Source organism: Squalius cephalus (assembly GCF_949319135.1).
Source record: "Squalius cephalus genome assembly, chromosome: 1".
NCBI lineage: Eukaryota > Metazoa > Chordata > Actinopteri > Cypriniformes > Leuciscidae > Squalius > Squalius cephalus.
Window position 1 is genome coordinate 54,099,950 of NC_137122.1, and position 241,827 is coordinate 54,341,776.

The following is a 241,827-nucleotide window of genomic DNA, read 5'->3' on the forward strand; positions in this document are numbered from 1 at the left end:
TAACACTACCTTAACTTAAACTAATAATGCACTTCTACTGCCTTTATTAATCTTAGTTAATATTAATTTCAACACTTACTAATACATTATTAAAATCAAAGGTTGTATTTGTTAACATTAGTTAATGCAATGTAAACTAACATGGACAAACAATGAACGGCTGTATTTTTACGAACTAACATTAACAAAGATTAATAATTACTGTTACAAATGTATTGCTCATTGTAAGTTCATGTCAGTTAAAACATTAACTAGTGTTAATTATAAACCTTATTGTAAAGTGTTACCTATAACTCAATATGTATTGTTCATTGTACAGAGCTATAAAACAGAGCTATAAAATTAGTGTGGAGAGAATTCAGCTCAGATCATTTGGTTTTGGGGAAATTTGATGCAAAATAGTAGGGGCTTCATTAATGTTTCATACAGTGTATCTTGATTTACCTAGTAAGAATGTAAGTGAAATGTGACAACGGGGCACATTATAACATGACCATATGATATCTGATCTAATAAAAATGAAAAATTTAGAGACACACTAAAATATTTTATCAATAAAATACAATTATTAACTTTTTCATATAAAATAATGGCATTTTTTAATAAATAAAAATATATATATTTTTTAGTTTGACAACAAACGCACTGCAAAACACAGCTATACAGCATAGTTCAAAACATAATAATAATGAATAATTTCTGAACATTGACTCTCAGTCTTTATTCAACCTTTTTCTCATGGTTTCGCAGTTTTTTCTGCGCAACTAGGATTTAAACCCTGCTAGTATCTTCTGCTGGTTAGATCAGCATTAAAGAACTTTCTCAACTGTTAAATAACAGATATACGATTAAAATAATACCAGATTTGTCTCATTTTAAATAAGCACAAAAAACAGAGATGAAAAATTAACTTATTAACTTAACTTAAGAAATTATAAATGTTCAGTGATAAATAAATGTTCAGTGATATCTTCCAAAGATTTTTTTCATTTTGCCGCAATTTTTTCTTTATATAGTGTTGATATGGCAATTAGTAAATACAGTAAGTTTCGTCAAGCTAGCATGTGTGGAAAGTTTTAAACCATGTGTGTTACCACTAGCCCCGCGTTAGGTTGTGCCCGCTCACCCCTACATTGACAGTATTGGGGGTAACGCATTACAAACGTGAGAAATGTAATCAGATTACTTTTTTCAAGTAACTAGTAAAGTAACACATTACTTTTATATTTACAGCAAGTTACTTTGTTTTCCCAAGTTTTGACTGACACCTCTCCTGAGCAGAGGCGTAATTTGTGGGGGGGTTGGGGGGGAGATAACCCCCCACCCCAATATTTAAATCTATGCATTACATACCCCCCAATATTTATAACATGATCACATGAAAAATATGCAGACCCAAACTTCAACCCCCCCCCCCCCAATGTTCAAACCAAATCTACACCCTTGCTCCTGAGGCATGATGCATCATGCAAACATGACGGTTATTGTAGCTCTAGACTAAATGTGAGCAGGCATCTATTCATCTCACTTGGACAAAAACATTCCCTATTTCTCAAAACAAATAAAAACAATAAAATGCAAACTCTGAATATTATGCAAACCATATGTTAAATTGCACATGCTTTTTGTATTTAATCTCACTATATTTAACAATATCTTTGCTGCTGACCTTCGATGATCTAATTCAACCATACTAATAAGCAAAAATGACTTTAGATAAACATCACATTTGTGTTTTTTTCTTCTTTTCTTTCTTTATTGAGTTTGTTTGAGCGGCGCCCTCTACTGTACAGGTGTGAATTTGCATTTTCTTCAGCCTGAGGCTTATTCATTTCACTTTTGGTGTGAAAGGGCCTTTACATTTGCGGAAAAAAAATGACTTTTGTTCTTTTTGTTATTAAAAAACCAAACAAGCAAGCGCAGCTTAGATGAGGAAAAGTAACGCAAAAGTAATGTAACATTAATTTCCATAAAAGTTAGTTACCTATTTTTAGGGAGGAACGCAATATTGTAATGCATTACTTTTAAAAGTAACTTTCCTCAACACATACATATTGAGATCTTCAAGTTGATTTCAGACTTTGATATCCTGGTAAATGTGAGCATGGTTGGAGACATTATTAAGGTAATGGCGATCTGAGCCATTTTCCGCTCTTCGCCATTTTTTTCCACAAGGGATTTGATGTGTGAATCCATAACTTTTCTTGTAAAGCTTTACTTTTTCTTTGTCTCGTTACATTTTAAGAGAAATCAAACTCAAAGCTACTTTACAAGAAGCTGAATACATAATCAAAAGTCTCCATGTGCTCCTCTTTAAAGGGATAGTTCACCCAAAAAATTAAATTCTGGCTATCATTTACTCACTCTCAAGTTGTTTCTTTCTTCTGCTGAATACAAAAGAAGATATTTTGAAGGATAAAATGATGGACCCCACTAGCTTCCATAGTACTATGAAAGTCAAGATTTTAAATTTTTGGGTGAACTATCCCTTTAAAAATCTGTCTCTAGTAGAAAGAAGTGAGATATTAAAGATACCTTTATTCATCCCCCCAAATCTGCATTCATTTGTTGCATGTTGTTGTGCAGCAACTTAAAATTAATAGAACTCAATGTTTGTTTTGTTCAGTGTATCTGAAGACATGCTATCATGAAAGTGTCTGAACAATTTAACCATCCTTGGACTCATTTTAAACTTGCATGTGCACACATTGAGATCTAGAAGTCTCGTTTTTCAGTCACAGATCAAAGTGCTTCCTGTCCCCTCCTAAATTAAGTCATCTGGAACAGGATAGTGAATATGGCTCTGACAAGTGTCTGAATGAGACTGTGTGCTGTGGAGAACCAGGTGAAAACTGAAGGACAAGGCTCGTGGTTCTGCATCCCTTCACCTGCTCCCACAAAGATAAGGGCGAGCGGCGATCAAAGGATCAGGGGCTGCTATCACCTTCCGGATATCCCATGAACAGATGTTGCACACCTGGGGCATGTTTAAATAAAGCAGTTAATGTCACTATCACAGTGATCACAAGCTAAAAACCAGCACCTTGAAGCAAAAAAGAGTTTATTTTGCTTTGAAGATTTTTTTATAGAGTAAGATAAATGAACAGATTCACTTCACAAAGCAAAGTTTATTTTGAAAACAATAATGTGCCATCAAGTACAGAGATTTGAGAGAGCCCTTATTTGTGACATATTTGGCCGGCTGAAAGTTTGGAATAATTAAGATTGTTTTATTGTCTCTGAAAGAAATCTGCAAGATGGCTGCATTTATTTGATTTAAAAAAGTAATAATATTGTGAAACGTTCTTACGATTTAAAGTTACTATTTTTTATTTGAACTTATTTTAAAATGTAATTTATTCCTGTCATGGCAAAGCTGAATTTTCAGCAGCGATTACTTCAGTCTTCAGTGTCACATGACCCTTCATAAATCATTTATTGTATATTGCCAAGCTCCAGTCATTTGGCTGCAACAAGTGTTGTCTTGTCAAATGTCAGGATGGTTTTGTCAGGAGCAATTTTGTTTCTTTATCTTTATCTTCATCTATCTACATGAATGCTATACAATACCAATGAAGAATGATTTGTCTAATACATTTTTGGCATGACTTTAAATATAAATTTACACATTATACAGACTGAAGTGGAGAGGTCCAAGGATTGAACCCTGGGGGACACCACGTCATAGAGGTCCATTTAAAGTTGCCTGTGTGTTCTCACAGGAACCCCTTTCTTCTATATATGACCTAAACCAGGTATCAACGAGTCAAACACAGTTTTCCAGTCTGTCTAGGACTGTATTGTGGCAATCAGCACTGCAGATATATATACTGTAAACAGTCTCAGTGCTTATTTTGTGATGGGGAACCAGACTGGATTTCCTTCTCAGTGATGTTACCTTGCCTCTAAAGGTTGCATGGAAAGCAGGGCGCTACAAAACGTCTGTGAATCTTTGAATTAATCTGACATTTTTAATGGATTAATCCAAAATACTTCTTTGGCAATTTCATTTTTTGCAGTCCTTTTTTCATTCTGAATATCTTCACCTGCCTTGCCTCTAAAGGTTGCAGGAAAAGCAGGGCGCAACAAAACGTCTGTGAATCTTTGAATTAAAGGGTTAGTTCATCCAAAAATGAAAATGCTGTCAGTAATCACTCACCCTCATGTTGTTCCAACCCCGTCAGACTTTCGTTCATCTTCGGAAGACAAATTAAGATATTTTTGATGAAATCTGAAAGCTGGCTCACTCCTTCATAGGCTTCTATGTAATTGAAACTCGCCGGCCCAGAAACGTTAGTAAAGACAATGTTTAAAATAGTCCAAGTGACTCCAGTGGCTCAACCATAAGTTTATCAAGCAACGAGAAAACTTTTAGTGCGCAAAAAAACAAACAAAAATAACGACTTTATTCAACTATTCATTTTCTTCTGTGTGGGCCTCTGAGTGAATTCACGTAGTGTAACAGCGCAGATTTACAGTGCATTCTTACGGGGTTAGAACAACATGAGGGTGAGCAATTACTGACAGAATTTTCATTTTTGGGTGAATTAACCCTTTAATCTGACATTTTTATCAGATTAATCCAAAATACTTCTTTGGCAATTTCATTTTTGCAGTCCTGTAACCAGTTTTTGTTTTTTCTCCCAAGTCCAAATATTCACTGAATATTCACTGAAGGGACATCATTTTCTGGGTCCTTGTCTCTGATATAGCCACAAGACTTTATGAGAGTGCAGATGCTTCCACAGACGTCCCTCCATCATCATGTCATGGTTGGCATAGAAGATCAGAGGCTTCATGACCTTGTCATAGTAATGGTCTGAGAAGTTCATGTAATTGTCTGTCATGAAGCCATACGCAGAGACCTGAGAGACAAGCCAGCATCCACAACATTTATTTAGCAACACCTTCAGCAATAGATTTTAAATAAGAATGTCAAATGCTGTTTTCAAGTTTCCAGTTTCAAGTCTGACCTGGTCACAGGTGTGTAAAGCAGTCAGCAGCATTAGAGCACCCGTGCTGGGCATGTAAATATCCCTGTATTCATCCAGCTGTGGGGATTTCAGAAACCTGTTAATCGAAAATACAATGGCATTACATTGAGGGAGGGGGAAAAAAAGTGACAAATTAGTGTATTGACGAATGTGTTGGAAAATACGTTCACCTCTGAGTCACATACTGAATGAAGGTTGGATGGATCATCTTGAACTGATGTATTTCAGGATTATATCCAAAAAGATCCGAGGGCCTGTTTTATTAACCAAATAAACTGAAGTTAAAGAAATGGCCAAATAGCAATTCGAACTCTAGAAGCGGTAGAATGCCTTTCAGAATTCCAATTCAGAGCAATTTAATTAAAGTAGCAAAAACAAAGCAAAATAGTAGTTTAAATTTAAGGAAGCAAAATTAAAACTGAATCATTTGTTTTGAAATGTATGACATTTTTATTGTTCTGTATGAATTAACTATAAAGGTATTGTCATACAAAAATAGGCTACTTTAAATATGAACAATATGTTCATCATATAGGGTGAATTAATGTACATTTGACCATTTATTACATTTCATTTCAACAACAAAAGTAATTTAAAATTTTATATATTAAATGTTTTTCTCATTTTGGGGCATGATATTTTATTATAAGTAACTGCCATCTTACATTCAGTACAAAAATAACAATTAATGGAGTATGTCTGTGGTTAATACGTAAAGTCCCCCTGTGGTGAAAACCAAGCTTTTAATGTTGTTTATATGTCTATGTGGTGTTCTTTAAGACAAACCATGAGCAATAAGTCGATCCTTAATTCATAAGTCGACACCATTGCTGAGTATTTTCTCCTTAAAACTGCAGTGAACCAAAGACAGTCTCAAAAACACAGTTTGAAATCGCTGGTGTTTCTGACGTCACAAACTACCTTGTAACCAATCAGATCAACGTGTGATCGTCAACCAGTGGATCTCTGAGCTGTTGTGAGTGAGTGGAGGCGGGGCTTATTTGCATATAGTAAATGAGGCGAGGGTGTAGAGTTACATTCAAGCTATTTAAAGGCACGAAGAATTTTTTTTCACAGGAAAAAAAAATTAAAATATGTTATTTTGGTGATCAAAGATGAGTTTTAAGGGATCCAATTATTGACTACAGGGGGACTTTAAATAATTATCAGTAATCAGTTTTGGTCAGTGTTATTTAAAAGAGAAATGTGTCTGACCAGAGAATTTTTTTTATTATAAACATCAGGGAACCAATAGCCATAATTAATCAATGTAATTATTGATGTTTTTGTATTGTATGTTGAACTAATGCAGTTCTTATTGAACTGTGTTGAATTTCTCTTTGAATTGTAGGTCAGTACATTCATCTTCCTGTCATTCCAGCTTCAATTCCATCCTACATTGGGCATGTGGCCAATTCAACTCAAATTCATGAACTAAAAGAGAGGCAACTGTTGTTATAATAATAATAATAATAATAATAATAATATGAAAACATTTGCCACACCCTTGCATCTTTTTCATATTACTAATTAGGCTACTTTGACTGTTCTGTCATCTTGAATAAAATAATTATTTGGACGCCACACTTAATTATACACTTCATCGTTACATTGGAATTTGATACAATACCAAATCTAGTGTCACCTGCAGGCGCAATTTTCAAAACTACCTTCAATTTCTGATCTGAGCACATTTTGCAACGACTTTTAATCAACTTGTGTGATCTGAGCCAATTCCTAAATTGTGAATTCCTCTCAGCCCAAATCGTAGGAGTAATGCCCCATCTGCTGCTCACTTTGTGCGCTGCAAGGTTCCTGCTAAGATTTTAAAAAGACGTCCGTAAATAGCAACGTGTATGAATCTTATTGTTACACCCACCTTATACCTATATCAGGCCCGGAGGGTACAGACACACCCTGGATGGCAGCTGACAACATCTTGTAGTCTCGAGTTTCCGCAGGTATAAAAATATATCCAATGCCCTGTGGTGATAACGTCTAAGACTTTAGTCATTTCGCACTGAAATTCATCAGCAAACCAGCAGAGGGCAACGTTTCGAATTATAATTCATAAGTAGCAAATGAGAAGGCCTGTTACCGGGTCACGTGGCACTTTGTCGAACCCGTCTTCGTAATAAGCAACAATGGAGTTCTTGAGGGAGTTGGTGGTGAAGCCGTAGAAAGACGTCTTTGTCCCAACATCGTCTTCAAAACCTTTGATGACTGCCCCATTAACTCTAAAAAATTATTAAAGTTATTATTAGCATCATTGCGCTATCATAGCAGTACTAATCCAACTAATAGCCTAATCTAAAGAAAAGGGGGAAATGCCTCTGAAAGTGACATATAGCCTATATTTAGAATTTGCCCAAGCCGTGAACTTTTTTTTTTTTATCAGTTTTCTAAAAAAATATATAATATTTCATGATTTTTGATCTAATAATTGGTTTAGTGTAAGTTAGATCAGGGGTTTTCAATCTGGATGCCACGGACCCCAAAATATGATTATTTTCCTGTGAGGGACCCCCATCCTAAAATGTAAAAAAAGGCATCCATAAAGTTTTTTGTATCAAGACCCAATTTATGCTGTGGAAAATAAGAAAAATCATAATTATGTCAAAATATGATTCGGAAAATACTTAATTTCTATTAGGTTACATTTGTTTCTACCCATTATAGTACTGTACTGTTAGATGTATTTATTAATTTGTTAACTCATTTACTTATTTTACTCTAATTTCTGTTTATTCATGTTTAATTTAATGAAAACTTTTTTGTTTTTTACACTGTTATAGCTACAGAGGTCTGAATAATCCAACATAAGGACAGTTATTCACAATGCATTCTAGCAAGGAAATGTTAGATTATATGTTTATATAATATATATAAATATATAATAAATAAGAATAAATAGTACTTTTATAAAATAAAATATAAAATGACATATTTTAAGAAAATAATTATCTTTAAATTGATTTAACTATCTATTAGGGTTTATGCATCAGTTACTGATTATAGAAAGGCTCTATTCACGGTTTGTCATGATTGGTTTATTCCAGAGATGATGTGGTTGGTCATGTGATCTCAACGTGTCCACCCCATGAGGTTACCCACTCCAAGTAAAATAAAAAATAAAATAAAACTGGTTTTATTGGGCTACTAATATAACATCAGTGTTGGGTAAGTTACTGTAAAAAAAAAATTAAATAAAATAAAAAAAAAATTAATTACTAGCTACTAATTAAATCTTCAACAGTGTAATTAGATTACTGTAATTATTCTCTCAGTATTAAGTATTGTATAACTAATTACTTTCTAAATCCCATTTCAATCTCGACCAAGATAGACATGAAACGGCTCTTTTAATTCTTTCAAATAAATAATATAAAATTGCATAAATTATTCTTTAACTGACCAAAGTTTCAAAACTCAAAAATGTAAACTCAGGAAACTATCTCAAAAACAGGAACGGAACATCCAACTAAGACGAAAACCGATCAACGAATGTCTGAAAACAAGCACAAACACACAAGGCTGAAGCTATAAAAAAACGAGTAACAGGTGTACAAACTAATCCAATCATTGAAAAACCATGGAAACCAAACATAGGAAACAAAGGAAGAGCAAACCCACCAAAAACAAACACAAGACCAGAATCCCTCATAACAGTTACATTAAAAACATACATTTTATCATAATTTTGATGTTAAATCCACTATTGTTTTATATAAAATTGTTCTATGGTCTATACAATATTTAATGCAATTACATTAGAAGTAACTTACAGAAAAATTAAGAGTAATCCCTTACTTTACTTTTTCAAGGGAAAAGTAATTAAATCACAGTAATGAATTACTTAGTAACGCATTACACCCAACACTGCATGGTTTTAAACATTTCCCCCAAAAGTATCATTTATTCTTATAAGCTGACTTAAAAATAAAGGTTCTTTATTGGCATCAATGGTTCCATGAAGAACCTTTAACACCCATGGAACCTTTCAATTCCACAAAAGATTCTTTATTTAAAAAAAAAAAGGTTCTTCAGATTATTCAGATGTTCTTTACTCTAAGAAAAAAAATGGTTCTTTTAAGAACTGTTCACTGAAAGGTTCTTTAGGGAACCAAATAAGGTTTTTCTATGGCATCGCTGCAAAAACCCTTTTGGAACCATTATTTTTAAGAGTCTGGAAATGTTAATGCGTGCACATATAAACCTCTGTGATAGAAATGATTTTACCCACTTCATCTTAAAAATGTTCATTTTCATGAAACCGAATATCAAGAAGGCAGCTCATTTTCTGTTCTAATAGAAGGCACAACAAACCTGAAAACATAATCGTGACTGTCTATGACTTTCCCCTGCCCGGATCCTTTGAGGATTCCTCCGTTACCCACCACGGCACAACGCACACATGCATCTGGCGTTTTCCGCTCGAACAGACGACTGTTGCCAGGGTGTGAAAGCAAAGAAAGAGTCTTGCCAATTTCTGGAAAACAAAGATGCTTTGAGAACTTTTTTTTGTTTTGTTTCCTTGTTTGTGGTGCTATTGCTTTACAGTGACTAAGGGTTTACCATGGAAAGGCTGGTCCTTCCAGCCGTAAGGCAACGGTTCTTTAAGGAGCGTTTGCCAATGTGAGTAAATAAAAGAATCACGCCACTGCAGAACAGGCACCGAGAAGCTAAAATGCTTTTTCAGACTGTCTTCGTGCTTTATGGCACGTCTCAAAGAGCAGGCTGGCACTTCCTCTTCAGCGATATCGTTTTCAATCCAGCTTACTTCCGTAGCCCTGCAGAGCAAAGCAGATCGAAACGTGAGAAAGTCTTTCTTTAACAAGAGGGGAATTATACCCTGGACCACAAAACCAGTTACATTGGTCATTTTTTAATTGAGATGTACACATCATCTGAAAGCTGAATAAATAAGCTTTCCATTGATGTATGGTTTGTTAGGACAATATTTGGCAGAGATAATTATTTGAAAATCTAAAATCTGAGGGTGCAAAAAACTCGAAACATTGAGAAAATCGCCTTTAAAGTTGTTCATTTATGTTGGCGACTTTGCTGCATTCACTCACAAAAATACATGTTTTATATATTTACGGTAGGAAATTTACAAAATATCTTCATGGAACATGATCTTTACTTAATATCCTAATGATTTTTGGCATAAAAGAAAAATCGATAATTTTGACCCATACAATGTATTGTTGGTTATTGCCACAAATTTACCCGTGCGACATGTGACTGGTTTTGTGATCCAGGTCACATAGGAACCCCATTAACCCTTACATACCGGAACACATTCCTGTATGTAACCATTACCTCCAGTTTGTTAATGTTAATGGGATATGAATGCCATTGCATTTCAGCACATTTAGAAGAAGAGTATAGAAATTAAATTCATGGTTCAAATCCACATTGTTGACTATTGAAATTAGAGAAAGATTCCATCTCGAGTTTGCCAAATCAATTGCCTTCTTGTGAGCCGGTTAAGGAAACACTAGACTATTATGTTATGTATTATTATGCCACCTTTGCATCTGATATCAATAATTTTCCCAGTATATCTGCCTGTTGTTCACCTGATGAAGTAGTTTCTTACTACAACAAAAATCTTCACACTCTCTTGGACACCCATGCTCCTATGAGATCCAGATCAGTTTCCTTCACCCGTTCAGCACCCTGGTTCACTTCCGCCCTACGCCTTCTGAAATCTCAGGGCCGTCAGCTGGAACGCCTTGCCAATAGAACTGGACTCACCATTCACAACAATATGTACAAGGACCATGTTAATCTGTATAAGGACTCCCTCTCCTCAGCTAAATCTGCCTACTACTCTCATTTAATCCACTCTAATCATCACAATTCTAAAACCCTCTTTTCCCTTCTCACCTCCATTTCAAAACCTCCTGACTCTCTTCCCTACCATATGCAATCCCAGGACTTCTGCAATAAACTTATGTCCTTCTTTGTTTCTAAAATCACGGATATCCATAAACACCTGACTTCATCTGGAGCTGCAGTTTCTGGAGGCAACCTCAACACCCCTTATCCATCCCCAATAACTACTTTTTCCAGTTTCGACCTTCCCTCCGTTCAAGCCATTTCAGATATTATTCATAAATCTAAACCCTCCACATGTCAGCTCGACCCACTCCCCTCCACCCTGGTTAAATCCTGCTGCTCTTCACTTGCCCCTCTCATCACTGAGATTATCCACTCCTCCCTAAGATCCGGTTCAGTTCCCCCTTCACTCAAAACTGCCTCGGTCACACCCATTCTGAAAAAACCTGGCCTGGACCCCACCAATTTCAACAATCTTCGTCCCATATCCAACTTACCCTTCATATCCAAAATTTTGGAAAAATCTGTCGCTTTTCAACTCCATAATCACCTCATGTCCAACAGCATCTACGAGCAGTTCCAATCCGGTTTCCGTCCACTTCATAGCACCGAAACCGCACTCCTCAAAATTACTGATGACCTTCTCATGGCTTCTGATTCTGGACTACTTTCAATTCTCATTCTTCTGGACCTCACAGCAGCTTTTGATACCATTTCTCATCCTACCCTCCTCAGTCGACTATCATCCATTGGTATCACCCACATTCCCTTAGCCTGGTTTACTTCATACATTTCTGATCGCACACAGTTCATACAATTCAAATCCCAGAAATCCGTTACCTTCCCCGTCTCTGCTGGAGTGCCCCAAGGCTCTGTATTGGGGCCTCTCCTTTTTATCATCTACATCCTCCCTCTTGGTCACATCCTCCGTAAACACAACATTAAATTCCATTGCTACGCGGACGACACCCAGCTCTACCTCTCTACTAAACCTTCCTCCTTACTCCCACCAACCTCCCTCACCCTCTGTCTCCAAGAAATCCACTCTTGGTTCTCATCCAACTTTCTCAAACTGAACAGTTCCAAAACCGAAGTCCTCCTGGTAGGCACACCTCATACTCTCTCCAAAGCCAATAAAGTTTCCATTGCCATTGATAACTCAATTGTCCTTCCCTCCCCTCAGGTTAAGAGTCTGGGTGTCGTCCTCGATAGCACACTATCTTTCCAGTCTCACATTAATAGCATCACCCGGTCTGCCTACTTCCACCTGCGCAACATCTCCCGTCTCCGTCCCTCTCTCACTCCCCAAACCACCGCCATCCTGGTTCACAGTCTCGTCACATCTCGGATAGATTATTGCAACTCACTCCTGTTTGGTCTCCCCAATAAGTCGCTCCAGAAGCTGCAGCTCCTCCAGAACTCTGCTGCACGCTTGATTACTCGGACCCCCATCTCTCATCATATCACTCCCATCCTGCAACAACTTCACTGGCTTCCCATCAAACAGAGGATCATCTTTAAAATAATTCTCATCACTTTCAAAGCAGTTCATAACATGGCTCCTCCATACATCTCAGATCTCCTCCATTTAAACATCCCGACCCGTTCACTCCGATCCTCCCATACCTGCCAGCTTTCCGTTCCCCCTGCCCGTCTTGTCACAATGGGGAGCAGGGCGTTTAGTCGCTCTGCTCCCCATCTCTGGAATTCCCTACCTCCTGACCTCCGTACCATGGACTCATTTCACCTCTTCAAATCCAAACTCAAAACTTTTTTGTTCAGACAGTCATATTCCGCCTGACCCATATCAGCTCATTGTTGTCTTGCCGCGGTTTAAACTTATTTGACTTTTTAAATGTTTTTATCTGCTTTGTACAGTGTCCTTGGGTGTCCTGATAAGGCGCTTGAAATAAAATGTATTATTATTATTTATTATTATGTGGGGCTCGGCAATGAACATTCACGCAGAACCTGATTTTGCCAAGTAAAACATGTTCCTGCATCAACAACTTTGTTGATCCTGCAACAACATTTCAGTCAACCAACCAGATTTGAGGAGAAATATAAAGTTAATGTCAAGTTCAGGCTTACAGTCAGGGTTAGGTGCTTCTACATCAGAATGATTCATTTCCCTCTGATTTTAGGGATGATTTATGGTAAGGTTAGGTTGAGCTGTAGGGATAAGGCTACATTTTCAGACAGGAATGTTGTTCCATGATCAACAAAGTATGTTGACCCAGGAACATGTCTAACTCGGCAAAATCACAATGTCACATTTATTCTTAAATATCACATTTATACTTGTTACAAAATAACAGAGACATTAAAAATGTTAAAATATACTTCCCACTCCACTTTGCATCTGTGCAAATCATTGATGTTTGGGTTGGAGGCTATGAGAAAACAGTATGTGTAAGAACTATGGTATGCAGTTAGAAGCTAAATTTAGCTTGAGGCGTATCTGTGTGTCGACACCTTTGCCTCGAGGTAAAAATCAAATCATGTCATAGCAATCATTACAACTGATTTCGTATATAATAGTATAAGTTAAATTCGCAACTTTGGATGGAAACCTAGCTAGCTACTATCGCTCGCGTCGCCGGATCCACATTGAAAAAGAATTCACATTTCACAATTCACAATTCACAATTCACAAAGAATTGCATTATGCGTTATCTATGTCAAAGTTTTAGTAGTTTTAGTTTTTCAAATGCACTTTTTATTTTAATAGTTGTTTTAATTTTGGTGACCAATTTTCAGTAGTAAACTTCCAGTACACATTTCTAATAGTTTTAGTTTCAGTAATGGTTTTGATCATTTCAGTTTAGTTTAGCTTTTTTTTTTTTTAAATAAGCCACTCTATTTCTAATTCATTTTAGCCTGTATAGCCTATATGTATCTTTTTCATATTGTAACTCATGTTTTAGTTGTTACAGTTAGTGAAAGAAGCAGCAGAACTTTGACAGTTTATTACTCTGATTGTAAGAGAGCCATTATGCTCTATTTAAATGTCTGTTGTAGTTACACTGGAGAACACTGGGTGGAGTATGGGTTTAGGGTAGCCTAATCAGAGAGCAGGAGACGTTAGGTGTAATGGGGAAGCAAACAATTTTTGACCGTGTGTCACAATCATGTAAGGACATGCTAACTGGTGATTGCAATGTGTTTGAGCATCAGAACTGAGACAAATGAAGAAGATAAATAAAAAACAACTATCACACTGTGATAAGGGCTGAAGGTGAACGCAGCGAAACGTATTGGTATTGGATGATATTTAGAAGATTATCAGTAACCAGACAGTTTTTGGGTCCCAATGACTTCCATAGTATTTTTTTTCCTACTATGGAAGTCATTGGGACCCAAAAACTGTCTGGTTACTGATAATCTTCTAAATATCTTCCTTTCTGTTCAGCAGAAGAAAGAAATTCATACAGCTTTGAAACAACATGAGGGTGAGTATATGATGACAGAATTTTCATTTTAAAAGTGAACTTCTCCTTTAAACCTATTGTTAGGGATAACCATTAATGGCTCAAATAAATTCAATGAAAGGATTAAGAGGGATTTTAAGGTATTAAAAGGGATAGAACTGTAAAAGTTCCTGTGGCTGGTTGCATAAACTTACTCTAGTCTTTAAAGTTAGTCATCTATTTTTTTCTTCAAGACTGGTTCTAACTTTTTTAATTCAGTTACATAAAAAGGTAGATAGATCTAATTTTAATCTGAAAATTCAGATTGATTGATTACCCTTGTTTTGCTGCTAGTTGGTCAAACTATTTAAGTCTTAAAGTATTCCTGTGGTGAAAATCAAGCATTTAAATGTTGTTTATATGTCTATGTGGTGTTTTTAATGTACTTTAAGACAAACCATGTGCAGATTCATAAGTCGACACCATTGCTGAGTATTTTCTCCTTAAAACTGAAGTGAACCAAAGACAGTCTCAAAAACACAGTTTGAAATTGCTGGTGTTTCTGACGTCACAAACTACCTTGTAACCAATCAGATCAACGTGTGATCATCAACCAGTGGATCTCTGAGCTGGTGTGAGTGAGTGGAGGCGGGGCTAATTTGCATATTCATAGAACCGCGTATACTAAATGAGGCAAGGGTGTAGAGTTACATTCAAGCTATTCTAAGGCATGACCAATTTTTTTTTAAGGAAAAAACTTTTAAATATGTAATTTTGGTGATCAACAATGAGTTTTTTAATTGATAAAATTATTGACGTTATGCAAAGTTTATGCAACTGGCCCCAGGTCTATTTATGAAGTAATTAATTTAAACTATGTGCAAATAATGATTTATTTTAAAATATGCACATTCACTCTTATTCATATGTCTGTAGATGTAAAAAACACAAAAAGTTTCTTGCCATGTCACATTCTGTCAGGATCCCACCCTGACAGTCTTGTCTGTTTTGTCACTGTTTAATGTTTCCTTGTTTGTCTTGTGTCTGAGCACATGGCTCTGTCTTTGTTTGTGTTTGCCATGTGCTCCTCTTGTCCTGCCTCCTTGTTTCCTGTTACCACGCCCCCTGGTTTAGTCCACGTCTTGCCCTCATTTCACTAATTGTGCTCACCTGATCCTCATGTGCTCTGGTCCCTTTATATTGTGCCTCTTTCCCTCATGTCTTTGCTGGTTCGTTTTGTGTGCTTTGTGGTATAGTCTTGTTTGCCTTTGTATGGTTAAACATAGTTCCTGTTCCAGTTAAGTATTTGATCGTTTCTTGCAGTAGTGTATCCTTTTGCTTTTTCCTTCAAGTCTTGTTATAGTTAGGTTTTGTTTTTTCTCTTTTAGTTTGATTTCTTCTCTAGGTCATCTCCAGTTTCTAACTACCTATTAGTTTGTTCTTTTTTTTTATTTATCTTTTTGATTGCCAGTTCTTTTTTGTTTTATTCCAAGCTCTTTTCTTTTTCCTCTAGTTTTTGTTCTGTTTTACTTTTAATCCTTTATTTGCCTATTTAATTATACTCTCGTGCCTTGTCTGTTTATCTTGTCTTTTATTGTTCATTGTGAGTCTTGTGTTTGTTCCTGTTCTACCTTGTATCCTGAGGTTTACTGGCCATTGACCCCAACTGTCTGACAGCTAGACTGTAACACCTTTCAACCTGAAGAGATCATCAAGCCTCTGGTTCCTTGTGTTCCTGTTTGTGTTCCACACCATCATTCCACCTGGTGCTGCCTCTTCCTCTGGAGTCTTCAAGCTCTTCGTCACCCCAGTTCTGGTTTTAGTGATCATACTTCTTGCCTGTCGTCGTGTCATCTGCCCTGCCCTACTGTTTGAACTGTTCCACGCCTCACTCCCCTTGTTGTGCCCTGTCTACAGTATTGTTAATAAAACTTCCCTTCACGTTCATTCTGCGTCTGGGTCCTCTCTATTGCAGATCCTGACACATTCAGTTATGAATTACATGAATTATGTAAATAATAGCGTATGATCAATTTAAAATGGTGAAATTTCTTTTTAAAAGAAAGTTGAGAAGTTTGCATCACTGGATATTACTGTCTGTCGCTGAACATTTCTGTCGTAAAACCGTTGTCTAATATAGCCTAAATGTTTAGCTACTTAGGGGTCATTGACAGTTTTCAACTAAAAGCTTTTTATGTGTTTTGGCCACACATTTGAGACCATGTGAAATAGTCTGTCTACACAGTTCATAAACATGCCCTTAGTTACCACGCACTATTTTTGGGAGGTTGACCTTTTTCATCCCCTCGCATATTCCTTATAAAATAGGCTATCAATTCCTGATATAAGAAATACATTTTTCACTAGTTGAAATGCAAGTTCTTGATATCTGTAAATGCATGTCATCCTTTAATTTTATATTTCTGATGTCCAGAAAAGGTTTTCAGATATCAATAGGAGAGTAGCCTAATCGCTTTCTTACAGAGGTGAGCCTACATTTACATCGTTACATTTACTTGAGTATTTTTTGGGAAAATTTTTACTTTTAAGAGTAGATTTAAATGTGGGTAGCCTACTTTTACTTTAACTCGAGTACATTTCTAATGCAAAAAAAAACAAAAAACTGTAGGCTACTTTTACTTCGTTACGTTGGGCGACGTTCCTCTCGTTACTTTATTTTAATGCAATAGGTTGTTAAATGCGTAATTATGAAAAATAAAAATGGGGTTAAGAATATGAATACATATTTGCATTTTACAAAACATATTTGTTAAATACATCATCCTACTTTGTCATGTCCAGTCAACTATGTTACTTTTGTCAACTATGATACTGGGCTGTCAATTAAGTTACAATTATGTTTTTTTTTGTTTTTTTTTTAAATGTATTTCAATGGTTCCCTAATCTCCAAGTAAATATTTAGAAACTGAGTAGCTGTCAAATATATACCTCAGCATAATTTCATCAAGAAAATTATCATGAATCAAGCAGTTTGGAAACAAAATATACAGACCGGTTACTTCAGTGTACTTGAAATTTGGGGTTTCAATTGAACAAAATGTGTATTTTCTTAATTAATTGGGTATTTTAATTGAAAAGGTAGGTAAATACACACGTATTCTTCCAAGAGTAATGGTCTTTTTAAATGTCTGCCATTTACTTAAAGTTAAAACTTATAGGTTTTGTCCGTAACATAGTTGACCAAATAATGAGTAAACTTCTTGTTTTTAAAACTAAATATCTGAAATCAATTATGCCTGAGCTTGGCAATGACTAAAAACAAAATATTTCAGGGATGATTTATCAGGGAAGATAATAATATTTTGTAAATAAATATATATTTTTCCCAGAATTATTCAAACTCAAAATCTCCCACAATTATATATTGACCCAGCCTACGCCGCGATACCACTACGATACAACGTTTGACATTACCAGTTTCTTGGACATAAATACATTTATTCATTAAATAAGCCATTGTTCACAGTTTATGAAATGAACACCCACCATCCCGCTGTAATTTATTGCGCAGTGGCGTGAGAACTTGTCTTGATAAGGAATGCCTTTGTCTGCCTTAGACACAGTTAACCAGTTTAAACACGTTTGCAGAAATATACATTTGATTACATGTTTTGGAGAACAGACAGAAGAAGATCTATCAATGTGCATTTGATCGTTGTTTGTGTTCAGATGTTCAGTATAGCGGTCATCATGAGCGCGAGCGCATGTGAAGAGTTTTAACTCTTTCGTCTCTGTGTCAATGGTTCCCTTTACACGCCATTGAATGCAAAAATCTGCAGATTCACTTTATTTCGACATTGATTAATAATACAGATGTAGTTGTATAAGTTACTATTATAAAAACTAGAGGACAGTCAGGCAATGATTTTCGGGCTTCAGAAGCCAGAAATAATGCTCGTCTCTTCTGTTTTTGTGGTAAAGATAGCCTAATTATGATAATAATAGTAATTTAAATGAAAAATATCTAAATAATAACACACACACACACACACACACACACACATATATATATATGAAGAGTTCAGATGCAATAGCCTCTTAAGTGCCATCTGAAATTTTCTTCTATAATGATCATTTTTATCAAGCTTGTATATTTAAATTCAATAATTTCACTTAAATGGCAATGAAGATTACCATATTAATCATTCTATAAGAAAATTATCATTCTATAAGAAAATTTCAGATGGCACTTAGAGGCTTTTGCATCTGAACTCTTCATATATATGTGTATAGGCCTATATATGATACGAAGTAACTAGCTACTTGAGTAGTTTTTACACTGGATACTTATTTACTCTTACTCAAGTAACTATTAAGATTATTACTTTTACTTTGAGTAAATATTTCTACTTGTACCTTTGTTTGAGTAGTTTTTGGATACTCTATTGCTTTCATACTAGTAACAATCACATTACAGATATCAAAAATTAACATTGTCACTACTAGTGACAATAGATGTTTTGATATCAAAAATGATTTTTTTTTTTTTACTATAGCAAATTAATTGTTGATCTCAATAATAGACATTTGCACTTAAAACCATGTAATTACTGATATCAAAAATGATGATCTGTACTACAGTAGTCAACATTTGAAGTGGATCAAAACCTTTCATTAAAGTTTTACATGAATTTTGAACAATACCCGTTCTTGTCTTAGTGTGTGTCTGTACTGACCTCTGAAATGTGCTCCAGTCCTCTGATGACAACAATACCAGCAAATTCCAGCAGATAAAGCAAACACATAAAGCCATAAAAGATCTAACAAACCCCCGTTTCATATTGCGACCGCACAGTGCGCGATAAATATGTGAAAAGACCGCAGGTAAGTTCTTCATAATGACAAGCACACAGTGGCCTTTCATCAAATGCGTTGAACCCCCTCTAACATTTGAAGCATCTAAACAGTTGCACAACCAGTTTTACAACACGTAGCAAATTTGTGGGAAATTTCACGTCACCTTTGAGATGGAAATAATCACATGAAGAAATAGATTTCACATGATGCAAATTAATCTCTTGTTGTGATTAAATGACAAAGAGAGACCTTTTGGATTAACCTGAAATTCAGGTTCTCTTGGTTCCTGATGTGTTCTCTCTTCATGCGTTACCTTTTATCAAACAGCTTTTTCATACCGATATATGATATCTGTAGGGCATTTAGCACCAAAATAACTAGATTCCGTATATGTTTTGTAGAAACCAGTTGCATTTATGATAAAGTATAACAATGCTCAAAAGCAGAAAGAAATAAAAGCCTGTGTGCTTTGGTGTTAAACTTAAGGCCTACTGAATTAACATGTGACATACTAAATTTGCACCCAGAAAGGTAAAACAGTGTACATCTTGAGTATAGTGCAGCCTGTGCTGAGTCAAAAAGAAATAGTCATTAGTTAGAAAAGTTCAAAGCCGGGCACATTATGGCTGTTAAATGCAGTGAAAACAAATCTTAATGCCAGTCCACACAATGACTGCCACGGTGGCTGTGTAAATCCAAAAGACGGAATGAACAATGCGAGGTTAGCTTTTAATAAACATTGAGGAAATATGCACACGTCAATCATTAAAGACGCCGAACAATGAACAGAAAGAATTGAGGGCTTAAATAGACAGTTGGAATGATTAATGGAACAAGAGCTGCGTAACTAAATCTGAAACCACGGGAACAGATGAATAACGCAAACTCGGTGACGGGGAAAACCATGCAAACAGAAAACAGAACATGACAATGTTGTGAAATGGACAACTAGACGAGACTAGACATTAATTGGCATGCTATAAAGAATTCTGTGTGATAGTTATGAGACCATGTAAAATAGTCTGTCTACACAGTTCATCCACTTGTGCCATTCCATAGATAGTGTAATTCTATAATTACTAGCCTACATAATTCTAATGTGTGGTAAACAGTAATAATAAAAATAGCAGGGCAGGTTTGAAACATTAGACGGGTGCTGTGCGATGCTGGGTTATCATGGTTACTGAAACTAAAGCTATAACCATGATCATTTTTGTAGCTTGAAATAAAATAAAGTTTTACTGAAATTATAGCCTATTATAAGTAGTGATTATCATGCAGTATGTGTCAAAATGTCGTGTCAAATATGATTTATGACCCCCACACGGACCACCCACATCATGTCCACCCGGGACCTTGCACCTTTGACCCTGGGTCATCCTCTGGGGACCAAAATGACCAATGACCGGTGGATATTTGTAATACCTATGTTGATTTATGCCCCATGGTATGCTCTAGGGATCCTTTTGTCCCTTGGATCAATTTTGAAGATAAGACTATATTGTCTGGATGATTGCTGGGGACTGTGGAAGTGAAAAAAAGAGGTTTTCTAATAATGAAATTAAGGAAAAATTTAACAGAACATATCATGAGGATGAATCACACACACACACACACACACACACACACACACACACACACACACACACTATAATTATTGTAATTATGCATCATTTGTAGTTATTACTATAGTAACTACATGTAACGTTTAACAAGGGTACTGTAAAATTAAGGGCTACTGAAAAATTAAGAGAAAAGACTATGAGAAGGAAGAGAAGAAGCAAGACAAATAAGAGAAAAGAAAAGAAAAGATAAGCTAACAAACGAGACAAAATGAGAAGAAATGAAACAAGAAAGGATGAAATGAGAAGAAAATATATGAGACAAGAAGAGTTGAAAATGAGAAGAGAAGAGAGTGAATGTGAGGAGAGGGAGGTGTAGGGAAGAGGAGAGGAAGGCTTCATGTAGAAGAGGTAGACTTAAGTCACACACACATGTATATTTCACACTAACTAAAGTTGAAAAACATTCTGTTCTTTTAAAAGTATAAATGAAATGAATATATCACTGATATAAAAATAAATATCTTGATAATTTTAGTGAAACAATTTAAACAGTTTTTGATAACACTTTATTTTAGAGTGTCCTGGTTACATATACATGCACTTACCATAGTAATAACAATACATTTTGCATAATTACATGCAATTAACCCTCAACCAAATCCTAATCCTAGCCCTATAGTAAGTATATGTTGTTAACTAATATTACTCAGTAATTAAATGTATAATTACACTGTAACAATGACACAAAATAAAGTGTAACCCAGCTATTGTCACGGTTCATGAATTCAATCTCTTCCTTGTCTCGTGTGTGTACGTGTATGTGTGTGTGTGTGTGTGGGGGGGTGTCCTGCCGTTACCGCTGTTCATCAGCGCCTACTGATTGTCAGCGCCAGCTGATCCCATATCTACACGCCTCTTTATATGCTCAGTGAACGCTGACTTGTGTTGTCAGATCGTTGTGGAGTTTCCTGGTGTTGTTTCCCCGTTCCTGTTTCCGTCTGGATTGTTTACTGTGTTCATCGTTCACCATCTGGATTACGTCACTCACCCAGCACTTCAAGGACACCTCTCCAGCCTCACATCCATCACCACCGTGCTGTCCATCGAGGTCCCTGCGCCTCTGCTGCCACTGTGTTGTGTGTTTGTTTAAACCTGACTTTTCTGTGAACTTCCAATAAATCCATTTTACTTGCATTATTGCATCCTCATTTCTGAGCGTCACAGTTATTTATGCATGGCTATATGAATAAATAAAATAGCTTACAGTTTCAGTAAGATAAAGAGCTACACTGTAAAAAAATTGCTGTAAAAAAACGGCCACATTTTGACAGTAAAATGCTGTTTTCCATTAAAACAGCAATATTCCGTTGAAAAAATGCATTCTGGGTGATATATGTCGTTTTTGAGAAACTAGCCTACAGGAATATACTGTGAATTAACCGTGCTCAAAGTCGACACTCAGAGGCTGTGTTCCAAATCACACCCTATACCCTCATTCACTATTCCCTACATTAGTTCACTAATATAGTCCACTTGACTGAGTGAATAATTTCATAGTTAATTGAGTTCAATTTCGAAATTAATTCAGACACTGATGAACACCTGCTGTTAACAAGCAGAATCACTGAAGGAAAGAGGAACAACAAGAACAGACAAAAGATCAAATCAACTGAAGAGAAAAGAAGACATTAAATCTGTGAAGATCTCAGCAGAGGAGGATTAAACAACTCCACAAACAGCATTACCAGCTTCACTTATTACTAACCAGATTGACTTTATTACTTTAGTCTTTAGACTTTAGTAAGACACACTAAGACTTTAGTCAGACGTTTACAGAAGTTAGAGGTTTAGATGTCATTTTATTTTAATTTGATGTTACCATGAGGGTGAGCAGTGTTTGCTTTAGTTGGGCTCTTGACCCTTCACTTTTGATCATTAGTTTTTATTTGGCTGTGGTAGCTGTGTCTTACATTTGCTATTTCTAAAAAGATGGGGGAAAAAAACGTATTAGATGACAGTGAATATTTGTTAATGGTCACAATCATCATCTAGTGGTCAGATGCACTGATCTTTTTATTGTCTAATGTATTTATTTTGGTGATGTGTTGTATATTATCATATCATTGTGATTTTACCGAGAGCTATCGGAATTTTGACAATCAGAAAATATTTAGGATTTTAAAAAGTTAATTTTTTTAGAATATTTTGAACTTCAATATCAGACAGACACACACAGACAACAAGAATCGGCATATGAATCTCAACAATGATGACAATCAAAAAAAGTGTCATGCTGTAATGCATGCTGGGTACCAGCATAGTACAAAAAAATTGTGCGTGACTCCAAGCATTCATTGCGGCTTGAATAAATTATGCAGCTGAATTTTCTGGTTATTTTATTTAATGTTTACTTTTATTTTTCCTGTTTGTTTTGTGTTGACTTTAAATAGTGTGTTTTGTAATGTTCAGATTTGATGTTATCTTTTTTGTTGATTGTCACCATTGTTGAGATTCATTGGCTTATTCTTGATGTCTGTGTGTATCTAACTGAAACCGCAGTTCAAATTTTTTAGTGAATGATGAGTTTAAAAATCTTTCATAACTGATTGTGCAGGATGCTTGATCTTTTGCTGTAGCTTCACATTGTAGAAATATAAAATTAATCTGTAATAAAAACCACATTTTTGATAAATGATTAGACTCTGGATGAGATTGGTGATCCAAACATTATGTGATGATGAAACATTCAAAACATAACCAGCAATACCTGATCTATGTTTTGTTGGGTTTGTTTCTGCTACAACAAATGTGTCTTAATAACACAGTTACAGCCAAAGAGAAACTAATGTTAAAGTCAAGGGTCAAGAGCCCAACTAAAGCAAACACTGATCTCCTCAATGGTAACATCAAATGAAACAAAACAACATCTAAACCTCTGTTAATTCTCAATAGGAATTTCTGTAGACGTATATGAAAAAATAAATAAAGTCAATCCGGTTAGTAATAAATGAAGAATGTTATTGTTTTAGAGTTGTTTAATCCTCCTCTGCTGAAATCTTGAGAGATTTAATGTCTTCTGTGGCTGAAGTCAGTTGTAGTTCTTGTGTTTCGCTTTTTTATCTTCTTGTTGTTTCTCTGTCCTTCAGTGATTCTGCTTGTTAACATCAGGTGTTCATCACTAATTCTCAATCATCAGTTAATTAATCACTGAATTATATCATTAACTTCAACACTGCTTCAGTGTTACTCCAACACTCTGTAGTGTGGACACACAAGTGTTCATTTAAAACTGAAGTGGGGTTGAAAGGGTTAAATGTGTCAAATAAAAAGAACACAGAGTGAAGTGTAATTTAACGGTAATCAACTGTAAATTAATTTACGGCATAAAACTGTAGAAAAACAGCAATTTACTGGCAACCCAGCTGCCAGTAGATTACCGTAAAATCAAGTAAAAACAGTAATATACTGTAAAATGCAACAGTCAGATTTACTAAACAAAAGAGGATAATTTCACTGAAATATTAGTAAATGTTTATAGAAAAAAGTTATGCAAAGTCAATAACTGATAAGGAGAGTAAATATTAAATTGAAGTGTTTTATGTTGTTTTGCACAAGATGATACAGGAGAGATCTGTTAGTTTAATACATTAGTTTTGTGTGTCACCATTGTGCTGGAGAGTAGAGCCTGTGCTTCAGTCAAAGATGAGCACGAAAACACTGATGTTATGCTGCTGGTTGTTTATTTAAAAGCAGTAACTGTATTCTTGATGCAGTGACAATCTCCTTGCTAAGTACTTTAGCACATACATGTATGCTAATGTTCGCTAAATGCGAACTGCAAAGATTTTAGTTAAAGTCATTTTTTTTTATAAATTCACTATTACACATTAGGTGTTTACAGTTCAATATTAAGAGATATTAATTTTCAGTGGACTCAAATGAATTAACTTCACAGTACTATCAGTATAAATAGTAGTTTTTAAACTCGAACTGTTTGAAGCAATCGGTTACCCAAATGAGTTACCTTCTTTGGTATTTTTACGGTAACATACTGTACAAAAGGAGAGCTGTATATTAACGGTAGAGGGCTGTAAATTAACAGTACATTGCTGGCAACCACAGCTGCCAGTATATTACCGTTATTTTACGGCGCAATTTTTTACAGTGTAGATCCTTTTGGCTATTGGAAATGTGTTGAATGTTGTGGTTTACAAATGCAGTGTTTAATGCTGAAAATCTCCTGAGTGTACACTCCAGAGCTCTGGCCAGAAGGAGCTCTAATAAGGCGTTATTATGAGCCACGCAAGGCCAGTGTTGTTGGTTTATGTCGTGTGCCGTCCGAAAGGGAGGCAAATGGACACTCTGGTGTTAACCTGTCGGCATGAAAATGTCAATTCGGGTACTGTCTTACAACTGCCGTGGCCTCCGCCTGGGTCAGAGTGCAGGGGATAAAGCTCGACGCTCTGTGGTGGACAGTTTGCTCGCAGAATGTGACATTTTATGTTTGCAAGAGACTTTTATTGCTAAACAAAAATCTAGAGAAACTGAACACTCTTAATGAAAACTTTCTTGGAGTGGGAGAGTCAACGACTGATTTTAGCAAGGCTATAGTCAGAGGCAGAATTCCAGGTGGGGTGGCTGTGCTCTGGGATAAAAAGCTTGATGCTGTGATAAAGCCGATCAGGCTTGATGTTGACTGGTGTATTGGGATACAATATACTTATAAAAGTAATAACTTTGTCATTTTAAATGTTTATACTCCATATGAGTCTAGTGAGAATGAGGTTGAATATCTAAATAGATTGGCTTTTATAAATGCTTTTATTCAAGACAATAGCATTTGCAGTGTATATGTTGTTGGGGATATGAATGCTGATTTCAGTGACAGTAACTCATTATTTGCTAAGCATCTGACCTGCTTCAGTGAAGATAATAACTTCATTCTATCAAGTAGAGTACTGTTGCCTGCAGACAGTTATACATACATAAGTGAAGCCTGGCACTCAACATCATGGCTTGACCATTGTTTTAGTACAGCTGATGGGCATGCAGCCATAGAGAATATGGGTATTAAGTACGGGGTCACAATAACAGACCATATACCTTTGGCCCTCACAATTAACATTGAAGAATTACCATCTACATTCAGCAAGAATATTGCTATATGTGGTAATGTGAGTACTAAATTAGACTGGTCAACTCTTTCTGAAGAGGATCTTCTGGCTTATTATACTAACACAGACCATTATTTAAGTAATGTTTATCTGCCCAGAGAAGCTATTATGTGTAAGGATGTCAACTGTCAGATTGAGGAGCACAAGAGTAATCTATGTGCCATGTATGATGATGTTGTGGCTGCTTTGTTGGAGGGTGGTAAACTGCTTCAAAAACATAGGAGAAACAGGGCCTATAATATTAGACCAGGATGGAATGAGTATGTAGCACCATATCACGCTGAAGCTCGGGAAGCTTACAAGCTTTGGGCCCTGGCTGGGAGACCTAGGCAGGGCCCTGAGCTTGAAAATAAAAAGCTTGCCAATGCCAGATATAAGTATGCTGTACGTTTTATATCTAGAAATGAACAAGCCATGAGGGCTGACTCTATGGCCAGTAAAATGATGAGAAACAATATTACTGACTTTTGGAAGGATGTGAGGTCCCTCAATAACTGTAAATCTTCCATTCCTTGTACTGTTGAAGGAGTCTCCGGAGAAGATAATGTAGCTGAAATATGGAGACAGCACTATAGCTCCCTTTTTAACTGTTTAAAACATGACCCACATGTGGAGGACTCTCCTATCAGTAATGAAGCAATAAGTATTTTGACACATGAGGTATTTGATGCCATATGTAAATTACCTAATGATAAAGCATGTGGTATGGATTCAATAACTGCAGAGCATCTGAAAAATGCAAGCCTTAGGCTTGCTTCCCTCCTAGCAATTAACTTTACTGGTTTGTTGATCCATGGCATACTACCAGATTCTATGTTGTCTATTCTGCTTGTCCCAGTTATTAAGGACAAAGCTGGAAAAGTTGGCTGCCTGGATAATTATAGACCTATAGCATTGGCCAGTATTTTATCCAAGGTAATGGAAAGAATCCTCCTTGATAGAGTGAGTGGGTATATCTCATCCCTGGATAATCAGTTTGGATTTAAGCCAAACCATGGCACAGACATGTGTATTTATGCTCTTAAGGAAATAGTGAATCTGTATAAGTCTAAAAATTCTACTATTCTCATGTGTTTTATTGATGCCTCCAAAGCATTTGATCGAGTGAATCACAAACAGCTTTTTATTAAGCTAAAGCAAAGGGGAGTCCCTGGGTATATTGTGAGGGTTCTTGCCTACTGGTATGCCCACCAGCAGATGCATATCAAATGGGGGGGTAGCATATCTGCCCCCTTTAGAGTGTCCAATGGTGTTAGGCAGGGAGGAATTTTGTCCCCTGTCTTATTTAATTTATATATGGATGAACTGTCAAGTAGACTTAATGGTTGCAACACTGGCTGTATGATTGGTGGCATGCTGGTGAATCATCTTATGTATGCAGATGACCTTGTTATTTTTAGTCCGAGTAGTGCTGGGCAGCAGGAGCTTCTTGATATATGCTCTGATTATGGGGTGGAATTTGATATAAAATTCAATTCCTGCAAAAGCGCTGTTTTAATATGCAGAACGAAACAGGATAAATGGCTTAATTTTCCTGTGTTCACGCTAGCCAATAAGTGTCTTGAGGTCTGCAAAAAAATTAAATACCTTGGTCATTGTATTGCAGATGATATGAACGATGATGATGACATATACAGACAGTGTTATAAGTTATATGCACAGGCAAACACCATAGCACGTAAGTTTAGCTACTGTTCTACTCAAGTTAAAGTGGCTCTGTTTAAAGCTTACTGTACACCACTCTATACTGCCCATCTGTGGTCTTCTTATAGAAAATCCAGCATGCAGAAGCTACAAGTTGCCTACAATGATGGAATGAGAATTTTGCTTAAGGTTCCCAGAGGAGGGAGTGCTAGTCAGATGTTTGTATCTGTAGGAGTAACCACACTGAAAGCACTTTTAAGAAACTTGATGTTTAAGTTTATGCAACGTCTGGATAAGTCTAACAACAGTATCATGGTGGCACTCTCAAATCCCTTAGTGAGTTGCTCCAGGTACAAATCCAGACTGAGAGTGCATTGGCTGAAATGTCTGTATGTATTTTAATTATTGTATTTGCTTTTTATTATTGTTGTTTGCTCGTTTGTTTTGTTTGTTTTTATCTGTTCTGTCTTGCATGGCTTTTGGACATGAGTCTGGCAAATAAACTGAATTGAATTGTTACTTAGAGAGACAGGAATGAGATCACCGCACACAGCGCAATCCAATGGGAAACAGACTGCGTCTTTGGAAGCTCAGACTGCGGTTGTAAACTGATTCAGTATATTTGCTTTTTCATCAATAGAGAGCCTAAGTCCCTCCCCGCTTCCGGCTCATGGGACCTTATTTCGGAAAAAATATGTGTGGTCAATGGCGAGAGACAACTTATCTTTTTATTCCGTCTGTGCCCTGAATTACACATATGATGTTTGTCAATTTAAAAGATAATTATGAAAGTAAAGAAAGCCGCAGTTTGTCATAAAACAGAAGAGCAACATTTAGTTTTATGTGAAAATCGCTCAATGAACTACATCTCTTGTCTCGCACGTAGCAAGATCCGTTGCTCGTATGTGTGCAGTCTGGTACAAAACACTCAAGCATGACGGCGTAACGTTACGATTATAACGTAGACTATAGAAAAAATGACAGACGTTAGCTTCAGTAAAGTTAGCTTCATTCACTGAGAGAAAAGGTATGACGTCACATGTGCGCCTTTTGGGTTTGTAGTCTTTGTAATTATGTATTTTCACAGTCTTATACCGCAACAGTTTTACATCAAACTGCGACTTTCTTGACTTTAAAATGTATCTTTTAAATTGACAAACATCATATGTGTAATTCAGGGCACAATTCAAACGAGATCAAAATATTTGTTGTCTCTCGCCATTGACTACCATACAATATTTTTCCGAAATAAGGTCCTATGGTGGTCCACCGGAAGGGGAGAGACTTAGGCTCTCTGTGGAGACAACAGCACCGTCCCTAACACCCAAAACTCGCTCTGTTTAACAGTGGACCCTCACAGGGACCGAGCATCCAAGGCTTCTAGCGAAACTTTTTGCTGCTTCTTTCCCCCTTTTCCAGACTCCGAAAGTTTAAATTAGATCTTTTAAAATTAAAAGACTGTTTAAATCAAATCTTTAAAGTTTTATTAAAATAGTATCCTCTATTTATCTTCCTAGAAGACTTCTGTGTGGTAGAACTGATTTTGGTATTAAGGTATTATTTTTACTGTACTAAACAGCATGTGTTCAAAAACTTTACAATTTTAAAGCGAAAATGAAGGAGGGTTGCCGGCTGAAATATGTGAATGAGAACATAAATGCACAGCCCAAGTTCCGTGTAAATCAATCAAGAGGGAAGAAGCTAAACGGCATTTTTGGAACTTGTCCTGAGGGGAATATACAAGTTGTGAAGACTAAGCTGGTCTGCTGTAATTAAGTTATGAACATGATTTATGAATCTTAGAGTTGTGTCATAACTCCCGAGGGTTGATAGAATATTGAGAATATTGTTAACTTGTGGAGAAAATATTATATGGAGATATTTTTAATTGTGTTGAGAGGAAGGAACTTAAAGTTGGTCATGTGTCGAACGATGAAGGTATGATTATTACACCTGATGAGGTCAAGTACACAACTGAGAAACTGGCTGAGAATAAAGCATGTGGTCCAGATCATAGATATCCATATAAGGCTAGAAGTCTTAAAGCGGTGTCTCGAATGGCATCACACCGGCGGCCATCTTGTCACAGGGAAGCTTTCTGGTGAGCTCTGTGGTATCTGAAGTAAGGTGAGTGGTCAGCACGAACACAAATCTTGACGGATTTACAAACGGTTTGGTTTCTTACAAATGTTATTAACGTGGCTATAATTCTGGATGCTTGAACATGTTTAAATATATAATATTATATTTATTGATAAGTATACAGTCTCATAACTACATCTCTGACGTTTATAACAAACCAAACCGTTTGAAAATCGGTAGAAAATTGAGCAAGTTATGGTTATTTAAAAAGTACATGCACCATTAAAACACAATGTTATGAGTGAGCAAGCTCCCTGTGGCAAGATGGCCGCCGTGTGCGGACGTCGACCTCCATTGGCCAGCAGCGCGGACGAGACATCTAGCCTTTATTATGTGATATCTATGGTCCAGATCGAATAACAGATGAGCATTTGAAACACGCTAGTTCAAGGATCACAGTGTTACTTGCTTTGTGTTTTACAGGATTTTTAATCCATGGTGTGCTACCTGATTCCATGATAACAGTTTTACTAGTGCCAGTAATTAAAGATAAAACGGAGAAAATTTAAAACCTGAGAATATTTAGGCTAATTTCCCTTAAAAACCAAAGATTAAGCTAAAAGACTCTATAGTTTCCAGTGTTCCCTCCCAAAATCAAATACTGTATTACACTTTTTCAAAGGATAATCTAGCTTTAAAATTTAAAAGCAAATCTTCGTATTTGCTGTGTTCTGACACAATTCCTTTAATTGGTACTTTTTCTTTTATGAAATCTAATTTTCTTATTTCTACAAAAGTTCAGTTTCAATTAATTTCCTAGCAAGTATAAAGTAAAAAATATGTCTGATGCAATGTTTTTAAGAAATAGGTGCTGCAAACAGTTCCTCACACAATGACGTCATTAAGGATGGTCAACGGCTCATGTCAAGGTGAAAACACTTGCATGTGTAAGGTAGTTCTCTTACGAGAGTCCTCTCGTACTGCGTTTTTATCAAAACGCTACGGGAAAAGTCTCTTTTCATGAAATACTGAAGCAAAAAATTATCCTTAATTTTCATACATGTAAAGCGCGTTGCAGCAGTAGTCAGCTATGGCGAGACGGCTTGCTCGCTCATTGGCTGCTCTGTGGCAACTGCATAAGCCTATCGAGCGAGGCCTGAGGTGACGTCAGGCCAATGAGGGCGCTTCGCGCCCTCCTTGCCATTTCCCGCCGAGACGGGTGTGGCTAACCTCTATAAAAGGAGCTTGAAAAGGCTGATTCACTTGATTTTCATCTCTTCAGCGAAGCGCACGCATCGCTGGATCACGAGGAAGCAAGCGTCGTCTGAGGCAAGCACTTCAGCGGGACGAGCCACTTGAAGCCGCTGGCCTACGCCGCCTTCTACAGCCGTACCTGCTGCGCTTTCCGACGCATATCCTTTTATTATCCTTTTACTGTTCTTGTGTGTGTGTTCGCCTTGCGACACTCACCCCCTAAAAGAGCTGCGTCTTTTTAAAGATGCCTTCATGCGGCTCGTGCCGAGCCCCACTCACCGAGGGAGACCGCCATGTCGTCTGCGTCTCCTGTCTGGGTGAGGACCATGCAGCGCTCCCGCTCGCTGACGGCGGCTGCCCTCACTGCGAGCTTTTGCCGATGGTGACTCTGCGGACTCGCCTGGCATTCTTCTCAGAGCCTGCATTCCCCGCCGCGCTGCCGCGCCGTAAGAAGCGCCGCTCGCAGCGGGTCCCGGAACCCGCTCCAGCCCGACTAAGCTCGCCGGTTCGCCCGCCTGCTTCACCGGCTTCTCCCGAATCACTTCCTGATGCTCAGCGCCCGCAGTCTGCCGCCGCTTCATCAGAGGAAGTCGGTTCCGAGGCCGCGTCGGGGGAAAAGGATTCCTGCTCTCTGCTAGCTTCAGGCAGCGAGGACTGGGCGAGCTCTGAGGATCTCGCGCCTGCTGCCCGCAAGCCCACTACGAGAGCCAACATTGAGAGAGAGCCTCGGCCTCGAGTGGTCTGCACCGGAGCTCCCCTCTCGCACCCGGCTGGATGGTAGCTTCCTCCCTGGTGAGCGCACTTCTCCGGATTCAAAGCCCGCTCCTTTTCTTCCTGAGCTGCATGAAGAAGTTGCGAAGGCCTGGAATGCGCCCTTCTCTGCGCGAACGCGCTCGTCTGTGTCACCAGCATTTTCCTCCCTGGATAATGCGAAAGACCGAGGCTACCTTTCACTTCCGCCGGTGGAACAGGCGATAGCAACCCACCTTTGCCCGCCCTCTGCTGGACGGCGGACTAAACCGGTGTTGCCTTCAAAAGCCTGCCGCATGACGTCGACGCTGCTCGCGCGAATTTTCTCCGCCGCTGGGCAGGCCGCGTCAGCGCTACACACCATGGCTACACTGCAGATATTTCAGGGTGATCTCCTCCGTAAGTTGGACGAGATGGGACCTGAGGCTATCTGCATCGCGGATTTGAGGAGCGCTTCAGATCTAACACTCCGCGCTACCAAGTCTGCTGCACAAGCCATGGGAAAGTGTATGGCTTCCGCCACTGTTGCTGAGAGGCATCTATGGCTGACGCTCACGGAGATGGCTGATTCCGAGCGCAACGCGTTTCTTGACGCCCCGCTGTCTTCCGCTGGCCTTTTCGGTTCTTCTCTCTCCGAGTTCGTGGAGAGATTTACTGAAGCCCAGAAAGCGTCTCAAGCCTTCAAGCACTTCCTCCCGAAGCGCTCCGGTTCTGCAGCGAGTCATGGAAAACAGACTCCGCGGAGCTCTCAGCCTCAGCCCCCGCCTTCGGCCGCATCCTCACAGCAGCGACAGCAGCGCAGCTCCAGGCCCCGCTCTCGCTCTACCAGCCAACGGCCCCCTCCGCGCGGGCCGCGATCGAGGATTGTGGTGAAGCCGGAAGCCCCGAAGAAGTCCTAGCACGCCTAGGAAAGCGCAGGTGTGTGAGTCCCGCTGCGGCCGGTCTCTCACCCAAGCGCGCCGCTGTTTCAGTCCCAAGACTTGTTCCAGCGTTTTCTGCAAGACGCAAGCCCGCTCAGCCGCTCGCTTGCCTGCACACAAAAGCCGTTTTTACGGCTACCCAGATATATCCCGAAAAGAGTGTATTTTCTGGTGTCCCGGCCACGGCCGATGGTGCTATAAGTGTAGTGTCGATGCCCACTCCTCAGTGCCCATCTCTACACACAAGCACAGCCCTACACTTAGGGCTCGCGCACATAAAATCGACTCAGGTCGATTGCGCTTCCAACATAGTGAAAGTGCCCGCACAAACACTATGTCCCACAGACCACAGGCTCTCTGTAAAAACGAGACCTGTGCGCGCTCGCTCTGCTCAGTCAGACAGCGCGCCCAAAGCAGTGAATGTGCCCGCTTCCCGCCCACATTTACTCGCAGACATGAGTCCCACGGGACCCGCTCAGCCCTCCCTCACTCAGTCAAGCGCTGTAGTAAGGTCGAGGACGAGCGCTCTGCCCGCTGTAATAAGCGCGCCCCCCGCCTCGAATGCCACAGGCATAATGCCTACGTTATTGAGCCCCGAAGCGCCTCTGTCGCACGGCGAACAGAGCGCGCTTCGCATCCAGCCCTTAGCCAGCCATGCAGAAGCATGGGCAGCGCTTCCAGGGGTTTCGGACTGGGTGCTAGGCATTATAAAGAGAGGCTTCTCGCTACAGTTTTGTCGACGCCCTCCCCGCTTCACAGCGCGCGTCCAAACTACGGTGGTTTCAGAAGTAGCACACCTACTTCGCGCCAAAATATCAAAACTGATAAGCAAAGGGGCGATAGAGCGTGTTCCCCGAGCTCAAAGCGAAGGGGGGCTATACAGCAGATACTTTCTAGTCCCCAAAAAGGACGGCGGTATCAGACCCATTCTGGATCTAAGACGGCTAAACAGAGTATTAGTGAAACGCAGTTTCAAAATGCTCACGACCAGCAAAATTCTCGCGCATGTTCGCCGAGAAGACTGGTTCATGTCGATAGATCTGAAGGACGCGTATTTTCAAATACAGATAGCGTCACATCACAGGCGATACTTGAGATTCGCCTTCGAGGGTCAGACATACCAGTATACAGTCCTGCCCTTCGGCTTGTCCCTGGCACCTCGTACATTTACGAAATGCATGGACGCAGCTTGGACGACTGGTTGATCCTAGCTCAATCACGATCTCAGCTCGTGGAGCACAGAACCATTTTACTCGATCACCTCGAGAATCTTGGTATCATGGTCAATTGGGCGAAGAGTTCGCTGAACCCCAGTCAAACGATTTCGTTTCTGGGTATTGTTCTGGACTCGCAGTCTATGACGGCGCGGCTGTCGCCACAGCGCGTGCTGCACATTCAGCGCGCGGCGAAGTCTTTCCGCCGCGGCGTTTTCACCCCTCTCAGGAAGTTTCAAAGGATGCTGGGTCTCATGGCCTCAGCATCATCAGTTCTCCAGCTGGGCTTGCTCCGCATGCGCCCGCTGCAGTTCTGGTTGAAAGCGCGAGTACCGCGCGGAGTGTGGGTGTCCGGCCGGTTACGCCTCAAGGTCAATCAAAGCTGTGTGACCTCCCTGATACCTTGGTTGGCGGACGGCTGGTACCAATCAGGTGTAAGCCTGGGGACTTCCTCGAGAGTGAGGATGGTGTCGACAGACGCATCCACCTCGGGATGGGGAGCTCTGCTCGAGGGCAGACCGTTCTTCGGCCTGTGGTCGGAACGAGAAAAGCTCCAACACATCAACTGCCTGTAAATGCTGGCAGTGCACAACGCGCTGACGCGTTTTTGTCCCCATATCAAGGACCAACACGTCGTAGTCCGTTCGGACAACACGGCCGTGGTGTCCTATATAAATCGCCAGGGCGGTCTGAAATCCACATCCCTGTACAGGCTGGCGAAACGCCTCCTAATATGGGCTCAGCACAATTTGCGCTCGCTGAGGGCAGTGCATGTGCCTGGGCTCCAGAATGTGGGCCCAGACAGACTGTCCAGGAACAACATTCTCCTGGGCGAATGGTCTCTACACCCACAAACAGTCCGGCTGTTGTGGGAGAGATTCGGCAGAGCGGAGGTGGACCTATTCGCGTCCCGCGAAAACGCTCATTGCCCCGTGTTCTTTTCCAAGAACGACAGCGCGCTGTCCCAGATGTGGCCGCGCTGCCCGCTATACGCTTTCCCCCCCATCTCCCTCCTGCCACAGGTGTTAGAGCGGGTCAGGGAAACAGAATGCCCAGTGCTGCTTGTAGCACCGTTCTGGAGGAACCAAGCATGGTTTCCAGTCCTGATGCAGCTAGCAGACTTCGCTCCATGGCCAGTGCCATTGAGGAGAGATCTCCTCTCGCAGGCCGGGGGCTCGATTTGGCACCCACACCCGGAGCTGTGGTCCCTTCATGCATGGGCGCTCAACGGATATCCGTTGACCTCGCAGAGGGAGTGATAAATACCATCACTCAGGCCAGAGCGCCGTCGACTCGGCGGCTTTATGCCTCAAAGTGGTCGGTTTTCTCCGGCTGGTGTACAGCTCGGAGCCTATCACCTCTCGATTGTGAGGTGACGGAGGTTCTCTCCTTCCTACAGGAGCTGTTGGATAAGGGCAGATCCCCTTCCACGCTCAAAGTTTACGTGGCGGCTATTACAGCGTTCTCCGGAACAACGCTGGGTCAGTCACTAGGAAGGAACGATTTAGTCATCCGCTTCCTCAGGGGAGCTAGGAGGCTGAATCCACCCAGACCTCCTTCAGTTCCTATGTGGGACCTTTCTACAGTCTTGGCGGCCATGAAAGATGCCCCTTTCGAGCCTATCCAATCTATTAGCCTCAAACATTTGTCTTTCAAAACAGTGTTTTTGATGGCTCTCGCTTCGGTGAAGCGCATAGGCGACCTGCACGCGCTCTCCGTGAGCCCAGCGTGCTTAGAGTTTGGACCTAATGACTCTAAAGTCATACTCAAACCTAAGCATGGCTATGTGCCAAAGTCCCTCAACACGCCGTTTCGGGCTCAGGTTATCTCCCTGTCTGCCCTGCCGGGGTCAAGTGAGGAAGGGGACTCAAGTTTTCTTTGCCCTGTTAGGGCTTTAAGAGCTTACGTGTCCCGCTCCGCTGTCTTCAGACAGACTGAGCAGCTCTTTGTCTCGTTCAGTGGACGTTCCAAGGGAATGGCTGTTTCGAAACAGAGCTTATCCAGATGGATAGTTGACGCCATAGCGCTGGCTTATACTGTCAAGGGCATTCAGTGCCCGTTGGGAGTCAGAGCGCACTCCACGAGGGGCGTTGCCTCCTCGTGGGCTTGGTCCAGCGGGATTTCCTTACAGGATATATGTACGGCGGCAGGCTGGGCCTCGCCGTCTACATTTATCAGGTTTTACAACCTAGAAGTTCCCGCCTTGCAGGCTAAGCTACTATCGGTGTAGTCGATTCAGCTGTCTAACTAGAACACTGAAATCGCATGCGCAACGCGCTACCGACTGTCTTATGGGCAGAATTGTGTAAGACCCACATTTCCCACATTCAGTTCAGGTTCCCCACCCTGTCTATGTGATGTCATATTCGCGTCTGCTGGCGCGACCATATAAGAACGGAGGGAATCCCCTCTTGTCTCTAGACTCTCTCTGTGAGGTCATGTTTACGTCTGCGGACGTTACAGTTTAGGGAATTAAGGTCCCCCATCCCTTATTCCCGGATTCTTTGTGAGTCTATCTGGTGATTATGCACTGTACATCTGGCTTAGCTTCCAGTGATCGGTGTTTTTATCCCAGCACGCACGGCGTTTTACAAGGGGTTCCCGTAGCGTTTTGATAAAAACGCAGTACGAGAGGACTCTCGTAAGAGAACGTACTCGGTTACTAACGTAACCTCGGTTCTCTCTAGAAGAGGGAACGAGTACTGCGTTCTCTGCCGTGCGTACGGTTCACTCTGGTTCGCTTCGGCGATGAAAATCAAGTGAATCAGCCTTTTCGAGCTCCTTTTATAGAGGTTAGCCACACCCGTCTCGGTGGGAAATGGCAAGGAGGGCGCGAAGCGCCCTCATTGGCCTGACGTCACCTCAGGCCTCGCTCGATAGGCTTATGCAGTTGCCACAGAGCAGCCAATGAGCGAGCAAGCCGTCTCGCCATAGCTGACTACTGCTGCAACGCGCTTTACATGTATGAAAATTAAGGATCATTTTTTGCTTCAGTATTTCGTGAAAAGAGACTTTTCCCGTAGCGTTTTGATAAAAACGCAGTACTCGTTCCCTCTTCTAGAGAGAACCGAGGTTACGTTAGTAACCGAGTACGTTTTCCAAATATCCCCCAAAAGCAAATACTGTATGTTTTGTATTACACTTTTCAAAGGATAATCTAGCTTAGAATAAAAAAGTAAAACCAAACATATCTTCATACCTGTTGTGTTCTGACACAATGCCATTAACGGGCAAGAAAATGTACTTTTCTTATTTCTACAAAGGTCGGTGCATGCTACTTTTATCAGCCTGATAAATATGGAGTTATTACACGATGAAACAAGAGAATTATGCTACCAAATACGTCTGACACAATGTTTCTAAGAAAAAGCAGTGTTTTAAAATACAGCTAAACCAGATGTGACGGTCACCAGCTTGAGGGCCACCAGAGGGCACTCCACATCGGACTATTGTCGTTCCCTCACAAACTGCATTTCCCATAACTCACTGCCCGGACTCATCATCCATTATCACATTCACCTGTGTCTCATTATCTTGTTTAGCTCACCCCATATAATCCTGGTTTTCTCATTAATTATCTGCAAAGTCTTGTTCAGTGTTACACTATGATTCTGAGCATTCTCCCTGGTTTCATGTCTCTTGGTTTTTGATTTCTTGCCTGTTCCGTGGATTACTCTTTTGCCTGTGTTCCCTGCCTTGTTGTGTTTGTTTGTATGGACTGCCTGTGCTTGACCTTGCCTGTACTTTGGATTACATCTTTGGATCACCCTGTTCAATAAATACAGCATTTGGATCCTCAACCTTCATGTCTCAGAGCAGTTCGTGACACCAGATGATTTTTCTTTTGACAAACCATTTAAAATGCTAAAGTTCAGTCCCTGAAGCATTTATTAAATTGTCTCGAGTAAAATTAAAACACAATGTACCTATTTTATATAACCCTACACCTATTGTATATAACCCTACACATCAACTTTTAAACAGTAATCTACATTCTGAAGAAAATCAAGCCTAGCGTTAGTTCTGGCAGGACACGTTAGTCAAGCTTGCATCAACTGACTCTCAACTGATCCACGTGTACCCATAGGAATACGACGCCTATCACCGTATATAAGCTCCTTCAGTGTTATCAGCAGCGATCGCGTTTCTCAGGAGCTCATTACCCTCCTCCCTCCCCAGCTCCTCCTCTCGTCAGTCAGGATTTGGCATTCTGGTTCCCCTTGAATCAGAATAAATTCTTGAATTATGTTGTACTTTAAAAGCTTGAATTAAATATATTTACTACTAAACAGGTACTGTTTACTATTTTTACTATACTAAACAGCATGTGTTCAAAAACTTTACAATTTTAAAGGGACTGTAAGTAGGAATTTCTCCCATCTAGTGGTGAAATTATATTTTGCATTCAAACGAATAATGCTCTCCAGCGCCTCACTTTTTCAAATGCGCGTTGCATCTACGGTAGCCGTTATGTACCAAAAAGCTATGACAGGATGTCTTATAATAGCACTTCGAGTTTTTCTTCGGGTGAACAGGTTTGTTATTTAAAACAAACTGAAACTTGAAACAACGAAAAAAGAATGTTACAGTGAATTACTGACTGTGAAAAACATTAAATAAGGTAGTAATAAAGCCTTCTTTACTCGTTATATTTTTTGAAGTACTTGCATTGTTAGATATCATCATCATCAGAGCCTTTCTCTAATGTTACTTTAGGCTACTCAATAGCTGCTATTCATCAAAGAGCCTGTTTAACTTTTACTATAAATGTTCTTCTGTCTATATAATAAAGTATAAAACCAAGCAATGAAAAAAAAGCTTGTAATTAAGAACGTAACATTGACTTACCTGTCGAGAAGAAAGCAGGCAACTTCAGCATCTCTTTTGAAAGCTTTCTCCTGCATTAGCTATCCCGACATTAACCCTTGTTTTTGTAATCTCCGGTCACGTTTCCTTTTACGGTCTATTTTGGACTTTTTCGACGACGAGGACTCCTTATCCTGTGACTCATATGTATGTATGAATGAACGGTGTATAAATAACCGTACAGTGCAGCCTTTTAAACTTGCCGCGGCAGTGACAAGCGCCTCTCACTGCTCTGCTCCTCCGTTTCTGCTGGATTCAGTCACGTGACACTGGTTCTGAACGAAACGCGTTGTGGAAACGCGTTGGCCTAGTACTTTTTGTCCCTCTCTGCTATTATAGTTTTTCAAGATGGCGGAACTACATGGAAGCCTCCGTGGACCTACACGTCCCATGTACAGTGAGGAAAATAAGTATTTGAACACCCTGCTATTTTGCAAGTTCTCCCACTTGGAAATCATGGAGGGGTCTGAAATTGTCATCGTAGGTACATGTCCACTGTGAGAGACATAATCAAAAAAAAATAATCCAGAAATCACAATATATGATTTTTTTAACTATTTATTTGTATGATACAGCTGCAAATAAGTATTTGAACACCTGTCTATCAGCTAGAATTCTGACCCTCAAAGACCTGTTAGTCTGCCTTTAAAATGTCCACCTCCACTCCATTTATTATCCTAAATTAGATGCACCTGTTTGAGGTCGTTAGCTGCATAAAGACACCTGTCCACCCCATACAATCAGTAAGAATCCAACTACTAACATGGCCAAGACCAAAGAGCTGTCCAAAGACACTAGAGACAAAATTGTACACCTCCACAAGGCTGGAAAGGGCTACGGGGAAATTGCCAAGCAGCTTGGTGAAAAAAGGTCCACTGTTGGAGCAATCATTAGAAAATGGAAGAAGCTAAACATGACTGTCAATCTCCCTCGGACTGGGGCTCCATGGAAGATTTCACCTCGTGGGGTCTGAATGATCCTAAGAAAGGTGAGAAATCAGCCCAGAACTACACGGGAGGAGCTGGTCAATGACCTGAAAAGAGCTGGGACCACCGTTTCCAAGGTTACTGTTGGTAATACACTAAGACGTCATGGTTTGAAATCATGCATGGCACGGAAGGTTCCCCTGCTTAAACCAGCACATGTCAAGGCCCGTCTTAAGTTTGCCAATGACCATTTGGATGATCCAGAGGAGTCATGGGAGAAAGTCATGTGGTCAGATGAGACCAAAATAGAACTTTTTGGTCATAATTCCACTAAACGTGTTTGGAGGAAGAAGAATGATGAGTACCATCCCAAGAACACCATCCCTACTGTGAAGCATGGGGGTGGTAGCATCATGCTTTGGGGGTGTTTTTCTGCACATGGGACAGGGCGACTGCACTGTATTAAGGAGAGGATGACCGGGGCCATGTATTGCGAGATTTTGGGGAACAACCTCCTTCCCTCAGTTAGAGCATTGAAGATGGGTCGAGGCTGGGTCTTCCAACATGACAATGACCCGAAGCACACAGCCAGGATAACCAAGGAGTGGCTCTGTAAGAAGCATATCAAGGTTCTGGCGTGGCCTAGCCAGTCTCCAGACCTAAACCCAATAGAGAATCTTTGGAGGGAGCTCAAACTCCGTGTTTCTCAGCGACAGCCCAGAAAGCTGACTGATCTAGAGAAGATCTGTGTGGAGGAGTGGGCCAAAATCCCTCCTGCAGTGTGTGCAAACCTGGTGAAAAACTACAGGAAATGTTTGACCTCTGTAATTGCAAACAAAGGCTACTGTACCAAATATTAACATTGATTTTCTCAGGTGTTCAAATACTTATTTGCAGCTGTATCATACAAATAAATAGTTAAAAAAATCATACATTGTGATTTCTGGATTTTTTTTTTTTAGATTATGTCTCTCACAGTGAACATGCACCTACGATGACAATTTCAGACCCCTCCATGATTTCTAAGTGGGAGAACTTGCAAAATAGCAGGGTGTTCAAATACTTATTTTCCTCACTGTATATAAAGATAATAAATTCTTCGTTTACGAGGATTAGTCTGATCATTGGCATAGGTATTTGTACATCATTGAGGGCATATTTATTAATAAAAATATTGATTTTAGATAATAAAATACCTAAAAAGTTACACACAGTCCCTTTAAAGCGAAAATGAAGGAGGGTTGCCGGCTGAAATATGTGAGTGAGAACATAAATGCACAGCCCAAGTTCCGTGTAAATCAATCAAGAGGGAAGAAGCTAAACGGCATTTTTGGAACTTGTCCTGAGGGGAATATACAAGTTGTGAAGACTAAGCTGGTCTGCTGTAATTAAGTTATGAACATGATTTATGAATCTTAGAGTTGTGTCATAACTCCCGAGGGTTGATAGAATATTGAGAATATTGTTAACTTGTGGAGAAAATATTATATGGAGATATTTTTAATTGTGTTGAGAGGAAGGAACTTAAAGTTGGTCATGTGTCGAACGATGAAGGTATGATTATTACACCTGATGAGGTCAAGTACGCAACTGAGAAACTGGCTGAGAATAAAGCATGTGGTCCAGATCATAGATATCCATATAAGGCTAGATGTCTTAAAGCGGTGTCTCGAATGGCATCACACCGGCGGCCATCTTGTCACAGGAAAGCTTTCTGGTGAGCTCTGTGGTATCTGAAGTAAGGTGAGTGGTCAGCACGAACACAAATCTTGACGGATTTACAAACGGTTTGGTTTCTTACAAATGTTATTAACGTGGCTATAATTCTGGATGCTTGAACATGTTTAAATATATAATATTATATTTATTGATAAGTATACAGTCTCATAACTACATCTCTGACGTTTATAACAAACCAAACCGTTTGAAAATCGGTAGAAAATTGAGCAAGTTATGGTTATTTAAAAAGTACATGCACCATTAAAACACAATGTTATGAGTGAGCGAGCTCCCTGTGGCAAGATGGCCGCCGTGTGCGGACGTCGACCTCCATTGGCCAGCAGCGCGGACGAGACATCTAGCCTTTATTATGTGATATCTATGGTCCAGATCGAATAACAGATGAGCATTTGAAACACGCTAGTTCAAGGATCACAGTGTTACTTGCTTTGTGTTTTACAGGATTTTTAATCCATGGTGTGCTACCTGATTCCATGATAACAGTTTTACTAGTGCCAGTAATTAAAGATAAAACGGAGAAAATTTAAAACCTGAGAATATTTAGGCTAATTTCCCTTAAAAACCAAAGATTAAGCTAAAAGACTCTATAGTTTCCAGTGTTCCCTCCCAAAATCAAATAGGCCTACTGTACACAATTTGTATTACACTTTTCAAAGGATAATCTAGCTTAGAATAAAAAGTAAAACCAAACATATCTTCATACCTGTTGTGTTCTGACACAATGCCATTAACGGGCAAGAAAATGTACTTTTCTTATTTCTACAAAGGTCGGTGCATGCTACTTTTATCAGCCTGATAAATATGGAGTTATTACACGTTGAAACAAGAGAATTATGCTACCAAATACGTCTGACACAATGTTTCTAAGAAAAAGCAGTGTTTTAAAATACAGCTAAACCAGATGTGACGGTCACCAGCTTGAGGGCCACCAGAGGGCACTCCACATCGGACTATTGTCGTTCCCTCACAAACTGCATTTCCCATAACTCACTGCCCGGACTCATCATCCATTATCACATTCACCTGTGTCTCATTATCTTGTTTAGCTCACCCCATATAAGCCTGGTTTTCTCATTAATTATCTGCAAAGTCTTGTTTAGTGTTACACTGCAATTCTGAGCATTCTCCCTGGTTTCATGTCTCTTGGTTTTTGATTTCTTGCCTGTTCAGTGGATTACTCTTTTGCCTGTGTTCTCTGCCTTGTTGTGTTTGTTTGTATGGACTGCCTGTGCTTGACCTTGCCTGTACTTTGGATTACATCTTTGGATCACCCTGTTCAATAAATACTGCATTTGGATCCTCAACCTTCGTGTCTCAGAGCAGTTCGTGACACCAGATGATTTTTCTTTTGACAAACCATTTAAAATGCTAAAGTTCAGTCACTGAAGCATTTATTAAATTGTCTCGAGTAAAATTAAAACACAATGTACCTATTGTATATAACCCTACACATCAACTTTTAAACAGTAATCTACATTCTGAAGAAAATCAAGCCTAGCGTTAGTTCTGGCAGGACATGTTAGTCAAGCTTGCATCAACTGACTCTCAACTGATCCACGTGTACCCATAGGAATACGACGCCTATCACCGTATACATATATAAGCTCCTTCAGTGTTATCAGCAGCGATCGCGTTTCTCAGGAGCTCATTACCCTCCTCCCTCCCCAGCTCCTCCTCTCGTCAGTCAGGATTTGGCATTCTGGTTCCCCTTGAATCAGAATAAATTCTTGAATTATGTTGTACTTTAAAAGCTTGAATTAAATATATTTGCAAACATTCATGTTGGTTCTGTTCTGTCTCCCCTAAGGAGGGTTATTGAAAAATTAAAAAAAAATTTCCCCTAAAAAATTATCGTGATTTTAACAGTAAAAGACTGTAAAAATTCTACAGTGAAAAACTGTTATTTGGTTAACAGAAATTTTCCGTACTATATACGGTAAATAACTGTGATCGATCTAATGGTACATTTAATGTCATTTTACTGTAAAATACCGTTAAATTGACAGTTTTTGGAAGTAAAAACGAACAAGTCATTGTATAATTTACAGTGAAAAAACGTAAATTGACATTCCCACAATTCCCTGCGTGACACTTCACATTTGATGTATTTTTGTTGAAATAACTGTTTCGTCATAGTTTTCTTAGTTTTTTTTATAATCAGTTATGTACATTAGGGTTTTATGTTACATTTAATATTGTTAAATTAATGTTTATTGTATTTTTTAAATTTCATGTGTTACCATGATGGTGTTTAATGTTTGTGTGAATGACACTGTGCACCTTCTATATATATATTAATTTTAACTTCCTTATGGAAGAACTACTTGTGATGAGCTTTGATTAATCATGTAACTCTCATTACTGCTGAAATTGTTGGTTTATCAGTGTAATACTATGGTACAAAACAGATATTAATACTTCAATAGGTTGGTAAATTAACATTATATCATATTACTGAAATCCAATGTTAAATATACATGTTTAAAATGTTAAATTTACATAACTCCGTAAGTATGTTTACAGTTTGATGTGTTTTTTACAGTATTGTTCTGGAAACCACAGCTGCAGTTTTTTTTCCGTAAAAACAAAGGGATTTTTTTTTACAGTGTATGTAATAAACCATTCTTATTTTGTATTTGGTTCAATTTGTTTATTATAGTAGAAGTCAAAGGTAACCATAGTAACAACATGAAATTAAATATATATATATATATATATATATATAAAAAAAAAAAAAAAAGAAATTTGGTTCCTGGAGGCACCCAAAGTGGTTCCACACAGTGCCTAATATAAGAGTTCCTCAGGAAACCTGTGTGGTTCCTCAGAGAACCAGCCCTTTTTAAAGGGTGCCTAGAGGGTCTACAGAACTTTTCACTGTAAATTTACAGTAAAATACTGGCAGCTGGGTTGCCAGCCACATACTGTATTTTTACAGAACTAGTACTGTAAACAGCATTTACAGTATTGTACTGTAAAACGTTGTACTGTAAATTTACAGTAAAATACTGGCAGCTGGGTTTCCAGCCACATACTGTATTTTTACAGAACTAGTACTGTAGACAGCATTTACAGTATTGTACTGTAAAACATTGTACTGTAAATTTACAGTAAAATACTGGCAGCTGGGTTGCCAGCCACATGCTGTATTTTTACAGCACTAGTACAGTAAACAGCATTTACAGTACTCCACTGTAATTACCAAATACAGAATATACCACATACTTTTACAATATTAAACTTGTCTACAGCAATAAATTGTATAGTAATCACACTAGGAAAAAGAAAACAACATTTTCTGGGTTTTAAAACATTTATTTTGGTTAAAAGCAAAGATCAGAAAATTGCCTTCTGTGAACATGTTGGCTGAATTTTTTTTAAACATAAAATGCAATTTTAACACTTAACAACAAACAGGTAACACTTAGCACTTAATTAAAGGGATAGTTCACCCAAAAAATTAAATTAGCTCAAATTTACTCACCCTCAAGTCATCCTAGGTCTATATGACATTCTTCTTTCAGACGAATACAATCGGAGATATATTAAAAAATGTCCTGGCTCTTCCAAGCTTTATAATGGCAGTGAATTGCTGTTTCTGTTTTGAAGTCCATGTGCAAACGAAATCCCATTCAAAGTCTTCAAGTTTTCGCAGAAGTGAGGACACCTGTAGGCTTACAGTGTTCTTTTTTTGCACAACTTGGCCAGTTTTGTTTGAAGTTACTTGTCCTTTCTTTGTTTTTGATCCACGTTCAGGATTGATGTCACGAAATCGTCTAAAAGGCAGAAAAGAAAGGAAAAAAAACAATGAAATATTATGGACTGAGTTTATATATTTTGACAGAGAGAGACAGCACAAAAGATGTGTAAATAAAAAACAGATATCGGTTTTAACGACTAATCTGTTTGGATAAAACTGAACAACATAAAAAAAAATGCAATGTTGGATGTTGTGATCAATAACTGATATTTTTTCTGCCCTGGTTAAAATACATCAACTCAATGTGTCTGTTTACATGCGCACTGTCAACTAACTAAACTTTTGGAAGTGGGGTTGCCAGATTTAAAGTTTTATTCTACAACTTTTAATATCATCCCCTCATCAGGTCCCATCAGAGTATCAGTGGAAAGGCAGCCATAGACTCTGTTTATATAGAGCACACATTGCCAGAATCCAGCCCAAACCTTTGTGACAGAAATAATTTAACTTTAATTGCAAGCCTTGCAATGTTTATTGCATACATGACTACATGATAATGTTAAACATGACATTTACCAGACTAAAATGCATGTTTGCACCCAAAAATGAAAATTCTGTCATTATTGCTCACCCTTAAGACTTTCGTTCGTCTTCGGAACACAAATTAAGATATTTTTGATGAAATCTGGGAGGTTTCTGTCCCTCCATTGACATCAATGTCATTGCAACTCTCAAAGCCCAGAAAGGTGGTAAAAACATTGGTAAATAGAACATATAACTACAGTGGTTCAACCTTAATATTATTAAGTGACGAGAATACTTTTTGTGCGCAAAATAACCCCAAAATAACCTCTTCTCTTACATGTCATTCTCCTACACTGTTTTGTGAGGATGAGTAGGCCGGAGTGTATTAAAGGGTAACTCTCGCCAAAATGCAACCTAGGGTCTTTTTGTTAATCTACCAGAGGCAAACTTTCATTTAAAAGCATAATTAGGATGGAAACGCCACTTAAGTTTGACCGTATTTTCGTTTTCGGTCTAATTGCCTTTTGAATGGGAGTGCTTGGACTATGATAGCATTAAAAATCGCTATTTTTTAAAACACTAAGGAGGCTCGACACAACATGAAACTGTGCTCGAAGTATCACCAGGGGCTCTACACATGAACTCCAGCATTGAGAACATTGTTTGTGTACGCAGAGTTTACTAAAAATAAAGATTTTGAACAACTCACGGAAGCTGTGTCCGCCTGCATTTTGACAGTCAAAAATAGTCAATCTAATAACTATATTCTAGAGCTGCTGTAAAGCCAAAACAATCTATGTTACTGTAATTTCCTATTATCACTGTAAAGCTGCTTTGAAACAATCTATATTGTTAAAAGCGCTATATAAATGAAGGTGACTTGACACTGTTTACACTACGTCAACAGCGTAGGAGAATGACGTGAAAGAGTAGAGATTGTTGAATAATGTGTTTTTTTTTTTTTTTTTTTTTTGTGCACAAAACAGGTTGCACCACTGTAGTTGCATGGATTATGTAAACAATGTTTTTACTACCTTTCTGGGCCTTGAAAGTTGCAAAGACATTTCTGTCTATGGCTGGTTCAGAAACCTCTCAGATTTCATCAAAAATATCTTCATTTGTGTTCTGAAGATTAACAAAGGTCTTACAGGTTTGGAACAACATGAGGGTGTGTAATTAATGATAGAATTTTCACTAATCCTTCAACTGAAAACAACTTGCACTGACATATCTTAAATATGTGACTGCCACTGTTTTGTCTCAAGATGCACACCAGTAATGTTTTTTTTTTTATTAGACATTTTTATAAAAGCTGCTTAAATACCCTAATTTTATTAAGGCCTAGACCTGTCTTAAAGGGTTAGTTCACCCAAAAATGAAAATGATGTCATTAATGACTCACCCTCATGTCACTCCAAACCCGTAAGACCTCTGAACTCTTCTGAAGACATCTTAAGATATTTTAGATTTATTACGAGAGCTTTCTGTCCCTCCATTGTAAGTCAATGGACGTGTCACTGTTCACGTCCATAAAGGTAATAAAGACATCATCAAAGTAGTCCATGTGACATCAGTGGGTTATTTAGAATGTTTTGAAGCATCGAATATACATTTTGGTCCAAAATGAACAAAAACTACGACTTTATTCAACATTGTATTCTCTTCCGGTCTGTTTTCCATCCGCGTTCACGAGTCCATATTGACGCACCAGATAACACGTCAGCAGCGTCAATGTGGACTCGTGAACGCGGATGGAAAACAGACCGGAAGAGAATACAATGTTGAATAAAGTCGTAGTTTTTGTTCATTTTGGACCAAAATGTATATATTCACTTACAATGGAGGGACAGAAATCCTCTCGGAATAAATTTAAAATATCTTAAGATGTCTTCAGAAGAGAAACGGAGGTCTTACGGGTTTGGAGTGACATGAGGGTGAGTCATTAATGACATAATTTTCATTTTTGGGTGAACTAACCCTTTAAGCTAAGCCCAGTATGGAAACCAGGGCCATATTGTTCATACCAGTAGTCAGTCAGCTTAATAAATACTGTCAAGACAAGTCACAATTCAGTCTAATATTTATATGAATGGCAAATATGCTAATGACTAACCTCTGAACAAACTCAAGGTGCTGCCTCTTCCTGGTACTGCAAGCTGAAGTTATAGGAGGAGGCAAACAGCGCTGCCAGGCCAGCGATGAAGTTAGGCTGTGATCCTTTCCACACACACCTTGACCTTCCAAACGTAATGTCCAGCACTGGTTGCTTAGAGATTGACCTGTAATTGAAAAAAAATAAAATAAAATGAATTAATAAATAATATTAATAATTAAAATAACTATTGTGGGTTCCACTGTGGTTCGATGTAGTTGTCTATCTATTCATAGTTCTATAAATTAAAATTTTCACCTAAAAATTAAAATTGATTAGGGTTAGAAGAACACTAAAACGCACTGCCATATTATTTTGCTTGTTTTAAGCATAAACTCACTAAATTTTTACTTATTCTTTCAGAAAACAAGACACTTTTTACTTGTCAATTAAATGCTTCTTCATGTAAGAATTTTAGATATCTGGACTGGAAACAAGAAAAAAACACTAATTAAGAAAAACATATTTTGCAGTGGAGTGAGTAAATGATGGCTTTTCATTTTAGGTTTAAACTTAAACCTTTAATGTTTACATACCAGGAAATAAGGCGTGGACTCTCTGGCAAATGTAGATTGCTGGACATCAGCGTTGCAAATTCCTGAAACAATTTTTTAAAAGGACAGCACAACCATGATCAACAGAACCAAAACATAAAACATATATTACAGATTAATGAGATTTGTTGAATATCATCTACTTATCTGCTTGAAGGATAACACCGCCTAACTTCTCTTTGAATTGTTAGGCAATTTGTAGGAACATATCCCAGACAGCAACATAGTTTGGCCCAGATCCGGCCCACATCTGGGCCACATGGATTGCACACGGCCCAGATCCGGCCCACATCTGGGCCACATTATGTTGCTGTCTGGGATGGCACGGCAATCAGGAATACTACATTTGAAAACAGCATTAACATGGATTTTTTTATGCTAGCAAAATTGAAAATTCTGACAACGATTCAAAAGCACGATCACAGAACTGACAGCATTTAATAGCATTTTTTTTTTTTTTTTTACCACATAGACTATAACTGTAACACTACTTAAAAGCACTTACATTAGCACTGGACCGTCATCAGATTACAAAGCCTGAAACGAAAAATATATATCAAAAGCAGGTCATGCAAATAACATGGTATATGTTGCCTATTATGTGAAATATCGAAGTTAACGTTAACTTACTTGGTAAACAGGTGGAACAGAGTGAATTGTTTGCGCGGCCGCGGTAGAAAACCGCGATCGCAAGATCAAACCAAATAAGCATTTGTGAAAACAATGTAGAAATGCGAACGCAAAAAAACAAAATAAATTGGCTTACCGTATCACTCAGTTGAACAATTTTCCATCTTCTCAAACTCTAAATCCCACTAATCGTCACAGGCGCAGGTTATTCAGATGACAAATTCTTCCATCCGTCTTCATGTAGCACGTTAATGTCGCCCATTTTCTGCTGCGTCACAGACAACTAAGTTAATGTTTGAAACACGAACCGAAGCTCACAAAAGCTTAAAAATTGCTCACAGATTTGCAAACACTGTTTATCTTGTTAACAGGAATGATTATTCTGTTCAGTTGAATCCCGCTGACAAATCAAGTTTGCCTGTAGTAGCTACTGTCGGCTCGCGTCACATTTGAACTGAATTGAGCGCGAAAGAAATCAATCCCACAATGCAGTGCTTTTACAGTATGATACTGTATTACGAATTTATCGGGTTGAAAACAGAAATGTGCTGTATATTTACAGCTGTTCTGTAAAATATACAGCCTAATACTGTATTATGGAAATACAGTACAATTCTGTAGGAAATTCGCTGTAAATTTACAGTAAAGTTTTACAGTGCGGTTCCGCCGGTGTGGCAAAGTGAAGAACCCCAAAAGGTTCCTCCAGGCACCTTTTATTTTTACAGTGTACTTTAAAGGAACTGTATCGATTCCGAGTGGTATCCATCTTTTGGCAAGTAACATCACGATGGAGTTTATCCTTCAAATAATTAGCTAATGTCTCAGAGTCTAAGTCAAATTTTTGTGGCAAAAACACTCACCAGCTTAGTCTTCACAACTTGTATATTCCCCTCAGGACAAGTTCCAAAAATGCCGTTTAGCTTCTTCCCTCTTGATTGATTTACACGGAACTTGGAACCGGCGACCCTCCTTCATTTTCGCTTTAAAATTGTAAAGATTTTGAACACATAGCTAATAATTTGAAGGAAAACTCCATCGTGATGTTACTTGCCAAAAGATGGATACCACTTAATGATACCTCTTACTGATTACCTTTGACTTCTACTATAATAAACAAATTGAACCAAATACAAAATAAGAATGGTTTATTACATACACTGTAAAAAAAATCCCTTTGTTTTTACGGAAAAAAACTGGCAGCTGTGGTTTCCAGAACAATACTGTAAAAAACACATCAAACCGTAAACATACTTACGGAGTTACATGTAAATTTAACATTTTAAACATGTATATTTAACATTGGATTTCAGTAATATGATATAATGTTAATTTACCGACCTATTGAAGTATTAATATCTGTTTTGTACCATAGTATTACACTGACAAACCAACAATCTCAGCAGTAATGAGAGTTACATGATTAATCAAAGCTCATCACAAGTAGTTCTTCCATAAGAAAGTTAATATTAACATATATATAGAAGGTGCACAGTGTCATTCACACAAACATTAAACACCATCATGGTAACACATGAAATTTAAAAAATACAATAAACATTAATTTAACAATATTAAATGTAACATAAAACCCTAATGTACATAACTGATTATAAAAAAAACTAAGAAAACTATGACGAAACAGTTATTTCAACAAAAATACATCAAATGTGAAGTGTCACGCAGGGAATTGTGGGAATGTCAATTTACGTTTTTTCACTGTAAATTATACAATGACTTGTTCGTTTTTACTTCCAAAAACTGTCAATTTAACGGTATTTTACAGTAAAATGACATTAAATGTACCATTAGATCGATCACAGTTATTTACCGTATATAGTACGGAAAATTTCTGTTAACCAATTAACAGTTTTTCACTGTAGAATTTTTACAGTCTTTTACTGTTAAAATCACGATCATTTTTTACAGCAATAACCCTCCTTAGGGGAGACAGAACAGAACCAACATGAATGTTTGCAAATATATTTAATTCAAGCTTTTAAAGTACAACATAATTCAAGAATTTATTCTGATTCAAGGGGAACCAGAATGCCAAATCCTGACTGACGAGAGGAGGAGCTGGGGAGGGAGGAGGGTAATGAGCTCCTGAGAAACGCGATCGCTGCTGATAACACTGAAGGAGCTTATATATGTATATGGTGATAGGCGTCGTATTCCTATAGGTGCACGTGGATCAGTTGAGAGTCAGTTGATGCAAGCTTGACTAACGTGTCCTGCCAGAACTAACGCTAGGCTTGATTTTCTTCAGAATGTATTACTGTTTAAAAGTTGATGTGTAGGGTTATATACAATAGGTGTAGGGTTATATAAAATAGGTACATTGTGTTTTAATTTTACTCGAGACAATTTAATAAATGCTTCAGGGACTGAACTTTAGCATTTTAAATTTCATCCTATCTACTTTCTAAAGGCTTGTTATGGATCTATTGTGAACAATTCACACATGCATATGTTTTGACCTATGCTAAGCTGCATGGATGCGCAGGGAGTTCTCGCCCAGAACGGAACCATACCGCCAATCCAAACTGTATGCTAATTGTCAATCGTATTTGACGGTAGTGGTCCTGACAGAACCATTATTACGTCTGTAACATATTCTTTGAGGTGGGGAAAACTGGTTCCAATCACGGTTAAACAAAAACAAATAAACATATAGCAAGTAACACAGAGATAATGTCAAGAAACACACAAAAAATGCCATAGCGTAGAGTTTGACTGTGCGTGATGCCTTGCCGAAACAAATCCACCTACATCATTGGACATCAGAAACGAAGAAGACATGACATCTTCATGAAGAAGCTTGGTTAAAAGAATCCTCTGTTTTTCTGCTGTGCATAAGGAAGGTTTTCTTCTTCAACAGAACTTCTTGTTAAACACGTCACAGATGTTTCAGGAGTTTGGAGCAGCCAGTGTAACGCTACCCAGCCAACACACCCATGTGGGGCCCAAACGGGCTGCAAATGGGCTGATATCCGGGGCCCACCTGGGCTACCCAACTGGGAACCCAGCTAATTTTGGCCGCGGTTTCCGTGGTGGTCCCACATGTGTTAGCCCAGATAGGTTGATGATGGGCTCTTGATGGGCTCCATATCGGGCCCATATGGGTAACCTAGGTAGCACCCATTTAGGGCCTACAGGAGTCTGCACACATGGGTTGATGATGGGCTCTTGATGGGCTCCATATCGGGCCCATATGGGTAACCTAGGTAGCACCCATTTAGGGCCTACAGGAGTCTGCACACATGGGTTGATGATGGGCTCCATATCGGGCCCATATGGGTAACCTAGGTAGCACCCATTTAGGGCCTACAGGAGTCTGCACACATGGGTTGATGATGGGCTCTTGATGGGCTCCATATCGGGCCCACGTGGGTAACCTAGGTAGCACCCATTTAGGGCCTACAGGAGTCTGCACACATGGGTTGATGATGGGCTCTTGGTGGGCTCCATATCGGGCCCATGTGGGTAACCTAGGTAGCACCCATTTAGGGCCTACAGGAATCTGCCCAGATGGGTTGATGATGGGACCCAGATAGGTCTTATCTAGGGCTCTTATGGGCCACAACGGGTATATATATGGGCTACCATATTTGTCTGTTTGGGTTACCTTATTTTACAGTAAACCCCTAAATACAATCATTACATGTAATCCACTAAACTATACTAAAATGTTAAAGGTATTCAATGAACAGAAACCAGTAGTTCACTTTTAAAGTTACTTTATTAAGCAAGTACAAGTATCACAAAACAAGAGAAGAAAAAAGTAATATATATATATATATATATATATATGCACACGTTATATATGCATATCTGAAAAATTAACCATTTCACAAACAAAACAATAACCGTGCAGCTTCTCACTCCTCTGTTGTCACTCTCCCAACGGCCCTTTGAAAAGAGAAAATAAATCAGTCAACCATTATGCCACTTTTTTAATTCCTTTTCACAGTTCAATCAGATGTGTCAGGTTAGCCTTTTGGTGCCCCACATCAAGTGTATCTAGATAAGGGGTTTGCAAACCTGTCCTGGAACACCCCCTGCACTGCACATATTGGAAGCACAAAATGTACATTTTGACCAACTTTTACCACTTTGAAGTAATTTCTAAAAAATAATTAGTGTTGAAGATCATTAAACCGTTATGCTGCCTCATAAGTCTGTCTGAAATCAGAATGGTTACTGCTCAAATAAATAAAAACTAAACTAAATCGGTTTTGTGAGGCACCTTAGTGTGTAAACGCTGCCTGCTAAGTCGTTGCCTGATAGGGCAGCGAGGCAATGAGTCAGCTGCCTAAGTTTTCAGATGCAGACTTTGTACGTTTCCCTCATCTAATATACCGGATTCATCACATTAGCTCATTTATAGAAACTGCAAGATCTGAAGTGGGTGTGCAGTACTGAGGGTTCCCAGGACAAGTTAGAAAACCAAATATTTGCCCATCATTCATCCAACTCCAATATTGCTTATCACTTGACATGTAAGTAGTAGCAACTTTACAAAGTCTACTCGCTCTAATGTTATGTTACAGAACATATTTCTCCTGTTTTACAACATTTGCACTGGCTCTTAGTTCAATTTTAAAAACTAAACAAGTTGGCTCCTTTATATCTTCTTCATACACTTCCTCCACTACATCCTAAGATCGGCTTCTGCACTTACACTTGTTCTTCCACGCACTCGGACAACTTCCATGGGGTCACAAGCTTTTGGTTGTGCTGCTCCTGATGCCATCACTTCCTCTTCACTTCTTGCCTGCTGTCTGTACTATCCTGTATAAATAAAAGCAAGAAAAACTCAATACAAAATAAGTCATGTACAAGATTTTCACTTTACAGTTCAATTAGTCGGGTAGAAAACAAAGTATACAACACTATCCATTCTAAAACACATTTTATGTATTCACACAAGCAATTCTTCAGAGCCCCAACATGGAATTGTAAAAAAATTAATATTACTCCCATGTGTCAGTTACGATTACTATAATGATAAGGTCATGATTTCATCTTTAAAACAGATGAAGAAATCAACAAATTGTGGTGTTGAGCTGAGAGGGTTGTGGTCTGTTGCTCTTTGAATTAGGCCTATATCTTTCAATGCAGGTTTATATTGTTTCAACAATTTGCCTGACCCCTGGGGGCTCCGTATATTTCTGATAATATTTGTGGAGAAACATTACACTGTTTTAATTCAGAATCCTAACCATACATTGTAGGCTACTAATTAAAAGTAATTTATTAAATCAAGTAAAATAAAAAATAACACAAAAGGCCAATGAATCTGTACCAGAAGTGATAGTGCAATGTAGCAGCTAAAGAATAATCCTCCACCAAATTGCCAGTAATCAGCTGGTCCTTGGCGAATCTGAAGAGGGGGAAAGAAGAAATTATTCAATGAAAAGTCCTTAAAAAGCAGTATTTTCTTATATCATTCCTTCAAACAATCTTAAATTTAAAAAAAAAAAAACGTTTGCCATTATAACATTCACACTACATGAACTGAGTAATGTCAAGGGCTGGGTAAAAAATATTGATTTCTCGATTTTATTTGATTCTCATTTTTACGAAACAATATCAATTCTTAAATCCCAAGAATCGATTAGTCAACCTGTTTTCAGTTGATGAATGAATGGAACATTGTAGCGTGCATCCCATCCAATAAATCCAGCCCTAGTAATGTCATCTTTGAGACTGTTAGTTGTTACATGATGATTAAAAATGTAAACATAAACTTTAAGCATGGCAATCCCATCAGAAATGTGTATCATTGCAAGGGAAGCACCATAGACTGTAAAAAAATATGGACGTAGTGTCCGTGACGTCACCCGTAGGTTTCTGAAGAGCATTTTTGAAGCCTAAAGTGGGCGGAGCCGGCCGTCGCCATCTTGGCTTTGCGTCACTCCCGGATAACAGAAAATAGGCAAACAGGCGGAGCGTGAGTGGAGCTGAGGAGCTTGGCTATGGCTATCTGAAATCACCTAAGTTAGCTCGACGTGATCGAGTTAGCTGATGATGTAAAGCCAATTAAACGTTCCTATTTTTGCCCTTCGAAATATTATAATAGTTAAAAGACATGGCTACAAGTGAGACTGTGTATTACTTCGAGAGTGTTTGTGTATGAAGGTGATTTATGTGCATACATGTCAGTCACTCTTTCATGGTCCGTCAGCGCGGCATCGCTCAAGTTCGTAGAGAGCTTATTCAGTCCATTTTAAATTCTGATGTTGGCCGTCTCTCAAATGGGTTATGGTTTAACCGTTAAACCATAGATATATTGCCTTTGAAGTGCAAGTAAATGCGCTAGAAAATCCGCGCTCATTCATGTGCATTTATTGCACGGACGGAGAAAGCGCCGACGCCTGCATGATTTCATCTGACGGTAACTTACATAAGCATATTAATATATTATAATCCATCTGTTCCGTGAGAGCAGAACGAACGAGCATTTATTGACGTTTTAAATTTGAAAACCCCAAAAAGCAACGAAATTGCCAGACATCCATTAGTGCAGGTTCACAAAGGAAAACAACTGAAATACAGCTCTGGTTTTTCTCTCGAACGATAACGACGGAATCCAAAGACGTGGGCTTTGTAACGTTACCCAAGTATTAAATTGTATGAAATAATAATCCCGAAAAAAAGCACAAACACTGCAGAGATGGCCAGTTCAGCAGCTAACATTGCTGAGGTGAAGTGACGGCTAGTAACAGCAGACAAACGGCTAGCACTGACAGCGGCAATCCATCTGTCACTCAAGTAGCTTGGCCACACCCTTAAATTTAAATATTAATCAACTAAACGGACGAGTTATAAAATAATTCACCCCCCTCACAGTTGTTATGAAGGGCAAAATGAGCTGTATAGACCAAATCCACATACAGACACCAGGCTTTAAACACGTTTTTTTCTGCTGTAAAATTTGGCATTTTAACATGGAGGAGATACAGATTTGACTCACTTCTGACAACAGCCTCAAGCGGCCAGTCAACGAATTGCAGTTTAACTCACTTCCGTGTTGGTTTCAAGAGAGAGACGGGGAGGTTGCCGCTTGGGAAGCACACACAAAAAAAAAAAAAAAAAAAAAAAAAAAAAATGTAAACAAATATATTTCCAATACTGTTATCAGTGTTTGAAGAGGTTATGTAAACATACTTCTAACGAATAAATGACTGTTTTATCACTTTACTCATTCCAACGCTTTTTTACCTCTCATGCGTTTTTAAACTAACGTTAGCTGACATTAAACACACAACGTTACCAACAACAAAACACAGCAATGTCAGATGGTACTAAATTACATTGAAATACGTGCTTATATTGCTACAGCAGTACAAAAACACACACAGAGATAACTTATTGAACGTATAAGGTTGCATTAAGCCTATGACTGTTAACGTTTCTCATGTCCATAAACGTTAACGTTAATTTAACTGACTGCTATAAGGACTGAAAAATGTTTTCTTACCTGATATCGCCAGTATTTTTACAGACCACGTACGAACCCTTCCTCTGTTCACATTCCAGCTTTTGTTCTTCATTGATATCAACTTAAATTCGCTCAAAATTTAAGAATTCAACAGGCAGATATAAAATAATCCAGGTCTGACCGAGTAGGCTAATCAATGCAAGCAGCAGCTCAGCTGCTGCTCAGTGCGCGCCTATTTTAAATTTGAAAATACGTCCGTTACTCTCGGTCGGTGACTGAGCCGCGCAGAGCCGCGCACATTCTCATTGGACAGTTTCCTGGAAGACAGACAGATTAACCAATCATGCTCAAAGTAAAACGGCGAAACAACCAATAACAATAGTTTAATAACAGTTAACATAGCGGTGTATTGAGTTTTATTTGCAGTCTGTATTATTATTTAATTAATTAGTCAAATGACATGACAGTGTATGAATACAAATGTAATAATGCAATGTAAACGGTTAGGCAAGCAGACAAAATTGTAAATTCAAACAAAATCACATAAGGCAAAAGGTTTGAAACTATTATTGTTAATAATGATAATTATATTTTAACATATACTGAAGAGCTGTTATATCAAAAAAATTATGAAATGCTAATTAATTGTCACAATAATGTTGAAAGGCAGATATTTCTGCTGTATGTTGTTTCAACATACAGATCTTGTAAAAATGTCAACGCTGATTTAGAAGTGTTTTAAATCTTTTACTTTTTTCTTTTCTTGTTTTGTGATACTTGTATTTGCTTAATAAAGTAACTTTAAAAGTGAACTACTGGTTTCTGTTCATTGAATACCTTTAACATTTTAGTATAGTTTAGTGGATTACATGTAATGATTGTATTTAGGGGTTTACTGTAAAATAAGGTAACCCAAACAGACAAATATGGTAGCCCATATATATACCCGTTGTGGCCCATAAGAGCCCTAGATAAGACCTATATGGGTCCCATCATCAACCCATGTGGGCAGATTCCTGTAGGCCCTAAATGGGTGCTACCTAGGTTACCCACATGGGCCCGATATGGAGCCCATCAAGAGCCCATCATCAACCCATCTGGGCAGACTCCTGTAGGCCCTAAATGGGTGCTACCTAGGTTACCCACATGGGCCCGATATGGAGCCCATCAAGAGCCCATCATCAACCCATCTGGGCTAACACATGTGGGGCCACCACGGAAACCGCGGCCAAAATTAGCTGGGTTCCCAGTTGGGTAGCCCATGTGGGCCCCGGATATCAGCCCATTTGCAGCCCGTTTGGGCCCCACATGGGTGTGTTAGCTGGGGCAAGCTCTGTCCAGATTGTCCTCTGGTGTCTGCGGATGAATCCACGTTGAGCTGGGAAACGTGATGTAAATGTTTGCGCGTGAATCCGTGGCCAACAAAACCAAAATTAGCTGGGTTCCCAGTTGGGTAGCCCAGGTGAGCCCCGGATATCAGCCCATTTGCAGCCCGTTTGGGCCCCACATGTGTTGGCTGGGGATCTTGTAAAAATGTCAACGTTGATTTAGAATGGTTTTTGTTAATCTTTTTCAACAACAAACTGACATTATTTCAACCATATTTCAACGTTGAAGGTCGGTCATGTGCTGGCTGGGTATGTAGCCTACTCATTTCCCATTAGTGAACTGACTAGGTCTCACATAGGGAGCCCATCTGGGTTTGCCCATGTTGGACCTACTTAGTTGACCCAAGTGGGCCCCAGATAAGAAGCCCCTTTTGAGCCCATGTCCATCTGTACCCCTGTAGCCCATTTGTAACCCATATGGGCCCCAGATAAGAAGCCCCTTTTGAGCCCATGTCCATCTGTACCCCTGTAGCCCATTTGTAACCCATATGGGCCCCAGATAAGAAGCCCATTTTGAGCCCATGTCCACTCTGTACCCCTGTAGCCCATTTGTAACCCATATGGGCCCCAGATAAGAAGCCCCTTTTGAGCCCATGTCCATCTGTACCCCTGTAGCCCATTTGTAACCCATATGGGCCCCAGATAAGAAGCCCCTTTTGATCCCATGTCCATCTGTACCCCTGTAGCCCATTTGTAACCCATATGGGCCCCAGATAAGAAGCCCCTTTTGATCCCATGTCCATCTGTACCCCTGTAGCCCATTTGTAACCCATATGGGCCCCAGATAAGAAGCCCCTTTTGAGCCCATGTCCATCTGTACCCCTGTAGCCCATTTGTAACCCATATGGGCCCCAGATAAGAAGCCCCTTTTGATCCCATGTCCATCTGTACCCCTGTAGCCCATTTGTAACCCATATGGGCCCCAGATAAGAAGCCCCTTTTGATCCCATGTCCATCTGTACCCCTGTAGCCCATTTGTAACCCATATGGGCCCCAGATAAGAAGCCCCTTTTGATCCCATGTCCATCTGTACCCCTGTAGCCCATTTGTAACCCATATGGGCCCCAGATAAGAAGCCCCTTTTGGTCCCATGTCCATCTGTACCCCTGTAGCCCATTTGTAACCCATATGGGCCCCAGATAAGAAGCCCCTTTTGATCCCATGTCCATCTGTACCCCTGTAGCCCATTTGTAACCCATATGGGCCCCAGATAAGAAGCCCCTTTTGAGCCCATGTCCATCTGTACCCCTGTAGCCCATTTGTAACCCATATGGGCCCCAGATAAGAAGCCCCTTTTGAGCCCATGTCCACTCTGTACCCCTGTAGCCCATTTGTAACCCATATGTGCCCCAGATAAGAAGCCCATTTTGAGCCCATGCCCACTCTGTACCCCTGTCGCCCATTTGTAACCCATATGGGCCCCACATAAACGTGTTGGCTGGGTAGAGTTGAGGAATGTTTTCTGCATTTGAATTACCCTTATTTACGCACCATATTCAAGGGGCTGTAGGTGCGAAACATCCAAGGACGTGACGCCTTCAGTAGTCATAAAACACCCAACACTTGGTGAGATTATTCAGAAAAAGGAATCATCAGACTACAACTTCAGTTTTTCTTGCAATGTAATGTATTTTGCTGGTAAATCAGTGCAGGCTGACACAGTGGCGGAGCTAGGGGGTGGCCAGGGGTGGCCATGGCCACCCTTGGTCTAAGCTTGGCCACCCCTTTGGCCACCCCTCTCACAACTGCTGTTTCTGTCTTTTTTTATTGACAAAAATTGCGTTTTTTAAAACGCTGAACCGTCTCTTTAAGACCACAAAAAACGTGAGACTTTCAGACGCACTCCAACTTCACCTCAGAATGAGCTTCAGCAGAACATCAGACAGTGATATGCACATAGTAAATACAGTGTTCGAATTGTGTCAAAGCTCTTGGGGGGTCCCTCTAGGGGGGTCCGGGGGCATGCCCCCCCGGAAGAAAATTTTGTACATTTTAAAGATAAATTCATTAATCTGGTGCACTTTGAGTCCCCCGAATCTGCTGTTAAAAATAAATAATCCACCCGCCAACCTCCCGAACCTATATGATATTCTCTGATTTAGATATTTGCATCTGATCATCACATTTCAATTATTCAAATTCTCAGTGTTAAGCATGATAATATGATAAAATATCACACTGAAGTAGGCTGATTTAAAATTAAGATTTATTTAAAATAAAAGTTCTTCTTTTGTCAACATTACATTTCCAGCCTAAACAGAGGCTTTACTCCCATCAAACTTAAATTGTCAATGTTTCATTACATCACTGTTGGAAAACACTCCTATCAGAATATTTTTTTTAGCTTTATAAAGGGCATTTCTTTCCCTAATTTGTACTCTCTATACTCTTTCCCTACTCTCAGGGAACTGAGGTTACGTTAGTAACCGAGTAGGCTACGTTATTTCTTATTTTATTTTTTTGATATTGAAAATTGTTTTAATCAGGGCATTTGTCCGGTTGGGCAAGTACAATTCTCTTTCACTTGTCCCTTAAAAAACACACGCACGTGTCCCGGACAAGCGTTAATGTCGATTCTATTCAGATCAGTAAATTACCAAACAATCATAAAAGAAAGAAATATTATCTTACCGTCATTGTGAGGTGAAAATGAGGATCCACTCTGCCAGACTCTCGTGAAAGTGCTTATCTATAGCACGAAATGTATTTCTCGTACACATTTATTCGCCAAAAATAGTTTTTGCGTGCATATGATGTACGCACTTTATGGCGTGTAATACGCACATACTCCACACCCCTAATCCTACCCAAGGGGTTTGCAGTGCGTATCACGGAAAAAACAAAACAAAAAAAAAAACTATTTTTGGCGTATAAATGGCACGATACATAAAATGTGTCTGTTTATAAATTCAACAGTCTGTAAATTCCTTCAGAAAACAGCGTGTGGCGCACTTGAGCGACGCAAATCTAATTTGAATTACTTTCTATGGGAGCGGCAGCGCAATACTTTGATTATATATATATATATATATATATATATATATATATATATATATATATATATATATATATATATATATATTACCTAATAAATTATGTTTCTATAGTTTTAATGAAAAACCAGGGGACCCCCCAAGGTAATTGTTTTGGGCCTTATGGGGGGTCCCTTGATGCTTATGGGGGGTCCCGGACCCCCCCAGCCCCCCCTCAATTCGAACACTGAGTAAATATAGAGTCAATCTTTCTCAACTGGTGGGTTGCAAGACCGTTTTGAGTAAGTCGAATAGTGTGCAGTCAACAAACGTAATTCCCTTTTTTTCTGATGCTACTTTTATTTTAGAAAATGTGTGTGAAAGCTTGTGACACTTCTGTGAGATGCTGAGAAAAGCGCGTTGTCCTTATTCAGTTGGCTATCTTCGGTAAGATGAGATGTTGTCAGGCCAAATGTCAGTAAAACTAACTTTTCTGTCATACGTCTGACAGCCATTGAACTGTGCTTGCGGTACGCGCAAATGCGGTGTGCTGTAGCCGTAGTTGTCGTCAATTAACTCATGTAAGAATCAAAAAGGCGATTAAAGCTGTCAAAACTGCATGCATGTATTTGTTATATATGCGTCACATGTGTCTGGATTAAAATATTCTGCTATGTGACTGTGAGATCACAATATAAGGCACAAACTGATATGTAATGTTTTAATGTCCAAATAAATGTGAGCACTGTGCATTTGTACTAGAAGATAGGCATTCATTTTGCGTTAATTTGTAAAGATATCCAAAAATGGATAATTTTTAAATCCATAAAATAACTAATTTTACATTCTGGCAACATTACATTATGAAAAATATAACATTTTACATTAGCCTATGTGCTGTTGACTTCTGCCTTGTTCACATTCTTGCACATGGGGATTCAAAAGAGAACTTTTGTTTTCCTTTTTAATTTAGGTATGATAGAACTGTTGCAATTATTTATTTTGACAACTAGCCTAATATAGAAAGTTTTAAAAAAAATTTGACAAACTCAGAATTGATTGAAGAGTTGATTAATTAATATTGATTATATAAAACGCATTGAAGGTTGAATAATCTTTGGACTTCATTAGTTATCTGTTATCTGCAATAGAACAAGCTATTGGAGATTTTGAGAACCAGAACCAAGCTAACTGAGCAAGTTGAACTTTAGCTATATTGTGTGCCCTTTTATTACTATTTAATTCATTTTAATATGAGGTGGTGGGTAATAAAAAAAAAAAAAAAAAAAAAATTCATTCAGTATTCCATGAATCCTAATTCACTACTATCTCAATTACAATTAAGTACAAATTAACTTTATTCAGTTGTGTATGCACTAAAACAGTCCAATTATGATAAAATAATTAAGATTTCTGTGCCACCCCAGACTGGTTGCTGGCCCTTGCCTGGCCACCCCTATGAAAAAATCCTGGCTCCGCCACTACACTGTATTTTGTTTTATACCGTAGATTCTGAGGGTCCCTGATAGAAAGATGTCTTCATTCTTTGTTTCTGCGGCATTTAAAAAAAAAATACTACATGTTTTACAGACCAGAAAGATGACCTGAATATCACAGTTTAAACACTGTAAAAATACTGCTGAATATTTTTGCATAAATAAGATCTAAGACGACTAAGCACTGCTTTTGCTTTAAAATTGTACAGTTTTTGAACAGATGCTGTTTAGTAAAAATAATCATTTAAAAAATCATTTCTACCACACAGAAGTCTTCTAGGAAGATAAATAGAGGATACGATTTTATTAAAATTTTAAAGATTTGATTTAAACAGTCTTTTAATTTTAAAAGATCTAATTTAAACTTTCTGGAAAAGGGGGAAAGAAGCAGCAAAAAGTTTTGCTAGAAGCCTTGGATTGGTCCCTGTGAGGGTCCACTGTTAAACAGGGCGAGCTGTTGGGTGTTGGGACGGTGCTGTTGTCTCCATTGATGAAAAAGCAAATATATTGAATCAGTTTACAACCGCAGGAGCTTCCAAAGACGCAGTCTGTTTCCCGTGGGATTGTGCTCTGTGCGGTGATCTCATTCCTGTCTCTCTGTCAATCTAAGAAACACTCAGGAGATTTTCAGCTTTAAACTTCCTGCATTTGTAAACCACAACATTCAACACATTTCCAATAGTGGTTTCCAGTAGTATGTGTAATTTTATTATTTGTTCTTATTTTATTACTGACTGCTTACTAGTCTTTAATAATGTTTTAAACTCACATAATTTCGGCTGGTAGGATCAAGATTGGAATAAAGAATTGATATTTCACTGGTGTCTAAACATTTGTACCACTGACACGTCCTCAGCACTGAGCCCTTCTGGAGCCGCTCTAAATATGTGCTGTGCTATTAAATGAAATATAAAATATGATAAAGCAATAGAATGAACAGTGAAAGTAACAGAAGCTCAAACAATGCATTTTAGCAGGCTTAATTAAGCATGAAAATAACTGAAAGAAATATATATTTGATGAACAAATTATGCCAACTAATATGATTTATATTCTTTTGGTTTATATACTAATACATTAAAAAAATTAGAAATGCAGTGAAAATACAGGTATCGGTTTTCAGTATCGGTATCGACGAGTACCAAAAATGGGAGTATCGGTATCGGACTCGTGCTGGAAAAAATGGTATCGGTGCATCCCTAATCATCACCCTTCACAAACAAGGAACAGGATACAAAAAGATAGCGAAGGCACTAAATGTTCCTGGAGACACCATTGGAAGCAATGTTCGCAAGTTCAAAGTTTAAGGAACAGTGGTTACACTACCTGGACGGGGCAGAAAAAGGAAGATATCAATGGCTGTAACCAGATTTCTGAGACGGCAGGTTCAGAAAAACCCTCGAGTGACTGCAGAAGACCTGCAGCAAGACTTGGTGGCAACAGGCTCTGAGATTTCAGCTTGCACAGTAAGATACGTACTAAATTCATGCCAACTCCAGGACATACACCACTACTGACCCAAAAGCACAAGAAAAGTGCTCAAACTCATATAAATAGAGGGATGCAGGAATGACGTCACTTTGTAGACCTAGACCAACTGGCAGTTCGCATCACACTGGTTCCCTCGATAAAAACCCAATAGGATTTTCCCATAGGTTTTGGGATTATCACAAAAAACAAGCTCTGTGATCAACAAAAGTTTATGATAATTCCATGTTTTGTCCAGCAAGGTAATTTTTCACAACTTTTATGAATTTTGAAGCCTAAATGCAGTTGCAGTTGCAAGTAAAAAGCTAAAGGTAGTCTATAAACGAACTACACCACTGTCCCGTGACTTCAACATCACCATCACTGAGCTTCCGACAACTCTTTCAGTTTTTATCTAAAAACATTTTCCCAGAGCGTTTGAGTTAGACTGGTTTATAAGAGCACAATTATGAGCATAACGAGGCATCACAGTCACCTGACATGAACCCCATAGAAAATCTCCGGTGAGATTTGAAGAAGGCGGTTGAATAGGTAAGGTAAGAAGGTAAGAATATTACTGATCTGGAGGCCATTGCTCATGAGGAATGGGCTCAGATTCCTCAGAAACGCTGCCAGAAGCTGCTGTCTGGTTATACATCTCGTTTCCAGCAGGTCAGAACAGCAAAAGGCTGTTCTACTAAGTACTAAAGATGCTTGCCATGAAGGGGTTAAATAATTTTGAGACTGCATACGCCATTAAAAGTTGCATTTTCAGTTAACATTTGTTGTGTTGATTTATTCCAATTTGATTTGTTCATTGCAAATAGCTGAAAGTCAGTAAATGTTGTCAATAAACCTGCAATGGGGGTTGAGTAATTTCAATTACAACTCTCTCTCACTCTATATATATATACACACACACGTACATATACTGTATGGTGTGATGTACCCTCTGTCCTCATATATGTCTGACTAGAAGTTTATTACATTATTCTGAATAAGTAATTAAATACATAGAAAAGTACAGTATGAATGTGTGCAGTATGAGTGTAATTTCAGATAAACTACTCTTCTCACATACTGTTTTTCGCCTACTATAAAGGGAAGTATCAGATTCCGGATGAAGCCTGAAATAGTATCAAAATACATCACAATCATGGTGCATTGTGGTCTATGGATCTGACTGAAGTGTACATGTTGAGCAGACTCACTCCCTCAGTCAAAATCGCGGGGTCGAGAGTCTGTCCAAATGTACTTCCCTCGTCCACTTGATGAAGTTGAACACACTTCGAAATGGTGGCGGGGATTCAGCCGAGGGGGAAGTGCTTAGGGAAGTCCACAAGTTTATGGCTGCATCTGAAATCGCATACTTCCCTACTAGATAGTAGGTGAAAAAGAGTTTGTGACAAAAAAAAGTGTGTCTGAATTCACAGTACTCATAAAAGAGGCAAAAAGTTCCCGGATGACCTACTTCTGGTGTGATTCTGAAGTGCGCATACGATGGACACTTTACTTTCCCATGAGGCCACAGGAGAGGATTTATGAATGCAGTGAAGTGTCACATGATACGGACAACATGGAGAATGTAGTACATCTGTATTACATTCATACACTGCAAAAAATGCTTTTCTTACTTAGTATTTTTGTCTTGTTTTCTGGGGAAATTAATCAAAATTAAGTGAGCTGTTGCTTAAAAAAAGCTAAATGATCTGTCAGTGGGGTAAGAAAAATAACCTTAATTCAAACAGAAACAAGATAATTATTCTTACCCCATTGGCAGATAATTTAGCTTTTTTTTTAAGCAACAACTCACTTAATTTTTTAATTTATTTCCCCAGAAAACAAGACATAATATCTTATGGCCTTTTACTACTTTAGTAAATGCATCTTGATTTAAGAATTTTTTGCTATTTGGACTGGAAACAAGACAAAAATACTAAGTAAGAAAAGCATTTTTTGCAGTGTACTACATAGAACACACTTTTTTAATGGTCGTGAAGTAATTACTTCTTCAAAATAAGTACCTACTCAAAAGATTAACCGATTTCGGACGCAGCAAAAGTCTAAAAGTGGAGTTAAATGCAGACAAAGGATCCTTCAAAATGCGACAGCCTTCGGCAGTGCTTGATGACGTGGCGATAAGATATGCATCCTTACGTGGATGCAGCCAACCGTAGTTGAAGCTCAACTCTGCAGGACAACAAGCAAGACTTCTGTACTATACACACAGCACAAATAATCATTTTCCTAAACTGGAATTGACACTTTTCTGTAGTCAATGCATTTTTTGGAGCTTTTCAGTAAGTGAGCATCTCAGTATTTGGCCACTTTAGGATACGTTTCACACCTATAATGCCTTCACATTACGTCACGTCACTTTTTCAATTTTCTTATTGGTTTTATCATGTTTTTTTTTTTATTTATGAGTAAAAATAAGGTCTGTGGTAAATATAACATGACGATATTTTGACAATAGCCTATTTTGTTCTACAATGTACACTGCACACACACAACCCAAACTGCGTTATCTAGTTACTTATTAGAAACATACGTTTTCAAAATAAACATAACCGCTTCAAAATTCGCATTTTCGCCATGGGTGTGTGTAGAACATGTCAAGTTATGTTAACCGCAGACTTAATTTACTCATAAATTGAAACACCCCATTACAAAACCACCTATAGTGTAGGGATGGGCTTTAGACTTGGGGACCAATCAGGTTGCAGCCTTCCCACTGCATGAACCAATCGGAGGCAGTCAGGGAAGTAACCAGGTCCGAAATAAAGTATATGTTCAGTGCCCTGCTCAGTATCTGTCTGGCTGTCATGTAAATCAGCGCAACATCTTTTAGCAGCCATTTTGAAGTGATTTATTTAAAAACTACATTCATAACACACACATGCATGATCTTATGAACAAGCGTGGGCGCCATAAAAATCACTCGTGATTACAATATAACACTGAGAACCAGCAATAACAACAGGCTCAAGGCCCTTTCACACCGGATGCGTAACGAAAAAGCGAAACGAAAAAGCGAATAGTTTGTGTGCGAATAGTTCACGTCAAAACCATTCACATCAGCCGTGACGTTCAGAGCTTCAACATACCAAAACTTTCGCGCCGACAGTTGAGAAAACATGGACACTTCATCATCATCATCCAGTGAAAACAAGCTTTTCATTTTCTTTAAAAGACAGAAAAGAAGGTTTTGGGTGCACCCAATCTTAAAGAACAGAGAGTCTGAAGGGGAGTATGCTAATGTCCACTTTTAGTTTCCTTGTCCTCTCTCCTTTTTCTCACATAGGTGTCCCTGAGGTTTTTCCACAGTTTTTTTTTGCGTCTTCAACTACAGATAGGCCTGTAGAACTGTAGATAGGCCTATCACACAAAGAATGTATAGATACTAAAATCAGCCCTAAATAGTCTCACTACATTTTGTTACAATTTCAAAGTAAACACGGTCTCTGTCTATCTTTGACGATAATAGTGTTAGCTTTCTATCCCAAATGTAGTTTAGCCTACACAGGACTATGCAACGACTAAAACTATCACACAACATACTCACAGTCGTGATAACCGAGTTGGTTGGCAATGCTACGCCACACATTGTCTTTCAAATCGTTGTCCTTGTAGTATGTGATTAGCTGAAGCTTTTTCTGTCGCTGCAAAAGTAAAATAAAATAAAATTGACATCGAAGCGGAAAAAATAAAAGTTGTTTTTTCGCCGCAGCACATTCGCGTTCGGTGTGGAAGCACTCATTACACAAACAGCTGATCAAAAAATAAAACCATTGTGCGAATTATTCGTGCGTCAAAATCGCGTCCAGTGTAAAAGGACCTTTAAGCACAAATCAGTATAAACGGACACATCATTTTTTGCCAGTCATTGTTTTGTGCGTGTCTGTCACATACATTTGAATGACATTCAATCTTTCCGACATAAGAGAGAGTGCCTCTAACATCTGTCTTTGATCCTTACGAATGTTATGGATTTCATTTGACAACAATCTGAAATCCCTTTGCATTCCACGAACTAAATTGATCAACTCTGCGAAATCCGCTCTCCGCAACACCTCAGTCTGACGGAAAACCTTGATGAACTCTTGAAAACAGGCGGTTATTGCGGTTTGTGGCCCGTCCGTCTTCTGGGTGACCGGCTGAGCCGAAGAACTGTTATTGCGTCGAACAGCATTGACTGCTTGTCTGAGCAAGTATTGGCGTCTGCCGTTGCTGATGGCTTGAGATAATTCATAACCTTCGCAAGCGGCAATTTCTCCATTGATCCATAGCTCGGCGCATCTCGCATCGTAATCTTGTACGCCTGTGAAACAATAAAATATACAATTGAATCAAAGTACACGATGGTTAGAGATGCTGCATTCGGATTATTAATACATACTTTCTTTCTCTGTGTCCTCCGATAGTTTCAAACGACGTTTGACTGGAATCCCAGAGGGGTTTTCTGATTCCCTCTTCCGCTTTTCTCCAGATGTCGAGGTCCCGTTGGACTTGGGCCCAAGATTTGGGGCTGTTGTAGCCTGTGGTGAATCCCGTTGCGTCACAGCTACACCTCCGTCACAGGGTGTGGACCCGCTGTTATCGCCACTCAAAGGTACCGATACCTCGGTTTTGAGGTTATTCGGGGCGGCTGCTTTTTCAGTTACACACAACCCGGGGACATCTGGTGGCGTGACAAGCTTACCTTGAGTTGTGTCCTCTTCGCCGCCTGTTAGAAGACGAGGCTCTGAAAACAGAAACAGCCCTCGTTTAGCATGTTGTGTAGCCTATTAAAAAGGGCTTAAAAGAAAACAAAGAACACAATTCTTCCAATGGCCCCTTTCACACATGCAGTCTTTACTGGTTAAGAGAATGCGTGAACAGGACATAAATACCAGTAATAAATTTACGTTTCATATAGGAATGCACGATATATCGGTCGATATATGTTCATTTTTAATGTTATCATTATTAGCCCGATAAAAAAATTTGGTCGATATATTAAAGCCGATAAATAATGGATGATTTCCTTCAGCTGAGACACTTCAGATGTGCACTGTTTGCCGTGATGTTTTTGAACTGCTTGAAATATGATTGGAATCACTTCAAAAAAGGAAAATCCAGTTCAGTTCAACATGTGCAGTGCAAGTCTGTCATATAGGCTACATAACATTATAATGAGAACATTATAATTGTGTGCTTGGGACATGGATTTTAATGGTGAGACTTTTGTTTTTGTAATCAGGCTCTCAAAAAATTATATAAAAATTTGGATTTAGATTGATCAGCCAATATATCGGTTATCGGCTTTCAAACGTAAAGAATTATCGGTTACCGGTATCGGACAAAATTTTTATATCGGTGCATCCCTAAATGGAGACAACTGAAAAACACACGGAGAACATGAGCTTTCGTTTCTGCTCTGACAGCCGCAAGACCAGCCGAACATGGTGAGTGTGTGTTAGAAATCAGGAATGATGAGAGAACATTGTGCTTGGTACATTTTTCATCTTCAAACCGAACTCGGGTCGTCAGATAACAAAGTTTAAATCCCGTCTGGCTAGCGCTCTTCCCATATTGTTTACTCATTATGTCAGTAGGCGGAGAGAAGACGGTGTTTTGTGGCTGTTTGAAAGCATTCGACCACATGACAAAAGCAATCCGGTCAAATACATTTTTGACTACCTCTGAAAGTGGTCAAAAGTGGACAAGCTCAAAATGTTTTAACCCCCATTTACACCTGTATTTAGCGTCATCCACTTGTGATCCGATCGATCAAAACACATCTTAATACCAGGAGTAAACAGGGCCTGAAGCACTTCTCGCCCAGATGGATGAAGAAAATGGAGCATTTAAAGGCCATTTCCAATGATTGACATCACAGAGTTTGCCGGTATTTTGGTACCGATGTGCGATTGGTAACTTACCGGTAAAAAGACGAAACGCAGTTGCTTGGGTGAAAAGCACATTTGTGTATTTACCACAAAAGTCATTCAGGTAATTTTACAGTAATTTACTGGGATTTCGGTGTGAAAGGAGCTAATATTTGTTCCAGAAAGCCGTCAAACTCCAATTTTAACTGATGTTTAAACAAATGATTTATACACTGTAAACGATGGCAGTTATTTTAGTGTTGGTTATTTACAGGTCATGGTAGTAAGACAAGTCTTTGTTCAGGCGATGGTAACATTAGTTGATCTCCAGTGTTTAAAAAAGCGAATTCACTGCTGGTAAAGATGGGCTTTTAATAAAACATGGCTGTCTCTATGCAGTAGAAACGTGATTTTGAAGTTGGTGCTACGTGACTAGAGGAAACAGAGAAAGAGGGCTGTGGCGTCCCACCCCTCTGTTGAACCTTTCCGTGAGCGGGAAATCAAAAATGAAAGTTCATAAAAGCCCTGGAGCCGTCAAAATGCAAATTATGCAAAATGGCATCACAGACTTTTTTAAACGATGGCATTGTGAAAACAAACAGGGATATCTGGATGCAGTTAACACGAAGAAATTTGAATACACATTGTTAATTTACAGATACCACCAACAGTCACATTACAAAGCTGGTTAAAAATCAGCAACCTTATATCAATTACATCTTGAGCAGTTTAAAGAAGCAGGGCTCACGTTCTGACAAACCGCATGGAGGGGCCGTCCTACAAAATGTCCTAAACACTAAAATACTATAGTGTTAAAATAGTATCATATATGTAATTTGATGATCTTGTGTAGCTGATCACTGTCAGGAGAAAAAACAAACAAACACCATTTAAGGCCACTATAGCACTGTTGTGTTGCCCATCTTAAAGAGAAGATTAATCTTTTATGCACTTACATCTTTCTTATCACCAAATTGCTGTCATGAAAGCTAAAATGAGCCTCATGCAGCAATATCTAAATGAACTGTTTTTAGTTAAATCACGATTAGTATGTGAAATGCTAGTATCAACATGAATAGATTTGGAAGTAAGCTAATAAGAAATGTCTTTGAAACAAATCACACTTTTTTTGTTTGCAAAAATATCTAAAATATTATATATATATAAATATAAAATATTTAAGCAATGAATATTTCAATTGAAAAAAAAAATCACATTTCATTATTAAAAAATTCAGTGATTTATATTGAAGGGTTGGGGTCAGAATCCCTTGCCTCTTCAAGTTAAACATGTATATATATATATATATATATATATATATATTCTCTTGAATGATTACTTTATTCTTATTAAAAATTCAATAATCACATATATGCATGTATCATAATCATTTCCATATGGTTTCTGTAAGTGTTTAAACATTTTCTTTTTCTAGGTTGTGTTCGCACGCAAGGGCCCTTTTGATGATGATTCTCTTGGGATTCAGAGAGTGGCGAGAAGATTATATATCCATATATCTGCATCTATATATCTGTCTTACTTGACTTGTATAAGTTAGAAGGTCAACGTGTACATAATTTTTTACCTTACTTTCATTAAGTGAACTTCCTCATGTGCTTTTCTCTAGGGAGTAAAGAGGATTTTTGTCGTTCCTGCTTTCCTACGGAGTGAAATATGTTATCAGTCTGTTATGGTGTGCTGCTCTTCTGATAATGAGCTCAGGCCTTCTTCAGCCTTGAAGAGAACTGTTGTTCGTCAGGGTTATGTGTGTGCGTTTGATATTCTTTGCAGGTTCTGAACTCTGTGACATACAACATAATGTGACCCTGGACCACAAAACCAGTCACATGGGACATTTTTTTTTAAATTGAGATTTATACATCATATGAAAGCTGAATAAATAAGCTTTCCATTGATGTATGGTTTGTTAGGATATGACAATATTTGGCCGAGATTCAACTATTTGAAGATCTGGAATCTGAGGGTGCAGAAAAAATCGAAACATTGAGAAAATCTCCTTTAAAGTTGTCCATTTATGTTGGCGATTGTGCTGCATTCACTCACAAAAATACATGTTTTATATAGGAAATTTACAAAATATCTTCATGGAACGTGATCTTTACTTAATATCCTAATGATTTTTGGCATGAAAGAAAAATTGATAATTTTGACCCATACAATGTATTGTTGGCTATTGCCACAAATATACCCGTCCGACATGTGACTGGTTTTGTGATCAAGACGCCATTCTTGGACCCTGGAAGGTCACCACGGACTTAAATCTCGGAATTGGGCGACAACTGTTCTGATTAACTGCGATATGCCCACTTATCTATCTGCTATGGATTATTGTTTAGACTTAATGTTATTAATGTTATTACACAACATATAATCTGGCCCCCTTTAAACTATTTTTGAGCACTTCTGTTCTGTAGGCACTTGTTCGTGGGATCATCGCCCCCTAGTGGAAAACCATTCAAATTTCAAAGCCTTTATGACTTAACGAAACAGAATTCACATAACTTTGTAAGTTTGCAAATGTTGTGAAGCTTCACGAAGCGGTGTTTCAAAAGCGTCCATTGCTAAGTATAGGCTATGTTATGATGATCAGGGCCGGTACATAGACATGCAGAAAGATTAAGACACGAAAGCTCAGAGAGATATTTTCTTTCATGTGCAGCCTGGATACAGCAGGTAAGAGATATAGTGGACCTCAATTATAAATGCAAAACAATAGTTTTATATGCCACTCCATTTTTTCCCCCAATTATGTAATTTAGAAACACCATCCCTGTTTGTTAAAACAACATCTTGTGTATTTTTAGACATTCTTATAGAGAAGAATATCTTTGATGTATTGCATTTTTTTTTGTGCGTGTCACAGGGCTTCACATACAAAACTGCATGTATTTGAGCACAGACACATTCTTCTATACACCCAAGTGAAACAAGATAATATAAAGCTGGTTGTTTTTGAGTATAATTAAAGGTTTATACGGCAAGCCGTTTTAGCTTAAATTGTACCCAGCGTTACTCGTCGTAATTGCATTTTTACTAGTAAGAATTAAATTTGAGAGCTCTACAATTCAATTATTACTAGTAGCAATTACAATTAGAGAGCTCTCTTATTCAATTATTACTAATAACAATTACAATTAGAGAGCTCTCATTTAATTTTTACTAGTAAAAAACGAATTAAAGATATGTATAATTGCAGAGCTCTGTAATTGAATTAAAGAGCTCTGCAATTGCATTCTTAGCAGTAACAATTGAAATAGAGAGCTCTCTAATTGGAATTCTTACTAGTAACAATTCAGTTGTAGATTTCCATAATTAAAAATGAATGGAAGTCAATGGAGACATATGACTAGTAAAAATTCATTTGTATAGCTCTCTAATTGGAATTGCTACTAGTAATAATTGAATTAAAGAGCTCTCTAATTGTAATTTTTACTAGTAATAATGGGCTACTTGCACAACTACTTCCGCGCTCTACTTATTACATATCGGGAGTTTCCGGTTAGAGCGTTCAGCGCACATACATAGGGGAGAGCGGGGCACAACCTAACGCTTTTTGACTTTCTCAGTTTGTGCAAATCTACTTATGGTTCAGAGTATTTATTTTTCCCCACATTAATTTCCCACATGTCTAGTACAATTATGTGTTTTTGTTTTATTAATACAGTATATACTTTTTTCTTGATATACCCCGAAAGAATGGAAGTGAAATGTGACAACATGCCCCATAGGTGGGGTACATTGTAACATGTGTGGGGCACATTGTAACATGACATATGGCAGCTTAAAATGTTATCTGATCTAATAAAAAAATATACAAAACAAACTAAAATATTTTCTAAATAAAATACAATTAAAAAACTTTTTCATATAAAATAATGGCAATTTTTAATAATTAAATAGAAACTCATTTTTGAGTTTTGACTACGAACACAGGAAAACACAGCTATACAACATAGTTCAAAACAAATAAATAATTAGTAATTTCTGGACATTGACTCTCAGTCTTTATTCACCTTTTTCTCACGTTTTCTCAATAAAATTAATAAAAGTATAGAATATAATAGCATATTTCTAATAGGGGCACATTGTAACACAGTGTTACAACATGCCCCGCCTGCACAACTGGGATTTAAACCCTGCTAGTGTCTTCTGCTAGTTAGCGAAACATTCAATAATTATCTCAACTGTTAAATAACATCTTAGAGATTAAAATAATATCCGATTTGTCTTATTTTAAATAAACACAAAAAATAGAGATGAAAAATTAACTTAAGTAAGAAATTTACTTTTGCTATGGTTTAATAAATGTCTATGGATATCTTCCAAAAAGAAAATAATTTTGGCGGATTTTTTTTTTCTATTTAGTGTTGATATGGCAACTAGTAAATAAACAAAGTTCCGTCATCCAAGCATGTGCGGAAGTATTTAAAACAAGCGTGTTACAACTAACCCCGCGTTAGGTTGTGCCCCGCGCTCCCCTACATGAGAATGCAGATTATCACTACGTTTTATAGATGCCAATTGATTAAAACAATGAATAATGATCTCTGTATTAATTATCTTGAGGCTGCTGAAATGTTCCTATAAATATACTTTCTTTCCAACTGTTCATTCTGAATAATAAATAGGCTATGTATCCACTAACCTGCAGCAGTCCTATATGTCTTCTCATTAACAGTGTTTTTCTCTTAGCCTACTTATACCTGTTTAGTTTACATTTTTAATGAATTTGACTAATAAAAAGGATTGCTTGTGTGCATTGGTGCTTTATTACAGTCTTTTAAAAATAGTTGAATGAATGAATGCTCGCGAGGTGCCTGTAACGATGTTAAATAGGCTAGGCTATTTAATTAATCTTCAACAGTAACGCACACAGCGTAGAGGAAAATGACAGTCAACTTCTTTGAATATTAATTAAGCATTTTAGGCATGAACATGTAAATAGTAAAAAAAGATTGACATTGAAAAATGACACAGAATGATTAAAATATTTAATCCAAATAAATAAATGTTCGTGGTTCGTACTGATGTTATTCATCTGTTTTCACAGTGTTTTTTTTTTTTTTTTTACAGTCTATGGTTTTCACACACTTCAGCGTCGAGGTCACTAGTGTAGACGAACACTGACACCCTGTGGTGAAATAATGCTATTTTTAACAGCCGCAGCTTTCTCAGATTGGCTTGGTTTGGATTAAAACTTCATGTTCCGATGAGTTTGGAAAATTCTGCACACAGTAAACATCAGAAAAACCCCTTTTCTGTCAATAAAAATGTCCACATTTTTAAATCTTATCGCAGACACCCATTTTAGGTGGTGTTTGTTCAACTCATTGACCACATTGAAAGTAAACATAACCGGAAATAAGTGATATGTATTGTTTCCAAACGTAAGTGCGTCATGGAGTTCAGTGCAAGTGGTCCATTGAAAAAGAGAGCTCTCTAATTGTAATTTTTACTAGTAATAATTGAAAAAGAGAGCTCTCTAATTGTGATTTTTACTAGTAATAATTGAAAAAGAGAGCTCTCTAATTGTAATTTTTACTAGTAATAATTGAATAAGAGAGCTCTCTAATTGTAATTTTTACTAGTAATAATTGAATAAGAGAGCGCTCTAATTGTAATTTTTACTAGTAATAATTGAAAAAGAGAGCTCTCTAATTGTAATTTTTACTAGTAATAATTGAATAAGAGAGCGCTCTAATTGTAATTTTTACTAGTAATAATTGAATAAGAGAGCTCTCTAATTGTAATTGCTACTAGTAAGAACTGAATTGTAGAGCTCTCAAATTGAATTCTTACTAATAAAAATGCATACGACGAGTAGGCTAACGCTGGGTACAATTTAAGCTAAAACGGCTTGCCATAGGTTTACGTCATTTTACTCTTTCCCCCCTCACAATCTCTGTTTTAGATCCCTTCCCCCACAACATAAAGCACATTTGATCAGGCGTTAGGTGTAAAACAGTTGGAGTGAAGGATCATTGACTTCAAAGAGCCAGAGACTCTTCACCAGACGTCTTCTAGCACAGCATGAATTGTCCTGAATGATGTCGTAAACAATGGTCTATCTACTTCTCGTGTGTGTGTTAGATGCCCCCCATTTGGATATTTCTCATCCATGTTTAGATAAAGACATCGCTTTGGCACTTTAGGTGTAAATTTTCAAAACGCGATTATTTGTAGCATGTATGGCAAGCCGTTTTGACTTTCATTCATTCCCAGGAATTGAATTCTTGATATCAGGATTTACATTTCTACTAGCTAGTAACAATGGCAATTTTTGATATCAAGAATTAAATATCAACTCAAAACTATAATTCTCACTCGTTAAATATCACCATAAGCCCCCAGTCAAACTCAGTTGTTGATATCAAAGAATTGATTTCCTACTTTGTTGAAATTCCAATTTCACATAATCAGAAATACAATTCTTACTAGTAAAAACCTTTATTTTTGATTTCAGTAATCACTTTGTTACTAGTGACAATGTTAATTTATGATATCGGCAATGTGATTGAAAGCCATTTTAGATATCTGAAATTACTCTCATTATTGATATCAGAAATAACAAATGTAACATGTTGAAATACATTTAGATATAAAGAGTGAAAATTTAATTCTTGATATCAGGAATTTATATTTTTACTAGTAAGTAGTTAGTGATATAAAAAAATATGATTTTTCTAAGCATTGTGTGTTTCTGAAATGTGAATTTCAACTAATAAGAAATAAAATCTTGATATCAACAACTGAATTTAAATGGCAGTTTATGATGATATTTCACTAGTGAAAATTACAGATATCAAGTATTATAGTTTTTACTAGTTGAAATTTAATTGACATCAAGAACTCGTATTTCAGCGAGTTATTACGTCATCATTGATATAAAGAATTACATTTTTAACTAGTAAAAATTTAATTGCTGATATCAAGAATGTATTCATGCTTGTAAGTTAATTTCTTTAAATTCTTTCCACATATCGTTGTAATTGATCATTGTAACGTATGGCATTAAGTTAGATCAGTCGAAATTAGGTTTGTCATTTATTTTTATCCGTCGGTTTCACTATTTAACTTTAAAGCTTTTTATTAGAGTCTTTGGTTTTCACTGCCTCGTTTGGATAGCTAGCCTACTTTTCTTGACCAAACGCTGTTTTTGCTTCTTTTTTAACCAACAACAAAACATCTCAATACTATTTACCACGTGTTGCCTCACATTGTTTAGTGAGACAGCGTCAACACACGGAGAATGAGACAGAGAGAGATGAGAGGATGTTTCTAACACAAGCTACGAGAAAAGCAAATGTGTAGGTCTAAATTAGGCTACTTACCAATAGTTGTACTGTCTTCGCCGATTAGAGGACGAGCTCCGTCAACTGGGTAATGAGAATAAAACATCTTGTTTAGAATATTGTGTATTAAAACAGCGGATCGAATTCCAATTCGATTTCGAATGTTGACGTTAAATTGCATGTGAAAGCCACGTCAATCTTATATTTTTTCATAGATTAATTGGCCTATGTCTGACTAACTTATGTTCAAAATAAACGATGCATACCGTTTAAGTTGGCCCCCATTTCAGCGATGGTAGTTAGGTCGCAGTAGTGCGCGATGGGTCGGTGTTCAGGCGATGGTAAACGCGTTGAGGTGTGCTGCTCTTCTCCCGCAACAAATGTTTTTAAACCATCCACCCAAAATGTGGGCGTTTCAAGGCACACGGGGCAAGAGGTGGGGGGTTTTCCAACGAACCGCACAGTGGGGGTCCTACCAAAAGCGCTAAACACTGAATTACTCTCGGGTAATTCAACCGTTTCATAATAATTTAATGCTGGCTGTTATCCAGTCTGTTTCAGAAAACCCATCAACAATGAAAACAAATGTTTATTTATGCTTGAAAAATGGGTCCCATAGCCATAGCTCTTGGAAGCCCCCCCCCCCCCTCCCCTCCCCCCCAACTTAACTTAATTTTAATTTAATTTAATTTAATTCAATTAATTCTAATTCAATTAAAAATGTATTTGCCCACTGTGTCCCACAGGATTTTGTGTGACTATGTTTTATATTCAAAAAAAAATTTTTTTAATTATTATTATTATTTTTTATGTGGACCACAGTCTCTATACTAGGGATGTCTGGATGTCCGGGGGCAAGACAATTTTGTAGGCTATATTTTAAAGTTGAAAAAATTAGATGGGAGGGAAAATTATTTGGCAATGCTTTTTGTGTCCAAATGCAAAGTTTCTCGGGGAACGCATTTTTTTTTTTTTTTTTTTTTTTTTTTTTTTTTGCGAGAGAATGCAAAGGCATTGACTCATTATTTTCCCTCAAGCTTTTACTTTAGAAAGTTTAAAAATATCTTAATTTCATTATGAAACTGTGACAGGATTTGACACCTCAAGAGTGATAAGGGTTTAAATATTCACGTCGTCATAACTTCCACTTTTTATCACGAATGCGCCACTAAGGGAAAGAACAGGAATTAAAATGGGGGTGTGTGGGGGAGGGGGGCCCTTGGAGATAACTGGCCCCAGGGCTTTTGCAAACGCTGATATCTGCCCATGCTAAATGATGTCTTATCAACAAATTCATAATTGTTATCCCAGCCAGGGATTCGGGGGTACTCGCAGACCTCTCCTGGGACAATATGCTTAGGCTACTCTTTAACTAATTATTTGTAAGTGTGAACTCTAGAATGGTTCTTTGTCTCCACTCTGTTCACTCTCACATGATGAATCCCGTAGTCTACAGTAAATAACATATGTTCAATAAAAACTAATACTCTTGGTTGTACATTTATTTACTATCTTTAGTTTGTTACATCTTACCGAGAAGAGTGGTTATGAGCAGTGTTGGGGTAACACATTATGTAACGCGAGTTATGTAATCGGATTACTTTTTTCAAGCAATGAGAAAAGTAACACATTACTTTTAAGCGAGTTGCAATGGCATGCGCTGCCGCTGTGTAAACGTGATGGGTATTGTAGTTCTAGACTAATGTGAGAATGAATTTACTCATCTCACTTGCACTAAAACTGATCCAGTATTCCTCAAAAGGAATAAAAAAGATTACTTGAACCTGCAATTAAAATGTTAAAAAATAAGAATATACTTTATGTATTTAATCTCACTTTATTAAGCAATGTCTTTGCTGCTGACCTTTGATGATCCAATTAAACCATACCAATAAGCTAATTAGCAAAAATAAATCCCATTTTTTTTTTGTTTATTGCTGAAGTAAGAGTGCTGACCTTTCTTCTCCTGCGATCCAGAACAGCAGCACCGCTGAACGATTTGTTGGAGTGGCGCCCTCTACTGTACAGGTGTGAAATAGCATTTCCTTCACCCTTCACTTTTGGTGTGAAATAGCCTTTACATTGGCCAAAAATAGCACTGTTTTTATATTAACCCTTGTGTTATGTTGCGGGTCAATTTGACCCGTTTAGATTTTCTAGTTGTTGGAAATACTGGTTAACCTATGTTTTTTTTCTTGATATTTTGTGACTTTTTCTCATTTATCATCATGAACATGCATGCAAAGTTTCATTTTTTTACATATACAAACAAAATTACTGGTACTTTCGTGATGTTCGTGGGTCAATTTGATTATTTTAATAGTCTAAGGCAACTGTACGGACCCAAAATAATAACATTTCTTGGTTATATTTTGTTATTTTATTTTTTTACTACCTTATGAAGCTAAAAAATTAGGTTTTCCACACTTATTTCAATACAGAAAAATATTTTGTCAGCCACAGATGGTAAAAATTACCTATCATTTATTTTTTCAAGCTACCTGAAATAATATTAAACCTTTTTTTTTTTCTTGATATTTTGTGACTTTTTCACATTTATCATCATGAACATGCATGCAAAGTTTCAACATACTGGTGTTTTTTTTTTTTTTTGACATATACAAACAAAATTACTATTACGTTTGTGATGTTCGCAGGTCAATTTGACCACCATAGGCAGCTATTCAAAAGCAACTGTACAGACACAAAATAAAAACATTTATTTTATGTATGTCAGGGCATCAACTCCAGTTCTAAAGTGTAAGTGTATCTAAAAGTGCTCTAACCCAAACCAAACACACTTGAAAAAGCTAAATCATGGTGTTCAGAATTAATTGCAAATTACAAATGAAAATCTTTGACAGACACAGATAGTAAAATAAGCTCTCATTTATATATTCAAGATATCTGAAATATCTTGAGACTTCGACATAGACAGCAGGAAAAATGAGCTCAGATTAATTGATTAATTGTTCAGTTATGATGTTCTAAGCAAAAAAAAAAAAGTTAAAAAAGTTAAAAAAAATGTATATGCAAATATATATAAATATAATGTATATTCAAATTTTGTCAAAACAAAACCGTTTTAAAAAATGGTTAAAAAACATTTTCATTAAATCATATCTTCAGATATATATTTTTTGGAATATTTGACAAATGTTGATATTAAAAGTTTACAGTTTGTACCTGAATCTTTGTTGTTTTTCATAGTGTGATTTTTGAGGAATTGTATTGATCCAATTAGGGTCAATTTGACCCGGACCATAAGGGGAGTACACAGAATTCCAACATAACACAAGGGTTAAAAAGCAAACAAGCAAGCCCAGCCCAGGAGAATAAAAGTACTACACATATGTAACACATTACTTTCGATAAAAGTAACACAATTAGTGACTTTTTAAGGGAGTCCCCCATGGGGGTATCTTTATGTATAACTTTATTAAAGCTTGAACAAGCCTAGACAAGTCAAGACATGCCTGAACAAGTATCAGGGGGACAGTCTTTAGGTGGAGACACTCACTTGTTTTCTTGCACAACACGGACTGTGATTGATTAAAAACACACACCTATGGGCAAATCTCTTTAAAACATCAAACATGCAGAAATAATCTAAAACAAAACCTCCCTCTCTCTCCAGTTTCTCTATACCAGATACTCCCACTTCCATTTTCTAAATAGTGCAGAACCGAACCCTCTTGAGCGTTTCTTGCGCTTGTATTGGACGCAATATTGTAATGCACTTTAAAATAACTTTCCCCAACACGGTTACAAGAGAACAATCTCAATAACTGAGGGAAATTACAAGAACAACAAATACTATTTTAATATGTATATATATATTCAAGTAAATATGAACAAACAAGTTATAATAATCTACTTAGAAATTGCAACATAATAGTAAGAATATTCCATTTGCATTCTATATAATAGATTTGAATGATTATGAAGCATTAATTATTATCAACACCAAAATAAAAACCAGAATGCCAATGCAGACTATTCACATTTCCCATTCATGCACTAAAATACGAGAAATATGAATAAAAAAAGCAGTGGTCTCACGGCCATGTCAGCTGAGCAGAACCTGCGTCTCATACAGAAAGTGTTTTAAACCGTGATCATGTTTGGATAAAGTCAGGAGATCAAGCTGAACTTTTCACACTATCATCTTCCGGTTGAAAGTTTTGCAAACCACCGCTTAGCCCTCAACTCACATTATTACTTCGACACAGCTGGAGCGTCTGTGACCCTAAGTTTAAAAGTGTCAATTTAAACAGAACATGAGTGTTACAGATGTTTACTCAGGGGCAAGTGCAGTGTGACAAGCCCATATTCTGTCCTATATGAAACTGTGTGTGTGTGTGTTCAGACTAAAGAGAGTAAAGTTTGAGCTGTTCCTCCATGTCTCCCTCCGTCATCTCTCCGAATGTGTCCTGGTTTTCTCGGAGCAGTTTGAAGATGGCAGCCAGCTGCTCCTGCTGAACCCTGCGACACAAACACAACAGCATAAACAATCACACACACATACACACACAGCGCTATCTGCAGTCTTCATCACTCACCAAGGCTTTGTCTCAGCTCAAAAAGGGCTTAAAGTCCCCCTGTAGTGCATTGTATCTCTTAAAACTCACCTTTGATCACTATAATTATATATTTAAAAGTTTTTCATAGAATAGCTTGAATGTAACTCTACACCCTTGCCTCATTTAGTATACGCAGTTCTATGAATATGCAAATGAGCCCCGCCTCCACTCACTCACACCAGCTCAGAGATACACTGGTTGACGATCACGCGTTGATCTGATTGGTTACAAGGTAGTGTGTGACGTCAGAAACACCAGCGATTTCAAAGCGTGTTTTTAAGACTGTCTTTGATTCACTGCAGTTTTAAGGAGAAAATACTCAGCAATGGTGTCGACTTAATTTGCACATGGTTTGTCTTTAAACACCACATAGACATATAAACAACATTAAAAGCTTGATTTTCACCACTTTAACTAAAGGAAATTCACTTGAAACATATTTATTTTTGTTTGGAGTTACGGTGTATCAGAAGAAATGATGCTACAACAGACACTAATCAAATTTGGCTCTTTATTGATATTACAAAAGCCATAGAGTGAATCGCACGAAACCCTATCAAAGTCCCACTTCACCGCAAAATCTAAATTATATTCTCATTACAGTTATGCAGAAAAAAACATTGCAAAAGCATGCAAAAAAACGTAATGGTTCTTAAAAGAAAAAAAAAAAGGCTTTTTTTTTAATGCAAAATATAATTTATTTAATCTCTTCTGCTTCTGGGGTGAAATGTCTCCTGGACAGTAAAATGATTTTATGAGATTCACCCTTTTATTTTTTTAAACATTACCAACAACAGAAAAGTCTTTATGGTTTCTACATTTCATCATACAGACGTCTGACTCTGCAGTGTGAGCACATTTCCCATCAGCCTGTGATGGTCATAGCTGTGTGTGTGTGTGCGTGTGTGTATATGTGTATATGTGTGTGTCCGTCCACAAGGGGGCGTGATGGTATTTCAGAAGAGCTGGAACATACTATATTCACATGTTAATGTTCTTTGGTGTTTTGCTTTATGAAGCTTGCTATTCACAGGCAGAAAGGCAAAGTAGCCTGTACAGAAAAAAAAAGAAGAAAAAAAAAGTTTCCATCACAACACATTTCAGAGACAGTCAAACGAAGAGGTCACTCCACAAAGGTCCTCGAGATTCATTTTTAGGGGACACACTTTTCCACACGATTTGACTTCTGCTCACTCAGCAACTCTGAAAAATAAAAAAAACACAAGAATATTCATTCTCATAAACCAGAAAAACTTTTTGAGGTACACACATTCCTTCCACACACACACACACACACACACACACACACACACACACACACACACACACACACACACACACACACACACACACACACACACACACACACACACACGAATTCAAACTAGCCTCAGAGAAACAAGACTATAGGCCAAAACAGAGCCATCATACACTAACCAGTAACCTATATATATATATATATATATATATATATATATATATATATATATATATATATATATATATATATATATATATATATATATATATATATATATATTATAGAACGATAAAGGGTTCTGTCAGGCGCTTCATATCGAGACCTTTTTAAAGGTTCCATCATGGGATCATTTTATGGATTTAGTTTGAATCAATTTAATTTGAATTCATTGGAAATTTTAGGATTTAAACAGCTCCTTAACATGCTTCATCACTAGAAAAAGTTTAAATAAGTCATTAAACATGAAAGTATTATGCTATCATTTAAGACATTTCTCTGTATATAGAACCTTTTTGGCATGAAGGGTTTTTTAACCATTGAGTCAAGAACCACATTGAAACTTTTTTCCAAAGCATATGTACTAGCAACTCTGAATTAAAGTGCAAGACACTTCAGGTCAATAGAGTAACTAATGGATTTCACCATACTTTCCCCGGTTGACTGATCACAGTACATTAAAACAATTGTTCTGTATTCTGAAATGTTTAAATATGCAAATGAAGCATTATCTAAATAAACATGCACTCATTTGCATAAATGTCCAGCACAATAATGTAAACATTGCATAAAAGCAGGTTCAATTTTCATTTTGTTGATACATTAGAGTTAAATTTTTTTACAGAGGGGTTTTGGGGATTTCTCTTTTTATCACGCCATAAATCAGAAAATGGTCATCATCAGTCAGAATTATTTTTTTTTACTATGTTTTTAAGAATATAAAAAGTTACAATACATGAAAATTATATGAACTCTGTAAAAAAAAAAAAAAAAAAATCAGAATGTATAGTATATACAGGAATAAAAGTGAGATTTCTGCCACAGTGAAGGAGAAAATAAAAATAATTTTAAGAAAGCGGCATTTAAACATATGCATTGTAATCAATATCTACATATGCAGATAGTTCTGAAAGAAGACAATTTATGGAAGCAAAAAAAGCCCAGTCTCAAAATTGACCAGTGCCTGAAAAAACAATAGTTTTGCCTAAAGTGTTTATCCTTGAAATGTCTGTAATTTCTTTCTAATCATATTAAAGGTACACTATGTAACCTTTTTGTTCAAAATTAACTATTTAAATAATGAGTCAATACATCATCAGTATTTCTTCCAAAACATGTTTTTGTCTTACTGTGCGTTCACACCGGACGCGAACAGCGCGTCAAATTCGCGCCTGCCGCGTCTAGTTATACGCTTGACCACTTTGTGTGCATTCGCGTGTCAAGAGCGAAATTGACGCGCGTAAAATCAAAAGTTTGAATCGAAATTTACGCGCGTCAGAGGCGAAAGTTTCGAAACCTGTTGGCGGCCATCTTTTTTTAGATGTTTATCTAGCATTAGCATTAATCGAGAGAGTCACCGCTCGTATATGCTCTGGAGAGCAGAAACAGCAGCGTAGTGGACATCGTCGCTGTTCTCGGGTCCACCAAACCCTCCGGAGGGTTTCAGGAGTTTCACAATTTGCTCCAGGAGGTAGGTTTGGTGGACCTAACGGTGAGGACGCTGACGAGGAAAGCGTAGGCCGTATAAGCCTCGGCCTCGAGTGGTGGTCGCTGCCTGACGAGCCCGCGCTGTACAGCCCGGCGCGAGGTTCACCCTCGCCCGCTCCTAATCTGTGATTTATTTTTGTTTTGATAATAAATGGAGCTGCAGCCTTCAAAAATGAAACCTGTCCTGTGATTTTTTTTTTATACACTAAATTGTGTTTGTTGTCTTTACATTAGATTAATAATGTTTAATTAATAATTATATGTTTCATATAATCTAGAATAGATATGGAATAAATAGCATTCAATACAAAATGAGTATCTCTCATATATTGAAATCGAGTTTTATGTTTTTATTTGCTTTGTGCATTTTAGTCATATTACAAAATAATTTATTGAGGCCAAACATAAAATAACATTATAAACTGTCACTTCACCACGTGACAGCAGCATGCAAGCAGGCTCCTGATTGGTTAACGCGGCGCGAATTGACGCAGAAGTTCAGATTTTTCAACTCGGGCGGCAGACGCGAATTCGCGTCAAACGCGTGAATACACAAATAGCACTAATAAAATCATTCGCGCGTAACGCGCTTAACGCGCCAGACGCTCAATTCGCGTCATTCGCGAACTTGACGCGCGAATGAGGCGAATTCGCGTCTACCGCGCCGCGCTAAACGCCTCATTCGCGCCGCAGGAATTTTTTACGCGCGTAACGCGTCTTTGCATTGACTTAACATTGAAATGACTCGCGCCTGACGCGCTAAACGCGTCCGGTGTGAACGCACCATTACCCTGATTCACTGTGGTAAGTCTATTATAAGCGCTTACATTTTAGACCAGTCGGGATTGTTTTTGTGGGAAATTGCGTATAGATGTCACTCGCCAATTTTTTATTTTTTTCAATGAAATGAATGTACTATATTTTAGTTTGAAAATGTTTTTTTCTTTCATTTTATGATACTAAATTATATTTACACTGTATTTATAATCCATTTATTCACTTTTTGAGCATAGACCTAAAAATGTCATTTCCAACTTAAACTGCGATAAATCTTGAATGCTTTGGAGCACAGACTAAAGACGACACTTGGCAGATTATTGCAAAAGTGAAAAATGTTTTAAAAAGTGAACAAAAAAAAAAAAAGTTAATTGTTATGAAAAATGAAATAACAGAAATACTATTTTCAATTTTTATATGAAACATATATTTTCAAAAACACGTTTTACTCTAAAACTGCAAGAAAAAAACAAATCTATAAATCTAAAATTGTGTTCCAAATTTGAGCTTGATATCTCAAAAAATTAGCTTTCAGTCAGATTTTGTTTGGATGCAGTACCAAACGTTTCCACTAGATGAAATTAGTCTCCCATTAATTTCCAATGCCGTCGTTTTGACCATGAGGAGCACAAGTGTGACTATTTTTTTCAGGACAATTGACCCTTTTCGTATCATATCCATAATTATTTGTGTGTACTCATAGCAAGTGCTTTACTAAGATTCGTACCATTCCGGTGAAGTAAAAAAAAAAAAAATCTAAAAAATAAAAAGTCAAATTTTTCAGTAAAAAAAAAAAAAAAAAAAAAAAAAAGAGCACCAGAGAGTTAAACAAATGCCAAACAGAGGAGCATCTGCTGGCAAAAAGAGATCGAGACAGAGCTCGTAATAAAACAAGAATCAACATTGGAGAACGTTTGGAGATGGCAAGAACTGAAGGGTTTGAAATGTTGTAAAAGCGATGCAGAGATGATGGTGTTTTTATCACTCAACAGGAGTAAAGTATTTTATTGAACAGATAAACTGCCACACTCTCTTCATTGTAAAGCATTATTGTGAAGGGTCATGTCATCATGGTTGTTGTAGCGCTGTGCTGGAACTTATTTTCCAGGAAGTACAGTGTCCATTAATGGGTAAAGTTACAGTAACGTCTTCAGCTAGTCAGCTTGAGATCCTTTCCATCTCAACCGGTTATATCTTTTAAGCCTAGTGGTGAATGTTTTACGAGCAGTGGATTAATCATTCATCCACACAGACACACACAGCCAAAGCACATCCAGAACAATGTTCTTCCACAAAATGCATGCAGTTTTTTTTTTTACCACTAGAGGGCCAAAAGTTACATAGTGCACCTTTGAGCTCTACCGCGTCTGTGACGAGCCGTTGATTTCAGTGAAAATCATAAAGCCTGAGTTATGAGAGATGAATCGATGAAGGAGCATGTCACTCACCGTTGGCAGCTCTGGTGTCGTGATGTTACTGGTTAAGGCTTGGCCGAGCATGTTAGTGGAGCAGCGGTTGGAGGCGGTGGAAACTTTCAGGAGACACGCTTGTAGTCATGTTAGTAAAGTGTCCTAGCAAACACATTGGTTTTCATGCAATCAGATTTAGTTGATTACGGCAAATCCAAATGATTTGAAGCATGTGCTGCCGTGACCCACAAAGGCGTCATGCGACGAGGAATCAATTTTCCTTGATCTTCTGAGATAAAGGAGCCTGGCGTACAATGAAAAACTGTACACAGTATGTGCATCAACACATGCACACACTGCCCGCATTTACACATCAATGACGCCTAGGGTGTTCAGAAACACACTGTTCATTTCAAAGGATCAGAGAGAGGCTGGACAAATGCTCATGAAAAACCTCAGGGTATACAAAAAAAAAATTCTTATCAATAATAAAAAAGTATGATATGATCCCTTTAATATTTTCTGAATGTGCCATTGTTTCCCATGCTGAGCACAAGAATGGTAAAAAAAAAACGCATGCAAAGACACGCAGACAGGAAGTCTAGAGTCAGAAAACCTGTTTAATTTAACTTTCAGTTTAAAGTATAAAGAGCACTTCTCGCCTCTCTTTTGGTCTACTTTGAATAATATATTCTGTTATTTGTTCAAGTTACAGTCAATCTCTTCTAAATTTACCTGGGACAGTCTATTATTACTACAACGAATCATGCGATTATTGCGAAAATTGCATTAATGCATTATAGAATTGCGTTGAGTTGATATCTCTATGTACCGCCAGGGTCGTGCATTATTCAGAAATGATGAGCGTCAGATTATATGAATATAGGTTGTAAACAATTGTATACGAAACTAAATTTTAATTTAAGGACGTAGAATTAAAATGGAATAGTTTTTATTAATACGGTAATTTTTCAGAATGAAATGCCCAGAAACATGTTCTCATATAACATTTTAAAGGTGGTGTAATGTTATCAGCAATCCTAACAAAAGTAATTTAACTAAATACATAAATCACTAGCTATGTTTCTATTTAAAGTTCAGAATTTAACTTGGAATATTGCGTAAAACATTTGCGAATAAAGCAGCTTTTCCATCCCATGTGTTCAAGAGAACCAAACCGCCACTCCCTGGGAAATTGCCACAAAATATCTGTAATAAAAATGGATCATGGATTTTTCCTCCATCATAATTGACTTGCGTTTTAGAGCGCAGGAAGATAAAGGAGCGCACAGATGAAACGCAACAAACATGGTGTTTGGGAATGCAATGCTGTGAGGAAATAAACAGAATAATTCCGATTAAAGACTTTGGCTCAAGCATTTCAGAATGATCAAACACACATGCGAGATGCTGTGACGTGATTGATCCGTTGGTTACTCCAGTTATCCAATCACATCCTCTGTTGAGGCAAAGTCACGTGAGTTTTTTTGTTGTACATCGAGGAATTTATTCAGTAAATGTGTTTTCATCAAAGTTTATGTGCATGTCTAATCGGATGAATGTATCCGCCTCAACTGAGCGCAGTTTTTAATGTGCATAGTTTGGAATATTGGCGTTTCCAGCCAGCATTGTTTATGTGATATCCCAAAATGCTCATAAAATAGGTGGATGGAAACATAGCTAATGATTAAATCACTGGAAAATGGATGTTATATGGTACTTTTTGACGAAATTTTGATGGCTGTTTATTATTTTGACAGTACTGAACTTAGTTTATATAAGTGCTTCTAATCAGAAGGGGAAAATATTCTACATATCAGGGAATAAAAAGGTGAATTTTGTGAATTTCAGCACAAAATTCTGTGAGGCGTGTCGAATTCGACTCAAACTCGCTCTCATTAATTAAAATGGGGACAATTCTTAAAATGTGAATTTTGCCTCACCCTGATATGACCTTTTATTAACGGTATCATTTTACAACTCTTTTTTTGGATTGGATGGAAGTAAATGTAAGGTAATGCAAAAAATATTTGGACACCCGACCTACATATACAAATGCCTGCAAGTCACTGCATCATCTTGAATCATCTTGATAACAAAATACCAAAACATGCGCTCAAATGCCACTAACTTCCTCGTCTTCATCATTTTTGTTCAGTGACTTTGAACCAGAGGTGTTCTGGTGATTTTTAGTGGATGTATGAACTATGAAGTCAGTTCTCCTCAGGTTCACACAGGTGTCCAGAATCACATTAACTATAAACATGATCAACTAATGCTTCAAAATCATTCTTTTGAACAGACACTTGCCCTGATAATGACAATTCAGACATTTTAAGTGTGCAGGCGTAAGTGTCCAAATACACTCTGAGGCCACTGCATGATTATTAATACACTCTTTTAATGTACACTACCAGTCAAAAAGTTTTGGATCGGTAAGATTTTTAATGTTTTTAAAAAAAGTCTCTTCTGCTGACCAAGGCTACACTTATTTGATAAAAAAAAAAGTAGTAGTAATATTTTTAAATATTATGACAATTTAAAATAACTGTTCTCTACGTGAATGTATAGTAAAGTGTCATTTATTCCTGTGATCAAAGCTGAATTTTCAGCATCATTACTCCAGTCTTCAGTGTCACATGATCTTTCAAAAATCACTCTAATATGATGATTTGATGCTCAAAAAACATTAATTATTATTATCAGTGTTGAAAACAGTTGTGTACAATTTTATTTTTCAGGATTCTTTGATGAATTGAGAGTTCAAAAGAACAGAATTTATTTTAAATAGAATCTTTTGTAACATTTTAAATGTCTTTACTGTAACTTTTGACCAATGTATTTAATCTATGATGAATAAAACTATTAATTTATTTTATTTCTTTCCCCCACACAATAAAATTAAAATTATTGCTGAGCCCAAACTTTTGAACGGTAGTGTTTAATGTTACAAAAGCTTTCCATTTCAGATAAATGCTGTTCTTTTGAACTTTCTATTCATCAAAAGAATCCTGAAAATAAAAATGTAAATAATTGTTTTAAACACTAACAATAATAATAATAAAAATGTTTCTTGAGCATCAAATCATCATATTAGAGTGATTTCCGAAGGATCATGTGACACTGAAGACTGGAGTAATGATGCTGAAAATTCAGCTTTGATCACAGGAATAAATTACAGTTTACTATATATTCAATTTTATTTTTATTTTTTTAATAAAATAAATGCAGCCTTTGTGAGCCGAAGACTTCTTTTTAAAACATTAAAAATCTTACCGATCCCACACTTTTGTCTTTTTCAACTTTCAAAATTTTTAGTGTTATGTTATAATTAAAAATTAAAAGTTATGTATTAAAAGTTATAAATTATTTTGATTCACATACTAATTTTGCAAAAGTAGCATCATGTGTTCTCCATCAAAAGCAGGTTCTCCGACTTTGGCAAATTACTGTACATCAGGATGGCTATTAATACCCATAATGCTCTGCTCATAATACACAGGCCTTGATGTGTGTTCAGTGACCTGCATCTGTGAGCATGTGTGCGTCACAATAATGAATCCCTTGAGCTCTGTTTCTCTGCGAACGCTTTCAGACAGATGCAGAACACATACAGCCACTCTGCTTTGTGAAACACAGCCCATCATTTGACCAGGAGGACACCCTAAGTGGAGACCACTGGACAGTCCACAGGTCAATGCAGTCCACAATGTGCAGAAGACACAGTGATCTAGGACACTATGAAACAGCTGGATCACAGTGTTAAAGGGATAGTTCACCCAAAAAGGATCATTCTGACATTTACCCACTCTCGTGTCATGCCGAACACATATTATTGGCTTTCATTCATGGAGCTCAGATGATGTTTGGGAGAATGTCCAAGCTTCTCTCTTCCAGGCTAGCTATGTAGCTCCAAAATGACAAATAAATAAATAAATAAATAAATAAATAAATAAATAAATAAATAAATAAATAAAAGCCATGAATATGCTTTAAAAAAAACAAAAAACTAAAATGTACCTTTACAAAGAAACAAAGAAATTAATAAACAGTGACTTTACAAAAAAAGTGAATCAACAAACAAATGAATAAACTACTTTACAAGAACAGACTTTACAAATAAATAGATTAACAAAGTGACTCTACAAATAAAAATAAATAAAACAAATAAACCGTAACTTTACAAACAAATAAAATAATAAATGGTGACCAAAATCAAACAAATAATCATAGTAACTTTACAAACAAATAAAAGAAGAGTGACTTTACAAAAAATAAACAAATCAAGTGAATCTACAAACAAATGAATAAACATCTTTACTAAAACAAACAGACTTTACAAATAAATATAAAATAAAATAGTGACTCTACGGGAAAAAAAAAGACTTTACAAACAAACAAGTAAACAAACAGTAACTTTACAAATAAACAAACAAACAAACAAACAAAAAACAATCAATCAATCAATCAATCAATCAATCAAACAAACAAACAAACAAACAAACAAACAAACAAACAAACAAACAAACAAACAAACAGACCTACAAATAAAAAAGGAAAATAAATAGTAATAAATATAAATAGCACCTTAAATAAACAGTGACTTTACAAACAAACAAATAAACAAACAGTGACTTTACAAATAAACAAATAAACAGTGACTTTACAAACAAATAAACAATTAAATAAACAGTGACTACAAACAAATAAACAAGGACTTTACAAACAAATAAATAAACAAACAGTGACTTTACAAACAAATAAACAGTGACTACAAACAAACAGGGACTTTACAAACAAACAAATAAACAGTGACTTTACAAACAAACCATTAAACAAAGTGACTTTACAAACAAAAACAAAACAAATAAACGGACTTTACAAACAAACAAACAGACTTTACAAACAAACAAACAAACAAACAAACAAACAAACAAACAAACAAACAAACAAACAGGGACTTTACAAACAAACAGGGACTTTGCAAACAAACCATTAAACAAACAGTGACTTTACAAACAAAAAAACCCAAATAAATAAACAGTGACTACAAACAAACAGGGACTTTACAAACAAACAAACAAACAAACAAACAAACAAACAAACAAACAAACAAACAAACAAACAGGGACTTTACAAACAAACAGGGACTTTGCAAACAAAAAAACCCAAATAAATAAACAGTGACTACAAACAAACAGGGACTTTACAAACAAACAAACAAACAAACACAAACAAACAGTGACTTTACAAACAAATAAATAAACAGTGACTACAAACAAATAAACAGACTTTACAAACAAACAAATAAACAAACAGTGACTTTACAAACAAACAAATAAACAAAGTGACTTCACAAACAAATAAACATTGATTACAAACAAACAAATAAACAGGGACTTTACAAACAAACAAATAAACAAACAAACAGTGACTTTACAAACAAACAAACAAATAAACATTGACTACAAACAAACAAATAAACAGGGACTTTACAAATAAATAAATAAATAAATAAAATAGCGAATTTACAAAGAAATAAAGACTGTCTAAAAATTAATGAACAAATAAATGCGACTATAAATAAATAAATAACTAAATAAATGTGTGTCTCTACAAATAAAAATAAAATAAAATAAATAGTGATTTAAAAATAAATAAATTGTGATTTTACAAATGAATAAATAAACAGACTTTATAAGTAAATAAATGTGTTGACAAACAAATGCATAAGTTAATAGTGACTACAAATTTTTGTATAACTAAAAAAAAAACTAAAAAAAAAAACTGAACATTACAAATAAATAGTGACTTCACAAACAAACAAACAGTGAGTACATGACAGAATGTCATTTCTGTGTGAATAAATACATACAATAGTGACTTAAATAAAAAAAAAAAAAAAAAAAAAAATAAGGACTTGTGTGTCTTTACAAATAGAATGACCGAATGTCATTTCTGGGTGAACTCTTTCTGTAAGTCAGCATGTCAGGAGCTGTCAGTGGCACGGAGGGCACTGAATAAGGAGAGTGAGTGGAGGGGAAGATATTGGTGTTACACCCTGAGAGTCGGCAGCACAAGGTGATGGGGGGGGGGGGGGGGGGGGGTGATACTGTGGGGGTGTCAGGGGTCAAACTGAAGTAAACGATACCTTACCAGAGGTCTGACACAGGCATACTGCCTGGTGCTGTTTAAAGAGCGGTAAAGTCATTTGTCAACTCTATCCTGCAAAGATAAAGGGCAGGAGCAGAGGATATTATGTACATACCGTCTCTACAGCCACACAGATGCACACTAGTGACTTCTGCAAAAGGGAACTGTTGAAATCATCTCAAATTTACTGAATTTACATGCACATTTATGAGAAAGCGAGCTCGGTTTTGACGCCGACATTAGCATCTGCTACCTGAGAATAACTGAAAAGAAAACCTTCAAGCTGGGCAGTTCAGTTAGCAATACTTACTACAAAGATTTAAAAGTCAGTTTTAAATTAGACAGAACTTGCTCAAAATGTTTTGGTGTTGCCTGACAATCTACATTCACATATCTGCTTTTTTAGTTCAGATCCTCCACTGCTCAATCTGCATGTGTTATCAGGTAAACAAACCGCACCCAGAGTGAGCCTGAACCTCCAGCAAACCCTGAGAGTCTGCTGCAGATAATATGCAGAGTGCTTAACGTGTGTGTAGCCTCCTTACACACACACACACACACACACACACACACACACACACACACACACACACACACACACACACACACACACACACACACACACACACACACACACACACACACACACACACACACACACACACACACACACACACACACACACACACACACACACAGCCGTGGGGTGGCTGGAGGAGGTACACATGGCCCAAATGAGGGGGAGGAACAAGAAGTTTCCGCTCACAACAGATCTATACTGGATATGGACTGAACTACCACATTCAACGTAGAGTTTCATCGTTTTAACAAAACGACTCCAAGCATATAAGAGTCTAATAAAAATAATTCTGTTTGATAACATTAGTTATGAACTAACTACAAATGAAAAACAGTTCTAAAGCATTTCATCTTCTTAGACAATCATAATCTCAATATTTACTAAATTATTATTATTAAAATGCACACAGACAATTCACGTTTGTGTGTGTGCGAGTGTGTGTGTGTGTGTGAGTGAAAGCGCGTGTGTGTGTGTGAAAGCAGCGCATTAATATAGAATGTGATTAAACTGACTGCAACTACCTGTGTGTTAAACAGTTTTAATGCACACCTTCCAGCCAATCAGAATAGAGTATTCAGACAGACCATGGTATATTATTACTTAATGGACCTGAGCTAACATGATCCAACAATGAACAGTAATTTTATTAATTAACATTAGCGAAGAATATTAATAAACACTGATTAACAGATTAACAAATATATTGCTCATTGTTAGTTAATGTATTAGCTAACATTAACTAATGGGACCTTATTGTAAACAATAACTAATAATAATTGCAAAAACAACAATACAAATAATAATAATAACAATAATAACTACTATTATTATTGCTATTATTATTATTATTATTATTACTACTACTACTGTTATTATCATTACCATTAATAATAATAATAATAATAATAATAATAATAATAATAATAATAACTATTATTATTACTACCACCATTAATAATAATAATAATAATAAATACTATACTAACAACAATAACTATATAAAATAAATAAATAAATAAATAAATAAATAAATAAATAATAAATACCATTATTATTATTATTATTATTATTATTGTTGTTGTTACCATTAATAATTAATAATAATAATAATAATTATTATTATTATTATTATTTTAACTACCATTATTATATTACCAATAATAATAATAATAATAATAATAATAATAATACCTACTATTATTACCATTAATAATAATTATAGAGTATTATTAGTAGAAGTAGTAATAGTAGTAGTATGACTTAACAGAAGCAGAGCTATGGCCAAGATCTGATATATATGCCTATTATCATTATTAATATTCTATGTTTTGTGAATAGAACTTAATTTATAGTTTTAACCTTTTGTTTTTACTTCATCATTATACTATAGGCCTGTGCTGATGTGGTTTGAAAACCTTTGGTCTAGGTCGTAAGAAAAAAAGAAAAAGAAAAGAATAAAAACACCTCTTCAGGGTAGACTGAGTTTGTTAAATGGGAAAATATCGTCCCTGGAACTCAAGTGATGAAACCTGGCACAAGTCCTTTACTGTAGGCCTCTAAAATATGCACACGTCGGTTGCATACAGTATTCATAAACACCCGAGAAATTCAACACTGCTGAGACTAAAAAGTGTCATTCTGCATACTTCATCCACACTACACACTTCAAATGCTGTTTGATTCAAGCATTTCTAGATATATATGAAGTACAAAACAGTGAACTGTTGGTTTTGCTGCTGTGTGTTACTATGAGATGCGCTTGTTTCTGTGGATGGATTGAGGGAGAAGGGAAACACTGACCTTTGCTCCTCTTCCATCTCTTCATTGGTCATTCTCTTCTCAAACTTGGCGGTCCTCTTGTTACCGGTCTCGCCCTCCTCTGCCACTAAAGCAGCTGCAACATCTAAAGGAGAGGACAGCACATTTAACACTGACAAATGACAATAAGAGGAGAACACTAACAGTGAGGGATGCTCCTTTTCCTCTAGAGGATTTCTTATTTTTTTTTTTTTTTTAAGAAAGCTGCTTTTAACTGAACAAAAATACAGCTAAAACAGTAATATTGTGAAATATTATTACAATTGAAATTAACTGTTTTCTATTTTAATAAATGTTAAAATGTAAATGTATTCCTGTGATCAAAGCTGAATTTTCAGCATCATTACCCCAGTCTTCAGTGTCACATGATCCTTCAGAAATCATTCTTCTAATATAATGATTTGATGCTCAAGAAACATTTCTGATGATTATGCAATGTTGAAATCAGCTGTGCTGCTCAATATTTCTGTGGAAACCCATGACACTTTTTTTTTAAAGATTCTTCGATGAATAGAAAGTTTAAAAGAACAGCATTTATTAGAAATAGACATCTTTTGGTGACCATGTAAACGTATCTACTGTCACTTTACTGCATCCTTGCTGGATAAAAGTATTAAAGAGGACCTATTACGCTCTTTTTCAAAGTCTGTGTCTGTTCTCTACTAGAACAGGTTTTCATGCTTGAACGTTTAAAAAAAACAAACACATTATGTTTTCTCATATTCTCCATTGTTGCAGCACCTCTCCCCCCAGTCTGTCAGTAACGCTCTGTTTAGTTCCTGTCTCTATGAAGCCCCTCCTTCTGAAAACACTGTGCTCTGATTGGTCGGCTGGATCAGTGTGTTGTGATTGGCCAACCGCTTCAAGCCTGTTTGGGAAATGTCCCGCCCCTTACCATAACCACGAGTTTTAACCAAGCGTGCTGCACAAGCCCTGAAAAGTGAAGCCAAAGCGTCTCGATCGCCCCCCGGTGACTGGTCCTAGTATAGGTCATAAGCCCCGCCTCCTCGTGTTATTCAACGGGACGTGAGACCAACTAAACAATTAAATTACACTTCAAATATCTTTTTTCCAAAGGTGGTTTCTTTCATTTGCTGTCGTTTTTATCACGCTGATGTAAGTTCAAGTGTCTTTCAAAAATAGGTTGGTTTTTAGTTAGTTACGTGATGCGGTGGTGTAACGTCATGATTGACAGCTGTGATTGACAGGTTCTCTGTCACTGAAGCACCAACGGACATTTTTTCGGGATCTTCGGAGGACTGAGGAGATTGTATTTACTTTATTTTAACAAGCCTCTTGTCGTACTGCAATCAATTTTTAAAAAAGTGTGCAGAATCCACTCTCCCTGCAGTGTTGACTTCGCGGCTTTACTTCCTGCTCACGACTGCGCAGGTCTGGTCCCGAGATCGCTACTGCGCAGACTCAAGTTCCAATATGTCAGCGCCATATCGGGACACTGGCGGCTTCAGTTCTCACCAGTGGAAGAGAGCGAAGGGGCGTCGTCAGGGCTGGACTGGTAATCTGGCATACCGGGCAAATGCCCGGTGGGCCGACGTGCTTTTTGGGCCGATAGGCCTACATCTCATACTTTTTTTTTTCTTTTTTTTTTTTTTAAACGGCCCATAAAACTCGTACATCGGCGGCCCATTCGTTTTGTTTTGTTTAATTGACGGCACTGGGTTAGTGCCGGTGTAATGCATTGGTCAAAAAAAAGTAAGCGTTAGTTTTTTTTTCCACTGACAGACCGGCCCATGAAACGCGTAGATCAGCGGCCCATTGGTTGTTTTCTTGATTGACACTGTGCTGGCCCAATCACAGCTTTAAAAACCTCCCCCTTTGGGCTTTGAGTGAGCGTGCAGTGTCAAGTGTGTATCTGTCAAAATAGTCTGAGAGATGGAGAAGTGATGCAAGGAATGTGCAGAGAAATAGCGTGTAATAGAAATAGCAGACGCTGTAAAATGTGTCACAATATATATGTTTTCTGCAGCAGCATGACCTTCATCAGCTCCAGTGGCTGATAATGAGGAGGATAGTATTAGTGAGTGAGGAGGATCAGGAGAGAGATGAGAAAGTGTAACGTTAGAGTCCGCGCGCGGTAAGCAGAACTACTTTCAAAAACACTTTGGCTATGAGTGTAGGAACCCATTACCCAGTTACGCATTATTTCCACATCTGCATAGTTGACGAGTTGACTGCATAGTTTTACAGAAATTTACTAGAAGTTTAATGAGACGCGTTTTTATCCATGTTTTCCGCCTAAATAAAAGCTTGATGCAGTTTCCGTCAAAATAAAAGATCATGTGCTGATCTCTTTCAAGTTTAGAAATTAGTACAAAACTAATTATGAAAGTTTTCTTTATTTTTCAGTGCATTTGTTTTACAATATATGGCTATTAGGCTACTGTCATGAGATTAATATTATAACTATTATTATGTAGTAGTGTAATATAGACAGATTTTTTCTGTGTTATATTTGCACACTGAATATGGGTTGGAGCTTTTAATTTTGAACCCTCAAACTGCACCAGATTGATGAATTTAACATTAAAATGCACAAAATTTTCTTAGGGGGGAGCATGCCCCCAAACCCCCGTAGAAAGCCACCACACCCACCACAGTTTTAACAAAATTCCTGTGAAAAACACTGGTATTGCTATGCCAATGCAGCTTATAGCTTGTTTTTTGGATGCATCGCTGTGTATTAATAAATGACAATTTTGTACTTTTTTCATCTGTTAACTCTCACTCGTTTATACTCACTCATTACATGGCATTAGTGGGTTTAATGAATAGGAGTTGAACAAAAACATATTTAAGGGCGTGGAAAGATGGGTGGTGTTTATGATCATATATAGTGGGCCAGTCTGGGCCAAAATGCCAGGGCCGATTTTCTGTCCCAGTCCAGCCCTGGGCGTCGTCCATCTTTTTTTACAGTCTATGGTTTTAGCACACTACTAACTAACTCAACCAGGCCCCGCCCCTTTATTTTGAGTATGCCTTGGGGGGGAATTATTTAAATGAGGGATATTGTGACATGTTCGTTCCCGGAAGAAAACTCCAGACTGCTACCTTTTTTCCTGCCAATGCAAGTACATTTTTTTATAGGTCGCACTGGTGCCATTACCACATTACCCAACTGATAAGAGCTGCCATTTCTGTTGTAATATGAAAAACATCAAACGAAACTAAAGTGGAACAAAACCGCCCTACTCCTTTGAGCTGCGCAGCGCGGACCGTTTACCAGCTCTGAGCAATGATTGACAGCACAGCGCGAGCTCAGAACAGGTTTACTCGCAGGATGATCTCGATCACATGACACCGTTACTACACAGCATTTGAATTCGCCGCAGTGTTAATAACATCGCTGCGAGATCAAGGGGGAAGCGTTCAAATTCAGCGCAGAATTCTCTGTTATAAACCATTTCAGATCAAACAGAGCTGATGTGGAAGCCATTGTGCCATGAACGAACAAGTTATAGAAGGCTTTTCAATTCACAAATCACCAAGTATTTAATGTAGTAACACTAACTGTATGGTATTGTGTCAGAAATAGTTTTTTACATTATATGTCAGGGTTCATGCAACCTTTTGAGAGTGAAATTCAAGCACCGTTCAATGGCTTTCAAGTGCTTCACATTTTAATATTAATGTGATTTTTAATGTGATTTGTAAAACAAAGTTTAATGAGAAATAGTCCTCAGATGACATGTCAGTAATTTATAGCAAAACATCTAGCGTTAATTCGATCTCAAACAGTTTCATTTAAAGGGGGGGTGAATTGCTGTTTCATGCATACTGAGTTTTTTACACTGTTAAAGAGTTGGATTCCCATGCTAAACATGGACAAAGTTTCAAAAGTTAAGTTTCCGGTTTGTCACAAGTTTTGGAAAGTTTTTTTTCGAGTATGGCTCTGTCTTACGTAAGATAGAGCGGAATTTCCTTATATGGGTCCTAAGGGCACTTCTCCGCGGCCGCGCGCGCACTCGCAGACCAGAGAGAGAAGAGAGCGAAAGCAGTACGTTACCTCAAAGCGCTCTGCTCGGCTTTAGGGAAGTCAATGTCACCAAAGAAGTGGGTTTTTGGTTGGCAGGGCAAGACAACCCTGCACAGATTCCCAAAGAACCCAGCGTTAAGGGAATAGTGGATGGAGTTTGTTTTTTCGAAGCATCAACGGAGGTTGTGCACGACTCTTTGTTCCCTGCATTTCGACGATGATTGTTTTATAAACAAAGCCCAGATCGACTTATTTGCAGATCGTCTAATGCTTAAGGATCGAGCAGTCACGGTGAGTAAACTACTTCAAATGTCTCTCTGTGTTGTTGTTAGATCAGTTAGCACAGCTATAGCACACCGCCCACACGGCCCGCCCCCAGCCGCTCGGTTTTTTCCGGAAAGACTCGGTACAGCCAATCTTTAACTTATAAATATAATAAAACTAAAGACGTTTTGGAGATATGAAGGATGCAATACTACTCTATAGGTACTCAAGATTAACAGGAGATTGAGTGAAAATGAGCATTTCACCCCAACTTTAAAAGAAGTTATTCCTTCACCGTAACATCATAAACCAACGTGGTTGAAAGACCAATTTGCAACAATACGGTTTCGGGAAACAGTCGTGACTAGCTAGTTGATTTCTTCAACGATGTCTATGGTAGTTAAACAGCGAGTTACGTCGTTGTACGCGAAACGCACCCCAGTTCAGTATGATACTATAGAAGATCAATGGTTCTCAGATCAAAGATCACGTTATTGTAGTTAATAAAAGTTAATTTAATTTAATCTCAATTCAAGCTCAGTGCTTTACTGTTAAATGTCCAATTAACAAACACGCAATATTATTGGTAACTGCACTCATTAATGCAAAACAATAGTCATTTTATGATTAAATTAACAATGATTAAAAATCCCCCAGCACCCCATCTGTAGAAGTTAGTGGCACCGGTGCTACTGCTCTCAAGTGTTAGTCTGGAGCCCTGACAATGGAGGCGTTTCAGGGAGTTCAGAAACAGTGCGCACTGATATAGAGAAGACCAGAACTCATGCTGTTTTCATGCTCAAACAGCAACATTACACACTAAAAGTTGAACACGGGGGAAAAAAGCAGAAAAGGGCCCCTTAACATCGTAACTTTACTGACTCAAAGCATAAATTCTCCTGTCTAAGTGAGCTTCAGAGAGGAACGCACTTCATCTGTGTGCAAATGGAAGGTGTTAAAAGTGTCAGACAACAAGACAGAAACTCTTACGTGACACTGTGTCCGGTTCCTAACCCAGATTATCAACCTACCAGCCTAATCCACTTGCAGGCCTGTCAACTTATTGGCGCTGGCAGCTAGGAAGTCTTTATATTAATTCCAGGATAAAGGTTGTTATGTACATGCTGTTGACGGCTGAAGCCTGTTTCACACGCACCTCCTATCTGCCGTATCTACTGCTGAATCTGGGTCTGTTACTGTTATAATTCATAAACTGACATGTTTTGGCAGTGGAAACACGGGTCCTTTGCGAACTAGGGTTATATCTGAGCACACCCACTGACGTCTGGATGTAAACACAGCAGAATCTGCATCCTAGAGGCCAATGTACCGCTGGGAGAACAAAGAAAGTGTGTGACCGGGACCCAGTTACACATTGGCGTCAATTTACAGCCACAGAGCACAAAGAGACAGTGTGTTTGAGTGGGTCGCCCCATGAGTGTTTATCTCTGCCAGCACTCACAGCCCCGCTCTGAAAACACTCGCTCTCATGGAGTGTAATAAAAACATGCTGCTCACGGGCAGACATGACGAGAGCAAAATGAAAGACTGCAGAAAGAAAAAGGATAAATATAAATGCTTTCCCCTCCAGAATATGCATTTCTTAGAGGAAATGGCTCCTTGTCAAAATAGAACGACATCTTATTTTATTAAATTTTCCTCTGACGCATCTCATTTGTGATCAGATTTTCGGTAACACTTCACAATAAGGTCTCATTAATTAATGTTAGTTAATGCTAACATGAACTAACAATGAGCAATGTATGTTTTAAAGCATTTGTTAAACTTTGTTATTGTCAGTTGTTAGTTCACAGTGCATTAACTAATGTTTCCAAATGCAACTTTTGATTTTAATAATGCTAGTTCTGTGTTAGCAGAAATACGATTTTAAAAATCATGACAACAAACCAACCAAACAAAACTAAACAAAATACACAACTGAACCAAAATCCAAAAAGGAGGAAATCAAAATGAATGAAAACAAAACCTTTAAAAAAATCCTAAAACTAACTTCAAACAAAACTAAATTAAACCCCCAAACAAAACAAAATCAAAAACAAAAACCCAAACACTAACCTCAAACAAAACTAAACCCCCAAACAAAAAAACAACAAAAAAACAAACAAAAAAAAAACTCAAAACTAACCTCAAACAAAACTATACCCCCCAAACAAAACAAATCAAAACCCCAAAACTAACCTCAAACAAAACTATACCCCCCAAACAAAACAAATCAAAACCCCAAAACTAACCTCAAACAAAACCCCCAAACAAAAATCAAAAATGACACAAAACCCCAAAACTAACTTCAAACAAAACCTCCAAACAAAACCAAAAACACAACCCCAAAAATAACCTCAAACAAAACAAAACTAAACCCCCAAACAAAATCAATCAAAACCCCAAAACTAACCTCAAACAAAACAAAACCCCCAAACAAAACAAATCAGAAACACAAAACCTCAAAACTAACCTCAAACAAAACTAAACCCCAAACAAAACCAATCAAAACATACATTATAAAAATAAAATAAAAATACATTTGTTCCAGTTATCAAATGAAAAACAATTCTAAATATCGTCCTACACAGAATCAGTGAGAACTGTCAGCAACATTCGACTACACTTTATTGAAGGTGTTCTTGTTACTGTGTAATATTATGCAAGTAATATTAATAAGGATTCTGGTTTGGTATAAGGTTAGTTGCAGGTAATTGTGCATAACTTACTGTTCTTCCGCTAGCAAGTTCATGTAACATGTTACAAGGACACTGTAGAGTCAAATGTTACCCGGCATACTTTACAGGGTTTCCTGTTCTTGCAAAATGGTGGGATTGTTAGAAAACATTATTTGTATCGAAAAAAGAAGCAAAAACGAACACAGTTTTTGATATAGATTAAGGGTGAGCGCTGCCATCCGAACCCCAGTGCGCATCAAACAAGCAGACCGAGACTGCGGAAAAGGTTCGACTGAAATATGAATGCAACACGGACCAAAGCCATCTAAACTAAACAACAACAGGAGGTGATGTAATCAGATGTGACCGCATTCAGCCCAGAGCACAGCATTGTTTTGTCCCGTCGCAAAATATAAAAGCAGTTTAATTTGTCTTTAGGTTTGGTGTTAAAAATGACACATTGTGCGAACCAGGACTAAATGCATAATTTTCTTTTCTGAACAAAAGATCCAAGAGAAACAAAGTGTGAACACACCCTAAGAGTGCTGATGAATCATACCATTATTCTCCAGGACCTCTGGAAGGGATTCGGCCGGTGGCGAGCTCTCGGGGACGGGCACAGATGCTGCTTCAGGGGCGGGGGCGGATGGTGGCTCTGGGACGGGCGCTGGTTCAGGGGTTGGCACAGAAACAGGTTTTGAGCTGAGTGGTTTTTCTGGGGCAGGCACTGATATTGGTTCAGGGGTGGGTTCAGATGCTGGTTCAGGGACGGGCACCTCTGGGACAGGTTCAGGCACTGGTTCTGGGACAGACTCCTTTACTGGTGCAGCCACTGGTTCTGGGACAGACTCCTTTACTGGTGCAGCCACTGGTTCGGGGACAGACTCCTTTACTGGCTCTTCTACTGGTGCAGCCACTGGTTCTGGTGATTTGATGGGAACCTGCTCAGGCACTGGCTCTTGCACTGGGACGGGCTCTTCCACAGGTGCGGATTCTACGACTGCTTTGGATACAGGCTCAGGCTCTGGAGCTGCCTGTAGAAATCAGAGGTAGAGCAGTAGAATAATAGTCATTTTATCTCATTTATATGCATCAGTGTCAAACACAGCTGATAATAAAATTGAAGGTATCAGGGCTGCACGATTAATCAAAATTAAACTGGATTTTGCAAAGGCTGCGGTTTTTTTATGAGCAGTTTGTCAGTGAAGCACGGCTCTGTGATCAGTATAAATGCTGCTCCTGAAAGTCAGAGCGCGCTTTCACGCAGACACGTTAAATATGCCCCACCGCAGAAATATGATAACGCACATCATTCCAGGAAATCCCTATGGGCATCATGCTATCTGTAGCTGAACAAACAGAAGATTGAAATGCTTTGATTAAACATGACTAATAAACACATGACTACACTGTAAAAAAGCCAACTTACTGAAAGTTCTCCAAATAAACATAAAACAGTAAAATGAACTGAGATATTTTTATTGGAAGTGTTCATGCATCATACTAAGTTGATTCAACAAATTCGTTACTTAAATGATGAAAACTTACAATGTTTTGTTGTTCAAACTAAATCGTTTTAGTTTTCATTGAAGTCCGCGTTTTTTGTTAGCGCGTGCGCAGTTTGAACCCTGAACGCATGCGCAGTGTGAGACTCGGCGGTTAGGTCTCTGTCTGCAGCTGGTGAGAAGCATAGACGGATGAGAAGTCGGTAGCAAAGCGCTGCCTTCAATTCAGCGTTTCTGCAGAATCACTGGTATGTATTAATCATTTTTATAATCGACTGTATGTTATTTGTCATATATGATGTTTTGTGCTCTTCCCAAACTGATGGCCTGATGTAATTCACCATCACTGTTACAGGCCGCTGTTACATCACTACCAACTCTGACCAACTAATACTGGAAGAGGCCAATGCTGATGTTATCCTGCCTATTCAATCCAGCGTTTCCAAAGAGTCACAGGTATGTATTAACGACACACTGACGGGAATATTGCTCTTTGTGTTGTTTACTGTTACCACCGCACCGGCGCTCTCTGGAAGACTACATTACCCATCACTGCCTAGAACTACAGCAAACTACGGCAGCTCAAATAGCTCAAAATACACAACACGTTGAGTTTTTTTTTTTTTTTTTTCTCTCTCGTGGTGACTCTCCCTGCATTCCAAATGGCATAATGTTATGTATTTTAAAAATAATATTTTTTTATTGTGAATAATTTTTTTTATTTTAAAGTAATTCATTAATGATTTAAGTAATAATTGATGTGCTATGTTAGACATTTTTGAAGTAGAAATCCGTTTTGAAAGTTTAAAACACTGTTAATTACAATTACTAGGTTAGCTGCAGTGATGCGCGGGTTGATCCGAAATGAGCGGGTGCCTGCGGTCACCCGCGGTTACCCGCGGTTACGAGTCATCCAAAAATATTTTTAATGATATTCGGGTCGCGGTCGGTCGGGTCGTTTGTAATAAAGATGCCAATTAAACCTTTGTAATTTATACAAGAGAGCATATGAGCGGAGTGGAGCGGTGAGAATCTCCGCTCATCATCGCTCACGGAAATGTTCGCTCCCCCGCTCAAAGCTACATCAGGCCGCTCCGCTCATCATCGCTCAGCGCTCAACGCAGTTTGCTCCGCGCTCCACTCAAATCGCCCCCCGCTCGCTCCAAAAAACGAAAAAAAATAAAAAAATAAATCTACATGTATATAACTTTTAGCTTAGACCACAGCCTTAATTACCTCCTAAAGAACTAATGAGCAACAACAACATTTTTCAAATAGAAATGTTTTATTTCAAATATACAAATTAGACCTATGTAAGAAGGAATATAGCCTACGTACACAAAGTCCTGTCAAATTAAACGAATAAATGGGCCTAATAATATAAATAACAATTATATAAACAAAAATATAGCCTACATACAAATTTTAAAAGTAAATTTAGCCTACTATTAGGCCAGAATTTTGATAAGTGAACTTTTGCGCAATGCGCACGATTAAAATTTAAATGGGCGTATCCATTGTACACACAAACTGCTGTAAAATAAAACGAATAAATGGGCCTAATAATATAAATAAAATTTATATGAATATATATAATTTATTTATATGAAAAAATATACATTAACGTTTTAAAAGTAGGCTAAATTAGCCTAACTATTAGGCCAACATTCTTATAACTGAACTTTTGCGCAGCGCGCAGGATTAAAATTTAAATGGGCTTGTATCAATTGTTTGAATATTACGCTATATTTAATTTACTTTGTTACAGGTTACCATATTCAATTTGCTAACCTTTTGCTTTCTTCCCAGCGTGTTCACATCACACTGCATGTTTACGAGAGATGTGTCTTTTTAGATTCCAAAATGAATCTTTACTGACTGGAATGATGTCTCCACATTCGTTTTCTTCTACCACATTATAGTTAGTTTTATATTATAGTAGCCTACACCTGTGACTTCTTATTTTCCTTTTTGAAGTAGCCTACTTTTTGAACTCCATTATTGAGCCGAGTTTTGACTTAAAATAGAATCCATCTTGCAGTCATCAACAGTGGACTGAGTCAGGCTAGACTGAGCATGCTTCAGAATCGTGGTGTGCGCGGAGCGAAATTGGAGCGGGAAATAGGGCGACGCTCCGTCCTTTTAAAAATGCCGCTCTGCGCTCTGTCCAAAAATGCGGGTCAGGAAGCGGGTCGGGTACAATATTTTCTACTTTTCTTTTTGCGGTCCGAGTTGCGGGCGGGTTAGTTGAAAACGTCGGTCGGGTGCGGGTTGTTTATACATTGACCCGCGCATCACTGGTTAGCTGAAAGAAATATTGTTAAAAAAAAGGTACAAACTAAGACTTGACTTGGCCTTTAGGGACTTGAACATGTCTGGTATTTATCATTTTTATAATCAACTGTATGTTTTGTCATATCAAATGAGATGTTTGCTCATTATGTATTTACACTAGTTGAGGAGTTCAGAGAGAGATGGCCTGCCACCTGCACTTTTTCTAAAGGATGAGGTAAACCATTTAATAGCAACTGTTAATATTATTATTTTTATTTTTATTATTATTTCTAAAGATTATTATTAATTATTATTTCTTTAGAACATTTTAGGAATACTTATAGTAGTAAAACTTTGATTCTAACTGACTCGTTTTTTACAGATCTCCATGGAGTTTTCGTGTATCTGTAACGTCGACCATGAGAATCTACTTTGAATGAACACATATAGAGAGGAAAATAGTAAGTAAATAACTTTATAATATCAGTTATCAATATCATAAACTTAATTATGACATCAGTCTGTTTTTCATGCAGTTGTCAATTGGGAAACTGTATATGATTTATTGACAAATTTTATGATTTTACTTTTTTGATTCCACTGTATGTAAAAGAGCAATCTGTACATTCTTTAAAAAAAATCTTTGTTATGGACCGAGTCATATGGATTTGGAATTACATGAGGAAGAGTAAAAGATGACAGAATTATCATTTTTGGGTGTGCTGTATACATTTAACTCCCAAAGCAGATCCCTATGTTAAATTATTAAGAGTTAAGGTCATAGTGCATCTGCAGATTAAAATAATTTTTTTTTTTTTTTTTCCTTTCTTTTTAGGTGGGTGACATTACCACACGTCAGAAAACAGATCTTGAGGGATTGCCACTTTTCCAGCATGAAAACTCTACAAGTTTACCCAGGATGCCTCTGGTAAATTACCATTTCATTTTCATTTCTTGGTCATTTTTTTAATCTATTTATGTTTTACATGTATTCAGGTTATTTACACAACAACATAAATAATAAGAATGCTGTTGTTGTTATTATTTTTAAATTTACACTTCAATTAATACCCCTATCTCATGAATTATTCTCCCAGGATACTGATCCTTTAGACCACGGCACCAAAGATGTAGAGATCTGAATCCTTACTGTGGCCGAAGATGCCGCTGTTACATCCCTACCAACTCTGACCAACTAATACTGGAAGAGGCTATTGTTCTTGAGGACATTACAGATCTACCAGCAGTATACGCTTGTTCGGACTCATGAATGCACTGAATATGGATTGATGATGACTGACTTTTCATTTTTGGGTGAACTGAACCTTCAGGCTAATGTTCTTTAACATGCATTGGTAAGTACCATGCATTGAGTTAACAAATTCAAGACTTGCTACGATAATGTCATTGTTGTGCATCAGACACAAACTGTTTAAATAAAAAAAGTTATCTGACTCGTGTTATGGTCTGTCTCTTATTTAATTAAACTATTTAAATAATATATAATAAATCAATATAGGCCTATAAGATAATAGGCCCATTTGTGTTCAGCCAACTAAAAATACTTTGTTCTGTTATTCATTAGCTAAACATGACTATTTATGTTGAAGCAACTTATGATTTTAACGTAATCTTTTTAGTTGCGTGGACTTCAGTCCCTGTTTGTGGAGTTTACTCAAAAAAGAGCTTGCGATAAGTTGCCTTATTTTTTTAAGTTGACCCAACTTTTTTTTTTTACAGTGTATGACAATGTATGATTTATCTGAGTTCTTCAGGCCTTCTTGGGTATTTTCATGATAATAAAGTAAATTTATACTTCAATGCTAATCGACATAGCCTTTACCACTGTATCAAATACTATGAAATAATATGTTGTATGCCTTATTCTGTGTAAGAATTGAAGTGAGTTTGGAGTAAAAACATGTTATTAAAAGTTGTCTTTTGTTGGACAAGAGGTTTGGAAAGTTTCTTTTTTTTTTTTTTTTTTTTTTTTTTTTTTTTTTTAAAGGGGGGGTGAAATGCTATTTCATGCATACTGAGTTTTTTACACTGGTAAAGAGTTGGATTCCCATGCTAAACATGGACAAAGTTTCAAAAACTAAGTTGTACGTTTGAAGGAGTATTTTTGTTCCAAAAATACTCCTTCCGGTTTGTCACAAGTTTCGGAAAGTTTTTTTCGAGTATGGCTCTGTCTTACGTAAGATAGGGCGGAATTTCCTTATATGGGTCCTAAGGGCACTTCTCCGGTAAGATCGCGGGCGCGCGCGCACTCGTAGACTAGAGCAAGAGAGTGAAAGCAGTTCGCCATCAAAGCGCCCTGCCCGGCTTTTGGGAAGTCAATGTCACCAAAGAAGTGTGTTTTTGGTTGCCAGGGCAAGACAACCCTGCACAGATTCCCAAAGAACCCAGCGTTAAGGCACCAGTGGATGGAGTTTGTTTTCCTGAGCATAAACGGAGTTGTGTAGGCTAACTGTTAGACTGTTTGTTCCCTGCATTTCGACGATGATTGTTTTATAAACAAAGCCCATATCGACGGATTTGCAGATCGTCTAATGCTTAAGGATCGAGCAGTCACAATGATAAAGGTTCGCGGTCGTGCGTTGGAACCGGACGGTGAGTAAAACTGTTTGTTGAACAAATGTCTCTGTGTGTTGTCACTAGCTTGGCGCGTTAGCACACAGCTTTAGCTTCGCCCACAGGGCCCGCCTCCAGCCGCTCGTTTTTTTCCGGAAAGACTCGGTACAGCCTATCTTTCTAAAGCAAGCAAAACAAACCCCAAAACAAAACTGAACTTCAAATTAAAAGTATTCAAAACAAAACCCTGAAAAGCCAAACAAACCACAAAACATAACTAAACCCCAAACAAAATGGATTAACAAAACGGATTATCAAAAAGGCAACCCCCCCCCAAAAAAGACTGAACCCTAAACAAAATCAAAATAACCCAAAAGAAAGCCAAACAAAATAAAATATAACTAAACCCCCAAACAAAAGGAATAAAAAAAAGCAACACACAAAACAAAACCACACACAAAAAAGCCCCCCCCCCCCCCACAGAAAAAACAAAACAAAAAACAAAATAACCCAAAAGATAGCCAAACCACAAAACATAACTAAACCATAAACAAAATGAACAAAAACCCTAAAGTAAAACAAACCCCGCTCCAAAAAACTAAACCCAAACAAAAATAAACCCAAACAAAACTAAACCCTAAACAAAACGAACATAAAAAAGAAAAAAGAAAAGAAAAGAAAAAAAGAAAAGAAAGCCAAACAAACCCCAAAACCCAAGAAACCAAAACTTTCTGTTTCTATGTAGAAAAAAAAAGTTTGTTTATAATGTGGAACATTTAAAAAGCTCTTGTCTTCTACTTCATGTTAGCAGAAAGAATAATATATTTTTTATTAATAATATATTTTTATAAACATCCCATCCATACATTGGGTACAGAATACTTCACAACTTTGAAGCCACTGAATTCAAACCTTGATCTCTCTGTAGCCAACAGAGCTGAGGGGAATAGAGTATCTGTGTGACAGCTGTCATCTGCAGTCGCTCCAGCCTTAACATGCACCTGCTGTCCATGACAAGGGGACAAAGCTTGTCCAAACACACAGCACTGCTTCTGCTGGCCATGAATGCTCTTAACCCAACCACTTACATGCACATTAACCCAGCAAGAAACAGCTGTGCAAGCCTATAAGTGACTTCTCAACCATTCACAGGGATTGGAGATTTGAGTGCAGAAAGAATGAAGTGATAGATTTCATATGCAATACAATTGAGCTCTGGAAATATGAGTTTATTAATCCTGTAGCCAGACCGATTTTTTGTATTTTCTGCACTTTTCAGGTTTAATCATAATACATGTTGCTGAAATGTGGCTGAAAGCATAATCAAAGCATACATTTTTAATAAGTGAACATTCAAGGCTGCTAAAATTCTTAAGTGTGGACATACAGCATGTCACAGAACACAATGGCGTCGCTAGTTTTTCTAGGGCAACTAGTATTTCATTTGGCCCCCTTGGTAGAAAACGCAGAATCGCAGACTTTACTCAGTCCCACTTTTCTCCCAACTGGCAACGCCGAGGCACACACATACTATTGTTAATCAAACTTACTAAGGATTTGAAACCCATACTAATACTACCATACTCGGTAACATGGCCTTAATCGTACCGCAGCACCATTTTACACCATACAAGAGCAAAGTGGATACTGGATTGAATTGGAGTCTGTAGGGATTAAGGTTATCCAGAGAGGTTAAATTTAGGATTAACTGTAGATTTGTGCCATTATATGATTAGGTGATTCAGAATGTCAACAACAAGCTTGGTGAAAGGGAATGACAAGAAGAATGAAAGTAATACTAACAGAGCTGCATTTCCTATAGAAAAAAATAAAAATTAGTAGTGTTTCCCCATTCAAAACTTGCATTCCTGATGTTTTGGGTTTTTGGGTGGTTGCCTAGACCTTGGTGTGAATTTGCTGAGGCATTCTGAATGATGCAATGCTCTTGGGTTGCAATGCTGTTGCTAGGGTGCTCTGAGTGGTTGCAAGGGCATTGCTATGCAATTGCAAAAATATTTTGAGGTATCATTAGTGTTGCTTTTCAGTTGCTAGGTTATTCTGAGTGGTTGCCAGAGTGGTGCTATGCATTGTTACATTATTTTGAGTGGTCGATAGAGCTGCTGCGCATTTGCTAGGCTGTTCTGAGTGGTTGCCAGGGTGTTGCTATGCATTGTTAAGATATTCCGAATTGAGTTATTCTAGCAACACCATGCTGTTGCTAGGGTGTTCTGAGTGGTTGCCAGGGTGTTGCTATGCATGAAGGTATTTTGAGTGGCTGATAGTGCTGCTGCACAGTTGCTAGTGTGTTTTGAGTCGTTTCCAGGGTGTTGCTATGCATTTATTGCAAGTATGCAAGTATTCTGAGGTGTTAGTGTTTCCATGCAGTTGCTATGATTTTCTGAATGGTTGCCATGCTAAGGTATTCTGCAGTTGCTAGGGTGAAATGAGTGCTCAGTCTCTGGTATTGTGGCCAACAGATATGGCTCTGGTCCCTCCTTCAATTCAAGTCTGAGGAATTGTTTTTGTGCATTTTATTGTCCACCAAATGAAAATAATGAATGGCTAAACATGACAAGACAGCTGCTACCAGAATAGCAACTCCATTCCCTCCCTGAAACCAAACTGTATTGCAAACAGAATTTTGGCAACCGCTGAACACCAGCAGATGGTGCATTCCATCTTGCACAAACTAATTTCTGGTGTGTGAGGGTAAACCCTCAAGTTGAAATGGTGATGATCTTGTTTTCTACCAGATTCAAGAGCAGAGAAATTAGTCAAATGCACCGAGCACAGCAGAGTCAAATCCAAAAGGCCAGTAATTAAACTATCAAATTCACAGATTTTTAACCCGTTTTGTATTGCTACAATGTCCGTAATATATGTAAATGAACAGTGTTTACTCTTTCTCTGTGTTACCTGGACAGAGACATTTATATTCAACAAAAGGGAAGACAACAACCCTTTTTCTCCGTTTTCTCTAGTCAGGTATCTCCAATTTCAAAAGATTTTTTGCATTTTTACCACAAAGACAGGCAAGTTTTATTGAAAACCCATTTGTGCTGGCTTGTATCAAGCCATGTTTGGGTCAAATATGGACAAACCCAACCACTGGTTTAAAGTAACCTAAATTCAAATGATACATTTTTTTTTTTCATTATTTACTTTCCCAAATGTCAATGTTTTTTTTAATGGTGGGATCCTAAAACAATTATCCACGAGAAGCTAATAAATTCGACAAATTAAGTTCGTTAGACTAACAGTAGGCTGTTTATGGTTGACAAGCAACGTAGGAACTTGGCACACTGAAAGGAACATTCCAGGTTCAAGCTAAGCTGTAGCGTCAGCATTAAAGACATGCTGTTGATTACCACAGAAATCAAGTTTCAACAAACAATGCTTAAAGTCTATGGATAAACACTGCAATACACAGTTTTCGCAAAATTATGCTCGTTTTGTTTTTTTATAGAAATGGTTGTTAAGAGCATAACAAATTCTGACACTAGAGATAACTGAGACTTCAGTTGATGTGAGGTTACACATTCTATTCCAACATATTTAGAGCCAGAAGAGTTCAGTTTACAATATGGTATCAACATCTCACACTGTTTTTCTTTTCCTCCAGCAACTAAATAAAGTCATCTAATGTCCCGCAGCACTCTGTCCCGAGACGTAAACACATGAAAGGCGGCAAGGGAATTAGGGCAGCTTCAGACGGATTCTTCCTCGCGGTGATGACTGCCAACAGTCCATTAGTCCTGATGCTCTTAGAAAAGCGTGAACCACCTGAGAGGCTGTCAGATGGCCAAGGATGTCATCTTAGGCTTAACTGTCATCTCCGATCCTCTGGAAAGTTTAGATGTTGCCACAGACCTCCTGTATGGAGGTCAGGGTGAGAATACATGTTTGAGAGATCACCAATACAAACATATCCTGAGGTTTTATGCCTTTATGTTATTTTTTTTACTTGTCCCTGGAGTCACTTATCTATTAAATACAGAGGTAAACTCTCAAAATCCAAAAAGGCTGTGACTGACACAGCAACATAAATTGTGCCTAATTTGATTTGAGAGCTACAGTGATGGGCAAGATTGTCAGGATATTCTTAAAAAGAAATACACTTTAAATGTCAGTTATTCATGTAAAGATGATCTTCACTTCCTTATTTCCATATTGCCAGCAAGCAAATAATCCTTAGGCAGTGTGCCATTGCATCTCGAATAAGCTCTCATTGTATTACTCATTTATGGAAAGCATTTGCACTAAATGAATTCTCCACAAAACCTTCAGCCCTGCTTTGAATTCTTACAAAAAGGTCTTTGTATCACAAGGCCCATAGTCATCATGTACAGTCAGTGACTGTCTGCCTACTAGCATACTGTACTGCATTGCACCATTGTTTAGTTAAGGGACATCACCACTTGTGGCTGAAAGGGCAAGACAGGGGCTGCATCCGAAATCGCATACTTCCCCACTGTGTAGTAGGCGAAAAACAGTACGTGACAAAAGTAGTATGTCTGAATTCAAAGTACTCATAAAAGAGACAAAAAGTACCCGGATGATCTACTTCTTCCGGCGAGATTCTGAAGTGTGTAAACGATTGACTCTTTACGATCCCATGAGGCCACGGGAGAGGATTTGTGAATGGCAGTGAAGCGACGTAACTGACACTGGTAGGTCACATGATGACAACATGGCGAATGTAGTACGTCCATATTTTATTCATACTAAACAGGACATAATTTATAGTGGTCATGGAGTAATTACTTATTCAAAATGAGTACCTACTCAAGAGAGTGTGTGATTTGGGACACAGCCTGGAACTGTAGATGTGTTCAGAAAAACCTAGTGAGCTTCCTTATAAGCTTCTGGGTCAAAACACGTTGTACTTGAACACACGTTCTAGTTGCCCGTTGGCTAGTTTGTTCTGTACCTGCATGACAACTCGCCATACCAGCAGGTGGCAGTAGTTTGTGTTCGCCATTCAAAAAGAGAATCCGAAACTAGGATTGCGGATAAATAAACTATAAACAAAGCAGCGCTTGATTGGTTCGCTAAGCTGAACAGCCAATCAAGAGTGATCTCTCTCACCAATGGCTCCAGCACCAATTCAACATGCTCTATCAGAAAAGCCGTTGACGTGCGGCTCATATGATATTGAGTCCACAAGTAATGGTGCGTTCCATTTACCAAGGAAGTCGGATGTCAGAGCTGGGAATGACAATCCACCCGAGTTGACCTGCCATTCCAGTAAACGGGTCGAAAAACCAAGATGTACGCATCCAGACAAACTTTTTTTGTGCTTGCTCTTTGAAAATACAAACACACAAAAAAGGGGTTATCAGTGCACAGATAATGCCGAAGTATCATGTCCACAAATAGAGGTTGGATACTGTGTGCACCACTGAGTTTGAGACACAGACAAACAGAAGTGCTGGTAAACAATACATTACTACTGTTTGACTGCAGTCGATGCGCTGAGCAGCCATATTGGATTCTGAAGACAGGGTTGTTGCGGGTCCTCAGAGTTTCCCAGTCGCATCTCTGACTTAAGGGGGCATTTCAGTTAAAAGTTCCTACTGGGAAATCAGAATTCCCAACTTCAGAGTACAAATGGAACAAACCATAACGTATGTGGGATGCTCTACGCAGGAAACAACTCCACATGCCAGACAAACTGCAATTTTCATATCTCTTAGCATCTTGCTAAGCTAACGCTGTGATGCTCTAATAAGCAGAAAAATGCAACGCACATAGAAATGTTTGGTGAAATAGTCCATTTTAAATATTTACTATTACAATTTATCTATTAGTAATGGGTTTGTTTTGATTCAGTGTTCAGCTCATATCAAACTGGCCAAGTCACATGATTTCAGCAAGCTTCGTAACCATACAGTTTTGAACTATGGTTTAGTTTGAATTTACATTTACGCATATAGCAGAATCTTTTAACCAAAGTGAATTAAAAAAAAAAGAGGAACAAAAGCAATACGTCAAAGTGCCAACAATATTTGTAAAATTCAAATGCAAGGTTTATTAGACAACTAGATTAGTAATTCCAATGGTTCGCTGCTAGAGTTGATCTGGTGAACCAGTGTATGGTTTTAACTGGGTCTGTTTTATAATGCAATTCAGTTTTAATTAATTTTAATAAACATGCATGTATAATACAATGGCAGTGACAATAAATTATTTCTATTTGGCCTAATCAGCCAAGTCCTGCTTTAAGAACACATACAAGTAGGCAAAACAGAAACGATATACTTCATATTTATTGCCATTTAATGATTTGCAAATAACATTTAATAGATAACACTTTCATAAAAAGCATTAATGATTGGTTTGTCTGTCTTTATTTACATTGCATTTACACCGCTTTGGCCAGTGAGTGGTGTTTTCATTTTGAGAAGCAGTTGGTTCAATTGAGGAGTTTGTAAAAGCCTTGTTTCTTACAGCTAATTTTGCATAATGCTTCCTCTCAGTTGGAAGGCAAGATGGAAACGTAGTATCATATTTCATAAGAATATTAAATGTGAATAGAGCCAAATATAACAATCAACTACGGAGTGTACACATCAAATGACACAGCAAAATTATGGCAAAATAAAGGGTTTAAGTGGGTGTGCTGATTATTTTCTTGTTCTGAATTCAAGACAAGATCCACATTTCAAAGATACTTAAAGTAATTATGAAATTACATATAAAATGTAAATTGCATTTAATGTTCCTCTATGCTTTTTTCCCCCTGATACTACCTTTCATGAAATGTGTACAGCTGTAAGTGAATGTAATTGGTCTGCAAAGTTTCAAAGATCAAAGTGCAGATAAAGTGACTCAATGTCTCCCAAAAGAAAGAAGCACTTCTGAACTGCCTGAAATGAGTTGTCAGTAATTCCAGTCTTTCGGTTTAAACCTATGTAGGTTTGTAACAAATTTGCATTCTGCCAGCCTATGGTCTTCATTGGGTGCTCACGAAGAACATCTACTTCGACTCTCAAACACTATAGTTGTTGCTGAGACTGGAAGAGTTTGGTTTTGTTTTGTCGACATGTCGAGAAGACGCTGTTTTTGCGCTGCAATCTCAAATCCAATTTGCATGCACTTCCAAAGGATGAGGAGTCAGGCTCAAATTGATATGATAAAAACGACGCCATCTGTGCTATTTGTATCACTGTGTATTAAGTGCTGAGGAAGAGCTGAAATATAGATATGTTAATGGAATTTTCGTTTACGACACTCGCTGTAACAGAGCAAATCACAACAGACTGGACCATCTGACCAATCAGAGCAATCACAACAGACTGGACCATCTGACCAATCAGCGAGGAGTAGACCAATCACAACAGACTGGACCATCTGACCAATCAGAGCAATCACAACAGACTGGACCATCTGACCAATCAGCAAAGAGTAGACCAAATCACAACAGACTGGGTCATCTGACCAATCATAGCAGAGTAGACAAATCACAACAGACTGGGCCATCTGACCAATCAGAGCAGAGTAGACAAATCACAACAGACTGGGCCATCTGACCAATCAGAGCAGAGTAGATTAATTACAACAGATTGGGCCATCTGACCAATCACAACAGACTGGGTCTTCTGACCAATCAGAGCAGAGTCAGCTCTCAGAAAGGAGGGTTTTAGAGAGACAATCATGTGCCAAACCATTTCAGACACTGTGAGAAAAGAGCTGATGCTGCAATGTAGCAATTAGGAGAAAACTGAAAAAAATAGCTTTTTTTATCTTTGATACATGCAAACCTAATGTAGGAGACTCCAAAACAAAATTATGAACCTGTAAAATAGCTAAATAAATATCATGGCCAAAAAAAAAAAGAAAAAAAAAAAAGAGATAATTGAGGACATAAAAACATTAACATCCAATACAACCATGGACAGTCTTATGACACCACATCAATATCAGCAAACCTCATACCTATAGGAAATAAATCATGACAATGTTTGCATAGATCACTGAAAGAAGAAGTTAATGGTAACAAGCTGAAATTCCAAACCAGCAAAGTCAGAGGAAAGTCTGACCAATCAGCAGGCAGAATCACAGATTCCTCAGCAGACTGCTGTTAGAGACTGACTGGCCTGGAGACAGAAACAAAGTGTTGAGGAATGTTCCTGAGCGCTCGCCCTGTTTCAGATGCTTGTGGTCTGCACATTCAACACTGACGTCTTCAGTTTTAAATAAACCCTTCAGTTCAGCCAGTCATTCACACTTTAGACATTGTTATGCGTCCAGAAATCCCTCAAAAATAACAGCAATAAGCTTTGAGTTGAAGGACAATTGTTCGTTGACTACATCCGCTGTTGAGTCCTTGTTGGCGGCACCTCAGAGCAGATTGGTACAGCTTTCCACTTTGAGGTTTTCCCGCTGAATACACATTGCCATGTAAGGAAGGTAAAACACTCTGAAAAAAGGAAACTTGAGGAGCTGGGAGCTGGAATTGTGGGAGAAAGGGCCAGAACAAGAACTGGGCAGAAAGCAATTAATCAGCCCCTGAGGCACGTGGCATTTAGGTCACTTTGGATACAAAGTAATTGTCAATTTTGGATAAACTATTACTTTGTATTTCCTTTAACTGGTCCAGATGCTTAAAAAAGCTTAAAAAAAAAATCGGATTATGAGATGCGTTTATGCAAATATAGCAGATATACAGTGTATACAGTCATAAAGATTCACACGCTTATGATTAATATACACAACTCTGTTCAATTCACATTAGGAACCAATTCCTTGCTCACTAAACCCGAAGTAGATCTACAAGGCTCGGTGCAAAGAATGGTGAAATCTGAGCCCTTCTTTCCAGATGCTAACTCATGTCTTCAGGGAGAGAGGGAGGTCGTAAAGTGCCAAAGAAGGAACTATGCCACATCAGCATGTCTAAAGGTCATGGAGCCAAAGGTCATGAGGGGCCTCAGGGGTTACTGAGTTTAAAGTCAACGTCAAACAACATTCTCAACCTTCCAAGGCAAATGTCTTGAAAAATGTCCAATTCAATGAGAAACAAAGTAGCACAGACTTTTGACTATCAACAAAGTCTGGTACAATTTGCATTTTATTCTGATTTAGACAGGAAGACACCGTCTGGCCGACATTAAACACAGTTTAGCATGAGTTGATCTTAAATGGATGATATATATATATATATGATATAAAATATGGCGCCCTTTGTGAAAAAGTAGTACATTATTTATAGAAATGTAGAGGCAGGTCAAGTCCTGTTGGAGTCGATCCATCTTCCAGCGCTCCTCTAAAGTCACACATCTATCAGAGAACTGCCTCATGGGTAACAAACAGCACAAGAGTTGATTTATTCTCTAGAAACCAATCAACACGTCGGTCTCAATTTCGTCCCAGGAGATCCGCGATCCTGCAGACTTCGGTTTCACCTCTAACCAAGCACACCTGAGCCAGCTAATCAAGGCCTCAATCCAAATGTGCATAATATGAAGGATGTTAAAGATTAGTTCATCCCATGACAAAGGTGCTCATCCCTATCAAAGAACATACTTCACATCAAGTATGCAAACCGGGTCCCAGTCAAGCTCTTAGGGTTCATTCAGAAAATTATGGCCTGGTGTGTTTGAACAGAGATGAAAATAAAACTCGGCAGGGGGAACCAGGTTATGTAAATATGCTTTATAGCCTCAATAAAGGAGTAATACATTATCCAAGCTTCTGCATGGAAGACATCCACTGATAAACGCACCAAATGCAACGAGGGCTGTTGAAGTATCCACACTATTTGTTGTGTTTTCTGTTCAATCATTCACTGTGACTGCATCACCATTACCTGCATTTATTTCCCCAATACTGGTTTACTATAGCCACATTCACACAGAAACAGAATATGATTGTCAGTTCTGTATTTATATGGTTACGTTCACACGCAGTTCAGTCATTGCTAACACTTTATTTCAATGGCCCACTTTAGACATACAACTAACTCAAGTAACTTTGCAACTACATGCCAACAAGCTGTCATTAGAGTATTAGTAGACTGTCTGCTTAATATCTGTTAACACTTTATTTTGATACAGACATTACTTTGATGAACAGACATTCTCGTAAGCTTGGCGAACAGTTTTAGAGAAGTTCCCCCATTCAAAAAGAAAGGAGCTGCACTTGCATGACCGAGAGGCATTTCAAAGATGGCCGCCGAGTGAAATGACTTGTCTTAAAGGGACTTTGTTAATATCTGCGAACACTTTATTTTGATGCTCCGCAACAGACATTCTACTGACTTTAAGTAACTTTACAACTACATGTCAACTTAATTCTACTAACCCGAACTCTAAAATTCTACTACAGTCTACTGATACTCTAATGAGAGTTAGTTGACATGTAGTTGCAAGGTTTCTTACAGTTAGCAGAAAGTCTAATGTGGACCATCAAAATAAAGTGTAAGCCAGTTTATTTACAAGAGTTACAACTGCATTCTATAACTGGAACCTGTAAATAACTGGAATAATCAAGACTTTTCAGTTTCATGGTCGTCGCCATCTTTGATATTACTTTGGTCACTTTTGCTATTGCTTCTGGTAAGAGAATATATGCTTGACTCCAGTAAGTATCCGAAAGGCTACTGTCAGCTGCTGTGTGAACGGGACATTGAGACTCACACCAAATGTGGTTGTCAATCCCAAAAACTAATCCTATTTGGCATCTCCATTTCACATAAACCCAAATGAACAGTAATTGTTTGCTTGTAAACAAACATGTCGTTTTTGGCGGCTGGTTCTTGCTTCTCTCCAGAATGATCTGCAATGCAGACCAGATTGAAAGTAGTTACTAGTTCGTCTAAAGTCTGGCTACGGCACACTAGACAAAATCTGGCTTGGCTCTCCCTGTAATGGTATCACTCTCATGGTTTTTTAGCCAGACTGTAGAGGAGGCAGAAAAAGCAGTGTTGCATAACGCTGTGTAATGGATCCCAGAGGGTCTCCTGCCGTACTGAATGGACAGGATTGGATCAGTGGGTGTGACAACACTTCTAATGTTTCTCATGTGTGGAACTTCACAGCACTACTGGCATGCTAAGACTGCCTTTATTAAGCAACATTGTATGAATATTTACATATGTGAAGCACTTCTGTTTTATTTGTTATGAATCTTGTCTTTTGCACCCACAATGTTCCAAATAAAAAGAGCAAAAAAGTACCTTGAGCAGAACAAGAGAGAAAAAAAAAGTATGTTCTTGGTTTAAACAAATGCTGTTTTTGTAGTGAAGAGTCATTTGAGTCTGAGCAACGGTATTTGGTTATAGCACAATGACGTATGTCAAAAGATCAATGGGGATCATGACCCCTTTAATACATGTGTTACGGTCTTAGAAGTACATTATTTCAAAAGAAGTTTGTAATCATTCACCAAAATGAAATCATATCTGATAGAAAAAAGTGGGCTTAAAGGGAAAGTTCACCCTAAAATGAGGTCATCATTTACTCACCCTGGTGTTGTAATGCCGTATGCCCTTCTTTTTAAATGGAACACAAAAGGAGAGTAAAAAAATAAATGTCCCGCTCACGCTCGTCCATTTACTGGCAGTGAATAGCAACCAGCATCAAGCTTTTTTTTTTAAAAAGACGCAAAAGTATCACAGAATGATCCCATGTACACTACCACTCAAAAGTTTTGGATCAGTAAGATTTTTAATGTTTTAAAAAGTAGTCTCTTCTGCTCACAAAAGACTGCATTTATTTGATATATATATATATATATATATACATATATAAAGTACTATTGTTAAATTCTAATATGATGATTTGATGCTCTAAAAACATTCATTATTATTATCAATGTTGAAAACAGTTATTTGATGAATTCTTCAAATTCAATTCTTTATGAATAGAAAGTTCAAAAGAACAGCATTTATTTGAAATAAAATATTTAGTAAAATTATACATGTCTTTACTGTAACTTTTGATAAATTTAATTCATCCCTGATGAATAAAAGTATTGATTTCGTTTATTTATTTCCCCCCAAAAATAAAAATTAAATTCTTCCTGACCCCAAACTTTTGAACGGTAGTGTTTAATGTTACAAAAGCTTTCTTTTTCAATCAACTGTTCTTTTGAACTTTCTATTCATCAAAATAATCCTGATATTAAAAATGTAAATAACTGTTTTCAACATTGATAATATTTTTTCTTGAGCATCAAATCATCATATTAGAATGATTTCTGAAGACTGGAGTAATGATGCTGAAAATTCAGCTTTGATCACAGGAATAAATCACACTTTAAATTGTAATAATATTTCACAAATTTTTTTTTTATTTTTTTTTAATCAAATAAATGCAGCCTTGGTGAGCAGAAGAGACTTCTTTTAAAAACATAAAAAATTGTACCGATCCAAAACTTTTGACCGGTAGTGTATATTCCAAGTTTTCTGGGAGTATGGAAAAGAAATGTTATGTATTATTTAACGAAAATCCTGACCGTGGTTCACTAAATGATGACTTTTATTTTTCAGGGTGAACTGTCCGTTCGACTGATAAATAATGGATAGTAGAGCATCTACACTCATCTTGAAACAAGTCCATCATATCACACATCTTACCTGGACAGGTGTTTCTTGCACAGGGATAACCTTAGGTTCAACCGCAGGCTGTTCCTCCACAACACCAACTTCCTCAATTACAGGGGCGACTGTAGCGGGCTCTTCGTTTTTCGGCTCAACAGCAGCCTTCTCCTCAGCCTTAATCTCTGCCTGTTTGAGCAAAGAGACTGAAGCTCAGAAAACAGCAAACACACTAGGATGACTTGATGGTGAGTAAATCAGGGGGTAATTTTCAATTAATATTAAAAATGTCAAACGGGTTGGAAATAGAAGAAGAAGAAGAAGAAGAAGAAGAAGAAGAAGAAGAAGAAGAAGAAGAAGAAGAAGAAGAAGAAGAAGAAGAAGAAGAAGAAGAAGAAGAAGAAGAAGAAGAAGAAGAAGAAGAAGAAGAAGTTTAAGCAAACCAGATTAAGCAAACAAAAATATTATGGTTTGCCTTTATGTCGTATAAACACCTTATTCATAATATCCATAAACATTCATTTATACATGTATGCATGTAAAAGTTTTTTTTATTTTTTTTTTTAAATAAAGCCAATTGCCAGAATTTGGGCTTTAATCGGAAAATGATCTCCATGTAAACATGGTTCCACCAAAGTGAGAAACGTCAACATTGCAAAACTGGTACAAAATGTTGTGAGTTTTGTCCGACTGGAGCTCTGAAGGTGATTTTAGCAGCTCTGTTCTCGTGAACGTCAGTTCCTCAAGAGTATTCTCTGAAGATCATGTGTGTCTCACACACACCTGTGCTCAAGACTCCTTGAGCTCTCAACAGCAGTATGTGACACAATATATACACTTTTAAATATAGTGGATATACTTTTGAAGCCATATATAGAAGCCAGGTCCAAAGCTCTGGTTACAGCTGTGGTGGCACATTCTAAGTCGAGACCAAGCGCGTGCTCACATGAAACCCTCCTGAACTCTACAATGTCCACTAGTGTGATGTTTAAAAGAAGCGGATCTCAAGAAACATACTGTACTGTCGACTAGAGCCGTAACCACCAGAGACACTGAGGGGGACCTCAGTCCCAATAAATAAAAATGCCCAAACAAAGAGATGTGCATCAGGTGTGCGTTTTACGTTTTTAATTAATTTATGAAGCCACTGCAAAATGTTATCGTTACATGTTATATTGTTATATTATAATGGCATCATAGTCGCACCATAACAGCAATATCAAAATGACTGAGATGGCCAATCAAATCAAAGAAGGCGGGGCTTAACGTTCACAGAAGACGTGTGCAAATTATGGATGGATGGATGGATGGATGGACGGACGGACGGACGGACGGATGGATGGATGGGTGGGTGAATAGATGGATGGATGGGTGGATGGATGGGTGAATGGATGGATGGATGGGTGGGTGAATGGATGGGTGGGTGGGTGAATAGATGGATGGATGGGTGAATAGATGGATGGATGGGTGAATAGATGGGTGGATGGATAGATGGGTGGGTAGATGGGTGGGTAGATGGGTGGGTGGGTGGATGGATGGATGGATGTATGTATGGATGGGTGGGTGAATGGATGGATGGGTGGGTGGGTGAATAGATGGATGGATGGGTGAATAGATGGATGGATGGATGGATGGATGGATGGGTGGATGAGTGAATAGATGGATGGGTGGATGAGTGAATAGATGGATGGATGGATGGATGGATGGATGGATGGATGGGTGAATAGATGGATGGATGGATGGAAGGGTGGATGAGTGAATAGATGGAAGGGTGGATGAGTGAATAGATGGATGGGTGAATAGATGGATGGATGGATGGAAGGGTGGATGAGTGAATAGATGGAAGGGTGGATGAGTGAATAGATGGATGGGTGGATGAGTGAATAGATGGATGGGTGGATGAGTGAATAGATGGATGGAAGGGTGGATGAGTGAATAGATGGATGGAATGGTGGATGAGTGAATAGATGGATGGATGGGTGGGTGAATGGATGGGTGGGTGGGTGAATGGATGGATGGGTGAATAGATGGATGGATGGGTGAATAGATGGGTGGATGGATAGATGGGTGGGTAGATGGGTGGGTAGATGGGTGGGTAGATGGGTGGGTGGGTGGATGGATGGATGTATGTATGGATGGGTGGGTGAATGGATGGATGGGTGGGTGGGTGAATAGATGGATGGATGGGTGAATAGATGGATGGATGGATGGATGGATGGATGAGTGAATAGATGGATGGGTGGATGAGTGAATAGATGGATGGATGGATGGATGGATGGGTGAATAGATGGATGGATGGATGGAAGGGTGGATGAGTGAATAGATGGAAGGGTGGATGAGTGAATAGATGGATGGGTGGATGAGTGAATAGATGGATGGGTGGATGAGTGAATAGATGGATGGAAGGGTGGATGAGTGAATAGATGGATGGAATGGTGGATGAGTGAATAGATGGATGTATGGATGGGTGAATAGATGGATGGGTGAATGGGCGGATGGGTGAATGGGTGGATGGATGGCAGTTGCTGCAGATTTGTTGGCTCCACTTCCATGATTACCCATTCCACCACATCCCAAAAGTGCTGTATATTAAATAATATTCCAAAATACACCATTAAAGACGTTCCAATGTTGTTCTAAGAACGTTTCTCTAAACATCACGAGCAACATGTTCCGAGAGAGTTTTGCTAGCGTTCCCATTAAGTTACAAAAACGTTATTTCTGAATGTTCACTGAAAAGTTTTTAAAACTTTTTTTCGTGGTTATGCAAACGTTAAGGGAACATTCCAATCGGTCATTTTGCAAACATTATAGGATTGTTACTCTTCAATGTTCTCTGTACGTAAAACAAACGTAACATTAAAAAAAAAAAAAAACCGTTAGGCGCACATCCAACTAAACGTTTCAGGTAGGCTAAAGACATGAACAATGTTTTTGTGCCAACTTTTTTGAGAACATTATTAAAGACCAGATCAGAACGAATGTTTCTTATCAACGGAGAAAACTTTGAGAGAACCTTGCCACAACGTTAGCTAAAGTTCCTTTCAAATATTTCTAAAGTTGTAAGAACGTTTAACGTTCTGTTAGCTGATCAGACGGCGTGTCATTTACTCGAGGCCAAATTTACTCCAGACTACATAAATTTACATAAACTAAATAAGTAAAATACAGCGCAAAAGAATCCCAGCGCGCATCTCACCTGTACAGGTGTTTGTTGCACCGCGATGACTTCAGCTTCTACAACAGGAGCGACTGGAACGAGCTCTTCCCTTTTCTTTTCAATAACCACCTCCTCTTGCACGGGGGAAGGAGCAGGAGCAGGAGCCGGAGCCGGGGAAGGTCGCTCCTCTCTGGGCTGCTGATGCGCAGTAACCCGCTCTGATCGCTCCTCGTGTTGCTTCTGTTTCTGATCTTTTTTTTGCGCTGGTTTCTTCGCCAGGAACGTCGATGCAATTACAATGGCAATAATCGTAAAGAAAAGTGCGGACAAAATAACAGGTACGTCTATATTCATGATTGCCTGCGGTTGATGATGTTGTTGTTGTTATTACGGTGAAACTGTATGTTTGAGCGGTTTATTGTGGCATGTAAAGCGGACGGATTAGTGAGCGCCTCAGCTCGTCCCGTTCCAGCTCGTCTGAGCGAGAGATCTCATGAAGCCCATGTGCGAGAGACGCTTTCCAGAAGGGCCGTGTCTTAAAACCTAGTCAGCTGCCTACATAGACAGCAGTCTGGAGCGTGATAGCCTAATGAAGACGCTCAAAACAAATGAAATTAAATGCATTATGTAGCAGCTTTTTAGAAAATCCGTAACATTTCAACAATTTTTATTTTATTTTTTATAATATAGCCCAATAGTGCTAATAAAAATAATTGAACATAAACCTGATATTATATACAAGCGCAACTAAAGGTCAGGCTGATGCCCATAAATGCTAGTTAGGAAGCTTGTTGGGATTTAAGACGCAACCAATGACTCCCAACACAGCGTCACTCCCTACAGGACAGCCCACCTTTTTAAAGGAGCAATTTAAATGTTTTTGACGAAACACTGGGCTCTTCTTCCTATGTTTTTCCCCTATATTTTAAAAGGGAACATGTATGATTATTATAGCGATGGAACAACACAGTACTACTGAACGTATAAATCTTTTAGGAAAATAGTTTCATTTGTTATTTACTATTGTTAACTATTGTTTGGTTTGTGTGTGCATATATTGTTGTTTGTATGTATGTATGTATGTTGTGTACTAATGCAGCTTTGAGTCCAAGACAAATTTCCTGAAAAAGGACAATAAAGTACACTAACTTACTAACTAATATATAGAGTTATATTCTTCTGAGGACTGCCATGTAAATAGCCCTTATAATGGGGTTTGATGCAGATTTTAGTGGATATTTCCAATGATGTTTATTTTAGAGTGCAATAGTTTTTTTCCTGCAGTTTAATCATCACTCTATTCAACAGCATGAATAAATTACATAAAAAACAATTAAAAAAAAATTAAAAGGAACAATTTTATATTTTCTTAACAAAAGGATGTTATTCCAGATAAATGCTCCAATACAGCATTTTTTTTTTCCAACAAAAGTTTAGATTCACAAGTTTTAAAATCATGTTTAATAATTAAATTTCGCATGAAATGGAAGTTGCGATAGTCCTTTCTTCTCTATAGTGACTGTATCCAAGTGAAACACTTCTGGAACAAGAACAGATGTAGGGCGGGGCTTGATTTTGTCCTTGGGGATTTGATTGGATGGTTGTGGTTTGCTATTGGCTGATCTCATGTGAGTGACAGGTTGCCCCGCCCTCATGCCAGTAAACACATCATCAGAGAAGAGAGGACGTTATTGTGATTAAAGATTACGAGGACACGATTTTAAACGAATAATGATGTGCAAGGATAAATCATTTATAATACACAGCAATACTGCATTAAAACAAATAATAATTGACCATTTTGATTTCATGATGACTTTAAATATATCCTTGTGGAAGTTGCATCATGTCATTTTATAAGTGGAGTTAAATGGAATTAAATACACTCTTTCATGTGTGGTGTCCAGAAAGTAACCTAAAACAAGTATATTAATAATTTCAAGACATTTATTGAAAAATTAGCTCTTTAAAAGTTCTGGGATAAAAGGGAGTATTTATTCCACTGGTTTACGTGGTTGGTGCGTCAACCCTTTTTAATTTACCTTGTCATAAATAACCACAATGACGCATTAAGAGGAATTATAGTTACGTAAGGGTCAAAAGTAATCAATCAGCCATGGTGAACTGGATGTAACATCACACCATAGACAATCTGCGATATGCAAAGACAATGACTGCACCAAGACAAATACATAGAAACTTTTATTAAACAATCATCATCATTCATTTTGTTTTGATCACATGACCGAGCCACTGAAGAAGACAGAGCATCAAATGAGAGAAAACACAGATCTGAAGCAACAAGAACGGCAGGCTTCAGTCCATCGTTTTAAATCTTAATATTTGCCATTCAAATCCGCAGCTGAGAAACGAGATATGAGAAGTACGAGAGCTCAAAGCAACAAACATCAGGTAAAAATAGGCACTTTTCAACCACATCTTTCTTCTTTGATGCGTTACACGTGGTTACCGTCACAAACATTTCAACAACACTCACTCTGACCAACGCCTCACGTCCAATCACAACATAAAAGTCCATTATTGTAGCCCTGAAACAAATGTAGGTCATCACAGGTTACCAAGTTTTGGATTAACGCCATTACCTTCTGTTAAAAAAAAAACGAATTCAAAACTTTAAGACATTACAGGTTAGTCACTTCTCCCCCTTCCTCTCCTGTGTGGCTCATAGTGCACTGTATAATAAATAAGCATTAGCGCCCTCTAGTGTAGTCACAGAAGGTTTATAACAGAACAACACCTCCCCGTTTCAGTCAAATCCCACAAATGTGCTCATTTAACCACCGAACTCAAGTGTGAAGTGTTAAACCAGAACCGGATCAAACCGGATCGAACCGGATCAAACCGGACCGAACCGGACGCTGCATTCATAGTAGTTACGACTAGAGGGCTTCTAATTAAACCTTAAGCATTTTAGAATCAATTCTTCTCTAAAATTGTGTGACTTAATGATTTAGTGGGAAAAAAGCAGCACAAATCACAGCCGTTTAACAGTTTTAAGTACTATGGGCAAGTTTTCTGCTAACTGAGAGAGAGAGAAACAGCTCAAGAATCAGTAATAAGATAATCGATGTTCTAGGTTCACAGAGCTGAAGGCAGCATCACACGCATCAGGTCCAGCCGTACTACCTCAGACGGGGCGTGATATAGGAAATATAAAAACGGCAGATGAGTGACCTTGGCACTGGGACGTCCAGAGTGTGACATCAAAGGCAAAGGCAACGCTAGAAGGGTTCTCCTCCTTTCCCCGCACATATTTGGGTGACTTGTTCTCGTTGATCTGAAAAGGCGCACTAAGGCTGAGTTTGTTATCGCGAGGGTGACGGGGAGACGTCACCGGGACGAACTGCGCTCTTTGCTCACGCAGTCGTCCTGGCTTGTGATGTCACCGTTTCCCATCAGGCCACAGGTTTTCCTCTTCTTTCTGCGATGGGTCATGGCGTCGGCCTCGGAGCCCGAGTCAGCCTTCAGGAGGAATGACAAAATCTCATCAAAACATGAAAATATCCTCATTGCAATTTTTTTTAATTCATAAAATGCATACAATCAAAAATGTTTAACTATTTCACTGCTGAAAACATTGATATTATCAGATGAGATTGTCCTGGCTCTGAGCGCGAGCTCGTGAGGCTCCGCCCCCTGGGCCGGCAGCAGCAGCTTATTTGCATTTAAAGGGATACACACTAAAACAGCGCGTTTCTGAGCACCAAAAAAATACAATTTAAACATGCTGTAAAAAATGATCTGTTGTGTATTTTGAGCTAAAACTTCACATACACACTCTGGGGACATCAGAGACTTATTTTACATCTTGTGAAAAGAGTCATAATAGGTGCCCTTTAACTATTTCAATGCTGAAAACATACCCTGATTATGTTTATCTAGATTCATATTGCATCTTATTTCTTGCATTAACCTATTCTGCTTTTTTACGTGTTCAACTGTCTTTAGTGTGTAAAGTTGCAAAGTCCCTCCAGCGGGAGTTATTCTCTATATCAGTAACACTGTTTCTCAATTCCCTGAAACGCCTCCATTGTAGTCTGGAGTTTTCTTTCGGAACGAACAAGTCATAATAATCCTAATTTAAATAATGAATATGCAAAATAAAGGGGGCGGGGCCTGGTTGAGTGAGTTATTAGAGCATTGAAACTCGTGGTTATGATATGGTAATCCATTGTCATTTAAATCAGAGATCAATTAATCAATTAACCGTTAGCGTTAACCACACAAATCACAAGTGGAGAACTCGTAGCCTACCTGTAAATGATCATTTTTTGGTAAATATAGTCCAGAAATAACAAGCACTGGTAAATTACTATTAATACACACACTGTTGTTCAAAGGTTTGGGCTCTGAAAGATTTATGTTTTTGAAAGAAGTCTCTTCTGCTCACCAAGACTCCATTTATTTGATCAAAAATACAGTAAAAACAGTAATACTGAGAAACATTATTACCATATAACTGTTTTCTGAGTAAATATATTGTAAAATATAAGTTATTCCTGTGATCAAAGCTGAATTTTCAGCATCATTACCCCAGTCTTCAGTGTCACATGATCCTTCAGAAATCACTCTAATATGATGATTTGATGCTCAAAAGAACATTTCTGATCATTATCAATGTTGAAATCTGCTTTTAATGAGTCCTTGCTGAATAAAATTATTAATTTATTTAAAAACCTCCAAACGTTTAATAAGTATTAAAATATTACTATTAATAACAATGTGTATAGAAAACACAGATACAGCATCATTAAAACTTAACTTTGAGGACTGTGAATAATATCTTACATTTCTGACCATGAATTTGCCAAATAATAACAGTACACAATGTGATTCGAGTCAGTGTTTTCTCCAAATCTGCAGGCATGGTTACTAGAGATGCACCGATTACAATTTTCTGGGCCGATTCCGATTTCCGATTTTTCATTAAGTTTGACCTGCCGATACCGATTTTAGCCGATTCCGATTTAATTTTTTCTAACCACTTATAGCCTAATATAGCCTTGCAGTATAAAGATATTTCTCAAAGCACACACACACAGGCCTATTGCAATCACTTGTACAAACTGAATAATAAAAAGTTTAAATGGGTACATTTTCTATAAATATTAGTCTTCGTTTTCTTTTCTGACATAGCCTACTCCAGTTCTTGTTAAAACACTCAAATTCTGTGCATTTTGGGCACTTTTTTTGTGAAACCCTATTTAGGCTATTTTGTCCATCAAAAGTGTGCTTTCCCTTTAATTGAGCGTGAGCAGTGCAGCAAATAGACTCGGCGCCGAAACGCTCGCGACGCTCCTGCTTGACGATCACGCGCTGCTCCTGCTCCCGTTGTGAACATGCACGGCGAAAAAAATACGCGCTTGCGGTCTGAACGGACGTAATTCACGAGGTTTTTTACATGTGTGTTCCGTGTGCACGTGTGATGCTGATGTTGCGCGATGTTAATCATGCGGCGCACGAGTGCATTTGACCGGCATAAAATCGGCATTTGTCAGACTGACCGGCCGGTCGCCGGTCACGGCCGATCACGTGAAAATCGGCCAATTCCGGTCACCAGCCGATCAATCGGTGCATCTCTAATGGTTACTGAACGCAGGAGATGGACCGCAGTAGGAACGCAAAAGTGCTTTAAACGATTCAATTATTAATGTTGATGATAACAATGTCCGAATTTTTTTATCTATATTGCCCAGGCTTAGTTAGATGTGGAGCTTGGTCACATGGGTCTGTCTGTGAGCAGGTGTATCTGATGGAGGTGTGTGTGCGTGTGTGGATCTAGAGGACGATGCTGTACCTCTGAACCCGAGTCGGAGGAGCTGGAGGAGGAAGAGGACGAGGAGTCACTGGAGCTGTCCGAGGCGATGCCCGTCGACTCCTGCAGGTCCACTTTATCCGCCAGAGCAGCAATATCTGGCCTTTCCTGCTTCAGGATCCTGAGATTCAAACCATCAAAAGAAACAGTCATGCTTTCACACTTACAGCTTGACTGGATGACTGGAAATAAAACAAGATTTTTTACTTTGTTTTCTTCACACGTCTAATTTCTTCTTACTGTGTCACTGACACTTTCATTGGCAACTAAATACACTAACTTTTGACTAGAGCTGCATGATTAATCCTTAAAAGATCTCGATTCAAACACCCACGCGATCTTATTCCTAAATGACAACCATTCACCATTTGTCTGTTAAACCTTTGAGAAGTACGATCACAGCGAACATTCAGATTTGCGTTGGCGCTGCCGCTGGGCCAGAGAGAGGCATTTACGTGTTATTTTAAAATCGCAGGAGAATCACAATCTCTGTTTTAAACAACAACAAAAAATTGTGATTATCAATTTATCCAGAATCATGTAGTTCTTCTTTGGAGAAAAACAACAACCTTTTTTTATTAGGTATAAAATTGTTTGTTGTGGAGAGAATTATACTATTATAGTTATTATTTTATATTTTCATTTTATACTATAATAGTTCTGAATATTTTGAATTCATTTCTATTTTTATATTATCATTATCATTTTCATTTTAAAGTTCTAGTAATTTTTTTTTGTTTTTACATTTTTATAGTTTTTTTTTTAATATGTCCATGTAGTTAATTTTTATTTCAGTGTTAGTTTAAGTTATTTTAGTACATCAAGTTAGTTAAACTAAAAAATTTAAACTAAATGAAAATGAGAAATGTTTCCTTGGCAACTAGATGAAATCAAATAATTTCAAGATATTACATATTTTTTCAGTTAATGTTTATTTGATTTAAAACAACAGAAATGTTTGAGTTGTAGTTTAATTTAACTATCGTCGTTGGGCCGAACGGTTCTAGATGCATTTCCACTTCACCGGACTGTTGTCTAACCGTGCTGGTAAAATACGTGACGTCGCCACTCAGGATTGGTCACATGTCTGCCGGTTTCTCTGTAGCTGGTCAAGCGTGCGATTTGAGCAAAGTAAGCACAAGTTAATAATAAAATGAGCAGAAATATCTGATCATCCTCCATAACGCGGCCTCTATTTACATCTCATATCGTCTGTAAACTCTTTAATGAGTTGCATTTGTAATACACTCAAAAGAGCTCCATTATCATGGAAAGAAACGGTAACGCAGAAGAGAACGGTTTGGCCCGACAGTGGAAAAGCAGCTAATAATGTCTAGAGCAAGGCCAACACAATAACATCTACAGTTAAAAGTAATCTGAAAGTGGTCAGTGAACAGATCTCTCACCGGTACCACTTGCGGGAGAGCTTGGGCCGCCCTCGCACCGTCTTGTGCCACACGATGGGGAAGTTCGTGGTGCTCGCGAAATTCTGGGTCACAGCAATAGTCGTGTCCAAGTTCAGGACGACATGCCACCATCCGCCTGTGAAAAACACAACACACACACACAACCACAGTTCCAGTGAGGGTTCAATAATAAGTGCATTTTGTGTGATGATTCAGTTTCCTTAGCTTTTATATTGCATTTATTTATTGTATTGTTATGCTAATTACTCGTATTTATAAACTATTTGATCTCATATTTATTTAACTATTGTATTTTAGTATATGTATTGTTAACTACTTGTGTTGCTTTATTTTAAATCAGGGTTCGTACAAATACTGTAAAATAAAATTCCAGGACTTAATGACTTTTCAAGCACTACTTTTTTGGTTTTCAAGGACTACATTCAGAGATCTAACTTGTTAAACAATATCTTTATTATCTTTCAAATTCAAAAAAGGTAAATGGATCAATAAAAATGGCTAAAAAAACAAAATGGTACAAATAAAGTGCAGCACTTGCAATGACTGTGTTAGCTTTAACCATTGAAAGGATACAATGACAAAGATATCGCTTTCTTATTAAAAGATTTTTCTTCTCATGAATATACGATTGCCCTGAAGAATTAAAGCTGTATCATATACTTGGAAATTTATATGAGCAATATCATGTGAAATGGAACTATATATATATATATATATATATATATATATATATATATATATATATATATATATATATATATATATATATATATATATATATATATTAGATGGGCTGCTGCATTAATTTTGCATGAAAAGATCATTATCAATAAAATTAAACACTAATTTTACATATTTTCTTTCAATAATTCAAGCACTTTTCAAAACCTTTTAATAAATATGGCTGTTTTCAAGGATTTTCCAGGACTTAAATTTCAAGTACTTCAAGCACTTTAAACACCTTGTACGACCCCTGTTAAATGGTCATTTTTCTCTTTCATTTTTAAATGCGCCTTTGGGGTCGTCTTCACAAGAGTATATTCGTCGTGCTACACATACTTGAAGAAATGATTGGGTACACAACACAATACTGTGATCATTTTGACCAAATTGTGGTTGAAACTTGGTGGAAACTGTGGATTTGAACTGCATTATTATCCTTTTACATCTCTGCCGCTTGCGTATAATTAACATTTCTTTTTATAAAATGCTATAATTTTATAATATAATAAGCACTGTAATTACAATTTGCATAGATTGTACTGATAACCTGTTTTACAAAGTAACTAGGACTCTAAAATTGCTACCTTTAGATGAAAGCATCTGCTAAATGTAAATAAATGCACGTGAACATTTGAAAGCGAGTTTGAAAGTCAACTCTGTATTAGTCAGATGGTTTTTGGGTTCGGATCCGTTTTGTTCAGATGTGACGTCACAGTCAATCGTGCGAGTCCTTTTTGCTTTGCTTCCTCTTGAATTTTCATCCATCTCTTTTTATGAATATAGACGCTTAAAGGGATAGTTCACCAAAAAATGAAAATTCTGTCATCATTTACTCACCCTCAAGTTGTTTCAAACCTGTATGAATTTCTTTCTTCTGTTGAACACAAAAGAAGATATTTTAAAGAAGAATGTCTGTAACCAAACAGTTGATTAAGTTAACAGTTAAGTCACCCATTGACTTCCATAGTAGGAAAAAAAAAAATACTGTTCAACAGAAGAAAGAAATTCATACAGGTTTGAAACAACTTGAGGGTGAGTAAATGATGACAGAATTTTCATTTTTTGGTGAACTATCCCTTTAAGAGTAGAAGGCTTCTGCACTTCACCCGCTTTCATAATACCTAGTTTTACACTAAAATGAGCAGATAAATTGTACTCAGATGAAGTCTGTGAAACGCCTACATCTATTTAACGTCAATAAACAAGTCTTGCAAAGCCTGAACAGCCGCTCCAGTCTCATAAATACCATGTGGTTTGAAGATATGTAGAGAGGCATTGTTTAGAAGACAATAGGGCTGTGAAACCATTAATCGGATTCAAAATAGAGGTTTGTGTTTACATAATATAAATGTGTGTGCTGTGTATAATTAATTTGTATATATAAATACACTCACACACACATGTATATATTTTTTTTAAATGTGTTACTTTAATATAAAATATATATATATTTATTTATATACAATAAAATATGAATTATATATAAATATATATATACATGCAAATATTTCTTAAATATACACATGCATGTGAGTATTTATATATACAAAATAATTATACACAATACACACACATTTATATTATGTAAACAAACTTTTATTTTGGATGCGATTAATCGCGATTAATGGTTTCACAGCCCTAGAAGACACATCTTTCTACTTCAGCACTAAATATAACTAAATATCATAATAAATAGTATAACTGATAATCTACAGGAGCATAAAATGGTGAAAGATTTTTAACATGTCAGTAAAGCATTTTAAGACCAGTGGCAGCCCAACAAAACAAACGCACAATGAAACGGCACGTGCTATGAAAGAAGCGCTGCACGTTTGGAGAGGAAAAACACCGTTCCTATTTATGACTTCAGAAGTTGTGAAACGAAAAGTGGATTGCATTGTGGGATGCAGTGTTACGCTCAGTGTGAGTATAAAACTCGAGGATCAATGCCAGCGGTAGACATTCTTCCCCAAATCTGTCTTATATCCCCATTTTGGAAAATGGCATTTAAAACTTAAGGTTTACTTTTCTCTAAATTGATTTATCAACTTTTAATACTTTTTAAGACCCTGCGGACACCCTGGATGAATCGTTTTTTAAAATGTGGTCGATTCAAAATCGATTCTCAAAGGCCACGAATCGATTTTTTTCCATATTTATTTATCTATCACCCAAAAGCCAGTATTAGTTTCCCTCCACCGTTACAGCTAATGCTGTGAGATTTTATGTTTGTTTTATCTTAAACAAAAAATAACCTGATCAAGGCATGCGACTGTTCCGATTTTGTCAACAATTTTTCATCTTGCATCAAAATCCTGTCAATTAATTGTGTGCATCTGAAATATAGAGTTGGGTTCTGTTTTAACCCAAGTGTAACTTAAAAAATGGACTGCGTTTAATATACAGGTTTGTGGCTCTTAATTTCTTTTTATTAATTAACCACTTGTAAACTTATGCTTACTATTCTTTTTTTATAAATATAGAATTTGTATTAAATCCATATGCATTGAGAACTGACCGGGCACAAACACGGTCTCGCCCGGGTGCTGCAGCACCTCCAGGGGTCTGAACTCGGCTGGCCAGGTGGGCTGCTGTGTGCGGGGGTAGATGACGTTGAACCAGGTGATGGCCTCGTCCTGCTGGTTTCCCCCGTCCTCTCGCGTCACCTTGATGAGCTCACGGGGCGTGTGTGTGGGGAACAGGCACCAGCGCTTGTGGCCCTGAACCAGGGCGTTCCACGCACTCGTGCCGAGCGGGTCGATGTGGATGCCTGTTCCAGAGCGGGCAGGACCCATCACAAACCACCTGGGTGAACAGTGAAAAACAGCCTAAATGGACTGAAAACACATTGACCGTTAGCTACTGTCCACCGGTAGGGTACAATTAGGCTCTGAAACGCTTATAAAACACAAACAAATAACTTTCCCTCCCTTTTCAACAAATGTAATAGCAAAAATAATTATATTATATCACATCGTTGAGAATTTCATATTTGGGGGATCAATCCAATTTTCCATTCTATTATCTTTGTCCCTTTCAATAAATGTATGACCAATTAAATAACAAAAATATTTATATTATATTACATTACATTATAATATAATTAATACATTTACTCTTTTTTTTGGGAGGGGGGGGGGGGAATCAATAAAGCTTATTATATTATGTTATATTTTATTTCCTCTTTAAGGGATCAAATTGATCTAATTCTATTCTATTTTATTCAACAAATCTAATAAATAGCACAAAAAAAAGAATATTGTATTACATTATATTAGAGGTCGACGATATATTTTATTCAAATTTTTGAAATGCTGTTATCCAATTAATTGTAAAAGTAATGGCTTGTAAATAATATTGTAAATCTCTCACTGTACATTGCTATTCTTGTTATGCGTTTCTGGTGTTGACGACAAAATTATTTGTCAAAAATGTTTTATTGTTTAAATGTTTTTATCGTTGTCGATAATGTCGACTAGTTGTTTCAGCTCTAATGCTGTTTATTTGTGTAATAAAGTTCAGCACTACTTTGAATGTTTGGTTTTGATTCAGGATCAGTTTTAAAAACCATCAGTTAATGAGTCGGTTATCGGCAGGTTCAGTCCAAATTAGTTATCGTTATCGGTAAAATCCAATATTGCTCGACCTCTATATGATATATTGTTTTTCACTTTTCAACGAGTGAAATAAATATTAAAAATTAATTATATGAAATTGTATTATTTACCCCTTTTCTACTAATTTAATACTAACAAATTAAATTATATTATATTATATTGAATTTCCACTTTGGGGATCAATAAAGTTGATCTAATTATACTATATTATAAGAATAGGTCTAAAATCAGTATTAAATATTACGCTTTACTTTCTAGAAATAAACTTTACATTTTTAATATGTTAAAACTACAAAGTTTTCATGCCATGTTATACTGTTCTGGTGGTTTGTGGTCTTTTTTGTAGTGAGAGAAGCATTAGAAATTAAGTAATAAATTAAACCCCCAAACCACCAAGCAACATGGAATTTATGCCTCTAATGCTTAAAAGTAATGGGACACCAAAGAGTAGCTAATTTGTGGCCAGTAAGTGGCATTAGCAGCTTGTTTAACTTCCATTTTTACTAAATCAGTGAAGACGAAACTGAAAAGTGATGGGCAAAAAGGATGCGTTACCTGTACGGCGGGCGTCGCTTCTCCCCCGCAAACTGAAAGAGGTCGTCCCTGAAGAAAACGGGCACCTGGTAGTCCTCCAGAAGCTTGCGGCGCTTGGCGTGCTCGCCGAAACTGCTATCAAAGATGTAGAGGGGGCTGTCGTCACGGGTCGACTCCAAATACTCCACGTAGTACTTCATTTTCATCTTGACAGAGTAGCCGTCGTTGTCCTCGCCACATTTGAACTTCTGGTTGCGGTACTTGCGCTTGAGTCGCTCCAAGGTCCATTTGTCCCGCCCGGGCCACGACTCCTGGCAGTTGAGCAGAACCACGGGCTTGTACGGCTTCTCAAAGCGCTGGATGAACTCCTCTGGACTGAGGCGCAGGGTGTCCACTCGCTCCACGTTGTCCTGGACAATGACAGTAGAGTTGGTTTCATTTTCTATAGAGCCTTTCAAATGTCGTTTCAAAGCAGCTTTACAGAACACCGTACATTAAAGGGATAGTTCACCCAAAAATGAAAATGACCCCATGATTTACTCATCCTGAAGTTATCCTAGGTGTGTATGACATTCTTCTTTCAGTCGAACTCAATCGGAGTTATATTAAAAAACACCCTGACGCTTCTGAGCTTTATAATGGCAGTGAATTGCAACCATCAGTATGAAACTCAAAAAAGTGCATTCATCCATCATAAAAGTGCATCTATCCATTATAAAAGTGCATCTCTCCATCATAAAAGTGCATCTATCTGATAAAAGTGCATCCATCCATGATAAAAGTGCATCTATCCATTATAAAAGTGCATCTCTCCATCATAAAAGTGCATCTATCTGATAAAAGTGCATCCATCCATGATAAAAGTGCATCTATCTGATAAAAGTGCATCCATCTATCATAAAAGTGCATCTCTCCATCATAAAAGTGCATCTATCTGATAAAAGTGCATCTCTCATCATAAAAGTGCATCTATCCATGATAAAAGTGCATCCATCTATCATAAAAGTGCATCTCTCCATCATAAAAGTGCATCTATCTGATAAAAGTGCATCTCTCATCATAAAAGTGCATCTATCCATGATAAAAGTGCATCTATCCATCATAAAAGTGCATCTATCCATGATGAAAGTGCAGCTATCCATCATAAAAGTGCATCTATCCATGATAAAAGTGCATCTCTACATCATAAAAGTGCATCTCTCCATCATAAAAGTGCATCTCTCCATCATAAAAGTGCATCTATCCATCATAAAAGTGCATCTATCCATGATAAAAGTGTATCTCTCCATCATAAAAGTGCATCTCTCCATCATAAAAGTGCATCTGTTCTGTCCATCATAAAAGTGCATCTCTCCATGATAAAAGTGCATCTATCCATCATAAAAGTGCATCTCTCCATCATAAAAGTGCATCTCTCCATCATAAAAGTGCATCTATCCATCATAAAAGTGCATCTCTCCATCATAAAAGTGCATCTCTCCATCATAAAAGTGCATCTCTCCATGATAAAAGTGCATCTCTCCATCATAAAAGTGCATCTCTCCATCATAAAAGTTCATCTGTTCTGTCCATCATAAAAGTGCATCTCTCCATCATAAAAGTGCATATCTCCATCATAAAAGTGCATCTATCTATCAAAGTGCATCTCTCCATCATAAAAGTGCATCTCTCCATCATAAAAGTGCATCTCTCCATCATAAAAGTGCATCTCTCCATCATAAAAGTGCATCTCTCCATCATAAAAGTGCATCTATCCATCATAAAAGTGCATCTATCTATCATAAAAGTGCATCTCTCCATCATAAAAGTGCATCTCTTCATCATAAAAGTGCATCTATCCATCATAAAAGTGCATCTATCTATCATAAAAGTGCATCTATCCATCATAAAAGTGCATCTATCTATCATAAAAGTGCATCTCTCCATCATAAAAGTGCATCTCTCCATCATAAAAGTGCATCTCTCCATCATAAAAGTGCATCTGTCCATCATAAAACTGCATCTCTCCATCATAAAAGTGCACTTATGATGGATAGATGCACCTTTATGCACTTCAAAACAGAAACTGCCATTATAAAGCTATATAAGACTTTTTAGCGCAATTTTCCTACGGACAAAATTGCGATTGTTAACTCATGATTTCTGTTCTGTGCGTCTGTGCGCACCAATCTTGCACTTCTATCTACTCCTCAACCAGACCACCTAGAGACTTCGGGTTTTCGGCATTATGTTAAGGAAGGTCTAATCTCGGGAAAGCACACAAAAAAAAAAAAAAACATAAAAAGATTTACTATCTCTTAGTGTTGTGATCCCATGACGTCAGAAAATTGCACTAAAACACTCACTGAGTTTTTATTACTTGTTTTTAATATAACTCTGATTGTATTCGTCTGAAAGAAGAATGTCATATACACCTAGGATGACTTGAGGCTGAGTAAATCATGGGCTAATTTTCATTTTTGGGTGAACTATCCCTTTAATGTCAGAGCATTGAAAAGTGAAGTTGAAGGCCCGTGGACCACCATGAAGAAGGAACTATTATGCTCCTGAATGTGTTTAAGTTCAACGTTCAGATTAAAACGAAGGTCAAACCAATTACATAGAAATGTTTTTTTTTCTACTCCAGATCAAGCCAAAACCTTTCAAAGGTCCACTGAGAAACCTCATTACAGAAAACATGCACAAGACCGGGTCTGCAAAAGAGCAACAGTGCGCAGTTTGCCTCAATGATGGCTCAGGTCTCGCTGTGCAGATCATTTTTAGCAATACAATTATTTTCAGAAGCAAACACTCATATGAAATGATTCAATTACTGTACATACGAGCTTCACACCTATCAGAGAGCTGATGTGACCTTAATCGGTTTTCATTCTTGATGTTTAGCATTATCATTAATTTTTTTTGTTAATTTACTAAAGTAACTAAAACAACTGTAACTAAAATGAAAATAACAACATTTCAGAAGTTTTTAAGACCTAAAAGCTCTTTAGGGTTTCCACTCTCGCTGATGAATTTTGATCACTTCAGAGGTAGACAGTGGTTGGCGTCCCAAATCACATACTCTCATGAGTAGGCACTATTTGCATAGGTACGTACTGTGTGAGCGCTAAAAAAGTGAATGTAATCCAGACATACTACATTCGCCATGTTGTCATTATCATGTGACCTACCAGCGTCACTGTCATTAATAAATCCTCTCCCGTGGCCTCATGGGAGATTTACTGTGAATTCGGACATACTATTCTATTCTCATATACTGTTTTCGCCAACTATATAAGTATGCGATTTCAGATACAGACATAGTCACTTGAACTACTGTTCACATGATACATTATTGTCTTCATGATCCTTCAGAAATCATTATAATATGCTGATTCATAGTATCAATGTTGGAAAAACAGTTGTGCTGCTTAATATATATGTTTTTTTTAATAACCCGTGACCCTTTTTTCAGGATTCTTTGATGAATAAAAAGTTTAAAAATAACAGTGTTTATTTAAAACGGGAATCTTTTGTAACAATATACACTACCGCTCAAAAGTTGTTGTTTTTTCCCCAAAGAAATTAATACTTTAATTCAGCAAGGATGTGTTATATGGATAAAAAGTGATAGTAAAGATTTGTATTGCTAGAAAATATTTCTATTTTGAATAAATGCTGTTCTTTTTAACTTTTTATTCATCAAAGAATCCTGAATAAAAGGTACCAAAGAAATATCAAGCAGCACTCCATCATTGATAATAAATCATAATTTTAGAATGATTTCGGAAGGATCATGTGACACTGAAGACTGAAAATTCAGCTTTGATCACAGGAATACATTACATTTTAAAATATATTCACACAGAAAACAGCAATTTTAAATGTACAGTATTTTTACTGTTTTTTCCCCCTGCATTTATTTTACTCAAATAAATGCAGGCCAGATGAGCATAAGATACTTTTTTAAAAAACATAAAAAATAGTAATGTTTCCCAACTTTTGACCATTATTTATTTGCTTACGTAATTATTTAGCCTAACGTTACTTAAAATCAAAAAGTGCTCGTTACTGTCACACTGTTCTAGAAACCACAAACTTTTCAAGTGTCTTGTAAACGAGGAAGTGTGTACGTGCGGCGAGCAACGTAGACACTGGCTGTCACAGACACATGCGTGCGTGTGTGTGTGTAACATTAACAACAAACTACAACACCGCGTCGTGTAACGCCTGTGTGTGTAACGCTACTCCGTTACATGAACAGTAACGTTACCTTCACGGTCCTGTGCGACACGTCGAAGCTCTCGCAGTAATCGTGTTTGATCCAGTCGCTCGAGTCCTTCAGCTCGGGTCTGGCGCTCCGCTTCGCTTCTTTGATCCGTTTCTTACTCTTATGGTTCATTCTTCAGCGTTTCGACACGTCTTGTCTTTGAGTGACGCTTTTAGCCCGCGTGCTATTGCTAAGTCCAATGCACTGAAAGTATACGGAGAGTGGCTAGTCAGTCATTGGAGGCCTTTTGTAGATGTGTGTGCAGTTCTTTTTCTGCCGACAGTACTGTGCGCGATACAGGAATCAAGTTATGTTTATTTCAGAGAGACGGGAGGTTGATACACTGAAGGGTTCGGTATTAAACTAAAGTTAGATAACCTGGCGGCAGCAAGCTTCTTTCACGCCGTATGGCGCAATCTAACCTGTAGCTTAGTTCCCGCCCCGTATACGTTTCTAAGAATCTGATTGGCTGGCTGTTTCACAGTGTACTTTCGGATTTGAACGCCGATTGGCTGTCGAGTGTGCGAGTCACTGTCCGCGCAGACTAAAGATCCAATAGAACATCACCAGAGAAAGAGACCGCCTAAACGTAAGAGTATGATATGCGAAATTGATTTAATGTTGTTTTGGAAAGCTGAAAATGTTGTGTCAACTACAAGTACTGGAAGATAAAACATCGGCAAGGCCATGAACGAATCTTCTCACACGTTAATAGAGAAATCGTTTACATTTCAGGACTGTGAAGCCTCTCAGTCCTTAACTGTGTCTATCCCTGAGGTACAACAACGTTTGTTATACTTTATGTAATTAATTTGTCAATAATTTGACAATAAACATTCTGATTGATTTCAGGTTCTTGATTCACAATATGGCATGTATGTGTGGCCCTGTGCGGTGGTACTGTCACAGTATGTGTGGATGGCAAGAGAGGAACTACAGAACAAGACAGTTCTTGAGGTACCCACTCATACTCATATCTGATGCCTTGACAATTCATGTTCAATTCATGTTCACATTTAGGAATTAAATCGGAGTCAAACCCCCTCCATTAGTTATGCAAAACAGCTTTATGCACCAAGTCCTGCTGTGTTGAAGTTGGCATGAAATGAAATTTCACCCCTGTCTATTTTCTAAATGCTTATTATAGATCTTATTGTGAGCAATGCATACGTTTATTTGTTTTATTTATTTATTTATTTGACCTCATAATGTTTAATCATAACTGGACCTTCTGTAGAAAACATCAAACTTCTTTCCAACTTCGATACGATACCTTGAAAAATATCGATATTCAATACCATTTTCGATACCATGGGGAAAACTGTTGCCATATATACCGCCATACAGATAATTTGTTATTATCTCATCGTTTTTTTAAATAATTTGGGTAATTTTGTTTTAATAGCTTATATGCACAACAGGGAGGCTTTATTTGAATCGTTGAACTAAAGTTACAAAAAAAAAAAAAGTCAGTAAAGACAGTCATAAAGACAGTCTTTCCCACCATCTAATGGCGAAATAATGTAACTACTGTTGCTGTTCACGGTCAGGGACTATTTTTTTCCAGCGGAAGGATTTGAGTGATTTTACTAAATTAAAGTTGCATTGATACATATTTTTTGACTTTAATATTTGTATTGTGTGGTAACCGTTTTATAAAAGCAATAAGGTAAGAGAGGCTAGTGCTGTATCGTGAATAAGTCATGGCTGAAGGGGTTGCAGGCACTTCGCTTCATTTACCCGATGTTTCAAACAAATTGAATTTGGGTCAAATGAACCCGCAACACAATAGGAGTGTAATAAACAGTGTCCTTTTGTGTTGCAGCTTGGCGCCGGGGTGAGTTTGCCTGGTGTGGTGGCTGCCAAGTGTGGAGCTCATGTGGTGTTGTCAGACAGTGCTGAACTCCCCCTCTGTCTGAGGAACTGCAGGCGCTCCTGTGACGTCAATAACCTCCCCAGCGTGCCAGTGATCGGACTCACCTGGGGACGGGTGTCGCCGGAGCTCCTCTCTCTGACACCGCTAGACATCATCCTGGGGTCAGATGTGTTCTATGAACCTGAAGGTGAGGTTTTTCTCTTCTGCTTAAATGTTACACAGGTTTCTAAATATTAAACAAAACATTTGCTTTGGACAGATTTTGAAGACGTGCTTGTGACCATCTCCTTTCTTGTAAGGAGAAACCCTCATGCTCAATTCTGGACTACATACCAGGAAAGAAGGTGATTTGATTTTGTTGTGTTGTGGCTTGATTTCGTTGTTGTAGATATGTACTTGCAATTGTGAGAAATAAAGTTGAAAGATTTCAACTTGTAATTAAGAAAAGGTAATTGCGACTTATCTTGCGATTCTGACTTTTTTTCTCGCAATTGCAAGTATATATTTGACGATTCTAAGAAAAAAAAGTCAGAATTGCGAGTTATAAACTCATTATTGTGAGAAATAATGTCAGAGTTGCGAATCAAACTCGCAATTGCGAGAATAAAGATTTGAAAGATATAAACTTGTAATTAAGAAAAGATAATTGTGACTTATGTTGCGATTCTGACTTTTTTCTCGCAATTGCAAGTATATATTTGACGATTCTAAGAAAAAAGTCAGAATTGCGAGTTATAAACTCGTTATTGTGAGAAATAATGTTAGAGTTGCGAATCATAAACTCGCAATTGTGATAAATAAAGTTGAAAGATATAAACTTGTAATTAAGAAAAAAAAAATTCTCTCAATTGCAAGCATCTCGCAATTGTAATAAAAACGTCAGAATTGCCAGTTATAAATTTAGAGTAAATTTAAAAAGGTAATTGAATTTGCAACTTTTTATCCCGCAATTCTGACTTTTTTTTTTCCAGGATCGTGAGATATAATCTCGTAATTGTGTGTTATAAAGTCAGAATTGTGAGATAAAATGTCTTAATTACCTTTTTAAATGTTTTATTCTGTGGCAGAAACAAGCTTCCATACGTTTGAGTTTAAACATTAGTTTTTTAAAGATTACACTGACAAAGAGCAATTTGCAGCTCAAAAATTAACATAAGAAAAATATATATTATAGAAAATTTTATTTGATTCATTTCCATTCTTGGAAATCAGTTTGAAATTCTCTGTTATTTCCATAACTGTAGGAACCCTGCAGAAAGCAATCTTGTAAAATATAAATGTAATATTAATAGGGTTCTGCATTCATAATTATTCACGATCCAAGATGCTTGGTTAAAAATGAATACACTTTTTATTTCTTTTTATTGCAGTGCGGACTGGTCCATAGATGCTTTGTTACACAAGTGGGATCTGAAGTGCATTAATGTCCCACTAGAAACATTTGAAGCAAACAAAAACCATCTTGCTGGATCAACACTTCCTGGGAATCATACTGTACAAATGATGATTATAACAAGAAAGGTGTTTTAATGAGAAACTTGTATATAATATACAAATCTTTTCCTAAACCTTCCCTTCCAACATATCATGTCCTGATAAATTTCTGTTCTACATTTTAGTCCTTCACTTGAAAATGTCAGATTTAAAACAGGTTTATGATGACAGATTATGCCAATATACACTATAGGTCAAGAACCAGTTTTATTTAAGTATCATTGAGATACTATTATATTTATCAATATTTTCAATTTTCAATATTTGTAATTTTGTTGTGCGTTTGTCATTTGTATTAGTTTTTTATTCATTATTTCAGTGTTTTTATTACAACTTAAAATAAAGAAATAAGAAATGTTGGCTTGGCAACTAGCTGAAATAAAATAAGTTGATCACCAAAATTGCATATTTAAAGTTTACCCTCATCCTTCCCCAGGGTCATTTTGACACAAAACTTATTTTTTAATTTTGTTGTTTAAAATGAGTGTTCATCAGACGGGTTCAAGACCCTAGGACTTTTGTTGCACTTGAACCACGAATACACACACAAAAAAATGAATTTGAGTAGTTTTGTGGTTGAAATTGAAAAAAGTAACAAATCCTTCCCTCTCGGGTCAATTTGACCCACTTAGGAATGAATGGAATGTGAGGAATGCTTCAGCTATCATAGAAAAACCTGAAAATGCTAAAACTTTACCAAAAAATGATTTTATAATGTCTACATGTGCATCTGAATGCATACTGAAAGATAAATGACTTTAGGACCCAGTGGAACAGCTCATTTGCTCCAAGTATAGCTATAAGGCCATTTAGTGGCTAGTCATGAAATATCTTGTTATATATATTTTCTTTCCACAAGAGGTCGGCAAAGACACCCAGTGTAAGATATCTTGAGCTGAATTAAAAGGGTTGTGCATGAAATTGTTATTTTGAATTTAAGTTGAAAGAATGTGAGGAATGTACTTAAATTACTATTTATTTATTGATTTTAATCCAGTAATTTAAAAGGTAATTAAAACATTTTTTATATATATATATATATATATATATATATATAAAAAGAAGTATAATTTTAGGTCACCCGTGAGTGAAAGATGTGTTACAAAGTGTGAAGGAAGGATGAGGGTTAATATATTTAACCTCCACTCGCTCACTCACAGCTCAGAGATCCACTGGTTGACGATCACACGTTGATCTGATTGGTTACAAGGTAGTTTGTGACGTCAGAAACACCAGCGATTTCAAATCGTGGTTTTGATTCACTGCAGTTTTAAGGAGAAAATACTCAGCAATTGTGTCGACTTGTGAATTTGCACATGGTTTGTCTTAAAGCATATTAAAAACACCACATAGACATATAAACAACATTAAAAACTAGATTTTTTTTTTTTTTACCACAGGGGGACTTTAAGGGTTTTTTACTTTTTTATTTCAAGTGAAGTGAGTTTAATAATAATAAATAACCGTCAAGAACACATTTTGCCATGACACCAAGACAAAAGCATTTAATAATTGATTTATTGAAGATCCAAAAAAAAATCAAAAAAAAAAAAAATCAAAAGACAGAACAGAGTTGATAGGTTCAGTTTAAGATACTCCCAACTTTCCAAACTGTGTAACACAATTTGACAGACGACAGCGCTTTGGCCACCGATTTTTTTATTGCGCAGATGCTGCTTGACCTCGACCACACCTGCAACAGCAGCAAACTGGAGAAAACCGGAAACAGCCAAGCACTCAGCACTGCAACACCGGATCTTAACAGCTAACCAGCAAAACTCAACAGCTAGACAACTGCGCCTAGTGCACAAAAAATACACAAGACATTGGGTTAGAATCCAAATAATCACTCACGAAAAGCCAAATTAACTATAGATTATGTAATAAAAGCAAAATACAAAAATTGGTTTAACATCAGGACTGTAATATACAGTGATCAGAACACAAGCTATGCATACTTTCCAAATGAGTTCAAAACAAAGCAGAGAAATAATTTCACGCATTTGCAGATTAAAGCAGATTTTTAACAACAACAACAACAGCCAAATCTAGATTCATTTCTAAACAGCGTCTTACAAAAGTGACACATGTGAGGTGCAGCTAGCACTCAGAACCATCACCGAAACAGGGTTACCTTAAAGCCCAATAGAATTGTGATGCTCGTCCTACTCAACGAATTAAAAAGGACATAAACGTTTAAAACAACCTCACTGAAAACAGGAACAATGTATACAAAGAACAAAGGGCTGTATAACTCTTTTAACAGTGAATATGCCAATCAGTCATAATGACCTTTAGGCCCATGTAGCCTTGGTGTAGATTTCAGGTTTTCAATCCGGGGTTCCTCAGGCTCCAACCGAGGTCACGCGTTTACAATCTCCCCGTGATGACACGGACCTGAGAGAACACAAAACAGCGGTCAGGCCTGTGACGAAGCATGAGAAAAGGCCATGTCGTAATTACCAGATCGCAACACGTGACGCTTTCAAAGATTCAGCTGTAATTACGAGTTCTACCAGGACGCCAACGCTTTTTACAAGTCGGAATCTCGTAATTACGACATGGCGTGAACGCACCCAAACATGGAAATGAAAGGTGGGGAAATAATGGGAAGAAAACAAAAACAGTCTCTGGGGATCAAGATGACATGGACAGTTAACCATAGCACAAAAACAAACTACATATATTATACAAATATATATATCTCTATACACATTTTAACAAAAAAAAAATTATAAAATGTGTGATGTATTAATGACATCCCATTAAAAAGACTAGATTTCTGGCAGTATGACGTCCGGTCGCATGTGTTCATAATGGAAATTTGACTTTAAATGTGTCTCATCCAATCAGAATGACAGTATTAATCTTATAATGTTAGTTTGTTTACTTTTGTTTTAAATTTATGTTACACAATGTGTTTTTTTTGCACTGATTGCCAGACTAATTCATCTGTAGGGCTGGGTATCGTTCAAAATTGTCCGATACTGGTTCCTGAACAATACTTTTTTCAATACAAATTTTATGAAATCCGTTTTAACAAGATTACATTACATATTGCCTAAAAAAACTAGTTTTATTTTTTCAGTTTGTTGACTTTTTTCGAGCACCAAAAGCTTGCCGCAAAGCACTGGCAAAAGTAGCCTAATGACTATGAATGTGTCGGGGGGAAATAGCAAGGAGATATTTTAATTGTTTATTAATAAACTAGTGTTTTCTGAGTCAGTGTTGGCTGCAAAGATGAAGTTGACGTTGCTGACTCGTCATCTCCGCAGTATCGAACCCGATACCCAGCCCTAATCATCTGCTATAAATAATCTCAGTTTTGCACACGGGTTAGATAAGACTTTGGTCATGCCAGCCTGCTAGTTATAAACTCAAGTACTACGTTTACTCCCATTTCCAGGTTAAAGCAAGCAACTGGCAGCGAGTTTGTGTTTGACTTTTTTCTAAGGCAGGACGCTGTCTGTCCGTTGTCTCGTAGACGTACCTCAGCACCACCAAAACACCCATCTGCTTCAAAGCAACCCCAACAGGAGCAGGTACACCTCTAACAGCTCAACACAGCTCTGCTTTTACATTGCCATACTGGATTCAGCAGCTTGGAGGAAACAATCCCACATTGAGTTCAACAGCATTGTCAAAGCAGAACCAAAACCTGCTCTGCAAGTCACATTTTTACCAATGCGATGCATCTGCAAAGAATAAGCAAATGCATTCCAGCACATCATTGTCCGGGGTCACGTTTTCTTACCACTGAAGCGTTTTAGGATGATGCCGGTCCTTCTTCCCCTGCAGACTTTGGCTGGCTTTTAGACCTGGACCTGGACTTGGACCCTCTGTTCGATGCAGGCGTGCGGCTTCTGGAACGGGACCTGGATTTGGATCGAGAACGTGACCTTGACCTGGAAGGAGACTTGGACTTCCTCTTGCGGGGAGTGTGTGACTTGGAGCGAGAGCGGGAATAGGAGCGGGACCTCGACCTGCTGTAACGGGAACGGCTGCGGGAACGAGAGCGGCTCCTGCTTCTGGAGCGGCTGCGTCTCCGACGCCTCGGACTGTGGGTGGAGATGAAGAAAAATGATGGATTATTATTTCGATAGAGTCTGTACACAGACCTGCACTTTCACTCAACTTGGTAAGATATAAGGAATATTCACAGCAAGACATATAACATTAAAGTTTTAATAATCCTTTTTTAGTTCTGTGAGAATAGAGAAATCCACACCAGAACTATAAAGGCACAGAGGAACGATGTAGTTGGAATCACTTTCAGATTTTTCTTTTCCAGCTGATGAACAATAAAAAACATTAATATCAGCCAATCAGAATCCATCTTCCTGTAAAGAGCTCAAGCATTTAAAGCGGCAGAAACTGCAGCGTGTGCTTATAATAAACAGAATGATATTGTTATCATTATATGTTTTAAAACGAAAAATCTAAAGTTAGAATAATAATGGTTCTAATTCCACAGTGAACAACACAGAGAAACGATATTATTCGATTTTAAAGCATTACAAGCCATGAACCAAACCAACTAGATATGAGGTGAATCACAACTTTGATTTGGAAAAAAAACAAACAAACAAAAAAAAAAAACACTTTGTCCTTTTACAAAAAGGTACAAGACTGTGTGCTTAATGGATTTATTGAGGGAAAGAACTACAATCCCATGAAACACTGCGAATGACAATCGAATTTAAAACTATGGAGAAATAACTATACATTTATATTACATAAATTATTGTATATAATATAAAGTTGTGTTATATACAATACATTTAAGTTTATTGCAAAACATGCATATATATATCTCATGTACAAAATATTTTGACAGCATTGAAACCGCCTCGATTACGTCTTTCGCAGTGCTTCATCATGACAGGGGGCGGGGCTAAAGAGCTCTTTTGGCGCGATTCCCTCGACGCGACTGCCTGATTGGTGGTATATTCAGTAGAGCATCATGGGTAATGTAGTTCACCAAGAATAACGCAACCGAACTGCTTCAACAAAAACAAACCATCGTTTAACAACCTCGGAACTCATAGTATGTCTGTTTTTAAAGGTGTATAAATTATCTAAAAAAATAAATTTCCCTATGGAGAAAATAGAGGTTTTACTTCTGGATTCCGACTGTTGTTGCACTCTTTAAAGCGACAGACTACATAATTGCAGCACGCGCTTATGGTAAACAGAACAGTAACGATTAACATTATAATGTAGTAATCTTGATGTGAACGAGCCTATACGGTTTATATAACGTTAAGTCATAAAAGTATACAGCTTAAAGCAAAATACTGCAATATAGGCATCATCGAGCAGATTATTTAATAAGGTTTGTAAACGGTTTATTAGTCACTTTGAAACGGAAGGCTGTATATATATATATATATATATATATATATATATATATATATATATATATATATATATGTGTGTGTGTGTGTGTGTGTGTGTGTGTGTGTACCGTAAGCTAACGTTACATACTATATTATGCGAATATAAGCAGTTAGGAGCTATTCCGAACACAGACACTCGCTGTTAGGTAAATAAAAGCACAAATGAAATGCGCCAGTCCATATAACGTTAACGTAATAAAAACAAAAACATATGTTTTTTTCCCTCATAACGTTACATGGTTCTCAGACTGAACTAACTTAACGTTCCTCGCAAGAAAAACAAAACAGATTGTAAAAACGCATAGAAAAGCCCTATACGCAGATAAAGACCTCAGATGAACTCTGTCTGATCTGATCTGAGGTGTTGTTTACCTCCGGCTGCGGCGGCCGTGTCCTCCGTGTCTTCTAGCGGCTCCCCCGCCGCGACGCCCGCCGTAGTAGGAGTCCGGCGGCCTGCCGTAACGGGCCATCTGAACCCGGAGCTCTCGCCCGTCCAGAATCGCCCCATCCATCGCGTCCATCGCGTCCTCGGCATCCCGCTTGTCGTGAAAGCGCACGAAGGCGAACCCCCGGCTCTCTTTCGTGTATCGATCCCGGGGAATATAAACGTCCCCAACTCTGCCGTACTTTTCAAAGACGCGCCGCAGCGTCTCCGGCGACGTGCGGTACGTTAAATTATCCACTTTTAACGATGTCATGCCTTCTACGTCGGGTGGAGGCCTGCCGTAACTCATTTTAATCAACGTACCCAACAAACTATCAGAATTCACTTCGCTTTGTGTCCTCAAACGGAGTCGACTCGCCTATTCCAGTAATGCAACGAACACTAGTTGCCGACCGTTGAGCTCCGCGAGCTCCACAACAATGAGCGCGCGCGCACTCACTCTCAAAATGGCGAGTACTAAAAACCGGAAGTGAATTAGCATTTTTCAGCGATGTCATTTACATTATACAATGTACTTTCATTCAAATGCAGATATTGAACAGTATACAGTTATTACAAAAATAAAACCAAAAGAAAAAGAGAGAGAGAGAGAGAGAAACTTACTAAATAGGCCTAAATAAACCGTTAAAAATGGCTACAATTATATAGAAATCGAAATACGGCTACAGTCAGGTATACAATATCATACAAATATAAAATAAAAATGTGTAAACCTCATGAGCTTAAAGAGAATCTGTCCAACTTTACTTCACTCAACACAACCTTAAACAGTAAACTTGCATTATGAATGTGAAATGTGGTTAAAAAAGGTAAATTAATTAGATAAAAGCACTCATCCTCCTCACAATCTTTAATGAAGACAAAAAAAAAAAATCTCATAAAAATGACAGGAGGTCTTCAGTTTCTGCATCCCACAATATGACTGAATAAGTACTATTAAAAATAAATGCAATGACAAAATGACAAAATAAATGCAAAGTCGTTTAATGATAGTTTTTACAGAAAGTAATATTTAAATAAAATAATGATTTGTAAATTAAAATTAGTAGCCTATATAAGTTTATAGGAGATTTCTTTAACTTTATTTCTAATATGAAACCTCTGTGGTAATAAAGAGATCAAGTTTTTGTTCTAAGCATAAAATGTCTTTTGAATCCTTTTCTATAGCTTATAAGTTGTTAAATAACGAATATAGTTCCCGTTAGTATGTGAGATCAAAAAGTCCTCAATGTAGTCTTTAAAATAGCTATTTATGTTGCTCTACTGACTATAAAATTCAGCAAAATAAGACAAATTCAGCAATAAACACTGAATATAAATGATATCTAACTGAAATCATTTATAAACTATCAATTTGATAACACATATATTTAATGAACAATAAATATCCATCAACAGCACATCTCTCACTGATTTCACGGATTCAATGAAAAGACGACACTACCCACAAATCCGTTCGCGGAGGATGGTTATGACGTCACCGTCAGCTGATAGAAGTCACATGACAGACATTTTCGATTTCAGACATACAGGGAGATCCTGATCGAGAAGCAGGAAAAGAACATTTATTCCCGTTTTCCAGCTCGCAGAATGTTCCCACCTATATCGAAATCGTCGTGATCAACAGGTCTTTTACATTATGAATTAGCGGTTTACATCAGCGCACACGACAAGTGTTCGGTAAGTGTACTTCGCACGATTATTACTGCAACCTGTCTCCATTTACAAGCTTCGATTATATCAGTAATCATTTTGAATAGCTCATAATTAAGATGTGTTCGCATGACACATGTCCAGGCACTTCTTTGTTCTAACTGAAGACTCCTCAGTTAGTCAATCTCGTCACGAGGAAGCAGTGATCATGCATAGTCAGTGTTTTTAACCAGTCGTGTCAGGTGTCACTTGACTCGGATGCTTTTGTGTGTTCACTAGTCTCAGGTTGTCATCGAGCTAAAGCCTTGAAGCCAACATGAGTCCCGAAGGAAAGACCCTGCTCAACATCATCGTCCTGGGCTTGGGCTTCATGGTGATGTTTACAGCCTTTGGCACCTGCGGCAATATTGAAGTAGGTTTTTGACACTTTGAGTACGCGACTAACTAAAAAGACATCGTGTCGATACAAAGTGTCGGTACACACATTTAAAAAATCCATTAAAACAAAAGTTTTCTGCAAACTCCACCAGATTCTTGTTCTACATGTCCCCAAGTACCAGTGTGGTGATTTTGTTAACATAAAAATCAACATAGAAATCACCACAGTGGACCTCAGGGAGACGTAGAACAAGACCCATACACAAAAGAAATATATTTGAAATATATTTTCAGAGTATATTTTGGAATATATTCAAATATTTGAAATTGGCCCAATAAATATATTTCACACTTAACATCATATATTTTTGTTATATTTCAGAATATATTTCAATGTATTTGACTTTTGGGCACCCATACAGAAAAAAATACATAACATTTCAAATATTTTTCTTTTGTGTATGGGGAATCTGGTGGAGTTGGCCAAAAACTATTTGATTTTATCTTTTTATTATTATTATTTTTAAATATGTCTGTATAGCAAGGTAAATAGTATATGACTTTGGCATATAATTATTAAAGAATGAAACCGTTAAACAACAATAAAATCACTACAGTGGTACTCGGGGAGACGTAGAACAAGAATCTGGTGGAGTTTGCAGAAAACTATTTTATTTTTTATTTTTTTATAATTTTTTTAATATGTGTACCGACACCAAGCGCACACCTTTAGCCTACCACGCAAGCTCATTAAGACGCGCAATGTATTTTTAAGCGTGAAATGCACGTCGATCTGATGAATATTATAATGTCAGATGCAGCAATGCTTAAAAAAAAAACATCCAGTATAACAATCAAACCTATCTTTACTTTTCTTCCCCAGCAAACTGTGATAAAGAGTTTCAACAGTACAGAGTTTCATGGAAGTGGCTACACAAGGTATTCATTTTCTTCATTTCTTTCTTCTGTTATCAGAGCGACTTTCTTCATAGAGCACAATAGTGATGACCTCGGTGCCGGAAGTATTTTTCACATTTGCTTTTTCATTAGACATAAAAAAAAACGTGAAACCGAAGTTGCGATATTCATTTCTTCCCTATATTGTGATGTATATCCAAGTGAAACGGCTTCTCGAACAAGAGCAAATAGGGCGGGCCTTGATTTTGTCCATGGGGATTTGATTGGATGGTTGTGGTTTGCTATTGGCTGATCTCGTGTGAGTGACAGGTTGCTCCGCCCTCACACCAGTAGACACATCATCAGAGAAGAGAAGAGCTGCAAGAGGAGAGGAAGTTATTTTGATTAAAGATTATAAGGCACATGAAAATAAGGATGTGCACGGATAAATCACTGCAATATTCCATAAAAAAATTGAATCGTCCATTTTGATTTCAAGGTGACTTTAAATTGCTTTCTATGTAAAGCACTTTGAATTGCCATAGTGTATGAAATGTGCTATGTAAATAAACTTGCCTTGGCTAAATAAAGAGCCAGCCAGATCTGGATCATAGATGAAGCACAACATTAAAATGTTGATCTGAAGCAAATAAAGATTTATGAAATCAAGAATTAACAAGACTGTGATCTTTTTAATGAGGCGTGGAACTGCTCATCACATTAAACATTGCACATGACATATACAAAGTGGCTTTAGAAAAATATAAAATTTAGTTTATTGTAAAAACCCATACATACAGAGATAATGAATGGGACTTTTACCTCCTGAATCCCATGGTTGTGCTGTATTTCTGCTTAAAGCCATGTGACATGTTTTGGCCTCTGCACCCGTTCTGAATGTGATTTATTACAGCTGATTCAAAGATGAAAACCGGGTCATCTGATGTTGTGCTGTAGTCGAACCACTCTCTCTCTCGACCTCAGTAATCACATTGACCTTGATTATGTAACAAAGAAGCACTGTATGTTCTCAAAGAAAACAGAACTTTGAAACAGAGAAATGAATGCAGTGTTGTCATGTGACCCAATGTCACGACACTCAGTCAGCACAGGCTCTTTTCCTTGGGCAAAAATGGTCTATGTTTCTTGTGGTGGAAGAAAACATTAGACAACAAAACTTTTTATATGCAGTTATATATATATATATATGTATGTGTGTGTATATATATATATATATACAGTGCAATGCATAAGTTAATACACCCATGCTAAAGTTGACTAAAAAGAGGAATAAAAAATCATATTTTGGAAATTGAACTTAATGCCTTAATTTAAAAAATTAGGAAAAATCCAACCTTTAAGGACACCAATTTTCTTTGTGAATGAATAATGTATCGTAAATAAATAAATGTTCTTCCTTAAAATACATGGTGCATAAGTGTGTACACCCCTATGTTAAATTCCCATAGAGGCAGGCAGATTTTTATTTTTAAGTATTTTTTTATTTATTAATTTTTAGGATACTATGCATCCTGATAAAGTTCCCTTGGCCTTTGGAATTAAAATAGCCCCACATCATCACATAGCCTTCACCATACCTAGAGATTGGCATGGTTTTATTTCAGTTAGCCTAAAAGCTAGTTTGATTTGCATTGAGAGATGATCTTATGGAAAGTACCCCATGCCAATCTATTGGTTGGATTTTTCCTAATTTTTTAAATTAAGGCATTAAGTTCAATTTCCAAAATATGATTTTTTATTCCTCTTTTTAGTCAACTTTAGCATGGGTGTATTAACTTATGCATTGCACTGTATATATATATATATATATATATATATATATATATATATATATATATATATATATATATATATATATATATATATATATATATATATATTTATTTATTTATTTATATATATTTATTTATATATATATATATTTATGTGTGTGTTTGTTTGTTTGTTTGTTATTTTTATTGTTTAATGAACTTTATTATTCTATTATAAAACAGACTCGTCAGCATTGTAGTGTGAATATTTTGATTACTGTAAATAATGAGATTTCCAAAATGTTTTAATTCATATTTTCATACTGTATAAATATGTAGCATATATTGAATTTATATGTTCATATGTTTACACTACCATTCAAAAGTTTGGGGTTGGTAAAAAAATGTTTTGTTTTTTTACAGTAAAAACAGTAATACTCAGAAATATTATTACAATTTAATATAACTACTTTCTATTGTAATATTTGTTCAAATGTAATTTATTCCTGTGATCAAAGCTGAATTTTCAGCATCATTACTCCAGTCTTGTGTCACATGATCCTTCAGAAATCATTCTGATATTATGATTTGATGCTCAAGAAACATTTCACTCTGCCCTTTCTATAAAACGCATTGAAATAGTTATGATTAATAATGATCATCAAAGCAAATGCATCATAACAATTTTGGCATCGAGTTGTTTTAATTAAATATGAAATCCATGCTTATTATATTGGTGTTTTCCATGTTATCATTCTGTAATCATCCTCCAAACCAGTAAATCCCACCCATAACACATTCTTTCATACCTCTGTTCTAGCATGGCGATTATCTACGCCGTGTTTTCTGCGTCTAACCTCATAGCGCCCTCAGTGATAGCTGTCGTTGGACCTCAGCTGTCTTTGTTTTTTAGCGGACTTCTTTACAGGTAAGTGCTTTCTGTCATAACTTAGTCGTTTTCTCAGGATTGATGATTACATGGTTTTGCTCTCTGGTCTCTTTTAGTGCTTATATTGCTGTTTTCATTCATCCGTACACCTGGTCATTCTACACTTTATCTGTGTTGCTTGGAATTGGCGCTGCAGGTGAGATATCACAATCGGGCCGGTTATGAAAGCATAAAATGTAGCGCCACACATTCTCTAATATTTCTTCTTTATTTTTTGCAGTGCTCTGGACGGCTCAGGGGAATCTGCTCACCATCAACTCCAAAGATTCCACTATTGGGAGAAACAGTGGTATATTCTGGGCGTTGATGCAGTTTAGGTACATCCTTCTTGTCGACATTGAGCGTTAATAGAAGGAAAAATGGTACATAACAGGGGTGTAACGGTACCCTCATGTCACATATCACGATACTGCACTCACAATGTGATATTATTGTGATACTCCAAGACACATGGTAACAGGTTAATAAAAAATATACTGATGATTAAAATGCTAAATTTGGTTTTACAATGGAGTATAAATTAATACCCTTGGACTTGGTGCTGGAAACCCAATGCACAGGACAGTAGAGACACCAGAATAAAAATATTCATGATTCTGAAACTGAAAACATAATTATTTTAGACGAATATGCTTTTACTCTGTAACTCACTAGATATATTTAAAATAATGTTGGCCACTTTTTACTGGTAACATCAGACATTTGGCATTAGGACCCACAAATATTCCCCCATTGCATTATTATACATTATATTCAACATTATATATAGTAGTGTAATGTCGTACTGACACTAAAACTCTGAAAACTTGAATTTTTTCACACAGTAATTTTTATTTTGGGTGAACTATCCACGATACATATTGTTGCATTTTTTGTATTGCGATATATTGTGACACGATATATTGTTACACCCCTAATACATAAGGTACTATGATTTATTTATTCTCTTTTGCAGTTTATTCTTTGGTAATCTCTACATATATCTTGCCTGGCATAACAAGACTCACATAACAGGTGAGTACAGATATTGTTCAGCTATGGCCACTTTGATGGAAATGTAATGTGTGTACAAGTTAAATTAACAACAATTTATTAATGGTTTGCTTATTTCATGTAACATAAACATACTGTGATAGAAACATCTGTACAAAATAATTTCTGAAGGGTTGCACAGAATTGTAATTGAGGTCTCTAGTCGAATAAAGCTGAAAGACGTCTTTTGCTGGTGTCAGATAAGGACCGCCAGACAGTTTTCATCACACTCACGGTCATCAGTCTGGTGGGAAACTTCCTCTTTTTCCTGATCCAGCGACCAGACCCAGAACCTGCACCTTCTGATGCCTCTGAGTCACTTCTACCAACAGAAATCTCTGATAGCTGTGAAGTGGTGTAAGTACAAACATATTTATATGCACTTCTGCAAATCAAGACATTCATCTGGACCCGTTTAATCATGTTGTGTCTTTTTTTCCTTTGCCTTGCTTCCTATTCTTGTTACTCTTTTAAGGCCATCCCAGACCCGGGGCTCTCAGGCATTGGAGGCATTCAGTAAGTGGCACTAAAATATTTAAGAATGAATGCAAAGATTTAAAGTTGTGTTCTGTGTAACATGCTAAGATGTCTCATCTCATTATCTCTCTCATCTCATCAACAGAGAGATCTATACAGCTGGCTATGACCAAAGAGATGCTTTTATTGAGCATACCCTTTGCATACTCTGGTAAGTTCAGTCCTCTAAAAGGAAATCTGTGTGCTAGTTCACACCATGATGACAGATAAAGCAAGCAGATTATGAAAAGAAGAGGGCCTAAAACAGAGCCCTGGGGGACCCCTTTAGTAGCAGGGAGGATTTGTTCTTTTGGATACTAATAATGGTTTTATAATAATAATACTATATACTATATAATAACATATGTAATATTTATATGTAATATTGTACTGTTTTGAACATATTTGAACAAGAATGGTTATTAACAAAAAGTGTTATTATTATTATTAACTATTAATAATCTTATCTTTTGGGCTGTGTCCATCAAGTTCCAAATAAAAAAACATAATAAATACCTTTTTCTTTTGTAAAGTATTTAATTCACTGGATTATTCAAAAGTAGGCATTGCCACATGGATGGAAATAACTATATTGTTATATATATAACAATATAGTTATTTCCATCCAACACAAACTTTTATTTTGGATGCGATTAATCGCGATTAATCTTTTGACAGCCCTAATATATATATATATATATATATATATATATATATATATATATATATATTAGGGCTGTCAAAAGATTAATCGCGATTAATCGCATCCAAAATAAAAGTTTGTTTTTAATATTATATGTGTGTGTACTTTGTATAATTAAATTTGTATATATAAATACACACACATGCATGTATATATTTAAGAAATATTTGCATACATATACTGTATATATATTTATATAGTTTATATTATATATACATTTTTTTTATATATATATAAATAACACATTTTTCTTAAATATATAGTATGAAATATATAGTTTCTTAAATATATACACATTTTTCAGTAATATAAAAGTATTCATAATGTGATGTAGGATTTCGGACATACTGTCCACCTCACTGACTATCCTTCGGAGAGCTGTCTCTGATAGATAGATAGATATATATTGACATTTTCTTTTTTCCCCCACTTAAAAAAATATTTTAATATATGCACCGATATGAAAACTTTGTCCGATAACCGATAATTCTTTATATTTGAAAGCCGATAACCGATATATTGGCAGATAAATCTAAATCCATTTCCAGCCCGATTACAAAAACAAGTCTCATCATTAAAAACCATGTCCTAAGCACACAATTATAATATTCTCATTATAATGTTATGTAGCCTATATGACAGATGTTGCACTGAACAGTATTTTCCTTTTTGAAGGGATTTCAATTATATTTCAAGCATATTCAAAACCATCATGGCGAACAGTGCACATCTGAAGGAAATAATCCACTATTTATCTGCTTTAATATATCAGGCACATTTTCTTATCGGGCCAGTGACAATAACATTAAAAAGCAACTGGCCGATACTGATTACAGTGATATAAAAATATTCATCATGTAATGTAGGAAATCGGACATATTGTCCACCCTACGGACTATTCTTTGAAGATCTGTCTGTGATAGATATAGAAGAGTAGCTGAACTGTGATGTTGAGACAATGTGGCTGCCTATCTGTACAGGTCTCGAGCTCACCTTTTACAGTGGGGTGTATGGGACGTGTTTAGGGGCCATGACCCAATTTGGAGAAGGCGCCAAGGGTCTAATCGGCCTCTCTGGAATTTTGATCGGTGTTGGTGAAATACTTGGTGAGTCAGTGCATCACAAGTATTGTGCTTCTGTTCTCAGTGAACATGCCAAAGCAAACGTAATAAGACGATTTCTCTGTTTAACCAGGAGGGGGAGTATTTGGGATCATGGATAAGTGTAACCGTTATGGCAGAAACCCGGTAGTGTTTTTGGGTCTGGTTACCCATGTTGTGGCGTTCTACCTCATCTTCCTCAACATAGCCAGTGATGCTCCCGTCGCCCCAGAGGAAGGCACACAAATGCAAGCGTTTATCCAACCCAGGTAAGAGTCAACAGGCATGGGCATTGAGAATGGATGTTTATTAACACTTTTCTTGCTTCTTTGCATTGATTTATTCTATTGTTCATGTGTTGTGTCAGTGTGACGGTGGCGCTGATATGCAGTTTCTTGCTGGGTCTGGGTGATAGTTGCTTCAACACTCAGCTCATCAGCATTGTGGGGGTCTTGTTCCGGGACGACAGCGCACCAGCGTTTGCAGTCTTTAAATTTGTACAGGTTTGAACCTTCCTTTTTTTAAAAAAGTGTTATAATTGGTAGCATTTAAAGTCATTAAATTGTTTGATATTAAAAGACAGTGCCAATAATTTGGAATAAGGCTGCAACAATGTTTGGGTGAAAACATAATGGCCGGGTTATATTTGACCCCAAAATATATAAAAATGAAAGATTAAAAAAAACAACGTAAATAATACAATTATATTAGTTTAAAAACATGAAGCCGATTTTTTTTTTATTTCATTCCCATTAGTTTTATTTAGGTTCTGAACAGTTATTTCAGTGTGTGTTTTGTTGTCCAATAATTTTTTTTTCTTCACCACAAGAAATGTTGTGGCATGAAAATAATGGTCCTAAAAAGAACATTATAGAGATTATTGGCTCCTTAAATTATAATAAAATATATATTTTGGGGGTGATGTATGTTCATATTCTTGAGATTTTATGAGACTCACCCATTTACTTAAAAACATGCAAGAAATATGTATTGTTTTGAAAAAAAAAATTAATAATAATAATTATAGAAAATGTATATTCATTGAAGGAATATATTTGCAATTTCCAGTTTCATCTCGTCCTAAGGAGTCCCAAAATCAAAAGAGAGTATATAAAGAATTGTATATTTTGCTCAAAGAAAATAACCTATATTTATGACCATAAAGATTTTCTACATTATGAAATTTTTTTCAAATATTTTTTTCTTAATGACTTAATTCAATTAATCAGTAATACGATGATTTTTTTTTTTTTTTTGGTTACAGTATTTAATTCAGTATAAATTAAAGGCAGTATAAAATATAATTTATTTACAGGATATATATATATATATATATATATATATATATATATATATATATATATATATATATATATATATATATATATATATATATATATATATATATATGTATGTATGTTCATATTTTATCAGATTTGAACATACCCATTTACTTGAAACAAATATGTATTGGTTATTTGTAATCATTATAGATAAGTAAATGAATATATCCAATCCATTTTATATAATATAAAGTATATTTTATATAATATTTTAATTTGCCTGTTACGCCTCGTTCTAAGTTCTTGTGCCGTATTGAGCGGTGAGAATGTTTTTATGTCCTCACTGAAAATGAAATGTTGTGTGATGTGACCAGGGCTTGAGATTAACTTTATTATTTATTTTTTTGCTTACCAGCCGCTGTGGCTCGTGGTTTACGAGCCACTCAATTTTTACATCTGATACCATTTGGAAATATATATATTATCTCATAATTTGGCAGCAGGTTTATTAGGCTGCTGTCACTTTAAGACCTGACACAAGGATCCATTATACTGGCACACATTTTCTTTCTCAACTGTTTATGTTCACATAAAACACAACTGACTGTGTTTACATGAATACTCGCCAAGACTGGCATTTTGACATTATTTAGTGTGTGTTTGACTGTTTAATGTCAATAAGCAGCGAAAAAGAACTCAGTTTAGTGCTGAGAGGTCGGCTTTATGTGCCGCACTTTGGGTGTGAGCACAAAACTTGCGGGAATGAGTCAAATTATGTGCAATGCGCAAAATTCAAGCCTAGTAACACCAACAATATTCATTAACGAGTGAGTGTGGAGAGGCGGGTTTGTGTGTAGTCGGAGAGATGAGAGAGAGAGAGAAAGCACAGCTGGTATCGTATATATCTATTCTGCGGGAAATTATTATTGGAGGCGTTTAAGATATTTCAGTATCGAAAAATCAGTATTTTTCACTTACTTTATTATTTCCGATACCTTTTTAAAAGACTACTATTGAATACTATTGTATGTGGACTGGATTGGGTTTAACCAACCATCCATCGAACAGCCTAGTTCAGACAGAAACTCTGATTAAAATAAAACATGTGGTGTATTGTAAGAACCGGTAATTAAAAGCCCACCTTTATTGAGTTTGTGATTGTGTATGGTGTGGTATGTGAAGTTGTGTTTTTCTCTTCGTGGCGTCTCTGCAGTCCATCACCGCTGCGGTGGCCTTCTTCTACAGCAACTACCTTCTCCTGCACTGGCAGCTGCTCATCATGGTGCTGATGGGCTTCATGGGCACCGGGACCTTCTTTCTAGTGGAGTGGGCCGCCATCAGAACCCAACGGGACTCGGACTATGACAGTATCTGACAGGATATCTCCAGCCGTCAGCCTCATTGAGCACTTCTGCAAACCATTTTCCTAGACTTCACTCTGCGGGAACACCATGTATCCATTCTCCTTTTCAAGCCGATCGGCTGCATAGACTCCTTTCTTTACTTGCACTTAAAACACGTTTACTCCCCTGATGGGATCAAGGTTCAAGTGCTGTAATGCAATAATAAACGGTTTGCTCGATTTTTTTACGCTTTCAAATAGCATTATGCCGTGCAATGCCAACGACCATCTGCGAACTGCGGTCTCTCGTCGACATTTCCGACATTTTCTCGAACATTGAACAAGACAAGCAAATGACTATAGACATAATTCACCCTGAAATGAAACTTCCGTCGTGATTTCCAAACTCGTATGATAGTAATGTTTCGTGGGACTCGAGAAGAATCTTCATGCAGCTCATTTCACCACAAAGATAGTGACCAAAGATGACAAGCTCCAAAACAAGCATGAAAGGATCATATAGTTTCCTCATACAACTCATGCACTATATTTCAAGCTTTCTGAGGCCACGCGTTTGCTTCGTCTCAGGAAAAGATCGAAATTCAAGCTGTTATTCCTCTAAAAATATAATTTTGCATTCAAATATGCCGCTGTCTTTGCACGAAGTTCGCCCAAACGCTATTGGTTTTAGTTTGGTAAGCGAACGCAAGTCACCAGTTTGAATACAGTGATTGAGATTTGTGAGCCGCAACCTAAATTGACCTAAATTTCAGTCTGATCCTCACAGAAAACAATCATATGACATCAAAAGTCATAGCGCATTATATACTGTGCTTATTTTTATTTATTTTTTGCTCACTATGAATTGTGTTGGGAAAGATTTTTCTGAAATTCAGCTTTACCCTGAAAATCAGAAATGAGGATATGTGAAGTTTTATTTTAGGCGAACTGCTCCTTCAAGTTGATATTGTACTACTTAAATTCAGTTATTGTTGAGAAGTCCATATGGAAGCTTGTTTCCGCAGGGAATAAAAATAAGAAAGGCAATTGCGACTTTTTATCTCACAATTCTAACTTGTTTATTTTTATCTCGCAGTTCTGACTTTAAAACTCCCAATTGAGAGTTTATATCACATTTCTGAGAATAAAGTCAGAATTGCGAGATATTTCAAGAAATGCGGTTAGAATTGAGAGACAAGGACTCGCAATTGTGAGAAAAAAAAATTTGTGAGATCAAAGTTGCAACTGCGAGAAAAATGTCAAAATCGCGGGATATTAAATTCTGAGACATACTGTCAGAATTGAGAGATATAAACTCTATTTGAGTCGACGTGGGCAAATATGCCACAAATTAAGTTTATCTCACATTTCTGAGAAAAAAAAAAATCACAATTGCGAGATGTAACGTCGCAAATCTGAGGAAAAAAGTCAGAATTGTGTGATTTTTCACAACTGTAATAGAATAATAATTTGTTCTCCCGTTTAAGTAAGTCATGGCCACATTGTACTAATTCGTTCCCTCGTTTTGATTGAACTAAAACAAGGGAATTCATGATTATTCATGGCCACGAGGAACGTATTAGTTAAATGTGCTGACGTATTAAGTTGTGGAAACAAATTGGTAATTTGTGGCCACGATATACATATTTTTTTACCGCGTGATATGTGCGGAGTTCTGTAAAATTGCAAGATATAAACGGAGGGGGAAAAAAGTCAGCGCAATTCTGACTTTATAACTCGCAATTGCAAGTTTATATTACAATTCAGAGAAAAAAAGTCACAATTGCTAGATATAAACTTGGATTTGCGAGGGGAAAAATAGTCAGAACTTAAACAGAAGATAAAAAGTCGTAATTTTACCTTTTTTTTCATTTATTTTTTATTCAGTGCGGAAACAAGCTTCTATAAGTCTTAATGCAAATGCAATAAATCACTGAGCAATGAAACATCATTTATATACACTACGCTGTGAGACTGTCGAGGAGAAATATGACTATAGACTCAATTTTTATCTTTCACAACTGCAAAACGTGAAACACTCAATGCACAGCCACAGTCAGTTTTAACTCTTTTTGCCAGTTGCCTTTCTTTTCTTTTCCTTTTCTCTTTTTTTTTTTTAAGGAAACCATTTTGCCAAAGTTTGAAGCACTCTTTCTAGAAATTTGCTGTATTTTTTTTAAGTTTGTCTCTGTTTATTTGTGAGTATACAAATATTTAAATGAATCTGATTACTGATATAATCAATAGAAAACAATTTGAGAATCATTATAAAGCGCAACTGAGCTTATAAAGTCAACAAGTCATACCAGTAAATATTAATGTGCTGAGAAAGGGTTCAGAAAGAGCTTTTTTAATACACTCACTCACAGCACTTACGCTACAAGCTCATTTGCATGGGAGCAGAAGCTACATGTGTTATTTTTGGTTCAAGCCAATGCAATCAATAGGATGTTGAGGGAAAATGAGATGAATATCTGGTCATTTACTTGAATGTATCTTACTGTAAAAATGGTAACGGCACCTGGTTTTCTTTTATAAATATGTGTGTATATATGGGATTAAAGAGTTTTTCATTCTTGCTTGTGTCTGTTTTCCAATGCTCATGACACATGACACATGATATATTTACAGGACAAATAAGGGGATGAATCCGGATGAAAAAGAAATATCTTTTAAAAAGCTTGTTTAAAATACATGTAGAAGTAGATGTAGACGAGTTCTTTAAGATCTCATGATAATTACAACACCTTGTTGCTTGACACTTTTATTATCCACAAAAAGATACATATATATGTGTGTATATATATATATATATATATTGTAAGGGGGGGTACAGTTGTCAGATGATGAAAGAAGACCAGGAGTCATGAAGTTCAATCAAATAAGTAAAAGTTTACTGAAGAATAGTTTGCAGTTAAATTGGTAGAGCCAGCGTCAAAGTCTCACAAGGAGGTCGCAAGCCAACTCTACCTTACACAAAAATCTCACACCAATTATACCTTTTCCAAGGACATGCATTACATAAACATTCACTTCTGACTGGCTAAGAGAACATTAAGTCTAAACAATAATCTGTAGCAGATAGGTAAGTGGGCATATCGTCGTTAATCAGAACAGTTGTTGCCCAACTCCAAGATATACACTCACCTAAAGGATTATTAGGAACACCTGTTCAATTTCTCATTAATGCAATTATCTAATCAACCAATCACATGGCAGTTGCTTCAATGCATTTAGGGGTGTGGTCCTGGTCAAGACAATCTCCTGAACTCCAAACTGAATGTCAGAATGGGAAAGAAAGGTGATTTAAGCAATTTTGAGCGTGGCATGGTTGTTGGTGCCAGACGGGCCGGTCTGAGTATTTCACAATCTGCTCAGTTACTGGGATTTTCACGCACAACCATTTCTAAGGTTTACAAAGAATGGTGTGAAAAGGGAAAAACATCCAGTATGCGGCAGTCCTGTGAGCGAAAATGCCTTGTTGATGCTAGAGGTCAGAGGAGAATGGGCCGACTGATTCAAGCTGATAGAAGAGCAACTTTGACTGAAATAACCACTCGTTACAACCGAGGTATGCAGCAAAGCATTTGTGAAGCCACAACACGCACAACCTTGAGGCGGATGGGCTACAACAGCAGAAGACCCCACCGGGTACCACTCATCTCCACTACAAATAGGAAAAAGAGGCTACAATTTGCACGAGCTCACCAAAATTGGACAGTTGAAGACTGGAAAAATGTTGCCTGGTCTGATGAGTCTCGATTTCTGTTGAGACAATCAGATGGTAGAGTCAGAATTTGGCGTAAACAGAATGAGAACATGGATCCATCATGCCTTGTTACCACTGTGCAGGCTGGTGGTGGTGGTGTAATGGTGTGGGGGATGTTTTCTTGGCACACTTTAGGCCCCTTAGTGCCAATTGGGCATCGTTTAAATGCCACGGCCTACCTGAGCATTGTTTCTGACCATGTCCATCCCTTTATGACCACCATGTACCCATCCTCTGATGGCTACTTCCAGCAGGATAATGCACCATGTCACAAAGCTCAAATCATTTCAAATTGGTTTCTTGAACATGACAATGAGTTCACTGTACTAAAATGGCCCCCACAGTCACCAGATCTCAACCCAATAGAGCATCTTTGGGATGTGGTGGAACGGGAGCTTCGTGCCCTGGATGTGCATCCCACAAATCTCCATCAACTGCAAGATGCTACACTGTAAAAAGTGAACAGTTGGATCAACTTAAAAAAATTCAATTCAATTACTTCAATTGGTAACACCTAAAGAATTTAAGTTTTCTCAACTTAAATTATCACGTTTTAAATTATCACATTTTTTTAAGTTGATCCAACTGTTCACTTTTTACAGTGTATATTGAAGGGTTGGGGTCAGAATCCCTTGCCTCTTCAATTTAAATATATATATATATATATATATATATCCTTTTGAAATGATTACTTTATTCTTATTAAAAAGTTCAATAATCAAGTATATCCATGTATTCATATAGTCTCTGTAAGTGTTTGACAGCCAGGGGCCTTTTGATGATAACTCTCTTGGGATTCAGAGAGTGATTAAAAGGACTCTGCACCCAGGTGTTGCGTATCTATCTTTCTTAGTTGGCCTGCATAAGTTAAAGGTCAATGTATACATAGTTTTACCTGATGTTTGTTAAGTGCATTTCCTCATGTGCATTTCTCAAGGGAGTAAAAAGGATTAATGCCGTTCCTGTTTCCCTAAGGAGTGAAATGTGTTATCAGTCTGTTATGGTGTGCTGCTCTTCTGATAATGAACACAGGCCTTCTTCAGCCTTGAAGAGAACTGTTGTTCATTAGTGTTGTGTGTGCGTTTGACATTCTTTGCAGGTTCTGAACTCTGTGGTGTACAATTTATGAACCCGAAGACACCACTCTCCGACCCGGAGAGGTCACTGTGGACTTACACTCACCTAAAGGATTATTAGGAACACCATACTAATACTGTGTTTGACCCCCTTTCGCCTTCAGAACTGCCTTAATTCTACGTGCCATTGATTCAACAAGGTGCTGAAAGCATTCTTTAGAAATGTTGGCCCATATTGATAGGATACAATATACATGTGTGTGAATATATATATATATATATATATATATATATATATATATATATATATATATATATATATATATATATATATATATATATGTTTATCATTTTGTTCCATTATATTCTTGATAAGAAATTTTATCAAGTGACAGAAACAGCTATTATGGAGATTTGTGTTTGTAAATATAAACTGCAACAAAGTATGAAGAATTTGACATTCTTTTAGAAAAAATAAATAAATAAATAAATAAATAAAATACAGCGCCGCTTTAGAAATCATCATGAACACAAAACTGAAGAAAACGTTTAATGCCTTATACACTTCGGCTATTTGTTTAGGCCAATATGATTGCAGCCTATAGTAGGCCTATGAAAAGAAATCTTTTTAGGCTATTTTTATTTTTTTATTTTTAATTTTTGATATTTTTATCATGTAACATAATTTAAACTACATGTATATCGCTCTCCGCTCTCACGTGCACTGCCGATGCTGTCACTGAATCAGTTGCTAAGCACCCAAAGACGCCGCCGCTCACAATACTAAGGTAATTTCTGTTGACAAACAGAGACTTCATCCAATGAGGATAGAGAGCGCGAGTGACGCGAGGCATTTAAACCAATCAGCATCTTCGGAAGGCGGGGAGAGCGTAAACTGAGAGCAAACATGACCAAAGCAAAGCAGCCGGTAACGTGTGACTTAAATGATGAACTAGACGCGACTCATTTTAATCGACACAATAAACTGATTTAGTATAACTCTACCTTCTTCACAAACATGAGAAAACAGTTTAAACCGATGTAATCAAGTGATTATGTTCGAAAACAGACTAACGTTAAATCGGCTCATGCGTACTTGTTCAGAGAGAAGTCATTCAAACGAGCATATCTGTGATTGTCGGTTTTGACAGCATCGTAACGTTATTTGTTTAGACCATGTCGACAGACATAAGCCTGCATGAGCTGCTGGATCTCTCCATCGGGACGCCTGATGTCGGAGCGGTCAATTTCAGCGCCTTGCACACTTTGCTACACGCCATCCTGGGACACCTGAAGATCGAGAGGGTCAAAACTGCATGGAAAGAGGCGGACAACGACCATGACAGCCCAGCTCAGAGCAAAGCCTCCCTGCTGGAGCCGTCGAGCCCTCATCGGGTGATGGAGGAAAGGGTGCGGGTGATGGAGGAGCAGCTGCGGGCGCTGGAGGCTCTTCCCACCGCCTCCGAGCTCATGGGCTCCTCCGACACGGCACTCAGCGACATGTGGACCCTCATGCAGCTCCGCAGGAAGACCCAGGGGAACGAGGACGGGGTGTCCAAGGTAAGAGACAGGAGGAAACTTACAAAAACTACTACTGTGAACTAGTGTATGCTTTACAGAACCATGGTACCTCCACTACACTGTAGGTCTATCACCATAGTACTACCTACCTACATAGTACCTAGTATCTACCTCCATACTGTAGGCTACTCACTTGCCTCGCTGGTAACACTTTACAATAAGGTGCATTAGTTAACATTCGTTAACGGGGTGGTATAATGCCCTTTCCACAAGATGTAAAATAAGTATTTGATGTCCCCAGAGTGTGTATGTGAAGTTTTAGCACCAAATACCCCACAGATATTTTTTTATAGCATGTTCAAATTGTCCCTTTTTGAGGGTGAGAAAAAACACAGTTTTTTGTGTCTGTCTCTTTAAATGCATATGAGCTGCTGCTCCCAGCACAGAGTGTGCAGCTCCACTAGCTCATGTGTGTTAGCAGCTTCTTCGATTACCTCACCAAGACATGCACTTAAAATCTCAAAAACTTTTAGCCTTTTATGTTCAAACCGGAGTCAGACAAAGATGGGGAGACTCAAGAAGAAGTGACATGTAGAATGGAGGAATGTTAATGACAAGCTGGGAGGAATGTCGTGTAGTCCCTACCAGCCGTTTGTTGTAGTTCTACAACATAGGACATTTCTGAATGGTTAGGCCTAGTTGATGAATTTATGTTGCTGATGTGGAGTTAACTATCTTCTATTCATTGATTAGCATATTCTGTCTTGATAATCTGTAAATCGTGTTTCCGGGGGCGGGGTTTATGTACATTTTAGGGTTCGAGATGTCACTAACCCTGGAGGAATGTCATGTTCCTGTAATTATTAAAAGGCGATTTCTGTCAAATAAAATATCTCCCTTTGCTTTGAACTTTGAGCGTTGTAACTTTGCAGATGTTGTTTATGCTCAAAACAGCAAGATTACACACTAACTAAAGTTAGAAAAGTGAAATCATAATCAACCACCTATTAACTAACAGGAATAATACATTTGTTACTGTATTTGTTAATCTTTGTTAGCCTAATGTTAGTTGATAAAAATAAAGCTGTTCATTGTTCGTGTTAGTTCACAGTGCATTAACTAATGTTAATGTTTATTTTAATAAAGTATTAGTTATGTTGAAATTAACATTAACAAAGATTAGGCTAATAAATGCTGTAAAAGTGCAGTTCATTAAACGACTGAAAATGCCGTATTCTGCTGCCAGGCCATTAGATGGCGATGAAACACTATAGATTGAACACGTAATACGCATGTGCATGACGTCATCGTTTTCAGAAATGTGCATTTTTGTTGTTTACACGGAGATTACACTTTTTTTTTAAGTTATACTTTGAAAACCCGTTTTCAAAAGTTTGCGTTTTCAGCCACCCAAAACGCTGTTGTCGTGTAAACGAACAGCCAAAACGCATAAAATGTTTTACGTTTTTAGTTGAAAATGTTGTCGTGTAAACGGCCCCTTAGTGTACAGACAACATTGTCAAAACGATCCCGTTCACACGGATCCATGAAAACAAGTAAAATCGCTGTATTATTAATGCCAGGCCAGTAGATGGCGATGTCACTTTGTAAAGAAACACTATATAGACTGAACACATAATGCGCATGTGCATGACGTCACCGTTTTCACAGCTTACACGGAGACGATAACGGTGTAGTTTTCAAAAACTTGCACTTTGAAACTCGGTTTCAAAAGTTTGCGTTTTTCAGGCCGCCAAAAAAATGAACGGCCAAAACATATACGAGGTTTTGTGTTGTGTAAACGGCCCCTCAACTAAAAACGGATTTTTTAATGCGATTTGGCCATTCATTTACACAACAATGAAAAAAATAACGTTATCATCTAAACTACAAAAACGTGAATTTGTGAAAACGGTTACGTCGTTTTCAGACTATATGTAGTGTTTCTTTACAAAGTGACATCGCCATCTACTGGCCTGGCATGAATAATACAGTTTATGTACAATAATACACTAATTTTACTCGTTTTCACGGATCCGTTCCATAAGTGTGAAGAACATTTTGATAATCTAAAGAACCTTTTTTCCAGTATAAAGAACCTTTTGTGGAATGGAAAGGTTCTTTCATGGAACTATATGTGCCCGTAAAGATCCTTTATTATTATGAGTGTATACGTGATAATCATAATCAAAAAAAGTTTTATAATTCAGTGATTATGTTTGAAAACATAGTATGCTAGTATTACATTAACATACTATGTAATCAGATATGCCTCATTTGTTTGACACTCGAAAACACAAATAATGGTAAGAAGGTTGTGAATGAATGTACATCTATCATCATTATATTCCTCATTCTCGTCACTGATTGGTCACATCCTTACACTCTTTCTCTTTTAAACCCAAACACTCATTAATCAGGGCTGGTTACAGTTAATAAGTATTGTAAATTAAATTAGTTAATTAGTTCATCTTAATAAACAGGTTAATTAATCCCACCGCAAATTCCTCTATTCAACATGATTATTTTAAAACTAAGTTGAAATAAAGCGGGGTGACGGCTTTAACAGAAGCAAATACCGCTGGTAAACAACCTTGTAGCTCACAGTCTGTAACTCATAAAGGTTTATAAGTTTTCATTAAAAATCAATTTCCCTATGGAGAAAACAAAATGTTTTTACTTCCAGAATCCGACTGTTGCACTTCATTGGTTCACCAGTGGGAATTAAAAAACCACAGGATCTTATTTCGGAATTTGAATGGGAAAAGGCACTGACTGAATTGAATTTTTTTTAGACAACATGAATAATTAAACAATAATTGTGAATACTATATTTGTTCCCTGAGAAGTAAATGACATGTTTCTCTACGAATATTGAACGAATGAAATGAATATTGAACTTAAAATTTGAATATTGATTGTGTGGGCTAATTCTATTGTGTAATTATTATACTGAAATCTGGGAAATTAAGAGTTCTTCCAACATGATCTGACTTTTTTTTATTTATTTTTTATTAATTGTATAGAAGAGTATTCCTAAATAATTTTTGTTGTTGTTGTTGTTAAAAGCGAACAAAAGTTAGAGTTTATGAATGTGAAAGGCATTGTGAGTTGAGCTGTGATGTGTAGAGGCCCGGGCCGGCGAGCGAGCGGCTCCTCTGTTGGGGGTCTGCAGGAGGCTGAATGTTTCATCAGCTCTAGATGACTGATGAAAGCCCACAGAACAATGACCCAATGACACTGAGCTCCATTCTCAAATAACACCATCTGTGTCTCGTGTTCCTCAAACTACATGTTCGTCACACTCCCCAAACCCCTGTTTCTCAGATACTTAAATATCAGTGATGGACGTCAAATAACACTTCCTATTCACCACATGGACACATTTCACAAGTGTTTTAGTCCAAACACAGTTCTGCTCAGCACAGCCTGTTAACTAAAATGAGGCATCATGAAATAGATCAAGTCTGTGTGGAGGGTAAACACTTTTTGCTGTATGTTGATTGGCAAACAACAGAGTTTGTACTTTTGAAATTAAGGGTACGTTTACACAACAACGATTCGATAAAAACTGAAAAGTTTTTCCTTCACGTTTTTCTCGTACAGACAGATCCGTGAAAACGAGTAAAATCGTTGTATTATTCATGCCAGGCCAGTAGGTGGCGATGTTACTTTGTAAAGAAACACTATAGACTGAATACGTAATATGCAGGATGTCACCGTTTTCACAAATTCATGTTTTTGAAGATAACAGTATAGTTTTCAGAAACTTGCCCTTTGAAACACAATTTCAAATGTTTGCGTTTTCAGGCCCCCAAAACACTGTTGTTGTGTAAATAAACGGCCAAAACGCATACAAAGTTTTACGTTTTTAGTTCAAATCGGTGAAGTGTAAACAGACCCTCATAGGCGCCAGTCAAAAGTTTGGAAACATCTAGCCTACTTGTTCTTCATTATTACTATGATCCACATATAGTGAAATGAAATAACACATGATAATGTAATGTAGTGACCCAAAATCCAAAAAAAAAAAAAAAAAAATTCAATGCGGAAGAAATCTATTTTCTGTGAAGTGTGAGACTCCCGATGCACTAGCTACTATAGGTAAATAGCTTGAAGAATAAACTGTAAATGGTTGTAAACGGTAAAGCTGTAAAACTTTATACAGTAAATGGTCAAATTGTTTCCACTACAAACTAGGGATGTCCTGATCTGATCCACGTCATCGGTATTGTGCCGATACTGGCCCAGAACGCTAGATCGGAGATCGGAGGGGAGAAAAAAATATGATCCGATACCTATCCAACACAAACCATGGGAAAATCTAGCTTAAACATTCGCCTAAATGCTTGAATATTGGTTATAAATAACAAAACATTCATGACATTTTTGTGAAAATGATTAAAAACGCTGGTGTTGACTGGCAACTTAATAAAAAAAAGAAACAGTCCTAACATCTTTTTTTGTACCCAGTGGCATTATGATCACTCAGGGTTATGATCATCAGAAACATGCATTCAGTCAGGTGTATCCAAGCGTTTGGTTGGTTGTGAGTGATTCACACAAAGTCTTCAGGTTTACACACAACTCCCCCCATCTATCTTAACTGTAATAAGAAGGTGGAAGACATTAGTGTTGCAGCACTGATACGTCTCACATGACGCTGAGTCTGGCTTTAGCTGCGATCACGTCTTCATCCATCCACAGTAATGAGCCTCCCGCAGAGCCGCCGGTGCACGGGGAGGTCCTGCTCATCTTCTTAATCATTAATGTTTGGTTTGGACATGTTTGGAGTCACCCATGGTTATCCGCCAGTGCCCTCAGATGACCCCCGCCAGCCGAATCCGGGGAGGCCGGACAGGAATGAGAAGCACTTGTGACCCACAGCAATGCTGGCGTCAAACATGTGACCCGCAGAATAAACACCGGCTCATTGGAGTGATGCCTTCAATGAGGAACGTCAAGGGGGGTCTGGATGGTAATGATTCCCGGAGGGGTGTGTGGTTGCATAAACCGACGGAGTCAGGCCGCTCATCACATGCTCTTTCCCAGGTCTGATGAGGTTAGGGTGTTCCCTATCATATTCACTTCTGATGTTTTGACTGAACCGGGGTGTGGAGTAGAGCCCTGTGCCCTGATACGGTGTCATGGTGACAAAATGACGAGCCGGGACAGTTTGAACTCTCCTGTGGCGATGACTCACGTCGTTAAAGAACAAACGATGACTGACTTGTTAAACAGCTTGTGTGTGTCGTTTATATTTGCTGTGAACAGCTGGACTAAATTCTTATCATACCTAATTACCATAAACAAATGGGCTGTCAGGTTCATAATGACAAATCGTCCCTTGCGAAACGGACCGCGGCAGGACTATAGTACCTGATGTGTTCTCTGATACATCAAAATTTGGGGTTTAACAAAGGCTCTAATGCTAATTCTGCATTCAAAAATACAGTAACACTGTCATATTGTGAAGTATTATTATGATTATGACCTGGTTGAATATATTTTAAAATGTCATTTATTCTTTCTGATTACTCCAGATCCTTCAGAAATCATTCTAATATGCTGATTTGATGCTAAAGAAACATTTCTGACAGCATAATATTTTTTTTATGGAAACCGTGATACCTTTTCTCCCCACGATTCTTTCATTAATAAATTTTTTAAAAAAAACAACATAAAAATTTCTTTGAAATAGACATTTTTTATAACATTCTAAATGTCTTTATTGACACTTTTGATTCATTTAATGCACCCTTACTGAATAAAAGTCGTACTGACTTAAGACTTTTGAACCGTAGTGTATGCATATCTGTTATCTAATGGTAATATCACAGTACTTCTTCAATGTCTTATATCACTTCAATATACAGTCATGTGAAAAAGAAAGCACACCCTTTAGAATGTTATGCTTTTACATATCAGAACATTATAAAAATCATCTGGTCTTAAAATTTGGTAAATACAACCTCAGATGAGCAACAACACATGACATATTACACTGTGTCATTATTTATTTAACAAAATTAAAGACACAATGGAGAAGCCATGTGTGAAATACTAAGTACACCCTATGATTCAATAGCTTGTAAGGAATCATTCTCTGTGTGACCGTATCAGTCTCTCACATTAATGTTGAGGAATTTTGTCCCACTTTTCTTTACAACGTTGCTTCAGTTCATTGAGGTTTGTTCATCTGTTAATGCACAGCTTTCTTAAGGTCTCTCCTGAGGTCTGGACTTTGACTGGGTCACTGCAACACTTTGATTCTTGTCTTTTTCAGCCCTTCTGTTGTAGATTTGCTGGTGTTCCTGGGATCATTGTCCTGTTGAACGACCCAGTTTCGGCCAAGTTTTAGCTGTCGGACAGTTAGTCTCACATTAGACTCTAGAATACTTTGGTTTACAGAGGAGTTCATGATCGACTCGATGACTTGTGTCTAAGCTGTGCTGCTGTGCTTCTTTTTAGAGAGAAGATTATTTCTCCTGGCAACCCTAACAAACATGCCATTGTCCCGTCTTTTTCTAATTGTACTGTCATGAACTTGAAGATTTCACATGAACTGAGGCCTGTAGAGTCTGAGATGAAGCTCTCGGGTGTTTCGTGATCTCTCTGACCTGGGGTGAATCTGCTGGGACGTCCACTCCTGGGAAGATTGGCTGCTGTCTTGAATGTTTTCTTGTGAATAATCTTCCTCACTGTAGAATAATGGACTTCGGAAATGGCCGTATAACCCTTCTCAGATTGATGGCAGCAACAACTGCTTCTCTAAGATCATTTCTGATGTCTTTCCTCCTTGTTATTGTGTGAACACACACATCTGAATGATCCAGACCAGCAAACTGACAAAACTCCTGCTTTTATAGAGGAGATCACACTTGCTCATGATCAATTAATCAAAGACATTTGATTAGCAGAGACTGATTGATTCTTACTCTCTTAATTCCTATGGAAACAGTACGGCTGTACTTAGTTTGTCACACACAGCTTTTCCATTTTGGTCTAGTTTTTGTTAAATAAATAATGACATGGTGTAATATGTCATGTGTTGTTATTCATCTGAGGTTGTATTTACCTCATTTTAAGACCTGCCAAGGTCCAGATGATTTTTTTATTATGCCCTAATACGTAAAACTATAGAATTCAGTAGGGTATCCTTTCTTTTTCACATGACTCTATATCATAGTAATAGAATTATAAATAGTATTTTACATGGTACTCCCAAAAGCTATAATATTACCATGGTAGTTTTTAATACTGTTTTGTAGGTGTACTATTTGGTGTACCATCACATAATATGGAAATGGAACTGACTAATTACTATATTCATATACCATAGTATACCATAATAAAAAATTTAAAAAACAGGGTATAACCATATTTTCCAAAAAGGTCTAGAAGCATAGTATTTCCATTGTAATGCCCCAACACTACCAAAATAGATAAATTAATAAATAAAAAGGGTATTACCATAATACACGTCTAAAAAAAATCCCATATGACAAAAAACATATATATATATAAGCCAATCACATAATGTTTGGTTATGACGTGTGTTATGCGCAGGCTCAGCCGCATCGAACTTCCATTGTAAACACATGTATGATGTGAAGAAACCATCGAGCGAAATACCGGAGTGAACATGACTGTGAACGACTTTTGCAGATTATGTGAAGTAAATCTACGCATCCACAGTACAATCAGCGTCTACGTCACGGCTCTCAGCCCGCCCTCTGTTCGTTGATTGGCCGGCTGTTTTGAGGCCGGAGGAAAACGGGGAGATAGGTCGCTATCTCAGACTGAGTACAGAAGCGAACTGAAATTGATTGGAAGTACGAAGTCTGACATACCAGGGTTTTTCCTGGCTCAAAATGAGGCGGAGGTGGTAAAATCCTAATAATGTATTTTAATAATAAGATCATTCAAATTGTATTTTTTGTATCATCATATAGCCTTATGTGTTTCCCACATAATTTTTGTGGGTGGAGCTTGGTACCTCTAGGGGGGTCCGGGGGCATGCCCCCCCTGAAGAAAATTTTGTACATTTTAAAGATAAATTCATTAATCTGGTGCACTTTGAGTCACCCGAATCCGCGTTTAAAAATAGATAATCCACCCGCAAACCGCCCATATTCTTTGATTTAGATATCTGCATCTGATCATCACATTACAATTATTCAAATTATTATTCTTAGTGTTAAGCATGATAATATGATAACATATCACACTGAAGTAGGCTGATTTAAAATGAACATTTATTTAAAATAAAAGTTCTTCTTTTGGCAAAATTACATTTCCTTAAAGAAGAACTCCGGTCAATTTTAACATTGAGCTAATTTTTTTGTAAATTTGGAGTGCTGTCAGTACAGAGAACAACGACAAAAATCGGTGTTGCCTACACCGTGTTATCCTCTTTTTAAAATTTGCACCCTGTTGACTTCAATGGGGCAATATTTAAACCTGCTTTTAGCCTCTTAACATCCTTGATGTGTCATTACAAGTGCACAGCACCGATTTTTGTCGTTGTTCTCTGTATTGACAGCACTCCAAATTTACAAAAAAATGAGCTCAATGTTAAAATTGACCAGAGTTCTCCTTTAATAGCCTTAACAGAGGCTTTATTCCCTTCAAACTTAAATTGTCAATATTTCATTACATCACTGTTTGAAAACACAAATTTTTTGTACCTTTTATAAAGGGCATTTTTCCCCTAATTTTATTAAATGTGCTCCATCTTTCATTTCAAATTCTTACATTTGATCAATATATTCAATTAAAATAATAAGACACTAGGCTGTTACCAATCAAATTAAATAATTTACACTGAAAAATTATAACTGTATTAAATTAATTATTTTAAATATTTTTGAATATACAAATAAGGAATGTTGAAAAGAATGATACTTTGAAACTAAACCGCCAGTAGGAGGCGGCAGGCGACCGTCTTAATGAGCGAGTCATTGAGTCATTCATTCAAACGATTCGTTCAATCGGCTGATTTATTCAGAATGAGGCAGTTTATGAATGGGTAATTGAATCTTTGACTCAACCGATTCGTTCAAAACGCTGAATCATTCAGTAATGCAACAAGTGTTGTTGTGAGAGATGCCCGATGGTTCTGCTGTGATCTTTGTTTGGAACTATTTTCGCTGCTGAAACAGAACAAAAACAGTGATTGCGTCTAAAATGTAAGTGACTTAATTTTAACTATTTGTTTATTGAACAGTTATGGAAATCAGTCTCGGTTTCAATCTTGATGGTATTCAGGAAAACAGCTCTCTGGTCGCGTGTAGCCTAGGCTATATATTGTTTCTTAACTATGTTATAAATAACTGCGCAAGCCTCAACAGCGCAACATTGTTACCGCCAGTACATTAGGTAGGCCTATATTATTATCAACTATAGGCTATCAATCGCCACTTACATTAAATTAAATAAAACAGAATCATCCTCACGTTTTCGGTGATTCCCATAGTTATTTGTTATTGTCGAGAGCCGGAGGCGGCACGAAATTTGACGGAGGCGGCCGCCTCATAATTCTCTATGCAGGAAAAACCCTGCATAGTCAGGCTAATCTTTCGAGTTTCTTTAATAAAACCTGCTGCACTTGGATCCTGCTTCTGCATCTGCTTCAGCTGTCTTCGTCACAGAAGAACTCTCCACATAATGAATCCAGCAGCGAAAATCATGCGTCTCCGTCAAAGGGATCGACCCATTGAAAGCTTTGTGATGGACTTTTTAGAGCTGGCTCACCTGACTGGTATGGACAAGGTATGTCTTATGATCTTTTTTCGTGGAGGACTATCCGAGCCGCTCGGCTCTGTAATGCCATTACATGACCCTAGCTGGACTCTTGAGCATTATATTGACCTTGCCCTTTCCTTGAGCGGTTCAACTTTTACTGTGGGTTTGGTGGACGAGGAGCCCCGCAACCCTACAGTACCCGCAAAGTCTGAACTTCTTCACGTCCCGCCTGCCGAGCCTGAGACTGTTCACGTCCCACCTGCCCAGCCAGAGACCGTTCACGACGTCCCGCCTGCCAAGCCAGAGACTGTTCATGTTTGCCCAGCCAGAGACTGTTCACGTCCGCCACCGAGCCAGTGTCCCTGGACAAGATGGCCGCCACCGGTGTCTGTTCCTGAGCCGAACACTATAGCTGTCCCCAAGAAAATTTGGGGCAGTGGGGCCTCAATGGTCCCCTGAACTGTCGTCTCCGCCCTGGCCGCCTGAAGGGCCGTCTCCGCCCTGGCCACCTGCACTGCCTGCTCTGCCTTGGCCTCCCGTCCTACTGCAGTCTCCAGGTCCTCTTCCGCTCCACGGGCCTCGTCCTCCATCCCGCCTCCGCTCCTGGACTGTTATCCTGAGAAGCGTCTGGAATCCACTCCTTAATTGGGGGGGCTATGTCACGATTCATGTCTGTTCCCCTGTCTCATCCTATGTTTAGCAGTTCCCTCTTATGTTGATTAGTCTCCCCAGGTGTTTTTCATTAGCCACGCCCCCTTGTTATCTTGCTTTAGCTTGTCCGTCTGTGTATTTAAACTGTGTATGAAATTTTGTTTCAGTCTTGGTGAGTTCTTGGTGTTGTATGTTGACTGTTCCCGAGTCTCTGAGTTTGCTATCTTTTGAGTTTCTTTAATAAAACCTGCTGCACTTGGATCCTGCTTCTGCATCTGCTTCAGCTGTCTTCGTTACACTCGCAATACTGACTTTTTTTTTCTCACAATTGAGTTTATATTGCAATTCTGACTTTTTTTATCTCGCAATTTTCTTGCATATAAACTCGCAATTGTGAGGTATAAAGTCCAATTCTGATGGAAAATGTTTTTTCTTAGAATTGCAAAAGTTAAATCTTAATTATGACTTTATAACTCGCAATTGCATGTTTAGATCATGCAGTTGCGAGATTTAAACTCACAATTGTGTCACAATTACCTTTTTTATTTCTTATTCTGTGGTGGAATCAAGCTTCCTTTCTCTGTACGCTAGTCACCCCTTCAGTTTAATAAAGTTACGTCCAAGATAAATTTGTCCATCAAACAGAGCCTCACAGGGAAGCAAACAGCACTAAGAGTAACACAGGTTAGACATCAGGGGTTACGCAAACATATCAGAAAGTGGGCGGACAGCGATGCCACATCCTGTTTGATTCAAGGGTGATTCCCAGGGCTGTGTGCCATCATGGCAACCTCTGGTGGGGTTAAAGGTCAAAAGTTCAGAAAGTATATTACTTGCCTTTTCAAAGAAAGAGACACGGAGGATGTGCTTAACTGATTCAGATGTGCTCTCATAGAGTTTGATCCCTCTTCAAAGTTCAGGCAAAAGGGATTATGGGCTTTTTCTCTGAAGAGCGTGTTTGTTTCCCAGTTACTGTTGCCCAGTATGAGAGGTATGAAATGAAACCAAGTAAATTTTCAAAGACTGTTTCCTCCTCAGTGTATGGACTTAATCCAAGACCTGCTGAAGGAAGTCCAGGCGCTCAAAGAGTCCAGAGATGATCTGAGACAGGAAGTTGATGCGCTGAATGTTCAGCTCAGCCAGGTGAACACACACACACACACACACACACACACACACACACACACACACACACACACACACACACACCAGTATCACTCACATTTCTGCTCATTTATATTCAGCACTTGATAACATGTTGTCATCCTCAGCTGAACATGAATGAGTTGGGAGACCGTATTGTGGCTATGGAGCAGTATTGTAACCGAGTGCAAGAACTGGACAACACCACGGTGAGTGAGGAATAGTTCAACCAAAAATAACTTTTCAAATTCACCCTCATGAAATTTCACAAACAAAGAAAGTCCACTGTCAAAAGTGTGCCAATGTATGAAGCCTCTTGTACACAGAAGTCACTCAACATCCCTCACGCGATCTCCAGATCACATCGATTCCTGTTGAAATTCCTTTTGAAATAAAAGTATTAAAGATGTTAAATAAGTCTCTGATGTCCCCAGAGTGCACAAAATACCCCACAGATATTTTTTATATTTATTTTTACCTCACACAGACACGCACTGAATATTTCAAAAACTTTTAGCCTTTTATGTTCAAACCACAGTCAGACAAAGATGGAGAGACTCAAGAAGAAGTGACAACATGTAGAATGCAACAGGACATTTCTGAATGGTTAGTTGATGAATTTATGTTGCTGATGTGGAGTTACCTATCTTCTAATCATTGATTAGCATATTCTGTCTTGATAATCTATAAATTGCATTCCCGGGGGTGGGGTTTATGTAAATTTTAGGGTTAGTGATGTCACTAACCCATGAGGAAGCTCACTGTAGTCTCTACCAGCCGTTTGTTGTAGTCCTTAAAAGGCGATTTCTGTAAAAGCAAATATCTCCCTTTGCTTTGAACTTGGAGCGTCGTGACTTTACTCACTAAAACACAGACAATGAATAACTAAAGCATGAAGAATTCATCATTTTGCATTATAATAGTGCTGTCAGGATTATGTTTTGTTCGTTCTGTTTCCCTGCCATGTGTTCCCTGACCTAGGCTGTGTCAGAAATCGCCCCTATACCCTTAAAGGGATGGTTCGGAGTAAAATCAACCTAGGGTACTTTGCACCATGACCTCGAGCCAAACATGTTCCTGATGATCGAGATTTGTGCTGAAACAATAACAAGGACTTTATGTCGTCAGAGAATTATTGTGTCATGTTTATTTAGAAAACGCTGAATTACATTTTTCCTCTCTCTCAGAAAGAGCTGAAGGACAAGATGGCCCAGTACCCTGTTCCAGAGGAGCTCACACAGTGTGTCACATGGGACGAGATGCAGGCGGCGCTCATCAGTGAGAGGCAGAAGATCCAGGAGGCACGTCCAGCCGTAATCACTCAATACACAGCGCAAAGTCAATTTAGTGTGTCCTGTAGCTTTCAGAAGCCAGTAACCTTTCACAACCATCCTAAATCTCACAGGTTCTTATCACAGTCATTGTTTTGTCAGAGCAGGCGGCAGCTGCAGTTGAGGCAAACATTGACCTGAATGAATGATTTGCTAAATGTAAATGCATAACCAACATCTACAAACAGAAACTGAGGCCAAAAACGAAGACATTCATCTCAGCCTCAGGTGGCATGAACTGTGCTTTTGTAAATGACATTCCCTCTTGCGTTCCCAGGGGTTGCAGGACACAGTCTCCGCCGCTAAAGATACCGTACCCGTCCTCCCTTTGAACCTTGGTAGCCCGATCAAGGATGACAGAGCAGGTACAGGTGGGACACCTGGTGTAGATCTCTCTTCTCCACATCAGTCCCTGTCTGACGAGGCTCTGTGCGCTGCGACGGGCCGGGTGAGCGTTGGGGCCGAGCGTTACCCGGAGACCGTAGAGGCTCTGAAGGAGGTGGGCAGACTGAGAGACAGACACGAGAGTCTGGAGACCCGTGTGGGACAGCTGGAAGCAAACAAGGCTGATCGGACCCAGCTTCAACATCTGCAGGATCTCCTCACTGCAATGGGTACGACATACACAGCAGGGTCTCAACCGACAACATCCTGCGTTAATTCTATTATTCATTCATAATCACATTTATAGTTCATGGTGACCACACAAAGAGGCTTATTGCTTGAAAAGATGCCGATGTTAAAACAAGTTTTATCCCAGATGGCAACATAGTGTCGGCCCAGATCCGGCCCACATCTGGTATTTTGAATACAGTTTTTCCATTCAATGGAAGTCAATGGGGTCCAAAACAACAATATTAAAAACGATTGACTTTTTACTTAAAAGCTACCGGTGTCGCTAATGACAAGGGTTTCTGAACTCTATATAAAGCCCCTTTAATATAAAATGGGCATTATAGGGGCCTTCATCTGCATTTTACACCTGCAAATCAGTCAAATATATCCATTTATATTAACTATGTACTTGCATCAAAAAATATTTTTAGGTACATTTAATTTGTACAGAGAGTCTGACCACTCTCCATTGACAAGTGTAAACTTCCTTGAAGGCGGGTACTCTGTTGAAGTTTAAAACTATTGGATCTGCCCAGAGCCACTCTGGATCTGCCATAACCAATCGCTTACTTTTGGTCGTGATATAACCCTACGACTCAAACTAGCGCACGACCTTAACGTCATCGTTCTCAGCAACTCCCTCTGTTCGCTGATTGGACCAGTAAAAATTTGGCCGGAGAAAACCCACGAATATACCGCAAACCCAGACGGAGTACTGAAGGAAAATGAAAATTGAGCGGAAGTACATAGGAAGGCGGAGCCAGGCTAGGTTTAAGTGTGGGTTAAAGTGTAAGCGAAGGTTTACAGTGTAATTATAGATGTGATTACAGAAATTAATTAGAGCTGTGTCATGTAGGGCTGCAACTAACGATTATTTTGATAATCGATTAAAGGAGTCATGACCTGCAATTTTCACTTTTCCACGAGAATCAATGTATGTTATGATTGCCTAACGATTATACACTGGCCGGGAAGCCGATATTTAAAAGTGAAGCGTTCGTTTACCCCAGGGTTCATAAACCAGCGCGCGTGCACGCGCACTCAAATACGAGATTTTGATTTCAGCCCCGACTTGACGTCATGACGGGGCAGGATATACCATATATGGACACCGCAGACCTGCCGCAGGAAGTGCGCCCTGGCGCCCCTCCTCCCCTCATATTCAGTCGAGAAAGAAGCAGAAACGTAGTGCACACTGAGTTGCTCTGTTGTTGACTGCCAGAATCAACATGTAAATGTGTTTTCTCTCCCAAGAACGGACCAAGCTGTCAGGGACCAGTGGATTAAATTCATTTTTAATGACGCGGTTCCTACAACCCTTCCCACTGGCTTAACGTTATGTGTCTGTGCTAACTAAACATTTTACGCCGGAATCCTTCACAAATTTGAGGTAATATCAGGCGAAGTTGGCATCGAAGCTCGGGAAAAAGGGGCCATTTTCAACAATCAGACACTTGCCTGCAATTGAAACAGTAAGAATGTGTTTTTATTGCTCTACTCTGTGTAACAAACAGCAGCCAACTGCTAATGCGGCTATTGTATGCTAGCGGGAGTATTAGCTTCGAGGTAAACATGGGGAATGGCTGCTAACGTTACTTTGCAAACAACAAATGACTGAGATCATCATGAATTCGGCTATTGTATATTGATTGCCTAACGCTTATATATGAGGCGCCGTTTAGTTTGTGTGTGTGTGTGTGTGTGCTCGCGTCTCATATGAGTATGTGCGCGAGTTTGTGTGTGTGTGCTCGCGTCTCATATGAGTATGTGCGTGGAGAGTTCATATACATGTATGTGTGACTACTTAGTATGTATGCAAGCGTGTTTCATATATGTGTGCGTGAATGAAGTTTGATTTAAGCCCTAAACGGCGCCTCATACTTATACACTGGCCGGGAAGCCGGTCGCGGCCAGGTCGGGTTCATTCATAATTTGCGCCATGATGTCATTTTGTAATGATATGCTAAAGCGTCACCTGCGGCGTCAACCCCCTCCTTCCTGCCACCAATCAACGCGCCCCTCATTTGCATTATTAAAATGACTGTCCACGACAGCCAAAATATCGCATCAGATCTCGCGAGACAATAATGCCTTCAGAAATAAGGGTCTGAGGAGCTCTGTGTTTATTTTTTTTCCACTTTTCTTTTTTAGAAGGGCCTGAAAGACTATAATACAGCAGTAGGTATCCAAGGTAATACTAGGTCATGACTCCTTTAATCGGACGATTATTTTTACGATTAATCGATTAATCGGTTTATGTACTTATATTTTAGTTTTAGCCATTTTTTCCCCAAGTAAATTATTAACAAAGGGTCTTTATCATTCAACATAGACTTTTTAGAGATTTTAACCATTTTGCATTGTCATATCCTCATCAAAAACATACTTGGAGTTGTGTTTTATTATGTGTTAGTAATCCTTTGTCGAACTCTTCTGCAATCAAAACACTGACCCATAGGTACTCTAGCAAATTTCACAAAGGAGATTTCAAATGTTTTCACCATGGCAGTCCTTAGGGCTCCTAAAGTAAAGTAGTTTAACATCCCGAACAAAGCTTATTAAGGAATCTTGCAGAACATATTTTCACGAAGAATAAGAATAAAGAATACAGTTGCAGTAAATTGCATTTTATTTTATTTTTTCCTGTAAACACACAGCTTATACCTGGGAAACAGCTTTATAGCTTATGCTGTGAAATCAATCAGAAAGTTGAAAGTAGCTTTTTTTGGTAAATTTATGGTAAACTTTCGTTCCTACCAAAACATTAGTTCTGAGTAAAAATAATGAATTGCAGAGTTTAACCATCATAGAGTTAAAGTGTATCATTTGCTTGTGACAAGTCCTGTCAGTTTAACAGAGAGCCCCGGCCGCGCGCGCGCGCACTCACCCAAGCGCTGTCTTGCTCTCTCTCTCTCCCTCGCGCATATTAATCAAAATCAATTGATACGATGGTGTCGGAAAAAAAAAAACCTCTCCAGTGATGAAATGTTTTCTTTGTTGACAATTCTTGTGCGATATCCTAAACTGCCGAATGCTGCTTCGTTCGATTAGTTTCATCTTCCGCTTTTTTCTTTTTCTTTCTCGAGCTGCCATCTCGCTGAATGCTGCAGAGACGCTGTGCGGGAAGCACGTGACATAAAACAAGGCCAGCTATTGGCTATTCGCTACTTCTCCTGCTGTACTGGCTGAGTAAAACCTCCGGTGGATCATTACTGCCACACTTTGGTCACCGCAGATTTAAAATATGCACGAAATGAGCCGCTTACGGCAAATAAAAGTTATTTAGCAACTAATCGATGACTAAATTAGTTGACAACTATTTTAATAATCGATTAGTTGTTTCAGCTCTAGTGTCATGGTTTTGTTTTTGGGTTTGTTCACGTCATGTTTCCATGTCTGTCATGTGATTCCCTTTTAGACATGTGATCCTGTCATGTGTTCCCGCCATGTGTTCCCTTGTCTGTGTCATGTTGTTGTTACGATCAGGCATACTAACCGCAACATAAAATGACGGCAACGTCAGTTGGACTCGTTTTGTCTAGGGATTTATTAAACAAAGAATAAATAAATTGCCAACAAAACAGAAAATGGGAGATCAACTATAACAAAAGATGCAGGAAGGTCAATCATTGGCGTGGTTGCCAGAACACAGATCTCCCCCCTCTCCACGGAGTGACTGATGTTTTAAAGGGTGTCTCTCCGCCCACTCGTGATCGATCACACCTGCACACAATAAACAATAACAGAGCAGCCAAACAGAGACAAAGGAAACACAGGTTAGTGAAGGGACATAACACACCCCCACACCAAAATGGTGACTCCAGTCCCCATAACAAAATTAAGCAATTTAAAGTACAAAAACACACAAACAAACATGTCAATACAGTGTCAAAACCCATGTCAATACAGTTACCCCAAGTAACTATAAACATGAGAATACTTAACTAAGGTACTCTAGATAAAGCGTCTGCCAAGACATTATCAGTACCACGGATATGCTTGACCTCAATATTAAAAGGTTGTAAGATCAAACTCCACCGCATCAGACGCTGGTTGGCATTTCTCATGCGACTGAGGAACTTCAAGGGGTCATGATCACTATAAACAATTGTTTTATCCGAAGCACCTAAGTATACTTCAAAGTGTTGGACAGCAAGAACAAGGGCCAGCGTCTCCTTTTCGATGGTGGAGTACCGCCGTTGATGTTGATTGAACTTCTTGGAGAAGTAGCAAACAGGGTGATGGACATTCTCAACACCATCTTGGAGAAGGACAGCTCCAGCACCTTGATCACTTGCGTCAACCATTAAAAAAAAAGGTGTCGCAAAGTCAGGTGCAGCCAACACAGGAGCTGAAATAAGTAATGCCTTTGCATTTTCAAAGGCACTCTGACACTGACCAGACCACTGATATACCACCTTTGGACTAAGCAAATTAGTCAGTGGAGCTACTACAGATGAAAAATTTCTACAAAAACCACGGTAGTAGCCCACCATACCAAGAAATCTGCGTAACTCATGACGATCAGCAGGGGGAGGAAAACTACAAATAGCAGAAACTTTGGCATCCAAAGGACGCACCTGAGCACCTCCTACTATTCTACCCAAGTAAGTGACTGTTGCCTTGCCAATCTCGCATTTAGCCAAATTGATTGTCAAGTTAGCTGCAGACAGTCGACAAAATAGCTCTCGAATCTGCTGAACATGTTCTGGCCATGACGCACTATAAAGGACCACATCGTCCAAATAGGCCTCACAGCCAGACATGCCAGACAGCACTGTATTTATTAATCGCTGGAACGTTGCGGGAGCATTACGCATTCCAAAAGCCATAACGTGATAATTCAGAAAGTCATCTGGGGTAACAAAGGCAGATATTTCTCGTGCACGACTAGTGAGGGGAATCTGCCAATAACCTTTTAGCAAGTCAAACTTGCTAACAAAAACTGCAGAACCCACCTGGTCGATGCAATCATCCAACCTGGGCAACGGATGACAATCAGGTCTGGTGACTGCATTAACACGCCGATAATCAGTGCAAAATCTAAACGTACCATCAGGCTTTGCTACCAAGAGACATGGAGAACTCCATGCACTCATGCTAGGTTCCGCAATGTTGTTTAAAAGCATGTACTGTACTTCCTTCTTTAACACAGCACGTTTCAAAGGATTTACCCTATATGGATGTTGTTTTATCGGTGCTGTTTCTCCAACATCAATGTCATGCTCGATAATATGAGTTTGTTTTGGAACATCGCTAAACAACTCTGAAAATTGATGGACAACATCCAAAATATCAACCTTCTCAGAGTCTGTGAGGTGTGAGAGATGATCAGCTAAAACTGAGAGCATTTCAGTGTTGTTAAGACGACCCTCAATTAGAGCCCGAGATGGATTATTTTCAATTTCATCACTCTCCTCCACCACAACAGACAATAGTATAGATTTATCACCTGACGAATCCGGAGATGAATCTAGGCTAGCAGAAGAAGTACGCTCAAAATAAGGCTTCAACATATTAATGTGACAAAGACGCTTCTGCTGCCGCTGGTCTGGAGTGGCGATTACATAATCGCGGTCAGAAACTTCATGCATTACCACATATGGACCACTAAAACGAGCCTGTAGAGCAGATCCAGAGATAGGAAGTAACATGAGTACTTTATCGCCCACTTTAAAGTGTCGACCTATGGTCTTACGGTCATACCAATTTTTCATCTTGTCTTGTGCTCTCTCAAGATTCTCATGGGCTAACTCACGGGCTCTGTATAAACGAGAACGAAAATTTGACACATAACTCAAGATGTCTTTTGCAGGGCGTTCACTTAAAAAGTGATCTTTCAATACAGCCAACGGACCTCGTGGAGTGTGTGCAAAAACAAGATCAGCAGGACTAAAACCAAGTGACTCCTGTCTCACCTCTCTACAGGCGAACAGCAGCCAAGGAACTGCATCTGCCCAATCCTTACCAGTCTCAAGGCAATATGCACGCAACATGCTCTTCAGTGTTTGATGATAACGTTCCAGTGCCCCCTGGCTTTCAGGATGATAGGCACTGGAAACATTATGTTGTATGCTAAGCTGTTTCAAAACACGGGTAACACACGAGACATGAAATTCGATCCACGATCAGTCTGAATGACTTTTGGCAGACCAAACACAGAGAAAAAATTTAGCAACTCCTTTAACACCACTTTAGCAGAGATTTTTCGCAGAGGGATAGCTTCCGGAAAACGAGTAGATGCACACATGATTGTTAAAAGATATTGATATCCACTCGTGGAGCGCACAAGGGGACCAACAATATCAACAATGACATGATCAAATGGCGGGGCCACCACAGGAATGGGGTACAGAGGAGCAGGAGGAATTTTCTGGTTAGGTTTACCAACCAGCTGACAGACCTTGCAAGTTTTACAAAATCTAACTACATCCCGCTTCAACCCTGGCCAATAAAAGTGTTGACAAACACGATTTAGTGTTTTGGCGACCCCCATATGACCAGCTACACTGTCATGAGCTACACTCAAAATTTTATCTCTGTATTCAACTGGCATCACAATTTGATTAACAGAGTTACCATAGTCTGGAACATTGTAAGGCCTCCATTTCCTCATTAGAACACCATCCTGAAAGAAAAAACATTGTGGTTGTTCATCCAGGTTAACCTCAGATGAGGCAGAGCAGAATAAAGAGACTAATGACCCATCTGCTTTTTGAGCAGCAATCAATTTTGCGCGTGACACGCATGCAGACTCCGTCCTAATTTTATTAGTTTCCTTATCAAGCCCAGACAAATCAACAGCGGCTGACTCAGGAGACGTCTCAGAATCAAGATTCACAAAGAAAGAATCAGACAATTCATATTCAACAGGAGAAGAGGAGCACCCTCCTTTCCTTGACATAGCGCGAGTAATCGCGCATGCAGGGAACACATCGGGATTTTTCTCCACACACACATGGTCAGTTGTCTTGCTAGGCACAGTGACAACTTGAGGGATAACTTCCAAACTCCCTAGGCTCCACACACTACCACCTGCCAAATCATTGCCCAGAATAAAGGAAACGCCAGAAATAGGCAAAATTCACGAACACCAACCGCAACGCGGCCAGTGACTACACTAGACTTTAAAATGATTTGGTGAAGTGGAACAACAGTGAAGCCCATCTCAAAACCCCGAACTAAAACGCTGGTACCCGTTTTCGTTGTTTCAGAGAAAGGCAAAACCCCTTTCAAAATGAATGATTGTGCAGCACCGGTGTCGCGCAAAATGCGTACGGAAATGAAATCATCATCACCAGACAACGACACAAAACCATCACTAATGAAAGGTTCATATCCAGTCTTCACCTCGCTCGACAATTCAAGACGGGGCGAAGCAATATGTGGAAACACTTTAATCAATCCAAAGCCTTTCGCAGCTTGTTTTTTTTTTCAGCACTGGACAATCTGCCACCAAGTGCCCAGGCTTCTTACAATAAAAACAAGCCTGCTCTGGACTACCGGAAGAATGGACCACAGCATAACTGGGCTTTGGAGATGAACTTACAGACTTATATCTATCTTTAAAGACACGGTGGGTCAAAACAAATTCATCTGCCAGGACAGCAGCTTCGTGCAAAGAATCGACTTTATGTTCATTAAGGTAAGTAGCTACAACATCAGGCAAGCAATTTTTAAATTCCTCCACAAGAATTAAAGCTCGCAACTTTGCCTGGCTGTCTACATCACTTGACAAACACCATCGATCAAACAAAGCCTCTTTCTCACGAGCAAACTCGATATAAGTCTGATGCTCAGTTTTCTCACATCGGCGAAAGCGCTGTCGATAAGCTTCCGGAACTAGATGGTAACATCTCAGAATAGCTGCCTTAACCACACCGTAATCTTTACTTTGCTCAAGTGAAAGTGAAGAATACACTTCTTGTGCTCTACCCGTCAACACTGACTGAATTAATAAAGTCCATACTTCTTTCGGCCAACTTAAAGTTGACGCAACTTTCTCAAAATGCGGAAAATATTTTTCCACGTCTTTCTCAATAAACGGTGGTACCAGCCTAATGTTTTTGCCCACATCAAAAGACCCGGTGTAACTGAAATCAATATTTTCCTGTCTAGCTTTTAAATCTAAGCGTTTCATTTCCAACTCGTTCTCAGAGACTCTTAAACGCAACACTTCTCTTTCATTGTCTAACTCTCTCTCCCGAATAGAAAGCTCTTTCAACCGGATAGAATCTCTCATATCAACAGGAGGCAAAACCCTCTTCTCTACCAAAACTGGTAACAAAGCAGTTTTAATGCTATTTTTAAGGCGTTTATCAGAAGCGGACAACTCAACTTCATAATAAGTAGCTAATTCCAAAAGTTGCTCCTTTTTAAGATTATTAAACGTCTCTACCGAGGGGTTTTCAACAAACTCCTGAACTATAGACATGATCAATATAACAACAAAATAAACAAAACAATACTACAGGCTGCTACACCACTACAGGAAAAAAAACGAAGTGATCAAAAATCCCAAAAAAATGACCACAAAATTAACATAACCAACCACGCCACAATACTGACAAGCTGAGGAAAAGTTAGACATACGAATGGGCTAAAACACCAAAAATCTCTACAGCCAACAAAAGTCTAAACTCAACCTCAGCCTGTTTAAACACTATATTATACAGTGCATTATCAAATCACTAAAGCGACATACAAAACAAGCGAGTACCAAAAGACTGGGAGATTCACTGCACCCCAACCCCTACTTACCTACCCAAAAAAAACTAAACTTAAGCCTCACTAGTCTTCAGTGGATCCCCTACCCGGTGTACATTAAACGTTAAGCTCGTGAGGACGTAGCAGACCGATTGCGCAGTCTACTACAACCCCCGAAACGTACCGACTAAGGATACCACCAAAAATAATGAAACTAAAATAATAAAGTGGCAAACTCCGTGTCTGCCCGATGACTTACTTATTGAGGTGCACGCTCCTCTACCCAAAATATATATATGGTACTCACCAACAAAAGCCGCTCACAAAAACATTACTTCCTACTTAATTCAAAACCGGACGAGCGCCCAAATGTTACGATCAGGCATACTAACCGCAACATAAAATGACGGCAACGTCAGTTGGACTCGTTTTGTCTAGGGATTTATTAAACAAAGAATAAATAAATTGCCAACAAAACAGAAAATGGGAGATCAACTATAACAAAAGATGCAGGAAGGTCAATCATTGGCGTGGTTGCCAGAACACAGATCTCCCCCCCTCTCCACGGAGTGACTGATGTTTTAAAGGGTGTCTCTCCGCCCACTCGTGATCGATCACACCTGCACACAATAAACAATAACAGAGCAGCCAAACAGAGACAAAGGAAACACAGGTAGTGAAGGGACATAACAGTTGTCATTGGCTCATTGTTTCATTGTTCACAGGTGTCCCTTGTCTAGTCATTAGTCTTGTGTGTATTTAAGCCCTCATGTTTGCCATGTGTCTTGGTCAAGTATTGTTTCCTGTAGTTCTGCTGTTATGTAAGTTCATGTTCATGTCTAGGTTTTTGTTTTCATGCCACGCCATGTTTTTGTTTCATGTTTGGTTTTGTTTATAATAAACTGCACTTGGGTTCTCATTTACACTTGCCTCCAGTGGATCCTTTACAGAATACTCGACCTCGCCCATGAACCCAGCGGTTGCCCTCCTAAACCTACGCCAGCGGAATCTTCCCCTGGAAACGTATGTGGAGAAATTTTGTGGACTGTGTTGCCTGGTAAAATTTAATGATGTGGCTCTTAAAGACATTTTTCGTTTTGGGCTGAACGATCCGGTGCGGTCCCAATTGCCAGGGGGAAAAATTAATTTTTCCCTGGCCCAGTATATTGACTATGCCCTTTTGTTAAGTGGCTCAACTCTTACTGTGGGTTTAACGGATGAGGAACACCACAAACCCACAGTATCCTCTCAGCCTGAACCACTTCACGCCATGTCTGCCAAGCCTGAGCCACTTCACGTCATGCCTGCCAAGCCTGAGCCACTTCACGTCATGCCTGCCAAGCCTGAGCCACTTCACGTCATGCCTGCAAAGCCTGAGCCACTTCACGTCATGCCTGCAAAGCCTGAGCCACTTCACGTCATGCCTGCCAAGCCTGAGCCACTTCACGTCATGCCTGCCCAGCCTGAGTCTGTTCACGTCATACCTGCCATGTCTGAGTCTCTTCACGTCATGCCTGCCAAGCCTGAGCCACTTCACGTCATGCCTGCCCAGCCTGAGTCTGTTCACGTCATACCTGCCATGTCTGAGTCTCTTCACGTCATGCCTGCCAAGTCTGAGCCTCTTCACGTCATGCCTGCCAAGCCTGAGTCTGTTCACGCCACGTCTGCCGCCGAGCCAGTGTCTCCGAACAAGATGGCCGCCACCACGTTGCCTGAGCCCTCAGCAGAGATGGCCGCCGCCACGCCTGAACCTGAGTCCTCAGCAGAGATGGCTGCCACTAATCCTGAGCCCTCAGTGACCGCTACACTAACCATTATGGCCACAGCCATATGGTGTGTCTGTGGTCGGTGCACACATTTGAAGTTCACGTCACGCCTGCCGAGCCAGAGGCTGTTCACGTCACGCCTGCTGAGCCTGAGGCTGTTCACGTCATGCCTGTACGGGCAGTAGGGTCCTTGATAGGACCATGGAGGCTGCACCCTCATGGTCTCCTGAATTGCCGGCTCTTAACTTTTGCCCTGGCTTCCTGCACTGTAGGGTCTGCCCTGGCTTCCTGCACTGTCGGGTCTGCCCTGGCTTCCTGCACTGTCGGGTCTGCCCTGGCTTCCTGCACTGCCGGGTCCGCCCTGGCTTCCTGCACTGCCGGGTCCGCCCTGGCTTCCTGCACTGACGGGTCCGCCCTGGCTTCCTGCACTGCCGGGTCCGCCCTGGCTTCCTGCACTGCCGGAACCGCCCTGGCTTCCTGCACTGCTGGGTCCGCCCACGCCATGCCACGGCCCAGGTCCATTCACACCATGCCACAACCCAGGCCCGTCCACGCCATGCCACGTCCCATGTCCTGTCCCCCTGCACAGGCCTGGCCCTCCATCCCTCCCCCAAGACCACCTCCGCTCCACCCTCCTGGAATTTAGTTTTTTTGGGGTTTTGTTGGGCGTCGGGAGCCGCCCTTAGAGGGGGTGATCTGTCACGGTTTTGTTTTTGGGTTTGTTCACGTCATGTTTCCATGTCTGTCATGTGATTCCCTGTTAGTCATGTGATCCTGCCATGTGTTCCCTTGTCTGTGTCATGTTGTCATTGGTTCATTGTTTCATTGTTCACAGGTGTCCCTTGTCTAGTCATTAGTCTTGTGTGTATTTAAGCCCTCATGTTTGCCTTGTGTCTTGGTCAAGTATTGTTTCCTGTAGTTCTGCTGTTATGTAAGTTCATGTTCATGCCTTGGTTTTTGTTTTCATGCCACGCCACGTTTTTGTTTCATGTTTGGTTTTGTTTATAATAAACTTCATTTGGGTTCTCATTTACACTGTCAATGTAAAAATGTACACAATAAGTGCATAATTAGTACTATAATTAGTACTAGTCCCAATTTTTACTTTTTGTTAATATGCTTGTGTAAGTATGTTTCTGACATTTTGTTTGTGATGTCTGCAGGAGAGCGGCAGATTCCTGACCATGTGCCGGAGCAGCTGAATCATCTGAGGACTCTTGTGGACAGTCTTCTAGAAGATAAAGAGAAGGTATGAGAGAAAATAATCCAACCTAAACTTTCCTCTAACCCTCTCTTTAAAAACACAGTTTAGGGTTATCAGATTGTATGATAGTAAAGTTCATCTAAAGGCTGTTTTCATCGTTACAGTTTATGTAATTATCTAAACAGAACTTCCCCTAGACTTCTATTGTTGTAAAAGGTGAAGTGTGTCATTTGTGTCAGTCAAATAGATAGTTCAGCCTAAACTCATGCCGGTGACTGAGCAACCAATGTCGAGATGCTCAAACAAACAGAGCAATGTATTGATTGAGCCACAATGACACACTGTACACTTTTCAGCGCAATCAATCTAACTGGGATAGGAGAATATATTTGAAGGTGCACTATGTAACAACATTTAAATAATGAGTCAATGCATCATCAATCCTTCCTCCAAAACATGTTTTTGTCTTACCATGATTAACTATGGTAACCCAGACATCAACATGGTGTCGGCCCAGATTCAGGCCGCATCTGATACATGCGTACCAGATGTGGGCCGGATCTGGGCCGACACTATGTTGCTGTCTGGGAAGCATATTATAAGTGTTTATATTTTAGACCCTTCAGGATATTTTACGCAGGAAATCGGTTGTGGAAATGGAAAACGAATTTTATAAATGGCATTTCTAAATATGATTTGGAAAATTTGTTAAGTTCTGTTCCGAATTGTTGTTTTCCACCTCATTTTAAATTCTGGAAATTAAATGGTTCACTCACTCAGTTCAATTCTGAATGACACACAGCCCATGGTTTTGGGCTGTTTTTTTTCACAGCCCAATCTCTGATTGGTCAGATGGCCCAGTCTGTTGTGATTGGTCTCTTCTGCTCTGATTGGTCAGATGACCCAGTCTGTTGTGATTGTTCTCTTCTGCTCTGATTGGTCAGATGGCCCAGTCTGTTGTGATTGGTCTACTCTGCTCTGATTGGTCAGATGGCCCAGTCTGTTGTGATTGGTCTACTCTGCTCTGATTGGTCAGATGGCCCAGTCTGCTGTGACTGAATTACTGACAACTCGTTTCAGGCATTTCAGGATCGATTCCTTCTTTTAGGAGTCCATAACTCCATTTATCTGCACTTTTATCCTTGAAACTTTGCAGACCTTTTACATTCACAAACAGCTTTGTCACACTACATGAAATATAATATTTCTGAAAAAGCATAATAGGGGCACTTTAAAATAACCTAACTGCGTAAGTGTGCACACCCTTTTCTAATTGGGTAAATGGCTGTTTTCAGAATGAACTAATCATCAAGGCCATGTGAAATGGTACACATCTGTCTTCTCCTGAAGTTACTCTGATAAACTCCAAATAAGCTGGGGTGTGTACACTTATGCATTTAGTTAGTGTTTTTTTTTTTTTATGTTTATTATTTTCTCTGAAATATGTCATTGCTTAGGTTATTTTTACATTATAGGTCCAATTCTTTTGTTGTTGACTTTATGGGCAGCATCTTGCACACAGCGCAATTGACTTTGTACACCAACGCATGTATCATTCCTATTTTGCACCCACGCACAGCGGACTTTTCCCTCCACAGACACACGTTGGTAAATTAGGAAATGAACTTGCACTCCCAGGGGAGGTTCAGCGAGTTCCGGCACAAACCTTCCCTGGTGCTATCTTGGAGGTTTAGAAAACAATTCCGCCTCAGACCAGGAAAAACCTAGTCTAAAGTGTTGTGTTGCGCATGTTATTCATATGCTATTTTAAGGCCGCATGCTTGGCCATAATCAGTGTAGCGTGTGCACAACGCGGCTACACTTTGATTCTCTCATCTACACAGAAGCAGCAGTTTTCATTTTTACAAATCATAGGCTACATTAGGCTACATTACAAGGAAAAATATTAATACACGAAATTATTGTTGTGTCCATGAAGATGTGAAAAAATAGACATAAATCTAGCTTACACATTTACCCAAATTATCATACACTTGCATACCGAAGCTAATTTGGGTGGGTTTCTCCCATCCCAATACAATGTCACTTCTCTGTCTTTTACGGCCCTGACGAGAACGTCGGTCTCCTCGGCTGTGAACCGCTCCTAACGAGAACGTCGGTCTCCTCGGCTGTGAACCGTTCCTAACGAGAACGTCGGTCTCCTCGGCTGTGAACCGCTCCTAACGAGAACGTCGGTCTCCTCGGCTGTGAACCGCTCCTAACGAGAACGTCGGTCTCCTCGGCTGTGAACCGCTCCTGGCGCACGCCTGACAAACCCGCCGTTATAATAGCAATCCGCCATGGAACAAGCGCGCCTGCTCTTAAAGGAAATGTGAGATGACGCTCTGATTGGTTTATTTCACGTTACGCCCAAACCACACCTATGAATAATGAAGCTACTTCAGACCAACCTATTTTAGATTTGCGTCGGGCGCAAGAGTAATTTATCCCGCCGGTATAATAGCAACAGCGCCCAAGACCCGCCCACAAAGTTACTTGCATTTCAGATAGTTAAAATAGGGCCCTTTATATCCACTGTACAATTATACATGTTTTATAGATGTTTTCTTACTTTCTCACTTTGTGAGGACATTCTCATTGTGAGCAGAATCTGGACATAATGATGCTATATCAGAATACATTTTCTCCTCAATTTCCTGGAGAAACACATCACACTTGTTTTTTGCACTGCAGAAGAGCATGAATCTGGACCTGATTAAATTAGAAAAGCAAGTGCAATTTCCTTTCACTGGTGGACATTTTGAGCCCTTTGTACATCACACACACTCATACAGGACTGCAGTGCAGAAGCTGGATGAGAAAGTGCAGGTTCTGATGAGAGAGAAGAGTGACAGAGAGGAAGAGAGAAGCAGCCAAGACAGACACATACAAGAGCAGGTCAGACAGACAGAACTCCTCCCTCCAAAGGGCTGGGCCATATATCAAACTCAAACACCAAAGGTTAATATTATAATATAACTAATAAATCACAATAACCTATATATCGCCCAGCCCTGTTGTTTTAATACTCTAGCATTGGGTTATTATTTTTCCTTAACATTATTTTCATTTTTTTCTTTACGGTTCACCTGTAGTTAAACAGCCTCAGGGTTACGATTGAGGATGTGATGTCCTCCTCATCCTCTCCACTCTCAAAGTCTACAGCAGGAGGCAGTAGAGTTCAGCAAAGCAGCGACACGTGTCCAAAGCTCAGGCCAGGATCAGGATCAGAGTTCAGGTCAGGCTCAGAGTTCAGGTCAGGATGAGGGTCAACAGCAGAAAGAAGATCACAATCTAAACCAGGAGGTCAGTCAGTCGCCCAAGAGTGTCTACAAACCACCGGAGAACAAGACCACTCACATCAAGAACCAGGAACACCAGGACAGGATTAAGGTACATGACAGACAGGAACAGAGATTAAACAGAGATGAAGAGAGTCTATATTTATTCTTCTTAAGACATTTTAGGAAACATTTGAGACAAAGTTGCAACCCAGACAGCAACACAGCGTCGGCCCAGATCCAAGTCACATCTGGTACACTTCTGGGCCGGATCTGGGCCGACACTATGTTAAAACTGAAATGAAGCCGAGTCTCCCGAGCTCCGACAGATCGGTGAAAATGTCCTCTGTGTGTACAGGTATGTGATGTTGTGAAATGTGTGTTTTGCTACAGAACACTGATGTGGCGAGTGATGTGAAGGGAGTCTTACTGGAGCTGCAGGCCGACATCGAGAGACTCCACAGCACATCCAGACGCCTGATGGAGGAACACAGCGAGAAACAGATCCACATCGATGTGAGTGAGAGCAGCACAGCTTCTGTTCATCGAGAAACAGGGGCATTTACAGTACAGATTCAGTTGCTTATTTTAGTACTCAGTAATATTAAATGATCTGATACACATGGATTCCACACTGCCCAGATTTGGGCCGGATCTGGGCCGACACTATGTTGCTGTCTGGGTCACAAAGTTCCATTATAATCAATGAAAGTGACTGCACAATTAATTTAAAAAGACATTATGTAGGCACTCGTATTTAGCCTACATAATGTCTACACTTTGTTTATTGTAAATTAACTTATAACAAGGGGATTTGCGAGCGAGCAGAACTCGGCACTGGACAAAAACTCTGGTGTTTAGAGTTGTGAGTGGATTCTAACTCAAACACCTCTGATTGGCCACTGTATTCAAGCAAACAACAGATATGTTTGTGATTGGCTGCATTGCTCAACGCTGCAAAAACACATTGTAAATAAGAAACATTTGACGCTCTCAAGAGTACAAACACCAAATCTGTTTTGCCATTATGCTATTATTACGGAGAAATCTGATCCCAGACCAGCAGTTACGGACAGCTCTTCACTCAATCAGCCGTTGAGGCCTCTGTCCTCAACGCCGCATATTAAAGCCAATGAATAATTAATGATTTCCTTCAGCTGAGACTCTTCAGATGCACTTTGTTCGCCATGATGGTTTTGAATTGCTTGAAATATGATTGAAATCACTTCAAATAGGAAAATACAGTTAAGTTCAACATGTGCAGTGCAAGTCATAGGCTACATAAAATTTGAATGAGAACATTATTATAATTGTGTGCTTGGGACATGGATTTTAATGGTGAGACTTTAGTTTTTGTAATCAGGCTCTCAAAAAATTATATACAAATTTGAACTTAGATTTATCAGCCAATTTATCGGTTATCGACTTTCAAATTTAAAGAGTTATCGGTTATCGGCCAAAGTTTTCATATCGGTGCATCCCTAGTAAAATTGACTTGCACTGAGACACATGCCATGGCAGGGACTTCCTGCTGACTTAATTTGTACTTAAATTAAGCTAGTTATAATTATTACACCCTTGCCCAACTCAACCCCTTACAGAAACCTTTAGCAGTTATATATGTGAGATGCTGGATGAAGCACATTGACTTAAGTTGTGGCTTTTCCAGCGTCTGTACAAGGTTTTGGAGGAACTGGATGAAAAGAAAGCAGACAAGGAACTGGTGGAGATGAAGATTGAAATTGTGAGTTGTTTCTTTATACCATTCATAAATATTTCAAGTTCCCCATGGGACACTCACAATCAGTGGACGTCGTCTCTTTTCTCCTCAGAAAGCAGACAAACAGGCTCTGGAGAGCAAGGTGAGCCGCATGCAGTTCGACAGCGTGATCGAGCAGCTCAATAACATGTTACAGGAGCTGCTCGGGAAGATCAGCGGGCAGGAGAAGGACTGGAACAAGCTCATCGAGAAGATCTCCACTGAGATGGACTGCAAGGTGAGAGAAGGATGGACAGAAGCAGTGCTGTTGGTACAATTCTTCCTTAAAGTCATTTAACATCTCTGTGGTGTAAGAAATATTTTTTCACTGTTAGGAACCTGTACGTCTTAAAGGAACATGGCGACTTTTTGGGACTTTAGCTTATTCACCGTATCCCCCAGAGTTAGAGAAGTCCATTCATACCCTTCTCATCTCCTTGCGTGCCGCAACTCTGTCTGACGCACCCACTGCTAGCCTAGCTTAGCACAAAGACTGGAGGTAAACGGCTCCAGCTAGCATACTGCTCCCAATAAGTGACAAAATAACACCAACATTTTCCTATTTACATGTTGTGATTTGTATAGTCACAGCGTGTACAAATAACAAGGTCACATGAGACACAGCCATCTTCTAACCGTATACATACTGGGAACTATATTCTCAGAAGGCGAAGCACTGCTACTTGGGCGGAGTGATTTACTCCAACTCTGAGCGAACTCTCTGCTCCTCACCACGGGGCTTTTAAGGCGCTGCGAGCAAATCACTCCGCCCAAGTAGCAGTGCTTCGTAAAAAGTAAAAAAAAAAAAAAAAGAAAAAAAAAAAAATTATAAAAGTTTACGTTTATTGTTAGGAAAATGCACACAAATACTATTTTTAATATTTATATGAAATATTTATATATTATACAAAACGTGTTTTACTCAAAACGTGGTTTAAAAAAAACCTGTTAAACTGCAAGAAAATCAAAGCCATAAATATATACAAGTTGTGTTCCAAATTTGAGGTTGATATTACCAAACATGAGCTTTCAGTCAGATTTTGCTAGGCTGCAGTACCAAACGTTTCCACTAGATGAAATTCGTCTCCCATTAATTTCCAATGCGTCACTCACTTTGATCACGAGGAGCACAAGTGTGACTATTTTTTTTAGGACTATTTAACTTTTTCAAATCATGTCCATGATTCTTTGTGTGTTCACATAGCAAAGTGCCAAAATCTTTTCCAAGTTTCGTATAAAAAAATAAAATAAAAAAAACGATTGAAAATTAGCGAAGGTCACCAGAGGGTTAATCTAGCATTTCTGTTCTCTCCAATCTTAAAGACCCCCCTGAACTTCCATCATAAGTGGTTGGATAGAAACAAGTATTTTCTGTAAAATGTATGATTTGGGCTTTAGTTGAACCGGATTGAGCTGGATCCTCTGAAGAAACAGCTGGATGATCGCTGGAGGAACATCCACAAGAATTTGCAGACACAGTCGCTCCCCGAGCAGGACGACGCCGCTGGACTCAAGAAGTGAGTGACCAGATTCACTTTTTCTAAGACGTATAGACCTTATGCGCCGTAGCCATCTTTAGAGTTTTGTCTACTGAAAATGTCAGTAGTAGGCCAGGAAGATTTAAAAACAAGCGTTTTCATTCATAAATCTGTAAGATCTTACCTTCATGCTGTGGAAAATACAAACCGGAATGCAACGCAAGGAAAGGGCCACATGCTGGGAATTAGTTTACCAAGCATTTGCATCCTTGTGTATGTTTCTGAAATGTTCAGTCAGCCACTATTATATCTGAATAACCGTCATATGACTAACATGATGATGGTTGTATGAAACAAACCTCACTGTCTTTGTGTCTTTCCTACTTCGTCATAGACAATTAGTGGCCCGGTTTCACTGCATCTCCTGTGATCGTCCAGTGGACATGATGACACCAGGACAGTATGTACTTATTACACAGGACAACTGACATGACACGCATGACACACCTTGTTTTGTCAAAATTCATTAATTAAGAATTAGTTATGTAAAAAATATATTAAACTGTTCATACCGACAATACACTTTTTTTAGATTACTGTACGACTTGACTTGACTTGACTTGACTGATAAAATCAGAAGCAAACGAGGCAGGTAACGAGGGAGAGCAGTTGTGAAAAACTAACCAATAACATGATAACAAGATGGGTGTGGCTACACAATAAACAGCCGAGCACATGGCACAGGGAAACATGCATAAAGCCATGTGCTTGCACCAAACAGACAAAACACACCTAAACAGAAGGGCACATGTTCGCTCACAACAAGACAAGACACAAGCAGTGTCAGAGCTCTGTCACCCCACCAAGATTAAACAGACCGAAGTGACAGAACTCTGACACTACCCCCCCTCCTAATGAGGGACACCGAAACAAGACAGGTACATAACAACAATTATCAAGACAAAGACAAACAACAGAGACGACGAGGGAGGGAGGGAGGGAGGGTCAAGTCAATAATGGCAGAAGGCCCAAAACGTCACTAGAAGGGACCAGGGAGGAACGGGAGGGTTGAGCCAGGGAGGCTCAGACAGGTCTGGAGTCCCAGCTGAGATCCAGGGAGGTGCCGGTGGGACAGACCAGGCAGGCTCCCGCGTCTTGGGAGTCCCGGCAGAGGGCCAGTGGGGGAGCCAGTGGAACGGACCAGTCGGGCTCCGGGATCTCAGGAGTCCCAGCTGAGGGCCAAGGCGGAGCTGGTGGGACAGACCAGTCGGGCTCCGGTGTCTCAAAAGTCCCGGCAGATGGCCAAGGCGGAGCTGGTGGGACAGACCAGTCGGGTTCCGGTGTCACAGGAGTCCCAGCTGAGGGCCAGGGTGGAGCAAACAGCAGAGGTGGAGCCAGCAGGGCAAGAAGCTTGGGTGGCTCTGGGAAGGCCTCAGGGCCAGCAGCGGGCTCAGAGAAGGTCTCCGGGCAGGCACCTGGCTCAGGGAAGGCCTCGGGGTTGGCGGCGGGCTCAGGGAAGGCCTCCGGTCTGGTCTGTCCCACCAGCAAACAGCAGGGGTGGAGCCGGCAGGGCAAGAAGCTTGGGTGGCTCTGGGAAGGCCTCAGGGCCAGCAGCGGGCTCAGAGAAGGTCTCCGGGCAGGCACCTGGCTCAGGGAAGGCCTCGATGTTGGCGGCGGGCTCAGGGAAGGCCTCCGGGCCGGCAGCGGGCTCAGGGAAGGCCTCCGGGTCGGCAGTGGGCTCTGGGAAGGCCTCCGGGTCAGCAGTAGGCTCAGGGAATGCCTCCGGGCCGGCAGCGGGCTCTGGGAAGGCCTCCGGGCCGGCAGCGGGCTCTGGGAAGGCCTCCTGGTCGACAGCGGGCTCAGGGAAGGCCTCGGGGTTGGCAGCGGGCTCAGGGAAGGCCTCCGGGCCGGCAGCGGGCTCTGGGAAGGCCTCCTGGTCGACAGCGGGCTCAGGGAAGGCCTCGGGGTTGGCAGCGGGCTCAGGGAAGGCCCCCGGGCCGGCAGCGGGCTCTGGGAAGGCCTCTGGGCCTGCAGCGGACTTAGTTAAGAAATCCACCAACCCCCGAAGGGAAAGGTGTTCCTTGTCGAATATCCTCTCCGGGCTAAGGGGTTCATCAAGGGCCAAAGTCCTTGAGAGCCATGTCATTGTATTCCAGCCCCTCAGCAACACTCCTGAACTCCCGGGAAAACTCCCTCAGGTCAGTCCCCCATTGATGGAGGAACCTAAGTGCACTGACCTGGAACACGCGCTGGTGTATGGGGTTGCAGGCAGTGAAGGTTGGTAGATGGTGTGAGCCTCTTCTCCACTGAGTCCCCATATTTGCAGCATCATCCTCCATGCCCTTAGAACTGGGAGATGGGAAGAGGAAGATACCCATCTCTACTAAGTCTTCCTTTGTGGCTGGATTGTTCTGTCACTGTATGGTCATGGTTTAATTTCTTTATTAAATAATACAAGTAAATAAACAAACACAACAAAAACTACCCTTAGGGTGAAAGACTTGACTTGACTTGGATTTGGCAACATACAAAGACATACCATGGCCAACAATGACAATCCAGCCCAGGAAGGTAACAAAGGAGAGCAGGTGGGACAAATGATAAAATCAGAAGCTAACGAGGGAGAGCATTTGGGAAAAACTAACCAATAACTAGAAAACAAGATGGGTGTGGCTACACAATAAACAGCCGAGCACATGGCACAGGGAAACATGCAGGAAGCCATGTGCTTGCACCAAACAGACAAAACACACCTAAACAGAAGGGCACATGTTCGCTCACAACAAGACAAGACACAAGCAGTGTCAGAGCTCTGACACCCCACCAAGAATAAACAGACCGAAGTGACAGAACTCTGACAATGTCAAGTGAAGTAACCCAATGATAGACTGAATGATTATCATGATTAAGACTTAATATGTCTGTGTGTTTAATATTTTTTTACAGTAATTAAGATGGTGAAAATACTTAAGTATATTCAAGATGTTACTTTATGGTTGCATCACATGACATTTTTCAAATCAATATTGGGATTGAGATTCAGTATTTACTTTTCTAAGACCTTGTCACTTGTTATTTTAAATAGATATTTAAGAAGTTTCTGCTTGTCATATTCTCAAGAAGATGTCTTTGCTTTGTGTCTGTGAATGTTTGCAGGCTCATGTCCACCCTGCCCTTGGCCCCGGGACTGCCCTCTCACAGGTCCAGCCGGCCCTACTCTGTGTACGAGCTGGAGCAGATGCGCCAGCACTGCAGGAGGTGAGACCACTCAAACACACACACACATTTACCACTGCCTGTCCACAAGAGGGACTCAACCTCACTGTTTTCTGCAGATTCCACACACTAAACCTGGCATGAACCAGTGTTAATTTTGGCAGCCATTTTTGATTTAGTCTTAGTCTTCATCTTCAGACGAAAATGCTTATTGGTCTTCGTCACATTTTAGTCATTTTGTCTTTCATAGTTTTAGTCTAGTTTTAGTTGACGAAAAGTCATTGCATTTTTGTCAACTTTTAGTCAAACTGCAGTTACCGAAATACATTATGTAATCTTTAGACAAAAAAAATTCATTATAATTTTTATCTCTAGGCCAACTCAATTAAGCTTATGAGAAATTTAAATGAAGGTAACAGGCTGTATTGACATTGCACTCTATAGCAGTAGCACTTGTGCAATTCTACATACCCCTTTTCCTAAGTTCAGTGCTTCAGTGGTTTTTAGAGTGACCTACCCATTAAGGGACAATATTTGCCCCCTTTAATCGATTTTTCCAGTTAATTTTTTACCTTTATAAGTACCTTTATAAAATAAATAATGCTTTAAATTAAACCATGTTCAATAAATATGCAATAACGGTAAAAAACGAAGTGATACTTTTAAATATTAAATTAAAATCGCGAGTAGGTGGCGGTAAGTCACTGTCTTTATGAGTGAGTCATGGAGTCATTCATTCAGTAACGAAGCAAGTTGCTATATTTATGAACGGGTCATTGAATATCTCGATTCGTTCAAAGCCACAGATTCGTTCACGAATCACCGCTGTGTGCTGCAGTTCTGCTATGGCTTTCGTTGCAAAATAGAGCAATAAGCCTAATGACAATACTGTTTTAAATTGTTTGTTGAACTGTTATATAAAATCAATGTCACATTTGAAATCATGTGGATATTCAGGAAACACTGCATTCTTGTTCGTATAATATGATCAACATTAAAAATACTGCTGGATATCATCAGTCTGCATTTTGATCACAGATTTAGTCGCACAGATAGCGCAAGCAGTGTAAAATAAAATTGAAATTAAGCATTGAAATACTGGCCACATGAGCAGTTGCGATTACTGATGAAGTCTTTATAAGTACAATGAGAACTCTGGCTGTTTATTTGTCTCAGCCTGAAACCAGGTATTAACCAGGATAACTTTAGAACAGCTTGTTTTGAGAGAGGATGAGCGCAGACATGTTTTAATGTGCAGGCAGATATATCAAGAGCCCAGTCAGTTTCCTACATCAATGACACCCAAGCTGGGTTAGGTAGGGTTTGCCAGAACTTTCTCTGACCCGCTTCTGGACCACCCCGGGCCCAGGAAAGAGGAGCAGCCAGACCCTGAGCAAGCAGTGAGTTAGACTCATGACACATAGAGACAAGGTTCCGTATGTAGACGTCAGTTTACAGACTGGGTGCTGCTACTGTATCTTTTTTCAGAAAATGTATCTTGTGTAAAAAACTCCTGTAGTTACTCTGGTACATGTTCTGTGTATCTTCACTCTTACAAATAAGGGTTCTTTATTGGCATCTATGGTTCCATGAAGAACCTTTAACAGCCATGGAATCCTTCCATTGCACAGAAGAGTCGTTAAAGTGGAAAAAGATTCTTTAGATAATTCAAATGTTCTTTACTCGTAAGAATTTATTTTTATTTATTTTTTAAGAATGGTTCACTAAAAGATTCTTTGTGGGATTTAAAATGGTTCTTTTATGGCATTGCTGCGAAAACCCCTTTTCAGAATCTTTATCTTTAAAGCCTTGTTCATACTGTCAGTTCAAATCTGATTTTGTGCATATCTGACTGGAATTATCATATTTTTAGCAAGTGTGAATGACAAAAAAAATCGAATGAAATATGATTTTTACAAATTTTTACGTTTCAAGCTACATTTATTTCAGTCATGACAACTCTCAAAATAGTTTTAGCATCTTGATGAACATGGAGATGTTCGTGTATTTGGTCTTGGAGGACTAGATCTGATATCCATGCTGCTACTGCAGAGCAAGTATGGGGAGGTGGAGGGGTTCAGAAGAACTACAGTACAAACACTGAACCTGAATATTTGAATGTTGAGCAAGTAATCTCATTGGCTGCAGGATCAGCAGAGGCCAATCAGCTTGTGTCATGCTGTAATGATGTGATCGCTTGCAGATTGCATGTAAAGGACCGATCAGACGGCGCCCTCTAGAGTTTCATGACTGAATTAGATTTATGTGGTTTGATATCCTATTCAAATCACATTTCTGTAAATCTATTTCAGCAGAGACGGCAGCACGGAGTAAAGCTGCACATGTCAGCCTCCTACATTTCTGCCTTTGCTTCATTAAGCCCAAATTATATATATATAATTTTTTATTTTTTTTTATTTATTTTTTACACGTAACCTAGAATCCGTGCACAGTGCTTGTGGCGTGAGCAAATCAGATCTGATATGCTGTGATACACAGTGTAGACAGTCAATAATTCAGATCGGATATGCAATTAATCAGATTTGGACTGACAGTGTGACATAGTCTAAGAGTTGAATGTTGTATTCAGTGAGAGGATCCCAGAAATGGCGGATTACAGTTACTTGGCCCGTAGCTGCGGGGGCAGTCACACCCTCACCTATCCCAGCCGCCGCTACACCCGCATTCAGCACATCACACATCTGATCCAGAGTGACGAGGAGAGTCAGCCCATGTCCTCTGGACTACCCACACAGGTCTGAGATGTGACGCTCACACAATCATTCTGAACTGTGTGTATGTATGAACTGTGAGCTCTGTTCCTATAGGCTGAAGAAGCGAACATCATGGGTTTGAACGGACAGGTCTATAAGGGCCGAATGAACAGCAGAGCAGTGAGGCTCTCCGAGACAAGATTACCCACCATCTCTCCTCGAGAAGGCAAGATCACATGTCAAAATCACAGCAACATCTAGCCTTAACATACACTAGTGGCCAGAGGGGATATTTACACTATATTTGCTTTTAATGACCCTTCAAGTTTGATTAAACCATCAAAATATAAGGAATATATTATCGGGGTAAAGACAACACTACATTTGGTGACGGTTTTGAACTGCCAAATTATTAGGCAAAAAGGCAAACTACAGCTACAAAAATCTACAAACAAAAAGGGTAACACTTTGTTTTGTAAAGTTTAAAGTTTATTACTTTATACAAATCTATGTACGGTCTATCTCATTCTTTCCCCATCGCCATGGCCATTTATGCCAGCTTTCTAGATCTGGAACTGACATGAGAACAGTTGAGCACATGAATGATTGATTCTTGTGTTGGAAACTGTTCATTGATGGTAGAAGCTTCTGTTGTGTTCGGGACAATGTGCAGACTCAATACGGGGGCCCTGATCATGCTGCACCTCACGACTTGTTACGTAACACATCTTAAAGGGATAGTTCACCCAAAAAATGAAAATTCTGTCATCATTTACTCACCCTCAAGTTGTTTCAAACCTGTAAGAATTTCTTTTTTCTGCTGAACACAAAATAAGATATTTTGAAAAATGTCTGTAACCAAACAGTTGATGGACCCCATTGACTTCCATAGTATTTTTTTTCCTACTATGGAAGTCAATGGGGTCCATCAACTGTTTGGTTACAGACATTTTTCAAAATATCTTATTTTAACCAAACAGTTGATGGACCCCATTGACTTCCATAGTATTTTTTTTCCTACTATGGAAGTCAATGGGGTCCATCAACTGTTTGGTTACAGACATTTTTCAAAATATCTTATTTTAACCAAACAGTTGATGGACCCCATTGACTTCCATAGTATTTTTTTTCCTACTATGGAAGTCAATGGGGTCCATCAACTGTTTGGTTACAGACATTTTTCAAAATATCTTATTTTGTGTTCAGCAGAAAAAAGAAATTCTTACAGGTTTGAAACAACTTGAGGGTGAGTAAATGATGACAGAATTTTCATTTTTGGGTGAACTATCCCTTTAACATGAACCCATCTGTACGCTTGGCCCACTTTATTCTCGTCTTGCAATGGAAGACTGTCTAGACTGCGGGGGAGAAGAAGAGCACCCCGGGATCAGACAGAAATATACAGAAGATTGCGGAAACTTTGATTTAGAGTAGTTGGTTGCGTTGTAATTTTATTCAGAATTGAGGTGAAAGGGTAAAAGGAGGGCAATAGGGCTTGGGACTGGATTTGTATGGGGGAAGGGGTTTTATGTTTCCTTGCTAAACTGCAGAGCTGCAATGAGAAACCATTGGGAAGTGACAACAGACCTGGAGGAAAATTAGCCTCAGATCGTTGCTCTTCATTGTGTCACTGAATCAAGGAAAGATGGTTGAAAGTCATCCGAAAGACACCTGCTTGGCAGATGAGCCATGTCATGCTTGACCGAGCAAAAGTTTGGCAGCTTGTCCATGTCACGCAGTAAAGAGATGATTTATGAGAAGATGAGTCCAGTTTTTAAGGTCAGAAGTCTGTTTCCCAACAAAGCAGAAGTCTTTTTCTTGAAGATTCATAGAGGAACAATCATAACCTTCTAAGACAGACCATTGTACCGTTGTTTCTGATTCAATTACATGATTATCAGTAATAAGCATTTCATTTCCTCATAAAAGATTCTTATACCTCAAGGCCTGGTTTAACAAACAGGGCTTAGAATAAGCCAGGATTAGGCCTTAGTTAAATTAGGACATTTAAGTAGCTTTTATAAATGTGCCTTAGAAGAAAAAAACATTACTGGTGTGCATCTTGAGACAAAACAATGGCACGGACATATTTTAAAGGGTAACTCTGGCCAAAATGCAACCTAGGGTCTTTTTGTTAATCTACCCGAGGCCAACTTTCATGTAAAAGCATAATTAGAATGGAAACTCCACTTTAAAGTTTGACCGTAGTTTCGTTTTCGGTCAAATTGCCTTTTGAAAGGGAGTGCTAGGGGCACTTCTATGATCGCATCAAAAATCGCTATTTTTAAAACACTAAGAAGGCTCGACACAACATGAAACTTTGCTCGAAGTATCACCAGGGGCTCTACACATGAACTCGAGCATTGAGAACATTGTTTGTGTACACAGAGTTTACTAAAAAGAAAGATTTTAAACAACTCACCGTAGCTGTTGTCGTTTCCGTCCGCCGGCATTTTGACAGTCAAAAATAGTCGACCTCCGAATGTGAATGATCTGTCTCTGAATTTTAGTATTGCTTCTTATATGAGGATCCTTTTTCAAATACAAGGTCAATATTGATTTTCACTAACGACAAAACAACAAATTATCCGTGAATTTGTATGGAACTAAGCTTTACGAGCTTTCCATCTTTACTCTCCTCCCTGTTACGTTGCATTCAGAGATCGACTATTTTTGACTGTCAAAATGCCGGCGGACGGAAACAACAACGGCTACAGTGAGTTGTTCAAAATCTTTCTTTTTAGTAAACTCTGTGTACACAAACAATGTTCTCAATGCTCGAGTTCATGTGTAGAGCCCCTGGTGATACTGCGAGCAAAGTTTCATGTTGTGTCGAGCCTTCTTAGTGTTTTAAAAATAGTGATTTTTGATGCTATCATAGTCGTGCCCCAAGCAAGGCAATTCAAAAGGCAATTTGACCAAAAACGAAACTACGGTCAAACTTAAAAGTGGCGTTTCCATTCAAATTATGCGTTTAAACGAAAGTTTGCCTTGGGTAGATTAACAAAAAGACCCTAGGTTGCATTTTGGCGAGAGTTACCCTTTAAGATATGCCAGTGCCAGTTGCTTTCAGTTAAAACAGCTCAAACATTCAGTTTAGTCTGCGACTAGATTTAAAGGGTTAGTTCACCCAAAAATGAAAATTCTGTCATTAATTACTCACCCTTGTGTTGTTCCAAACGCGTAAGACTTTCTTTCATCTTCAGAACACAAATGAAGATCTTTTTAATAAAATCTGAGAGATTTCTGTTCCTCCATTGACCGCTACGCAACTACAACTTTGACACTTCGAAAAGTTAAAAACCATAACTAATCCATATGAATTGAGTGGCTTAGTTCAAATTTTCTGAAGAGACTTGATCGCTTTATTTGATGTACAGATTTAATTTAGACTTTTATTCACATTTAAACATACATCAGCGAACAGATGTGCTGCGTAACACAAGAATGAACCTCATTTATTTCTATAAGAAAAAAAAAAAGACCAATCTGAAACGCCCTGTGAAATCTGAGCTTGCAAAGTCAGTGCTTGAAATCCGTTCTGCACATCCGTTCAGTCGTTAAGTGTCCCCGGCATTAGGAAAATTATCCATGATTTTGTGATCGATTTTGTGATTGCTCCATTCGTTGGCATGAGAACATTTTCCAAAAAATATGATTAAATGGTGGATAATATCATATCTATAAGAAAAATACAAAAAAACATACTACTCTGAAACACCCTGTGAAATCCGTACTCGGAAAGTCCTTGCTTGAAATCCGTTCTGCATGATCTTCTTGTTCGTTAACATTGTCAGGGTCTGAATCGGGTTTGAAATTGATGCCATCGTTAATATTTGCATCTGAGTAGAGCTCGCGGTTATGGAGGGGCGGGACAATTCCTGAACTCACGCTAAGCTCTGCGAATCACAACACACACTGTTCCAGCTAACCAATCACAGCACATTTCATATGTAGGAAGGAGGGACTTCAACGAAAAGGACACGTTCAACCAGACTGGGGAGAGAGGAGCTGTAATCATGTAAAATATGTGAAAAATAATGTGTTTTTGAACAATCAAGCATGAAAACATTCTAGTACACCCCAAAAACAAAATCAAGACTTCGTAAAAGGATATAATAGGACCCCTTTAAAACACACGCACAGCAGTGAAGAACGAAGCTGTTTAAGTTGGCTGTAAATGAACATTGCACAAGCTATTTTAGTTACAAGGCTAACGGTGTTGAAGGGCTGGTAACACTGAGGTGCTGTTCTTGACCTTTGAACTTTAAATACCCTGTCTCTGCCCAAGTTGAGGCTCACAAGGTTATGGCCTGTGCTGTGTGTATATCTTATCCATGCCTGAACTAACGGAGACGTCAAATTAGTCAATGGTAAACAAAGTCAGACTGTTTTTTTCTGGGCGGCTCCCGAGTCCCAGCAGCAGCATGTGTGAAATGGTCAGTGGTGTTTGTCAAGCCAAGTATCAAACCTCATTGGTTTTCACACGGCAAGTGAACATGCTTGAGCTTCCGTTTAGCACAACTGATGTGGGAGTTGATGAGCAACTTGCGAATAAAAGCCTAAAGTAAATCTTTTCAAGCATTTAAAGCGATAGTCTCTTCAGAAAATTTGGACTAAACCGCTCAATTCATATGGATTAGTTTTACGATCTCTTTATGAACTTTTTGAAGCATCAAAGTGTTAGTTGCATAGACTGTCAATGGAGGAGAAAGCTCTCAGACTTCATCAAAAAGATCTTAATTTGTAATCAGAAGATGAATGAAAGTCTTACGGGTTTGGAACGACATGATGGTGAGTAAATGATGGCAGAATTTTTATTTTTGGGTGAACTAATCCCTTTAAGCCTTGCCTGTGAAACCGGGCACAAGTCTTTTATTTTTTTCTGATTGGATGTAAGTTTGTAATGTGATTCATCTGGAACCTGCTGGGTTTGTTCAAGAGAAAAGAAAATATTAAAATCAATTTTAATTTAGAAATTTGAAACATGATCATCGTAAAATAGGTGTATCTTAGTCATTGCATGTATGAATTGCATTTGTAATGTATTTCTGAATGAATTAATAGATCTATTAATAGATTTAATAGATTTCGAAATACAGCTGACTGACTTCAGGAACAAAGCTGACTGATAAAAGTCAGTGTTTCTGTCACTGCCCTCATGCCTGACATGTGGATCGTTGATGGTGTTGCAGGAAACTGGAAGAGCAAAGACAAGGAGAGCCGCTCGCAGTCCCAGAGGTCCAGTGTAGTGGATACTGGCCGTGGAAGTGCCAAGACTCAGCGCAGCCACTCAGGTGTGTTATGAGGAGCCGGCTTTAAAGGGGTCCTGTTGAGCTTTTCCACTTTTTCAACTTTAGTTAGTGTGTAATGTTGCTGTTTGAGCATAAAAAAGATCTACAAGGTTACAAAGCTCAAAGTCCACTCCAAAGGGGAGATATTTTATTTAACAGAATCCACTTTTATAATAATCTCCGCCCACGGAATACGCAAAAAAGTTGGCGAGGCCTGGCTAAGCTGTGCTAGGGAAGCTGAAGAGTCACTGTTTTTTTCACCCTGGTAAAAGTTTGTCTTAAGGCTGACGAACTTAAAGAGGTTAAAATGTCTTTTTAACTGTGCGCTGAACGTTTTAAGGAGAAAAGCTTCCAGTAGAGAGTACAGTGCAGGCTATTCGCACAAAAGCCTCTCCTGAAAGAAGTAGCCGTTCCCATTTTGTCCGGACAATCTGTTGTTTATGGATCACAACTTGTATTATTATTTGTAGTTGTGTTTTCTATTTACAGTTCCAATTATACGTTTTATGTAGTTGCTATAATAGCTATGATGTAAACGATGGGCAAAGCTTTGCCTCTGCTAGCCTGTTAACTAACATCAAATACATTTTAACTTGCATGCCCAAGAGGGGTCTCAAAGATGGCCGCCGAGTGAAATGTGAAATGAACATCAAAGTCCCTTTAACACAAGTCATTTCACTCGGCGGCCATCTTTGAAGACCCATCTTGGGCATGCAAGTTCAGCTCCTATCTTTTTGAATGGGGAAATATCAAATTCTCCAAAACTGTTCGCCAAGCTTACGATTAAATTTCATACCTTAAATCACCTATGAAACCTGACAACAACTGTCTCATAAATTTTGTTTCTAAACGCTCGAATCATGACAGAAAACAACATTTTTCAGGCTGGATCAACCTAATGCACATGCACAGTGGAAGCGCGTCTGATTGTTTCTGTTGGAACCGGAGCTTCTAACAGCAGCTGCAGTGACACGATAACTTTACCAATGTCCGATTGGCTCTTATTTAGAAGGCAGGACTTATTCGCCATATTGAGCGTTGCACTTTCTCCCATTCAAAACAATACGAGTGACGCGTCTTGTGTTATTCTAGTTTTATTCAATATCTTTGCTAACATTACAGTATTGATGTAGTGTTTACTTTAGCTTTTGTAAGCTCTTGCTTTTGTTAGACTGTTCACCACCCCTTAAGCAGGGGACACACTTAACAACTGTAAGGCCGATTATGAATGTAATTTGATACTTACGACTGATAATGCCCAAACGCGATGAGTCAGAGACAACTAGTTGCGTTCACAGTCGGTGTTCAGAATCTGCTCCAGTCATTGGAAACAGTCTGTAAGTGTGTTCAGTTCAGTCTTAGAATGTTTCAGTTAGTTGTTAAGTGTCCCCGGCATTAGGAAAATTATCCATGATTTTGTGATCGATTTTGTGATTGCTCCAGTCGTTGGCATGAGAACATTTTCCAAAAAATATGATTAAATGGTGGATAATATCATATCTATCAGAAAAATGCAAAAAAACAGACCACTCTGAAACACCCTGTGAAATCCGTACTCAGAAAGTCATTGCTTGAAATCCGTTCTGCACGATATTCTTGTTCGTTAACATTGTCAGGGTCTGAATCGGGCTTGAAATGGTTTGAAATTGACACCATTGTTAATATTTACATCTGAGGAGAGCTTGCGGTTATGGAGGGGCGGGACATTTCCCGAACACACACTAAGCTCTGCCAATCACAACACACTCTTCCAGCCGTTTCACAGCACATTTCGGAAAGAGGGACTTCAACGAAAACGACACGTTCAACCAGACTGGGGAGTGAGGTGTTCACTGCTTTAATGCTAACTGCATTAAAGTTAATGCACACTGTTCATTAACTGCATGTCTATTCCAATATAAAATTGTATTACAGTTTACATTTATATTACATGCAATTATCTAAACTTTAGATGACTTAAGTACGTCTTTATATGTCATTTAAAAATTACATCTACATCTTGAAATATGGTTAAAGTTACTGCTGAATGAACTGACAAGCATTTATGGTCAACTAAACTAACATGTGCTTTAATGTCATTTCTAATATAAACATTCTAGTGTCATGGTGGTGACTTTACTGCACAAAAGTACATTTAATTTATATATATATCAGTGTCTGACAGATACATTACACGTTTGCCGGTTTACAACTTTGTTGTACCTGAAGCAGTTGAGTGATCTTTAACCTTTCACCTCTGCCCTCCACTATCACAGCTTCCAGTATCTCAGTGAGGGATCAGCCCCTGTCCTCCATGGACTGCCTGTCGCAGGACGTCCCGCTCCAGTCCTCATTCCATGACACCGCCACAGAGCGCAGCAAAGACCTCAACCAATCAGAAGATGAGCCGGTGACATCACTGTAGAGCTCCTCCAATAGGAGCCGCTCCATTGTTTGAGTGAAATGTTTACAGCAGGGCGAGACACAAGCTCTGTTCGTGTACAGAGTGTTCATCTGTAACGTCAATCTAAATAAGATTTAATAAACCTTTTTAAGCATTGCATCAAGTTATATCAAATACATAAAATATCGTTGGTTGTCCCATGTGATTAGTAACTCGCTTTCCCATTCTTAACCATCTCGCAGTGTTGATCTGAATCAGACCCAGTGCTTTCAGTCAGTTCAAACCAGTTTGAAGTATCTGGAATAGACGTCTGTTTCAGCACTGATCTACCTCTTGAAACGTAACAAACCAGCGCTTCTGTCAGTCAGTTTAAGCAGTTTATGGTGATAAGCTGTCCCACTGTTGCACCAGTGTTGAAAGCATGTTTCTATATGCAGTGAATTATTGCACACATGTATATAAAAAAATGCAATTCATTAAACATTAATCAGAAACATAATTGAGGTCTTGTGTTGAATTACAATGCAGTTGTTTTAAGTTTTGTTTGGAACTAATCATTTGATGACCTTGAGGTAAAAGGTACAAAAGTACACAGTGTCACAATACATTTTTCACGTGCAGATCACACACTCAGAAACACACATGTGCATTATATATATATATATATATATATATATATATATATATATATATATATATATATATATATATATATATATATATATATATACATGCACAAACACACATAAGGTATCTAGGAGTGGTCCAGACCAACCTTATATAGCAGTTTGTCTTACAGAAGGAAGCCTATACTTAACCAAGAACGTTTCGGGAAACTTGTATTAAATAAGGTAGCCTATAGTTTAAGCTTTAATGTATACAGTAGACTATCTTAAGAACAATGTAGCGTTAAGAAGGTTTCGGGAAACCCAGCCCAAATTCCTTGTGTCTGCAAACAATGGCAATAAATCGCTTTCTGATTCTGACAAATAGTACTTATTCTTAATCACACAAAGAAAGAAGCTTAAAGAGTGGTTAAATTAAATATAATTTGAAACAGGATGGAGCAGACAATGGTTCTACGAAATTTGGAGGCCTTTATATTCACAGGGCCCAGTAGTAACAGGACTGCCAGTGAGCCCTCATAGACTATAGAGCCTTGTTTAAGAGGCCTTGTGCAGGGGTGCCGCTAAGGGGGAGAAAGTTATGGCGATTCTAAGGGCCCGCACTTTTGGAATGTGTGCGGTAGGGGAATGTGTCCCAACCTCATATTCTTTCATAGGGCCCAAAATTTCTAGCAGCACCCTCTGAGGCTATGGGACACATATATTCAAGCATAAATAAACATTTGTTTTCATTGTTGATGGGTTTTCTGTACCAAACTGGATCGTGCAACCTTAAAGCCCAGAATTAGACACAGACGCTAAAGAAGACAAAGCTGTGAGGCGGTTCAACGGACCTTGTCTCTCAAAAAAAACGAGAAGAACAAATGCATGTAAATTGTTCGCAAAAAAAATCATGCCTATACTGTCGTGAAAGTTTACCCAAGAATGAATTTATGAACATTTACAAATTAATTCGGCTTGTGCTTAAACTAATTCAGACGATTTATATGAGAATGTAGGCTACAAATAGTTTGTTCTGTCTCACACAATTCTTCCCCAGGTCCTAGTGTCCCCCTCTCAAAAAACTCACTATTCTGAGAAAAAAAAAGTCAATAGAGTCTGGCTGCAGACTTGCACTTGCACTCTCAGACCTGCACTCTCAGACACCAGCGCTTCCTCTGCCTGTGACGTCACTTGCAATCGACACAACCACGTCCAATGCTGCGTTCCAGTCCAAAATTGTCATGCCCTTCACTTGCTAACTTCCCTTCGTCTCGTTCACTCGGATGTACGTCATTGCGAGTGCCCACTACTGGCGGAAACTGCAATGGTCTGAACTGGAACGTCCTAAGCCCTTGATCACTTGGAATCAGCTGTGGAGTTGATTTATTATTTACATTTTTTTCCCTTTAAGAATTTGTTTAATGCAGCATCCAAATGTTTATAGGTGTGTTTGGGTTGTTTTAAATTAAAAAAAAATTATAATTAATATATCATAGAGTTGTCTGTGTGGTGGTGATTAGACGAGATATGTGGTGACGTCACAATCGTACTGCATTGTGGGACATATAGGTGCCTGAAGTGTACATTTGAAGCAGACTCGCTCCCTCGGTCAAAATTGAGGGAACGAGGGTCTGTCCATATAAACTTCCCTCGTCCACTTCACGAAGTGGAACGCACTTCAAAATGGCGGCAGGGATTCCCCCGAGGGGAATGTGAGTGAGTGCTTAGGGAAGTTCGCAAGTGCGTGTCTAACAGTGGACTGGAACGCAGCACAGGTGATCTGAGGGCGCGCGCGCTTCCTGGTGTGTGACGTGTGCAGATCACTTGGACGTAAAAACGATATAAATACTGTTCGTTTTCTCACACAAACCACTCGTTTCGTGTCTTAGGCCATCAATGTGTACTTACGATGGGGAATTGTTTAATTTGGACTCTGTGGATGCTCTTTGAGACAGTGACCACAGACCTGCATTATACGACTGACAGACAAGAACGGTTTGACCTAAAACTATCAAAATTGAAACTACTGCGGAAAAAAAGACACCTACATCTTGGATGCCCTTGAGGTAAGCTAAAACATACCAAAATTTAATTTCAAAGTGCAACTGTGGTTACATACATCTTCTTAAACTCCATTTTAAAGGTTTAAGAGCTATAAGTGAAGCAGAACAAAAAACGATGAGGTAACTAGGCTGTCTAATAGGCGCAAATTTGCCTAATCTGCACGCAAACTTACCTTTGTGGCTCACTCACAGCACAGGCTTTCTCACACACACACGACCCCAAACTTTTGAACAGTAGAGTATATGTAATGGAAAGTTGCATAAATGTACATCTTGAGTCACACTTGGAAATAACAGCAGCTGTTAGGTATAAAAAGGGCATTTCATAAATAAGGAGCATAAAATAATCTGAATATTTTTGCAATAAATATCCAAATTAAGCCTTTTAATTTTGCTGTATGATTTACAAATAGTTTCCTAAACATGTTACATTCATGGTTGTTGAAATTACATCAGTTGTTGTTGTTTTTTAAACTAATGTTAACAAAGAATAACTATGGTATGTAGCTTTTGCTCATTGTTAATGTTGGTTAATGCATTAACTGACTTTACCTTATTCTAAAGTGTTACCTCTTGTTCTTTATAACTTGAATCACTTTATGCAGTTTTTGTGTGTATTGCTTTATTGGATTTAAATAGAATTTAGAGTTCTTTTTGTTTTAAGAAAAATATATAAAACTTGTTATTGTTTGAAAACGCTTATTTCAATATCGTGATAATACCATATATATTAGGTCAAATTCCTGAAAATAAATGAATAAATGATTGGGTCTTGGCTTAATGTCCATGGGGAAATGTGGGTCCCATGGCCAAACCAGTTGAGAACTGCTGGTACAGTATAAGGGACAATTTCAGATAGTCTTAGTGACTGTTCAAAGTCTTCTTTGTTGAATATTTCCAGTTGTAAATATTGTAAAAAAAAAAAAAAAAAAAAAAAAAATCAGCTTGGTCATTTATATGTAATTTTACTTATAATGGCAGTAATTCTAAATTTACAGATTTAACCAATAAAAGCAAGACATTGCACTCATGATGTGGCCTAATGCTGCGTGACCTTGAAATGAATGGGAATATGACATCTGTGAAGAACAATCCTCTTCATACAGGCCTCTGGTAAACTTGTTTGGGGTCACAGTCACACCACGCAAGAAAAATCTGTCCTTCTGTCAAAAACTCACTAGTGTGTATATGTTATGCAGTCAAAAATGGATGATTGCATATTCAAATGACTAATTATCCCATGCTGTATTTTATTTGTCACTGAGTTTTTTTTTTTTTTTATCAATTTTAACATATTTGTTACTGTGAAGATGTTTCATTCAAAAGGAATCGATAAAACAAAACTCTATAATAATTATGTGGCCAAGACACAAACTGAAGAGAGATATTCAAGCTCTACAACTATGATGTCACAGAGACATTCTATAGAACTCTCCTGAGCAAAAGTCCCACAGAGACACAATCCAGAGGAGACTTTAATCAGAGTTTGAGGTGAGAAGACTGAATACATTTACAGTCCCGAGAGAACATGGAGAACATGAGAACAGCCTCTGACGTGTTTGATGAAGCACGTTTACTGGGCGAACACACTGACATGATCATCAAATCAGATGACAGAGAATTTCCAGTGCACAAGATCATCATGTGTGGCTGCAGCTCCTACTTTAGGTGAGAAGAAGCATTTGAACTGCAACTGTGCGCAAATTACCAAGAAATGATTATAATTGAAGAGTTAAGATGCAAAAACCTCTAAATGCCATCTGAAATTTCCTCCTAGAATGATCATTTTTATGAAGCTTGTATATTTAAGTTCAGTAATTTCACTTAATTGGCAATGAAAATTACCTATTAATTGCCATTTAAGTGAAATTATTTAACTTAAATATACAAGCTTGATAAAAATGATCATTCTAGTAGAAAATTTCAGATGGCATTTAGAGGTTTTTGCATCTGAACTCTTCAATTATATATATAATTTCCACTGCCAACATTATACTGTTGAAACTGCCTAAGTCCAAATATATAAATGCATGAAAATGAATGAGTGTATTGCCAGAAAAATGAATGTAACTATGATATAGGAAAAAACATTCTTGAAATTTGATTCTGGAAGTGGCTATGAAGAAGTTTTACCCAGCATTTCAAATTTAATATAGGAAACTAATCTGTTTCTCTAAGTAAATCTGGCTGAAATTAAAATGTAAATAACAAAAAGTTATTTTATAAATGCTCATTATTAATGTCTGTATTCCATTGTCAAATTTGTTCGCAGGGTTCTTTTCTCCAACAACTGGAGCAGACCACAACATTTCTGTGAAATTCAAGGAATATCCCGAGACATCATGCCTCTTATTATCCAGTATGCGTACGCAAGATCTGTGCTCATTACTCAGGAGAACGTGCTGGAGCTCTTGGTGGCGGCTGACATGACCTTAGTCTCAGGTCTTGTAGACGCCTGCTGTCAGTTCCTGGAGTCCCAGTTATGCCCAGAGAACTGCATCGGCATCTATAAGTTTACAGAGGACTTTTACTCCTGCTCAAAGCTCCGAGGTAAAGCACTGCACTACATCCTGCAGCACTTTGAGGAGGTTCTGGACCAACCTGAGGAGTTCCTGGAGCTCTCCCTGGAGCAGCTGGAGGAGATCATTGATGAGGATGAGCTGAATGTCAGACAGGAGGAGGTGGTGTTTGAAGCCGTCCTCCACTGGATTAATCATGCACCAGAAAACAGGAGGCAACACATTGCCGTGCTTCTGCCAAAGGTAAAACAGAGATTTTTGTCTCGTTTTTCATTACAAATATCTTAAAAGTCTTAAATCAAGATTGTCATTTATATTACATACACACTGTCATACATTTTTAATTTTCAACTACAATAATCCTGGTAGGTGTAAGAAAATTAAACTTAATTCAAAGGGCAAACAAGTTTATTTTTCTTCCCCTTCTGACAATTTTTTTTTTTTCGTTTCAAGCATTAACATTGGAAATCCTGCATTTTTGAACACCATATAACTGCTTAGTAACAGTCTTGCAACAATCTCTGAAAGTCTAAACTCTCCCTTGTGCTTCAGGTTCGATTGGGGTTGATTTCCTCAGACTTCTTCCTCAATAGTGTAAAGTGGAGTGCACTAATGATGGAGAATGAAGCCTGCAAGCCTGTCATCAATGCAATGAAGACTTTGTTTGACCTCAACACGGATGAATCCACCAACTCAGAACTCAAGCATCAACTGACACGTCCACGTCTGCCCTCATCAATCCTATTGGCCATCGGAGGATTTAGTGGCCACAATCCCACCAATGCGATTGAGGCATACAATGCGAAAGCAGACTGCTGGGTCAGGGTGACTCAAGAGGATGAACGTCCCAGAGCCTTTCATGGTACAGCAGTCCTGGATGAGTTTGTCTATTGTATTGGTGGTTTTGATGGTGTGGAGTATTTCAACAGCGTGAGGAAATTCAATCTTATCACTCAGACTTGGCATGAGGTGAGTAATGCTGTAGGTCAACATGTAACTTTAATTTAGCTTCCTTTACAAAACAGTATTGTGGTACAGTGATGGTACCGGATTGTACTTTGACATGGACCATAGTGCAGATTGATGTGCTGTACTCCACATTACTTCAAAGAATAGATACAAACCATGATACATTTTTGTTTGTGTTCCAACAATTGTTGTAGCTTAATAATATAATATAATATAATATAATATAATATAATATAATATAATATAATATAATATAATATAATACACCAGAGTTACCATCATGAAAAAATACTAGTAATAATACTAGTAATAAATAAATATAATAAAAAATAATAGTAATACCATTGTATTTATTTGCAACTGATAGGACAGAACCAATGAGATGGTTTATTGGTGTGTGTTCTCACACTGATGTATTTGGTGTGTTGTAGGCGCCCCCCATGTATGAACGCCGACACTTTGTTAGTGTTGCTGTTCTGGACGGGCTCATTTATGCCATTGGTGGTTTTGATGGACAACAACTGCTTAAAACAGTAGAGCGCTACGATCCAAACACCAATCAGTGGACAATGATGGCACCCATGAATGAAAAGAGGACTGGCGCCAGCGCCACCTCACTGCAGGGCAGGGTAAGAGCACTTACCCACTCTTTTGGAGACTCTTAATGCCTGTAAAGCATGAAGGAAAGGGGAAACAGAGATATGGCATTAGGAATAGTTTAAATATGAAAAGGAATATCATAAAATTTACTGTTTTAAACACTGCTTTTCTGATCAGTTTGTGATGATTGTGCACGAACATCATGCATGTTATGTTTGTGTTTGTCAGATTTATATCTGTGGTGGTTCTACTGGGACTGAGTGTCTCTCCTCTGCTGAGAGCTTCAACCCAGAAACAAACCAGTGGACTCTCATCGCTCCCATGAGTATCCGCCGCACTGCTGTGGGTGTGATCGCTTATGCAGATCGAGTGTATGCTGTGAGTATTAAACACAGTTTTATAGTTTTAATTAGCTATGATAACCATGACACAAATACAGAAATACAGAACAATTACAGTTTAAAGGTTGCACTTCTGTAAATGCATGCATGGATGTGCACATACAAATGCACAGAATACATCAATAAAAAGTGTATTTATTTAAAGGTTGGTGGTTTTGATGGTGCCAGTCGTTTGCGGAGTGCGGAGGCCTACAATCCGCTCACTAACATCTGGACTGATGTTGCATCAATGAACAACCCACGCAGCAACTTTGGCATTGAGGTGAGATGTGGACAGTTAAAATCTGTATCTGGTAACTATGAAATAACATTAAAATAATGATTTGATGATACTGAATATGGGGGACTTTTTTTTTTGCTTCCATATTGAGAGAAATTGGAAAGTTGCACCCTAAAATTGTAGAAGGCTTCGAAGATCAATGTGTGTCAAAACATTCTAACTATGTTTAAATTAAGTGGTGCATCTATAATAAGATTTATTAATGTAAAGTGAAAGACATTAGCTGTACATTATTCATTTTCCTTTTTCCTTTCCTCAAAATCCAGGTAGTTAATGGTCAGTTGTTTGCTGTTGGAGGCCGTAATGGATCCAGCACCACCTCTGCTGTGGAGCGCTACGACGAGAAGACAGATCAATGGTAACTTCCACAAACACTAAATCTCACAGATGATTTCACACTGCATTAGATATAAGTGTAAGTCTAATGCAGGCTATATTTCATTGCATTCACTGCATGTTTTCTATACAGGTTTGCTGCAAATGAAATGGCCATTTCCCGCAGTGGTCTGAGCTGTTGTGTAGCGTCAGGATTGCCTAACTTGGCACAGTATTCTGCCCCACGAGACACCAGACACAAGACGAGTCTGACAGTGAATGATCTCCCTCTAGCAGATCTGACAATCTGATGACAAATGGAGAGTCATCATGTCTCCTGAATAAATGCATTCAAAAAAAGAGCCTGTATTCGATATGTTAAACTTTCTCTCAGGTGTAGTGTTTAATTAAAAAAATTAAACCTAGCAAGGGATCTCTACAGCTCAACAATTCATCATTCAGGCCCTTCGCGTCGAGAACGACGATTGGTATGGCGCTTCAGTCTTCTACTGTTAAGGAAGTCTTTGTACTGCAGGCAAGATCTTTTGACACCAGATCTTATGGAAGCGTACCACACTGAACACTACAAGTGAATGGATTTTCGGCTTTTTTTTAATAAAAACAAAAACATTTGGATTTTTTTGCTGATCATAATATCCATACCGTTTATATAAAGAGTAAAATTAAAACCAGGAACTTCATTTTGTTTTTTATAACTTTTCATTAGAACTAATTCTTCATTAGAACTTATTCTTCAGTTCCTGGTTGGCATAAAGTCACTCTATTTGCAGAAATGGATCGATAGAGATATTATCTTTTTAAAAGATAATATCTCTATCGATCCATTTCTGCAAATAAAGTGACTTGTTCCCTTTAGTGATGCATTCATTATTCCATAAGATGGACTTGTGTGGAGAAAAGTGGAGAATGACAAAGTTTCCAGGCCAGAAGAGCTTGTTGATCAAACTGGGATAGTTTAAGCAGCAATCTTGTAATATTGTAGTTACATTTCAATAAAAATTTTAGGTCTCCTACACTCTTAAAAATGTTGTTGGGGATAAAGTGCCATAAGGACTCTATGCTCTCAAACATTCCTTCAACCATTTCACCTTAAATGTATAATTCAAGTCCCCAAAGTCCAAAAGTTCAAATCCACCTTCATCCTTAGAGCCAGAGAGCACCGCTTTTTTCACATGATGGTGTCTGTTTTTCCACACAAAGTTCGTAAATATGGTATTTATATCTTTACATGTTGAAACATGGACATTAAGAGAGAGGACAAATCTTGAAATCCCTTCTGCTTTAGTCAAAAGAATCCTACCTAAAATAGAGATGTCTCTTTGAAGCCATAAATATAATATTGTTTTAGATTTCTTCAATTTAGGCGAAAAATTTAGTTGTTGCCGTTCCTTGTGATCCTTGCAGATATGAATACCTAAATATTTTACACATTTCTTAACAGGTATATTTAACATTTGTTCCTCTTCATTCTGATACAGACATAAAGTTGTAAAAACATTATTTTTGCTTGAGCTGTATTGTTATAGTTAGGCCTATATAAATTACAGACTATAAAGAATGAATTGTCTAATTGGAAAACCAATATTATCCACCTACCCTCATTTGAGGTCACTGATTCAATTATATCTCCTTTAAATGTATTAAGTAGAATGGCGACACCTGCTGACCACTGTGCTTTCCAAAACTTCACATCATCGTCCACCGAATGAGTCTCTTGTAAAAATATCAAAGCAGCATTTTTTCATCTACTGAATAAAAAGATTGATTTCCTCTTGGTGCTACCACAAATACCCCTGACATTCAACGATATTATTTTTAAGGAACTAAAATGGAAGTCTGTCATAATGTAAGAAAAGAAAAAAACTGAACTGAATGTCTGTTAAAAGTTCTAAGAACTAGTTAAAGAAAAAGAAAAAAACTCTGAGATAGAACATATCAGAGATTAGCTTTCCAATAGTTAAAATAGTAAGAAATTTAGGAGTTAACTGAGGTACTCATGTTCAGAGTTTTCTACTTGGCGGTGTGAACATATTGCTCTTTTAATTGTCTACCAGGAGAGCAAATTTTAACCATTCAATCGGTTGGCATAATTAAATTGAAATTGTACCTCACATTAAGGGAAGTTTAACAAGTTATGCGGTGTGTCTCACACCGTTAATGATGACAGCAGGACCCTGCCATTTAGTTTTCTTTCCGTCAGCTTCACAAGAGGCCACAGTTTATTTCTGCATTGTATCTACTGTTGGGATAAATCCTCAGTCATCCGGAGGTTCTTTCTCTTCATGACATCCGCGTTGAGGGAAGCTCTCCATAGTTTGAATCTGAAGGTGCGCATGGTAAATTGAATGATGATTGGACATGAGCTCTTATCCTCTCTCGGACGTCCGACCCTGTGCACAATGTCCACCATGAATCCAAGCTTGCTCTTTTCCTCTGGAATGATTTCCGCAATAATCTCCAGCACCTCATTCCTCACATCCTCGTTGCTGCTTTCTGGAAGATTCAGAAGACGAAAGATTCCATCTCCTACTGTAACGCTCCAACTCCTCTAGTTTCTCCCTCAGGATTGTCATCTGGCCACTCATCTTCTTTACTGTGTCCTTTCCACTGGATTTCCAATCCTTTCACATTTTCTTGCATTCTAGCAATCTCGGCTGTATTTTTTATTACCATTTCTTCAAACTTCAAAAAACGGTCGTAAATGGCTTTTAGGATGTCAGCATTTGAAACTGTTTCCTCTTCTTTAGTACAGACCTTCTTGGGATTTGGACTTTTTGTGGGAGTATCAGGAAGAGGTGTACATAAACCAGAGAACGAACTTTCAACCTCTAAATCCATTATCAAGCCTTCCTTCCTCACCTTCTTGGCATCTCTCTTTGACATCTTATCAAACTTGTCCTGGCTAATTAGCAAAACTTTAACAACTTTGGCTAACAATGAAGTTTGTAAGCTAATTGCTATTTCACAAACTTTGACCCGCTAAAGTCCTTTTATTCGAGCGAAAGAACTTACTGGATGCAAGAGCAACGTTCCACTCCTTCGTTTATCGATGATACAGTCTCAATAATTCAATTTAAATCATTGGTACTCGGTCAGAGTCTCGGAGCTCAGAATAAGACGTCTGCACAGGTCGCCATCTTGGACCAACCGAGCCGTTAAATGCTCTTGTGCCGTGCCGTCTACGCGGGTTGAATTGACGTAGATCAGCGATCATAAATGACAGGGCAGGACCACTTCAGGGGCCAATCAGGTTTCATTTGGGGCCAGTGCCCCTCTGACCCCAACCCTTGGATCCGCCAATGTTTTTAAATCATGCTGAGTGTTTGTTGCCGCTGTTGTCAGTGGCGAAGGGCAACAGTGTTTTCTTGGCACTCGTGCTCTTCAAACAGACTTCACTTCAATCTGTCGCTCAACACCATGGCGGAGACTCTCTATTCGTTCCGGTTAAATCTCAAAACAAAACGCATAAACAAATCTTTGATTTAAAGGATGCACCAATACCACTTTTTCCAGAACGAGTCTGATACCGATACTCCCATTTTTGGTACTCGCCGATACCGATACCTATATTTTCACTGCATTTAACATTTTTAAATAAGAATATAAATCATATTAGTTGGCTTAATTTGTTCATCAAATATAAATTTCCTTCAGTTATTTTTATGCTTAATTAAGCCTGCTAAGATGCAGTGTTTGAGCTTCTGTTACTTTCACTGTTCATTCTATTGCTTTGTCATATTTTATCTTTAATTTAATAGCACAGCACATATTTAGAGCGGCTCCAGAAGGGCTCGGTGCTGAGGATTGGGTCAGTGGTACAAATGTTTAGACACCAGTGAAATATCAATTCTTTATTCCAATCTTGATACTACAAAAACTACCAGCCAAAATTATGTGAATTTAAAACATTAACAAGACAAGCAGTCAGTAATAAAATAAGAACAAATAATCAAATTACACATATATAGCACAAATAAATACAATAGAACAAAGAAAGGGTACAAATGAAATAAACAGTGTTTTTAGAGTTTTTCGGGTGGATCTAAGGTACAGAAATTTGAATAAAGTTATCAAATGTGAAAAAAACATTGCATATTCTTTACTGTATAAATTAAATATAGCCTAGATGGATCTTTTTGTAAAGTTGAAAAGGGTAGCCTATTTAGTCAAGACATGAAAGACAATTAAATTCAGTATTCATGCGCTGTCCATACTATCAAGACGTTGCCTGCCAACATTTGTATGTGGGGCCCATGTGGTATATGAAATGGGCGTGACCCACATTGTGAAACCCATATGATGTCTATGGTGAAACCCATGGGACCCACTTATCAATGTTGGCTGGAAATTGTGTGACAATTATTAATCCTAGCACCCTTGGTCTGCCTCACACAATTCTTCCCCAGGTCCTAGTGTCCCCCTCTCTACCACATAGATATAAACTCACTATTCTGAGAAAAAAGTCACAATTACTAGATATAAACTTGGAATTGTGAGGGGAAAAAAAGTCAGAACTTTGAGATAAAAAGTCGTAATTTTACCTTTTTTTCCATTTATTTTTTATTCCGTTGCGGAAACAAGCTTCTAAAAGTCTTAATGCAAATCTGAGCAATGAAACATCATTTATATTCACTATGCAATGCAATGCTTTATTATTTTATTTGATGTTTGTATATGTGTGTAATCCACATTTGACAGAAAAATTGCCATATACTGTGTGTGTGTGTGTGAATATATATATATATATATATATATATATACTGTATATATATATACACTGTATATATATATATATATATACACCAGCAGGGGCTGGTATGCTGCGTATCAGAGCGTCGGTCTGTCTCAGCCGCCCGGTGAGCAGAAGAGCACCTCGCCAATGGTCACGGGGCAATAGACCTAGCCAGTTGGTCACTGCGGGGCAACTCATAACTACACCAACCATCACACACCTGTGTTCCGTTGGAATCTGTAGCGTTGAGTCCAGAGGTGGAAGTTTGACCTGGGCACACATGCTTTCACTTAATTTTTGCCCAGGCGCTCTCTACTATGAGAATCTCATCTCTCCATAATGACGTCTAACTTTCAGCCTCCACGACTGGCAACTCGGGAGCACTCTGTCCTTAAGAGTGCTGTCGTTGTTTGGCAAGGTTTGCGTGTACGGCAGGCGCGACCTGGTCATCATCCTGCAACTGTCACATACACCTCCATCGCATGCTGGAATGTGTGTTCTCTTGGCGTGAGTTCTGACATGGACTGCGTCTCACCTCGTAAATCAGCCCTGATTGATGCAGAACTACTCTGACTTAACATCTCCATCGCTGCCCTGAGTGAAACCTGGCTGACCGGTGTTGGCTCTGTCCGGGAAAAAAACAATACTTTTTTCTGGAATGGATACTCAGACGGTGACAGACCAATGCACGTGTTGGCTTTGCAATCCAAAACAAGCTACTGTCCTCAGTGGAAAAACCTGTGCCCATCTCCTCACGTCTCTCCTCACTGCGCCTGCACACAAACTGTGGCCCAGTTACATTCATAGCCACTTACGCCCCTACACTGACTTCTGATCTAGATGTAAAGGAATCATTCTACAATCAACTTAGCGCCATTGTTCAGAAGACCTCCTCAACCGAACGTTTGATGATCCTTGGTGACTTTATTGCCCGAGTGGGTGCTAACTCTAGTGCATGGCCTGACATTCTGGGAAGCCAAGGATATGGCAACATGAATGACAACAGTCAGCGCTTACTGGTGCTTTGTAGCACCCACAAACTCTGTGTCCCCTCCTCATTCTTTCAAGGCTCAAGCTCCTCCAAGGTCACCTGGCGTCATCCACGTCCTAAGCGCTGGCACCAACTTGACCATGTACTGGTGAAGCGTGAGCATTTGAAGGAAGTAACACACTGCCGATCACTGTACTCAGCAGATTGTGACATTGATCACACCCTTCTATGTTGCAAACTAAGGATGGTCCCAAGCAAGTTTCATTACGCCAGGCCCAAGCCTACTCTTCGTCTGGATGTTTCTGCAACCCATGCTCCTGCGTCACAGCATGCGTTCCAGGAACTACTTGCTTCCAGCTTTGACTCCTCACCTCCTCATGCAGACATCACGGCTGCCTGGCAGCACTTCCACTCTGTTACCACAAAGGCTGCATTCTCCATCTTTGGAAAGCGATCCAGATCCCAGCCTGACTGGTTCAAAACCCATGCCAGCTTGCTCCTACCTGCAATTGACTAAGCGTTCAGCCAGACTGTCCTACCTGCAGCTAGCCTAGAAATCTAGACGCACCCTAGCGGCAGCAAAATGTATTTTGCAGCCAGGGTAGTCTAGCAACTCTCCATAGACTTTCATGCTGCAAAAACCTAAATTGGGTCAGGCCAATCACGTCGTGTATAGAGTCGGTGGGCGGGCTTAACATAATGATGACAGAGTTACGACAGTTCCCTGCTACTTGAAAACAACTTCTATAAACCTTATTTCCTTTTATTTAATCTATCTGGATATGAGATATCTGTACCACTCACTTTGAGACATTTCAAATGACACTAAAAACATAACAGTCAATGATAAACATTCACATTCAACCATGTTCTTGTGTGAGTTCTTAGTTGTTTCTGAGAGGAAGTGAGGTTGTATGGGGGAGGTCGAATGTTAATTAGCCAGCAGGGCCCTTTTGCCTCAGACCAGGCCTCAACCAGTATTTTTGGTCTTACACTGGCGAACAGCGGCCTTTTGAATCGGCTTTGGCCGCGACACTGGAGGACTTGGATTTAAGTTTTTCTCTGAGAAAAGAGCAAAGAACGGCACTTCAGCCATTTTGAGAATCATAAAAAAGGAAGATGTGTTTGGAGTTTTGCCGACTGGATACGGAAAAAGTTTAATATACCAATTAGCTCCGCTGGTGGGAAAACGCATGGGACTCAGCCACAACCCGCTTGTGATTGTTGTTTCACCATTGATAGCGCTTATGGAGGACCAGTTAAAAGAGGCTACAAAATTTGGACTCAAGGACATGCAACTTGGCAAAGGCGACAAGGAGGACATTCGAAGCGGCCGGTGCCAGTTGGTATATGGGAGTCCTGAATCCTGGATTCTTCACAAGCAATGGCGAGATATGTTGTCCACCAAGGTCTTCCAAGACAACGTTTTGGGAATTGTGGCGGATGAAGCTCATCTCACATAAAAATGGTAAATATGTTTTAGCGATAAAGTAGATATTCAACAAATAATTTGAACTTTGATGAACTCAAAGCTACATTAAACTACTCTGATGTCACATAGTTTTACTAACTTACTTACTTTATTGTCCCATTCAGGGGAAATTTGTATTGGACAACATGACACGGCCAGTACAAACACAGTACATACAATAATTACAACATCATAACATTCCAATAATAAAAAAATAGCAGAATCACACATCAATGTTGAAAATCTCTATTTAAAATTTTGACAGCAGCTGGCACAAAAGAGTTTTTATAACGATTAGACTTACACATCAAGACCCAGAAAAGTCCAAATAAAAATGCATGTCAAATGTGTGTGTATCATCAGAGACAATTATTTGAGCTTAATTTAAAATAAAATTGTAAAATAAAATAAAATGTATGCCTTGTACATCTCTTGTATGGTTTGTTTTTCCTCTCAACCTATAATTTTTATAGGGTCTGATGTTTCATTACAGCAGTGACATCACATAACAATTAACTAATGGATAGTTTGATCAGACCTAAAAAAAAAATTTGTTGTGGAATGTGTTTTGCTATTTCTGTAGTCATTGATATTTTCTCAAATGTGTTATATTTAACATGTAAATCTATGCTGATTTGTCTACCAGGGGAAAGGCTGCTAGAGGAGAGAAGGCCTTCAGAGAGAGTTTTGCAAGGCTAGGAGAACTGCGATCCATCGTATAACAGGGTGAGTATGGAAGTTGTGAGACACATTCCCATGATCCTGTCTTCAGCCTATTATAAAAAAAGAACACTAAGGTTTATATGTGAAGGCTTTTTGTGCCTGGTGCAGTAGCCACTGAAGACTTGGTTATCAGTATCACCTCTCTTCTCAAGAAAGCCTCTAGCTTGTTTACCTGCCCTTCTCTGATAAACACTTGCTGCCATGCTGAAACTAACTACATTCCTCACTGATAATGGCTAAGGTTGATAAACCAAGAAAAAATATCTATGGACTATCATTAACTAAAAATCTGTTTTGCTACATTACTGAACACTTTTCTAAACAGAAATCTATAATGACAATGTATTGTAAGTGTTAATGCAATTGCCTTTGTCCTTCAGGTACACCTATTATGGCCTTGACAGCAACAGCGGACCTGGATTCCCGAGCAATTATCAAAAGACAGTTGCAATTGGAGAATGCCACTCACGTCACCATAAGCCCAAACAGAACAAATATTAGGCTTGGCCTGACTACAGTGTCTTCAGATACTATGGACTGTCTGAACTGGGTTGTGAGGAAACTGAAAGATAATGGCCCAAGAATGTCACCAGTAATCATCTACTGCGTACACTGACGACTTGCGGAAAGGTGTTCTTCTGTCACCTAAAAGAGGAACTTGGTGATGACTGCTGGGTTGATAGGGATCCAGAACATAGGGTAGTAAACTTACTTATCGGTATGTTTCATAGCCAAACACTTCCCTATCACAAGAGTAGAGTACTTGCTTCATTGGATGGCGATGGTGCATGCAGAGTGGTTGTAGCCACGACAGCTCTCGGAATGGGCCTGAACTTTCCCAACATATCCCATGTCAATGTATGGCTCACCTGAGGATGTGGAGGCCATTGTACAAGAGGTTGGCAGGGCTGGGCGAGATGGGTCTCCATCACATGCCATTATTTACAATGTAAAGCAGCAGATAAGATTGGATGAGGGTGTTAAAACACTGTTAAAAAAGGGCACCACTAGCTGCCTTAGGAAGGCGTTATACTCACACTTTAAGTGTTCTACCAGGACATTTGTGCTGCTCATACTGTCACTCAGTTTGTTTGTGCAGCTCTGCAGGTTGTGACTTGGCAATACCTGAATATGGAGGATCACAAAGAGTTGATTAGAGATATTTTGTACAGGTACAAGCTCAGCTTAGTCCAGCACATACATCTGTACACTAACAGCACAGATTGCACTGGTTTTAGTAACGAGCTGATCGACTGTGTTCTTGAGCGTAGCGCAGAAATATTTGATCTTACTTTCATAATGGACAACCTACCCGTGTTTAGTAAAAGGCACGGACCAAAAATTCTCAGGGTATTTTTTGATATCTTTGGAGATTTTGAATACACTGATGTTGATCTGCCTGCGGAGGACATTGTGGTGCCTGACCAAGATTACACAGGTTATTTTGATGATGACTCTGAGCCAGACACCCTATCACTATGTAGCAGCTTTGAATCTGGGTTTACACATTTGAGGAGTTCAGACTGATGCCTAAAAGCAATATTGAAACATTTGTATATAGTTGTACATATGACCACCGACCTGTATTTGAAAGTACTCCATGAATGCTCTCCAAACTTATGTCATATGACTAAATATAAAGTTTGAGATTGATATATTTGCAGTTATTGTCGAAGTCTTTATTTCACATTTACATACAACAGAAAAAAGTGGTGAAAATTAAAGTAACAAACAAGCTGAAAACGTTGCGTATGCAATTTGTTTTACATTTAAATATGTAACTTGCCGACCTAAAAGTAGGTTTAACAATATACAGATTATTTACAAAGGGTCTGTATACAAGCTTAACAAAGAAAAAGTGTCATTTTCTTTCACATTTCTCCAATCCATTTTTACTCTTATCCATTGTCAAATTTCTTTAGAACAGATTGTTGATTTTGAACATGTACCTTGCCTAACAATGAAAGTATATGCAACTACAGATTATTCACAATGGGTCTATAGACAAGATAGGAAACCACAATTGTGTATGATTTACTTTTAGACACTACATCATTTTGAGCCTCAACCACTGCCACATATCTTTGTATTTGATTTTGCGCAATAGATTCTTGTCAAATTTAGGGTAGGCCCGAAATTCCCTGCCAGGTATTTCTGTAAATAGTTGACCCGCCTTGAAAACATCTATCAGAGTCATAACATCCTGTGTCTGCTGCTCGGCACGATGGGAGCCAGTTGGCCTGTTGATACCCAAATCACCATCCACCGTATCTATCATTTCCTTCAAAACACCAATGGACTGGCTGACCTGGCGTGCTGAATTTTCAGAAAGGTTTGGACCCAGACCCTTCAGGAAAGACTTAAGGAAATTGTTCATGTGTTCCAAGTGAAGGTCTAGGGGGATGTTGTTTCCATTCCCTCCCTTACTGCTCCAAAACCAGTTCCAGATCACGCTATGCGACAACCGAGGGGTCAGACAAGCATTCACCTGCAGTGTCATGAGTAAAGTGCTGTAAGCATAGTGGCTGTGCCCATAGGCTTTGTAATACAGCATGGCAACTTTGTACAGCCTCATTAGTCTCTCATACCATCACCCTCTTTTATTGCATCAAGCATGTCCAAAGTCAAAAAGCTAAAGCTTAGCCTTGCCACGGTGTGTTCTTGTTGGTAGTCTCATTTGGACAGTGACGTATTATTCCCAGACAACGTTCCAGAAGGAACATCCAAGTTGTGCTTTTTAAACTCGTGGTTGTCTCTGGCTTTGAGATATGCGTATACCTGTTGACAGCCCTGTGCTCGACAAGGGTAATGCTTTGTCTCTGTCGATGTCACAGAAGCTTCACAGAGACCAGTCATGGCCCCTATCACTTCCCCAAGCAGGATGAACTTTTCCACAATCTCAGCTGATTTAGCATGCAACCACGTTCGCCTTACGTCTGTTGAACCAGATGCAATTTCCTCCGGAACAAACGATTCTGGGATTTCAAAGTCAAACGAAAAAAAAAAAAAAAAAAAGAAGCTTATCAATCTTTCCTCATCCCCACACACTTTATTGTATTACAGATATTGCCCTGTTTACCTGCTACATCCTGCAGCCCAAAGTGCTCCATTGCAGCCGTCAGAAGCAACGCAGTTGTCTATGTGATGAAAAAAAATTTGTATGCGTTGTAGGCACTGTGGGGCCCCTGTTTCGCATTGCTGCACCTGTGACACATACATATGTTAGTCAATAGTTGGTGCACATTTTTGTATGTATCACTATAACTCTCCTTTTGAACCTATGGGGTTGTGGGTATACATGGACGCATACACTTGCGCGCAAGCGCTCACACACACAGACCTAAAATGTGTCAGTCATCTTTCATGTTTCAAACACACAAACATCACATTCTGGGAAAGTTAGTGACAGTACAATTGGAAAACTTGTAATACCATACCATACTGGTAAATTCACCGAACCACGGCTTTTCCTGATGGCCCATCCCATCCCACCACAAAGAACATAAATTCGTGGTGTATTCGGAAATATGTACAGGATGACTGGAGCTTGTGTGACAGCAAAACTGCAGAGAACATTGTCAACAATTTAGATAACATGAGGTAGCAAGCACAAAATATTTTCTGCTGGCCAAAGTGGCCAATGTTTCAATCGCAGCGGAAAAGTCATGAATTCAGTGTCAATGCAGCAGCTGTACCTCAGCTTTGTCATGTTGGCGCACAGTGTCCCATGGTCCTTTGCAGATTTCTCGCTGAAGAAAACTTTAAAGTGGATCCAAGTTTTAAAAGAGGTAAAGACAACAGTAAGACCAAAACAATGGATAAGGCAGCCTACAAAGCAGCAAGGTACACTGCAGCATAATACTGTTTAAAGGGATACTTCAGGATTTAGCATTAAGCTTTGTATTAGTAGAAAACCTGTAGTATTTTTGAATTACCGTGCTTTCCACCCTCATATCCCCCTGAGAGGAGAGATTTATGTATTTTTTGTCTGGAAAAAATCCTTCGATCGTCATATTGCGTCATCGGAGGATTTTCTGGCCAGAGGCTAAAGACTACAGCCAGTAGAAGGCGTTGTTCCGCATATTTTCAACCCGCCCATAGGAGGTGGGATCTCACTCACAGAATGTACACAGTTCAGCCATCTTTCTTTGGAAGCTAAGCTAGCAGGCTCTTGTAATGTGGAGTAGTAGGAGAAAGCTGAGTAGTAGGGGTTACCATCCTCCTTTCCCCGGACTTGTCTGGCGGGCGAGATCGTTCAAAATGTCCGGGATTTAGCTTTTGCTTTCTGCGGTCGCCATTCATTGTTTACATGCATACCTTTTATTTCAATCTAACTGAATTCATTCCGATTGGTGAATCTGAATGTATTGTTTACATGAACGCTAAACAAGTGTTCGGTTGATGTGCGTTTTAACATTGCTAAGAAAATTCCCGCTCCTCCGTGAGAGATGCGAGACCGGCGCGTCTCAGTAATGACGCCACCGGCCTCGCGCCATTCTCCCGCGGTCCTCAGCCTCGTCCTGCTCGCCACAGTAAACATGATGAATGGCGACTGTAGAACGCAAAAGCCAAATCCTGGACATTTTGGGCGATCTCGAAATCCAGGGCAAACTCGTCACGGAGACTCACTAAGTTAGTAGCCTAACCTTCTTGTTGTTTTCAACTGCGCTCTCTTACCGGTAGGCGTGGCTTAGGAGTGGCCTCCTAGGGCAGCGAAGCAAGTGCATTCTGGGAGTTGTTGTCTTTCATCCACATAAGCCAAAAATACATTTTCTGGCTTTCTCAGTCTAGAAAGCTCCAAATTCAAAAATTTCTTCACATTTCTTCTACATAAATTACCTATTTTAAATACACATTAATCTTTCCAGAGGTGAAGTATCCCTTTAACTACAACTACTGTATACAAACAAAATAATTGACTAAATATAACAGTTAAAGCAAACATGTGATTACTTACTCCAAAAAGCACCCTAATGGCATGCCAGTCCTCAAACATGAACTCCATGCCATCTAATCGCTCCTCTATGTTGATACCATCAGCATAGGCCCAATGTAGATTTCTGCTATTCGCTTCAGAGAGCCCGTCACCTCCCACCAAAATTGTTTACAGTCCCTCCGGTCCTTTTGATACATACAGTACCTACAATGAAGACAGAGGCACTTGTTTTTGGAGGCACTTGTTTTTGGAACCACTGCTCACAGTGATTAGACTTGAAGTAATTGTATGACCCTAATTCATGCTTACGTCTTCTGAAAGTGTTGAAGTACTTCTGCCAAGTCAGCGGATTTGTTTTCGTCTTTGAAAAGCAGTCCCAGTGGGTACTGTAAATGAAAAGTCACAATTCATTTCACTATACTGACATTGGTTGGTACAGGCATTAATAGAGTATCATCTTAAGTTCTTACATCAGTGGAACGCTGTGCCATTTCTGCTGAATGCTGATGTGGTATGGGAGGCAAGACCACGTTGGAGAATGGCTTGAATACAGAGAGATAAGTTGTCAGGATTCGGCTGGTAAGGACAATGTATTCCCTTCGCATTTGCATTTGTTCACCCTCTCCAGGGAGTGATAAATTCAGGTCATAGTGCAGTAGATTTCCAAGTGGTTTGTCATTAGCCAGGTGATATTTTGGGATCCGGTCTTGGACTGCAATGTGGTGTATCCAGTGTATTGACCGGTTGCCGCGTAGGGTGGACTGTGGCTGTGCATGCATGTAGAAATCCAAATTGTCAAAAATTATGGAATATGTATGTGGTGGAGTTGGCCATGTCCCCGTCAACGGATCGGATGTGATCCTCACATCGTCATGTCCAGAAACCTGGTCCACAGCACTGCTTTCAACTAACGGCGTTCCAAAGACGCCACCGCTCACAACACTAAGCGCAAACAAAGCAAAACAGCCGGTAACGTGCGATTTGCTTAGATCATGTCAACAGACATAGGCTTGCATGAGATGGAGGAGAGGGTACTGGAGATGGAGGCTCTTCCCACCGCCTCCGAGCTCATGGGCTCCTCTGACACAGCGCTCAGCGACATGTGGACCCTCATGCAGCTCCGCAGGAAGACCCAGGGGAACGAGGACGGGGTGTCCAAGGTAAGAGACAGAGGAAACTTACAAAAACTACTACTGTGTGAACTAGAAGTATATGCTTTACAGAACCATGGTACCACCAATACACTGTAGGTCTATCACCACAGAACACGGTTAATAACTTGCCTTGCTGGTAACACTTTACAGTTCACTAGTTAACATTAGTTAAAGGGGTGGTATAATGCCCTTTCCACAAGATGTAAAACAAGTCTTTGATGTCCCCAGAGTGTATTTCAACAGAAATATTAAGCAGCACAAATCCTCTCAACATTGATAACAAAAAGAATGATTTCTGAAGGATCATGTGACACTGAAGACTGGAGTAATGATGCTGAAAATTCAGCTTTGATCACAGGAATAAATTACATTTTAATATATATTACAATAGAAAATGTTTTTAAAATTGTACTAGCCTAATATTTCACAATATAACTTTTTACTGTAATTTTTATGAAATACATGGTAAGTATTAGAGACTTTCAAAAAGACACAGAGGATGTGCTTAACTGATTCAGCAGTGCTCTTATAGAGTTTGATCCCTCGTCAAAGTTCAAGCAAAAAGGATTATGGGCTTTTTCAGGTGTGAATGCAGCAATCGCACTCGGGTGTGCACCAAAAGCGGACCAAACGAGCGTACCGAGACCTCCTGGAAGAGGTGGTCTCGGTACGCTTTGAAACGAACTCTGGAGCGGTTCGTTTGTGGTGAGAACGTGATCCGACCTCGAACAGAACCAACTGCCAAAGAACTGCGCATTTTTGGACTAAGCCAGTTGCCGTAGTCAGCTGCGCTGTGCATTATAGGATGAGGAGAACTGTTTGTTGACAGTTTTAGGTGTGGAGGTGTGGAGCCTGATTGAAATTATTATTAACATTATTTTCGAGCCGCATCCTCGGTTCATTCTCAAAAATTATTGTTTGTCTAAAGTGGTGTAGACAAACTATATGATAAATTCTGACCAAACGAAGTGCAGTTATGGAAATGCGTTCCGAGTGATGTGGATGTTGTCACGTAACTGCATTTTGGTTCATTTTATCAACTCATAAACTGATTTGGACCAGAGCGATCAGTGTGGTGTGAAAAGGAACCAAAACGCCTTAGAAATGCTACAAAGTATAATTTTCGCCCTTGGTCCGGACCAAATGAACCGAACTACAGATGTGAAAGCAACAAAGACCTGCTGAAGGAAGTCCAGGCGCTCAAAGAGTCCAGAGATGATCTGAGACAGGAAGTTGATGCGCTGAATGGTCAGCTCAGCCAGGTGAACACACACACACACACCAGTATCACTCACATTTCTGCTCATTTATATTCAGCACTTGATAACATGTTGTCATCCTCAGCTGAACATGAATGAGTTGGGTGACCGTATTGTGGCTTTGGAGCAGTATTGCAACCGAGTGCAAGAACTGGACAACACCACGGTGAGTGAGGAATAGTTCAACCAAAAATAACTTTTCAAATTCACCCTCATGAAATTTCACAAACAAAGAAAGTCCACTGTCAAAAGTGTGCCAATGTATGAGCCTCTTGTACACAGAAGTCACTTTACATCCCTCATGCAATCTCCAGATCACGCCGATTCCTGTTGAAAGTCCTTTTGAAATAAAAGTATTAAAGGGGTCCGATAATGCCCTTTTCACAAGATGTAAAATAAGTCTCTGATGTCCCCAGAGTGCACAAAATACCCCACAGATATTTTTTATAGCATATTAAAATAGTCACTTTTTGAGGGTGAGCAAAAACGCGCCGTGTAAGCATCTTCGATTACCACAGACACGCACTGAATATTTCAAAAAAACTTTTAGCCTTTTATGTTCAAACCGCAGTCAGACAAAGATGTGGCAACATGTAGACAACATTTCTGAATGGTTATGTAACGGGACTGTAAGTCTCGTCTCGTAGGGGGGAAATTATAACACTACCCTGGGAGACTTAAAAGTGAAAGGATCTTAGTCCCTGCTCCAGTGCTTTGAGTCTCAATATGCAATATGTTATGTGTATATGTTTTATCTTACACTATTTTATACTACAGGAATAGGTAGCGTAGGCTTCAGGTAAGTACGTCGACACGGTGGCTTGTAGTGTAGGCCTATGTGGTGAAAAATAAATTGAAATTCACATCCCCACCCACCTAATCCTAATAATGTAAGTGAGATGCCCCTACCCCAAGGTAAGTTCAAAAATAACTGTCAAATGATCAATTGGTAATTTATTTCTCCTTCCCAAAGTAAATTATATTTCTGCTGGAAGGATCTGTTTCAATGGAATAAAATAACAAAAAAGTAACAATAAAAATAAACAGTTTTAAATTCATTGTTTTCTTTAAAGACCATCAAATGGTGAACACTTTCAAAACAAACCTCTTTTAACACCTCAAAAGTGTTTCCCAAAATTAATGTCAGTATAGGGCACAAACTTATTTACAGACAACACCTGATGTAGATGACTCTTATAGTTCAATCCAAATGATTCACTTCATAAACTCACTCCACCCAAATGACTCACTTCAAATCACTCCACCCAAATGACTCACTTCAAATCACTCATTTCGAATATGTAGATAACCAGACTGATCTCATGAAATGGCGTATGTATGACACGCCAATTCGTATTTCCATTTTTGGCGTGCTATCAACACGCATAATCGCTTTTCAGCGTGTTTATCAACGCCGTTGACTTAACATTACATTACTCTCTATATAAATATATATGACCTACCCCAACCCCGTCCCTAAACCTACCCGTCACTGGGGTTAATACCATTTATGAGTCTTCCCCTACCATCCTAGTAAAAAAAATATCGCTCCCCATATGTAGATATACATTTTGCTTCGTTTCGCTCAGACATTTAACGGCGTAGACATACACGCGGAATCACTCGGACATTTAACGGCGTAGACATACACGCGGAAGATGACGGCGTGGACATACACGCGGATAGCTCAAAATGCGTATAGATAACACGCCACTTGACTTGAAAGTGGCGTGTATGTTTACGCAAAGTCATGATGTCATGTTGCGATAACCTTGAAATCACTTAAACGATTCTCATGAATCAATTTTATGATTAAGTTTCCAAACAACTCAGTTATCACAAACACAGTTCAAATTGACAGTAGTGATGGGCGATACTGCAAATTTCGGTACCGATCCGATACCAAGTAAATACAGGGCCAGTATCGCCGATATCGATTCAGATACCAATACTTTTTCATTTTAAAAGCATGCACTTTCCTGTGCTAGAGCAGTGTGTCATGATTTAGGCTATATGAGATGAATGCATCATTAATATGCTAAATCTAAATACGTTTTCATGACTACTAGGCCTAAATATTTTGTGATTTGTGCTCTCAACTCGCCTGTAATAGGGTATATGTCGAACGCCGCATTACGAAACCGGAAAACAGAACGCATCGCTTCCGGTTCAGGTCTTTTGTATGTGCTTCATGCATTTTTTTACTGTTTTACTCAAAATAACTTAAAAGGAGCGAGCAAAGATGATCATAACCAATGTCCCTCGCATGTGAAGATCGATATTTAAAAGTAAAAAAAAAAAAAAATCTTCACACTAACGTTTAGATATTTAAATAGAATAAAAAGCCAATAACAAAGTGAGATAGGTAGGTTAGCTGATTACCTTAAAATTCCATAGATATCGGCATCAGTTCATACGGCTGTTAACACTTTCTATGACAAGCGGATGCGATGAGACCAGGTTTCCGGTTTCGTCATGCGACGTTCGACATATAGGCTATTAGTCAGTGACTTTTTACAAAACTACCCTAATTATAGTACTAGCCTACTGTTCAAAAGTTTGGGGTCTGTAAGATTTTTAATTCTCTTCTGCATTTATTTGATCAAAAATACAGTAAAAACTGTAATATTACAATTTAACAAAGGCTATCTATTTTCTATGCCATAGTAAACTGTAATTTATTCATGTGATCAAAGCTGAATTTTCGGGATCATTACTCCAGTCATGATGATAATTCATTTTAATATGCTGATTTGCTGCTCAGGAAACATTTCTTATTATTATCAATGTTGAAAACAGTTACATATATTTGTGGAAACCATGATACATTTTATGCAGAATTATTTGATGAACAAAGTTGAAAGAACAATTTAGATTAACAGTGTAAAACCCTTGACTGTCACTTTTGATCAATTTAATGCATCGATCCTTGTTGAATAAAAATATTAATTTCATAAAAAAAAAAAAAAAAACTTACTGATGTCAACATTTTTAACCATTATGTACACTTTCGGTTTGTTTATTGCGAAATAACACCCGATTGTTTCTCTGTCATCTAAGCAAGGCTTCGTTTCCCAAACGCACTGGGCCTGTGAGCTCAGCGAATCGAACGCTCTCTGTGATTGATTGGTTTCGTCTTGCATCCAGATGACTAGGAGAAAAAGTTCTATCCTACACAATTATTGGCTAACATTCGCTTATTTTTCCACTTAGAAGATTATTTTACGCACTGAATTTGCGTGCTAAATTAATAAAAAATTACTGGTAAAAAAAACACACATTTGGATCGATATTTTATGTGAGGATCGATCCTTTTTGATACCACGTCAGTATCGAAGTATCTGTATCGATACTTCAGGATCGATCCTCGTCACTAATTGACAGTTGAAACCCTCAGTTTGTTCAAACACCCAGTTCGGTTCACACTATATCAGTGAAGTGTTCGTGTGTGTGTCTGTGTGTGTATCGAACTGTTGTACCAGTCTGTGGCAACGACGACTTTGATGTGATGACTTAATGAACAGCTGAGACAAGACAGTGAGATGTCGAAAGGATGGCAGGGCAATAAACAAGAAAAAAAAAAAACACAGAAAAGTTTCAGCGCGGCCCAGGAAAAACTCAGGAACTTTCTGGAACAAAATGGCGCAGCTCAGCCAGCTCGCACGCGGCACGCATATCGAATGATCTGAATCACACACAAAAATGTCTCTCAACAACAAATCTTGATCATGGATGATCGTCAGTCTCTAAAAACAAACCAAAAAAAAAAACAATCACTCCCTTCAAAACCGATCGTTCAGCTCACAGACGCATCCTCGCGCACTAACAAGTGCACTTAAATGATTCACAAAAAAAATAAAAAAATCAGTCTCTCTCGCTCCAACCCAGTTTATGGATCACTCAGAAAAACAGTAGGACGCTCAAAAATTCTTACAGTCAGAATAACGCCCAAAACAACAGTGTTCTGCACGAAACTCGAGGCTCCAGCAACTCTCTCTTGTGCTCTCAGCCAGTCTCCAACACCGTTCTCTGTCCGATGACGCAATCAGCCGAACTTCTGTTTTAACTACGTCTCCAGTCTCACACAACAATGTTACTGTACACGAAACTTAATCTGACAGTATAGTTTCAGCGAAAAAAATGTCGACTTCTCGTGCTGCGATCATGGCGTCTGCCTCGCAACACTGCTCACTCACTCTTCTTCCCAGACGTCTTTGCATCTCCCGCGAACACACCGGAGAAAGAAAAACCCGTCAAAATAAAAGTCCCCATAGAGAAAAATACCTCCGTTACAGTTAGTTGATGAAATTATGTATCTTATGTGTAGTTATCTTCTAATCTAGTTATTGATTAGCATATTCTGTCATGATAATCTATAAATTGCGTTCCTGGGGGCGGGGTTTATGTAAATTTTAGGGTTAGTGTGTCACTAACCCATGAAAGAAGCTCATTGTAGTCTCTACCAGCCGATTTGTTGTAGTCCTTAAAAAAGCGATTTCTGTAAAAGCAAATATCTCCCTTACTTTGAACTTTGAGCGTTGTGACTTTGCAAATGTTGTTGATGCTCAAACAGAAATATTACACACTAACTAAGGTAGAAATGTGAAATCATAATCAACCACCCTTTAATTTCATTCAAAAATTGTATGTGCTAGTCAGATTGTGGAAGTTACATTGTAAATATACCTTTTCCATCTCACTAAAACACAAACAATGAATAATTAAAGCATGAAGAATTCATAATTTTGCATTATAATAGTGCTGTCAGGATTATGTTTTGTTCGTTCTGTTTCCCTGTCATGTTTTCCCTGACCTAGGCTGTCTCCGAAATGCCCCAATACCTTAAATAAGGCATTTGAGGACCGGCCATTTGTAGTGTTGTCCAAACCATAGTGGACATTATCGAGTGCACTCATTCAATCCCACAATGCACCAGTAACGAGCATCATGGGTCTGGATGAGTTAAATTATGACAGTGTTTTCCACTTTAGGGTAACTGTTCCTGATGAGCGAGATTTGTGCTGAAACAATAACAAGAACTTATGTGGGTCAGATAATTATTGTGTCATGTTTATTAGAAAATGCTGAATTACATTTTTCCTCTCTCTCAGAAAGAGCTGAAGGACAAGATGGCCCAGTACCCTGTTCCAGAGGAGCTCACACAGTGTGTCACATGGGACGAGATGCATGCGGCGCTCATCAGCGAGAGGCAGAAGATCCAGGAGGCACGTCCAGCCCATAGACTGTAAGAAAATATGGACGTAGTGTCCGTGACATCACCTGTAGGTTTCTGAAGAGCATTTTTGAAGAACTTGGAATTGCGAGGGGGAAAAAAGTCAGAACTTCGTAATTTTACCTTTTTTTCCCATTTATTTTTTCTTCCGTTGCGGAAACAAGCTTCTATAAATCTTACTGCAAATCTGAGCAATGAAACATCATTTATATTCACTACGCTGTGAGACTGTCGAGGAGAAATATGACTAGGCCTATAGATTAAATTTTTATCTTTCACAACTACAAAACATGAAACACTCAATGCACAGCACAGTCAGTTTAAACACTTTTTGCCAGTTGGTTAGCTGAGCTTAAGTCAACAAGTCATACCAGTAAATATGAATGTGCTGAGAAAGGGTTCAGAAAGAGCTTTTTTAATACACTCACTCACAGCACTTACGCTACAAGCTCATTTGCATGGGAGCAGAAGCTACATGTGTTATTTTTGGTTCAAGCCAATGCAATCAATAGGATGTTGAGGGAAAATGAGATGAATATCTGGTCATTTACTTGAATGTATCTTACTGTATGGTAACGGCACCTGGTTCTTTAAGATCTCTTGATAGTTTCAACACCTTGATGCTTGACAATTTTATTATACACAAAAATAAAATGAATTTACAAGTTTTGCTTTGGCCAAATGTATTG

General features: G+C 38.5%; 9 protein-coding genes and 2 long non-coding RNA genes across 23 annotated transcripts in view; 5 read left to right on the forward strand and 6 right to left on the reverse strand.

The window, feature by feature from the left end:
* Positions 1-3,110: 3,110 nt before the first annotated feature.
* Positions 3,111-19,191, reverse strand: st6galnac2 (ST6 (alpha-N-acetyl-neuraminyl-2,3-beta-galactosyl-1,3)-N-acetylgalactosaminide alpha-2,6-sialyltransferase 2). Of its 2 annotated transcripts, XM_079889957.1 has the most exons (8): positions 18,949-19,191; positions 9,570-9,784; positions 9,321-9,483; positions 7,093-7,231; positions 6,874-6,977; positions 5,165-5,248; positions 4,974-5,070; positions 3,111-4,865 (listed from the first exon to the last, which is right to left on the reverse strand). In XM_079889957.1, exons 1-8 carry the CDS (start codon positions 19,134-19,136, stop codon positions 4,683-4,685), a joined length of 1,173 nt encoding a protein of 390 aa, XP_079746083.1. In that variant the 5' UTR covers positions 19,137-19,191; the 3' UTR covers positions 3,111-4,682. The 2 variants fall into 2 exon arrangements, with proteins under 2 accessions (XP_079746083.1, XP_079746084.1); XM_079889958.1 differs by lacking the exon at positions 5,165-5,248.
* Positions 19,192-45,579: 26,388 nt separating this feature from the next.
* Positions 45,580-48,189, reverse strand: LOC307169127. Its single transcript, XR_013823049.1, has 3 exons — positions 48,115-48,189; positions 47,540-47,705; positions 45,580-45,629 (listed from the first exon to the last, which is right to left on the reverse strand). It is a non-coding gene; the product is annotated as an uncharacterized lncRNA (long non-coding RNA).
* An 18,189-nt stretch (positions 48,190-66,378) lies between these two features.
* LOC307170934 (uncharacterized protein) lies at positions 66,379-77,102 on the reverse strand. 2 transcript variants are annotated; one of them, XM_079892255.1, is made up of 5 exons: positions 76,979-77,102; positions 76,752-76,796; positions 67,929-68,273; positions 67,378-67,850; positions 66,385-66,522 (listed from the first exon to the last, which is right to left on the reverse strand). In XM_079892255.1, exons 1-4 carry the CDS (start codon positions 76,995-76,997, stop codon positions 67,399-67,401), a joined length of 861 nt encoding a protein of 286 aa, XP_079748381.1. In that variant the 5' UTR covers positions 76,998-77,102; the 3' UTR covers positions 66,385-66,522; positions 67,378-67,398. The 2 variants fall into 2 exon arrangements, with proteins under 2 accessions (XP_079748380.1, XP_079748381.1); XM_079892254.1 differs by having other exon boundaries at positions 66,379-67,850.
* Positions 77,103-79,330: 2,228 nt separating this feature from the next.
* LOC307160288 (uncharacterized protein) lies at positions 79,331-126,178 on the reverse strand. 3 transcript variants are annotated; one of them, XM_079874257.1, is made up of 6 exons: positions 124,024-126,178; positions 120,864-121,013; positions 102,493-102,967; positions 94,980-95,082; positions 92,603-92,671; positions 81,793-82,498 (listed from the first exon to the last, which is right to left on the reverse strand). In XM_079874257.1, exons 1-5 carry the CDS (start codon positions 124,336-124,338, stop codon positions 92,638-92,640), a joined length of 1,077 nt encoding a protein of 358 aa, XP_079730383.1. In that variant the 5' UTR covers positions 124,339-126,178; the 3' UTR covers positions 81,793-82,498; positions 92,603-92,637. The 3 variants fall into 3 exon arrangements, with proteins under 3 accessions (XP_079730382.1, XP_079730383.1, XP_079730384.1); XM_079874256.1 differs by lacking the exons at positions 81,793-82,498; positions 92,603-92,671 and adding an exon at positions 79,331-81,197; XM_079874258.1 differs by lacking the exon at positions 92,603-92,671.
* Positions 126,179-126,328: 150 nt separating this feature from the next.
* LOC307160321 lies at positions 126,329-127,213 on the forward strand. The gene is made up of 2 exons (XR_013821530.1): positions 126,329-126,396; positions 127,082-127,213. It is a non-coding gene; the product is annotated as an uncharacterized lncRNA (long non-coding RNA).
* On the reverse strand, positions 126,894-140,505 carry jmjd6 (jumonji domain containing 6, arginine demethylase and lysine hydroxylase). The gene is made up of 6 exons (XM_079874246.1): positions 140,374-140,505; positions 136,143-136,531; positions 134,489-134,775; positions 131,227-131,362; positions 129,803-129,941; positions 126,894-127,467 (listed from the first exon to the last, which is right to left on the reverse strand). The coding sequence occupies exons 1-6, from the start codon at positions 140,500-140,502 to the stop codon at positions 127,336-127,338; spliced, it is 1,212 nt and encodes a 403-aa protein (XP_079730372.1). The 5' UTR covers positions 140,503-140,505; the 3' UTR covers positions 126,894-127,335.
* On the forward strand, positions 140,377-144,140 carry mettl23 (methyltransferase 23, arginine). Of its 2 annotated transcripts, none has more exons than XM_079874286.1 (5): positions 140,377-141,147; positions 141,223-141,327; positions 142,196-142,433; positions 142,506-142,590; positions 143,617-144,140. In XM_079874286.1, the coding sequence occupies exons 1-5, from the start codon at positions 141,058-141,060 to the stop codon at positions 143,774-143,776; spliced, it is 678 nt and encodes a 225-aa protein (XP_079730412.1). In that variant the 5' UTR covers positions 140,377-141,057; the 3' UTR covers positions 143,777-144,140. The 2 variants fall into 2 exon arrangements, with proteins under 2 accessions (XP_079730412.1, XP_079730413.1); XM_079874287.1 differs by having other exon boundaries at positions 141,026-141,147; positions 142,546-142,590; positions 143,617-143,752.
* A 1,098-nt stretch (positions 144,141-145,238) lies between these two features.
* On the reverse strand, positions 145,239-150,041 carry srsf2b (serine and arginine rich splicing factor 2b). 4 transcript variants are annotated; one of them, XR_013821281.1, is made up of 5 exons: positions 149,512-150,041; positions 147,495-147,798; positions 147,231-147,341; positions 146,033-146,137; positions 145,404-145,540 (listed from the first exon to the last, which is right to left on the reverse strand). XR_013821281.1 is itself a non-coding variant. In XM_079871716.1 (3 exons), the coding sequence occupies exons 1-2, from the start codon at positions 149,871-149,873 to the stop codon at positions 147,507-147,509; spliced, it is 654 nt and encodes a 217-aa protein (XP_079727842.1). In that variant the 5' UTR covers positions 149,874-150,041; the 3' UTR covers positions 145,239-146,137; positions 147,495-147,506. The 4 variants fall into 4 exon arrangements, 1 of the variants encoding a protein (XP_079727842.1); XR_013821279.1 differs by having other exon boundaries at positions 145,239-146,137; XR_013821280.1 differs by lacking the exon at positions 147,231-147,341 and having other exon boundaries at positions 145,239-145,540; positions 149,512-150,032.
* Positions 150,042-151,083: 1,042 nt separating this feature from the next.
* Positions 151,084-163,787, forward strand: mfsd11 (major facilitator superfamily domain containing 11). Of its 3 annotated transcripts, none has more exons than XR_013820477.1 (15): positions 151,084-151,264; positions 151,517-151,649; positions 152,499-152,554; positions 155,105-155,212; positions 155,290-155,369; positions 155,454-155,550; positions 156,189-156,247; positions 156,466-156,622; positions 156,741-156,781; positions 156,888-156,953; positions 158,465-158,590; positions 158,679-158,853; positions 158,952-159,087; positions 161,081-161,713; positions 163,109-163,787. XR_013820477.1 is itself a non-coding variant. In XM_079865914.1 (14 exons), exons 2-14 carry the CDS (start codon positions 151,554-151,556, stop codon positions 161,240-161,242), a joined length of 1,359 nt encoding a protein of 452 aa, XP_079722040.1. In that variant the 5' UTR covers positions 151,084-151,264; positions 151,517-151,553; the 3' UTR covers positions 161,243-163,787. The 3 variants fall into 3 exon arrangements, 1 of the variants encoding a protein (XP_079722040.1); XR_013820478.1 differs by having other exon boundaries at positions 161,081-161,558; XM_079865914.1 differs by having other exon boundaries at positions 161,081-163,787.
* A 3,194-nt stretch (positions 163,788-166,981) lies between these two features.
* LOC307160263 (uncharacterized protein) lies at positions 166,982-213,352 on the forward strand. Of its 3 annotated transcripts, XM_079874219.1 has the most exons (16): positions 166,982-167,614; positions 179,012-179,116; positions 179,245-179,325; positions 180,304-180,417; positions 180,725-181,061; positions 192,698-192,783; positions 196,413-196,535; positions 197,689-197,763; positions 197,852-198,016; positions 199,177-199,295; positions 199,651-199,716; positions 202,413-202,514; positions 205,063-205,228; positions 205,301-205,412; positions 210,382-210,483; positions 212,736-213,352. In XM_079874219.1, the coding sequence occupies exons 1-16, from the start codon at positions 167,231-167,233 to the stop codon at positions 212,882-212,884; spliced, it is 2,286 nt and encodes a 761-aa protein (XP_079730345.1). In that variant the 5' UTR covers positions 166,982-167,230; the 3' UTR covers positions 212,885-213,352. The 3 variants fall into 3 exon arrangements, with proteins under 3 accessions (XP_079730345.1, XP_079730346.1, XP_079730347.1); XM_079874220.1 differs by lacking the exon at positions 180,304-180,417 and having other exon boundaries at positions 167,026-167,614; positions 212,736-213,331; XM_079874221.1 differs by lacking the exons at positions 205,063-205,228; positions 210,382-210,483; positions 212,736-213,352 and having other exon boundaries at positions 167,026-167,614; positions 205,301-205,404.
* Positions 213,353-234,511: 21,159 nt separating this feature from the next.
* Positions 234,512-241,827, forward strand: part of LOC307171689 (uncharacterized protein) — a gene marked incomplete at both ends in the record, with an annotated part of 83,857 nt that continues 76,541 nt past the window's right edge. Inside the window, 4 exons of the mRNA XM_079893466.1 lie at positions 234,512-234,652; positions 235,732-235,908; positions 235,991-236,071; positions 241,017-241,130. Coding sequence (XP_079749592.1) covers positions 234,512-234,652; positions 235,732-235,908; positions 235,991-236,071; positions 241,017-241,130 — 513 coding nt within the window. The remainder of the gene's footprint in view (positions 234,653-235,731; positions 235,909-235,990; positions 236,072-241,016; positions 241,131-241,827) is intronic.

Excerpts from the sequence above, each read along its gene's own strand:
- st6galnac2 (XM_079889957.1), bottom strand. The coding sequence starts at position 19,136 with ATGAAAGGCCACTGTGTGCTTGTCATTATGAAGAACTTACCTGCGGTC. Across the intron at positions 7,232-9,320 it reads AGTCACGATTATGTTTTCAG|AGTTAATGGGGCAGTCATCA; the intron begins GTTTGTTGTGCC and ends ATAATTTTTTAG. Across the intron at positions 5,071-5,164 it reads ATTCAGTATGTGACTCAGAG|GTTTCTGAAATCCCCACAGC; the intron begins GTGAACGTATTT and ends TTCGATTAACAG.
- LOC307170934 (XM_079892254.1), bottom strand. Across the intron at positions 68,274-76,751 it reads CGAAGACAGTACAACTATTG|AGCCTCGTCTTCTAACAGGC; the intron begins GTAAGTAGCCTA and ends TTCTGTTTTCAG. Across the intron at positions 67,851-67,928 it reads GGAGGACACAGAGAAAGAAA|GCGTACAAGATTACGATGCG; the intron begins GTATGTATTAAT and ends ATTGTTTCACAG.
- LOC307160288 (XM_079874256.1), bottom strand. The coding sequence starts at position 124,338 with ATGAATATAGACGTACCTGTTATTTTGTCCGCACTTTTCTTTACGATT. Across the intron at positions 121,014-124,023 it reads TGCAACAAACACCTGTACAG|GCAGAGATTAAGGCTGAGGA; the intron begins GTGAGATGCGCG and ends TTGCTCAAACAG. Across the intron at positions 81,198-94,979 it reads GAGATGGAAGAGGAGCAAAG|GGTTCAGCAGGAGCAGCTGG; the intron begins GTCAGTGTTTCC and ends TTTGTGTCGCAG.
- jmjd6 (XM_079874246.1), bottom strand. The coding sequence starts at position 140,502 with ATGAACCATAAGAGTAAGAAACGGATCAAAGAAGCGAAGCGGAGCGCC. Across the intron at positions 136,532-140,373 it reads TGTCGCACAGGACCGTGAAG|GACAACGTGGAGCGAGTGGA; the intron begins GTAACGTTACTG and ends GTCATTGTCCAG. Across the intron at positions 134,776-136,142 it reads AAGCGACGCCCGCCGTACAG|GTGGTTTGTGATGGGTCCTG; the intron begins GTAACGCATCCT and ends CTGTTCACCCAG.
- mettl23 (XM_079874286.1), top strand. The coding sequence starts at position 141,058 with ATGAACGAATCTTCTCACACGTTAATAGAGAAATCGTTTACATTTCAG. Across the intron at positions 141,328-142,195 it reads AGAACAAGACAGTTCTTGAG|CTTGGCGCCGGGGTGAGTTT; the intron begins GTACCCACTCAT and ends TTTGTGTTGCAG. Across the intron at positions 142,434-142,505 it reads TGTGTTCTATGAACCTGAAG|ATTTTGAAGACGTGCTTGTG; the intron begins GTGAGGTTTTTC and ends TGCTTTGGACAG.
- srsf2b (XM_079871716.1), bottom strand. The coding sequence starts at position 149,873 with ATGAGTTACGGCAGGCCTCCACCCGACGTAGAAGGCATGACATCGTTA. Across the intron at positions 147,799-149,511 it reads CACGGCCGCCGCAGCCGGAG|TCCGAGGCGTCGGAGACGCA; the intron begins GTAAACAACACC and ends CTCCACCCACAG.
- mfsd11 (XM_079865914.1), top strand. The coding sequence starts at position 151,554 with ATGAGTCCCGAAGGAAAGACCCTGCTCAACATCATCGTCCTGGGCTTG. Across the intron at positions 155,551-156,188 it reads TGGGCGTTGATGCAGTTTAG|TTTATTCTTTGGTAATCTCT; the intron begins GTACATCCTTCT and ends TCTCTTTTGCAG. Across the intron at positions 158,854-158,951 it reads CAAGCGTTTATCCAACCCAG|TGTGACGGTGGCGCTGATAT; the intron begins GTAAGAGTCAAC and ends GTGTTGTGTCAG.
- LOC307160263 (XM_079874219.1), top strand. The coding sequence starts at position 167,231 with ATGTCGACAGACATAAGCCTGCATGAGCTGCTGGATCTCTCCATCGGG. Across the intron at positions 181,062-192,697 it reads GGATCTCCTCACTGCAATGG|GAGAGCGGCAGATTCCTGAC; the intron begins GTACGACATACA and ends TGATGTCTGCAG. Across the intron at positions 205,229-205,300 it reads CCTCTGGACTACCCACACAG|GCTGAAGAAGCGAACATCAT; the intron begins GTCTGAGATGTG and ends CTGTTCCTATAG.